This window comes from Erpetoichthys calabaricus, chromosome 1, assembly GCF_900747795.2.
Source record: "Erpetoichthys calabaricus chromosome 1, fErpCal1.3, whole genome shotgun sequence".
NCBI lineage: Eukaryota > Metazoa > Chordata > Cladistia > Polypteriformes > Polypteridae > Erpetoichthys > Erpetoichthys calabaricus.
The window spans coordinates 39,154,668-39,443,025 of record NC_041394.2 but is presented as its reverse complement, the minus strand read 5'-3'; the positions used below and the strand labels follow the sequence as shown (position 1 = coordinate 39,443,025).

At 39.2% G+C, this 288,358-nt stretch overlaps 1 protein-coding gene across 1 annotated transcript; it reads left to right on the top strand.

Annotated features, from left to right (window-relative positions):
- The first annotated feature begins 79,183 nt into the window (after positions 1-79,183).
- gpat2 (glycerol-3-phosphate acyltransferase 2, mitochondrial) lies at positions 79,184-287,569 on the top strand. The gene is made up of 21 exons (XM_028798187.2): positions 79,184-79,254; positions 103,960-104,070; positions 134,613-134,686; positions 154,636-154,746; positions 170,215-170,331; positions 170,426-170,525; positions 176,077-176,213; positions 207,807-207,903; positions 208,470-208,682; positions 210,366-210,473; positions 211,084-211,148; positions 211,287-211,405; positions 213,014-213,084; positions 217,888-218,152; positions 219,077-219,225; positions 257,052-257,129; positions 257,633-257,758; positions 263,812-263,923; positions 285,927-285,995; positions 287,202-287,257; positions 287,340-287,569. Exons 1-21 carry the CDS (start codon positions 79,252-79,254, stop codon positions 287,457-287,459), a joined length of 2,301 nt encoding a protein of 766 aa, XP_028654020.1. The 5' UTR covers positions 79,184-79,251; the 3' UTR covers positions 287,460-287,569.
- Positions 287,570-288,358: the final 789 nt, after the last annotated feature.

The following is a 288,358-nucleotide window of genomic DNA, read 5'->3' as shown; positions in this document are numbered from 1 at the left end:
GTAATTGCTTAGCACGTTTTCCTTAATTTTTCACTTAAGCTGGCACTTGAGGTAGATTGAAGACTTAAGAATGATTTAAGCTATGAAGAGGTAGGGGAAGTGACGCCGAATGGCGCCCATACGCATGCAGCACACAACTGCCCTGCTGGCCGCTGCTGAGAGTTGTATTCTACAATAAAATAAAATAAAAATAAAAAGAGGAATAACCTTGGAGGTCAATCATCACCCCGAAAGCGGATAGTAGACGTCACATAGTATATGTGTACCAAATTTCAGGCCAATAGATCAACTCTTTAGCTCAGGGGTATCCTGGAGGTTCACAATGGGTGCTGGTTTTCATTCCAAACAGTTTCATACTTAGATGTGAGGCCTAGCAGATGATGAAATTTGGTATTTAATTCTGGAGCTTATTAGTGCTTTCATTCTTCCAGGACAAATCTTTATCATATTGTAGATTTTTGGTTTTCTGAGAACATTATCCATATGTTTTGTGGTCCAGAACAGATTACTATCCCCTTTTCCTTCCCTTCTCTCTAATTTATTTTAAAACATTTCATTAGCACAGATCCTTCACAACACATCTACACAAGTTTAAATGGAGCACATTAGCTGGAGAGCTGGTGGTTCCTTTGTCATTTGCACCTCATTGTTAACTGATGGCTGGTTGAGAAAACATAATTAAAACCTTATTTCAGCTATCTGAAACTAAAATAGCCAAATAAGTGTTCCAAATTGTAAAATGTGTAAACCTGCAGCCACTGATGACCTCTTGGACAAGAGTTGAGTATCCTTTATTTAGCTCACAGTACACCCAAAAATGTTTTTTTTTTTTTTTAATCTGTTACTTACTCTGTGTTGTATGTAGTGATGGCAACACAGATGATGACAAATTTTAATTTCATGTTTTCTTGGACAATAGATATCCATCCATCCATTATCTAACCCGCTATACCCTAACTAAAGGGTCATGGGGGTCTGCTGGAGCCAATCCCAGCGCGCAAGGCAGGAAACAAACCCCAGGCAGGGCACACACACACCAAGCACACACTAGGGACAATTTAGGATTGCCAATGCACCTAACCTGCATGTCTTTGGACTGCAGCACCTGGAGGAAACCCACGCAGACATGGGGAGAACATGCAAACTCCATACAGGGAGGACCCGGGAAGTGAACCTGGGTCTCCTAACTGTGAGGCAGCAGCGCTACCACTGCGCCACCATGCCGCCCGACAATAGATATTTTTATGTTAAATTGCATTTACGATACAACAGGCTTCAATACAGAACAACAGCAAGCAACATTAAAACATCATTGAAAAACGCTCAGGTTACTCATGCTGCATAACCCACACATTGGTTTTATAGTTTTATGCTCACAACATCCAAAACATATGCATGTTAAAATATTGTTAAATAAATATGTCTGGAGCAGTGCACAAATATGAAACAGGATCAGATAGGATCAAGCCTTTGAATCGAAGATCCGTCACTCCCACTTCTTCTCTGGTCAAGAGCCCTGTCTTTAATCCAAGCTTTCAATCCTGTTTGAATATGCTTCATGTTCATACAGTACTCTGATTTTCTTCTGGTTTTATTTCCCAGTGCTTGCTGTTACCCCCTATTCAGAGATCCCCTTGCAGACCAGTCAAAGCATGTACTATCTACAGTATCTGTTTTTTGTGAGAAAAAGCACTTAACTTGGGAAGGCCTTTTTACTATTGAGACAAACCTGGGGCTGGTGACCATCTTTCTGAATTTTGCATATCCCTATTACTGTGTGAGTTTTTATCCAGGTATTCCCTTTTTCCTTCAGAAAGATGTGTGCATTAGTGTGACAAGTTACAATCTAAATAACAAGCAGGTGGTGTGATTAGGTTCATTTTATAATTTTTATTCATTTTTCTAAAATATTATTTTACTTTTTTATTTTTGAAATGCTGACCCAAATTCTCATGTTTCTTTTCTGTTTTACTTTTTTTTCAACATCATTTTCTATACGCCATTTTGTGATATTTCTATGGTCAATGGGTTAGAGGTTGCAGGACATGACCTTAGCAGTCTGATGATATAAAGGTGATTTTTCACTTCCTCTTTATCATGTTTGATGGACAATCCCTGTGAAATCAAGCATACTGTTTTTCCACTATAGTTTCCCTAGCATTTTAGTCTTTGACAATTATTATTTTGACTACAATTTAGGATTTTATTTTGGTTTAATTAAAGGTCGGCTTGATTTCCTGATTTCAGAACTTAGCATGTTTCCTTACTTGTGATTCTTCTTTCTTCTTTACACACAGAAAGTAAAAATATGAGGTTTGAACATACAATGGGAGGACTAAAAATTGAAATTACTCCTTATGAGTAGGCTTTAGGAATCATCGTGGACTTGAAACTATCAACTTCCAGACAGTGCTCAGAAACCATTAGGAAGGCAAACAGAACATTATGTTATATAGCGCCCTGTCCAAGGAGGTTATGCTCAAGCGTTATAACACACTGGTGAGGCCTCATCTGGAATACTGTGCATAGTTTTGGTCTCCAGGCTACAAAAAGGACAAAGCAGTGCTAGATACCAGGGTTAGAGGGAATGAATTACGAGGAAAAAGTAAAATAGCTGAACCTTTTCAGTTTAAGCAGTTTAAGAAGATTAAGAGGAGACATGATTGAAGTGTTTAAAATTATGAATGGAATTACTCCATGGGATCCAGACTTTTGTTTTAAAACGACACAGTCGGAAACTTGTTAAAAGTAAATTTCACACAAACTTTAGAAGGTTTTTCTTTACACAGAGAATCACAGGCACATGGAATAAGCTACCAAGTAGTGTGGTAGACTGTAGGACTTTTAGGGACTTTCAAAACTCGACTTGATGTTATTTTAGAAGAATTAAGTGGATAGGACTGGTGAGGTTTGTTGGGCTGAATGTCCTGTTCTCATCTAGATTGTTCTATTGATGTAATGTCCTGGGGCCTCATGTATAAACGGTGCGTACGCACAGAAATGCTGCGTACGAACGTTTCCACGCTCAAATCGCGATGTATAAAACCTAAACTTGGCGTAAAGCCACGCACTTTTCCACGGTAACTCATGCCCTGGCGTATGCAATTTCTCCGCTCGGTTTTGCAGACTGGCGGCACCCAGCGTCAAAACAATGCTACTGTTCCTGTGTGGTCACCCTTTCTTTATTAGACCCACATTCCTGACACGGCTTTATAAATGCACTGAAATTAATTGCATATTGTTTATTAGTGTAATGCATCTGGTTGTAATTAACCTGTAGCAATATAATGGTCTCAGGGAAACGCTCACTTCATCTTTTTCTTCTTTCAGCTGCTCCCGTTAAGGGTTGCCACAGAGGATCATCTTTTTCCATATTACTCTCACTGCACCACTCGGAGTATTGATATCACTGTATCTGAGTGGGGAATCACAGCAGCAGCTGATCGGTATACAGTTTCAAGCACACACTACCTCAACCACGGCAAAACGCGTCAAAGCCATTCCTGTATGGACCTCGCGTTTCAGAAACAGTTTCATCCCAAGAACTATAAACGCACTCAATCAGTCCATCAAGTGCTCCTTGTAGAAATGTTTGTACTTATAAGTACAATTACTGGTACCCCACTGTAAACTTGCACTGCAGTTATAATATTGCACAACCTGCGCCACTTTATAAAGCGCGTATGATGACGATATAATTTTTAAGATGAAATGCAGCAAAATATGTTGCTTATAGTATACAGATAAAACTTTAACTTTATTTAAATAATCTGTATTGTTAATAATTAAACATGTGAGGACATGGTGCCGCAGCGCTAGCGAGCCGCTGGTGCTCTGTTCACGGATAGCTCCTGCCTTGCGCTGTATTATTGCTGGTGCTGATGCGACACTGGAAGGATAGATGGATAGAATAATTAAACATGTACTACGAAGATATTTCAATGTTCCTTAAAAGTTTTGAAGAATCGGCGTTCTAAGCTTACAGATGGCTTAACGTCTATTACAGAGCTGATTGTGTGGCGATTGGGTATTTGGAGAAAGAAAAGTAAGGACAGGAATTGGAGGTTAGTACGTTTGAAAGAGACAGTACTTCTGTAATAAATTATTTCATTGAAGGTCGCACATGGCGCAGCAAGCCTCTTGCATGAGATATGAATAATCACAGCGCCACCGTGTTCCCATGTTTAATAACATGCTTTCATTCCTATCATCATGAAAAAGATATCACGTATACATCTCAGTATTTTAATTATTCAGAGAGCTGTAATATCACGAATGTAATGGATTCTGTGTCCTGTCAGAGAAAGAGAAACAACGGAAGCACGTAGTGATTCACACACATAGAGCACATAGAAGATCAAACACAGAACAAAGCATTTAACGTGCTACTTGAGAAACTAGTAAAATAAACGATTTTAAGATTTACATTATAGGCCTAATACATTAACTCAATACTTTTTATGCATACTCACATAAATTAGCAGTTTACTTGCATATTTGCACACTATTTTAAACTGGCAAAGAAGATTTTTACCTAAAAAATGTAACTTACATAAATGACTCTAGTTACTCCTATTAGCCCAGAAGAAATCCTAATTTCTTTTGTCCAGAAGGTCCCACAGCACAATCAGAGTCTCTTGGTCTGAATGTGACTTACTGCTCCTACATTTGCTCTGTGAGTTGGTTGCACTGTAAAGTCCCTTGGCATTTAAAGATCTGCCATATGACATAGGGTTGAATTTTGTACATGGTGCCCCAACAAGGTTTATGAAGAGTAGTAATTCTATGGTGGAAACATTTGCAATTAAGTTCATTTGCAAAAAAAAACATGTTTACACTCCACTTTTGCTATTTTGATCATGATCATGGCGTCCAACAATTTATTCAATTCTTTCTTGACATTTTTCCCATTACTATCAATAAACTATTTGAATGCCCTGACTGCCAACTGTACCCTCGGTGGAAGATCAGCCCAGCTACAGACAGAACCGCAGACTCAGAAGTCCCAAAAACACACACGTTTATTTTGTTCATTCTTCAGCACAATACATACAGTGCACAAAACCCAATAAACTCAGTCTTTTTCTTTCCTTTACTCTTTCTTTTCTTCTGCCGCCTCCACTCCTCTCCTGCAAGCTCTCTCCTTTGTCTCCCAATCTCCGGCTCCCTGAATGGCACTTAATGAACAATTTGGTGGCATCTCCCAGCTGTTTAGCCCCTTTCCCTGGCCCCCCTCTGCCTCAGAGGCACTTGTATGCCCACTATCCATCGCTGGCGACCACACACCCAGGCAGATGGACTCTAGAAGCATGGAGATTGCATCCAAAAATGTACTAAGTGCTGTGTTTGCAACATATTGATCATAGAGCTGCTTTTATGCCAGCTTCTCCAGGTAGTCCTGTCCTCTTCAGACAGGTCACGACCACCTGTCTGAGGACCTGCTTGTCCTCTCTCACATTCAAACCTAAGTGCACTACACTATTATTTCCATAGCACACCTGTTGCTGCACACTGGTCTAGTTGGAGGTATAATTAAATAGTTGAAGTACTACTCCTTCTTGCTCAGTTCTCTATCTTATTTTCTATTGCTTTACATAACTGTACCATCTAATCATTCTTGACTGTATTATAATTTGCTTTGTAAGTCACCTTGGATAACAACAACAACATTTATTTATATAGCACATTTTCATACAAAAAATGTAGCTCAAAGTGCTTTACATAATGAAGAAAAGAAAAATAAAAGACAAAGTAAGAATTAAAATAAGACAACATTAATTAACATAGAATAAGAGTAAGGTCTGATGGCCAGGGAGGACAGAAAAAACAAAAAAAAAACTCCAGACGGCTGAAGAAAAAAATAAAATCTGCAGGGGTTCCAGACCACGAGACTGCCCAGTCCCCTCTGTGCATTCTACCTCACATAAATGAAACAGTCCTCTTTGTATTTAGGGTTCTCACGGAAGGACTTGATGATGATGGTCATGCAGACTTCTGGCTTTTAATCCATCAATGTTGGAACATCATGATGCTTTGAGTAGATGGTGGTGGTGCAGGCAGCCACCACAAAGAAAAAGGAAAAAGAAACAGAAGAGAGAGTAGGAGTTAGTACGTATTTTAGACCCACCATGAATAGTTATTATAATGAATTGAATATACAGAGTATCAAGATTAAATTAAAGTGAAGTTATGAGAAGGCCATGTTAAAATAATGTGTTTTCAGCAGTTTTTTAAAGTGCTCCACTGTATTAGCCTGGTGAATTCCTATTGGCAGGCTATTCCAGATTTTAGGTGCATAACAGCAGAAGGCCGCCTCACCACTTCTTTTAAGTTTTCCTCTTGGAATTCTAAGGTACACTCATTTGAGGATCTGAGGTTACGATTTGGAATATAGGGTGTCAGATATTCCGATATATAAAATGGAGTGAGATTATTTAAGGTTTTATAAACCATAAGCAGAATTTTAAAGTCAATTCTGAATGACACAGATAACCAGTGTAGTGACATCAAAACTGGAGAAATGTGCTCGGATTTTCTTTTCCTCAGCTGCATTCTGCACTAGTTGCAAACGATTTATGTCTTTTTTGGGTAGTCCTGAGAGGAGTGCGTTACAGTAATCTAGTCGGCTGAAAACAAAAGTGTGAACTAATTTCTCAGCATCTTTCAATGATATAAGAGGTCTAACTTTTGCTATGTTTCTTAAGTGAAAAAATGCTGTCCTAGTGGTCTGATGAATATGCAATTTAAAATTCAGGTTAAAGTCAAAAGTTACCCCTCAGTTTTTTACCTCCGTCTTGACTTTTAATCCTAATGCATCGAGTTTATTTCTGATAACCTCATTATATCCATTATTGCCAATCACTAAAATTTCGTTTTATTTAGCTTGAGAAAATTACTATTCATCCATTCAGAAATACAAGTAAGACATTGTGTTAATGAATCAAGAGAATCGGGGTCATCAGGTGCTATTGATAAATACAGCTGTGTGTCATCAGCATAGCTGTGGTAGCTCACGTTGTGCCCTGAGCTAATCTGACCTAACGGAAGCATATAGATTGAGAAGAGCAGCGGACCCAGGATAGAGCCTTGTGGAATACCATATAGGATATCATGTGTCTTTGAGTTGTAATTACCACAACTAACAAAGAATTTTTTCCCTGCCAGGTAGGATTCAAACTAATTTAAGACACTGCCAGAGAGGCCCACCCATTGACTAAGGCGATATCTAAGAATATTGTGATCAATGGTGTCAAATGCAGCACTCAGATCTAAGAGGATGAGAACAGATAAATGGCCTCTGTCTGCATTTACCCGCAAGTCATTTACTACTTTAACGAGTGCAGTTTCTGTGCTGTGATTTGTTCTAAAACCTAACTGAAATTTATCAAGAATAGCATGTTTATTGAGGTGGTCATTTAGCTGCATAATGACTGCCTTCTCTAGAATTTTACTTAAGAAGGGTAGGTTAGAGATGGGTCTAAAATTTTCAAAAGCAGAGGGGTCAAGATTATTTTTCTTAAGTAGGGGTTTAACTACAGCAGTCTTAAGACAGTCTGGGTAGACCCCTGAATCTAATGACGAATTTACTATGTCAAGAATATTATCAATTAGCACGCCCAGAGGTTTCAGTTGAGAAATTATTCTATGTAAATCAGGTAAATCTATCCTGGTGAAAGAATTTAATTTGTTTATAACGGAATACAGGGGCTTAGGAGGATCTGCAGTGTTGGGGAGATGTACTATGTTATTTCTAATATCATTAATTTTTTTGATTGAAAAATACAGCAATAGCCTCACAGGTTTTACTAGAAGTATTTTGGAGGCATTCCTTTGCATTACGTGGGTTTAGCAGACGATCAATCGTAGAAAATAAGACTCTGGGATTACTAGCATTGTTATTTATAATCTTAGAGAAATAGCAGCGCCTCTCAAGACGGACTGTGTTATTGTTTTCTGTCATTTTAACCTTCAATATTTCATAGTGGATAGTTAGTTTAGTTTTCCTCCATTTACGCTCAGCTCTCCGGCACGTTCTCTTTAAATCAGACACTCTTTGGGTCTTCCATGGTATAATAATGCTAGAAGATTTTTTAACTGTCTTTTCAGGTGCAACTAAGTCAACAGCAGCTCTCACTTTAGTATTAAATCTTTCCATCTTACTATTTACATTATCCTCGCTATTATAGTTGGCACTATCAACGGACTGATTGCTTAGAATGTTTGTAAGTTTTAAAGCTGCAGATGAGTCAAAGAAGCGTTTTTTAACAATATGCTTCTCATGAATGTTTTCTATCATTATTTCTATATTAAATAGTAGAAGAAAATGGTCTGATAGACCCATATCAATGACCTGCTTTATATCAACTTTTAGTCCTTTGGTAATTACTAAGTCTAACGTATGGCCTGCTTTATGTGTAGGCTGATTAACGAGCTGTCTCAAATCAAAAGAGTCCAGGAGGTTCATGAATTCTTTTACTTTTTGGTCACACTGATTATCTATATGAAAATTAAAGTCGCCGACTATTAAGAGTGTGTCATAGTTCATAATTAAAATTGACATTAAGTCTGGGAATTCCTCAAAGAAAGACGCGTTAAATTTAAGAGGTCTATACACGGATCATACAAGAATGTGAGAATCTCCATGAATAACAACGGCGAGATACTCAAAGGACTTGAATTTACCAAAACTGACATCTTTACACTTTAACTGGCTTGAGTAAATGTTTGCCAAGCCACTGCCTCTTTTTCCTTGGCGATCCGCACGAGTAAAACTGTAATCCGGAGGTGCAGATTCGATTAGAACAGCCACACCATCTGAGCTAAGCCACGTTTCACTTAGTGCAATAAAATCAATTTTTCTATCACTAATAAGATCGTTGATAAAAAACGTCTTGTTAGAGCTTTAACTAACGTTTAATAGTGCCATATTTAATGTTTCGGAGGGGCAGAGCTGAATTCTATGTGCGTTATTGGTATTTGAAACAGAAACTAAGTTATTTTTGTTAGCGCCGCTCTGTGTGTATTTTTTATTTAATCTATAATCTGTTTTTATAGTTTTAATACATTGTTCATCTAAAGTAGTAATTGTAATCAAATTATTGGTGTTTATGCCACACTGCCTAGATTTTCTGCGTGCATTGAGATTGATTATTAGAGTATTAATGTTGTGCACTTTTACGGAAGACTTTGTTAAGCAATTATCATGTCCTAGCAAAGCAATAGCATTACGGAAGGGGTTAAGAGTAGAAATAGATAGTCAAGATAGATGATTTACCTTAGCGATGTTTTCGGAGAGGACCCGGGGCGCCGAATCTATTCGGATGCAGGCCATCCCGCTTGAAGAAACGCTGCCTTTCCCAGAAGAGGTCCCAGTTGTCAATGAACCCAATGTTTTGATTCTCGCCGAAGCCTTTCAGCCAGTTGTTTAATCCCAGCAGACGACTGAAGTATTCATTTAATCGTCTGATAAGAGATAGTGGACCCGAAACGAAGATCCTTGCCAATGGGGTCCTCTCTTTCGTGTCTTTAATTAGTGCTGCGAAGTCAGCCTTGAGAATCTCCGACTGTCGGTGCCTTACGTCGTTTACGCCAGCGTGAAATACAATGGATCCCACTGCCCTGTTCTTGTGCTTCTCGAAGATTGTCGGCGCACGTCTCATCACATCTCGGACACGAGCACCGGGAAAACAAGAAACAAAAGATTTCCGATTAGGGCATGCGATATTGAGGTTTCTTACAATCGAATCACCTACCACGATTACATCATCTGGGGCTGAAGGCAAACTGGGGACGCGGAGAGGGTCGAACCGGTTCTGGGTCAAGATGCTCGCCTGTGCCGATGGAGGTGTTCTAGCCTTGAACCGCCACCTGCATAGATGAAACATGGTAAGGTCTTCATCTGTGTCGTTGACGCTCCTACGAGGCACAGGGGTGAAGCTTACTTGTCCTTGGAAGTGAGCAGCACAACGCGGGGTTTCAGATGGTGAGGATGGTTTATCCAGCAGCCGAGCCTTCAAATCCCTAAGGTACCTTCGTCTGGACAGGAGTTTCTGAATCTGTTTGTCGAGTGCCTGGAGTTCTTCTACGACGACGACGACAACACGATTCATCTCACTGTCGGCCATTGTCTGCTTCTGCTTCCGCTTCCGCTTCGTGCCCTAGGAAAGAATGAGAGAGATTGGTTAAATTGGAGAGATTGGATAAATAAATGCTAAATCAATACTACTACTATAATAATACAGTACAGTTTTCTGACTTTTCATTTCAATATGTATGGTTTCCAATGATTTTGAAACACTGTTTTCTTTTTTGCACCAGGCAATCAATAAATTAGTTAAGCACAATGTAAACTAAACTCTATAATAAAATGTGTTTTTTAATTCATTATGTAAACTAAAAAATATATATTTTTATGTAGATTTGGAGGACCTCAAGAGCATCTTCAGGTCCTAGAGCGCAGACAGCTCAAAATCAGAGGTATTGGACCTGAGCTCTGACTGATTCCAGCACTGAATTAAGCGCTGTGGGAATGTCTGTCTAGGTTTAGTTGATGCCTTTTGAACAATGCTGTGATAAGTTCTGGCTCCCCTCGATTCTGTACTAAAATAAGTGGGCTTTTAAAATTTAAGATGGATGTTTATTGTTGCTCAGTAAGTAATGGAAAAGTACATTGTCATTTTCAAACCGCCACACATATGCAATTAGATGAGAGTCACTGTTTCCAACACTTACCTTGTCCACTTGAATAGCAGAGTGGTTATTATGAAGTTTTTCAATCATCTCCTCTTACAGGTCTTCTGACAAACCTTTGATACATCAGTGTCAGATACTGATGGAAAGCAAAACTAATTTAAGTTTTACTCTAAGCACAGTGTTAGAGATACAGAAAATTAAAGTGAATTTTTTTGTAAAATTAGTGATTGTGATTACTACATACTTATGTAGGTCTAGATGTGTCACCAACAGTCTGCATTCAGCCTACTTTGTAAAGGCAAGTTTTAATCATTCATTCATTGATTTATCAGTGAACATCCATACATTTTGAGAAACCCTTCATTAAGAGCCTATATAGCAGCACTTGACACAAGGAGTGGGCCAACTTCAGAAGGGACTCCAGTACATCACAGGGCATTAATCCACATGTCTGTGAGATACAGTCATATGAAAAACTTTGGGAACCCCTCTTAATTCTTTGGATTTTTGTTTATCATTGGCTGAGTTTTCAAAGTAGCAACTTCCTTTTAATATATGACATGCCTTATGGAAACAGTAGTATTTCAGCAGTGACATTAAGTTTATTGCACTAACAGAAAATATGCAATATGCTCCATAACAAAATTAGACTGGCGCATAAATCTGGGCACCCCAACAGAAATATTACATCAATACTTAGTTAAGCTGCCTTTTAAAAATATAACAGCCTCTAGATGCCTCCTATAGCCTTTGATGAGTGTCTGGATTCTGGATGGAGGTATTTTTGACCAATCTTCCATGCAAAATCTCTCCAGTTCACTTAAATTTGATGGCTGCCGAGCATAGACAGCCTGCTTCAAATCATCCCATAGATTTTCGATGATATTCAAGTCAGGGGACTGTGACAGCCATTCTAAAACACTGTACTTCTCCCTCTGCATGAATGCCTTTGTAGATTTTGAACTGTGTTTTGGGTCATTTTCTTGTAGGAATATCCAACCCCTGCATAACTTCAACTTTGTGACTGATGCTTGAACATTATCCTGAAGAACTTGTTGAAATTGGGTTGAATTCATCTGACCCTCGAATTTTAACAAACGCCACATTCCCTGAACTAGCCACACAGTCCCACAGCATGATGGAATCTCCACCAAATTTGACAGTAGGTAGCAGATGTTTTTCTTGGAATGCGGTGTTCTTCTTCCGCCATGGAAAGCACTTTTTGTTATGACCAAATAACTCAATTTTTGTCTCATCAGTCCAAAGCACTTTGTTCTAAAATGAATCTGGCTTGTCTAAATGAGTATTTGCATACAACAAGCGACTCTGTGGCGTGAGTACAGAAAGGGCTTCTTTCTCATTACCCTGCAATACAGATGTTCTTTGTGCAAATTACGCTGAATTGTAGAACGATGTACAGATACACCATCTGCAGCAAGATGTTCTTGCAGGTCTTTGGAGGTGATCTGTGGGTTGTCTGTAACCATTCTCACAATCCTGTGCATATGCTGCTCCTGTATTTTTCTTGGCCTGCCAGACCTGCTGGGTTTAAAAGCAACTGTGCCTGTGGCCTTCCATTTCCTGATTACATTCCTTACAGTTGAAACTGACAGTGTAAACCTCTGAGATAGCTTTTTGTAGCCTTCCCCTAAACCATGAGACTGAACAATGCTTTGAGGATCCCATGCTGTCACTCTTCAGAGGAGAGTCAAAGGGAAGCACAACTTCTAATTGGCCACCTTAAATACCTTTTCTCATGATTGGACACACCTGTCCATGAAGTTCAAGGCATAACAAGCTAATCCAACCAATTTGGTGTTGTAAGTAATTAGTATTGAGCAGTGACAGGCATTCACATCAGCAAAATTACAAGTGGACCCAAATTTTTGCAAAGCCAGTTTTTCATATTTGATTTAATTTCATACAACTAAACACTGCTTCACTAAAAATCTTTGTTAGGAAAACACCTCAGTACTCAGATGTTCCTAGGAAATGAAAAAAATCTGTTTCATGAAATCTGTTTCAGCGTTTTCAAAAACTGTTATCTTTTTTGTTGAAAGTAGAGTAAATTATTATGCAGGCTGAGAGGGGTTCCCAAACTTTTTCACATGACTATACATAAGGAAAATAGGAGTTTCCAAAGAAAGACCTATGCAGATACAGGGAGAATAAGCAGGTTTCACACATGCAGTACGCAGGCAGAGTTATAAATTTAGTTTGTTTTATTTGATACTGTAGTGACTCATGAGGATGGGTGCTGAAGCAAACTCAGTTCAGGAGCTGTCACTTCTGTCTGCCCAGCTGCCATGTTGAAATATGTGGGTGTTGCTGCTCTATCACTGTGCCTGTCATCCTTTTCCTATTACTTCTTTTAAAATCGTGAGGTTCCTTTCTTAAATTAAATTTCTCCTTGTGTAGGGAGAGGGATTTCACACAGCAAGTTCTCTACTGATGTCATTTAAGATTACACAGGACAAGGAGACATATCAAGGTCAGAAACAGGTGGGGATTCATTACCCATAAGTCAAATCTAAATGAATTGTCAGGGCTCAAAATGTTTATCAAAAAATCAAAATCCAGAATAGAATCTTGGAAAAATTGTTAACTCCCATTAAACTACTGCTATTATATTTCAGCCAGGGTTCCTCCCCTGGTGGGGTTCAAATTCTTGTTCAATGTCTTTTTTGTTCGCTTGAGTCATTGCTTTATGTGAATGCTGGTTTTGCTTATTCTTTTATGCATTCCTCATGCGTCTGTTATGTTTCGTATGTCTTGTGCGTGGTCTCCCATCGCCACAAGGGTCTGGCCTCAGTCCTATGAAGGCAGGGGCAACCCACAGTTGCTTGCATTTCAGTCAAATGTGCTTGAGAGTGGCAAGTGTCTTCAATTGAGATTCTCTGGGCTTTTTGTGAATTTCTGTATTTTTTGACCTGTGCTTTGTATTTTGACTTTGTTTGCTATATTTGCATTTCAGACTTGATTCCCTTGGATTGCTTTGACTTTGCAGGCATTCCCTGTTATCCCTCTTGGTACTCTTTGGAGCTTCCCTGTGTAACAAAACCATTTTGGAAAATAAATATTTTATTTTTAAAGATTCTATGCTGCAGTACTTCTTTATATTCCTTGCTTTGCAACCCAATAAATACATGTTATCGCCTATATACTAACACCCAATTGTGCTTCACTCACTCAGAATATGGAACCAATGTAGGATGCATTTTAAGATACAGAAGCTTTTATCTGTGGCACCTCTGCACGAGAAAGACCTTTTTCCACCCTCTCAAACGTACACAGTTTTTAATGTCTGGAAAATATTCGGGATTAAATCACTTAGAGAACTGTACATAGACAACGTCTTTGTATCCTACTAACAATTACACTCCAAATTTAACTTTCCAGCAACACATTTCTTTCACTTCCTTCAAATTAGAAACTTTGTTAAACAGAACCTGCCCAATTTTCCTCACCTCCCACCTACCTCTATGCCGGAAAAAATATTGCTCAGTCTTGAGGACTCAGACAGCATTTCTATAACATATTAAACCATTTTAGAGCCCCACCCTTTAAAAGATCCAAGAATACAGTGGGAAAAGGATCTCTCATTCAACATTTCAGAAAAGGAGTGGAAGGTAGCAATGCAGGGAATTTACTCAACCTCCATATGCACAAAGCATACAATTATTTAACTCAAAATTATATATTGAGCACATGTGTCTTGTTTAAAATTGTCCAAAATGTTTCCAGTCTGCGAACGCTGCAATCAAGCTCTGGCCTCACTGGGCCACATGTTTTGGGCCTGCACCAAACTAAGATCATTTTGGACCAAAATCTTTAAATGCCTTTCAGACAGCCTTGGTGTCACAATCCCTTCTAATCCACTAACAGCTGTGTTTGGTGGACTTCCAGATGGGCTCAAAGTGGAGAAGGACAAACAAACAGTAATTGCCTTTACTTCACTATTGCCACATAGACTTATCTTGCTCAACTGGAAGAATCCTACTCCCCTCTTCTAAGTCAGTGGGTAACTGATGTTATATACTATTTGAAACTGGAAAAAATCAAATTCACACTTTGAGGATCTGTACAAAACTTTTTCAAAACCTGGCATGATCTAATCAATAACATTTTAGAATAAACATTTAAATTGAGGAAGCAGGTTCTTGCCTCTCTTTTATTCAATTTATTTTTATTCATTTATTACTTTGTCTATTTACTTATTTTTACTAGCTTAAAGTTTTACTCTGCTGGCCTAGCTCTCTTTCTCAGGGGTGGGGTTGATTTGTTTCTAACCGTTTATTTTTTGTAAAACTTGAGTTATTTGCATGGTATGTTATTTGATTTTAATAAAATCAATAAAATAAAAAAAATTCTATGTTGCCCTTTGTGATACTAGCCAAGGTTCTTGATGAGATCTTCCCCTTTAGTGGACATTCTGTAAACTTACATGCTTTGGGACTCTCAAGCTTCATTACAGTAACACAGATTCATTTTATTCATCTTATATACAAGCAGATCAATAACATCATGCTGACATTTCTAGCTGTCACAACTTAGCAACAGAGTGTCATTGATTACAACAAAAACACAAAATGTTTGAACTCATAATTTAAATCCATCCATCCATCCATCCATTTTCTAACCCGCTGAATCCGAACACAGGGTCACAGGGGTCTGCTGGAGCCAATCCCAGCCAACACAGGGCACAAGGCAGGAAACAATCCCGGGCAGGGTGCCAACCCACCACAGGACACACACAAACACACCAAGCACACACTAGGGCCAATTTAGAATCTCCAATCCACCTAACCTGCATGTCTTTGGACTGTGGGAAGAAACCAGAGCTCCCGGTGGAAATCCACGCAGACACGGGGAGAACATGCAAACTCCACGCAGGGAGGACCAGGGAAGCAAACCCGGGTCTCCTAACTGCGAGGCAGCAGCACTACCACTGCGCCACCGTGCCGCCCCATAATTTAAATTCAAACACAAAATGGCAGCACAGAAACATTACTGAAGATAAAAAAAAAATTACATAAAAGGGGGCTTAGATCTCTTTCCTCAGTGGAACAATTGGTAGATGTCTTTATTCACTAGTACTTTAGACTACATAATCTTCTTAAATCCATCCTTTTTGACCATGGACCTTAATTTACATATGTATACATTTAGGCAAGAGTTTTGTTCTAAAATAGGCATTCAAGTTAAACTTATGTCTATTTATTACCCAGAGTGTCATAGGCTATCTGAAACGGTAAACCAGGATCTTGAAATATATTATGCCTCTTGCGTAACATTTTTTGAAATGCCTTATATAATTTATATTTAAAGATTTTTGGCAGCTGTGTTGAGCTGTGGTTCCACTGAACCTCTCTGTCAGACGTCTTGTGTATGCTGTGTAGTAGCTGGTCTACAGTTTAGGAACTTTTTGATTCTTGTCAGAAAGATTCCAGAGAAGACTACCTCTTCCATTGGCAAGGGTATGGTCCAGAGCAGAGGTAGGCAAAGTCGATCCTGGAGAGCAACAGTGGCTGCAGGTTTTTGTTCCAACTCAGTTTCTTAATGAGAAGCCAATTATTGCTAATGAAGCACATATTGCTCAAGTGACATTTTCTGCTTCATTGTAGTGGTCTCTCTTGTTAAGGTTCTCCACCCTTAATTGCTTATTTCAGTTGTGGTGGACGGCTGGGACACCCCTTTGTCACTGGATCCGGGGGAGCAGCCATGGAAGCCATGCTACATCCCTCAGAACCTTTGTTGGCAGCCCCCCTGGGTTGCGTCAGGGCCACTTTCATGGAACACCGGAGCTAATCCTGGTTGGGCTCCATGGCCACTGCCGGGTGAGCTGCATAGAGCTGCATGGCCTAACTAGCCCGTCTGGGCGGGAGCGCAACCACACCCGGAAGTGCGACCAGAAGTAGGTCAATGAGCACCTGCAGCACTTCCAGGTGGGCTATAAGAGGAGCCTGACTATAAGTGTCAGGATGATGACAACAACAACAAAGCTGCCCTGGGAGGAGTGGAGGAAAAGAAGAGTGTGTTTTGGGTGTTTTTCTTTGGTGGTGTTTTTGGGGACTGTGTTGTGCCAGTGGGGCACGGGGAAGACGTGTCCACGGCTGAAGAAAATAAATTCTTTTGTGTATTTTACCCGTGCCACTGGTGTCAGTCTGTGTCGGGTCGGCGCCAATAAAGTGCCTTTGCCACACAGTCTTAAACAGCTGCATTCACTGTTTTAATGTCTTCTTATTAGCAATAAGATGCAAATGGAAATGGATCATTTATGATTTGAAGCCTAAAACAGATTAATCTGTCACATTTTACTCTTCAGTGTTTTATTAAACCAAATAGTGCATGATGAATCCACACAGGTGTATATGGAAACAAGTTAGATGGAGAACTGCAGGCTTCATTGTCATTTGCATCTTATTGCTAATAAGTCATTAAAACAGTGAATGCAGCTGTTTAAGACTAAAATAAGTAATTAGGGGTGGGGAACCTTAACATGCAAACCCACTAAAATGAAGCAGAAAAATGTCACTTGAGCAATAACTGCTTCATTAGCAACAATTGACTTCTCATTAAGAAACTGGGTTGGAACAAAAACCTGCAGCCACTGTGGCTCTGCAGGATTGACTTTGCCAACTTCTGGTCCAGAGTATTGTACATAAGTACTGGCTGGTGATGTCTGTGCCCCATAACTGTGGACTTCTTCCATATGCATTTTTCTGCAGATGCCTTTGGACCAGGGTTGGGTAGTAGCTGTTCATTTTTATGTGCGTTTTTGGCATTCCTTTTTTATACATGAGGAATTCATTTCTGAACTTAGTTTTCAATTAATGATTTTGTTTTTCTTACCACCTATTTCTTTAATTTAACTTAACAGCATGTTCTCTGTGCATTGTCACACTGATGAAAAAGGTAACACAAGATCCTCAATTAAACACATCACGGAGGGTTCCAATATAAACATGACAGCCTCAGTATCCCTTGGTGGATGTTACAAACCATTTCTACTCAGCGATAGTTTCCTTTTCAAGTAGGCCGTAAAGTTAGACTTTGCTTTTGATTCTGACTTTTGCTCTGCTTTCTGACCTTCAGTTCTTGCCTTGCTCTTTTGCTATTGTTTGCCTCATTAGTATTCCTCTCTAGCTTTGACTCTTGTTCATTTTTGATCACATCTTTTGGCTCCTGAAACATCTCCAGTGCTTTTCAGTACAAATGTACTTTGCAAGCATGCCCATTTCGATCAAACACAGGAAGCTCTGCAGTTTACTTGTGACTTTATGCTGTAGGAATATAAGTAAATAAATATAGGTAAATAACATTCAATCTGGCTTTTATATAAGAAACATATACATGGTTTTCATATAAAGACCATCACAAAATATAATCACAAACAGGACTTTGCACGACACCTTGGCGAGCTCTTTAAGCTGTGCTGTTTTGTTAAAGGACAGGTGTGGGGCAGTCTGACTGGCAGGATGACGTCTGACCTGTTGCTGCATCCAAATGGTGCCATCTTTCGCCTTTATGCTTGGTGCAGCTGCGTTGTTCTTATATGTGAGTGGACATTTCTTGAGGGGACGGCTTCTGTTCTCTTTCTCCGATGTAGATCCCTCGTCCTCATAGCACTTCTTTATTTAAAAACAGCAGTGTCAGATCAGGGCGAGCGTGAATGTGACTGAGAGAATAATACAGAATACAAAAAAAAAAAAACGCTAACCTTTACAAGTACCATAAATTTACACCAGCTCTTACAGACTCAAATCAAATGTATGTTTTTATTCTATAATAGTAAGAATAAGAGCAGCTCACTACTCAAAACAGAGGCATCTGGGATCAAACCACGAACGTCTTGATTACAAGACAGCAGTTCTAACCGCTGTACCACCAAAGCAGTCATATTAAGGGCGTGTCAATGTCACACCCTAACGCGAGTTCTTTTTCTGCAGTTATACTCTTGAATAAAACTGCACTTGTTTTGATATACTTGTACCTTTTGTGAAAATGTTTATTTGATATTTGGACTTCAAGCTTCACACATTATACACTTCATGTCTACATTTTGTCATTTATTACTAAAACATGAAAAAGTTTCAGTTTTAATGATGTGTTTACATAAATTGTTGTAGACATGGAACACCCATGAAATGAATATATTCCAAATAATGATATATTATTGACCCTATACAACTCCTGGCAACTCACACACAGGTAAACAAAGTTTCTGCCCTTTCTGCGTTGGTGAGGGGATGGTGGGCCGGGATTATGAGTTTTTTCTTAGACTTTGGTAATTCTAGTGTTAACAGAAAAAGTATTAAATCAGATTGTATAGAAGTAATTAAGGATGATGACCACTCAAAATAGTGGGATGTACACATTCAAATTGCATCCCAATAAATAAATAAATAATGTGTTCCTTAAAGAGGGCTATAGTTTTTTTTGGGCTAGGCACACACACACACATGAGCAAAGGTTCTCCTAGAACACAAAGAAAATTTTACATACTCCAAAAAATAAATACATTTCCAGATAAGAACTTGAGCATTTCATGGAAACTTGCACAAATTTGATTATAACAACTAAGCTAAGTTTTGCTGTAAAGATTTCTACATTATTTTAAATTACTAAGGCAAGTTTTTTTACTGATTTAGTTTTTTCATGGGAGACTGAGGGGCATGATTCCATTTGCTCTGAATGCAAAGACACAACTGGTAATTTTGTATCCTAATTTTGTCAAATTTTACAAACTTTAATTTGGCTGGCATTAAAAGATGTTCCAAAACAGGTTTTCAAAACAATTGTCTACTCAGTCGTTTCTTACATTAGGTAGATTGTCTCATTTTCCAACAACTTCAGGGCTGTATGCTACCAGAACTGTATATGGTCAGAACCACCACAGCAAAATTTGTCTAATTTGTACCGATTACGTTCCTTTACACAAATACTTAATATTCTAAATTACACAGAAAGAGATATACTCTTTGTTTCAGTGGTAGTCATGACAGTTATGGATGTAGATGTTCTTGTTTTTTCCCTAATTTTAATGTGAGATTAATAATTTCATCTAGTAACTCTGTTCCATCATACCTAATTAGTTAATATTTCAATTTAAATACAGAGGCTCCATATATCTCATTGTTTTTCTTTTTGTTTCTGAACTTATTTACTACCTGTTTATGTATTTATTTAAAGAGCTTCTGTAAAAAGCCAAATTGCCCACTGTGGACAATAAAGGTCTATCATATAGTGCCTTTCATATCTATCTATCTATCTATCTATCTATCTATCTATCTATCTATCTATCTATCTATCTATCTATCTATCTATCTATCTATCTATCTATCTATCTATCTATCTATCTATAAAGTCCTGGATGATTATAAATCCTCATCTAATAGCCTTATTGGTAATAATATCGGTTAAAATCAAAAAGAACCTCACTTATTAAGGAACATTTTGTTTATAATGGCCTTCACAATGCATACGTTCTTTCCTAACAAATAAAGTATAAGGCAACAATGATGTCCTATGTTGCTTATAATGAAAATTATGGAAACTACAGTTCCCTCTATTGGAAACAGTTTATAATATTCCAGTATACACTATTGCAGCTCTTCATTTTTAGCATATTCAGGTAGTGCCCTTCACAAAGAACTCACAAAGTATTTATTGAGTATTTTAATTTCTGCAAGGATTCTGGCCATTGTTTTGTATTTCTAACAGATTACTTAGTGCTCTTTCTTCTCGGGTGGGGAAGGAGATTTGAAAGCAAGGTAATTGAATTTTAGGGTATGTTTTGTACTGATACTTTGCAAAGAAAAAAATGGGTATAAAAAAATCGCAGCATCACTTAAACATAAGAAGCTCGCATTTTCTGCATTTCAGTCAGACACAATGACAATCTGTGAATCACTTTTCAAGCTTATCTGAGTGCAGTTTGATCCCACTTTTCAGGGTTTCTGCTTGCATCTGAAAGTACATATTTCAAATCAAAGTTTTCTGTCAAGAATGTCATTTAGGGTATGAGAATCTTTTAACCTTAGTATATTAGTGTATCATTTCTTAAGGAATACAAGGCAATCCAAATAATATTCTCTCTTAAATTGAAAATTCAATTCTTTTAACAATGTTTTACTTGTATATTTCACCAGATAATCTAGTGAAACACATGTTGGATTATGTAGTATTTACCACTTATGATATCCATTATTCATTTAGTCCTGGGTCAATGGGTTGAATCGGTGTAACATGCAGGCCAATCTCCGACTGGGACACATCTTAGTGGGGACATAACCCCAACACAGAGAACAACCAGGCTCCAAACCTTATGAATTTCTGTGATCATGAAGTGATTCAGGGGAGAACCCAGTGTGAGCCTGTGCAAACAGCACAATGACATCAGTGTCTCCACTCTCATAATAACAGGCACTTGCTGTGGTGGACACTCTTCATTATTAAAAATAATAAAGCCTCCTGGTCTGGAGGCATTCCACCTTGGACATCAGGCTGGTTGTGTGCAGGCAATCCACAAAGTGTAAATTTAAGAGTTCCTATTCCACTGAAGCATGTGGCACACAGAGACAGAATCATGTCATTTTATAATGTGCATGGCCAAAGGCACAATTTCTTTATGAGATGGAACAAACTCAGCACTGAACTCACTTACATGCAGTCATGTTGAGGGATTAAAAAAAGGCAGAAAATGACAAAAAGAGGGAAAATTTTGCAACATTTCAGGAAAAAGACTTCAAATAAGCTCTTAAGTTACTTGCAGCTGACTTGCATTTTCAAAGCATTGCCACTTTCCCCTTGAGAGTCGCATGTGTGAGGTCAGAACAATGACACCATGTCAGTACGGATGTGTTTCAGCACCTTTCTAAGATGAAGAGAATGAAGCACAAGACCAAGTAGGTGCATAAACGGGTCATCATATGAGGGGAGCAGGTGCAATGGCGGGCTCTCAATAAAGTGTTAACACATGTGTTATTTGTTATAATGCCATATTGACACCCCCCAGCTGTTTATGAAAAAAAAATCACCAAAGACAGCTGCTGTTTCAGCTGCTTCGTATTGTAAAAATATGAAGAAGCTAAACTGGCAGCGATGAGGATAGAACTGGACAGAAGTTTATTGAATTTACTGTACAAACAACTTTCTGGCTTCAGCCACCATTTACTGCTTCCAGGTTGTGACAGAACAGGGAAGGAACAAGGAAGCAGTATGCCTGCTCTTTGTACTTAAAGTTGTCACACTTTTTAAAAATAAAGAAGATCCCCTATAAGCAGATTGTAAACACAAAAAGAACAAAGGAGAAGGATTTTAAAAACTTCTCACATTATTACATAGCTCAGACAACCAAATATAAAATATTACAATAATTACAAAACTTCCAAAAACATATAAAATTGGAATTATACATTAAAATTACTGCATATATTGCATAAAAACTTTAAGATATAAATAACAAGACATAATATAATCAACTGCAACCCACAAATTAAAAATTCAGCGTCACAGGGGCTACAGCCTTTATCTGTTTGCATCCAACTCAAAATACAGATACCGAACACTTGCATGAAAGTTACAAACATGTTGTACATTTTGTGAATGCCCCATGGGTTGGACAGGCATCCCAACCAGAAGAGGGGATGGTTCCTTACTCGGACAGGAGGCTCCAAACAGGCAGACAGGCATCCCAGCCAGGGGAGAGAAGGGTTCCAGACCCGGAAGTGAAGGCCGGAGTGTATAGACAGTCAGCCCATCAGAAGAATGTGTCACTGGGGACTCTTTATTCCCCAAGGGCGTTATATGGCAGTGGCCTTGGATATCGGTGCCCAGTATGAAACCAGTACAGCATGCTGGGAAGTGTAGTCTGGGAATATAGCACTGCTGGGGTCTATGGGTGCTGCAAGGGGGTGCTGCAGGAAGATGCGCTCCCTAATAAGTGGGACTTCCTTATGACCCAGAAGTACTTTCATCAGGAAGTAAACCTGGCAGTGGAAGTACTCCTGGGTCCTTAATAAAAGGGACCGCCCTCCCTTACCTAGGCGAATTGGAGCTGAGAGGAGGGAGAGCAACACTCAACCGAAGGAGGGCAGTGTGGTGGTGAGAAGACAAAAAGAAAACCTGTGTTTGTGCTTGTGCTAGTTTTTGGAAGTATTTTGTAATATGACCTATTATGTGAACCCAGGACTGTCCTGGTGTATTTGTGTTATGGTTTGGGGCTAGCTGACATCCCTGTTTTCATTAACAAGTTACAAAGTTCGCAAATATGGAGAAAATTAATAAAATTAACAATCTATGCATAAAAGTTACAAAAACATGCTGTAGTGCAGGGTCTAGTTGAGATGAAGAGTAGAAACATTAAAATGATTTATTGGACATAAGCAGTTATGTCCTGGGAAGCATGACATTTAAGAAAGAAAATGATAAAAGCACAATATCTACATTCAAGAACACAGCTGACAGCACAGAATGCAAAGAGGTTTTGGTTTACCCTTTTAACAGCCACACATTTAAGTATAACAGCTTAATAACAAAAAAACAGTGGGCGGTCAAGCTTTTAGCTACAGGGCCCCGATTCTGTGGAATGGTCTGCCTGCTGCAATAAGTGATGCCCCTTCAGTCTTTTAAATTCAGGCTGCAGACTCACTACTTTAGTCTAGCATACCCTGACTAGAGCTGCTGATTAGCTGTGCATACTGCTTCTCTGTTGTTAGTCATTAGTCCTGAAATCTAAATAATATATTTTAAAACTGTTACTAACCCTTTTCTATTCTGTTTTCATTCTTGGTATCTTCTTAATGCCACTGTTCTACTGCCAAGTTTATTGCCTACTCATGGAATAGTCTCAGATAAAGGAGCACTGGAATCATCCGGTAGAAGGGTCCTTTCATCAGATTGGACAGCCCAGCACTGATACAGCTGTAGAATGGTGAGAAGCAACTAGTTGGCAGAGGTCTCCAGGACTGTAACTGTATCTGGACTGTCTGATTCCTTTTCTATAATTTGGCCATGGTTTTACAATTAGCCGGTGGACAGATATTTTTGTTTTTTACTTATGTAAATGACTTTTTTGTTTGTTTTTGATGTGTTTTAAGAAATCTGTATCCTTATATGTGATAGTTCTATATTTTGTGAGTGGCATCATCTGTTCTTATATTTTGCCTCAAGAGTTCTGTGCCTACACTGAGATGTGTTGTATAAGAACAATGTAGTTTCTACAAAAGTATTGTATTTCTGAGGTGATAATAATATACTGGCTATCTAACTCTATAAAGAGGATTACTTGTGTTCTGCTTTGTGTATTATATTTATCCAATTTTCTGACACCTATTGCATGCCCAACTTACCTAGAAGTGGTGGGGTCTCTCTTGCCTTTCCCATAATTTCTTCCATTATGTTCTCTACAGGGTTTTTTATTTGGAGGTTTTTCATGTCTTCTTAGAGAGTCAAGACTCAGGAGCTGAGAAAACAGAGACTTTTAAAGCCAGTTGAGGCATTCCTTGTGTGATTCTAGGCTAGACAAGAAATAAATTGCTGCTGTAGTAATATTTCATATTATGACTCACTCCTGGAACAATTCAAAATGAAGTCTGTGTTCTGAAATTCATTACAAGCACAGCTTAACAATTCATTAACATCAAGGAGTAAATGCACATGGGCTATGATAACACAAGTCATAGTCACTTTATATGAACATCAGTAATACCAGGGGGTGAAACACTATGTGTGCTTGGTACCCAGGAAGGGCCAAAGGGAAGGGCTCCAGCATTAAAGAAAGGTAAGTTCAACTTGCATAGAAATATATAAATGTTCACTCAGGATACTAGAGAGCAGAGCATCCAGCAGCTTCTAGGTTTGCCTGACCCCTACTAAGAAACAATGAAGCCACGTATGGAACATGAGGGGAACAAGGGAACACACTCTTCATCAGATAGTGTAGGGAGCTGTCAAACTGCTAGGAAACCTGGCTTTTTAATGCCAGTGTAAGGCTCAGGGTACAGGGTACTCAGAGTCGCTTGGTGTCCAAATTGTATCCCTGATTCTAGATGTAATTCTGGGCCACTCAAGGACAATATGGTTGGGTAAGGGATAGCACAGGTCCAAAATGATAAATGTTGGGGTGCCAACCTGACCTCCCCTTTCAATAAAGGAAGGTTTAAACAAAATGAAAATGTGCTCAATGGTACAATACAGAAACACAAACTCATAGGCTACAGGGCCTCTTCCCCGATTTCAAGTAAACTTGGCTGAGCAGTCTGTCTTTGGGTTAGAGCTCTGTCCTTCAGCTAGCCTAGGACCAAAATGAGATGCCAAGTTCTGGGAGCATCTCAGTTTTATAGCTATAGTTATAACTGCTTTGTACCTGTAGGTCTACTCTCAAGTGATTGAGTAACCTACATAACCCAATTGGCTGTAGAGGCAGAAAAAGACTGGTTGAATCATGACTCTGTGGTCCTACACTCCAATCATATGAAATTTTGTATAGCTCAACAATGTTCAAAGAAAAAAAAAATTTGAACATTTACAGGAAGTTTTCAAAAGCAGTAAATCAGTCAAGTCATGTAATACTTAGAAAGTGGGACAACCAAGATTTAAAATTCAGGTCAGTGTAATATAGTGGAAAGACTGCTGATATTATGGAACCTAACAGCCTCCTTAAATTAGATAATAATCTAACTGGCTCTTCAGTGTGCCAGGAAATGCTGAACAGCCCAGTGTGCTTTGCTAAACTAGCAGACCAGCCAGGGTGCAAGTGCTATCCAAATGGAGAACAACAAATGAAGAGGATCAGAGTGGCTGACAAAACTAGTGTGCTCAGCATTAGATAGGAACCTCTTACCATCTAACAGCCCACATGCATGTACACACATTTCAACACAGGACACGCACACAAAACTTGCACAACAATTCACTTGGCTAACAATTAAGGTAAACAAATTTAAGAGGGCCTAATATGCAATCCACTTAACCTGCAATTCTACCTTTATGGATGGGAGCCTGGCTATTGTTCTCCATCTCCACAGCGCTTCAAACTAAATGAGCTATAGTAGAGTACATAAATAAATAAATTAAAAAGCTAGCACTTCCTTTGATGAGTTATGCACTCCTGCACAATAGGGGCAATCTTTTAAAGCTTTCTACAATTTTATTGTATACCACAGAGAACAAAAAAGCCTCTCACACAAGAGAGCCTCTATATTAATTTTTTCTTCACTTTCAAGAACGTGGGATATGAACCTTGAAAATGTATTATCCTTTGACCTTATAAACAGTTTCATTTTAATGTGATAAAAAAATAAAAAATATTGAAACTTTGTTGCCTTTTTATTTTTCTCTATTTTAAGACAATGCCTTATAAAAGTTGAGCTTTGAGCAAACACTACACCCATAGTTTGTCAATCTTTTCCATAATTTCCAAACAAATCAACTGGGGGTTATTTATTTATAGTGTCTGCCTGTCCTATAATAAAAATTAAGTAAAAACAGGAATTCATTTGCTCATTTGGCACACTCTTTCCACTTCCATGTTGTTTTTTTCCCAGATGCTCTGTTTTTTCTTTCTTACATCTCAAATCCATACTAGGTTAAATTTGGTATTTTAATGTCAAAGTTAATACTTCTGTGGTAGACGGCCATGGCCCTTGCAAGACCGGGATGCCTCCATGATGGAAGGACTAGGGCAGAGAACGAGCGCAGGACATTATCTCCCCCTGAAGCAATAGATGGTAGTCTCCCTGGGTTGAAGCTGCACCAAGGTTGCCCGCAGGGCTTCATGGGAATTAGATTTCTGTAACTCAGCCATGTTGGGTGTGACCAGGGGGTGCTACAGGGACTGGGGAGCCCTACTTACTGGTACTCCAGCCTTACCTGAAAGTGCTCCCGGGCTAAGCCAAGGACACTGGAAGTACTTCCAGGAATCACTTAAAAGGAGCTGCCTGCCTTCATTCCAGAAGCCAAAGTCAGGAGGTGGGGGAGAAAGCTTGCTAGAACAGGAGTGGAGGTGTGAGGAGCCAGAGAGAGAATGAGAAACGGAGAAAGAAAAGAAGGCAAACTGTTGTGTGACTTATTATATTGTATTTTGTACTGTGCATTGGTGGTGGGGAGTGAAGCGAAAGCGTTTCACACATCACAATAAAGCTGTGTGTGTTGCTGGCCTTGTGCTGTGTTTTTTTGTTGAGTGTTTGGGGAGACACTCTGCACAAACACAGTATTTATACATTTGTTGTCTGAAATTGTGTTCTAAAGTTAACCACTTTCTATAAATTGAAAAAAAATATCTTGCATGCATTGTCTGTTTACAATAGAGGGTATGGAGCACGGAGCTTAAACACTTATCAAATACATTTATTTTTCAATACAAGACAGTTGGCAGGTATTGAGCTGCGCCTTCAGTGTTTCTGATGTATGCTTCAGACAACAAAAGGAATCTGTAAATAATTATTTTATTGCATATTCCTGGTACTATTTTTCTTGTGATAAGGATATGTTTTCTAGTTGCTTGTATGAGATTTCACATAAATACAGAAACATATCCAAGCAAAATCAAATCACATGGGAGAAAAAGTTTAGTAGGATTTGTTCTTTTGAGAGGAAACAACTTCCAGAGGGTATTGAAAGTTTATTATGCTGGAAGAGAAAGTGATGATATATGGCACACAGCTTGTCTTTCCAAATGGATGAATCTCAAAATATCATTGTTTTTTATTCAAAAATGACTTGCAAAATTTATTTTACAATGGGTGTGCAATTGCAAGATATGGATCAATACTTGACTTGGCTTAAACAATTGACAAATTTGTTACATTTTTAAGCTTTTCCTCTCTGTGCCCCATTGCCACCAATGTAAAGCACCAGTGTAGTCAAGAAATTTTTAATTAATATATAGAAAGTGCTTAAATTTAGATCACAATTTTGTATGGCAAGTGCATATATACAATATTTTTGAAGAAACAGCTTTGACTTAAATAATACCAAGCTTATTATTTAGCTGTCCCAGTACTTGTGATGTACTGGTCCCCCAAGGTTGGTTCCTGCTTCTGGGATAAGCTCTAGCTTTTTGTAACTCCTGAACCGGATTAAGCAGATTTAACAATGAAGCATGTCACATTAGCTCATTTTGCACTCAGACAGGTAAGCCACTCATCTCTCTATTATAATAGAAAAATTTTGGGAGACAAGACTTTTTATCCTGAGATGAGACATGATCTTTTGAAGAGAGACACTTTCATGTCCTGCGAGTTGAGACTTTGTGCCAAGAGATTTAACCACGCCTGGGGCCAGAAATAAAAGACAAAAAGTAGAATGTTGTAAACAATTCAAAAACGTTGGTGCGATACACATGCAGAGCAGGTTAGAGATAATGGAAGTACGAAAATCCAAAAGTCTCAAAAAAATGATAGTAAAGATCGCATTAGCACAAACAAATGGAAATTATTACTCTGTGAAATAACAGAACAGCAAAAAGAGATCGAATATATTGTTCGGATTTAAACTTTAAGTCGGAGAATTGTAGCTCATCTAATTTGTGTTGTCATCAGGGAAAAGTAGTGTTTCTTCCCAATGAAGAGGCATATCCAGGAGAATTAAAAGATTTGTTGTTTGGTGAAAGTGAAATCCACATACACTGTCACGCTTGGGTCACAGAGTTGCACAAATACACAGGAGATTTTAGAGACAGAAACATTATTCAAACACTTCAAACAAACATAAGTCTCTTTCAGGAGTGAATCGAGCTCCGTGTGTAGTCGGAGGGGACAGTTCCATCTCTCGATTAAAAGAAAAGAAAATCTTCCTCTTTATAAGGGCACGCCTCGGAAGCGGGACCCCCCAAAGGAGCAGAGGATGTCTGGGGGAGAAGAGAGACAAGGCAGTGAGACAAAAGGACAGCTGCTGCTGTACAGGCTTTTAAATGTTCTAAGCTCCGCGTGAGATGCAGATCACACAGCAGCAGCAGCAGCAGCAGCAAGCCAGCAGCTGATCAAGCAAAGAGGAGGTAAAAAAAAACTGTATTTGTTTCTCATTGTATTAGTGTTTAAGAGGGGGTTTTGGAGGAGCGACCGCATCTCCTTGGGGTGCGTTCTGCCCCCCTCTTCACAACGTGAGCGACAGAGATGTGAAGTAGCTGGCGCATAGAGCAGGCTGGGGGAGGGGTGTGTGAAGCAAGCAGGGGGCAACGCCCCCTAGTAACAATAAATTAGAAAAGGAGAAAAATGGTCCTGATTAAAAACAAGGGTAGTCACAATCACTCCTAACCCATTAACACCTGTGCTTGGTGTACTCTCAGATGGACTTAGTGGAGAAGGACAAATCGTAATTGCCTTTACCTCACTACTAGCACATAGACTTACCTTGCTCAACTGGTAGAATCCCAACCCATCACTTTAGGTCAGTCAGTGGGTAACTGATGTCCTATACTATCCATCCATCCAGCCTATTCCGCTTATCCGAGGTCGGGTCGCGGGGGCAGCAGCTTGAGCAGAGATGCCCAGACTTCCCTCTCCCCGGCCACTACTTCTAGCTCTTCCGGGAGAATCCCGAGGCATTCCCAGGCCAGCTGGGAGACATTGTCCCTCCAGCGTGTCCTGGGTCTTCCCCGGGGCCTCCTCCCAGTTGGACATGCCCGGAACACCTCACCAGGGAGGCGTCCAGGAGGCATCCTGATCAGATGCCTGAGCCACCTCATCTGACTCCTCTCGATGTGGAGGAGCAGCGGCTGTACTCTGAGCTCCTCCCAGATGACTGAACTTCTCACCCTATCTTTAAGGGTTTAATATTCCTATACTATCTGAAATTGGAAAAAATCTAATTCTCACTCAGTGGATCTGTTCAAAACTTTTTTTAAAAATATGGCAGGATCTAATCAATAATATTATAGAATAATCTTCTATATCTGGGAAAAAGATACTCTTCTTTTCTTGCTGCTTCAAAGATTTGCTTTGTTGGCTGGCTCTCCTCTCTTTCTTTTGGGTGAGAGTTGAATTTTTGTTTTGTTAAGTTTGATTTGATTGTATGGATTGTTATTTGCTTTATATTAAAATTTCTAAACCTAATCTCTACAGTGTTGCCCCAATCTTAAGTGCACATACGTATCTACTGGAATATCCATAATGTGTATCTGCTGTCCATTTCTACAGTGTACATCTTAACAGTTAAGCATGCAGTGCTCTGAAGGCAGACAAGACCTCTGGGAATGATCAGAAAATGCATTTTAAAATATTCTCATATTGACCTGGTTCCTGCTTTGTTCACACTGCTTATGAGAAAGCCTCTTGAGGTTCAAAAATGAATAGATGGATAAAAATGTTAAACTATATTCTCAATCTGTCTAAAATTTCATATCTATACTGAATTTTCATTTGTTCCACATGGCTTTTTATCTTCTGTCCTGTTTATTTGTGAGATTTTATGATTCCTGTTATTCGTAATATTCCCGCAACCACACTGAATACTAAACTAGCATGTAAATAGTGTCCAATCACTGCCGCTAATGGAACAATCTTTTGCGTCCATTTTAACCAACTTGTTCTTTTTCCTTAAACATCTAATAATTAGATAGAGATAGATAGATAGATAGATACTTTATTAATCCCAATGGGAAATTCACAATTAACATTATGAGGCCAAGGCCAATGACTCCAGAATTAAGTAGATAACTTGCTCCTATTTGCATATATGTATGTCCATCACATAAAATCCATTTAAATTAAATACATGTAAAAAGAAATGAGAACAAATGAGAAATATTGTTCTGTTCCACAAAACATTCTGAATTTTTTTGCTGGAAAAGAACATCAATGCTATTAGAATTAACAAACTGTCTGCAGTGAAATCCTCCAGCCACTATAGCCTTCCAGGAAGTGTCTAGCTGACAGGCTACTTAAGAGATCTGTGCCATTAAGTGCAACAGATGACTCGGGCGTACAAGAACAAGAGGAGCTGTTTAAAGAGAGTTCTAGTCGGATGTCTCCATTTCACAGAGTCAGACTCTGACTCTGGAAAAGATTTAAGAGCCTGGCCAAAAATGACTGTCAAAAAGGGTTAAAGTCACCTCATGCACAGAAGTAAATTGACACTGGAGTCTGGAGTTGGCTGGATTAAAGGCACAAATAGTAAGAGGAACACAGGGGTGAGAAAGCGGATGCCATGGTTATTGAATCAGTTGGCAAATGGGAAACAGTTTCACTCCATAGACACAGAATTCAAAAGCCATTTTCCCACTGCAGGAACTTTGTTTTCAGGAACCAATGAGCTCCTGTATGACATAGGCCTTTGGCTGCTTGTGGTCTATGGCAACCTTTATGCATTGGGTTCACACCACAGAAGAGGGACTGTAACCTTTATACAAAATATGTGACATGCAAAGAGTGATGCGGTGCAAAAGTGAGGGAAGGTTATTTGGTTTGATGCAGTGCATAGCGCAGCACACCATGGTGGTGGTTATGAAGAGTGATGAGGTGCAAAGTGCAGCATGATTGGGAGTTCATGGAGGAGATTATAGCTTCAATGCAGTGTATGGCATGACGCACCACAGAGGCAGCTATGAAGAGTAATGCGGTGTAAAGTGCATTGCACCATTTTCACCAATAATCTCCAAAGTCCAAACTACTAACAGATTTATAAGATAGCACTAGTGCTTGTGGTCAGCCAATCACCACATGATAGTTCCTGCTTGAAATGAAGTACATACCCTAGAGTAGGAGCTAAAAAAAGTTCCAGAAACTACAAACGGTATGAGTTTCTGTTGTGGGAATACTGCAAATGTTGTTTAGTCTAAAAATTCCCTGGTTCCTGAAAAAAGGTCTTGTGGTGGGAAAACCCCTAAAGTTGTCTAGTCAGGTCTACAGAAGTAGTAGGGTTTTCTGGCAGCCCTGTTTTCATTTGCAATTGTTATGGGGTACACAATCTGTACATTTTGGTTTATATTTCCCTTATATTTTGTTCAAGAGAAGACAACAGATGAACTACATTCAGGACAAATCAAAGCATGTCTCCTTCCCAGTTATACCTCACTTTTAAAACAGCTGTTCCAACAAAGAAAGGAAGACATGCTGGTGGCTCAGGCTATCAATTACTTCATAACCTGAGAAAGGATGGACATCTAATTATTTTACAGCCTGGGAAAAGAAGACATAGCAACACATCAGGCAACATCAAACAGTTTTATTGTTTTGGAAAATGGACAGTGAATTCATTTATCATATTGACAGCCAGCCAATCAGAATATCTAATAATCACATCTTGCAAAACTCCCCCGGTAGAAGGAGCGATATAGTAAGGAAGGAGGGAGGAAGAAGAAGGGATGAAGATGTCAGAGGAGGACAGAGCAACGTCAACGTGAAGCTGTTTTCATCTGGTCGTCGGAAAAGCATCATGAGCAACAATGAGTGCTAGATCACAAGCCGCCTGCGACATTCATCCTTGTCATCTTTATGTTTCCATAAGCTTTTTCTAAAGATATATATCCAGATATTTCTATCAGTCCTATTTTCTATTATTCTTTGTTTCATTGGTATTATTATTATTCCTGTAATAAATACCATGCTGCTTTTAACTTTCTATGCTTTGTCTTAATGTCTATAGAGTGATTGAAGTAATAAGGTAGATTTCTTTGAGCACCTGGTGCGGCCGGAGGTTTGCCATTACCTCTGTGCTGCGAGGTTTATTTAGGCTGCGGGTGAGAGCTCGACCCAATAGTAGGGAACAGTACATAAAGTAAGGCATTCTTGGCTGATAAATGGCCTATAGTCAATAGTGCTGAGCCCTTGTATGTTTAAATGTATTCTTGGAGACCAAAAGTAATATTTAGGTCTGAGATATCATTAAAACATCGTATGTTGTTTGTGCCAATAATAAGTAAGTCTCTTGATGTGCTGAGAGACTGACAAGCTGTGTTATTCCTCAGGTATTTGTGTGGTTTAAAGTGCCAGAGGTTAACCAGCTGTGTGTTTGTCATTCATGGGGCACTGTTGTGGTTAGGGTCTGTGTGTATGCGTATAGCTATGGATGCGTGTGATAATCTTAAAGTGCAACAGTAGACCAACCTGGTAATGAACTTGACGAGTACACTTACCCTTGAAGAAAACAGGTAAAGGGTAAGTAGACGGAAATACTACGATAATACAGCAATTTATATTCTCACTGTGTTCTTCCCTCCTTTGAGTATTTTTGGAACACATTTTGTTTACTTTTTGACCTACTTGAAGTTATCATTGTACTGGAGGGATGCCACAAGGACCCCTTCATTTCATATTACATTTGATTTGTATAGTGCTCTTTTTGTGTATGTAGTTTGAAATATAAAAGTTAAACTTACAAATAAAATGCATAAAGCACCAACTGTCATTGTCATGTCTGTCTATCTATCCGCCCATTTGAAACATCTTGGCTTCCCAAAAACATTGAACTTTTATGTATACCGTAACCTTACTCAGTATCTATGTTACACTAAAACCAACCTTAAGACTGCAATATCTGCAGATTATACTTATTCAGTATTTCATTGACACTTGTGGATGGGTGGAAGGAACACAGAATGCCTGTATGAAGTGTTGGCTTGCCAGACTGGTCATCCTTTTTAATTTCTGTGGCAAATAATAAACAAAACAGACATTTGAGGTCACAAAATAGAAAGTAATTTGCCTTTTCTGGCTCTTCCAAGAATAGTTCCTATGAGAGGATAGAAATCTGTGCTCTGTCCTTAAAGTCATCCAGGTACAAGTGTAATGCTGACATTCGTGGGTGTCAGGTTTTTATACTACTCTAACTAAAAGAGGTGAGGTTAGTTGCCCTCTAGGCTTCTCACTGCTGAAGAAGAGAAAAAAAGACAAGACTGTCAGCAATAGTGTCCCCTCTCATCACAATGGGGTACTGCATACCTTGGATGAGCCCTGAAGGTCAGGGCTGTCTTAACGTATAGGAACAATGAGTACAGGCCTCGGGCCCCAGGAGCATAGGGGCCAATAATGTTTCTGATACCTATTTATGTGTCTGACCAAATAGGTTACCTACTAGCATTAAAGGGTTTTGAGAAGATTGGCATCATGGTGTGTCAGCCATCTAGGATTTAAATTCTGGACAGAGTTCAGCTCTCAAGTGATTTACATGATGATCTGTTGTTCCAAAAGGCAGAGAGCCCAAAAAATAATAGATTATAAGATGGATCATCAACTTTTTTTCAAATGACCAGCTCAGGACTGCTCAGTCATGAAACAAGGATAAGTTCTGTGTGCCTGAAAACTCCTGAAAAAAATAAATCAAATGACTCACTTGAAAGGCTAAGACCTGGGCCTATATCCATACTCTTACAAAGGATGGAAGTGGATGATGATTTATACCACCCTTAAGTTTATGACCAAGGTAATGATAAAGGTAATGACTTAGTAAAATAATACACTTTATTTTAAATATGTCTGACACAGTTTAATCATACATCTTTGGATTTTATCCTTATATACAGTAACTGAATTCACATGAAGACTTTCTTTGAAAAAGTCTTCATAATTTATTATGGTTTTGGGAGAGGTAGAATATTGTTTTTTTGTCTTGAATTTTCTAGGTATAGGTGGTGTTTGAGAGGTAGAAATATTCTGTATTACTTGAATATAAAATGCTGAAAATATAAAAGTGAACATCTTTAAAATGATTCCCAGTTCCTTATGTTCAATTTGAGTGGGAACAGCTACCCACAGCTCATCAAAGATTATACTTGTGACTAAAGTACTGAATCACTTAGCTTCTTTCTCTAAGTGAACAATAAATTTGCAATACGGTAGCTTGAGTCTTTACTCAGAACATTATAATGGATCTTCTTCAGGGAGTTATTGCTTTGTGTAGAGCGATCATTTTCTCTAAATACGCCAAGATATGAAAAGATAATATCATAATTTGTTTTTGTTTAGTATGAGTTCTCTTCACAGAAAGTATTTCTTGTACTCTATTCATGCAGTGTAAATGACATTATTCTGTAAAATAATTAAACAAAGGCTGGATAAAGCTTAGCTTCATGTGTATAATTTTCAACCCCCAATAGGTAAATATTCTTATTCATTTTATCACATCAAAGCCTAGTATTGTACAATGACTTTTTGCAAAAAAAGAATGAATATTTTAAAATATATAATATTCTTTAAGTCTTTTGGCAAATTGCCTAACTACCTGAAATGTCAATGACATAACAAACTGAATAGAAAAACATACCTTTTTGTTTTAGCACTAAAGGTAACCACACATTCTAACATTGCATAGTCACAAATGGAGTAAAATAAACACAAGAAAATAAGGCCAATAACAGTAAATATTTAAAACACTCATAGAACACTGTGCTATCATACATCTTAATTAATTGCACTTTATGATTTGACATATAATTCCATTCATCTACTGCATGATATCAGATTCATTCATCTATTTTGTGAATGTAAATTTGCTTCTAATACATGGCAATGGCAGCTAGAGACTATGCAGGAATCCAGACTCAGAAAGGATGAGAATCGATCACATGAGACATTCACAGATACTCCCATACTTTCTCTAGTAGGACAAGTTCAGGGTCACCAGTTCACCCAAACTACATGTGTTTGGGATGTCGGAGTACTAAAAAAAATCCATACAAGCACAAAAAGAATGAACAAACTCCACTCCAACAGTGTCCTGGCTGGAAATGAATGCCTAGCCCTTGAAGCTGAAGGATACCAGAAATGCTAAGCATTGTGCTACCCTTGCCTTGTGTGATCCTTCTTGTCCTGAAGATGTGCTCACATGATGATAGGGCATTTCACATTTAAGCATCTAGATTGTGGACTCATCTGCCAGATGACTACCATATGTGGTGGCATGGCTGTACAGTGCTATATCCCAGCTTTAAAGTTCTGGGTTATAATCTTAAGGCCAAATAGACACTGCCACTATGAAGTGTACACATTTGCTCTGTGTCTGTATTCATCTTCTTCTGTGTTTTCTGGTTTTCCTTCTCACATCCATCCTCTAATATCTATTAAGAAGAGTTGATTGATTAACTTTTATAAAGCAAGCAGACTTTAGAACTACTAAACTAGCTAATGATACAGGCGTTTTCCAAAAAGGCTCTTGAAACAGGGAGCAAAACTGAACAAGTAGTATGGAAACAGAAGCAAGAAGCACAACAGGTAAGCTGATTTGGGTTTTTATGAATTAAAATTAAGTAATGTATTTGCATTCATTTTTGTTTATCATTGTGACAGAGAGGGGGGATGTGTTGCATGTTGGTGGACCATTCATGTAAAGATTTCACTGTACTTGGTACACGTGATAACTACTACTACTACTACATGTAAAACATATACAGCTTAGGTTACCTGTCAATGAACTGAAGAAATCTGGAGAGGTAAACTACTTATGGACCATCTCTCTAAAGCATGCCATACATTTAGCATTCTAAGTCATGTTATAATACTGACAAAAAACAGTTTAAAAGTAATTTGTACATAAATAAAATATGTGTTGCAAGGTTGAACAGTCAATAATAATCCTGGACCACAGCTCTAGAGAACCAAATTTCAATTGTCAACCCAATCCTGTCTGTTTACATGTTCTCCCTGTGTTCACATCTGTTTCCTGGATATTCTCTGATGTCCTCAAACTTCCTAAAGTTGTCACTCATACATGTCTGGGGATCTCCCCAAGGGCTCAATTAATCCCAATGTCACCATCGCCAGGGAGGAGGGGGTGCTGCTGCTAATGATATCTTTAGTTTCCTCTTCAGCATGAAGCCGTATCCAGGAAATACTGTACTGCCTGCCCCTGTCCTCACCAAGCATTTGTGGTACCACCCCTGCCGGGAGCAGGCGAATATACTGTAAGTGGGGTGTTTACAGATCATTGTCATTTGGACCCTGGAAAGAGAGAAAGATGGAACTCTTCTCACAGACAGTAATTGAATTGCGCACGAGAAGTGTATTATTTAACTTTAGTTTCTTTACAAGAGTCTTTTTTTTGCTTTGTTCAGAAATAAATGGGGAATTGCCAGCCTGACCCCCCAACAATTCTTACATCTCAGCCATCCTTCAGTTCATAACATAACAAGATAATTGTATAGTTTATATTAGACCAGTGAGGGTGTATGAACTTGAAAGAACTGGCTTCCTACTTATGAGTGGTTCTTTCCTTGTGCACCATGTCCTAGTAACAGCCTCCTGTCTGTGACCCACTCTTAGTCTGAGACCCACTATTAGATAAAGTAGGTCATGTTGATGGACATACCTTTACTTTAATCATCAGTCTAGGACAGGGGTCCTCAATCACAGTCCTGGAGGGCTGCTGTGGCTGCAGGTTTTTCTTCTAACCCGGATGCTTAATTAGAAAGCAATTCTTGCCAATAATTTAATTTCATGGCTTGTTCGTGCTTTAACTCTGCTATGTCAGGTCATTCTCATTTTCGAGATTTTCTTCCCCTTTCTAAGGATATCATCCAAATGATTTGAAGGCTAAAATGGAGGAGTAATTCTCAGTCCTTCACTTTTTCCTCTTCATTTTCCTTCCAAGTATTTAATTAAACCCAATCGATAGATAGATAGATAGATAGATAGATAGATAGATAGATAGATAGATAGATAGATAGATAGATAGATAGATAGATAGATAGATAGATAGATAGATAGATAGATAGATAGATAGATAGATAGATAGATAGATAGATAGATAGATAGATACTTTGATAATCCCAAGAGGAAATTCACAAGTAGTAAAAAGTAGTAAAAAGTGTCCAGGGAATGAGTCCACATAAAAGAAAGCGGCGCCTGAGTCATTATATGCACTATATCTATATATATAAAATTCTTTTCGTGTTTGAAATGGAAATTACGTATGACCACGCGATATGGAAATTACGTATGAAACGGAAATTACATATGACCACGTGATATGGAAATTACGTATGACCATTCGTCCATGTGACTGTCGCGGAAACTGCCACATTGTAACTTTTTTTTAGTTGGCAGTACTTGATAGTAGAAGAGATGAGGAAAGCAGCTTTGCATCTTTCTACTTTTTAACTGCACTGAGCTGTAAACAATGTGAAGATGAGACCGCCTTCAGTGGCCAGAGGTCGTGAGAACAAAGTGGACACTGGCAGGCGTGGAATGTCAGGCTGCTCCGCCAGGTCGAGAGCTTCGCAGTTTCGGGCAGCGTCCTCTCTTCTCGCATTGTTTATGACACTTCAAGTGTCCCGTCGGCTCCTGTGAGAGTGGAAATCTTTGCGAATGAGTGTAATCGGCGCCATCAAAGCAGGACTCTGTTTGTAAATTGCCCTGCACGACTACTTACTGTCCCTTAAGGTGAGTTCGGGTCACTAAAACCCCGCAACATTCAAGGTTGCTTTTGTGATGAATTATTTTAAGAAGTAAATCACAGGCACATAGTGCAAGGTTGTCAGGCAGAAATTTGGACAATCACATATAAAATGTCATTTCTATACCACAGCGGTCGTGTAGTGCCTTTTACAAGGGATCTACTACCGAGAGATAATCCAAATACATTTTAGCTGCTGTTAGTACTACTTGCTGTTGTGTTAAAGCACCTTTAAAAATGTAGTTTACCCGAAACCACCCCAGTGGTGCACAATGTATCTTTACTTCTTAAATGTCAATGTTTTACTGTTTAATAACTTATAGATTACAGTTTATTTTTTTCCCTTACACTCAGTGAGCGAAGCCACTGGGTAATCAGCTAGTATATATATATATATATATATATATATATATATATATATATATATATATATATATATATATATATGCATTATATGCACATCAATGCACTGACTCAATAGTGCATGATAAATACACACGGGTGTAAATGGAAACAAGCTAAATGAAGAAATGCTGCTCTGTTTTGTCATTTGCATGTTATTGCTAATTAGGAACAATTAAAAACTGAGAATACAGCTGTTTAAGACTGAAATACGCAAGCCACTGCAGCCCTCCAGGACTGTGATTGAGGACCCCTGGTCTAGGGTGTGCCAAAGCAATACACCTCAGTTACACAAAATACATACTGTAAGCGTCTTTTGTTGGCTTCATGGCCCACATTTCAGGTAAATTCAAAAGGGACTGGCTAGACAGTTTTATAGTATTTTAAAAAGCTGAGAAACAAAAGGTCAATGAGATCTTTTTCCCTGGACTATTAAAAAAAGCCAGGCTTTCAGCATTTCTTTAAGGACCTAATACATGGTAGTGTGATTGGTAAAGCAGTAACCTGACAGAACCACATTTAGCTAAAGCCCCATTCACATTAGCTTCACACCTCATGTTACAACACTGCCAGTTTTCAACCTCAGTACTTTCCAGGTAGGTGTTTCATGTCTCACATTTTATAAAAGTGAAATGACTATACTTGAAGGCAAAAAGAAAACTGTATACAATATGTAATGATTTTCAAGATATCTGAAAATAAATTGTAAAATTGAAATATCTTGGTTTCAAGGGGTGAATAAGAAAAAAATTCAAAAAGGAAGGCAAATGTCATTTCACAAAGACCAAAAATATGTATAACCAAAACCAAAACATGAACTGAAGTCAGAAGTCCTAAATACTTTGCTAATCTAAACGTAACAAAATCCTAAATAATTCTTAATTTTTTGAGAGGAGCGTTGCCAAAAAGAGCCCTACATTTTATTAGCAAAATTTAGTGATGAATGAAGGCCATCATTTATTGGGGGAATAGGGAATACAAGTAACAAGCCATATGGCTAGGAATAGGGCTGTTGTTGTATAAAATACTGTAGAGCCATTGTAAAAATACAGCCAAAAATGATGCTGTCTTTAGGAGAAAAAAAAACACTAAACAAAATGGCAGTGTAAAGATAGAAAACATTAGCACAAATCAGAATTCACTAATTATAATAAACAAATCAGGACAGTACCTAATGAGCTACTAACATATTATAAATAGATATTTGAGTGTAAAATGGACTGTCGTCAACGTTTGTGCCAACATTTTCACATGGTCTTCATTGCATGTCTTTCCAATAAGTGCTGTATGAATCGCAGAAGACAAAACTGTGTTATGAATTGCTAATGAAATAAAAATGTATACATGTCACTTAATCTTCTTTACTTGTACCCACAGCTGGATTTTAGCTTTTTTAGCTACTAGTAGCAGTAGAAGCTCCAGTGGAGAAGAGTTTAGATTTGCAAACAAAATTCCAAAATGAGAATGCATTTGTTGAATTTTGATCTAGTTTTTGGCTTCCCTTCACAAACTCAGAGTTAGCCCTCCTATTATGAAGCATCCTATTCATCTCATGACCTGCTTAATGTAGTGGATGTTTGGGGGTGAGGTTTGTGCCTGCAGTGCCTGTCACTGTACTTTTGGATAAAAGGAAATGTAACAATTCTGGACATCAAGCTAGTACAAAGTGCACACTCATGCATACCCACCCACACTTACTCACAATTAGTCAGTTTTGGCGTTCTAAAGATCCTTTGCTAATGCCTTGGAAGGTAGTAGGAAATGGAAGTACCCTGGGAAAATTAACTACAAGCAAAAGGAGAACTGACCAGCTGGAGGGACCAGATCCTCCAATGAACCATTTCTGTAGCAGTGCTATTCAGTACACCCCAGAGACAGCTGTATGTGAAGATGCCTGTGTATATGCCTCAGCAATAAGGCTAGATTAAAGCTGCAACTCTAATAAAAGGCACAGTTGCGAGGGTCAGTACAACTGCAGTTATCAAGACATAGAGCACAACAGTAAATTCCTTAGCTGCCACAAGATGTGTTGTAAGCTGGTGTGCTTTCAAGAAGCATATTGGTAGACTGGGAGCAGTTTTGAAGGTCATTGGAAGCTCATTCAGAGCTACACTCACTGGCCACTTTATTAGGTACAAATAACTAGCACTGGGTAAATCTGTCACAATTCCATGAGATTCAAATTGCTAGAAATATTCATTGGGAATTTTAGACCATGTTGACCTCATAGCATTATGATGTTTCTGCAGATTTTTTTATTTTTGGTGTGAACCTGCCTTATCCTAAAGGTGCTCTGTTAAAAATTGGGAACTGTGCAGTCACTGTCATGTTTATGGGCCCTGCCTTATGATGTTGTATATTATCGCAATAAAGATTTATATTTATATTGTGTATTATCACAATAAAGATTTATATTTGAAAAATGCTTGAATATGGTTATAAGGGGAATACACATGGACAGAAACAGGTTCTTAGGCACACCAAAACATTCAAATGATGCAGAACTAAGAGGGAAAATGTATGCCAAGAAAATATTCTTCACACAATTGTACTTCCCGCACCAGCTTACATCTTTAGCAAAAAGCAGGATGGATCTATGGATTCATGCAACATTCTACATCACTAATCTGCTTGGCACCACAAAAACCAAGATTAATCAAACCAGGTGATTTTTTTCCAGTCTTCAATAAATAAGTTTTAATGATCATATGTTAACTGTATATATGAGTGGAACAAGACATCTTCTTTTGTTAAAACAGCTCATCCAATTTAAGACCTGACATGTGGGTCATGAAGGTGTACTAAAAAAAATAAAAATTAGTACTTTTAAAAAATCAATGACTCAACTGAGATGTATTCAGCATATGATGATTAACTCCAACAAATGTGTTTTTAAAATATAGGGAAATAATTGTAAAGGAAATGTGTCAGGTTTCATTTTTCAAATCAATCACCAAATTTCCAGTGTTTCTTCAATTTGCATTAATAGCAGTACTATATGTAAAGAGTGACATGTGATTCACTCTTGCTAAAATTAGAACCTGTTACCTAAGTTTATTATTTAAGAACTGCATAATTTAAATGATAAGAATATTAATTTTAGCTGTGCAAGACAATTCTGATTTCTTATCTATCCTCTTATTTATTGTTAATAAAGCTCCATGGTGGATAATATTTTAATGCATTATTTCAGTGAAGTAGTGCCTTGTAAAGCACTTTCTTACACTCTTTAATATCTGAATAATTCTATACTTTCTTACACTTTTTAATATCTGAATAATTCTATGTGTTCAAATTTAAAAGAGTGTTAAACAGGCAAAGCACTTTTCTCCTAGTATACCTTTTAATTTTTATGTTAATGTTTATATTTTTAATGTTTCTAATGAGTTTGCACACAGTTTTGTGTGAGGAACTTGCAGATTTGGGTATGACTGCCGATCCTAATGTGATGTAGAAGACCTTCTGTGACAAGACCCTGAAGGTTGCTGAGGGTTGTGTTGGTGTTACCGGTGTTCCCAGAAGGAGGTGTTTCATCTCGCAGGGCACCCTGGATATCACTGAGAGGAGTTGCAGTGCACGGCTCCTGTACCGGGAACTGAGATGGACGGCTCCGAGGGCTCTGAGGGCAGATAAAGAGGCATTTGTTAGAGGAATCTGTGAGCAAGTGACACACTATCTGTGGTCTAGCAACCCACATCCTGCTTACAGAGGAATCGAAGAATTACACACATCTGAATCTGTTCCTCTCAGAGTCGCAGTCAGGGCAGCTGATGGAACGGTCCTTACGGGTGACACTGCAGTTGTGACCCACTGGGCTGGCTACTTTGAGCAGTTGTTCAAAGCTGATCCTCTGGCTAGGACATTGGATATCTCTGGGTCCATGGTTCTTGAGGCTGATCCTCCAATTAGCTGTGAACCACCCAATCTCACTGAGATTGCACAGGTGGTGAACCAGCTGGTGGGGGGAGGCTGCAGGGATCTGTGGTATCTGGGGTAAACTTCTCCAGGCTGGTGGTAAGGCTGTCCTCCTGGCATTGCAAGCAATCTTTGCTTCCGTTTGGGAGACTGGCATTATCCCAACTGACTGGAAAACGGGACTTGTCGTCCCTATCCGGAAAGGGAAGAGTGATCGCCTGGATTGCAGCAACTACAGGGGGATAACACTGCTCTCTGTGCCGGGTAAGGTCCTTGCTAGGGTCGTCCTCAATAGGATCTGTGATCTCTTGCTCACCTACCAGTGACAGCAACAGTCTGGTTTTACACCTAAGAAGACTACCATCGACCGCATCCTGGCACTGAGGGTTCTCATGGAGCGCAAACGCAAATATCGGCAGAGTTTCTTTGCAGCCTTTGTCAATTTTCGTAAAGCATTCAAATTAGTTGATCGAGCTGCCCTGTGGGACATCCTGAGGGTTCGCGGGATCCCCTCAAGGTTGCTGGATATCATGGCCGGCCTGTGCACTGGTACTATGAGTGCTGTGCGGAGTGGAGGCAGAATCTCTGCATTTTTCCCATTTGATTCTGGGGTTTGTCAGGGGTGCATTCTTGCTCCTACTCTGTTCAATGCTTGTATGGACTGGGTGTTGGGCAAGGTCGTGGGGTCCAGCTACTGTGGGGCATCTGTTGGTGAAGAAAGATTCACGGGTCTTGACTTTGCTGATGATGCTGTGATCTTCGCAGAGTCAATGGAGAATCTGATCGGGGCGCTCAAGAGACTGAGCGAGGAGTCTGAGTGTCTAGGCTTGCGAGTGTCCTGGATAAAAACCAAGATCCAGGCCTTTAATGACCTCTTGGGCACAGCCATCAGCAGTGTGTCTGTTTGCGGAGAGGTTTGTCAAGAGGTTTACTTACCTTGGCAATGACATTCATGTCTCTGGTGACTCTTCCTATGAAGTCAGTAGACGGATTGGGAGAGCATGGGGGGTCATGAGGTCGCTGGAAAGGGGTGTGTGGTGCTCTATGCAAAAGGACGAAGGTCCAAGTCTTTAGAGTCCTGGTGCTTCCTGTCTTGCTATATGGTTGCGAGACATGGATGCTATCCAGTGACCTGAGACGAAGACTGGACTCCTATGGTACTGTGTCTTTCCGGAAAATCCTTGGGTACCGTTGGTTTGACTTTGTGTCGAATGAGGCACATTACCTGCATTGTGAGGGAGCGTCAGTTACTGAACTATGGCCATATGATGCGGTTCCCCGAGTGGGGACCCAAGTGGCTGGACCAGTTCAAGGGGTCGCCCACGTAACATCTGGCTGTGGCAGATAGAGGGTCATTTCCTGAGGGTGGGACTGGACTGCATGTCTGCCTGGAGGGGTTGCCAACCAGGATCCCAAGTTGTTTCATTGTGTAGTGGGTGCAGCAACTTGACTTGACTTGACTTGTAGGACCTGTCACAGTTTTATCAAAGCCTACTGATTCAAATAGGGATAGAGGACTTTTACCAAAGGTGTCTATTTACATATCCACAATAATATTAAAATCAATAGAATACTTTGCCATAATTAATGGCTAATTCAACTAAAGATTGTAGCAGGGTTACATAGTTTATAGTGTTGTCAAATGTTAGTATTGAGTGCGTCTTGTGTCCATTGTTTATGTGTGTATCAGTGAATGACGTCCCTGAAAAGGGGGACGGATGATGGAAGGAGACCGCAACCCCAAACCTGGAAAACACCTGTTCACTATTAATCAATTACAGCCATCACAGGACTATTTAAGTAATCAGGAGGGAAGAGAAGGGGGGAAGAGAAGGAGAGAAGAAAGGAGACCATTTTTTCAACCACGGATTCAACTTACCTGCTGTTTTGTCACATCGCGCCTTTGCACCAGTTTGTTTTTCATTTTGCTGGACTGTCTTCCATCCCTCATCTACAGAGACCCCGGGGTCGGATCGTCATCCACCACACGCCGAGGAATCGCGGTGAGGTTGCTCCAATTGCCGGGAAAATCAAACGACTCATTTATCTCTAGTTCAGTCATCCGTATTCAGGACAGTTTTTATAACCGGACTCAAATTCACGAACTTTCATTCCATATATCATTTATTGTTGTTGTTCGTTGTTTGTTATATGTTACAGGGGCAAGGGAGGGTTTGTTGTATTTATGTATGGTGGTGTCTCATTGTTGCTGTGGTGGAGGCATATTTATTTTTATATATATTTTTTCTATTTATTTATTTTGCATATTTATTTCATTTAATACAATCAATCAGTTTAATTTTACATATCTGCTTTTGTGTGCTTATATTTACACCGTCGATTGTGGGGGAAAAGTTTAATTTGTTAGAGGTACGGCTTGATAGTTAGATTTAACCTCAGTAAATTATCCAGGCTACAGGTCTTGGAGGTGTAGCTGCCGGCTGGGTAAGGGGTCGGCCGTTACAAGATTGCTAAACACTTCTAAGAATCACAAATAATGCTCAATAGGTCTGTAAATTAATAATTATACTTAATTCAAATCTAATATCCAAAATCAGAAATGTAAAGGATTCGTTAACACCATAGTGTTAATATATAACTTACAGCATGTCCTATTGTAAAGATTTTGCTAAAGATTTTGACAGGCAGATATAAAAAGGAGTCTTGCTTAACGAACAAAAAAAAAAAAAAAACGGCTGTTATAGTATGGCATGACGGTTTAGTATTTAGAAATTTCTCAGAATTAATTTCAGATATCATAAAATGCAGTTAACTTTTTAAGATATGTGAAACTCACTTCCAGATATCTCAAAATATGATCTGTTACATTTTTAGATATCTACAATAGGTACATTTAGAAATATCTCAGATGCAGGATATGTCAAATACACTTTCAAATCTCAACATAACTGCTTGTGTCTTTCAAATATATTTTAAAATATCTTTGAAATCACTTTCTGTCAAATTTGCTGTTTTTCATTGAAACTTAATTTTACAATGACCTGAAATGCATTTCAGATATTTGAAAATGGAAAGGAATAGTCAAGCTGAATTAACGTTTAGCGATATCTCACAATGCATTAAAGTTATCTCAAAATGAATCAAAGATATCTGAAAACAAGTCTATTTTGAGATATCATAAATGCAGTTTAAGATATCTAAAACATGTTTCAAGATATCTTGAAATGATACACTGTTCATTTTGATACATCTCAAATGTGTTTCTAAAATATGAGATATTTTAAGTTTGTAGGCATTTTGAGATGTCTGAAATGCAACTCAAGATATCTTAAAATGACTTCCTGTAAAACTGACTGTCCTTGCAATGGGATTTCCTATTGTCACACACGTGCACATGGGAGGCAGCTAAAGGTCCTAAATGAGAGTAATTCCATACCAGACCAGGGGGTGACAGAGAGCACTAACTCTCTCACTCCTCTGCAGACCAGTTACGGGAAATTTCGCCTGGCCCCAATGATGTCACTTCTGGCTTCGACCTCAATGACGCCACTTCTGGTTTTCCAGCCCCAGAGATGGTGCCACTTCCAGTCCCATGCTCAATGGCATCACTTCTGGTTCTGGCTCCAGAGATGACATCACTTCCAGTTCCGGCCTTAGAGATGATGTCACTTCCTACACGCTGCCTTAAAACCGACAAGTCAGTTCTGTTCTGGACTCTGATCCGTACACTTCTATTGTGATTATTTATTCCATTTAAAGCCACAAAATAATATACAAGTGGCTGCCCCAAACCTTTCTGTGGCTTTTTTGTTGATTTGTGACTCTGTCTATTTGAAGGGAAATAGCAGCTCAGTCAATTGTGTTTTGGTGTCAATCAAGAAATTACAAAACTGGGTTTACTACATTGAATTGGAATGTAGCACTCAAATAATATACTGATTATTTAGTATTTTTAGGATTTCATCATCATCATCATCATGGTTTTCTTTGTGCATTTTAGGTGTACTTGTTATTTAAGGCTGCATTGGAAGCCCCTTTTTGAATTTTGAATTTGCCTATCTTGATGATTCACAATCTTAAGTGCAAGTGTAACTGTATCTAACAGTAGTGTGAATACATCTGGCACCCAAAACGGCATGCATGAGCACATTGGTACATCTGTGCATGAGACATCTAAGTCGCCAACAGCAAAAAACTTCATATCTGTGAGACAACTCGTGCAATTAAAACCGACAAAATGAACACACTAAAAGGCATTGCATTTTGCTCTGGAAGATGGCAAACAGGTAGCTTTTGCTGTTTTCACGTCTTTTGCTGGCAGTGATGCACAAAGAGATGTGTGGATACGAGAAAAGAGCCAGCAATGGGGGGACAGTGACTGTTGTCACAGCTGTAGCTCTCCTCCATTATTGTGTTGCCATGCTGCCAGTGCTTGCTGATGATTATAGCACTCAGCTAATGCATTTAGGCAAAAAATACACTCGAATTCCAATCAGACTGTTCTCATTCATTTTGCATGGCCACAAATCAGATACATTTCCAATCTAGGACCACATTAGAAAGTCAACGTAGCCTTAGTTGTTATCTTCTAATCAGCATGTTGGGTATAACACTGCTGTAGCTGTATCCTTTCTGCATTCACTGTTATTTGCACAGTTGTTTACCCCACATGTTGTTAATTATCATTATTAGGGCACAATTAAGGGAACAAACTAGACAAAGAAAAGTTGAAATAATAAGAAAATGGCAAAAAAAGAGTTGAGCATTTACAGCTGTGACAAATTTACAAATATTTCAAAATTTCTTATAAATGTAAATCTTACACTACTTTGCTTTTCTCAATATAGAATAAGAGAAGGAAAAAATAACCACCTCATTAAACAATGAGAGAGGTAAAGTAATATGCACTAATTATGAAACTGGTTGTAACCAAAATCCTAAAGCCAAAGTGGGCTCCCCTGGACTGTACTTGAGAAACATTACTCTAAAGGAATTAAAAGAGTAGAAACCATGCCAAAAAAATACACCACCAAACAGGGAGACAAATTTAGGTGTATGTTACTCATGTACTCATTCGTTTGTTGAGTGAATTCTTCTGACCACATAGCTTTTTCCACTACTCAGTTGGCTACTGATTGTACTCTTTAAACATTCCCTAGCCTGTACTTTATGTACAACAAACTCATTTATACAGTAGCACACTCTGTGAAGTTCTCTCAAAGGACTGTTCTTGATGAAATGTCCTGCTCACACCCCAGATTGATATTTATACAGTACACAAATTATTCTGGGCGGCACGGTGGCGCAGTGGGTAGCACTGCTGCCTCGCAGTTGGGAGATCTGGGGACCTGGGTTTGATTCCCGGGTCCTCCCTGCGTGGAGTTTGCATGTTCTCCCCGTGTCTGCGTGGGTTTCCTCCGGGCGCTCCGGTTTCCTCCCACAGTCCAAAGACATGCAGATTAGGTGGATTGGCGATTCTAAATTGGCCCTAGTGTGTGCTTGGTGTGTGGGTGTGTTTGTGTGTGTCCTGCGGTGGGTTGGCATCCTGCCCGGGATTGGTTCTTGCCTTGTGCCCTGTGTTGGCTGGGATTGGCTCCAGCAGACCTCCGTGACCCTGTGTTCGGATTCAGCAGGTTGGAAAATGGATGGATGGGTGGACAAATTATTCTAATCTTTTTATCTTGCCTCAATTAATGAATGAATGGCTTTTTTTGGCCACCTGGCATTAGCCAATGGTGTCTTTCCTTCTGACTTGGATGCCAACATTAACTTAACCACAATTTCTTGTGAAAGCAGTAAGTTAAGCAGTCTTCATTACAAAGGCTCCTCCCAAGCCTAAGTATTAAAGTCAACAAATTCTCATCTTCAAGCTATAACATCCAACAAAATCACCTAGTGACCTGATTAGCATTTTTACATCTGGCCTTAAACATGATGGTTTACTTGTTAAAAACATCTAATCAAAGTAAAACCCCATTTAAAACATCACAAAGAAAAGAAGGATAAGCTGGGACAAGTAACCTGGATACTCACCATGTGCTAGGAATTTAATGTCTTGTCAAACTGCTAACACATCAATTTTATTTGTCCCTGCATATCCTTTAAGTTGCAGGACAATAACAGACTGGATTGCAAACTTGTTTTCCTACAAAAATGCTTATTGTTTGTAATTAAACAAAAAATAAGCATTCTGGAAAATTTAACTGCTGAAATAAAAAAATGCCTATAAACACCACAGACTTTAAGAAGTAAAACAGAGAAATCTGTCACTGTAAGATAAAGTGCAGCAATTATAGATAACAGATGAGAGGGAAAAATAAAAAACTAATAAAAGAATACAAACCTCTAGAGTAATCAAAGAAAATTATTTCAGAGTATGCATCACAGAACAAAAAGAAAAAAAAATAAGAGAAACTGTGCAGAAAAATGGATTTGCTTGAAATGACTAAATTGAACTTTATTAATTATTAACATTTTTAATTTCACCATTTTCATACATTTATTATTATTACATTTCATGCCCTCTTTGCTGGTGCACTGTGGTTTTGTTTAATATGAAGATTAAGTCATTAAACATCAAATTTATCAACAGAAAAACTAGACTTACGAATGTGCTCTGTGAATTGAAAGCTTTTAAAAATGCACATATGGGCCTAGATGGCCTTTTTCATAATAAGGACAACTAATTAACAAGTAGAATCCGTAATAATGATGCTTTTCCCACACATGTTGACGAACTTGTTTGTGCATGCTCTGTATAAAGCACTTTACTAATATAATTAGTGAAAAAAAGATGTTAAGCATCTTCTGTATAACTGGATGCTGCTGGGCTACAGAAATGCACATTCATGTACTGTAACCCTTAGCTAGAGACTACTGGATATGAGCAACACAAATCTTTGATATATACTAGATAGTCAAAGTCAAAAGTCAAAGTGAACTTTATTGTCATTTCAACCATATACAGATAGACAAAATTGCGAAGCTCAGGGTCCACAGTGTAACAACATGACGTGCAAATAATAAATTAAAAATAGAATTAAAATTTTAATTTAAAATTAAAACACACACAAGACAAGACATTGTGCAAAGACAAGACAAAGAAGTAGCAGCAATATTGACGTGTAGTTAGCACTATGAACATTGATACAATGTATGGTATTTGCAATCTAGATACATAAATATAGTCAATAGATATTGTGACAAATAGAGGCACTGTCGACCCATTGAACCCACAGACCAGATGTCAGACACCAGATAAAAGTCCAAATAATGGTTTATTATAATAATACAGTGCACAAAGCACCCTCCTCTCCACAATACTTAATAAATCAATAATCACTACAATAAACAATACTCAATCCTCTACTCCCAGACGCTTAGCCACCCTGCCTCCCAACTCAGCTCAGCTCTGGGATTTCCCACAGTCCTTTTATAGTCCTTGACCCAGAAGTGTTTCACCTTCTCTGTCCACGTGACATGGGACACTTCTGGGTCAGATAAAAATCCTTTTTCTTTACACCGGAAGCACGTCATTCCTTGTGTCGCTGTGATTAAGACGCACTTCTGGGTTATGGTGCAAGTAACAATCCCTGGGCCTCCCTGCAGCGACTCCTGGCGGACTCCTCTTCTTGATTGTTGCCACAATCTGCAAGAAACTGTGCACGGGCTGAAGCAACTTTTCCAGCTCGCGCACGTCCAAAAAGTTATTTAATTCAGCCGGAGGTATACTCAGGAGATCACTAGCCTTACCCTCCGGCTGGGAGCCAATGAGCACGCCCGCTCCTGGCACGTGCTCTGACGGGTTCTGCAAGGGAGCCTGGGATTTGGAGATGTCGGAGGTCTGTGGTGTCGCTTTTGGCTGACTGCGATCCGTCTGTCTCAATTTATCGACGGACCGCTCAGTCATTTCCCGGACCTCCTTACCTTTTTGTAGGGAGAGCGGTGCTTCGCTCGCCTCCCCTTTCCCTTTCGGAAAAACCAAGTCCGTCTTTTCCTGGGTGAAGACGCAAACAGCTGGACACGGACCTTCTCCTTCCCACAATCCTTCGGGGTGGGTCACATGTCCGTCGCCGGCACCCGACATGCGGAAGTCTTTCTCGCTCGACTGCTCCACTGATGTGAGTGCACTACTGCCTTCAGAATTCTCTCCTGCCTCCCGCAGAACCTCCGGATGGACCCCTGGGAGGTATGCGCACAGGACAAAATGCGTTATTTTAAATAAGTTTTCAAATTCGCTCCCGGCACATACCTCATTGCCATTGTCCTCTTCCAGATGCTTCTCCCGAAGCACGTAGCCACTCCGTGGCTCATCTTGAGCGCAGGCAATGTTGAGCCCTAGACCTCCGCTGTTGCTACCGCTCTGCTTTGTCTTCTTTTTTCCCATGACGTCCCTTGGTAAAGGTGAGGTTTGGTGATTTTTCTCAGCCTGTCGTGACGCTGCCTTCTTAGGGTATTCTGTCCACAGTAAAAATTTATTAAATTCAGGTCCACTGCCAAACCGATGGCCAGAGAATCCTGCCAGCTACGCCAACTGTGACAAATAGAGGCACTGTCAACCCCTTGAACCCTCAGACCAGACGTCAGACACCAGATAAAAGTCAAAATAATGGTTTATTATAATAATACAGTGCACAAAGCACCCTCCTCTCCACAATACTTAATAAATCAATAATCACTACAATAAACAATACTCAATCCTCCACTCCCAGATGCTTAGCCACCCTGCCTCCCAACTCAGCTCAGCTCTGGGATTTCCCACAGTCCTTTTATAGTCCTTGACCCGGAAGTGTTTCGCCTTCTCTGTCCATGTGACATGGGACACTTCCGGGTCAGATAAAAATCCTTTTTCTTTACTCCGGAAGCATGTCATTCCTTGTGTCACTGTGATTAAGACGCACTTCTGGGTTATGGTGCAAATGACAATCCCTGGGCCTCCCTGCAGCGACTCCAGCAGGGCTGTGCGTTAAAATTCCACTGTCCATAATTCCCTGCTGGCATTCGGGGTAGCTCCATGCTACAAGGAGGGCTCCATCTGGCGGCCTGGGGGTATTGGCCGGGATAAATAGCCGGCCATATCTCACAATATGTAATATAATAAATAAATGATAAATAATAGATATAGATAATACAGAAATTATCATTGTATGATGATATTTGTTTAAGACGAGTAAACAATGACAGGTCAGAATGTTTCACAGCAGAAGGATATCAAGAGTGTCAAAATACTTAAAGGTCAGTATGAGATTTTCAGTTCTTTTTCTACATGCACACTCGTCTTTGCAGGAAAGTGGCTTGCATGTATAAAAGTTCTGTTTTTAGAGGTGGTGGAGGCAGTGTGATAGATCCCAGGGGGCAGCATGGTGTTAAGGAGTGTAACAGCTTGGGGTAAAAACTCTCCTGCAGCCTGGCAGATCTGGCTCTGATGCTGCAGTATCTTCTCTTGGATGGCAGAAATGTGAAAAGTCCATGTGAGGGGTGTAAGGGGTCCTGCACAATGCTGCAAGCCTTGCGGACACTACGTTTGTAAAATATGTCCTGTAGTGAAGGGAGGGGCACCCCAATAATGTTCTCTGCTGTCTTCACTATCCTTTGCAGGTGCTTGCGGTTGGATATGTTGCAGTTGCCATACCAGACATTGATGCAGCTGGTCAGAACACTCTCAATGGTGCCTCTGTAGAACACGGTGAGGATGGAAGGGGGAAGACAAAAGTATAAAATATGACTATTCATTAATGGGTATTTCTGAATAAACAGAAATATAATTTATTTTAAAGTAATGCCACTTTTAAAGCTTTATCCAAAACATCATTTCTGCATGTTTATTAATTGAAATTACAATAAAAATATAAATTAGGCTTGGTTCACAATTATTTGAATATAATAACCTGCATTATGTCTGCACCCCAATAATGTCACTATTCTGTTGCTTCTCCTTTTAAGATGCTTTACTATACAATTTATTATATTGTTTACTCACAGGTTCCAATGTAATTCACCACCATACCAAGTTAAGTCATGTTTGCTGCCATATGAACATAGTACAATGAAATTTGTACTTGCGTATCTCCTGAATACAATACAAAAATTATTGATGATTAATCATCATAAAAATAACTGTGAATAACAATTTCACTTTTTTATATTTTTTGCCAGTAAGTCAAGAGATATATATTTATGCACATAACACCTAATGAAGAGGCTATTTATTGATTCAGAATTTCAGAACATACAGTAAATAGAAAAATACTGGAATAATGGAGCAATTACCCACACAGTAAACAACTGTGGGATGTACTCTGTCATGCACCTTCCCACTTGTGGCTAACTTGCTGCTATGTTCTGTCCTATAAGTGAATCCTCAGAACTAAGTTGTGTCTTTTTGTCTGCTCCACTGAATGCTCTTGTCATCCACCTGGGAACCTTCTCAAGCAAGCCAAGAAAGCCTTCCAGACACCAAACAGAATTTCAAAATATTTGTCTTATGTCAGCACTGAATATTTCAGTAATGCTCCAGCGTCAAGTGAAAACAGCAAATGTAGCAATGCTTCTACAGAATGCTCTGAAAAATTACCAAACATTTGGTCAGCATATTTTGAAGGATCAGCCAAGGTTGTTGATTTGTTTACAATGGACAAGGAATAACTTAATAGGCTAATGGTTCAAATTTCCATTATAGCTGGTAAGACAAGCAGCATTGTACCTCACTGGTACAACAGTTTAGGTGCATGTCTGGAATGCAGCATATTAAAAGACACAATTTTTGCAAAATATTCTGGTGTAGTTGGTTGATGTTTAAACTTTGGGAAGAGTGCTTTAAAATCTGCAACATTCATTCTCCTGTTTGCAGGATGCCTTTCTATTCCTTCCACTCTTACCCTAATGATGTATGCTCCCTAAAAAAGAAGATGGAGCAGAACTTCAAGAACTTTACAACAAAAGCTATCGATCATTTTGGATAAAAATCAGACAGCCTTGGTGTCGCAATCACTCTGAACCCATGAACAGCTGTGTTTGGTGGACTCCCAGATGGGCTTACAAACAAAATGTAAATTGCCTTTACTTCACTACTGGCATGTAGATTAATCTTGCTCAAGTAGATGAATCCCACCGCACCACTTTTAAGTCAATGAGTAACTGATGTCCTACATTATTTGAAATTGGAAAAAATCAAATTCTCACTCAGAGGATCTGTGCAGATATTTTTTAAAATATGGTAGGATGTAATCAATAACATTTTAGAATAAGCTTCTATATCAGGGAAGAGTATACTCTTTCATCCTTGCTGCTTTTAAATATTTGCTTTGGTTGGCTGGCTCTTCTCTCTTTCTTTTGGGTGGGGGTTGAACTTCAGTTTGTTAAGTTTGATTTGATCATATGTATTGTTATTTGCTTTTAATTAAAATAAAAAGCTATAGAGTGGATTGTGACATGTGAATGTAAAATTGTGAATTGTAATGTGTTATAATTTGGAGTTCCAAGTATAGTCAAATGGGGTGTAAATTGTCCAAAAGGCCATATAGCAGTCCAGGACCTCAACTGGCCTACTCAGAAAAAGGTTACTCTAAATCAGCTATTCCCTCAAATGAAACTGGCAGCATGTAAGTAAGTACACTTTATTTACAGAGCGCCATTCACAGACAGAAAGAAAAAATAAAACAGGACAACAACATAACTAAAATAAAACTAAAAGACCAAGCAGAAACTACTCAGTTGTGTTCAAAAGCCTGCTTAAACAAAAATGTTTTAAGTTGCTTACTAAAGGAATCAACTCACTCAGCTGTGAGCAACACTAGTGGAAGACCATTCCAAAACCTTGGTACAATGGACTGAAAAGCACAATCGCCATGTAGCTTAAGCCAGGTATGAGGGATAACAGGCTCCAAAATTGGGAGTTGGCTTCAAAAGTTCAAAAAAAAAAGTATAAACATATACGAGGAATTGTTGAAAAAAAAATCATTACTATATAACATTTACAGCAATTGCATTTTAGTCAGCTGCAAAATACTACCCTTGAGATGCATTACACTTGTCCTAGCACCTCTTCCATTCCTGGAATCATTTCCTGTACTTAGCTTTTGTTGCCATGTCTAGAGCCACCAGTGATTTTTTCCTGGATTTCTTCCATGCCAGCAAATTGTCTTCTATTCAGTCTCAATTTTAATTTCAGGAACAAAAAAAGAAGTCACAGGAAGTGAGATCTAGTGAATTCAGGGATGCAAAGTATCAACCATTTGATCAACCACTTTTCTGACAAAAACTCTTTGGCTGACAGTGTAGTGCCAAATGCAGCTTTACATCTGCCATTGCTCTGGATGTATTTTTTTCCTTTTGCTTTTTTGCAGCTGCCACGGCAGTTCAGTGTAATTTTGCTGATTAAAAGTACATTCATGGGAAACAAACACTGTGTTAGCAAATCTTTCAATGTTGAAAAAAATGTGATCATCATTTCTTTGATGTTTGATATAACCTGATGTGTTTTTTTTTTTTGGCTTGAAAAAAATGCAGAAGTCACTTGCATGATTGTAGAATAAATGTCAGAAATATTCACTTGATTAACTCAGTGCAAGATCACTAAGCTGTCTGATTGACAAGACTGTAGACATACGATACCTTGTGGGACAATCTAGAACTGCATCGTACTCCTGTTCTATTTACTGATTTTGGGAACTGATTCTCGTATCAAAATATCTCCCAAGGGTAAGAGAGGCCATAAACTTTAGCTTGTAGAAACAAATCAATACACAAATCTTTATAAACTGAAATTTTCTCTATATTATATTAAAAAAGTTTTCCATTGTATTTGCATTATTCAGCCTTGTCCACTCCCCTCCACACTGCTCTCCCAATCATTACTCCTACTGCACACATCTTCTCTCTGTACCACTCCATGATTCTCTCACGTCCTTCAACACAGTTGGTTATAATGGCAAGGCAGAAAAGCAAATTATCTACTCAAGAATGTCGAATTTTAAATCGTGATAGAAAAACAGCTGCAAGAGGTGATAATGAATATGGAAAAAATTAAAAATAACAACAGCTACATATAATAAAAATAAAGAACAAAGAGAATTGTCCAATAAATGAAAAAGAGACAAATTTCCTGAACAACATGCGAACATAAATGCAAAAAAATTATAGATTGTAACTAGAGGATTAGTTCATATGTAAGTAATTCATAATATTGTTTTTGATGAGGCGTTAACATAATTTAATTTTTTATTTACTTTTTATTACATTTTACTTTTTTACTTCTACTCTCTTACTTTTTACTACATTTTATTATTCATTGGTATTTAAAATAGACAGTTGTAGTGAAATAAACCATCTATTTAAATACAATCACTTTATCTAATGGAGGGGCACCCCAGTGCCATCTGAGTGGCTCAGCTGCGAGAGAGCAGGCACCCAGCACCCAGCACCCACCCCGAGGGTTGGCCGAGCAAAATGAGCAGGCCCCCTAGTTATTAACAAAAAATAAATAAAAAACATAGAAAAAACATAGAAAAGAATTAATAAGAGCTAAAAAGGCAAAAGGAGATGCCTTAAATGCAAATCTAGGTGAACAAATCCCAATACATAAGTCAAAGCCACATTTTAATTAACAGAGCAAAAAAAGTGCAAAAAAGAGCAAAAACCAGAAAATCCAATACAGCACTTATATGGGACTCCTGTAACTTCAATGCACAACTGCTGGGATCCTCTTCCTTGTCTCTTAAATAGCCAGAGGGAAGTCTCAGAAGTGGTATCATCAAGGTGCCCCCACCTCTTGGTGTAACACAAAGTGAACAGAAGGAACAGACTTACATTTAAAATAACAGAATGCAAATAACAATTAACAAAAATAACATCAAAATGAGACCAGTAATAACTCAAAATGGCAAAAATGACAGTACAACATCAAATAAATACAAGTTAAGGAAAAAAACCCTGGTTGTAACGTAACAAAATGAGAATATAAAATGATTACGTACAGATAAAAAAAGTGATGCAGTGATTATGTTATAAATGAGACAGGATAAATAATTGCTTTTAATATTTACTGGTAGATATCAGTGACTAAGGAGTGCAGTGACCAGTCCACCACTTGACTATGTTAATAGTGTTAGATGTCAATAGCTAGAATAGCTAGCAATAGCTATAATAGCTAGAGCTATTATATTTATTTTGAAAGTAACAAAGTTTAAAGAGTGTTTATCAAACCTTGCAAGCATGAGAAAAATTGATAAACTTGCATCATTTTTAAAAACAAGTGCTTGCAATTTAAATGTAAACTCTGTCAAATAAGCTTGTATTTTGAAGAGAATGAGCAAAATTTCAATCTCAGCCACACAATTCTGATATTTGACTTGCTAATTCATAACAGGTCTAGAAGAAGATAAATAAAATTTTGAACTGTGAGACGGGTGTTACACCTCACATTCTGCCTGCACCGCGTTTCTCTGCTGCTACCAGAAGCACAGTGGATGCTTCAGGGGTCAATAGGGAACCTGTTTGTGTGACGTCCTGTTCTCTTGTCTTTTTATTTATGGAAAGAAAAATAAAATAAACTTCTGTTTCGCTCCAATGTGCCTCTGAGTAGACTTGCCTTGTCAAAACGCAGAGTAGGACGGATTCTAGTCGGTTACAATTTCACACCGCCAGTTTTTCTAGCTAGAGAGAACTTTTTAGTAAGGCAGGAGCAGCAGCAAGAGCGACAGCCTCTCGGGGAGGATGGGGAAGGGAAAGTGGAACCGCATCCTGAGAATTCCTTAGCAGAGCCAGAAGAAAAACAGGAATACCTAGAGGAAAAGGCTCACAAACGTGGGGTGAATGTACAGTCTCTTAATGGAAGTGCATTTGAGAGATGCTTATGCTTTCAATCAAATCCATCTTTAGCACTGCATTTAAACCCTTTAGATGCAGTCCTAATTACATTGACTTTGGCATTTCTGTATCAACTAACCTAGGCCAAATTAATTATTATTTTGATCATTATTGCTGGATGGCTACATGTTGTAGCCTATAAGTTATGTCCTTCTCCTCTCAATGTTTATGACAGGATGGTGCACATGCATATCCCAGTGTATATATTATGATTATACCATTTTGTAAAATTTTGTTAATTTCCACAATCTGTTTAAGATGTCAGTCATAACCGATGTTATACTTTATACATGCAGGACGGAGTTGGAAATGAACCAGCGTGTGGGACTTTAAACATTTGAATTGTTTTTAATGCCCATTTTGTAATTTATTGTTTTAAATCTAGTCTTTGTTAATTGTCTTGTATTTTTTTCCAAAAGAAAAAGATTTATTTTGCCCATTGTTCAGAGAATGCACATTATCATGACACTTGTATAGCAATATGTAATCGTCTCATACCTCGGAAGGAAAAATCTTGGATGCAGGAGTTAAAGGGCGACAAAAGTTTTTTTATATATATTGTAACAGTAGAGGGCGCTATTGCTCCCTTGAACCCTCAGGTACCACACCAAACATCAGGTCCAAGACTTTTTTATTTTATAATAATAAAGTGCACAAAGCACCCTCCACTCCACACTACTCATACACTATACAATAATCAATCACCAGTACTTAATCCTCCACTCCCAGACACTTAGCCACCCTTCCTCTCAGCTCAGCTCACTCGTCTGGATTTCCCACAGTCTTTTATAGTCCATGACCCGGAAGTGCTCCTGAACCCTTGTCCATGTGACTCATTAGCACTTCTGGATCGGATGAAAACTCTCCTTCTTCACCCCGGAAGTACGTTGTTTCCTCTGTCGCGGTAATTAAGACGCACTTCCGGGTTATAGGGCACGTGTAAGTCCTTGAGCCTCCCTGCAGCGTCCTCTGGTGGGCCCCATGGTGTCCAGCAGGGTCAGGAATAAAAACTCCATTGTCCAGGATTCCCTGCTGGTCTTTGGGGCACTTCCATGCTACAGGGAGGGCTCCATCTAGCGGCCTGGGGGTATTGGCCGGGATGAACGACCGGCCATTTCCCACAATATATATTTTAGTTTATTTATGAATTGCAAAAGTACAGTGCATATATAAAACACATAATACAACAAACATATATACAACAATACAGCTAAATATAATTTTCATATTTAAACAATTTTGTAATTAAACAGAGCACACACACACACACACACACACACACACACACAAAAAAAAAAAAGAAATACAAGAGAAAGAAGAAGTAGAAAAAAAGTCAAGGGGTCTTCATATAAATTAAAATCACTAATAATATTTAACAGCTTTTTCCCTGATTTATTTTACATATATTTTAATGATTAACAATACATGTAAATTCTTTGATTAAAACATCCATGAAGGTTTAGTTTGAATATATGTATACTTGTGAATAAAGAATTTCTCTAAAATAAGGAGGACATTCAATAAACACTGAAGTTTCTTATCCCCCATTAGCATCCCAAAGATTTCATCATTTCATTTTTGGATGCAGCCAGTCGAATAAATCATTCCAAAATGTATTACTATAATGGCATGAGAAAAACAGATGTTCCTTAGTTTCAATGTTCACAACACAAAATATACTGTTATTATGATCAAAATTAAATCTATGCCTGAGGAATTCTTCTGATGGATAAATATCATTAAATACTTTATAATGAACCTCTTTAGGTTTTGGAGGCATAGGTAAGTTTAAGAAATTAACATGCAGTTTCTTTCTGACAGATTGACTAAAGATGAAAGAAAGGGAGTTTCTACAAAATTGCAATTGATAGAATTGTTTTGTATAAACATTATGAATGACTTTATTTGGCAAAATTTTATCATAAAATCACAATCATCAGTTAGTAAATGTGGAAGACGAGGGGGTGGATCTAAATTAGGCATTGTGTTTTTAATCATCAGAATAATGGAAGTTGGGATGCTCCTAATAAGCTTATCATATTGTTTATGGTTGCAGGAAAAGTAACATTTTATACAAAATTCATCAAAGCACAAAAGGTTAGCATATTCATCTAACAGATGAGAGACAGACTAAATGTTTCTCTCCTTTCAATCACTAAAAATATAGACTTATTTCTAAAAACAATAAATCTGTAATTCCTGCTATTGTGTGGTATAAAGTTGTACTTGAATAAAAGTTTATAGTACAACAAAATTTGTCTGTGAAAGGAAGACAATCTCACAGGTAAGTTTTCAATGGAGAAGTCACAACGTAATAAAAATTCAATACCACCCAGCTTTTTGAATATTTCTCTTGAAACACAATACCAAAGGCTATCATTATTTATTATAAAATATTTTAGTCATTTGACCTTTAAATTTCCACTGACAGATTGAGGAGATCGTTCCTCCCCCAAACTATGCAACTCTTCAATTCCACCCGGGGGTGTAAACGTTAACATTTAACATTATACAAAGTTATTGTCTGTTTTTCACCTGCATTATTATCATTCTTTAATTTAATATTATTTATTGTATCATTATGCCGCTGCTGGAGAATGTGAATTTCCCATTGGGATTAATAAAGTATCTATCTATCTATCTATCTATCTATCTATCTATCTATCTATCTATCTATCTATCTATCTATCTATCTATCTATCTATCTATCTATCTATCTATCTATCTATCTATCTAATACAATCAAAGTCAATGGATGTGTAGACTTCCATCTTGATAGTCCTTCACCAGGGCTACTTTCTTCAAATAATAAGTCTTTCTTTTCCAAATATAATCAAAATTCAGTCTATTAATTGACTTTGTAGCCCTATTTGAAATGGAAAGAGGATAAGCTGGAAAAATACACCTTGCTATGCTCCATAGTTTGATTACATAAATGTGGTGAAAAAGGGAATGATCCCTAGATAACTATTTATCTAATTTGGATTTACACTCCTTAACTTTACTCCATTTTTTCCAAAGTTTCACTTAATTTGTTATCCTTGGGAATATATAGGTCAGAGCCTTTAGAAAATAAATTTATAAATTGGATAGACTTAGGGACCCGATCTACATTTTTCAAAAATAAAGCCATGTTATCAGCAAACTGGCTTATGATAATATGATCGCCATAGATATTCAGTTGCTCGATATTTAAGTTCTTGATAAGAATAGCCAGCATTTCTGCCGCAATTTAAAAAAGAGCTGGAGAGACTGGGCATTCATGTTTTATTCCTCTCTTAGTATTAAAACAAGGAGACATGCTACCTATTAAAGATATTGAGCTATTAGTGTCATGGTAGAAACATTTAATTATATTCCTAAAATTTCCCCCAAAGCCACAGAGTTCCAATCTTTTAAAGATAAGAGAATACTCAATTGTATCAAAAGCCTTATAAAAATCAAGAAAAAAAACATCATCATTTATATAATCACTGGATTCAAACAAGTCCAGAACTAGGCGTACGTTATTATGGATTGATTTCCCTTCCATAAAACCTGACTGAGTATCACTTATTTGAAAAATTCCCTCTTAAAGACAATTTGAAAAAATATGTGTTAAGATTTTATAGTTATTATTTAAAAATTCTGGGATCCTTACCTGGTTTTGGAATCAAAACAATCAAGCCTTATCTCATAGTTGGTGGAAGTGCTAAGCTCTCTGTTATTTATTTTAGTGTAGCAAATAATGCTTTAATATGTTCCCAAAAATGCTTATAAAAGGTAGCATTGAGGCCATCTGGGCCTGGAGAATGGTCAGGGGTAAAATGTTTCATTGCAATCTCTTGTTTCTCAGCTGAAATTTCAGGATCACATTCAATTTTAAAATTTGCACTAATAATTCATTATAAAATAAGTACATTTTATTAGCTATTTTTTGGATCAGAGCATTCAGCATCATTCATAATCAATGTTTCCACATTATTTTTTCCTAACAAGTTTTTTCTAATCTACAAAAATATGCAGTTACTTTTTTCTATCCATTTTGCTTTTGACCTGATATAAGCTCCCTTTGTTTTTCTTGTATAAATCTTATCAAATTTAGTTTGCAAATTTAGTAATTTCATTTTATTTATTTCAGGAATTGTTCTAAATTGGTTTACATCATACCTGACTGGCAGAACTGAGCATGTCGCCCTTGGCAGCGCAAAGTCCCACACCCACAACGTCGCCTGTGGTGTTCCACAGGGCTCTGTGCTGGGCCCTATCCTTTTTACTATCTACATGCTCCCCCTTGGAACTGTCATTGGCAGACATGGTTTATCGTTCCATTGCTATGCCGATGACACTCAGCTTTACCTCAGGACTACTCCCACCTCCTCTACTGCTCCTCTGCCAACATCTACATTGTCTACCTGCCTGGAGGAGATAGAGGCATGGATGAGGCTCAATTTTCTTCAGTTGAACAGATCCAAAACAGAAGCCATCTTAGTTGGTACATCACATCATCTTTGCTCTTCTACCATCACCAGTATTACTTTCTCTGGCCAAAATATTCCTCTTTCCACATCTGTTACTAATTTGGGTGTTAGAATGGACTCCCAACTTACTTTTGACACCCACATCAAATATCTCTGTAAGTCATCTTTTTACCATCTCAAGAACATCGCCAAACTCCGCCCATTACTCACCCTGGCAGATGCAGAGAAGCTCGTCCATGCCTTTGTCTCTTCCAGGCTGGATTACTGTAATGCACTCCTCATTGGGATTCCTGGCAAGAGTATCCAGAGACTCCAGTATATTCAGAACAGCGCTGCCAGGATCCTGATGAGGGTGCGAAAGTATGATCACATCACCCCAATCCTGAAAACCCTTCACTGGCTTCCTGTTTCATTCAGAATAGAGTACAAGGTCTCCCTTCTTACCCATCAGTGCATTTATGGACATGCCCCTCTTTATCTACAGGAACTCCTTACCCCCCATAACTCCTTACGTTCCCTCCGCTCTGTACTCACTAACACTCTTCAAGTCCCCAGAACTAAGCTCAGCAGCATGGGTGACAGGGCGTTTTCATCGGTGGCGCCGAGGCTGTGGAATGCCCTCCCTGATTACCTGAGAGCCCCACAGTCGACTGAGGCCTTTAAGCGAAACCTAAAAACTCATCTTTTTAGAAAGTCATTTTGTTAAAGTATTTTATAGACTCTTCTGTTCTTTTTTATTTTATTATTCTATTTTTACTCTGTAGCACTTTGGGATTGCTAAAATATAAAGTGCAATATAAATAAAATTTATTATTATTGTTATTATTATTTATTCACCCTAAGTAAGTGAGGTTTTATTGCAACACAGATTAATCTCTCATCTTTCTAGTCAATTTTGCCTCTTCTAAATGATTCGAACGTTTTAATTTCTTTCTGAAGGAGATGAAAAAATTCCTTATTTTAAAATTTAAAAATTCCCACTTAGTAATTTAAGAAGGAAAGTTAGTGTCTTCAAATATTTTTGTAATAATTTCAATAATCCCATGACAATAAAATAGCATTAAATTTCCAGTAACCCTTATTTCAGATAGAAGCATTAGCAGGTCTTAAAGTTAAGCTAATGTAACAGTGGTCAAATAAAGGAGCTGTGAAGTCAGAGTATGGTGAAGTCAGAGATCAATTCTCTAAAACTGTCAAACATTAACCAAAAATCCATTCTAGATCTATTTGAACCACCCAGTTTAAACCAAGTGATTTTTAAAAAATTAGAATACATAGTATGCCGTGGGTCAAATAACTTTTGATTATCACAGAAACTTACCAACTGACAATTGTATTGGTGGCTTGCTGGGTGAATGATCTAACCATTCATCAACATCCTAAAAGACGGCGGTATTCTGCAACGCCCGAAATATATACATTGCGGGTCAGGTCGCCGCCACCGCCAGGCTGCGAATGAAAAGACCACCGGCAGCATTTGCTCAGGAATACGCCGTCTTTCTCATGACCCTGGAACTTGAAGTGTCAGTGTGCCAAATTTACATTATGTGGAAATAAACCCTGATCGCGGCTCTGTGCAAAAAGAAGCCTCATTAACTAACATTGCACTATTTAACTCGAGGTCTCTTAATGGCAAAGCATTGGTGCTGTCAGAACTCATCACTGACACCAAACTTGATATTCTGTGTTTAACGGAGACTTGGCAAAAACCAAACGAATTTGCGTCTCTCACAGAGGCGACTCCAATTGGTTTCACTTTCCACACAGAGCCTCGCAGCTCAAGACAAGGCGGTGGGCTTGCAGTAATTGTCAGAGCTGACTTAAACATTAAACGAATCCCAATTGACTGTCCATTGTCTTTTGAGTGCCTGGCTCTTAAACTAATAACGAAATCAGGTCCTGTCTCACTCATTGTTCTTTATCGTCCCCCAAAATACAATGCATCCTTCTTATCTGATCTGATTGAACTTTTGACCCACCTAAGCTCTTACTCTCAGAGAATTATCCTTCTTGGTGATTTCATCATCCATATTGACATCCCCACATCTAAACTGAGGAATGAATTCTTATCCTTACTGGACTGTTTTGACTTGACACAACATGTTGATTTTTCAACCCACTCTGGCGGTCATATATTGGATCTGATCTGCACTTCTGGACTATCTGTTGCCAACATTTACAGCACTGATTTGGGACTCTCTGACCATAAAGCAGTATTTTTCACTGTTTCACTGCCTTTCCCTCCTCTTACCTGTAAAAGACAAATTTCTTACAGAAACCTTAAAAATATCTGTCCCTTTATCCTTTCTGGATCCATTTCTGATCTTTTACTGTCTTCACCAATTCCACCAACACTAGATAGTCTTGTTGACCACTATAACTCAGCCCTTCATTCAGCATTAGATAAAACAGCTCCTTTAAAACATAATGAGGTTTCCTTTAAACGTTCAGCTCCTTGGTATAACTCAGAATTGTGATCTATGAAAGCAGCTGGCCGACGCCTTGAGAGAATGTCACGTAAGACTGGCCTCACTGTGCATATCCAGGCTTTCTCTGACGACCAAAGAGCTTACAGAGAAGCACTAACTGCTGCCAAGAACACCCATTACGGCAGAATAATAGAAAGTGGCCATGATAACCCAAGGGTTCTGTTCTCTGTAGTTAATAAACTACTCGAACCCGCATCTGGCCCAACTACCTCTTCTACTGAAGTCTGTGAGGAATTCCTCCACTTTTTCCGTAACAAAATTAACGATCTAAATAATTCAACTAACATAAATACATCATCTGTTTATATCTCTCCCTGTTTTCCCACTCCATCCAGCTCCTTCTCTAAGTTCTCACCAGTCACATCTGTGTCTGTTAATAACCTGCTTTGTAAGATGAGGCCGACTACTTGTGTACTGGACCCCATCCCCACCACACTACTTAAATCCTGACTTCATGCCATAATCCTGACTGTTACAACAATAATAAACTCATCCCTTGACACTGGCTCTGTGCCGCTCACTTTTAAAATTGCTTCTGTAACCCCAATGTTAAAAAAGTCTGGTCTTGATGCTGACAATCTTAACAATTTCCGGCCTATTTCCCACATACCTTTCCTGTCAAAAGTTCTTGAGCGTGTTGTAGCTTCCCAACTCACCAATTACCTAACCTCTAATAATTTGATGGAACCCTTTCAGTCTGGTTTCAGGGCGCGGCACAGCTGTGAAACTGCTCTGCTACGGGTAACCAATGATTTGCTTATGTCAGCAGACTCTGGACAAACCAGCATATTAATTCTGTTAGACCTCAGTGCAGCATTTGACACTGTCAGACATGACATCCTACTGTCCAGAATGGAGAACATGCTGGGTATCTCTGGCACTGCCCTCCAATGGTTCAAGTCGTATCTGACTGATAGGCAAGTTTGTTAGTCTTGGCAAGAGCAGATCCAGCTCAGTGCCAGTCACACAAGGAGTCCCTCAAGGCTCTGTCCTCGGTCCTCTGCTTTTCTGTATTTACATGCTTCCCCTTGGCCATATTATCCGTAGCTTTGGACTGGGTTATCATTTTTATGCAGATGATACTCAACTCTACTTCAATGTTAAAAGTGGAACTTCATCAGAGCTTTCTCAGCTCACAACCTGCCTTAGTGAAATTAAAACCTGGATGGAGCAGAACTCTTTAAAATTAAATTGCAATAAAACTGAACTCCTGCAAATTGGGACTAAAATGCAACTTAATAAAATGAGCTCCTTCCCAGTCTATCTTGGCAGTGATCTCATCAGACCTGCCTCTACTGTAAAAAATCTTGGTGTCATTTTTGATTCCTCCCTCTCTTATTCCGCCCACATAAATCACATTAAGAAACTTTCTTACTTTCACCTCCGTAACATATCCCGTGTTCACTCCTTCCTCTCCTTTTCTAACGCTGAGAAACTTGTCCATGCTTTTACCACATCCCACATTGATTATTGTAATTCCCTACTGGCAGGTGCCCCTTCTAATCTTATATCACAGCTCCAGCTTATTCAAAACTCAGCTGCAAGAGTCCTTACTCGAACCAGCAGCAGAGAGCACATAACATCCATCCTGCTCTGTCTCCACTGGCTCCCTGTGTCTTACAGAATCGAATATAAAATCCTACTAATAACTTACAAAGCCTTAAATAACCTCGTGCCAAACTACATCAGTGACCTTTTCCATCACTATGTGCCCGCCCGCCCACTAAGGTCCTCTGATTCTGGCAATCTTGTTGTGCCCCTCACTAATCTACACTCCATGGGTGACAGGGCCTTCAGTTGTATAGTGCCCAGACTCTGGAATGACCTACCAAAATTAATCAGGTCAGCTGACTCCATGAATTCTTTTAAAAAACAACTCAAAACTCATCTGTTCAGGAAGGCTTTTAGCTCTACCTGACTTTATTACCCTTCTCTCAGTTTACTTCTCTGTCAAGATGCTAATGTAACCTGTGTGTGTGTGCTAGACCATCAATTATGTTGTCTGTTTCTTTTTTTCAGAATTCACTGTCTTAATCTTCTTTATTTATTTATCTGGTTTGTACAATGATATATACTGAATACGCTGCCGTTCTTTATTATATTCTGTAAGTGCCTTGAGCATGGGAAAGGCACTATATAAATAAAATGTATTATTATTATTATTATTATTAACACCATATTAAGATGACCTCTTAAAATAATATTATCAGTTAGGAACCTTGCCTTCAGTTCTTCTATAATGTTTCCATTTTAAAAAAGTAAATTCTTATTTTGGTTTACATTATTATATCCATAAATATTTCCCAGAATAACAAAAGAATCATTAATTACTTAAACACAAAAAAGTGTCCATCTAAATTTTTTTTAAAAGCTATTTACTGTTCCAGGGCAATTCTTTAGCATATCTGCAGTACCTGCTGAGTGGTTGGTTCCATGACAAAATAATATCTTATCTCTCCCCTTTCATCAGATTCATTAGACTGAGTTTCTTACAAGAAAACAACATGTGGCTTCTTGCCTTTACAAAAGAGAAACATATCTGTCGAGATTAAAGTGGAAATGTCGAGAATAAAGTCAACATGTTGACTTTATTCTTGACATACAGTATAGTTTTTTTTTTTCTTCACTGTGTCCATATTTTTTTTCACCGTGGGAGCTCCTGAGGGGACATGGTGTAATTTTTTAGTGCGTACAACTTACTATCTTGTTCCCACCACTTACTACCTGGTGCACACCTCATACTATCTCATGCCTACCATTTATATACCTTGTGCGCACCACACACCATAGCATGTGCACCAGGTACTTTAATGTCACACCAGCTATTATTGCATGTGCGCCCTATATATTCAGATGAGCACCAAATACCATTGCGTGTGACTGTACATCATTTTCTGAAAACAGGACATACTGTATCACTAAACAGTTTGATGTTTTACTCATACAGTACACTTCACAAAAATGGATATTGGTGAGTTTATAAAAGCAGGCTATACATTCAAGCCCAGGCTGTTGGATCAGCGAAGCAGCAGCGCTAACCACTCCACTAATGTGTAGTAAAAGGAAGTGGCATTAGTTAGCTAACTACTTGTATCTACTTACAGCTCACAGCCAGGTTCTTATTCGCACAAGTTACAAAAGGAATTTATATTTCACATATTGATTGCATGTGAATTTTACCCACTCCAGTGCCTGTACACTAATTTAATTCTCTGGCAAACTTGATACACTCGCTTATCCACACCATTCAACTGTGGTATTTAACATGCATCTAAAGAATTAAATCAAATCAGGCCACATTAATTCTCACTTTAATTATCCAGACTGGAATATCCTAGTCAAATCCACACTGGGTCAACTTCCTTGGACTTGTACTGTACATACCGTGTTATACAACCTAACATTCTGTTAGAATTCTTAATTGCTTCTGAACACTGTCTGGAACTTGATAGCGTAGAGTTCACTACGACTCCTAAATCCTTCACATAAGGTGTACTCTCGACTTTTAAGACCTCCTATTGTGTATTCAAACCCAACATTTTTCTCACTATGTGTAATACTTTATGTTTACTGACATTAAACTTCATCTGCCACAAATTTACCTAAGCCTGTATGCTGTCAAAGTCCCTCTGTAATGATTGAATGGATTACAGATTATCTGACAATCCACCTATCTTGGTATCATCTGCAAACTTAACCAGCTTGTTACTTATATTCCTATCCAAAATCATTTATATATATATATTAAAAATACCAGGGGCCCTAGCACTGACCCCTGTGGACAACCACTCTTAACATCAACCAATTCTGATAAGGTTCCTCACACCATCACCCTCTGATTTCTGTGTCTGAGCCATTTTGCACCCATCTAAAAACATCACCTTGAACTCTCACTTCTTTTACTTTGATGCCCAACCGCTCATGTGGCATATTATTAAATGCTTTCTGAAAGTCCTGATGAATAATGTCATAAGCTCCACTTTGATCATGCGCTTTTGTTGCTTTCTCATAGAATTCCAGCATGTTAGTAAAACATGACCTCCCTCTTCTGAACCCATTCTGACTGTTCAGAAAAACTCCTGTTCTTGCCAGGTATTACTCTTATCCTTAATAATTCCTTCCATTAATTTTCCTGTGATTCACGTTAAGCTTACTGACCTATAGTTGCTTGGATCTGCCTGGTCACCCTTTCTATATAATGGGATAATATTTGCCTTTTTCCCATCCTTTGGAATTTCCCTAGTGTGCAATGACTTCCTAAAATATGTGTCAAGGGTATATATATGTACTCGGTAACCTCCTTAAGAACTTGAAGGTAAATATCATCTGGTCCTGGAGATTTGTTTGATTTTAACCTATTTAATCTGAATCTAACCTTCTAAAGAGTCCTACTTTTAATTGGCTTTAAAATACTGCTTATGGTTTACAAAGCCTTAAATAATCTCGCTCCATCTTATATATCGGAATGTCTGACACCTTATATTCCAAATCGTAACCTTAGAAGTGGTGAGGCGGCCTTCTGCTGTTATGCACCTAAAATATGGAATAGCTTGCCAATAGGAATTCACCAGGCTAATACGATGGAGCACTTTAAAAAACTGCTAAAAACACATTACTTTAACATGGCTTTCTCATAACTTCAATTTAGTTTAATCCTGATGCTCTGTATATTCAATTAATTATCATTAACTATTCATGGTGGCTCTAAAATCCGTACTAACTCCTACTCTCTCTTCTGTTTCTTTTCCCGGTTTTCTGTGGTGGCGACCTACGCCACCACCACCTAATCAAAGCACCATGATGTTCCTACATTGATGGATTAAAAGCCAGAAGTCTACATGACCATCATCAAGTCCTTCCATGAGAACCCTAAAATACAAAGAGGACTGTTCATTTATTTTAGGTAGAATGCCCAGAGGGGGCTGGGCGGTCTCATGTTCTGGAACCCCTGCAGATTTTATTTTTTTTTCTCCAGCCATCTGGAGTTTTTTTGTTTTTTCTGTCCTCCCTGGCCATCGGACCTTACTCTTATTCAATGTTAATTAGTGTTCTCTTATTTTAATTCTTACTTTGTCTTTTTTTTTCTCTTTTTTTCATCATGTAAAGCACTTTGAGCTACATTAATTGTATGAAAATGTGCTATATAAATAAATGTTGTTGTTGTTGTAGTTAAAGATAACCATTATACTACAATTTCACTTAATTTTGTGATATTAAGTTTGCAGATTTCTTTTATTAATTTAAATCACATGTATATGTTACAGAACTGTCTTGGTAAAAAATATAATTGGACAATTAACATCTCCATAAGGCACATGTTTAGCATTATATTTATAAGTTTATATTTAAAATTCTAGCCAATTATCTGAGGAACAACATTGATAAATGGCAAGAAAGTGTATTTCTTTTATTTAAGCATTGAAGACATGTTAAATATATAACAAATAAAGTAATAAAGCAATGGAGGTGTTGGGCACTATTTAAAACTGCGCCTATAGCAGCAAACATGCTAGACTCGGTCCTGTTTGACCCCACTACGTATCCAACAAGGTGTGCTACCCAATACACCACCAAACTGCACAACAAGCAAAATACACAACGCCGTCTTTAACTTTAGTACTCATGTAAACGAGAAAAAAGGAGACAATTTGCCAGGATAATACAACTGGCCTCAGTACACACTGATAGCCTAATAGGACAAATGTTCAAAATTACGTAAACGCGGAGGCCACGCCCTCGTGGTTAGAGTCGACGCAACGGAATTCGGCGGGAGAGGTGAAGACACGTCACCTTTACCACGCGACAGTTTGTCGGATTAAAATCGGGTAAGGTGAGCGACTGAGAAAAATGCTTTCAAATTTGGTGTAATACATTTTGATTATAAAGTATGGTAACCTTAGATGATGTACATCACATATATAACAGCAGAAAGCATCGATAGAATGCGTGTCGTTCAGAACGTGAATATTAAAAAAGTGTGCGTGTACGAAGAAGTTAGAGGCAAAGATAAACGAGTACTGCAGCGTTGTTAGGGTTGAGTGACGTGCATAGTTGCCCCTGGCGGCTTCTCCGGCCTTTGGTGGTTGTCTTTTGTCTGTTATTGTTTCACCTATATCAACGAGTTGTGGTCATTTAAAAATAGGCCTACTTATTGGAGTTGAGTGAGCCATCTTACGCCGCGACACTCACTTGGAAAATAATTCATGAAAAACGGAGTGCTTTGGTCAAAACGAACAAAGGAGTGACTGGCACGCAAGCCGTGCCGAGCTCAGTGCAGTTTCAATGTAATAGTTGCGTTGTTATTTAAAATATAACTGTTTTTGCAGAGTGTTATACAGTTTTTGAAATCTAACTAACATTAAACTGCGGGGCCAAATGCTGTTTGACTTGATATTCTTCCAGTTCTGGTGTCGAAACGAGGTTATTTGGGTTGCAGGTTGCTTCAGTTAAGGTTGTGCAGTTATGCACGTGTTCATGGTCAGAGTTCTGCTTCACGTGCTGGGGTTTTCGAACTCGGTCATGGGGACCCACTGTGACTGCAGGTTTTTGTTCCAGTCAGATTAATTCCACTTATTCTTCATTCAAAAAAGAACAGCGGCTTGATTTTTACATTTATAAGACATTTAGAAATATTTTTGGTTTTGCTATAGATTTAAATGCTTAACTTTTATTTCATTATATTTTGCCCTTTCTCTGTGCAGTTTGCTCTCTTCATTAATAATGATAATCAAAAACTAGCAGAGCAGTCACCCAGGCAAACAACAAGACTGCAACTGCTTTAGCTTCAGACCTACAAATGAGTAAATACAGTAATGGGTTAATTAAACAATTAGAACACCTTTCATTATACGTCGTTCAGAGTTGTTCTCCGGTTTTCATCCTATATCACAAATACTTGTTAGTTTAATTAGCGATTCTGAAATTACCTTCTCATTCCTTTGTTGTGCGGTTAAAATATTTCCAGAAACTTTAAGGCTTGGCTCCCTCGAACCTACGCTGCTATTAATATGTTGGATACGTTACAGAATAACTGAACATTTTCGAGCCACACAGTGTTTCAAAGCGCTGGAGTCCCAGACGCTGACTGGGAGACGTTTGTAGGATGCACCCGTGTTTTCATGGAGTTTTCTTTGGGTGCTCCTGTTTCTCTCCCATATATTTTTTTTTAAATGTCTGGTTAGCTAATAGCTATAAATATGACTTATGTGAGTTATCTAGTAATGCAAACTAGGGCTTTGAAAGTTAAGATTGAATTGTTTAATTCTAATAAACGTGTCGAGAAAACCATGAATACCTACAAAGGAAAAATATGTAAGGTGAAAACAATAATTTTAAGATGAACACTAGCGGCGTTTTTGTAATGAATTAGTTTAATTCCGTTGTCAGCAATTGGTTTAAATGTGAAAAATCGGATGTCGAACGAATCAATGTAAAATTAAAAGGTTGCTAAATGATAGTAGATCAGATATCTTGCGGAACGGAAGAAATGCGAGCAACTACGAGACAAAGGTAAAGCCTGTCCAAAGCCCGACAGCTTCAGCATGTACTTCTGTTTCAGCATGCAACGCACAGGAAACACTCTTCTGTATACTGTATTCCGTTAAGACAGCGTGATTATGTTAGGAAAATGGTGTTCCTTCGGTGGCGCGAAAGTAAACGCCGGCGCTCTTGTTCATGCTGTTTTTTGGCCAGCCGCGGTGACTACCATTAAATGTACGAGCACACTGTCAGTAACGGGTGGTCAGATGGCTATGAGAGCGCACTTTGAGGAAGGAACTTTTCTTCAGGTGGGTCTCTCCGGAGATTTGTAGTTGTAATACAGGGAAGAAGCTGGCTGAAAGCTGAAATTTTTGTTTGGGAGATTAAAAAAAAAAAAAACGATCGTGGTGACGGAGTGTATTAAAGGTATGGAGAAGAATAACGAGGGTTGCAAAAAAAATCGTTAAGGAAAGTTGCCTACAGGTGTTGTAAAAGGGATGTGGAGGCCATAGGGAGGAGGGAGAACGAGGGCTGCAAATGTGAAAACAAATTGCATGCAAAATTGTACACAGAAGTCTGCAAGAATTTTTTTTCACTTTTATCATTGACAGTAAAAATAGATTTTTGTATTTTCAGTTTGAAAATTGCGGACAACCTATTTTATTTTTTTCCATGTAATATTTGAAAGTGATTTCTGTGTTGATATATTTAAAAAAAAATTGTAAACTGGCCATAAATTAAAAAAAAAAAAAAAAAAAGGTTTTATTTTTTTCCATATTGTTCAGCCCTAATGCACTGGTGCCCCAGTTCAAGGTTGGTTTGTTCATTGCATCTGAGGCTGCCATGATAAGCTACTGTCCTAGGGACCCTAAACACATTAACACTAGCATGTGACTCAAAATGTAGTAATGAAAACTGCATGCAAGGATGAGTAAGAGTGCTTATCAATCTTTTACCTGTTCTGTGGACAAATGTAGATGCTGTGTGGTGAGTCTGCCATGAGATGTAATCATCATGCAATTGCTGGTATTTGATCACTATGATTGGGTATCCGTAGTTCCTCATATTTTACCTTCCTCTAAATGAATGGAATTTCAGGAGTAGTTTGAGTTTGAGTACGTTTTCCTTTCATTAGTAATTTTAGTTAAGTGTGAGCCAGATGAAGCATTCCTTACATCAGCTTAAAACCATGCTTTTTTAAAGCATTTGTTCTACTTAATATTTGTACCAGGTAGTAGAGCATGTGGTACAGTTGGCATCTAAAGTTCAATGTACTTGTGCCAAAAATTAACTCCTACTAAGCTATCATGCCTGCTGTTACACTGCTTGTCCTAAATTGATGCCTAGGGTTTGGGGGGGGGGGGGGGGAGGAGTCACAAAAAGAACATATTTCATGCCTTTTGTGGAAATTACAATTGGACTTATTAGTGTTGTACTTCCTTTGTTTGAAGCTCATTTTCTCCTCCTGAATTTCTCATCACAAAGCCATATTAAAATTGCTCCTTTGGTCTTTATTTTTTTTAATATTAAAAAGCCCGTGAAATGCACGCTATCCATTGCAACCCCATATATAAAAGGGGATCAAGTATTCTTTTAGAGGCGTATGGTACATCATGTTAACGAAGCATTTAGCGAGGGGAGGTAATTTACAGACTTATTCTACTTTGTCATCTGATGTTATGAATAAAAAAAATATATATCCAGCCAAGTTGCCTTTTATTGGTACACTCGAAATTTTTAAATGTGTAGTTTATATCTCCAAGTAGCCGGTTCAGTGTAAAACTTGCTTTTTCTTTTCACATCTCAATAATAGGACATGCCAGGTAAGCATCTTTTTGCTGTTACTAGCTCATAAACCTGTGCAGAGGTCTGTTGTTTTTTTTTTTTTTTTTTTTTTTTTTTGTAGGTTTATCACCAGAATGGCACATGGTACTCCGTATGTGGTCTCAGTTAAGTAGTTCATTATAGGCACTAAACAGAACATCTTTTGATGTTTATTTAAGTAGTATTTATGGTATAATTTAATTAGGTATTTGAAAATTTAATTGCTTCTGTACATTGCCTAGAGGATGTAAATGTTGTGTCAATGTAAATTATTTTTTTTTGCCATACTTGAAAATTATCAAGGCATTTGTGAATTGCTTTTGTGAGTTCTGTGGTATGCATTATGTATCATATTTGGATGTATTACAAATAGAACTGTAAATTTCACATGCTTATTTATTACTAGCTGTCTCCTGCGGCTCCGTCCGCATAGTAGTGAAACAGGACAAACTTTAAAAATCAATAAACAAACCGGTATCGCTAGCTAAGTGGATGCAAGGTATGCTCCAACACGTGGCGAGAGGTAGACTGACTTGAACGGAGGCAGGCGCGTAATTGAGGAGGGCCCAGACTCCCTCCCCTCGGCCTGCAGCCTCTGTCTCGGATTAGCGTGAATAAATTGCTCCTGCAAGAGAACTGTGATACTTTGCGCGATAAGAGAACTTGCAAAATCAACTGGAATGTTCAAACAAATTATAGGAAAACGCCCAATGTAAATCCGTTAAATAGTTCTCGTGTGAAAAGCAGACATACATACAGACAGACACAGATGTTGGATTTTATATATATGTAGACATGTGTACCTTTAGTATAAAAACGTCTTTGCTAATGACATAACCCTTGGTTCTTTTGCTGTCTTGTAATTGTTTTATTTTTTATTATCTAACTTGCAATGAAGTTGTTTAATTTCCTGATAATGCCTATGGTTTGTTGATTTGAACTAAATCAGGTTATTTTGAAAGTTTAAGTCCAGTAACTTTCTTTTGGTTACTACACTTGACATCATTACTAGACTTGTCATCATTAGAATAATTTTGATGAGAACATTCTATTCAGCCTAACTTGCTAATTTTTCCTATTCCTGTAGTTTGTTTTTTAAAGTTATCAAAATACTATCTACCACTTAGAAACATCCATCCATCCATCCATTTTCCAACCCGCTGAATCAGAACACAGGGTCACGGGGGTCTGCTGGAGCCAATCCCAGCCAACACAGGGCACAAGGCAGGAACCAATCCCGGGCTGTGTGCCAACCCACCGCAGGACACACACACAAACACACCCACACACTAGGGCCAAATTAGGATCACCAATCCACCTAACCTGCATGTCTTTGGACTGTGGGAGGAAACCCACGCAGACATGGGGAGAACATGCAAACTCCACGCAGGGAGGACCTGGGTAGCGAACCCAGGTCTCCCAACTGCGAGGCAGCAGTGCTACCCACTGCGCCACCGTGCTGCCCACCACTTAGAAACAGATAAACAGAATAAGTTACTATGTGTAAAGAAAAACTTTCTAATGTTTGTGTGAAATCTGTAATGACAATTTTCCATCTGTTTCCCTGTGGTCTCGATGAATTTATTTTAAAGTATTAGTTGGGATCCACCATATTAATGAATTCCTTTCAGAATTTTATGTAATTTAGAATGACACCTCTTCATTTCTGTTTGTTTAAATGTAAAAGATTCAGCTTCTTCAATCCTTTATGTTTTCACATATACATTTGTTTGCTTAGTAGAAGCTTTTATGCAAAATGACCATCAAAAGAAGTCACAATAATCAAGTAAACATCAGTCTGAGGGACTGTTTGGGAAGTTTTACAGGAGAAGAGTACAAAATTGATAATTCCAACTGAGGAGAGCACAACAAAATACTTCCTAGATTGAAAATCTTAACTGCTAATATCAGTTAAAAATAAATTTATCAAACAAGTCTTAAAACACATTGAGAGAGTCAATTTTGAATGGAGGTGGACAGCTTGTTCCAACACCCAGGATATACACATGAGAGACTGGACTGAGATTTGATACCATGCAGATGTGGTATCATCAGACGCTGTTCAGCAGCAGACCAGAGTGGTCAAGAAGGAGCATAGGTCCTCGGAAGTGTCTCCATATATATGGGCACTGACTCGTTGACTGCTCTGTAGGCAACAATTGAGGATTGGGGCTTAATATGTGCGGTTACAGGAAGCAAGTGTAGTGATCTGAAGAGAGGAGTTAAATGTGCCTGCCTCAGCTACTTGAGCAACATGCCGCAGCATTTTTAATCAACTGCAGTGGCTTGGTAACACATGTCAGTGCTTCTTCCAGCAAAGAATAGCATTAGTCCAGATGTGACGAGACTAAAGCCTGAACCAGGAGGTGTGCTGCATATTCTCTTCAGATACTATCTGAACTTGTGGATATTATACAGAGTAAATCTGTAAGAGCAAGAGATCTTAGCAACATCGTCCCTGAAGGACAGCTTCTCATTAATCACCACCCCAAGGTTATGCACTGACTTGGCAGTTGTTCGTTATTATGAGACAAGATGAACAGATATGGGGTGCTAATTAGACAGATGAGCTGGGAGAACAAGAACACAGTCTTTGCCAGGTTGAGGTAGAGATGGTGTTCCCGGCTTTTGTAAAAACATGATTTTAAACTTTTGTTTTGTCAGTGAACCAATCTGTTAGGTTTGTGACATTTGCTATTGTAAAATTTCTATTTGCATCCTTATCTCGTTAAAAAATACTAAATAGTAATATTTAATGGTTGAGTAAAATTAATTCAAATTATATTTAAAAAAGTGTAGTGCTTTAATTTGTTTTTAATGCAATCTGTTTTACAATTGTCCCAATATTAAAGCTTCTTGTGTGAAATTAAACTTGTGTTACAGTAATCCTTCATTTCAGAACTCTGGTTAAATAGTCTTTGTTTTGCTGTTTTCAAGGTTTTTATGAGTGATAATACTTTATTGCTTATGCCTGTGTATAAATCTAGAATTCTCAACAACCCAGTAATTTTCAACCTGTACTGAATAAATTTGTAACTGTGAGATGGACTTCTTCAACATACTATTGAAATGAATGACGTGCTTTAAGTTACAGGTTATAGTAATGAAATTAGTTTCCTTTCAGAAGCCAAATGAATGACACAAATTCAGTTTCTGAAGATTTGTATTTAGCAATGAAGTATGCTGTTTTTCTTGACCTAATAACTACATGTTTTATTGAATACCCAACTCTGTTAGCACAGTATCTGTATTAATAGGGAGATGTGCCTTGTTCTTCAAAGCACTAACACACTAACTTTTAGTTTGGTATTAACAAATGGCACAACTCATGTCCTCACTGTTGTAGACCATCCAAATAGCTACTTTGAATCTTGCCTTTGTTTATTTGCTGCAACTGTTAGTGCTGTCAGTCCTCCCTCATTCCCCTATATGAATAACTGTGGATGTGTGTAAGGTCCCCACCTCAACCATGAACTGTATGCACCAGTTAGAAAATGGACTGATGCTTGTATCGAGGGACTCATTATAATGGGAGAATGAATACAAAGTTTCATTTATTGGCACTATTTAAAAGTGATTAATCTTGTTATCATTTCATCTCCTTTTACAAATGTGTGACAATATAAGTTAAACAATTGCATCAAATTTGGTAACAGATTTTTGTGAAATAATTCCATAATGGGATCAAAGTAGCAATATTACAAGTCTGTGTGTTTTTGCTTTTTAATTTTTTAAAATTTTTTTAATTAACAAGTTTGATTCGTGTAGTACCTGTTAACATGTGCTGATGCAGTGTTTTAGCATTACCACTGCGAGCCATTTTTATATGCAGCTTGTGTCAACTTTTTATTGTGTATTAAAGTGCTTTCCAGAGTAATTCACCTACTAACATATTAGTACCAAAATGTTGGTTATTGTGATATCCCTAATGTGTAATGAAGCTGCAACATGCAGGAGTTTCAGAGAAAATGTTTTTGAAAGTGATGTACACGATTGGCTGTCTAAAATGTATTCCCGCTTATGTGAGCATGTACTGAGATGTGTAACTTGAAATGAACATTGACCAATGCAATTTTTCTTTGTAATGATTGGTTGTAAAAAAAAAAAAAAAAAGGCTGCCATTGTCATAAAAATCACTGATGGTTGCCACACCTCCTTCTGAAATGCCAAGTTTGACTTTTTCCTTGATACCTTTGACAACCATATTACAGTCATGTGTTGATTTACAGCTGACCGAGTTGAGGAGATTCATACTTACGAGATTCATACTTACAGCAGTGGGCCATACTGTAAGAAACCAGGTGGTAATGTTATAGAAATTCACAAAACCAGCAACAGTAATACATTTTTCATTGTTCTTTCACATGGTCTCAATTGTATTATGACTATTGGAGGACCATTTAAGGTTTGTTTTAATCAGTGCTGCACCATGTGGCTTATTATGCATTTGTCCCACACTGCCTTCTTTACAGCAGTGTTTCTCAAACTTTATGGTGCTGTGACCTAGTTTGACCTTTTTAAATTCATTGACAGCTCACAGCAGCTTTAGCAAACTGTCCCCTTAGTGAAATGAGTGCAATTGGAGGTCTGCCTTGCTAAAAAAAAAAAACAAGCTCACTTAGAAATAGGGAAACTCATCACGCATCACTTCAGATTGCTAAGGTAACCCACTCGTAAACCAATGGCAGCAACCTTCTACTCAACAATTGAGAAACCCTGCTTTGGAGGTCATTTTGTGCTTCTCCATACTGGCAGTTAAAGTATGCCTTCCAGTGAATCACACCAGACCTACAGAGCCTGAACTGCAATGACCTGCCGTCTGAAACCGACATTCAGTCAAATGGGTGGCCCCAATTGGAGCTGAAAATGATCATGTGACTGGGCCAATCCTAAAAGGTAGTTACTTTTTATAGTCCAGTAAGTAGTGATGGTATACTACACTCTGATCGTACAAATTTAAATTGCTGTACACATCACTTTTTGTGTGTGACTAAGGACTGATGGGTCAGGTCAGTTTTCTTTTGGCCGTTTTATTGGAAATGGTGTAGTACTTTATCATAATTTGTATGTGTGCAGGTTTTGCATTGTCCTGGGGGATGTTTTTTCATTTATTTGGCTAAGGTCAGGCATATAACATGAAATTGAACTGTTCAAATAATGGTGCTAATCAGTAATTAAGGAAACTCCAGCCATATTTAGGGAAAATGTGAATAAAACAATGGAGAGCTGTTTCACATTGTAATACATAATTTGTTATTCTTTGTCAAAAACTAAACATGCTAAGCATTGAAATCACAGGACTGTTTTCAGAAGACTTTTTTTAATGAATGCAAGCAGCATTTAGTTTGCTTCAGATCTGTTCTCATAGCTATGTTAGAATAACGTAGTTTTTGAATGTATAATGACAGTTATTTGTAAATTATTTATAATATCATAGTTAAAGGATAAAATATCACTCTTGCCATAAAAATGTCTATGATGATTGTGATGCATGGCCAGGGAGAGAGAAGCACACGGTCAACAAGTTTAATAGGGCAAACAATACTTACAGTATTAAATCAGACCAAATATCTTGAGCCTTGGGGCAATCTTCCTTAAACATTATTATGAAATTGGATATGCTTGCTGGTCACCACTTTAATGAGCCTAAAGTTGCTTTTTTTCTAAAATCTGTATATGGCAGCATTTTATTGCTAGAATATTAAGAATTTTTGATTCTTTTAAAGTGTTCATTTTCTCACACATACTTTTTTTCCCCAATACAGGGTCACAGTGAACTGAAACCTATTCTTGCAGCATTGGATGGAAAGCAGGGACCAATTCAAGACCACAACACAATGGTATTTTAAGAAATACGTATGAATGTTCTTGTTGACCAAGCTAAATTGGAGTTGCCAATAATTATATGTACTTTTGTTAACTTATATTGTTAAAGGTAAAGCCATTCATTTATCCATTTTAAACTTGCTTATTCTGAGAAGAGTTGTGGAGAACCTGAAGCCCATCACAGTAAACATTTGGTGCAACAATCCCAGAGTGCCAGTCCATTTCAGGGTGAAAATGCACTAGGACCAATTTTAGCAGCTCCAATTCACCTAACCTGATGGTCTTTGGAGTGTGGGAGGAAACCTATGCTGACATGGGGAGAAAATGCAAGTTCCATGCTGGGAGTATCCAGGATGGAATACCCAGTCTCCTTGTTGCAAGGCAGAAGTGCTGCCCCTTAAAGGTAGACACACATTTAATTAGGATTTCCTTTTTTAGGCAAAACAAACCATTGATCTAAAGAAATCGCCTGGAAAGTTGATGTCTGTTATGAAATTCATGTGACTGATAGTAAAGATAATTTATTACAACAAATATTTCCTTAGCCCCATGTCTTTCATTAGAAGCAACACGTTATCTCCATTAGTCTTTCCACCACTGAAAAGTATTTAGAAATATTCGCACGTATATTCTGTCAGTACATTGGTTATAGCTTTCACTGTTCTCGGTGGTTTGAAAGCAGTGTCCTTTTATGCTGTTCTTCAGCCTGGGGAAGAGGATAAAACAGTAATAGGTCTACTAAATCTATTTTGGTGAGGGAGGGGGGAGCTGGGGAGGAGAGCATGTAAGCAATGAAATGCGTTTAGTAGCTGGGAAGTCCCTAAAAGATCATGCACAATTGTTTTTTGAATTACTGGTTGAAGAAGGTCTTGATTTTCAATTTATAAAAAATGTAGAAAAATTTGGCATTATAAAAATCACATAGATTTCATTTGTTTTATGATCCTGTTATTAATCTCTGCTTACAAAGTAATAAGATTTTTGAAGGAAATCAAATATACAAACATTAAGAGTCAAAGGTTATCAGGACATTATAAATGTTAATGCAACGAGAATTAGAAAGCTGAACTTACTTGCTAAATAAAAATGCAAACTGAAAATTAAAATGACCTGTAATACAGTTTACACTATAACTGGTATGTGAACATTGAATAATTAACACTAAAGAAAACTATGGAAGCTGCTGTTTGCATTCCTGCTTGTTGCGTTTTTTCAGTGTTGAGCAAAGACCATATGAAATACAGTAGATGGATGAGGACTTAGGGCTTGTTTATACTTCATGGTCAAAATGCACATGCATCATGGCTGCTACGCGTGCGCGAGTTGCAGTACCAGCAAAAAGTTGGGGTGATTGGTGTGATAGAAGTTGGAATGTGATGTCAGAGTCTCTCTTTAGTGTCTACATATGACAGAAAGCTGCTTTGAAGATCCTATGGATTCGATATGTGTGCTTCGATGTTTGATGAATGGTCCGATGTACTGAAGCAAAATGCAGACATACAAATGCATTCATGGTGCTTTTATATTCACGCATTGCATATTCCAAAATGTAATGACATGATACATTTTAAAAGTCTCACATACTTGTGCCGTCTAATCTTTTTAAGCTTTAATCTTGCAATGTCTACTGTAATCTCGGTAGTTTATTTTATCATTGAAGTAGACCATTGTAAACATCATCTTAAAACCAACCCTGTTGTTAATCGCTATGTGCTTCTGGGGCTTCCTCCTGACCTGACTGCAGCAGCAAGCAGCAATAGATCACCACACAGAACACATTAAATTTATAATATTCAAACTCTCTGCACATTTAGAATCCTTAGATTTGTACTTATCACGTTCATGATGAAATGTATTAAAGTATATTTGCATCTTCCTCTTGTATGTCACCCTATGTTCCTCCCTCTTCTTAAAATACGTATTCACCGCAGCCATGCTCATCCTTTTTGCAAAATCCACTATCCTCTGACCTTCTTCATTCCTCTCCTTGACACCATACCTGCCCATCACATCCTCATCTCCTCTGTTCCCTTCACCAACATTTCCATTGAAATTCGCTCCAATCACCACTTTCTGTCCCTTTCTGTCCATCACCTCATCCAACTCACTCCAGAAATTTTCTTTCTCATCCATTGAGCACCCAACTTGTGGGGCATATACACTGAGAACATTCATCATCACACCTTCAGTTTCCAGCTTCATAATCATTACTCTGTCTGACACTTTTTCACCTCCAAAACACTCTTGACATACTTTTCTCTTTAGTATATTTCCTACCCCATTTCTCCTCCCTTCCACACCATGATAGAACAATTTTAATCCACCTCCGATCAACATGGCCTTACTCCCTTTCCATTTAGTCTCTTGTACGCACAATATATCAACCTTTCTTCTCTCCATCATATCGGCTAACTCTCTTCCCTTACCAGTCATACTGCCAACATTCAAAGTTCCTACCCTCAGTTCCACTCTTTCTACCTTCCTCCTGTCCTTCTGCCTCCGGACACGTCTCCCCCTTCTTCTCCTTCTTCGGCCAACAGTAGCCCAATTTCCACTAACAGTACTGGTGGCGGCCGTTGTTAACCTGGGGCTCGACCGATCCGGTACGGAAATTTGTATTGTTGTACGATTTGGCAAAATTTTACACCGGATGCCCTTCATGACGTAACCCTCTCCATTTATCCGGGTTTGGGACTGGCATGAAGAAACACACTGGTTTGTGCATCCCCAGTGGCTGGGTTTTCATTTAAATGAATACTGTTAATAATTACAAATATGGGGGAGGCACGGTGGCAGAGTGGTAGCTCTGCAGTCTCGCAGAGAGTCACGTCACTGGTGTTCCCTGCCTGGATTTTTCATGTTTCTCTGATGGGTTTCCACAGTGTGCTCCGGTTTCCTTTCAAAGATGTGCAGATTTGGGGATTTGGTGATGCTAAAATGACGCTAGCATATGTGAGTGCTTGTATTCACCTTGCAGTGAGCTGATGCCCTGTCCGGGGGTTGTTTCTCCTTTGTGCCCAATGCTTGCTAGAATGGGCGCATCCCTGGATTGATGGATTTAATCATTAAACATCCATCCTTTCCAGAGATTTTGTTGCAAGGTGTCCTTGGAAATTTAATGGGTGTTTTAGGCAATTCACAACACAGCAAAGCCAAACCTGTTGTCACTGTGATATCTCGCACTGCCACCTGGTGGAATCTTCCAGATTTGCGTAAAGTATGGTATAGTAAGTCACTGCAGCTGATGTCTCCTTCCACCTGCTTTGTGCCTGCTCATACAGTATGCAGTGCAACAGCAAACATTTTATGGAACTTCGCTTACCAGGGACCTGTTTTGCCAGGGAGGTGAATGGGATTGTTGTAGATGCCACATATGGCTGGATGGCCTCTTCATATGTAGTAATGTTTTATCTGCAGATGTTGTACTGCTACAATTGTCATTCTGCATAGAACCAAATAGCATACAAACAGATGAGCTAACACTGCCTGTTTTAAACTTCCTTTTATGATTATCATTCAATTTTTTTTCCTCACGCACATCACTGCCAGACATGCTCAGAAAGACCGCTGGAAAGTTTTTATGTAATGTTCAGAAGAAGTTGTGGGAAGTAAAATGTAAGCATTGAACATTTTCTTTTCCATATTGATTTTTATTACACCGAATTAAAAATTCAGAAAATATCCCAGCCCTGCTTTCAACTTTAGTAAATGAATATCCACCCACATTCAGATTTTCTTAGAGATCAATGCTGCCCCAGAGATTTCCACTGGAACAATTTTAACACTAGAATTACCAAAGCCTACGAAAAAACTCGTAAATCTGGCCCACCTTAAATCCTTTTGCATCTCTCCGTCAGCGTCTTTTGTCTTGTAAATGTGCCGATCAAGACAAGCCGCAAGCAACATGCTATGCTTCCCCCACTGCTGCAGAACAGGCACAAAGTTCTCCCAGTTCCAGCCTTGATTATCTGGGAGTGAAGTACTGGAGTTTTAGAATGAAAATAATAGATCGTTATTTGGAACACATGCATTTCATGTGTGTTCAGTTTCTACAATAATCTGTGTAAACACATTGTTGAAACAGAAACGTTTTTCATATTTTAGTAATAAATGACAAAATGTAGACACAAACTATATAATGTGTAAAGCCTGAAGTCCAAAGATCAAATAAACACTTTCACAAAAGGTTCAAGTATGACGCAACAGTTTCCGTGGTGCGGTGGTAAGAGTTGCTGAGTTGTCATCAAGAGTCCCTGGTTCGATCCTGACTGTCTCGTATATTTACCGTTTTGAGTAGTGAGCTGCTCTTATTGTTAATATTATACAATAAAAACATAAATTTGATTTGCATCTAACAGCCACTGTAAATTTATTGTACTTGTAAAAGTTAACTTTTTTTTTTCCCCACTATTATTCTGTTAGTCACGATACATACCACCCCCAAACCCCCCACTGACACTGGGAATAACTGTAGATGTGAGTGGTGTTTTGAGGCACTGGAAATTCTCTGATCTGGATGGATAAAAGCTGACACAGAAATGCTGGTGAATCTGCCTTCTTTGTATCTCATTGTCACTTGATTGTTTTTATTCAATTTTATTAAGTGTTCCTGCTTACGCTGAATTAGTATGTGCCTTATTGTCCATGATGTCAAAGCCACACTGACAAAAACAGAGACCTAGGTATATAATATTTGGAATTATTCATTTTATGATCTGTATAGTTCATTTCGGAAAACATTGTGGCACAGATGCAACATTATTCATATTATTCATATTCATTCTGCATACCATCTTGCGGTTGGTTGTAATCGGTGACCAGGTTTTTTTTTTTTCCCGATCTTGCCCAGTCTCCACATTTTCGAGCATGGTGGTGTTTCTTTTGTATTCCAGGACATGCAGAGGAAAGAAAGTTCCTATGCAAGATGAGCCATGAACACGTCATGTAGTGCTGGGAGGTATACCGGTTCATACCGAAAACCGTTTATTTTTGTTATGATATTCATTTTTCTTATATTGCAGTACCAGTTTAAATAGCCTAAACAATGTTCGGAACGTGGCGCAGTGGGAAAATATTTAAGGGGGGGGATCTTTTTCACTGCTACACTGCTAAACACACATACAACGGAGTACATGTGTTAGTGGAGGTATTGAGCAGTTAAAACAGACAGAGAACATTCTGAAACTGAAGCTGTAGCAGATGATAAAGTTGAACATGATGACACAGAAGAACTTTTGCCGAAAAAAGGAGCTGTGTCTGTTGTCTGGAGATTTTGGTTTTAAAAGGTCGGGTGTGGACCAAACAACTATTTACTGCAAATGCTGTGGAGCTAAAGTTGTCTCCGGAGGCGGCAACACGAGCAATTTGCTGCACCTCCTTAGCCGCAAACATGCTTTGGAGTACCATGAATGTATGGAACTAAGATTGGCACCCTCCAAGTCCTCAGGTAAAACTGAAAAAGCTAGAGGACACTCGAGTCAGTTACAGTTACGAGTCAGTAGACGCATTTGCTAGAGGTACTGCCTATGACAAAAAAAGCAAGTGGTGGATCGAGATAACCAACGCCATTATAATCCATATAGCTAATGTGTCAGTGGACAGAGATTGTTAACATTAACAGAAAGTGTAGTTGGTTTACAAAAAATATTTACTCTCTGTTCCTTTTCTAAGACCTGTTCAGTGCAATACAACTTTTGACAAGCACCTCTGAATATTTTACTAAGTCTAAATGCCTCTTTGGATGGTTACAAATATGTTGTCAAAATTATAGTTTAAGTTGTTTACAAAATTTATTCAGTAAAAACATTCTATATTTTGACTGCAACTGTTATGCAATGTAATTCCTTCTCTTCATTAGTGCCACCCCCTTGAAAACTATCACTTTATGGGGCCATGCAAACCTGTATTAATACTTTTGTACACATTAAAAAATGTTTTGTACAATTTTCATGGCAGTTGAATGTTATTCTTAGCCAGTCTGCTGCAGTAATTGCAGTGGAAAACGTGGTTAACATCCACTCATGCATGGGGAAAAAATACAGTTGAATACCTTGAAACTGGTATAAATTTGAAAAATACCATGATATAGAATTTTGGTCATACCGCCCAGCCCTAACGTCACGTATGAATTAACATACAAAAGTATATATTTCTATGCACCAATATGTAATAGAAGTGACATATGACCAAAACAATGACTTTTTCCAAGAAAGATCAACAACCTTCCATGACTGCTAGATCATATTTTTGTGGGGAAACACTTCAGGCAGAATAAGATACAATATAGTACAACACATAGTATAGACCAACACAAAAACTGCAGTGAACAAGCAAGTATGCTATTCAGCAACAAATAACATAGTTGAATCGATCACCTGACTTTTTTTTCCCACCCTGCTGATTTTTTTTATTGAGTCTATCAGCAGTTTCTTTTTGCAAATAATCACCAATGTCATTTTTTTCCTGTGTCTTTTGTTTTCACAATAATGTAGCAAATTAGGAAGGTTCTGTTTATGGACAGTGTTTTCATAGACCCCATTCTTCAAATGTTCTAGGTACATGATGATGATGATAGTATTTTTTGCACAGCTTTGGAGACATCCTACTTTCATCAAGCTAATTTTTAAAGCAAATCAGAGCTTAGAGTTTAGGTCTTAAATAGCACATTCACTTATTTAGATTATATATTGCTTAATGTAAGTACAGTGTAATAAATATATTTTCACCATCAAATAAACATTTCTAGTAATTGTCAGCAATAGAATACTAAGAGTATGTGATAAGATGTGTATTTTGTGCAATCTCAAAGTGTAGGAGTGGACATAGGTAGATGCTTAGGTTAATTACTTGTTAAAAAAATTACTGTGGTAAAATTCAACTACCAAAAGCAATAATTCTTTAGAACATACAACAGAAAGAAGAAAATTACCCAAACTTTAGAAATTAATCCAAGCCCGCTTTCCTCCAACTAAGAATGAGATCTAACAAAAAAATAGTTTAGATTTTCAGCAATTAACTTTTAGGTTTTGTATTACTCTCCAAAAATGTCCATCCAGACAGATTTGCAAGTGTAGAAACAGTTTTAATAATAATTTTATATAATTCCTTATCTTACATTTACGTGCAACTCAAGGTGCTTTCCACAGATTAATAAAAAAAGTAGATATGCCATAGTTATTTGGATATTATCATTAATATTATGATAATTTCTAATAAATGAAAGTATACTAAGAAAATCAAGCTGAGTCTTGTTGAACAAAATTTAAGCTATAAAATACAAAACAAACCTTCACTCTTATCAGAAACTGGTGCATATTGTTTTCTAGTTAAAAGCCTTATACATAAAGATGGCAAGTGAACATCCAGATGTAATTTATAATATATAATATATATACATACACATACATAGTTAGGTCCATAAATATTTGGACAGAGACATTTTTCTAATTTTGGTTCTGTACATTACCACAGTGAATTTTAAGTGAAACAACTCAGATGCAGTTGAAGTGCAGACTTTCAGCTTTGATTCAGTGGGGTGAACAAAACAATTGCATAAAAATGTGAGGCAACTAAAGCATTTTTTGAACACAATCCCTTCGTTTCAGGGGCTCAAAAGTAATTGGACAAATTAAATAACTGGAAATAAAATGTTCATTTGTAATACTTGGCTGAAAACCCTTTTCTGGCAATGACAGCCTGAAGTCTTGAATTCATGGACATCACCAGATGTTGGGTTTCCTCCTTTTTAATGCTCTGCCAGGCCTTTACTGCAGCGGTTTTCAGTTGGTTTGTTTGTGGGCCTTTCTGTCCGAAGTTTAGTCTTCAACAAGTGAAATGCATGCTCAATATGGTTAAGATCAGGGGCCTCATATATAACGTTGTGTGTAGAACTCACACTATAACATGGCGTAAGCACAAAGCAGGAATGTACGTGTACACAGAAAAATCCAGATGCAGGAATCTGTACGTACGCAAACTTCCATGTTCTTCCGCTACATAAATCCCGATCAGCGTGAAAAGTAACGCACGTGCACGCGCCTTCTGTCCCGCCCCAACTCCTCCCAGAATTACGCCTCTTTGAATATGCAAATCAATATAAATAGCCTTCTGTGGAAAGACAATGGGAAAAGCACGGGGGAAAATATAAGAATTTCAGCGAATACCAAGTGGAGACAAAGGAAAAACGTACTATTTGTTGGTTTAAACAGTGGTATAATCAACAAAATGAAGTTGATCGAGTGACAGAGTGTTGGAGAAACTCGAAAGCTCAAGTTCACAAAGCCGCACAGTGCCCAAAATAAAAAAGTCACATATCAAAGTCGCCGTGAAAAGGCGAGTCGTAGCCCACCGTCTGAGTGTCATATGAAAGCTTATTAGGGTCCAGACAAAAAATATAGGCACACAGTGGGGAAAAAAGCACGAAATGTCAACTTTAATCTTGAAATTTCCACTTTAATCACGTAGTTTATTTTGCCATTAAAGTAGAACATCATAAACTTCATCTTAAAATCGTTTAATTTACTAGTTTCTTAAATCCCATTGTAACTAAAGTAGCACGTTAAATGCTTTGTTCTGTATTTGATCTTCTATGTGCTCTGTGTGTGAATCACTACCTGCTTCTTAAACGGGCTTTCTCTTTCTCCGACAGGACACATAATCCATTACATTCGTGATATTAAAGCTCTCTGAATAATTAAAATACTGAGATGTATACGTTATACCTTTTTCATGATGATAGGAATGAAAGCATGTTATTAAACATGAACACGTTGGTGCATTGCTTGTTCATGTCTCACGCAAGAGGGTTGCTGCGCCATGCGCGACCTTCGATGAAATAATTTATTACAGAAGTACTGTCTCTTTCAAACGTACTAACCTCCAATTCCTGTCCTTACTTTTCTTTCTCCAAATACCCAATTGCCACACAATCAGCTCTGTAATAGACGTGAAGCCATTTGTAAGCTTAGAACGCCGATTCTTCAAAACTTTTAAGGAACATTGAAATATCTTAGTAGTACATGTTTAATTATTCTATCCGTCTATCCTTCCAGTGTCGTTTCAGCACCAGCAAGAATACAACGCAATGCAGGAACAATCCCTAAACTAGCTAGCGCTGCGGCACCGTGTCCTCACGTTTAATTATTAACAATACAGATTATTTAAATGAAGTTAAAGTTTTATCTGTATAATATAATCAACATATTTTGCTGCATTTCATTTTAAAAATATCATCATCATATGTAAATACGCGCTTTATAAAGTGGTGCAGGTTGTGCAATATTATAACTGTAGTGCAAGTTTACAGTGAGATAATTGTACTTATAAGTTCAAACAGTTCTACAAGGATCACTTGATGGACTGATTGAGTGCATTTTATAGTTCTTGGGATGAAATTTTTTTCTAAACCGCGAAGTCCGTACAGGAAAGTCTCTGAAGTGTTTTGCCTTGGCTGAGGCAGTGTCTGCTTCATGCTGTATACCGATAATTCTCTTTCCAATCAGCTGCTGCTGTGATTTCCCACTCAGATACAGTGATATAAATACTCCGAGTGGTGCAGTGAGAGTAATATGGAAAAAGATGATCTGCTGTGGCAACCCTGAATGGGAGCAGCTGAAAGAAGATGATGCAGTGAGAGTAACAACGCTAAAATAGTTATGGTATTTGGAATACTATGGCTATTCCCTGGACCATTATATTGCTGCAGGTTAATTACAATCAGATGCATTACACTAATAAACAATATACAGTTAGTTTCAGTGTATTTATAAAGCCGCGTCAGGAATGTGGATCTAAGAAAGAAAGGGTGACCACAGTCTGCAAAACTGAGCGGAGAAATTGCGTACGCCAGGGTATGAGGTACCGTGGAAATGTGCGTGGCTTTATGCCAAGTTTAGGTTTTATACATCGCGATTTGAGCATGGAAAAGTTCGTACGCAATATTTCTGTGCGTACGCACTGTTTATACATGAGGCCCCAGGTGACTGACTTGGCCATTCAAGAATTTTACACTTCTTTACTTTAATAAACTCCTGGGTTGCTTTGGCTTTGTTTTGGGTCATTGTCCATCTGTATCATGAAACGCCGCCCAGTCAGTTTGACTGCATTTAGCTGGATTTGAGCAGACAGTATGTCTCTGAACACCTCAGAATTCATTCGGCTGCTTCTGTCCTGTGTCACATCATCAATAAACACTAGTGTCCCAGTGCCACTGGCAGCCATGCACGCCCAAGCCATCACACTGCCTCCACCGTGTTTTACAGATGATGTGGTATGCTTTGGATAATGAGCTGTTCCATGCCTTCTCCATACTTTTTTCTTGCCATCATTCTGGTAGAGGCTGATCTTGGTTTCATCTGTCCAAAGAATGTTTTTTCCAGAACTGTGCTGGCTTTTTTAGATGTTCTTTAGCAAAGTCCAATCTAGCCTTTCTATTCTTGAGGCTTATGAGTGGCTTGCACCTTGCAGTGCACCCTCTGTATTTACTTTCATGCAGTCTTCTCTTTATGGTAGACTTGGATATCGATACGCCTACCCCCTGGAGAGTGTTGTTCACTTGGTTGGCTGTTGTGAAGGGGTTTCTCTTCACCATGGAAATGATTCCTCGATCATCCACCACTATTGTCTTCCGTGGACGTCCAGATCTTTTTGCGTTGCTGAGTTCACCAGTGCTTGCTTTCTTTCTTAGGATGTACCAAACTGTAGATTTTGCCACTTGTAATATTGTAGCAATTTCTCTGATGTTTTTTTTCTGTTTTTGCAGCTTAAGGATGGCTTCTTTCACCTGCATGGAGAGCTCCTTTGACCGCATGTTGTCTGTTCACAGCAAAATCTTCCACATGCAAGCACCACACCTCAAATCAACTCCAGGCCTTTTATCTGCTTAATTGATAATGACATAACGACAGACTTGCCCACACCTGCCCATGAAATAGCCTTTGAGTCAATTGTCCAATTACTTTTGAGCCCCTGAAATGAAGGGATTGTGTTAAAAAAATGCTTTAGTTGCCTCACATTTTTATGCAATCGTTTTGTTCACCCCACTGAATTATAGCTGAAAGGCTGCACTTTAACTGCATCTGAGTGGTTTCATTTAAAATTCATTGTGGTAATGTACAGAACCAAAATTAGAAAAAAGTTGTGTGTCCAAATATTTATGGACCTAAGTGGTGTGTGTGTATGTAATATATATGTGTATGTATGTATGTATGTATGTATGTGTGTGTGTATTAGTGCTGGGCGGTATACCGGTTCATACCGAAAACCGTTTTTTATTTTTTTTTTTATTATATGGATTTTTCTTATACTGCAACACCGGTTTAAATTGCCTAAACGACGTTCGGAACGTGGCGCAGCGGGAAACTGTTCAAGTGGGGACCTTTTTCACTGCTACACCGCTAAACACAGATTTGTTGCACTTAGGGCTCTTTTTCACTGCTACACCACCAAATAGTGGGCGGTAGCATAGGTATGCCGCGCGGTGAAAATGGACAGAGAGCCGAATAAAAGCAGTCACGTCTTGTCGCCTGGAGATGCTTTAGTTTTAAAAGGTCAGATGTGTAAATACTGTTTCTATACTACTGGATAATACTGCAAGCCAAGTTGTACTTGTTTTATTTTTCAATACAGTGTAATGTACCTGGTACTGTGTAATATTGTGACGACATGTTGACTTTATTCTCGTACTTTGTCATTAAAGTAGAACATTGTAAACTAAACTTCATCGTAAAATGAATATTTAATTTACTAGATTTTCTCAAACCCCGTCATGTTATATAGCACATTAAATGCTTTGTGTTAAGTGTTCCCCGAGCTTCTTAAACTGACTTCCTCTGCACTAAGAGGAGGCAAAGGCAACGATCGCCGCACAGAATCCATTCACATGATATTCATGCTCTCTGAACATTTAGAATGCCAAGATAAATACTTGATATAAATTCTAAATGTTCAGAGAGCAGGAATATCATACAGTGAATGGATTCTGTATGGTGATCGCTGTCTATTAGTGCGGAGGAAGTCAGTTTAAGGAGTGTAGTGATTAACAACTGGGTCGGGGAACACAACACAAAGCATTTAATGTGCTACATTAACTTATGACAGGGTTTGAGAAAATCTAGTAAATTAAACAATGATTTTAGGATGAAGTTTAGTTTACGACATTCTACTTTAATTATAAAGTAAACTATGAGAATAGAGTGGAAATGTCGACTTTAATCTCGACATAAACGGCGAGAATAAAGTGGAAATGTCGACTTTATTCTCGACGTATAGTTTTTTTTTCTTCTTCCGTGTCCGTATTTTTTTTTTCTTCACAGTGGCCCTAATACGATTCCGTAGGGCTATACCACAAATACAATTATCAATGCAAGTTGCAGTTGTATTATTTATGTATATAGCTTAGCTTGAAGCAAGGTCCATATTAATGCAGTTTGCCTAAATGATAGTTAAGTTGGTAAAGATGTCATCACCAAGATTGCACTTGTTTTATTTTATTTTAATTTGGTGAATACTGTGTAATGCACCTGGGCTTTTGAAGCCTTGAAGTAACAGTGCAACTATCAGTAATAATACAATTATTTATTTTATTGTTATTATTTATTAGTTTAAATATTATGCAGTTTAATGATGGTAAAGTTGTTTAAAAAGTCACTTTAACGTGTCAGTGGACAGAGATTGTTAACATTAACAGAAAGTGTAGTTGGTTTACAAAAAAAATTTATTTATTCCTTTTCTAGGACATGTTCAGTGCAATACAACTTTTGATAAGCATGTCTGGATATTTTCCTAAGTCTAAATACCTCTTTGGATGGTTGAAAATATGTTGTCAAAATTATAATTTAAGTTTTTGCAAAATTTGTTAAATAAAAAGGTTCTATATTTTGACTGCATCTGTCATGCAATGTGATTTCCTTCTCTTCATTAGTGCCACCCCCTTGAAAAGTATCACTTTATGGGGAAATGCAAACCTGTATTAATACTTGTGTGCACATTAAAATGTTTTTTTTGTACAATGTACAATGCTCTTGACAGTGGAATAGGTTATTCTTAGCTAGTAATTGCAGTGGAAAATGTGTTTAACATCCACTGATGCATTTGAAAAAAATACCGTCAAATACCGTGAAACCAGGATAATTTAGAAAAATACCGTGATATAGAATTTTGGTCATACCGCCACCCCTAGTGTGTGTGTGTATATGTATATGTGTGTATATATATATATATATATATATATATATATATATATATATATATATATAGCTTTCAGAGAGGATCAGCCCTATTTGCAAAGTCAGGGATGAATCTTCTGTAATAACCCGCTAGCCCCAGAAAAGCGCATACCTGTTTCTGCGTTTTAGGACGTGGGTAAGCGAGCACCTCTTCTATTTTTCTTAATTGTGGACGAAGTAAACCCCTGCCCATGGAGTAACCTAGATTATGAGTCTCAGACATACCTAGTTTACATTTGTTAGGGTTAGCAGTCAACCCAGCTTGTTTCAGGCTATCAAGGACAGCCTGAAGACGTTCTAAATGCGATTGCCAATCATTGCTAAAAATCACCACATCATCAAGATACGCCCCAGAATATTCAGAATGTGGAGGCAATGTCTGATCCATCATACGCTGGAATGGTAGTCTGAACAGTAGTCTGTCAATGTTTTTCAGGGGTTTTCCCAGGGGCGTCTGTATTCTCTGGAGGTGCGATCAGCTCCGCAGCTTATATATATATATATATATATATATATATATATATATACACAGGTGCTGGTCATAAAATTAGAATATCATGACAAAGTTGATTTATTTCAGTAATTCCATTCAAAAAGTGAAACTTGTATATTTGATATTAGACTGATGTATTTCAAATGTTTATTTCTTTTAATGTTGATGATTATAACTGACAACTAATGAAAGTCCCAAATTCAGTATCTCGGAAAATTAGAATATCAATTAAGACCAATGCAAAAAAAGGATTTTTAGAAATGTTGGCCAGCTGAAAGGTATGAACATGAAAAGTATGAGCATGTACAGCACTCAATATTTAGTTTGGGCTCCTTTGGCCTGGATTACCGCAGCAAAGCGGCGTGGCATGGAATCGATCAGTCTGTGGCACTGCTCAGGTGTTATGAGAGACCATGTTGCTCTGATAGTGGCCTTCAGCTCTTCTGAATTGTTGGGTCTGGCGTATTGCATCTTCCTTGTCACAATACCCCATAGATTTTCTATGGGGTTAAGGTCAGGCGAGTTTTCTGGCCAATCAAGAACAGGGATACCATGGTCCATAAACCAGGTACTGGTAGCTTTGGCACTGTGTGCAGGTGCTAGGTCTTGTTGGAAAATGAAATCTGCATCTCCATAAAGTTCGTCAGCAGCAGGAAGCATGAAGTGCTCTAAAACTTCCTGGTAGACGGCTGCGTTGACCTTGGACCTCAGAAAACACAATGAACCAACACCAGCAGATGACATGGCACCCCAAACCATCACTGACTGTGGAAACTTTACACTGGACCTCACGCAACGTGGATTCTGTGCCTCTCCTCTCTTCCTCCAGACTCTGGGACCTTGATTTCCAAAGGAAATGCAAAATTTACTTTCATCAGAAAGCAGCAGTCCAGTCCTTTTTGTCTTTAGCCCAGGCGAGACACTTCTGACGCTGTCTCTTGTTCAAGAGTGGCTTGACACAAGGAATGCGACAGCTGAAACCCATGTCTTGCATATGTCTGTGCGTGGTGGTTCTTGAAGCACTGACTCCAGCTGCAGTCCACTCTTTGTGAATCTCCCCCACATTTTTGAATGGGTTTTGTTTCACAATCCTCTCCAGGGTGCGGTTATCCCTATTGCTTGTACACTTTTTTCTACCACATCTTGTCCTTCCCTTCGCCTCTCTATTAATGTGCTTGGACACAGAGCACTGTGAACAGCCAGCCTCTTTAGCAATGACCTTTTTTGTCTTGTCCTCCTTGTGCAAGGTGTCAATGGTCGTCTTTTGGACAACTGTCAGGTCAGCAGTCTTCCCCATGATTGTGTAGCCTACAGAACTAGACTGAGAGACCATTTAAAGGCTTTTGCAGGTGTTTTGAGTTAATTAGCTGATTAGAGTGTGGCACCAAGTGTCTTCAATATTGAGTCTTTTCACAATATTCTAATTTTCCGAGATACTGAATTTGGGACTTTCATTATTTGTCAGTTATCATCAACATTAAAAGAAATAAACATTTGAAATGCATCAGTCTGTGTGTAATGAATGAATCTAATATACAAGTTTCACTTTTTGAATGGAATTACTGAAATAAATCAACTTCGTCATGATATTCTAATTTTATGACATTATATATATATATATATATATATATATATATATATATAAAATACACAGTATACATCTGCATTTGACTAAGGCATGTGTACGTGGCAACACATTAAGTAGAGACAGTTTGATGTTAAGTTCAGGTGAAAGATGGGTTGTTTTTTTTTTTTTTTTTGAAAAGTTTCTCCTATTTAGCTTGGTGTTTTTCTGTGGGTAAATTATTCCTGATTTTATGTGCAAAAGAAGAGAAAGCTGCCTCACCAGTTATTTTATGCTTAGATCTTGGAACAAAGAGCACACCAGAATTTGCAGATCTAAGATTGAGATTTGGTACATAAGGAAACAGGAATTTTGAAATGTTTTTCTTTGTTTAGTTTAAGGAAATTCATCCTGTTTCATTCTGTCATACTAGTAAGGCACTGGATCCAAAGGGCTTAAGGCCTCCGGGTAATCAGGCGCAGTGGATAAATAAAGCGGTGTGTCATTAGCATAGCTATGGTAATTTACATTGTAGTTTGAAATAATCTGGCCAAGCAGAAGCATTTACAGTGAAAATAATAATAGCCCCTAAACTGATCCCTGTGGTACACTATATAGAACCCACTGGCTAAGGTGGTTTATAGGAATATCATGATCAATAGTATTGAATCCTGCAGTCAAGTCTAGCAGAACAAGTATAGATATTTATTTGCATCTGCATTAATTCACAAATCATTTACTAATTTAACTAGAACTGTGTTAGTACTTTGATTTAATCTAAATCTGACTGATAATTTTTAAGAATAACATTTTTATTCAAATAATCAGTTAACTGCTGAATAACTCTTTTTCTAGAATTTTACAGTAAAAAGATAAATCGGAGAACAATCTAGGTGTTTTTTCTTTTGAGCAGAGGCTTAATTATAGCAGTTTTGAAAGAATTTGGGAAAATTCCAGAGTCTAATGAACAATTTACTGTTTCAAGAACACTGTTGACCAGAAACTTTTAAAGACGTTTTTAAGAATAGTTTCTAATACACATGTGGGCTGTTTTACCCGTCCACCTCAACATAAAAACCCTTATAATATCATTTTCTGCTGTACTTGTGCATCATTAAAACCAGACTACTTAGAGTCCTTTGTCATCTAGGAAAAAAATGTCATTTATAAATGTACAGGTTACTGTCATGGTTTTGATTTCTTCAGTTTTGTCTAAATTTTGTGAATTATTAAAATGTCTTATCAATTATGATTATTCAAGATCACACTTTATGCTGGCTTTCACAAATATTAGCAGTTTAACAATTGTGGTAAAATACATTTGGTTAAAATACAATTCAGTTAGAGGATCATAATATAAGAAAAAAAAAAAGTGGGAAAAGGATTGACTAGGACAATTGCCAGGACCATGGGCATGTTAAATACATTAATTTGTGGTAGCCAGCCATTAAATTCCAGTCAGAAATGTTCAGAGTTCTTTCTGGTAGTATGTTTCTGATATTGGTGGCTGTGGTTTTAAGGAGCTGTAGTGTCTGTTTTATCTAAACAGAACTTGTTTTCCATATACTTTGGATGCTATGTTCAGTTAAGAATTTGTATATAGTGTGTTAAATACTGTAATATCAGTTATTTATCAGTGATTTGAGGAAATGCTGAATATTATGCTAAAATAGCAGGAAGAAATATATACTTGACCTGCATTTAATGTTCACTGTGCTGCAGAAAAAAGGAGAACCGTCCAATGAAATGTTTCATAAATTTGCATAATTTAATGTACACAGTTAAGTCAGGTAGTTCTCATAATTGATCTTAATGTAGCATTCCATGAAAAGAATGCTCCTGTTGGAACTATTGGGGATAACTTTGTAAAGAAGTACTGTATAGAAAATATCACCTTCACCTGTGCTTTTCTGAAGCAAAGAGTGGTTTAACTCTTTCAAGGCGGGTTTTGACAAAAGTTGACATAAACAGTGTATGGTGTGGGTAGATTTAGGAGGCTCAGTGTTGAGAAAAGTGGCCAAGCCTGTATTGTTTGGTTTTGTCTCCAAGAAGACCGCAAAGTTAAACAGAGTTCCACACACTTCAGGCATTAATTTTCTTTACTGCATGGCTTTATATACCAGCCATTGCTCTAGTCAAAATAAATAACTCTGTAGAAGATGTTTTGGATATTGTTGATGACTCGAATTCTGTCAGTTAAGGAGTTATATCTATCAGTACAAAATGGGAATAGAGTTCTGCTGAAATGCTCCTAACCTGAAGTAAGCAATATTAGTGTACTAGCAAAATACCTGCGCTTCGCAGTGGCGAAATACTGGCTGAATATTTTAATTAAGAAAAAAGTAAACATTTTTAAACTGAGGGAAAATATACAAAAAATTATTTGTTAAGGATCTCTTTGTATACCACGTTGTCAGTTCGTCCCTCCGGTTGTAATATGACCAAGCTGTGCGCTGAGCTTACTCTTGAGCATGCAACATATAGTTGGCCATGTGAAAAGCAATCCTGCCTCAAATCAATGCCAACCTTTTGTAGTGTTTGTCCTTGAGACTTATTAATTGTCATTGCGAAGCAGAGCATTACTGGAAATTGAACGCGTTTGAATTGAAATGGGAGATTAGATGGTATAACGGGGATGCGAGGAATAAAAACTGTGTCACCTGAGGCACTACCAGTAAAAATAGTTGCTTCAATTAGGGTGTTTTGTAGAGATGTGACCTGAAGTCTCGTGCCATGACTGTAAGTTTCTCAGTAACATTATTGGTGCCCCAACCTTCAAAATGAGATTATGCTCTGGAGTGCCTGGAGGATTTAGACTGTTGAGAAGATCTATCGGATAATGTATCGCGTCTTCTACTTCTACAACTGAATCAACAGATTGATATGTTTTTGGTTGTGAAGGTAGTTCTTGAAGTAAAATGTGGTTTATAGTCGTTGTCATGTCATTTTTTGGTGTCAGAATAGCTCTCTTTCTTAACCATGACACGTCATTTTGGTGGAGATTTCGTAGATCAGGGTAAACATTTTGAAGAAGGCTTTGTAAGGTATTCACGATGAGACCGAGATTTGTAGGAATATTTATTTTACGATTTTCTTGTATGAAGGTGCCATCACCTATACTCATCAGAAGAGCAGAGAACTCTTCGGCTTTTTTGTCGCCTTTCAAATGAACTCTCATGTTTATTTTTAAAGTAACAACATTGATTTGTGGCCATAGGTATGAAGATTTCAGAGATGCTTTAACTTCATCATGTTCCTCTGGGCACGACTGGTAGGGTTTGGCGGAAGTCTTCAGCCAGTAACACTGTCAAGCCTCCCATAAGTTTGTTGGTGTTTCGGATGTCTTGGAGGGTCCTGGCTAAAGCCTCAATACCTGCTCTGTGTGCCATAGTGCATTCATCCCAGACAATAAACTGACAATGTCGCAGCACTTCAGCCATGTTGCTCTGCTTTGATATGTTACACATGGGGGATTCAGTATGGTTGAGGTTCAGAGGCAGCTTGAAAGCAGAATGAGCAGTTCTGCCACCCTCTAGAAGAGTTGCAGCAATGCCAGAAGAAGCCACAGCTATGGCAATGTTACGTTTTGCTCGGATTTTTGCAAGGAGAAGGTTTATTAGGAATGTCTTACCAGTTCCTCCTGGAGCATCAAGGAAAAACACTGTGCCAGTGGCTGACGTAACGCTGCTCATGATTTGGTCATAAACTGACTTTTGGTCACTATTTAGCAACCGCTCGTTATTTGTGACTATATTGGCCAATTGCGAGGTGTTGTAAGATGTCTCTTTCAAGTACTCGGGATTTGACATAAGTTGTGCCAGTTCTGTTAAAGGTGAAGGCAAAGCGTAATGATGAAGAGATTGACCTCCAATACCAATTACATAGTTTTCAAGCAACTGTAGACAGTTGTTATAGATCACATGTAACCACTGGTGGACTTCTGTTTGTATATGATCTCTTTCAGTCTGTTTCCTAATATCTTCTGCTATGCTGTCGTTGTTTTTCCCATAGGTTTAAGGGGTTTTCCATTTGGCAGAACACCAACATGACAGCAAACAGTTCACGGATCTTTTGAGGTGAACGAGACAGAGCAGCTTCCTGTAGGGTCTCATCCCATTTGATATCGACATGTAATAAACCGAGTGCCCTGCAGGCTGACTTATAGGTCGGATGTAGAACACCATCAACTGTTCTGAGAGATTTGAAAGATGTGGGACCTGTGATTTTGTTAAGCAGCAGTCGAAGATGGTAGCATTCAGAGTTATTCGGGTGTACAGTATAGACCCGTCCCAGTACATTATCCTTTTTCACTCCCGAATGTCCTGGTACAGGGTTGCCCTGTTTCCTTCGACGAAACATGTTGTTTGCCCACACATAATATGATGGAATTTCATTATAATGAAGTTGTTTTGCAAAATCATCGTGTTTACAAAGGTCAAAGAACGCTAAAAGGGTGGTTTGTGGTGGATTGTGTACTCTATCGGCAACGTTGTCTTCTGTGAAATAAATTCTTTGTCCGTTCTCAAGATGAACGAAAACAGAAAATGCGCCAGGCTGCTTCAGAGCTACTAATGTAACGACCAGCTTCGTATCGAGATACTTCGTCATTTTCATTTTGTATTGTAAATACTGCCTGGTCACTTCCCTTGTTAACATACTTGCAGATGTATTTGATTGATTTTACTCAACTGCAAAATTCGACATTGATGTGAGCATTGAAGAAGCGGGACAGCACAGGACTATAAGGGACCACCCATCTGTTGTCGATTATCTACTCCTTTGATGTTAATTGTATGACCTCCATCAGCAGGTGCGCGCCGGCGGTACTGAGGGTAACCATCTTCTCCGGTCTGAGTTTCTGAGATGAACGGACGCGGGTACTTCTTACCCTGCATGATCAACAGAATATGCACTGAGTTGATATTATGAGGTCCACATGGGCCGTGAATCATGGTGGATTTTACTATTTTGTGTAGGGTAGGGTCAGTCTGTGGATCAGGAATTTCCGCACGGATGACTTGATCGATGAGAGCTGGTTTAATCCTATCTTTTAGCCACAATAGAATGTGTGCATGGGGAATACCTCGCTTTTGCCACTCTATGGTGTACATGTAGCAATTTGTACAGCCGAAAATGTTACTCTTCGTGAGCAAATCTATCATTTTGCGAATATTGAGATGAAATACACGACTGATAAGGTCGTGGCGATCGTGAGGTTTTTGACGTGGAAGGAGAATTTCAGTGATGTCAGGCCATTTAGGATTGCAAGTAAATGTGATGAAAAAGTCAGGGCGGCCATAATGACGTACGTATGTCATTGCGTCTTGTGTACGCTCGTGCGTATAGCGAGGTCCTCCAGTGAAGGAAGATGGTAATATCACAGCTTGACCAAGTTCTATTAAATCAGTGTCGTTTTTGTCAATAGCATCTTTTAAGTGAACGTAATTTTCAGCTCGTAGTTTTTTCTGATTTAGTCTGATATAATTTAGTCTTTCGGATTCAATTTTTGCGTACATATCAACTAAAAAATTATTTAATTAAAGTTCGGAAGAAAGGGATAGTATTATCATGATGTTGTCTGATCATAAGCCGGTATGAATAGAAGTTTGCTGCAGAGACGGTTTTGTTCATGGGTAACTTACTGATAGCATGAACTTGAGGTATAGACACAGAATAGCCGTCTTCACCATAGCAGAACATGAGAGGATATTGAAGTGCATCATAGGATCTGTGGGTTTCCTTAATGCGTTGTAGTTTATTGTCTCTGGTTTTCAAGACAATATCTCTATTGTTGAACGTTTGCCCAACGATGACAACACCAACTTGATGAACTGTGGGTTTATTAAATCTGCCTTTGTGTGCATGTAATGGTTTTTTGTCTGCGTGAATGACAACTTTGAAGTCTTTGTCATCATCTGAAATACTGCCCATTGTGGAGTGGAAGTCCTGGATGTAAGTGTTACAGTCATGGAGCATTTTTTGTAATTGCTTGACCAGGGGTATGTTAAGTCCAGAAAAATTAGCGCAGCGGATTTGTGCTTCCTTCTCATCGTCCCCGACAAAATAAATGTGCAAAAATTTGTGTTCCTCACTCGGCATAGGTAAAAGACTGCCAATCAAGTGATACACTTGTCCCTGAACTTTAAATGAAGGCATAAAATTTCCCTCAACGATTTGTTTAGCACCAAATGACGTCATTTGAAATGCGCTGTTGTACTTTCGAATATTGTTCAACAAATGCTCACTTTGAGGATGTTCGCCATTTAACAGGCCCTCAAGAAGGTCAGGAAGCTTACGTAAAGGAGTGAGAGAGACTTTACCACCGTTACAGCACAAACCAGGAGACTCGCATTTCCACTTCTGAGCTTGACAATAGTCACAGTGAACATCCATGGATCCAATGTGTACTGTTTTGTCAGACTCGTAATGTATGTTTGGGTCGTACGCAAATCCACAATTGGCTTTTTTGAGCCAAACCTGTTGTTTTCGTATGAGCTGCTTTTCATTATTGGGATCGTATCTAGAAACAGAAGCTCTATTAACTTGTGGATTTACCTCCGTGTATTTAGCGACAGCGTCTCTATGAACTTGTGGATTCGCTTGCGAGTATTTAGCGACAGCGTCCCTATTAACTTGTGGATGTGCTTGCGAGTATTTAGCCACAGCGTCCCTATTAACTTGTGGATGTGCTTGCGAGTATTTAGCCACAGCGTCCCTATTAACTTGTGGATGTGCTTGCGAGTATTTAGCCACAGCGTCCCTATTAACTTGTGGATGTGCTTGCGAGTGTTTAGCCACAGCGTCCCTATTAACTTGTGGATGTGCTTGCGAGTGTTTAGCCACAGCGTCCCTATTAAGTTGTGGATGTGCTTGCGAGTGTTTAGCCACAGCGTCCCTATTAACTTGTGGATGTGCTTGCGAGTATTTAGCCACGGCGTCCCTATTAACTTGTGGATGTGCTTGCGAGTATTTAGCCACGGCGTCCCTATTAACTTGTGGATGTGCTTGCGAGTATTTAGCCACAGCGTCCCTATTAACTTGTGGATTTTTCTGCGAGTATTTGGCGGCAGCTGCACGAAGTTGCTTCCGTCTAGCTGCATCAGAAAATCTACCACGACGTCTAATACGCCTCCTTTTTACTGTGTTCTCACAGCTTGGATTGCTGCTGTCAAAATCAGCTCGAGCTGGATTTGTGTTGAACTGACATTCGGTATGTGTCAATCGATATAAGCATACAACTGGCTTCATCAATAACTTCGCATCCATCTTTTGAGAGTTGAAATATTCATAAACATCAAAGTGTCCACTACTCAAATCGTTACCTGTGAATCTAAGATGTTTAAGAGGCATTGACGGTTCTCCAAAGGTGTAAAATATTTGGCCATTTTGGTACACTTGAAAGCGACAACCAAACAACTCAGCGGCAGCCATCAACTCACATGCAGAACCATAGGTGAAGGGCTTGAGCATTTCAGTCTTATAGTGCTCCTGTGTACTATAATTATCTCCTGTACCATCATCAGTCCACACTTTGAACCTGTCCCAGTCATTTAATACATAAGACACAATGTCCCTGCGGATATCAAAAGTGAGCCTTATGTGTCCGTGCAATATGTTACACAGAGAATGGAAAAGGCAGGCACCATCTCGGGGCATGGACACCACTCAGTAAGTGATAGTTCTTTGATTGATGGTGATCACCTCCATAGACATGTTAATAGGGGTACAGTTGGAAGAATAAAGGGAATGGGTACTTGATCAGTAAACAAAGTATAAAATACCTACACAATAATTATAACAATCGTAATAAACGAAACGGTAGAGAACCACGAAACAAGGAGAAAGGACGGCCTTATATGGCGTATTTGGCGGCACCTGCACGAAGTTCCTTAAAACAACAGCAGAGAAGCCGCGGATTAAATAAATGAAATGGGTACCTGAACAGTAAACTAAGTGTAAAATACCTACACAATAACTATAATAATCTTAACAAATGAACAATAAAACAGCGGAGAACCCGTGGATTAAATAAAACCTACACAATAACTATAACAATCGTAATAAATGAACAATAAAACAGCGGAGAACCCGTGGATTAAATAAAACCTACACAATAACTATAACAATCGTAATAAATGAACATTAAAACAGCGGCGAACCCGTGGATTAAATAAAAAGGCTGCTTCCTTGGCGAAGCAAGGAAAAAGGACGGCCTTATATGTCGTTGGTTTAGTAAAACAGTGTTTAAGATGTGAAAAGGCTGCTTCCTTGGCGAAGCAAGAAAAGGAATGAAGACACCGCAGCGAAGAATGGCCTTATATGGGCAGGCAGTCAATTACGTGAGAGGCGTGCTGATTTCCGCAGCAGCCGCACTTATGAATATGCTAAGCACAGTCCTTCACCCGCGAATATTTACCTTACATGGGCAGGCACTCAATCACGTGGGAGGCGTGATGATACAAGACGCAAGACGCAACCGCCTCACACGGCGACCGAGCTGCCCGCTATGGCCGTATACGGAAGTAGGTTTCAGTTATGACCGTTACGCGTAGAATTTCGAAATGAAACCTGCCTAACTTTTGTAAGTAAGCTGTAAGGAATGAGCCTGCCAAATTTCAGCCTTCCACCTACACGGGAAGTTGGACAATTAGTGATGAGTGAGTGAGTCAGTGAGGGCTTTGCCTTTTATTAGTATAGATGTTTCATCATTTTTTAGCCATTTATGAGAATAAGAAGCCCAAGCCAGACTGTGTAGTCTGTAATAACAGGCTGAAAAAAAAACATTATTACCAGTTCAACATGTATTGCAAATAGTGTGAATTATCAATTTGTGCCAATTGTTGCTTTACTTGGTATATGCATTTTAAAATTATGTATAGCGTGTTTATACGTTTGGTATTTGTATGTTTAACATAGTTTGAGCAATAAAAAGAATTTTGATATCGCTCACAAAAAATTTAGCCTTCAGCTGTGCTGGAAAAAAATTCCGACTGCAAAGAGTTAACTTGATGCTTAATTCATTGATTAAATTAGTATATTTCTTTTTCTGTTTTTTATTTGCCATTAGAAAAGAAATTACATTTTTACACTTTCACCATGTGTTTTTAGATTTTTGTTGTTAATCACTTGAGCAAAACATCACTTTAATATGAAAACGTTGTTAACCTGAATCCATCTATTTTAATCTTTTTGTTTAATGATTCAACATAGAGAATATAAAGCATACTGTTTCACACTCTTCTAATTAGATATGAGCATGCACCAGCTCGGATTAGTAGGAAAAAGTCCCTTCTGGGGAAAGGGGACATACAAAGTAATGTGTAGTATATTGACTAAAAAAGAGACTGTTTAATTTTTGTGTAAAAGTAGCCCTTTGAATACGAAGTGGGCACAAAGCTGAAATGTGATAATGAAAGACTCTTTTTTCCAATATTGCCAGGAGGCTTGGAGCAGAAAAAACAGATCGAGTTTGAATCCCACAAAAATCTTTGTGGGCAACCTTCATCCAATGGTGGGTCAGTGCTGTTTGCGATGTGTTCCTGAGAGTGTGGTAAGCAAAAATATTAAAATTGTCTCATTATAAATGTTGCTATTAGCAGTACTTGTTTGCTTTAATTTTACAATGTAAATAGAATTTATCATTTGTGTTTCTCATGCCATTGGAAAATATATATATATATATATATACACATACATATATACATACATATATATAAAATATGTGTATATGTATGTATGTGTATATATATATATATATGTGTATATAATATAAAAAAATTTTTCTCATGCAGGACTTTACACTTAATTCATTTTCAATATCTAGAAATATCTGCAGGATTAACTGCTTAAGATTTTTAATTCTTTATGTAACAAGCCTAATCATCTTATGTAACACATCTTTAGTCTCTCAATAATTAGTCAAGAATGGAAAAGAGCACGAAGGATAAAAATAGACAGGTAAAGATTTTGAAAGTACAAATAGTTTTGTTTTGAGAAAACATGTACTTTTTTCTCTGAGGACAAATAGGTAGAAATTCATCAAAGATTTTAAATGTATCCAGAGAAGTAAAACCTTTTAAAATATTTTATTTAACCTCATTATTTTATGCCTGGTAATAATTTAAAAGGAGAAAATAATGTAGCACAGTGACTAACACTGCTGCCACACTGCTGCAGGGACTCCAGCTCACAGTTGGTGTATTTGTTTCGATTGATAGCTATGAGTGAGTGTGCATAACACTGTGCCCTGTAATATAGTTGTACACCTTCCAAGGTTGATTTCTATAAGTTTTGTATATTTTCTGGAGAACAAAGCTTGCTTAAATCCATGCAACTGGTAACGTGTGTGTGCGCATTTGTACCTAATTCGATCACTTAAATATTACACACATTGCAGTATGGGGCATTTACTTTACAGCCAAAGAATTAGAAAAAGCATACTCCCATATTTCTTAGTGATTGAACAATCCTGTTGTAAAATATGCATATTTAATTACACTGTATTATTGCAACAGTTTCTCCTGTTCTATTTTTTTAATCAGTGCTCAACCTCTCCTTGTGTGGAATTGGCTTATTTCATTGTTTTTTGGTTTTTTTTTGTGTTGCTTCCTAGCTGAAAATGCCAAAGACGCACTGTTTTATTTGTTATCAGGTCAAGTCTGGGTTTTGGCTTTCAGGTTTTGTTCTGTTTTGTTAGTGTTGCATTTGTCTTGTATCAGATCACTTTTTCTCTGGACATTATATCCAAATAATTAAGATTAAGCCCTAAGCATGTTGAAATTCTTGTTTTCTTTAGTGGGAACAATGAATTGCTCTATTGGCTGATAAACTAAAAACAGTGCATTGCAGATATGGTGAAGAAATGTATAATTTTCTACATTTTATTTTAGTTCATTAAATTGTAAATGAGTCCTTTTATAATCTTTCATTTAAACAATTTTGAATATTACAAAATACAAATCTTTGCAAAATTTATAAGAACTGACGTATTAAATGTTAGTCATTTTGTATACATACATGTTTGTATATATACAGTATATATGTGTGTGTATTTTTTTTCTTATGAGTGCTTTTTAAGGTTTTCTGATTTATATTTTTGCAATAACGTATTTTGGAGACTGCACAGTGCCAAACCTGCCTTATTGTTCTGTCAAGTAATTTTTTTAATAGAAAATTTCAAAATAAAAAAAATCTGATTAATCATCAAAATAATCGATAGATTAATTAGTTACCAATTTAATCAATAGTGAAAACTAAGCCTTACACTTTAGATACGCTGTGTATCTAAGTAAAACTCGAATGCAAACAAAATTACCTCTGATGTTTGGAAGATTTTTAGGTAAGGAAACAACGCAATCCACTCTGCACAATGTAATGTTTGTGATATTTGGAGGTGCCTTTTAAAATATTAACACTAGAAATTTAAACATCGGAAGACTCTTCACTTCTATAGTAATGGCCGAACGTTTTGGCACTGACCCAAACGTTGTGTTGTGCAAACTTTGCTGCTTCAGTATTTTCAGATATTTTATTTTATTTTTTTTAAACGTTTCTATGGTATACTGAATAACAATTATAAACATTTCATAAGTATTGAGGCTTTTACTGCCAAGTACTTCAGGGGGGTATTTTCCGTACATCACTTAAATCATCCAAGATCAGATGCCTCATCTTGGATGAGTTAATGCCGGTGAAACTCATCCGGGATAAGTCGGTTTTTCAAACGCGGCTGTGTAGTAGATTAGTCTAGCTGGATTGAAAGCCCATATATATTGAGTCTAGAAAACAAACAAAGAATGGCCGCATTTTTCACACAAGCGGAGCAGGACCTTTTACTCGAAGGATAGGAAGAATTTCAAGATTTAATATGCACAAGGGGCAACACTGCAAAAGCAGCCCAAACCAGAAAAGATGGCTGGCAAAAAGTGGCCGACAAATTAAATGCGTAAGTAGTGTGCATTGTACTTAATGAATGCAGCATTTAATTTCCTGTGTCAGATTATTATTTAATGTCATAATTCCAGATCAAACGTGAGCACAAGGAGAACATGGGAATAGGTTAAAGTGAAGTACAAGAATATACTTCAAACTGGTAAATATTGGTATATAACTATTTAAAGAATTGTTATAATTGTAGAATTGTCATAATATAAAAAACATTCATTTTAAAGCTAATAAGAAGGCAGGCAAGCAAAAAACAGGTGGAGGTCCACACGGTCCAGACCTAACCCCTGCAGAAGAGTTGGCTGTCCAGCAAAATTACCCATCGCCCTGTTTCTGGGGGCATTCCAGGGGGAAGCTCCTCCTCAGAACCAGTGGCAGGATGCAGTGGTCACTTCATTTCTGGTAAAGGATGGTCATTGCATATATTTGTCCTCAATGTGTGCATAGGTATGTTCCATATAGCCCTCTTTTTTTGTTGGGTCAGTTGCAGGGAATGTCCTATCCCTAGAACCTGTGTCTGACCAACGAGATATTGATGAAGGTCAAATATTTGATGGACACTGTGGCTGATTATTCAGAACTGCGTACAATCCAGTGCCTCAGTCACATTTGGAAATCCTGGGTAATGAGAATTCTAGGCTGATTGCGAGATTCTTTATGGAACTGTGGGTGTTTTTTGCCTGTGTATAACTACCTGCAATGGCATGAAACGCCTCTTTTATTGTTTGCACACGCAGGTGCCCAGGAAACATTATGAAAACCCGAAGAAAATATTTCAGAGCCAAACAGACTTTATGAATTGCCTGGCAAACTGCACTTTTAGGTAGATTTTCCGCATCGCCTACAGTATTTAAAAAAAGTATCGCTTGCAAGAAACCTCAAAGTAATTCATACTGTCTTTGTGGTTGTGAGAGCCCAACTTTGCCTAGTTTGACCTCGAATATAAGGTGCTAATAAATCTTTGAGGTACAGTATTCCCCCTTGGCTAAAACAGTATCTTTCAAAAAGAATTTCCTCCAGGAGCAATAAAGGACCTTGCCGATCTCGCAAAACCCCATCTATATGAAATTCTCTTCTTATAATTTGCGCACCGATATCAATTGGTCGCTCATTCATGAATGGAGAAGCCATGACTGAATAAATTCCATGCACGAACACTGATTAAGTGTGTGAGCTAATCCTTGTTTACACAGAACAAACTTGCTCCGAGCAGGTTTGAGGATTTGGATGTGCTGCTATGACAACACATCCAGCAAGAGTTTCAAAAAACCGACAGATCTAGGATCATGCCAAATCGTCAACAATTACATCCGGCTAAACGAGTAATCCATGTACGAAAAATACCCTCAGATATATGTAAAGGGTCAATATTTACAGTGTTGACCCTTCATAACTTCTACAATTTGCTCCGGCAGGCTGGTTATGAGCTTCTGGGCCAAATCCTGACTGATGGTGATCCATTCTTGCCTTTTTAGTGCATGGAGTTGATCACAATTTGTGAGCTTCTGCTTGTCCGTCTTCTTTTTGAGAACTGACCACAGGTTCTTACAGTAAAATCTGGGGAGTTTCCTTGTCACAGGTCCAATCTTTCAATGTTATGATCTCTGAGCCACTTTACTACTTTTGCCTTGTGACATGGTGCTCCATCATGCTGGCAAATACACAGACCATCACCAAATTGCACCTGGATTGTTGGGAGAAATTGCTCTTGGAGGATGTTTTAATACCATTCTTTATTTATGGCAGGGTTTTGGGGCAGAATTGTGAGTTGGTCCAACTACCTTGGATGAGACGCTACCCCAGACATGGATTGTTTCAGGATACTTCACTGTTGGCATGACATAGGACTCATGGTAGCGTTCACCTTTTTCTTCTCCGGACAATTTATTTCCCATATGTCCCAAACAGTCAGAAGAAGGATTCATTCGGGGGGGAAAAAAAAAAAAAATTGCACCAGTCTTCTGCTGTCAAATCCTTTTACTTCTGCAGAGTCCAACACGCACAATTAGTGCTACATTGTGACCAAAAAAAAAATCTGTTTGTAGGTTCAATCTAACAGTTTTTGACAGTAGGGGTGGGTGGATAAAGTAGGATAAAATGCCAGAACACTTTCTTTGTTTTAATTTAGTTGCTTTGCATATGCAGATTTGCAGACTCTTTTTTTTTAAGGCCGGTGTTTTTAAGTATCTCCTTTGTTAAACTGCAGTTTTCATGTGCATATTTTAAACAAGTCATAAGTATGCCTTACTTTACAAATTCACCACTAGCATAAAAGAATAATATGAATAAGTACATGAAATGCATGTTTTTGCATTTTTTTTAGTCTTGTTATTGTCACTGTTCTGGGGAGACCTGAAAGAAAAACTTCATTCTTACTCTGCACACAAGACAATTAACTTAAACATAAAGCATGCAAATATACTTATCTGAGCCTGCTACCTCAAGATTAAGCAGTATTTTCTACAACTGAGCAAGCAATATACAGTGGAACCTCGGTTCACGAACGTCTCGGTACACGTACAACTCAGTTTACGACCAAAAAAGTTCGGCAAACTTTTGCCTCGGTTCACGACCACACAGTCGGTATACGAACAAGCCAGTTTTCCTTCCGGTTCGTATGCGCTGATGAAATGTATTTAAGCACGTGTTCAGCCTCTCCCTGTTCATTGCTCTCAGTCAGACGTGCGTGCTTTACCTGTTAACTCTTTGTGCTCTACAGTATTTCATGTGCTTTTGCAGTTAACCATGGCTTCTAAGCAAGTGAAGAGTGGTGAGAAGAAAGTGTTGCAATGTTACTTTTCTCTTTTTTCAAATGTTCATTTTTTCCCCTGTGCTTAAAACTCATTTAAAAAGTGTTTACAGCGATCGGGTTGTAATGCTATTAGCGTGAACTCCTGTAATGTTACTTTCTTGGCTGGCTTTTAAATAAAGTTTGGATTTGTTCAAATATTCCTTTTTTTTTCCCCCCCTGTGCTTAAAACTCATTTAAAAAAAAGTGTTTATACAGCGATCGGATTGTAAGGCTATAGTGCGAACTGCTGCAATATTAGAGAGAGAGAGAGGGGGCTCGCGTGCTGCTGAGAGAGAGAGAGGGGGCTCGCGTGCTGCTGAGAGAGAGAGAGGGGGCTCGCGTGCTGCTGAGAGAGAGAGAGGGGGCTCGCGTGCTGCTGAGAGAGAGAGAGAGAGGGGGCTCGCGTGCTGCTGAGAGAGAGAGAGAGGGGGCTCGCGTGCTGCTGAGAGAGAGAGAGAGGGGGCTCGCGTGCTGCTGAGAGAGAGAGAGAGGGGGCTCGCGTGCTGCTGAGAGAGAGAGAGAGGGGGCTCGCGTGCTGCTGAGAGAGAGAGAGAGGGGGCTCGCGTGCTGCTGAGAGAGAGAGAGAGGGGGCTCGCGTGCTGCTGAGAGAGAGAGAGAGAGGGGGCTCGCGTGCTGCTGAGAGAGAGAGAGAGGGGGCTCGCGTGCTGCTGAGAGAGAGAGAGGGGGCTCGCGTGCTGCTGAGAGAGAGAGAGGGGGCTCGCGTGCTGCTGAGAGAGAGAGAGGGGGCTCGCGTGCTGCTGAGAGAGAGAGAGAGAGAGAGAGGGGGCTCGCGTGCTGCTGAGAGAGAGAGAGAGAGAGAGGGGGCTCGCGTGCTGCTGAGAGAGAGAGAGAGAGAGAGGGGGCTCGCGTGCTGCTGAGAGAGAGAGAGAGAGAGAGGGGGCTCGCGTGCTGCTGAGAGAGAGAGAGGGGGCTCGCGTGCTGCTGAGAGAGAGAGAGGGGGCTCGCGCGCTGCTGAGAGAGAGAGAGGGGGCTCGCGTGCTGCTGAGAGAGAGAGAGGGGGCTCGCGTGCTGCTGAGAGAGAGAGAGGGGGCTCGCGTGCTGCTGAGAGAGAGGGGCTCGCGTGCTGCTGAGAGAGAGAGAGAGGGGGCTCGCGTGCTGCTGAGAGAGAGAGAGAGGGGGCTCGCGTGCTGCTGAGAGAGAGAGAGAGGGGGCGCGCGTGCTGCTGAGAGAGAGAGAGAGGGGGCGCGCGTGCTGCTGAGAGAGAGAGAGAGGGGGCTCGCGTGCTGCTGAGAGAGAGAGAGAGGGGGCTCGCGTGCTGCTGAGAGAGAGAGAGGGGGCTCGCGTGCTGCTGAGAGAGAGAGAGAGGGGGCTCGCGTGCTGCTCAGAGAGAGAGAGAGAGAGAGGGGGCTCGCGTGCTGCTCAGAGAGAGAGAGAGAGGGGGCTCGCGTGCTGCTCAGAGAGAGAGAGAGAGGGGGCTCGCGTGCTGCTCAGAGAGAGGGGGCTCGCGTGCTGCTGAGAGAGAGAGAGAGAGGGCTCGCGTGCTGCTCAGAGAGAGGGGGGCGGGCTCGCGTGCTGCTGAGCAGGGAGCCTGGGTGTTTGTGTCAGTGTTGTTCAATGTTTTTACATTAGTTTACTATTAAACTGTGCATTCTATGGTGTAATTAACTATGTTTGTGCTTAAAAATCTTTAAAAAAATATATTTACATACAGTTCGTACGGTCTGGAACGGATTAATTGTATTTACATACAATCCTATGGGGGAAATTGCTTCGGTTCACGACCAAATTGGTTTACGACCAGAGGTTTGGAACGAATTATGGTCATGAACCGAGGTTCCATTGTAGTTTGATTCACTTTAGTTACTTTAGCACAAAAGCTTCTGTCAGAAGAATGTTCCAGAGTATTTTCAGTGAAGGGCTTTTTAGTGTAGTTTCAAGAATAAAAGACAAGACACAGACTAATGTGATAAAGCTAAAATGTTATTTCTTTAAAGAAAGTTTTTAGTTAAACTAGATATTTATTTCAGTTGACAAAAATTGCAATTTTCTTTATTTCAGTTAGCTAAATATGGAAAACATTTATAATAGTTATTACATTTAATACATGTTAAAGTCAATAAATATTAAAAATAAATAATAAAGTAATAACCTTAATATTAAAATTAATGCATGTTCTTTGAATATCATGACAAAGTTGATTTATTTCAGTAATTCCATTCAAAAAGTGAAACTTGTATATTAGATTCATTCATTACACACAGACTGATGTATTTCAAATGTTTATTTCTTTTAATGTTGATGATGATAACTGACAACTAATGAAAGTCCCAAATTCAGCATCTCGGAAAATTAGAATATTGTGAAAAGGTTCAATATTGAAGACACCTGGTGCCACACTCTAATCAGCTAATTAACTCAAAACACCTGCAAAAGCCTTTAAATGGTCTCTCAGACTAGTTCTGTACGCTACACAATCATGGGGAAGACTGATGACTTTACAGTTGTCCAAAAGACGACCACTGACACCTTGCACAAGGAGGGCAAGACACAAAAGGTCATTGCTAAAGAGGCTGGCTGTTCACAGTGCTCTGTGTCCAAGCTCATTAATAGAGAGGCAAAGGTAAGGACAAGATGTGGTAGAAAAAAGTGTACAAGCAATAGGGATAACCACACCCTGGAGAGGATTGTGAAACAAAACCCATTCAAAAATGTGGGGGAGATTCACGAAGAGTGGACTGCAGCTGGAGTCAGTGCTTCAAGAACCACCACGCACAGACGTATGCAAGACATGGGTTTCAGCTGTCGCATTCCTTGTGTCAAGCCACTCTTGAACAAGAGACAGCGTCAGAAGTGTCTTGCCTGGGCTAAAGAGAAAAAGGACTGGACTGCTGCTTTCTGATGAAAGTAAATTTTGCATTTCCTTTGGAAATCAAGGTCCCAGAGTCTGGAGGAAGAGAGGAGAGGCACAGAATCCACGTTGCATGAGGTCCAGTGTAAAGTTTCCACAGTCAGTGATGGTTTGGGGTGCCATGTCATCTGCTGGTGTTGGTTCATTGTGTTTTCTGAGGTCCAAGGTCAACGCAGCCGTCTACCAGGAAGTTTTAGAGCACTTCATGCTTCCTGCTGCTGACAAACTTTATGGAGATGCAGATTTCATTTTCCAACTGGACCTAGCACCTGCACACAGTGCCAAAGCTACTAGTACCTGGTTTAAGGACCATGGTATCCCTGTTCTTGATTGGCTAGCAAACTCGCCTGACCTTAACCCCATAGAAAATCTATGGGGTATTGTGAAGAGGAAGATGCAATACGCCAGACCCAACAATTCAGAACAGCTGAAGGCCACTATCAGAGCAACATGGTCTCTCATAACACCTGAGCAGTGCCACAGACTGATCGACTCCATGCCACGCCGCTTTGCTGCGGTAATCCAGGCCAAAGGAGCCCAAACTAAATATTGAGTTCTGTACATGCTCATACTTTTCATGTTCATACCTTTCAGCTGGCCAGCATTTCTAAAAATCCTTTTGTTGCATTGGTCTTAATTGATATTCTAATTTTCTGAGATACTGAATTTGGGACTTTCATTAGTTGTCAGTTATAATCATCAACATTAAAAGAAATAAACATTTGAAATACATCAGTCAGTGTGTAATGAATGAATCTAATATACAAGTTTCACTTTTTGAATGGAATTACTGAAATAAATCAACTTTGTCATGATATTCTAATTTTATGACCAGCACCTGTATTAGTGCATAGTCTATGAGAGGTTCTTATAACCCCCACAAGTTGAATTGAATTGCTATATTCTAACTATTTCTAGCCTCTCTGACTATAGAGTAGCCTTAGTTAGTGACCTGCCTTGCCAGGTGTAAGGCATGGAGGGAACACAGTTTAAAATCGTGTCTTACATGCTCAGTAGTATCAAAGTTAACATGCTCTATTGGAACGTTTAGACCGAGCGTACTGAATGCGAAGTAAAGCATCTTTAAGCATAGAAACAACTAAAGTTTGTCAAGAAAAGCTACAGTAAGTTTAGAGAACAGATGTTTTTTTCCAATTTTTTTTTTTTTTTTTGCCTTTTATTCTATGTGTGTAACCTTTTTTTCTTGTGTGAATTGTTTGCTTTGAATTTTCACTAAATGTTTTAAAACAAACTTTTAGACCGAGGGATTTCTTTTGGCACACATTTGACCCGTGCTTGATCTTGCCTTACTCACCAGCAGCCACATGTAGCATTTCTTTCTAATAAAAGTACTATGTATCGGTGAATTCCTAGTATAGCTGCATCTTTTCCAGGTCTCCATTATCAAGAGTTACTGAGTTTGCAAAGTTGGATCAGTCATCAAAACATGTAACAAAGAATATCCATAGGTCCAAAGAAGTTCATTTTAAAACTTTAGTTTTAATTCATAGAACCAGTCACAAAATACAAGAAAAAAGTCATCGTACAAAACAAAAATGGGGGAAAAAGTGGTTTTCTATATGTTACTATCTTTCATATTAAGCCTTGGTTACATTCTATGCTTAAAGTTGAATTACTCTTCTGTAGTATAGTCTTAACAAACTTGCAGCTGCAGATTTCAGGTTATGAGCTACATTATGTTGCTGTTTGAAACTGTTTGCCTTATGTGCCTTGCAAGCTACAAGACAGAATCCATCCATCCATCCATTTTCCAACCCGCTGAATCCGAACACAGGGTCACGGGGGTCTGCTGGAGCCAATCCCAGCCAACACAGGGCACAAGGCAGGGAACCAATCCTGGGCAGGGTGCCAACCCACCGCAGGACACACACAAACACACCCACACACCAAGCACACACTAGGGCCAATTTAGAATCGCCAATCCACCTAACAAGACAGAATAAAAACAGGAAAAGTGTTCACTTATAATTACAAGAAAATAAGATTAAACATTCTGTTTACTTTCTAGCTCAGGATACTAGGTAAATATTTGTATCACTTTATATTACGTGAGTGGCTTTTTTTTGGTCTTGCTGTAATCCTTACCCAGATCGCAATCAAGGAATCAGTAAAGTGATCAGTGGTCTCAACTTACGTTACTGAATTCAATAGCCAAGTCGTATTTTATCTAGAATCATATGGTCTGAATTCATAGAGAATTATAACTTAGAACTAACTGAAAGTAATGTATGCTTTCTGTAAAGCAGGAGTGGTGTTAAGCTAGTACCTCTGTTATTGCTAGCTCACCAAATGATCCCAAAAATGTATGTAAAATTGCTCCAGGGTGTGTGTAAATTTGTGCATTAACTATCATGCATTCAGTAAAAAGTTTGAAAAATAGATAAAATGACAAAGGTATGCTTCTACTAAGCAGTCATTGTTCTGTGCAATTTATAGAGCCATTCATTAAATAAAAACAGCGAAATACTTTACACAAATGAGACTATCATAAAAGCAAGTAATTTAACCATAAATGTACTGTGAAGTTTATATTGCTGCATATTATGTACAATCCCACATAAATCGTCAGTGTAGCACCCAATCAAGATATACAGTAATCCCTTGCTGTATCGTGCTTCGACTTTCGCGGCTTCACTCTATTGCGGATTTTATATGTAAGCATATCTAAATATATAACGCGGATTTTTCGCTGCTTCGCGGGTTTCTGCGGACAATGGGTCTTTTTACTTCTGGTACATGCTTCCTCAGTTGGTTTTCCCAGTTGATTTCATACAAGGGATGCTATTGGGAGATGGCTGAGAAGCTACCCAATCAGAGCACGCAGTTAAGTTCCTGTGTGCTGATTGGCTCAGCGACGGAGCGCCAAATTTGATTCCGCTGCGTTAACCAGGAAGTCTCGTCTCGCTCATTCAGCATCCACGTGTTTCGCTGTGTAAAGAGTTAACTTTTGTGCTCTTTTTTTGTTTATCTTTGTGCATAGTCAAGCCCTTCGTTATGGCTCCAAAACGATCTGCTCCTGCTACTGCTTCAGGGGCCGTGCCCAAGCACAAACGGAAGATGCTAACGATTGCTGAAAAGGTACAAGTTTTGGATATGTTGAAAGCAGGGAACAGCTACACCGCTGTAGGATGCCATTACGGCATCAATGAGTCCACAATTCTTTTTATTTAAAAAGGAGGAAAAGCATATAAGATCTATTACCGCAGTGTCCTTTAACCAGGGCGCAAAACGAGTTGTAAGTGGATGTAATAGTCCATGGTAGTCTGGATGGAATCTGCTTTAGGGATTTGGATTGAGCAATTCCGGGAGAACAACAACGGTGGTGCTACACAATTGCCTGAAGAGGCTCCTTTAGAAGAGCTGTAACACTCTCCTTTGTTGTGCAGTAAAATTAAACTCCTCGTAGAGGTGGGTGGTATGACCATAATTCTATATCACGGTATTTTTCTAAATTCTGCCGGTTTCATGGTATTAGACGGTATTTTTTTCCCCATGCATGAGTGGATGTTAACCACATTTTCCACTGCAATTACTGCAGTAGACTGGCTAAGAATGACCTATTAGACTGTTATGAGAATTGTACAAAAAGACATTTTAATGTGCACACAAGTATTAATCCAGGTTTGCATGGCCCCATAAAGTGATAGTTTTCAAGGGGGTGGCACTAAAGAGAAGGAATCACATTGCATGACACATGCTGTCAAAATATAGAACCTTTAATTGAACAAATTTTGCAAAAGCTTAAACTATGATTTTGACAACATATTTTCAACCATCCAAAGAGGCATTTAGACTTAGTAAAATATCCAGAGGTGTTTGTCAAAAGTTGGATTGCACTGAACACATCTTAGAAAAGGAATAAATAGTAAATATTTTTTTGTAAACCAACTACACTTTCTGTTAATGTTAACAATCTCTGTCCACTGACAGGTTAAAGTAACTTTTTAAACAATTTTATCATCATTAAACTGCATAATATTTAAACTAATAAATAATAACAATAAAATACATAATAGTATTACTGATAGTTGCACCATTACTTCAAGGCTTCAAGCCCAGGTGCATTACACAGTATTCACCAAATTAAAATAAAATAAACAAGTGCAATCTTGGTGATGACATCTTACCAACTGTACCATCATTTAGGCAAACTGCATTAATATGGACCTTGCTTCAAGCTAAGCTATATACATAAATAATAAGAACTGCAACTTGCATTTATAATGCTGTTTGTGGTATAGCCCTATTGAAGCGCATTAGGGCCACTATAAAGAAAAAAAAATATGGACATGGAAGAAAAAAACAAACTATATGTCGAGAATAAATTCGACATGTTGACTATGTCAAGATTAAAGTTGACATTTCCACTTTATTCTCAGTTTATTTTATAATTAAAGTAGAATGTTGAAAACTAAACTTCATCCTAAAATCAATGTTTAATTTACTAGATTTTCTCAAACCCTGTCACAAGTTAATGCAGCACATCAGATACTTTGTGTTAAGTGTTCCCCGACCCAGTCGTTAATCACTACTCTTCTTAAACTGACTTCCTCCGTACTAAGAGCAGGCGCCTGCAGCAATCACCGCACAGAATCCATTCACTTCATGATATTCCTGCTCTCTACCAAAACCACACAATAATTACCAATCACCACACGATAAACGTCTTTGTGAAATTAAAACTAGTTATTAACTTAGCCGACGGAGTGTTCAGAACTTTAAAAATATCTTCGTTATACATGTTTAATTATGCCATCCATTCAGAGTTGCGCCCATCTCTGAACGAGTCGATAGCACATCGCAGAATGAATACAAGCAAAATATACACTAGCAAGTACAAAAACAAGTACAACTTGGCTTGCAGTATTATCCAGTAGTATAGAAACAGTATTTACACATCTGACCTTTTAAAATTAAAGTATCTCCAGGCGACGGATGTGACTCCTTTTTTTCGGCAAAAGTTCTTCTGTTCATCACATGTTCAACTTTACTTTTAGTTCAGTTTCGGAATGCTCTCTGTCCATTTTCACCGCGCGGCATACCTATGCTACCGCCCACTATTTGGTGGTGTAGCAGTGAAAAAGAGCCCTAGTGCAACAAATCTGTGTTTAGCGGTGTAGCAGTGAAAAAGGGCCCCACTTAAACAGTTTCCCGCTGCGCCACGTTCCGAACGTAGTTTAGGCAATTTAAACCGGTGTTGCGGTATAAGAAAAATCCATATCATAAAAAAAATAAAAAACGGTTTTCGGTGTGAACTGGTATACCGCCCAGCACTAACTCATCGTTATCGGACAAGTCGTCGTGTCATTGTTGGTGAGTAACCATAATTAATTTTCTATGTACAGTACTTATTACATATACATAGTTTAGTGTCACTGTACACACATTTTACTGTATACAATTTTTCTTGCATTGTACATATTCATTGCTGGTGGACTGTCTGTCGTAATGGCCGTAACATGTGATATCAGAGATGCTCTATCTTTAAAATATTTGGGTTTTACTGTATATAAACAGTGTGTTTACATACGTACATTATTTCAGCGAATCTTACCTAATATCTAAGAGAATACAAAGGGTTTATGCTGTATAATTGTGCGGGAAATGTTTATAATAGTGTGGGAGAGTTTATAAGGGCTTAAAATATATAAAAATAACCATATGACCATATGGTTTTTACTTCGCGGATTTTCACCTTTCGCGAGGGGTTCTGAAATGCAACCCCCGCGATCGAGGAGGGATTACTGTACATACCTTGATTTGGATGCCTCTGGCTCTTGGGGGGAAAGAAAGTATTGTAATATGTACTGAGACTGGAGAGATTCAGACAGATTACACAAGATGACCAGTTTCAGCCCTCAAACAAATGGTGTATTGCTTTTCTCAACTGATCAGGCAAATCACTGAAATCTAGCTCACCTATATTAACATCCCCTCTGTTAATCCCATGAGGAATGCTGTTAAAACAACAGATATGCACAAGTGTTTCAACTTCCCTTGTCCCCTCTCTTAAGTGCACTTGGGATTATTGTGGCATGTACTCCATTGTGCAAATGCCTACCTTTTGTGATTAATTACTGTATGTTCTTATATTAGAGTATCAGCTAAGCTTGAATCTCCCAAAACAATGCCACCAAAGTCTCCCAATGAAAACTGGCTGGCTTTGCAGAGCCGCAAGCCTACATACAAAATAAGCTTAAACTTGAGTAGTAAGGCAGGTTCCTCCACAAGTGTGTGTTTGACCAGGGTATTAAACAAATGTGTGTGCCGAATATGTGGAGACAGTTCCCTAATCAGGAAAAGATGCAGAATGACACTTTCAACAAGAACTTTGAATGTGGTCTTCCTGCTGGTAGCTACCTGTGGTTTTAGAAGTGATGTAAAATCAATATTGGAATTGTAGCAGTCCTCGTAATTACAAAGGTAGTGAAGAAATTCAAAGCGTCAAAGTGGCTCATTTTGCAAAGGATGATAAACCAATTTACAGCTGGTAGATTTCTTAAGGATGCGGAGAATCTTGTGGCCAAGTTTTTTTTCCCAAAGATCACAAAAACATGCCTGAAATAATGCCTTCAATATGAGAGTTAGTTATACTTAATACCATGGCGATAATAGGTTATACTCTGTCAGCAGATGCAAATTAGTATTTTATGAATGGATATAAGCATTTGCAAATCATTTTTGATTTCAGTGTAATGAATCTGTGCACACAAGTGATTATGGCCAAAAATGTGTTTTTCTTTGGGAAAACGGAATTTCTGGCATTGTTACCTTTGAAAAGGGTATTAATATATACAGGTGCTGGTCATAAAATTAGAATATCATGACAAAGTTGATTTATTTCAGTAATTCCATTCAAAAAGTGAAACTTGTATATTAGATTCATTCATTACACACAGACTGGTGTATTTCAAATGTTTATTTCTTTTAATGTTGATGATTATAACTGACAACTAATGAAAGTCCCAAATTCAGTATCTTCAAAAATTAGAATATCAATTAAGACCAATGCAAAAAAAGGATTTTTAGAAATGTTGGCCAACTGAAAGGTATGAACATGAAAAGTATGAGCATGTACAGCACTCAATATTTAGTTGGGGCTCCTTTGGCCTGGATTACTGCATCAATGCGGCGTGGCATGGAGTCGATCAGTCTGTGGCACTGCTCAGGTGTTATGAGAACCCATGTTGCTCTGATAGTGGCCTTCAGCTCTTCTGAATTGTTGGGTCTGGTGTATTGCATCTTCCTCTTCACAATACCCCATAGATTTTCTATGGGGTTAAGGTCAGGCGAGTTTGCTGGCCAATCAAGAACAGGGATACCATGGTCCTTAAACCAGGTATTGGTAGCTTTGGCACCGTGTGCAGGTGCCAGGTCCTGTTGGAAAATGAAATCTGCATCTCCATAAAGTTCGTCAGCAGCAGGAAGCATGAAGTGCTCTAAAACTTCCTGGTAGACGGCTGTGTTGACCTTGGACCTCAGAAAACACAATGGACCAACACCAGCAGATGACATAGCACCCCAAACCATCACTGAAACTTTGCACTGGACCTCACGCAACGTGGATTCTGTGCCTCTCCTCTCTTCCTCCAGACTCTGGGACCTTGATTTCCAAAGGAAATGCAAAATTTACTTTCATCAGAGAACATAACTTTGGACCACTCAGCAGCAGTCCAGTCCTTTTTGTCTTTAGACCAGGCGAGATGCTTCTGACGCTGTCTCTTGTTCAAGAGTGGCTTGACACAAGGAATGCGACAGCTGAAACCCAGGTCTTGCATACATCTGTGTGTGGTGGTTCTTGAAGCACTGACTCCAGCTGCAGTCCACTCTTCGTGAATCTCCCCCACATTTTTGAATGGGTTTTGTTTCACAATCCTCTCCAGGGTGCGGTTATCCCTATTGCTTGTACACTTTTTTCTACCACATCTTGTCCTTCCCTTCACCTCTCTATTAATGTGCTTGGACACAGAGCTCTGTGAACGCTAGCCTCTTTAGCAATGACCTTTTGTGTCTTGCCCTCCTTGTGCAAGGTGTCAATGGTCGTCTTTTGGACAACTGTCAAGTCAGCAGTCTTCCCCATGATTGTGTAGCCTACAGAACTAGACTGAGACCATTTAAAGGCTTTTGCAGGTGTTTTGAGTTAATTAGCTGATTAGAGTGTGGCACCAGGTGTCTTCAATATTGAACCTTTTCATAATAATCTAATTTTCCGAGATGCTGAATTTGGGACTTTCATTAGTTGTCGGTTATAATCATCAACATTAAAAGAAATAGACTGATGTATTTCAAATGTTTGCGTGTAATGAATGAATCTAATATACAAGTTTCACTTTTTGAATGGAGTTACTGAAATCAACTTTGTCATGATATTCTAATTTTATGACCAGCACCTGTACTGTACAATGCATTAAAATGCTGTTTTTTTGAAAACATTTTGCCATTAGAAATAATGGTGTCAGTAACAACAAATAAATCTCCAGCTATGATAGGAAGGCGTAGTAGCATCATTGAACACTATAAAGCAGTTCCTTAATTTTTTTTTTTTTTTTTTTAAACTATCAGTGTCATCCACTAGCTGGCTATGTGTGACAAAGCCATGAAAGGTCATGATCATGTAATTGACCCTGTCATTAAGATTATAAATTTCATTGTGATAAATGCCAAACAGCATTGAATTTTCCAGTTGTTAGATGAACTGTCATGTGAATATGACTGTTTTACTACAAGCATCCATCTTTTTTTATTAGTAGTTTAGCCCAATGCTTTTATGAAAGCAAGACATCCATGCATGGTTTGAAACAAATAGACCCATGAGAAAGAGAGCTGGCAGAGTAGCACTTTAATAATAGTAAAAATATGTAAATATAGAATAGAAAAAGAGGGGAGAGAATTCACTTCCTCAGTTTAAATGCTTATTCTAAAATGTTATTTATCAGATCCTACCAGGTTTTGAAAAAGTTGTGTACAGATCCTCTAAGTGAGAATTTGATGTTTTCCAATTTAAAAAAGGTGTGTTAGGATTCTTCCAGTTGAGCAAGATAAGTCTACATGCCAATAGTGTAGAAAAGGCAATTACAGTTTTTGTCCTTCTCCACTTTAAGTACACCAAACACAGCTGGGGGTGGATTAGGAGGAATTGTGTTGTCCAGGCTGTCTGAGAGGCATTTAAAATTTTTTTGTCCAAAATATGTTAATTTGGTGCATGCCCAAAACATATGGCCCAGTGATGCTGGAACTTGATTGCAACGTTTGAAGGTTGAATCTTGCCCGTGAAACATTTTGGACAATTTTAAATGAGAGATATGCACTCGATATATAATTCTAAGTTAAAAAAAAAACATAAATCATTACATTTATATAGCGCTTTTCTCAGTACTCAAAGCGCTATCCACACAGGGAGGAACCGGGAAGCGAACCCACAGTCTAAGTTGAATGATAGTTTGCTTTGCGCATATGATGCTCGAGTGAATTTTGCGCATTGCTACCTTCAGTTCCTTTTCTGAGATGTTGAGTTAAAGATCCTGTTCCCACTGTACTCTGGGATCTTTGAAGGGAGGGACTTTAAAGTGTTTTTATATATTACAGAAATGCTGTTTGAGTCCTCAAGACTGATCAAAATTTCTTCCGGTATATAGGTGGGAGGTGAGGGAAATTGGGCAGGGTTTGTTTAGCAATGTTTCTAATTTAAGGATAGTGGAAGAAATGTCTTGCTAGAAAGTTAAATTTGGAGTGTAATTGTTTGTAGGATGCAAAGACATTGTCTATGTACAGATCTCTAAGTGATTTAATCTCGGATGTTTTCCAGACATTAAAAACTGTGGCTGTTTGAGTGGGTAGAAAAAGGTGGTTATTGTGCAGAGGTGCCACAGATAAAAGCTTCTCTATCTTGAAATACAGTAAGACCCCGCTTAACACGGGGGGATATGTTCCAAGAAATCCCAGCGCTAAACAAAACAATGCTAAACGAGGTCATCTTAACAGTAAATAATGGGGATAGGTAAAACAGGACAGAGAATAAAAAAGTATCCTTTATTTTGTAACATGTATAATTAAGTACTTTTTTATTACATTAATTATAGACATTTTTTATAGCGATTTTATTTATAAATCATTCATGAAAGTCAAAAATATTCGAGTAAATTTGTGATTTTGAGTTTTTTTGTGAAGAAGTCAGTGAACGTCGTTTGCTTACTGAATGACAGAGAAAAAGGCAATTGTCGATAGCAAGACATCGCATCAATGACACTTTACCTTTCAACTTCTAGCAAAATTTGAATCGTTTTGTATAAACTGATCCATAATTTTCATAATAGTGGTTAAACTTTTTTCTTAGAAAATCCATTCAAAGTTCCTTTTGTTCCTCATCTTCAGAAACGCTAATTTCGCCAATTTGGCGTTCACCTGCATCTAATCGTCTGTGCACCTGCATTTTAGTTTCCAAAGAAATGCTTTTTCTTGTTACTTTCTTTTTCTTTGCAACCACTCATTTTAAAACTTAAAAGGAATAATTGTAATTTATTACAGTAAAATAATGTTATGTTTATATCCTTACACAATAACATTGATGACCAATCATAAATGAACAGTGACGCAGCAGGCATACATTTTGTACTGCACTGATATCAAACACACTGTGAGACTGCATGTATGTAATCAAGTCATGCGATTGCAGCAAAAAACCACGCTTTTATGCAACTACAAAATGAATCAATGAAAAATTAGAATTTGGAAAAAAAACAAAAAAAAAACAAAAAAAAAACACATAATACCGAAACAGCGTTAAACGGAGCAGAGTCAAGCGGGGGTCTTACTGTACTTCCTACATTGGTTCCATATTCTGAGTGATTGAAGCACTATTGGGTTGTTAGTGTATTGGAGATGACTTGTACTTATTGGGGTACGCAGCAAGGAACATAAAGAAGTACTGCAGGATTTTATTTCTATTGTGGACCAAGCCTGTGTCTGCTCACCTATTAGTGTCAATGTCCAGGTTTTTATAGCTTGTATATTTACCGCCTAGTAATAAAATTGAAAGTTAGGTAAAGCCATGCCACCTTCTTCTTTAGATCTTTGTAGGGTCGCCCATCGGATATGTGGATGTATTGAATTCCAAATAAATTAGGTCATGGTTGAATCTAATTTCTTACAAAATGATTTATTGATGTATATTGGAATGTTTTGAAATAGAAAAAGAAGCTTAGGAAGGATATTAATCTTGACAATGTTAATTCTTCCAGCTATAGTGAGATGAAGGGTAGACCATCTATGCAAGTCTTGCTTAATTTTTTCCATGCAGACAGCAAACTTTTTTTGATAAAGAGCTTTGTTTACTCGTGATGTTTACCCCTAGGTATTTAAACTGATCTGTGATGATAAAAGGGAAGGTGTCCAATCTAATTTTGTGTGCTTGAGAATTCACTGGAAAGAGCACACTTTTGTTCAAATTAATTCTGAGACCACAATTTTTTTTGAAATTCTGTAAATGCTGTTAGATCTTCAGGCACAGTATTTTGTGGATCAGATATATACAATACCAAATCATCTGCATATAGAGAAATTTTCTTTTCAAGTCCTTCTCTGATAATCCCCTTTATCTCATAAGCATTTTGACAATGAGCATCCAGTGGCTTAATGGTGATTGCAAGCAGCAGTAGTGACAAGGGACATTCTTGTCTAGTACCCTGTTCTAGTTTGAAGTAGACTGAATTAATGTTGTTAATACAAACTGAAGCTTCTGGACAGTATTCAGTAGTTTGATCCATGCACAGATGTTCGGGCCAAACCAAAATTTCTCCAATGTGGTAAAAAGGTAGTTCCATTCAACCATTTCAAATGCTTTTTCTTCATCCAGCGGTAATATCATCTCCGGGGTGTTTGACTTTGTGGGTGAATATATCACATTAAACAGGCGTCGAAGATTGGAAGGTAAGTGTCTGCCTTTAATAAATCCAGTTTGGTCTTGTGATATTACAGAAAGAAGCACTTTCTCAATCCTTATAGTGAGATTGGTCTGTATGATGCACATTGTAATAAGTCCTTATTTTGCTTAGGAAAGACGGTAATCGGAGCTTGATGAAAAGTTTGAGGTAGAATTTAATTGTCTCTAGCTTCTGTAAATGAAAGGGAGATAGTTTAATTGAGAATTTGTTTTATAAAATTTGTCAGAGTGGCCATCAGGGTCTGCTGCTTTCCCATTCTGAGGTGAGTTTATAGCATCTAGTAATTCTGATAGTGCCAGAGGTTTATCCTATTCCTCTGCACTGAGAGTATCCAGTTCTGGTATCTGTAATGCATACAGAAATACATTAAGTTGTGTCTTGTTGCTTTTAAGCTCAGTAGAATATAAAGACATGATGTAATGATGTTTTGATTTAAGAATGAATTGGTCTTTTCCTATGAAGTGCTTCATTTGGACACCTGGCACCTGTTCTTGATCTATTCTGGAAATTTCACTGATTAGCTCTGATACCTTCATGGTTTCCAATTTATTTTTGTTGGTAAGATATGATATGATTTGTCGTTTTAAGAAAGCCTTCAAAGTTTCCCCAGAGTATTCCTGCTGAAACCTCAGAGGATGTATTTGTCTCTTTAAAAAAAAAAAAAAAAAAAAAAAAAAAATCGATTTGCTTGGATATAAATTCTGTACAATTCTTGTCTGCTAATAAAAGTGGGTTAAGACGCCATCTGCAAGATAAATATGTGGGGCGCAGTGATTTTAGCTCCATGATCAGAGGAGCGTGATCGGAAATAATGGTAGCGTTGTACTTGCAAGATTTAATCGTAGGCAAGAAATTATTATCTATTAAATAATCAGTTCTTGTGTAGCAGTGATGCACTGGTGAGTAGAATGAATATGCTCTTGAGTTTGGGTTTAAAAATCTCCAGGGGTCTGATAAGTTGTGTTCTGTTATGAACTGTGTAATAGACGTCATCGTCCCTGTGGTAGAAGACCTTTCAAGGTCTGGATTTAAAACACTATTTAAGTCCCCAGCCATTATAATTTTATGTGTGTTCACATTGGGAATGGATGCAAATACGTCTTGGATAAAGTCCCTGTCATCTACTTGGGTGTGTAGATATTTATTAAAATCACTTTACAGTTAAATTACCAATCACATATGTCCATCCCTTCAGAATCAGATACTACAGCTGTTACTACAAATGTTATTGCTCTATGTACAAGAATTCCCGCACCTCTAGTTTTCTTTGTAAAGCTGGAATTGAATACAGTGGACCCTTGACTTAAAAACACAATTCGTTTGCGAGGGCTGGTTGTAACTCAAGTTGGTTGTAAGTCGACTATTTTTCCCATAAGAAATAATGTAAATACCCATAATGTGTTCCGAACCTCCCACAGCAACACTTTCTTAACCTTTCATAATAAAAAAGGGCTGTATAATGTGCATAATTTGCCAAAAATACCAATAATTTTTCTAATGTACTAACCAAAAAGTGCATAGCCTACCAGAAACAACAATTTCATACTGTACTCACCATTTAAGTTGACATCTTTGGCTTGCAGGAAGGAAGGAGGAGGAGAATGAAATGGAAGGTGGTTATTGTTTGGAAGGAGAGCCCCCTTCCATAAGAACATCAGGACTCTGGCTCTCTGATGTCCTTTCTCTCCTTGGGAGAGGCTGTAGCCCAATAGGACCTGCTTGTGGCTCACTAGGTCTCGACATTTTCGGAAATAAAAACTGGACTAAAGTTGTTTGTTCCTGTCTTTTCTTCAACACAGTTCTGTAGTATGACATGACATTGTCATTAAGCAAGTTCATGCATTGATTAGCTTTTTCTCTGTCGGGGTGGGTCTTCTCTACAAATGTTTGTAGCTCTGTCCATTTTTTCAGGATGTCCTTTATTTCAGAAGAGGAAATTTGCTGCACTGATTGTTGATCCTCCCCTCTTTAGAAAGCTCCTCAGCTGCCATTCTCTTTTACTCAGCCAGAGGTTGCTGAAGTTCCTCTGTAGACAATTCCTCTGAGTGTTCCTCCACCAGTTCCTCAACATCACCACTGTCTACCTGCAAGCCTATGGACTTGGCTATAGTGACAATGTCATCAACCACAGGGACAATAGCAGGCTCAGGCTCCTCTACAAAGCCTTCAAAGTCTCTCTCCTCTATAATTTTAGGCCACACTTTATTCCAGGCAGATCTTAGTGTCCTTAGAGAGACATTTGCCCAGGATTTCTCTATTAACCCCACACAGGAAAGGATGTTGTAATGTTTCTTCCAGAATCTCTGTAAGAGTTAAATCTGTATCTGAGACCATCTGGAAGCATCATCTGGAACAGTTCCTTGGTGTATAGCTTCTTAAAGTTAACTATAACCTGCTGGTCCATAGGCTGCAGTAGAGGAGTTGTATTAGGTGGGAGGAAACCTACTGTAAACCATGGGAATTCTTCAGCCAACTCTTCTTTCAAGTCTCTTGGGTGAGCAGGAGCATTGTCCATGATGAGGAGAGCTTTGAGTGGTAAGCTTTTGTTCTCTAGATATTTAACAGTAGGACAGAAAACCTCCCTGATCCACTCAAGAAAAAGTACTCTTGTTACCCGGGCTTTTGCATTAGATCTCCACATAACCTCTAGCCTATTCTTCATGACTGTATGCTTTCTGAACACTCTAGTGGTCTCAGTGATAAACCAAGAGAGGCTTTACCTTGAGGTCACCACTCGCATTGGCACAGAACAATAAGGTTAGCCTATCCTTCATAGGCTTGTGGCCTGGCATTTTCTTCTCTTCCTGGGTAATGTATGTTCTCCTCGACATTTTCTTCCAGAAAAGCCCAGTTTCATCACAGTTGAAAACTTGATGACAGCAAAAGCCATTTCTCTGTGTTATCATTTCAAAGTGGTGAATGTAATTTTCGGCAGCCCTTTTATCAGCACTGGCTGCTTCACCATGCCTAACTACGCTATGAATCCCAGTTCTTGCTTTAAAATTGTGAAACCACCCCTTACTGACATGAAATGTTTCATCACTATCACTTGTTGATGGTTTATCCTTTAACACAGGGGTCCCCAACCACCGGTCCGCGACCCACTACCGGGCCGCAGCCGTCTGACAGCCTGGCCGTGAGAGAACTGCCGGCAAGGGAGACTCACTCAGACTTTTTGGAATGCTTGGCGGGCGGGGCTTTGCAGCGGCACAGAGAGAGGAGAGAGACCGAGGTGAGAGAGTATTACAACAAAGTATTTTTATGGTCCCGACAGTTTCCCCATATGACACGAGACTATAGAAAACTCGTCACTACGAAGTATATTCAGCAGATGCTTTCATTACAACGAAGTGACCTTGAAATGCTTGAATGAATCATCCACAGAGCAGATAGACCTGTGGTCGCTGCTCAGTTGTACACATTTACACAACGATCCCCAAACAGAAATATTGTAAAAAAAAATTTTCTTCGAACTTTCCTCATACTGTTTTTTTTTTTTTTTTTTGATGTTTTTGTTTTCTGTGGTTTTCAGTGATACCTTTTGCTTGTCAACATTTGAAAAACATCCATTGGAATTTAACTCATTGTCACCCTCCTATAGAAACGGCAGACACGAAAAAAAACGATAACAGTGTTAATGTGTGTGATGTGCAATCTGTTGGAATGGCAAATGCAAAGCATATGTCTTTGTTATATGCAAAAAAAGAAGAAAAATCTCGGGTTGCAAACGTATGCGAACTGCTTAATAACTTAAAAATAATAGAAATGTTATGTAAATTGTGTATGAAACTAACCCCCCCCCACCGGTCCGTGAAAAAATTTGCATCTAATAAAGTGGTCCTTGCTGTCAAAAAGGTTGGGGACCACTGCTTTAACAGATCTGCATTTATAGCCCTAGCTTTTTCACAAATTATAGACTCGGATAGATAGGCTATCACCTGCCGTCTGCCTTTCGTTTATCCACACTAATAATAATACTAATAATTTCTACCTTGTCTAACACTGTTGATCGTGACTTACTAATCTGAGTAACACCTTTAGCAACATTTGCTTCCTTATACAAATCTTTTCTCTGTAAAATTGTCGAGATGGTGGATTTCGACATGCTGTACATATTTGCGAGATCGTTCACACGAACGCTTCTTTCATATTTCCGCACAATTACCATGACTCTGACCTAATAATTTTGACTTGAAAAATACAGAACTTCTCTTTTAGTGTAGGTTGACATTTCCCGAGCAGACAAGTGTTTTAAATCAGTATTGTTGCATTGGAGATGAAAGTTATCAACCTGCAACATGACATCAATTTCTGTAATCTTATTGATAATATCTCAACTTTTGCACATCAACCATGAATGTTGCTACACTGTCTAGCACGACATATGTCTGAGAGCCTGCTGTTTCTGACATGAATTTATTAAAGCTGAAGTTCCAAAATCATGTAAAAGATAAGCACCAGGATGGATCCATCAGAGTTGATTTTAGCACACACACCCAGTTACAATGTGTAATGTTATTTAAAATGTTGAAAAAAAAATTGGTAAAGGTACTTGTAGGAATGGTATCTGTTGACATTTCATTTATTAAGTTGCCGTCATACCAAAAAAGTGGCAGTAGTGTACTATAAACCTTTGTGTGTTTTTGTATGCATAATTTTGTAGTAAATTTGCAGTTTATTTTGCATTTACAAAAGTACGGTATGTCATAAAAAGATTCAGCGGTAGGGATAACTTATGTGGGACAGTATTTCATTCTGCTAGGTTTTCTTTGCACACCAGGCCTGTTAGGAAAGAAGATTTAACAGGGATGCAATCATCCAGCTACGCTTTTCCTAGTGTACGTTGCAAACTAAGTGACTGAACTCCAGCTACGATCTACCTGGAATTTGTCTGATGATAAAGGCATAAATCAGAGGTGACCTGACATTTTTCCAGATGCCCCTCTTGAGCCAGAAGGTGCAAAATGGACTCGAGCAAGGACAAAGACCTATAATTCAAGGAATGACAACTAAGTTGGACAGAGGAATGCACCTATTAGAAAACACTGGTTTTGTACCTGGAAGTGCCTTTAATCCAATCAGGTAAAGGTTCAACCTTCCTTGAAAACACTCTGCATTGTTCTGAAAAATTTCTCTTGCTGGGCAATCTCTGATCTCCCATTATTTTTCATTTAAACGATTCAGAATTGATTCTTAAAGTCTCAAGATCAATGTTGTGAATCCCTAACCTGTACAATTACTATATGTAGATTTTTTGCTCATGTTCATTTTTGCTGTCTGATCCAGTAGATGTCGCTAATTTGCCTGTTTAGGCTTTCTACCTTGCCTAAAATGATGTCTCTGTCTCAGCTGAAATTAGTGGCTACAGTTAAATCAGATGTGTGAACTTGCTACCAATTCAAACAGTGTGTTGGTAAGTTGCAACAATAATTCTGAGTTGCACAGCTTTCTTATGGCTTTGCTTTAATCCAGCTGTAACACAGCACATTTTAGAAATCTTTTATCCTAACGTCTCCCATAAATCTTGGTCGACATCCAAATGAGTAGATCCTAAACATTGCATTGTAGACGCCATTTAGTTCCATGCCCAAAAAATAACTATAGCAGTTTTTATATGTAAAAATATGAGACCCTACACCGTTGTTGAGAATGAGGTCTTTTGACAAAAGATATAGGTTTGGGAACTGCAGCATGCCATACCAACAAGAAAGCAAATGAGTGAAATTCTAGTATCTAGGCCTTATGCAGATCTTCGGCAAAGCATCACCATGTCACTACATTAAAAATGACTAGGCACCTGTGGCAGATGTGTTACAGATAATAGCACTGAATGCTGGTCATAGTGGAGTAGCCTTGCTGCTAGGATGGCAGCCTGTTGTTCTAAAAATCTTTTTAGCAATTCCAATGTGCTGTTCCATCGTGGGACCGCATCAGTCCCAAGTTTGTGTGTGGGCAAGTGCAATAAATGTTGCTTCTCTTTAAGCAACTGTACTGCTACGGTGGAAAAAGTTTACAACACGCCTCACATGGCTGGGTTTCAGGACTGCCTGCGATTCCAAAGTTGAGCATGTGTGCAAAGCAGGTGACATGAAAGTAGCTCCATCACCTGTCCTACATGGATCACATTAACAATGCTGTCAGTCACCATGGCTGGTTCTTTGTCTTCTATGTCCCATTCATCCAATGCCGCTGTCAACATGCATCAGGTCTAGATCCTCATTTTAAAATGCTTCCTTTTTTTTCTGAGGAGGAACTGTGAGGACATATTTTCGTAACTGATTAATGTGACTGCTACATGTGAGCAACTGAAAATATACGTAACCTGTAGAATTCTAGAAGGACGCAAGTCTTCCTGCTGTATTTTTAATTTTGACTAATTCAATTAAATGTGCAATTGGGGAATACATTTGGCTAAGAGTTTAGTTGAAGGGAGTCAACATGGAGATTTATAAGACACAAATAGGCTACTGAATAACGTGTATATTATTTAAGAAGAAATATTTGATTATTTTATAGTAATATTATTCACAAGATGATATAGATGTTTTATAAAGTAGACATATTGCATTATATTAAAACAAGGAGCCCCCCGAAATACATGTGTTGATACATGTTGGTTAAGTAATGTAGAATTGTGAATGAGTATAGTGCTGTGAATTTTTTTTTTTTTTTTTGAGTAGTAATCCACATCTTGCAAAAAACTGATAACACACTCATTACTAATTAGGTATTGCTTCTGAAATGTTATGTTATGTTTATGCATATGTTATGAAGTCACAATGTAGACACATTCAAATAAAGTGTTCCTGAAATTTATCGCATTATATTAATGTTCTCTATGCACGGTTGAGGAAATTCTAAAAAGGCAGCACTTCAAATACAGTGGTGTGAAAAACTATTTGCCCCCTTCCTGATTTCTTATTCTTTTGCATGTTTGTCACACAAAATGTTTCTGATCATCAAACACATTTAACCATTAGTCAAATATAACACAAGTAAACACAAAATGCAGTTTTTAAATGATGGTTTTTATTATTTCGGGAGAAAAAAAAATCCAAACCTACATGGCCCTGTGTGAAAAAGTAATTGCCCCCTGAACCTAATAACTGGTTGGGCCACCCTTAGCAGCAATAACTGCAATCAAGCGTTTGCGATAACTTGCAATGAGTCTTTAACAGCGCTCTGGAGGAATTTTGGCCCACTCATCTTTGCAAAATTGTTGTAATTCAGCTTTATTTGAGGGTTTTCTAGCATGAACCGCCTTTTTAAGGTCATGCCATAGCATCTCAATTGGATTCAGGTCAGGACTTTGACTAGGCCACTCCAAAGTCTTCATTTTGTTTTTCTTCAGCCATTCAGAGGTGGATTTGCTGGTGTGTTTTGGGTCATTGTCCTGTTGCAGCACCCAAGATCGCTTCAGCTTGAGTTGACGAACAGATGGCCGGACATTCTCCTTCAGGATTTTTTGGTAGACAGTAGAATTCATGGTTCCATCTATCACAGCAAACCTTCCAGGTCCTGAAGCAGCAAAACAACCCCAGACCATCACACTACCACCACCATATTTTACTGTTGGTATGATGTTCTTTTTCTGAAATGCTGTGTTCCTTTTACGCCAGATGTAACGGGACATTTGCCTTCCAAAAAGTTCAACTTTTGACTCATCAGTCCACAAGGTATTTTCCCAAAAGTCTTGGCAATCATTGAGATGTTTCTTAGCAAAATTGAGACGAGCCCTAATGTTCTTTTTGCTTAACAGTGGTTTGCGTCTTGGAAATCTGCCATGCAGGCCGTTTTTGCCCAGTCTCTTTCTTGTGGTGGAGTCGTGAACACTGACCTTAATTGAGGCAAGTGAGGCCTGCAGTTCTTTAGACGTTGTCCTGGGGTCTTTTGTGACCTCTCGGATGAGTCGTCTCTGCGCTCTTGGGGTAATTTTGGTCGGCCGGCCACTCCTGGGAAGGTTCACCACTGTTCCATGTTTTTGCCATTTGTGGATAATGGCTCTCACTGTGGTTCGCTGGAGTCCCAAAGCTTTAGAAATGGCTTTATAACCTTTACCAGACTGATAGATCTCAATTACTTCTGTTCTCATTTGTTCCTGAATTTCTTTGGATCTTGGCATGATGTCTAGCTTTTGAGGTGCTTTTGGTCTACTTCTCTGTGTCAGGCAGCTCCTATTTAAGTGATTTCTTGATTGAAACAGGTGTGGCAGTAATCAGGCCTGGGGGTGGCTATGGAAATTGAACTCAGGTGTGATACACCACAGTTAGGTTATTTTTTAACAAGGGGGCAATTACTTTTTCACACAGGGCCATGTAGGTTTGGATTTTTTTTCTCCTTAAATAATAAACACCATCATTTAAAAACTGCATTTTGTGTTTACTTGTGTTATATTTGACTAATGGTTAAATGTGTTTGATGATCAGAAACATTTTGTGTGACAAACATGCAAAAGAATAAGAAATCAGGAAGGGGGCAAATAGTTTTTCACACCACTGTATATCGGTGCACGCTAATTCAGTCAAGATAAAATTGATGTTGGATTGAATTGGGACTTCGTTGCTGATACCCAGCCCTAGAGGGCACCCTCTCTTTTGATTCTTTCAGGGAGGTGGAACTCGCCAAAACGATTGAAAACATCTGAATCTGATCTCTGAACTGAAAGCTGAGAGCCTAATTCGACAAACTCTCGTCTTTGCGGACCACAAGATGAGTCCCAGTTTGTCAAGCCAAAGCTGTCTGCCAGTAGTTTGACGAGCCATGACTTCAAGAAGAGAGCTTCAGCATTTAAAATATTGGGCCGGAAAGAGTAATGCCTTTTCCCGATGAAGTGGCAAAAGACAGCAAGAAGGCAAGCTGAGGAAGCAGCAGCACATCAAGGATTATGCAGCAAAGAGAACGAGTGCACTCCAATACATGAAGAGTTTTGCACTTGAACCTAGAGCAGGGGTGGCGAACTCCAGGCCTGGAGTGCCGCACTGGCTACAGGTTTTCATTTTAACCCTTTTCCTAATCAGTGACCAGTTTTCACTGCTAATAAACTTTTTCCCCATCACTTTAATAGCCCTGTTAGAAGAGTTCAGTCCTCTGAATTGATTCCTTTCTTTATTAAATGACTGCCAAGCAGAAATGAGATGTGAAATGAGCTAACAGATGACCAGCTAAACTGGGGCTTCAAACTCCAACCAGTTTCACTCCAATCACTTTCTTAATGAGAAGCCAATTCTTGCTGTTCGTTAAACCCATTATTTAATTCCATGGCTTGTTGCTGCTCTCATTCTGCCACAGCGTACATTTAGAAAACTGTTGTTTTTCTGTTCTTTTTTAGAGCACCGTCAAAATGTTTTGGTGACCTGAGAGATAGACCTTACCAAGACCATCACATCTCTTTATTTTCAGATATTGTGTGATGGGCACAGGGGAGCTGGTCATGTGGTGGCTTGTTTTGTGTCTCATTATTGTTTGGTTGCTAATTAAAGAAAAAGAAACAACTATGGGGCCTGAGTCAAGTTAATTAAAATAAGTAATCAGCAGCAAAAACTGGTCACTAATTAAGAAGATGGTAAGAATGAAAACCTGCAGCCACTGTGGCACTCGAGGCCTAGAGTTCTCCACCCCTGACCTAGAGCAACAACAAAGCAACAAAACATCGAACATCCTGCATAAAGACTTGGTATTGCAAATCTATTTATTTCTGCCAAGATAAAGTAGAACTCCTAAATGCCAGTAAACAGCCAGCCTATATGTTTTATGTTTATCTGTCTAGTCTGTCTGCATCTAGTCTTATGTCTGTATAAAGTTTGGAGACCTGTCACCTACAACATAGAAAGGTAAGGTAAATAAAGTAGGAGCATTGCCGAATTATTGGATTAATACCACATTATTATGGTACCCTCTTGGGTGAATGTTTTACTTATTGTTAATCATCAAAGTTCCTCCCAATAATTATCTAGCATTTCATTATTTGCACCTGATATCTCCATTTTAGGTTTGTGGAAGCTAGAGTCAATTCTTGTGTCTTCAGGCTCAAGGCAGGATCCAGCATTGAAAGGGACACTAGTCTATTGCTGAGCATAATTACTTGCACACAGTTCCATATAAATTCATATCTGAGTAACTTCGTTAAGTGCATATGCATGTTTTTGAAATGTGGGAGGAAAACTAAAGTATCTGGAGTAAATCCCATACAGACACAGTGTGCCAGCTCCTCACAGTGATTGGTTTGGAGATCTGAAACCATTTTCCCAGAGCTGTGAAGCAGTAGTATTTACAGTTCCACTGTACAACTTTGCCAGCCTAATTAGTAGTTAATGCATATTGAGCATTCTCAAATTTCTTTGAGTTGCAGGATCCTTGTATTAAATTTTTTCCATATTTTAAGTAGTCATTCATAATACACTTAAAGTTATGCTTCAGTCTTAGCAGGCAGACCAAAAATACATTTTTATTGGCTTTCTTATTTAAGTTCCTACCTCCCATAGGATTCTGCTATTTTAGTATGTATGACCAAGTTTTATATTCTATTTCAGAATGTCAATTTCCTGAAGAATGGTTCATCTTTTGGATTTCTGAATGTTCTACATATGAATGAAGCAGAAACCAGGTATGATGGAGTGGCTTAATACAATAAATCCTTGAGTGGTACTGGTGCAAATATTCAGAAGTTTTCAGATCTTCCATATACTGATCTATTTGCCTTATTGCAGGAAGGAAGTCTAATGTGGAGTATGTGTGCAAGACACAATTAGGTGAAAGATTTGTTAATCACTGATGACATAAGTTAGCTGTGATAGTGTCATGTAGTATTCTCTAAAATGGTATAATATACTCCATAAAACTGAGGAATTCATTATAATATTTATACCGATCTTTCTCTAACAGTGTTAATTTGTCTAAAATCGTGTAGAGATGATGAAAGGGCACTAATAAAATGAGGTGGCGATTTATGTTCCAAAAGAACTATCAGTGTAGAGAGAAAAAAGGACTACTGGAAGAGTATACATTCACTTCTAAAGGTTTTTGAGAAGAGATAAATGAACCTTTAAAGCAGCTCGTTTACATATCATTGTGTCATCCTGCAACAGCATACTTTACAAGTTTTTTATGTAAATGAATAAAAAATATGAGCAACTAACATTTGTGATTACCAATATAATAGCAAAGACTATCTTTTTAAGCACTTCATAGCAAAGTTATTATAGTTTTGCCTTTTTGTATTAGTTTTTATTAGTTTTTTTCTGATCTTACTTGAAAATTCAGTTTAGTTTTACTTCATCATGTATTTTTAGTTTTTATTTCACAAAGACATTTCTAATTTATTTTTATATCTATTAGATTCAGTTTTAGTAATTATTGTATGGTTAAAGAGCCAGTATGGAGTTTAGTTTTGTGTCACAATCGGACAAAACCGTGCACTTAATGGGTTTAGATATGTGTTTTGTCTTGGTAGAGTAACATATTACTCTGCTTTCCCCTTTTTGTATTATTAATATGTAGCCTTTGTCAGAATGCCTCAAATCTCCCGGACTTACCACTGTTTATAAGGTACTGTACCATGTAACTTCTCCCCACCTTCCCTTCTACATGTATAACCTCAGGCACTTAGGTGTAATAAAATACAAGCAGGAGTTAAATTACAATTTAAATAATGTGTTTTTGATAATATTCATAAATAATAACAATATGCAAAGTACATTTGAATATTGGCATCCATACAACCTGATAAATGGTGATGTATAGTTTCTGGCAGCACACAGACTTTTTAGTTACTTAAAATGTCTCTAGTTAAGGCATCATTTTGTGGTCAGCTTTCTTCAGAACAGGCCGCATGCCTGTCTCGGTATGGCTGCTGAGCTGTGCTCTTCAATGTGTTGTCCTTTTCAGTTCATGGTATTAGATGGTCTTTCATCTGTTTGGTAAGAGAGAGAGAGAGAGCTGGGTAAAGTAAGGAAATTTATAGGTTTTCTGTCCAACCCCTACAGCCAATAGGGCGTCATAGTACTTAAAAGCTTTTGATACAAGCCAGTTCCAAACAGCCATACTTCAGACCAATGGGGGGATAGAACATCTTCACACCTGCCCTCCAAACCATATGTTAAGGTAAAGCTTGGCAGTTAGGCAGCCTGGCTTTCCTGTGGGGTTTGACTGGGAGTCCTGCAGATAAATATTAGTTAAACTTGTTTGAGGCACTTCCCCCAACCCTGTCGTAAAAATACAAAGAGACTCAGTCCTAAAAGGGAGGAAGGGGTTCATAAACCATCAAACCATTGCTGCTGTTATCAATAATATAACACTAATATTACATTGCTTTTCTAAGTTACAAATAAAGACATACAAAATATTTATCAACTTGTGATGTGAAATTTTGCATACAACAATATCATACAACAATGTTAGTAAACTATGTAGTGTAGTAAGCTTACACTATCTGTTTTTATTTTTGTCTGATAACGAACAATCATAAGCAGATACTGAATTTGAACAATTTTATAATTTGTAAAATATTTTCTATGTCATTTGTGCTGAACAAATGTGTGCTGACTGTTGGTACTTTTAATTAGAATAGAATAGAATGCCTTTATTGTCACTATACACATGTACAATGAGATTAAAAGCAGCTCCTTCAGTGCAGACATATATGTAGAACACAACAAATAAACAAATGGTGCAAAAAGTTGCAAAAAAATTCTGCGATGCTATATACATATGGAAAGAATAAATAACTATTGCACTATTGGGTTATTGCACATTATTTAAATAATATAGAAAATATTGCACAGTGATGATCATGTGCAGTGAGTAGTGGATGTTGGACCCTGAGAGTAATGATGTTGTACAGTATACAGATACAGTGGAACCTCGGTTTGCGAGTAACATGGTTTACAAGCGTTTTGCAAGATGAGCAAAAATTTTTAATAAATTCTGACATGATAAACGAGCGAGGTCTTGCAGTACGAGTAGTACGTATACTCATTGTCTGCTGAGCGTCATGTGATCACAACTGAGCTGATGGTTCTTTTCTCTCTCGCTGCGGGATTGTGGGCAATCGTCTCCTATTCTCCGTCTGTGTGCCTCACTCATAGTAAACATCCGTACAAGCATATACTGTTTACTACAGCATTAGCATTGTGACTGTGTGTGCGCGCGCGCTTGTGTTTGTATGTGTGTGTGCTCGCTCGCGTGCGCATGTGTGTACTCGCGTGCGCGCACGTGTGTGCTGTGATGTGCGAGTCCCCGTCTTGCACACTAAAACACAAAGCCGAGTCTCAGTACTTTAGCAACACCAGGCTTATTCAGCTTGAAACAGACACAGCAGTCAGGCAGGGCCCTGCTTATTTATAATGTTCCTTGTTTCACCCATCGACGGCAGGTGCTTATAGCATGTCCGCGATCTTTTCGGATCCGCTTTTTCGGCGAACTGCTACAGCGCTGGGAGACTGTGATTGCTTTGGGACGCTCTTCCGTGTGTCGTCCTGTTGGGTGGAATCCCACAAGAGTTTAGAAACTCACTCACACAAGCCATGATTCTTTTCAAAGGTAAAGTGCAGGTTAATTTGTTTTATGTATTTTTACTTTATAGTTTGTATTAATCATTTTTATATGAATAGTTTTGGGTTGTGGAACAAATCATCTGAGATTCCATTATTTCTTATGGGGAAATTCACTTTGATATACGAGTGCTTTGGACTACGAGCACGTTTCCGGAACGAATTATGCTTGCAAACCGAGGTTCCACTGTATTTCAGTTATTATCAATACCATTTAGATATTGGATATTGCACAGTTGATGGATAGAAGGAAGTCCAGGTTAGACTGTGTAGTCAGTGCATGTGTGAGTTCAGAATGGTTATGGCTTTTGGGGAAAAAACTGTTTTTAAGTCTGTTTGTCCTTGTTGTGATACACCTGTAGTGCCTCCCTGAGGGCAACAGGTCAAACAGATCAGAGCCAGGGTGGGAGCTGTCCTTGATGGTGTTTTTTGCTCTGCTGAGGCAGCGGGAGGTGTAAATGTCCATCAGGGAGGGGAGAGGGCAGCCGATGATCATCTGTGCTGCCTTTACTACTCTCTGAAGCCTCGTCCTGTCTGCCATGGTGCAGCTGCCGTACCATACTGATGCTGATACAGTATGTCGGCAGGCTCTCGAAGGTCAGTAGCAGGTTGGAGTCCAGGTTGTGCTTTCTAAGAACCTCAGAAAGTGTAACCGCTGCTGAGCCTTCTTGATGACTGCTGTGATGTTGTCTGTCCAGGAGATGTCAGCAGAGATAAGGACGCCGAGAAACCGTAAGGTATGGACCCTCTCCACACACTTGCCATTGATGTAAAGGGGGGCTAAGTCGGTGCTGTGCCTCCTGAAGTTGACAATGATCTCCTTGGTTTTCCTGGTGTTCAGAGCCAGATTGTTCTTTGAACACCAGGCTGCCAACTTCAGGACCTCCTCTCTATAGGCTGCCTCGTCTCCCTTTGAGATGAGTCCGACCACTGTGGTGTCGTCAGCAAACTTGACGATGAGGTGGTTGTTGTGGGTCAGACTGCAGTCGTGGGTGTAGAGAGAGTACAGGAGGGGGCTCAGCACACAGCCTCGTGGGGTATTGGTGTTCATTGTGCGAATGGAGGAGTGGTAGGGGCCGAGTCTCACAGTCTGGAGCCGGTTGGTAAGAAAGTCTTTTATCCAGACACATGTGAGAGGGGGGAGGCCAAGAGTGACCAGTTTGGTGATGAGAATATCAGGAATGATTGTATTGAAAGCTGAGCTGTAATCCACAAAGTGCATCCGGACATAGCTCTACTCCTGCTCCAGATGGCTCAGCACAGAGTGGAGAGCTACGGCAATGGCGTCTTCTGTGGATCTGTTTGCGTGATATACAAATTGGTAGAGATCGAAGTCTTGGGGGAGATAGTCCTTGATGTGCTGGAGAACCAGTCTCTTGAAGCACTTCATGATTACTGGAGTGAGTGCCACAGGGCATTAATCATTTAGGATGGTGACGGGAGACTTCTTCGGCACTGGAATGATTGTGGCTGATTTTAGGCAGGACGGAATGACTGCCTGGGCTAGGGAGAGGTTGAAGATTTTGGTGAAGATAAAGGTGAGCTGGTGGGCACACGTTCTGAGCACCCTACCAGGCACTCCATCTGGGCCGGCATCCTTCTTGGGGGTCACTGCCAGGAGCACCCGTCTGACATTGTGCACCTTTACAGTGAATGGGGTGGGAGCAGGGCTGGAGCAGTGAGTGCTGCTGTTGTAATAATAATAATAATACAGTGATCCCTCGCTATATCGCGCTTCGCCTTTCGCGGCTTCACTCCATCGCGGATTTTATATGTAAGCATATTTAAATATATATCGCGGATTTTTCGCTGCTTCGCGGGTTTCTGCGGACAATGGGTCTTTTAATTTCTGGCACATGCTTCCTCAGTTGGTTTGCCCAGTTGATTTCATACAAGGGACGCTATTGGCAGATGGCTGAGAAGCTACCCAGCTTACTTTCTCTCTCTCTCTCTCTCTCTCTCTTGTGCTGACGTAGGGGGGTGTGAGCAGGGGGGCTGTGTGCAGCTGCTTCCTGAAGGACATGCTGCACAGTGCTTCGCATACTTAAAAGCTCAAAGGGCACGTATTGATTTTTGACTTTGTTTTTCTGTGGCTCTCTCTCTGTCTCTTCCTGCTCCTGACAGAGGGGGTGTGAGCTGCCGCCTTCGACAGCTTTGTACCGGCGGTGCTTTGCATACTTAAAAGCCCTATTGATTTTTTTTTTTGACTGCTTGCTTTGCACTCCTTTGAAAAGGAAGATATGTTTGCATTCTTTTAATTGTGAGACAGAACTGTCATCTCTGTCTTGTCATGGAGCACAGTTTAAACTTTTGAAAAAGAGACAAATGTTTGTTTGCAGTGTTTGAATAACGTTCCTGTCTCTCTACAACCTCCTGTGTTTCTGCGCAAATCTGTGACCCAAGCATGACATTCTAAAAATAACCATATAAACATATGGTTTCTACTTCGCGGATTTTCTTATTTCGCGGGTGGCTCTGGAACGCAACCCCCGCGATGGAGGAGGGATTACTGTACATTTTATTTATATAGCACCTTTCCCATGCTCAAGGCACTTACAGAATATAATAAAGAACGGCAGCGTATACAGTATATAGCATTGTACAAACCAGATAAATAAAGAAGATTACGACAGTGAATTCTGAAAAAAAAACAAAAAAAACACACAACATAATTGATGGTCTAGCACACACACACAGGTTACATTAGCATCTTGACAGAGAAGTAAACTGAGAGAAGGGTAATAAAGTCAAATAGAGCTAAAAGCCTTCCTGAACAGATGAGTTTTGAGTTGTTTTTTAAAAGAATTCACGGAGTCAGTTGACCTGATTAATTTTGGTAGGTCATTCCAGAGTCTGGGCACTATACAGCTGAAGGCCCTGTCACCCATGGAGTGTAGATTAGTGAGGGGCACAACAAGATTGCCAGAATCAGAGGACCCTAGTGGGCGGGCAGGCACATAGTGATGGAGAAGGTCACTGATGTAGTTTGGCACGAGGTTATTTAAGGCTTTGTAAGTTATTAGTAGGATTTTATATTCGATTCTGTAAGACACAGGGAGCCAGTGGAGACGGAGCAGGATGGGTGTGATGTGCTCGCTGCTGCTGGTTCGAGTAAGGACTCTTGCAGCTGAGTTTTGAATAAGCTGGAGCTGTAATATAAGATTAGAAGGGGCACCTGCCAGTAGGGAATTACAATAATCGATGCGGGATGTGATAAAAGCATGGACAAGTTTCTCAGCGTTAGAAAAGGAGAGGAAGGAGCGAACACGGGATATGTTATGGAGGTGACAGTAAGAAAGTTTCTTAATGTGATTTATGTGGGAGGAATCAAAAATGACACCAAGATTTTTTTACAGTAGAGGCAGGTCTGATGAGATCACTGCCAAGATAGACTGGGAAGGAGCTCATTTTATTAAGTTGCATTTTAGTCCCAATTTGCAGGAGTTCAGTTTTATTGCAATTTAATTTTAAAGAGTTCTGCTCCATCCAGGTTTTAATCTCACTAAGGCAGGTTGTGAGCTGAGAAAGCTCTGATGAAGTTCCACTTTTAACATTGAAATAGAGTTGAGTATCATCTGCATAAAAATGATAACCCAGTCCATAGCAACAGATAATATGGCCAAGGGGGGAAGCATGTAAATACAGAAAAGCAGAGGACAGAGCCTTGAGGGACTCCTTGTGTGACTGGCGCTGAGCTGGATCTGCTCTTGCCAAGACTAACAAACTCTTGCTTATCAGTCAGATAGGACTTACAATACAATACAATACAATACAGTTTATTTTTGTATAGCCCAAAATCACACAGGAAGTGCCGCAATGGGCTTTAACAGGCCCTGCCTCTTGACAGCCCCCCAGCCTTGACTCTCTAAGAAGACAAGGAAAAACTCCCAAAAAAACCTAGTAGGGAAAAATGGAAGAAACCTTGGGAAAGGCAGTTCAGAGAGACACCCCTTTCCAGGTAGATTGGGCGTGCAGTGGGTGTCAAAAGAAGGGGGTCAATACAATACAGTACAGTACACAGAACAATTTCTCAATATAGTAAGAAATAAAAAAAAATATATATATAAATTTTAGAAGTACAGAGCAGAATTTAACAGTAGATGATATATCCCATAATAAGATTTGTATTTGTATAGAGTCCTGGAGACCTCATCCTTCAAGCTGCCTCCCCCATTTGGCCATTCCACAGCTGAAACAGTGCTGGGCCAGCCAATCCGATGAAAGGACCCCTCTCTCCCACGATTCCTGCGATCCTCCATCAGAGATGACTTTTCCTTAGGCAGGCAAAACAACTTGGCGGGTGGGCCGTGGCACCAAGTGCCACATTTGAGTACTTGAACCACTAGAGGGCAGTGCCAGAGATACCCAGCATGTTCTCCATTCTGGACAGTAGGATGTCATGTCTGACAATGTCAAATGCTGCACTGAGGTCTAACAGAATTAATATGCTGGTTTGTCCAGAGTCTGCTGCCATAAGCAAATCATTGGTTACCCGTAGCAGAGCAGTTTCACAGCTGTGCCGCGCCCTGAAACCAGACTGAAAGGGTTCCATCAAATTATTAGAGGTTAGGTAATTGGTGAGTTGGGAAGCTACAACACGCTCAAGAACTTTTGACAGGAAAGGTAAGTGGGAAATAGGCCGGAAATTGTTAAGATTGTCAGCATCAAGACCAGACTTTTTTAACATTGGGGTTACAGAAGCAATTTTAAAAGTGAGCGGCACAGAGCCAGTGTCAAGGGATGAGTTTATTATTGTTGTAACAGTCGGGATTATGGCATGAAGGCAGGATTCAAGTAGTGTGGTGGGGATGGGGTCCAGTACGCAAGTAGTCGGCCTCATCTTACAAAGCAGGTTATTAACAGACGCAGATGTGACTGGTGAGAACTTAGAGAAGGAGCTGGATGGAGTGGGAAAACAGGAAAAGATTTAAACAGATGATGTATTTATGTTAGTTGAATTATTTAGATCATTAATTTTGTTACGGAAAAAGTGGAGGAATTCCTCACAGACTTCAGTAGAAGAGGTAGTTGGGCCAGATGCGGGTTCGAGTAGTTTATTAACTACAGAGAACAGAACCCTTGGGTTATCGTGGCCACTTTCTATTATTCTGCCGTAATGGGTGTTCTTGGCGGAAGTTAGTGCTTCTCTGTAAGCTCTTTGGTGGTCAGAGAAAGCCTGGATGTGCACGGTGATGATTCATAGCGAGCAAAGAAGCAGTTTAGCTCCTCTGCAAGCGGTGCACTCAGATCTCCTGTTGTTGCATCACAGCCTCTGTAGTTTGTGATGTTTTGTATTCCCTGACACACCTCCTGTGTATTGTGGCTGGACAGGTGGGACTCTATGCTCCTCTTATGGTCTGTCTTGGCTTTTTTAGTTCCACTTTTCAGAGCGGCTCGGACAACCCTGTACAGAGCTCTGTCACCTGACCTGAAGGCAGCGCCGCGGGCTCTGACGAGTGTACGGACCTAGCTGGTCATTCAGGGTTTCTGGTTTGGGAAAACCCAAATGTTTTTGTGCACAGTCACATTTCCGATGCAGAACCTGATATAGTCCAGTACCGTTCCTGTGAATGTTTCCAGCTCTTGGTGTTCAAATATGTCCCCAGTCTGTCTGTTTGAAGCAGCCCTGTAGTTTGGAGAATGCATTTTCAGGCCAGGTTGTAACAGTCTTTATGGTGGGCCTGGCACTGCGTCTAAGGGGGGTGTAGGCTGGGGAGAGCAGGAGAGAAAGATGGTCGGACTGGCCGAGTTCGGGGAGTACAGTCTTCAAATTGGCCTTGTTAAAGTCTCCTGCAATTATGTGAGCACTGTCAGGGTGGGCTCGCTGTTGTTCGTTAATGGTGTTCAGCAGGAGAGAGAGCGCCATGTTTACATTGATGTCTGGTGGAATGTACACAGCCATGACAATCACTACTGTTAGCTCTCTTGGTAGAAAAAAAGGCCGGCATCTTACAGAAATGCACTCGAGGTCAGGGGAACAGTGTTTGTCTATAATTGTCCCGTTGTTGCACCAGTTCTCATGCACGTAAATACAGAGCCCCCCTCCTCTGCTCTTACCAGATTCCTTTGTCCTGTCCCAGCGGAGCAGAGTGCGACCTGCTAGCTGCATGCTAGCATCGGGTATCCCCGGGTGAAGCCAGGTTTCAGTGATAATCAAAACACAGTAGTCACAAACATAGCGATTTCCAGCGAGTTGTAATTCCAAGTCATCCGTTTTATGCACCAGGGATCTGGCCTTGGTAAGATACAGGCTCAGTAGAGGTGGCTTGTGTGGTTGTTTTTTTAGCCTTAGCATAACACTGGATCTGCGGCCCTGCTTCTGCTTCCTTTCCCTCCTCCGTCTGCACCGTCTCCTAGACCCGACAACAATCCACGGAGAGCCTTCTGGTCTTGCTATGTTGTCTGGGATGTTGTGTGTGTGCGCGTGATGAAAAACACTTGAAACAGATGTCTGGATCTGGACACCGATGTCTATAAGGTTCTGACGGGTGTAGCGGATGTACAAAAACAACAAAGAAGAGCACAGAATGGGACAGTTTGTAATGAAATTTAGGTGAATTTTAAAGTTTGAGTTTTATTTTTTATTCCCAAGTGTTTACAGCACACAACATATCCTGCTCTTAGAAAATGTGCTTGTAATGAATGCCTTCAATATTGCATTCAAAAATCTTCCATACTGGGCTTTATTTTCTACCAGCCATATTGATCTCTGATTCCATCTCAGGCACATAAAATTTTTAGGCAGAATTTTGCCAATTGCAGGTCTGATAAGACATCAAAAATCAGAAAATAGATTCTGCTATGTTCTGACAGGTGTGATCATGAAAGTCATAGGGGCTTAGGAAGAACAGGGCTCTTAGGCTTGAATTAGTGTGCAGACCCCACCTAGCTGTATTGAGGGAAACAAAGAAAAACAAGCATTTAGTGTCAAGGTTAGGGGCAGTGAGACTTGAATAGCCCACGCATAAGAACAGTAAACCCATAATGAGCATAGCAAGAGTAGGTAATAGGTGTATGGACAGCCACAAAACAACAAGAGACAGCATCTGAAATAAAGAACAGTATATACTGTACATTATCTACACCTGTTTGTCCAGAGCAGGATCGCAGGAAACCTTGAGCCTACCCCGGCAGGTTTGGATGCAAGGCAGGAAAAATCCCTGCTATGCAATATGTATGATATGACTGATGTTAAGAACAAAATGAATATGCTATTTCACCATCTGTTTTGAGAGAGAGGAAAAAATTAAAAGAGGGGGAGAAATATTTTAAAACATAATTCTGCTTCTGGATTATTTTCACAATATCAGGTATTTTGAGCTGTGAATATAAACTAACAAAAGATAATGAATAAAGAAAAAAAATGCAAAAACACATTAGTATGTTTAGTTTTTCACCAGTTGGCAGACTCTCTTTGCCTACCTACCTGTAGTTCAGTAGAGTAGACATTGCCAAATCAGGAATTTTACAAGGTTTGTATCGCTTTGTTGTTTAACTACTTTTTTTAAAGCAAAAGTGATTGGGCAGTAACAATATGCTGATCTTATATGATAACCTAGTCAGTCTCTCAAAGTGCCATTTTATTTTCAAAAAAGGTTTCTCAAGTACAAAGTGGCAGGTGAATTATTCTCAACAAAAAGCAGGCACCTGAGAAATAAACTGAAACATTAATCACTTGTGATTTTTCTGTCCATACATACGGTGAACATTAGAACACTCTAGACGAGAACAGGCCATTCAGCCCAACAAAGCTCGCCAGTACTATCCACTTATTTCTTCCAAGAAAACATCAAGTCGAGTTTTGAAAGACCCTAACGTCTTACTGTCTACCACACTACTTGGTAGCTTATTCTAAGTTTCTATCGTTCTTTGTGTAAAGAAAAACTTCCTAATGTTTGTGCGAAATTTACCCTTAACAAGTTTCCAACTGTGTCCCCGTGTTCTTGATGAACTCATTTTAAAATAACAGTCTCGATCCACTGCACTAATTCCCTTCGTAATTTTAAACTCTTCAATCATGTCACCTCTTAATCTTCTTTTGCTTAAACTGTAAAGGCTCAGCTCTTTTAATCTTTCCTCATAATTCAACCCCTGTAGCCCTGGAATCAGCCTAGTCGCTCTTCTCTGGACCTTTTCTAGTGCTGCTATGTCCTTTTTGTAGCCTGGAGACCAAAATTGCACACAGTACTCAAGATGAGGCCTCACCAGTGCATTATAAAGGTTGAGCATAACCTCCTTGGACTTGTACTCCACACATCGTACTATATATCCTAACATTCTGTTAGCCTTCTTAATGGCTTCTGAACACTGTCGGGAAGTCGATAGCTTAGAGTCCACTATGACTCCTAAATCCTTCTCATAAGGTGTACTCTCGATTTTCCGACCGCCCATTGTGTATTCAAACCTAACATTTTTACTTCCAATGTGTAATACTTTACATTTACTGACATTAAATTTCATCTGCCCAAGCCTGTATGCTATCCAAGTCTGTAATGATATAACAGATTCCAAATTATCTGCTAATCCACCTATCTTGGTATCCTCTGCAAACTTAACCAGCTTGTTACTTTTATTCCTATCTAAATCATTTATATATATTAAAAATAACAGCGGCCCTAGCACTGACCCCTGTGGAACACCACTCTTAACATCGGCCAGTTCTGATGAGGTTCCTCGCACCATCACGCTCTGCTTCCTTTGTCTGAGCCAATTCTGCACCCATCTACAAACATCACCCTGAACTCCCACCTCTTTTAATTTGATGCCCAACCTCTCATGTGGCACCTTATCAAATGCTTTCTGAAAGTCCAGATAATAATATCATAAGCTCCACTTTGATCGTATCCTTTTGTTGCCTCCTCATAGAATTCCAGCATGTTAGTAAAACACAACCTCCCTCTTCTGAACCCATGCTGACTGTTCAGAATAACTCCTGTCCTTGCCAGGAGTTGCTCAATCTTATCCTTAATAATTCCTTCCATTAATTTTCCTGTGATGCATGTTAAGCTTACTGGCCTATAGTTGCTTGGATCTGCCCTGTCACCCTTTTTATATAATGGGATGATATTTGCCATTTTCGAGTCCTTCGGAATCTCTCCAGTGCGCAGTGACTTCCTAAAAATATGCGTCAAGGGCTTATATATGTACTCACTAGCCTCCTTAAGAAAACGAGGATAAATATTATCTGGTCCTGGTGATTTGTTTGATTTCAGCTTATTTAATCTGAGCAGTACTTCTCCCTCTACAATTTCCAAATCCCTCAGTACCTCCTTAGTAGTCGCCTTTACCTGTGGGAGCTTATCCACTTGCTCACTTGTAAACACCTCAGATAAATGTAAGTTTAAGGCATCCGCTATTTCACTGTCTGTATCTTTTAATTCCCCATTACTATTCCTGATGCCCGTGACCTCCTCCTTGACTGTTCTTTTACTACTAAAATACTGAAAGAATCTCTTAGGGTCTTCTTTCACCTTATCTGCTATATTCCTCTCCAACTGTCTTTTAGCCTCCCTGATATCCTTCTTAATGGTTGCCCTCATGTTCTCATACGCTCTACAATTCAATTTGCAGTCATTAGTCTTATATGCCTTATAAAGCAGTTTTTTCCTTTACAACTTCTTTTTTAAATCTTTATTAATCCACCGTGGAGTTTTTTTTAGTTTCCTATTAATTCCAAATTTAGGCATGTATCTGTCCTGCATTACATGTAAAACATTTTTAAACCTGTTCCACTGCTCCTCGACTGTCTCCACACTTAAAAGCTTATCCCAGTGTATCCTACTTAGACTTTGTCGCATCTGCTCAAAATTAGCCCTACCAAAGTTCAACTTAACAATTTTAGTCTTTGCATCTGCAATCTTACAAAATACTGAGAATTGTATTACATTATGGTCACTTGACCCTAGTGGTTCAATCACCTCTACACCCTCAATTCTATCCTGACTAGGGGGCTCCGCCCCCTGCTTGCTTCGCTCGCCAACCCCTGGCGTTGGGACATGAGAAAGAGTCAGATGTATGAATTAGATATAGAATAGTGTGCAGCTTTGGATGATGCCCATAGAAATAACAAATAGAGTGTTTGTCATATATTAATGTTTTATTGGAATATTTCTTTGTATACAACATTAGTAGTAAAGATGGTGTCTTGTCCTTGAATGAGTCTTCCTTGGCATGGATTATTTATAATTTTAACTTTAACGTCAGATGAACGGCGAACACGTGAGAAGGCAACATAAAGTTGTCCATGTCCAAAAACGGGTTCAGAGAGGTAGATGCCAACCTTGTCCATGGTTTGTCCTTGTGATTTGTTGATGGTCATGGCAAATGCAGGTTTAATGGGGAACTGTCGGCGTTTCAATGTAAAAGGTAATTCTAGCTCAGAACTTGTAAGGTCAATTCTAGGAATGAGAACAGTATTGTTAGCATGTGATCCTGTAAGAACTGTTGCTTGAATAACATTGCGTGTCATGGTGTTGACGACTAACCGTGTGCCATTGCATAAACCCTGTTTTGTGTTAAGGTTTCTTAATAGCATGATTATTGTTCCGTTTTTAAGGGTAAGGTTGTGTTGTGGTAATCCGGCAGGGTTAATAGTGTTCAAATATTCTAAGGGGAAATTTATATGTTCATTGTCGTCATCAGAGTCAACTTTGTCTGAGCTTAGAAAGATCTGTCTCTCTCCAGGAAGTAATAAAATGACTTGGTTATTAATGTGATTAACATTAATATTTTTTGGACATAATATAGTGCGTTGTGTTAAAAGGAGTATTTGGTCTAATGTGATTGCTGTTCCAAATATCTCTTTTACTAAGTCGTCTGAGATAAAGGATTGTGGAATGGAAATAATATCTGGGTGAAGTCCATCTGTATTTGTGAGTGTACCATTTCCCAGTTGTATTAGCCAACTGTTATATTCTGGATCTGGACATCGCATGTTTTGTACCAACTGTATTGTTTTAAAGCAATGCCAATTGTCTGCGTATTTTAAGGTGGACTGAACAATAGCTGAGCGCATGGCATGTGGAACAATAGCTAAGCATTGTCTAAAATCTCCTCCTAATAAAAGAACTTTTCCTCCAAAGGGAATATTATTATTCATCAACGTTTGTAGAAGTTTATCAATGGTTTTGAGTAAGTGACTGGATGCCATTGTACATTCATCAATAATTATCAGTTTTGCAAGACGGATGTCTCGGGCATTGCTACTGTGAATGTTCATAGTGGATACTGATGTCTCTGTGATTGGGACCGGTATTTTGAATATTGAGTGACATGTACGACCATTTATTAACAGATTTGCTGCCACTCCGGTTGTAGCAGATGCGATAATCATCTGTTGTCTTGCAGCAAAGAAATGTATAAGTGTTTCATAAAGGTATGTTTTTCCGCTTCCTCCAGGGCCGTCAAGAAAGACGCATTTGGGTATAGGGCTGTTGTCCTCCGTGGCATGAATAATTTGTTGAAAAGCATCAGATTGTAATTCATTTAAAGAGGAAAGCATAGTTTGTGCAATTCGTTCTTCTTGTTGTAGATCAATAGGTGTGTAATTTATATCCGGTAAGGAATCTGGAACATTTGGTAAATGGAAGTTTTCCAATGTATACCCAAGGAGCATAAGAGCCAATCCTTCCTGTCCAGTTGGAAATAATATGGGGTATGTTAAAGTATCAAGAAGCGGAAAGCAAATGTCTATGCGTTTGAATGTAGGTGTGTTGTTTTTATCAGGACGTAAATGTAGAACAATATCTCTGTGAAATGGAGGCTCACCATCTTTACTTTGAAAGACAATTGCCACTTCATTAACGACGGGCAGATTGTATCGTCTTGGATCTTGTTCTTTGTCCTTTATCAAGACCAAAGCAATTGTAGTTGCTGCTATACCTTCTGCATTTGCTTTTGTATTTGCCTCCTTTTCAACTTCATGTAGCATTTTTATAGACTTAGCTAATGGGTGATTGTTTATGACATGAGTGACGTTTCTCATTATAAGCTCTGTGCATTGTTTGTTTTCAGGAAGGTTCATGCATTGATAGATCGCCTCATCCGGATCTAGGATGTAGATTTGTGCATATTTGCGTTGTTGATTTGTTTCAGGGTGCACTGTTCCAATGCGATGCAATATTTGTCCACATATGCGAAAGCAGTATGGGCCATTGCCTTTTGGTGGCCTGATATTTACTCCGGTAGATGCAAAAGCAAATGAACTATTGTAGGATCTAATACAGTTCATAAAGTTTTTACTTTCAGGCACATCGTTAGTTAGAAGCTTCTTTAGATATTCAGGATATGAATGTAAAGGAGGCAGTCTAATCTGACCTTTTTGACAACAACGTGTAAATTCATTACTTGTATTGCCAGTTGTTTCTTCTGTGAAGTTAAGTGAATGACAATGATTGCAAATGACATTCATTAATCCCAATGAATTTTCCTCAATAGTGGATTCCTTATTGAAGGCGTTTTCAGCCAATTGTCGTAAGCGTTTAACAGGTGTGTGGTGTTGATGACCGCGACGGGCATGTTTTGCTTTTTGCGGTTGCTTGCCTTTTTGTTGCATGTCCATTATTTGTGACGCGCTATTTTTTTCTTTTTTTTTATTCGCCTCAGCTTTGCGCAAAGTCCGTTTCAGTCTACGCCGTGCATTGTTTGTATCGAGCCTTGTCCGTTTTTGTATGTCGGTCATTTGAGCTTTGCGCTTTTCGCGTCTTGCTTTTTTTTTTTCTGTCAGTTCATTTGCGCGTTGTTCACGTCTCCGTTCCTTGTAGGGTCTGTGGGGTGGTTTTGTGTTCTTTTTTTTGGTCTTCCATGGGCTTGTTGAATCCCCCTCTTGGTGTGTGTCCCGTCCCGTCCCGTGCCTGTAGGGTGGGGGGGGGGGGTATGGTCGTGCCTTGCTATTGTGCGCTCGTCTGTTCTTTTTTTTTGGTGTGTTTAGTTTCGTGTGCAATGTGTTTCATGCTTTCCCCTCGTTTGAGTACTCTTTTATGTGCCTTTTCCTTATTTTGGTGCTTGTTGAGCCTCATTTTTGTGACTCCTTTCTGTATGTGCTCACTCCTGTTTTCTGTGCTCTCGTCGGACTCTTTTTGCACCTGCGTCTCTCGCGGCCCCTCATCCGCCTCTCTCCCCCTCTTTGTGTGTGTCCCGTCCCTTGCTTGTAGGGTCTGTGGGGTGGTTTTGTGTTCTTTTTTTTGGTCGTCCATGGGCTTGTTGAATCCCCCTCTTGGTGTGTGTCCCGTCCCGTCCCGTCCCGTGCCTGTAGGGTGGCGGGGGGTATGGTCGTGCCTTGCTATTGTGCGCTCGTCTGTTCTTTTTTTTTTGGTGTGTTTAGTTTCGTGTGCAATGTGTTTCGTGCTTTCCCCTCGTTTGAGTACTCTTTAATGTTTTTTTTCCTTATTTTGGTGCTTGTTGAGCCTCATTTTTGTGACTCCTTTCTGTATGTGCTCACTCCTGTTTTCTGTGCTCCTGTCGGACTCTTTTTGCGCCTGCGTCTCTCGCGGACCCTCATCCGCCTCTCTCGCCCTCTTTTGTCCGCCTTTCTCGGGTCCTCAGCCGACTCTCGCGGACTGTTTGTTGCGCCGGCGCAGTACGTCTTTTTGCAGCTACGGCCCATGGCCGGATGTGCCTGCGTCCATCATCCGGTTTAGCATTCTCGGTTAGTAATATGGATTATTACAAAATACTAAATCCAGACAGGCTTCACCCCGTGTTGGTGCTTTAACATGCTGTGTTAAAAAACAGTCATTGATTACTTCTAAAAACTCCTGCTCTTATAGTCCGCCATCTGTAAGGTTATCCCAGTTAATATTTGGATAATTAAAGTCCCCCATGACAATAATATCTCCCTGTAAACTTGCCTTTTTGATATTACTAAAAAGGTGTGTGTTGAAATTACTGTTCGAATTGGGTGGTCTATAACACACTCCTAAAATAAGACCTCTTTCCCTAAGATTTTCCAGGCGAAGCCACATGTCCTCACTACGATGGGGCTCATCATACAGCTGAAGAAGACTTACATTTAAATCCTGCTTGGCAAAAACAGTACCCCCACCTCCTTTTCTGTTCTGTCTATCCTTCCTAAAAAATGCGTATCCCTCTATGTTACACTCATCCCCATCTTTGTTATTTAGCCAGGTTTCCGTTATTGCTATAATATCATAATTATGCTCTGCTACATATAACTCCAACTCACTTACCTTATTTTTGATACTTCTAGCATTAAGGCAAGCTATTTTTAATGTATTACTCCTACATTTAAATGTTTGCTTAGAATTTACATTACTATGCATTCTTGTTTCTACACCATTGTTTGTTCTTCCATGTATAGCTCTAAACCTGGCCTGTCCTAAACTCCCTGCCCCCCCATTCCCTAGTTTAAACAATCCTCGACTAGCCTCCCCAATACATTGGTGCCCCTCCAGTTCAGATGTAACCCGTCACGGTGGAACAGGTCCCATCTGTTCCAAAAGGATTCCCAATGCCCCATAAACCTATACCCTTCTACCCTGCACCAAGATTTGAGCCACGCATTAAGCCTTCTAATCTCCTCAGTCTTACCTGGACTGGCGCATGGCACAGGCAGAACTTTGGAGAAGACTACCTTGTCAGTTCTGCTCCTCAGCTTAGCACCTGACTCTTTGAATTTGGATCGCAGAACTGACAGACTACCCTTGTGTATGTCATTTGTTCCAACATGGACAATGACAACTGGATCCATCCCTGCTCTGGCCAAGAGCCTATCCACCCTTCCAGGGAGGTCCCCCACCTATGCTCCCGGAAGGCAACACACCATGCAAGACTCTCTCTCTCTCTGGAGCACACCTGTGCTTCAATCCCCCTAATGATTGAGTCCCCAGCTATCACTACCTCTCTCTTTTTGGGAACTGGTTTTGAGGTGGCCCGTTGGGGCTCCTCATCCCTGCCTACCACCTCAGAATTATCAGAGACACCGTCCAGCTCCGCATGGGCATGATAACGGTTTGACACTTCTAATTCTGGTGTTGATGTCCCCGGACAGTGTGCACCCTTTGCCTTATGCCTTGTGACCATGACCCGCCTGTTTCTACCTGTCTGGTCTGGAATCTCCTCCCGCGCCACCTTGGGGGTGCACACTATCTCTCTAAAGGACACCTGGGGCAAGTCCGCCAATTCTCTATTACAACGCAGGTCAGCCAACTCCTCCTCCAGTTCAGCGACCCTGAACTCGAGGTGCTGGATCAGCTGACATCTCTTGCAGATGTAGCCCTCATAGACAACTGGCTCTTCTAAACCATCATCTAAAAAGTCCAACATCCAACAGGACTTGCATTGCACGGGCCTCATTATTAAAATTTGATTTGGGATTAGTAAACTGCCTTAACTTTTAATTTATTAAAAAAAAATTTCTCCTTCTTTCGGCTGCTCCTTAACTTAAATGGTATAACTCCGATCTGCTACAGATATTTTACACCTTTTCCCCTTAAGCTCCTGTACTGTTCTCCCTCTCAGCTGCCTGCTATTTGTCTTTCAATGAGGTTAACTTTACTTTTCTCTGTCTCTTCTCCTACCTTTGAGCTCCTCTTTCTTATAAGCTCTCCACTCGCACTGTTTATATTCCCCTGTATTAATGAACCCTACGCTGTCGACCACTTACTGTTCTACCTCTGGACCGCTAAGGACTGTTTAATCTAAAATAAACAAAATAAATAAAACGTTACTACCTTGTTTGCTCCTACAGCGCTTGTGCCTGCTCGGCGCCTTAACGCTGGCCGCTTACCTGCACACTGCTGAGCCTTTTACTGCTTTGAAGTCAGCCGCGGCCTTTTTTTTCTTTTCCTTTAAACTAAGGAATCGCTGTTACGACAACGCGGTTATTTGCTTAGAAATGCTGATATCAGTTACTGCTGCTTTCTACCCTACCTCCTCGATGCTAATTCCAATACAGATAACAAGAACAAAAACAAAAACAGGTACAAGTAACTTTTCCAAGCGCACCACCAAACACCCAGCTACTTTTGCTCTTGTGCGGGCGAAAAAAAAAGCAAAAAAAAAAAAAAAACCCTTCTAAAGGGAAAAAAAGCTTTAAAAATTCCCACACGGTTCCTTAGTGGCAACCAAAACCCAAGTTTTAAGAGCAAAATGTAAAGGTTTTGTTGACCAGCACATTCTGATTTCAGGCGTTTGAATTACATCTTGATATACAAGAAGTGCAATGAAAGACGGCATGTGAATCGCTTTCTGTTTCACATGCGTTATGCGCCTGTATTCAGCTTGCTGTGTGACCGCAAATGCTGTGTGACCACCCGCCATTCACTGGATGTAATATTTGCAAGTGGCTCATGGTGGATTACTTTCTGTTTAAGAGTTAAAAGTTACAAAGGTTAGACTAATGGCAAGAATATTTATTCAATAACGAATACTTAAAATATTTTTAGTAAATTATTTTATTTCGGGTAGTCTTTCCAGCTGTTTAGTTTTTCATTTCGGATTTGTTAATTTTATTTCAGTTTACGAAAAAATTTTTTTTTAATTTTTAGTTTTTATTAACTATAATAACCTTGCTTTTAGTGAATTATTTTGTAAACCCCCCCCCGCCCCCCCCGACATTTACAAATCAGATATACATGGATATAAACACAGTGAAACTATTTCTTTTAGTTAATGAGGTTCATTACATAAAACCACAAATAATGTCCTTTAAATTTCCAGGTTCTGTTAACACATGTATTACATAAGATAAGAAATTACTTTAAATTTAAAAGTTATAGAAGAGGTTTGAATGTTAGGATAGAATGGTACAGATATCCAAATTATAAATAAAGTTCATTCATGTTTTTTTTTTTAATGCAACTATTCAGTGATATCCCACTTGGGCATCTACAAGTAATTTAGTTTTATTGGAACAATATGATGTTCCCTGCTGCACAAGTGTTGGGCTTACTGAATAGTATGATGTTCATTATTGTCTGGCAATTAAAGGCATCTGATTGATCCTCCTTTCTGTAGTATGATCGATATAATTTGTTTTTATTTTTAGGTACAAAGGCTGGCTAGCAAGGAGAGTGTGTTTTTTACTTTTTATATGGGAGCGCAATTTGCAAGTCCATTCTGCTGTTGAAAGAGATGCCCGAGTGCTTCAAAGTAGTAGGTCAGAGTTCTGTATTTGTTGACTTATAAATAAGAACACAATTTTATGTTCATTTCTCAGTGTGATTCATGGTGTTGATGTTTTAATTAATTGGTATTTACTGAACTTATATTTTCATTTCAAAGACTAAATAATCTTTTTTTTTTTTTTTTTTTTAAATAAATTCATTTCCTTCAAGAAACAAAGTTTTGCATGCAGTCATACCGATTGAATGGAAGTGTAATGACAAAGTCTGTGGCACCCTTTAACTATTTTTGCTAATTTTTGTACTTAACAGAAGTGTCTAGTTTTAAACATGTTTTCAGGAAACTTGAGAAGTCAATCCACTTGCAGCTACTTGCATTCTGCCTCCATCCCAGACCTATAAGTAAATATAGATTCCCCATCACGATGTTGCTTAACAGGAATAAATATTGTGATATACAGTCTCATTTATAAATACATTAACTGAAAAAAACTACAGACTATCTTTAACTAATGCCTATTAAATCAAATTAACAAAATTGTCATAATTGGATTCTGATTATATCATTCTCATTTCACATGCATATTTTTAAAATGCGTACAGATCTGTTATTCATCTTTAACAAAAAAGCATAAAGTCACATCATAAATTTGCTCTTGTTCCAGATTTTTTTTTTTTTTTTTTGCATTTTTCTCTCGCATTCCTTATTTTGTGCTTCAAGGTATTGAAGCCTATGACATCTTGTATCTGTTATATTTAAGTTATGCGTTGAATAGATGCTGCACACTGGAGTAATTAAATGCATCTTATCTTGGACTTTGAGATGAAACCAGGATTCCCAGTGAAACATCATTAAAAAACAAGAACCTGCAAATGGGTACCCTATAAGAAAAGCAGTCTAGAATTTGACATTTGTTTACTAAAAAATCTACAAATCCAAAAACATGATACAACTTAACATCTGTACTGTATACACTGTACGTTTTTAATGAGAAAAGTTAGCTTTATATTTGTATTTCAAGTAATTACTGTTACAAAGAAAATTATTGTAATCGAGATTTTATAACTTCACTGCTTAAATTCTTTAGTTTTTCCTTAAAACTTGAAGTTAATAGCACTTCTCCCCCTTTTTAAAAGTATAAAATATTTAGAAATACAAGTGTCCCCTCAACAACCAATATGTATCCCTTGGAACAATCTATGACTGATGACCTGCACAGTACAGTTTATTTGAATTATTTATTTCTTGATATTAGTGGGCTACAGAAGTTCTTGACTATTTGTGTTTTCTTTTTATGGCTTTGAATTTTTTTTTTTTAAATTAGTGTGCATTATCATTTTCAACTTTTAAGTTCAAATGTGTGAATTTATCATCAATTAATTTCATTTGCACGTTTCTCGTCGTTGGTTGGTCTTTTGCCAGTGATCTAATCAGTGCCGGGGGGGGGGGGGGGGGGATCCTGTATCCTTCTGTGACGGGCATTTTCGATGGCAACAGTAAGTGCTCAGAGTATGGCGAGATAAAGGATACTATCAGCAAACTGTAATTAAATACTTAAACAGATCTGAATATGCAGCAAAGATACATACGTGAGAAAAGAGTGTAGTGAGAGAGCCAGAGAGACTACGTTAGAAAAGAATGAAAGACACAAATGCTCCTTTAGATGTTTTATAAGGGGACATGTTTGCGGAAAAATATTGCAAGTGATTAAATGTGTTTAAAAATGCTGTATGTGTTTGAAAAATGTCATTATGCTCAGAAAACAATGTGTGAACAGGATTTCTTTGCATCTGCTGAAAATTAAATTGTGCAGACATATCTAGAATTAATTTGGGTTAAAATATGAGTTTTGAATATGTGTAATTTGGTGTAATGAAAATGTCTTCTTTAGCATCTAAAAATATTTATAAAAGTACAATGCATCTTTCCTTCAAACCCTGATCAAGTTTTAAGAAAAATGTTCTTTTGCATGACTGCATAAGACAAAGGACACACTTTCTTTCAAGATTAAAAATGCTACAGGTTGTGGGGTGTGTGTCAGTCAGAATGGGTGCTTTTTAAAAGTATAGATGTTTTTGTTTTTCTTTTGCATTTTATATGTAAAGTATGTATAAGGACACTTTTTATGGACTAATTTTTAGATAAAATATTTAAGGAATAAGATTGTTACAGTGTAGAGAGAGATACATATATAAGTTGTTGGATAATTTAACAAGAGGTTTAACATATTTTAAATTAGTAAAGGTGGTATGGTGGTGCAGTGAATAGTGCTGCTGCCTTGAAATAAGAAAATTAAAGTTTTGGCTTGCATGTTCTCCCTATATCTATGTAGATTCTTCAGGTGCTGTATTGACTTTAGTGTGTGTGCTTAATTTGTGATGTGCTGGCATCCTGTCCAGGTATTGTTCCATACTGAAATATGCTCTACCAATAAGGTGAGAGTATAAATAATGCATGAAAAAACATTTAACCATCAAAAGGGTAGACACTGCTTTTCCTAAACAACCAGCAAACACTCAGTGAAAAAGATCTCAACAGAAAAGTATGCATGAACTAGTCTGAACAGGGAGCTGTGGGTAAAGAAATTAATGTTGTTTAGCATACATAAATATGCAAATAGTGTGGTGATGACTTGAGAGACAGTGGGCAGCACGGAGAGACGGCAACTGGGGTAGTGAGGGCCAGCATCTCAAACTGCAGCTTCTGTAAGGGAGCACCCACATAAAACTACAGTAGCCCTTCTGAAAGATACCCCTTTAGTGCCTAAGAGCGGGGGGAGAAGGAGCACCCCAGATGACTGAGTTTTCTGGTGTTGAATATGGGCAATGGACAATAGACAAAGAGAGCAACCTGTTTTTGCTTCAAAATTTGCAAGAACTTGAGAGGTCTGCGGATACAGCTGACCAAGATAAGCTGCATAAGGAAAGGAGTAAACCCACCACTACACCTGATGTGATGGAGGAGAAGCAGGGCCCAGAGGCACCCCATAGTGTTCAGAACCTCCAAGCTACACATGTTGCACCTAGCAGTAGTGCTGGGCGGTATACCAGTTCATACCGAAAACCATTTTTTATTTTTGTTATGATATGGATTTTTCTTATACTGCAACACCGGTTTAAATTGCCTAAACAACGTTCAGAACATGGCTCAGCGGGAAACTGTTCAAGTGGGGACCTTTTTCACTGCTACACCGCTAATCACAGAGGTGTTGTGCGGGGGCTCTTTTTCACTGTTACATCGCTAAATAAGTAGTGGTAGTGTAGGTATTGCGCTGTGAAAATGGACAGAGAACGTTTCCGAAACTGAAGCTGTAGCTGACGATAAAGTTGAACATGATGACACAGAAGAATGTTTGCCGAAACAAAGGAGTCACGTCCGTTGCGAGATACTTTGGTTTTAAAAGGTCGGATGTGGACCATTGTGTTCAAATGTGTAAATACTGTTTCTATACTACTGGATAATACTGCAAGCCAAGTTGTAGTTTTTATTTGTTTTCAATACAGTGTAATGTACCTGGGTACTGTGTAATAGTGTGACGACATGTTGACTTTATTCTTGTAATTTGTCATTAAAGTAGAATGTCGGAAACTAAACTTCATCGTAAAATGAATATTTAATTTACTAGATTTTCTCAAACCCCGTCATAAGTTATATAGCACATTAAATACTTTGTGTTAAGTGTTCCCCGAGCCATGTTAAATCGGTACGTGCTTCTTAAACTGACCTCCTCTTGTACTGAGGAGGCGCTGCAGCGATCGCCGCACAGAATACATTCACTTCATGATATTCTTGCTCTCAGAACATTTAGAATGCTAAGATAAATACTTGATATCATTTTCATGATGAAATGCATTAAAGCATGTATTAATCATGTGGGGGCACGGTGGCGTGAAGGTTGCAATGCTGCCTCGCAACAAGGGTGTCTCGGGTGTACCCTGCCTTAAATTTGCATGTTTTTCTGGTGGGTTTACTCAGCGTGCCTCAGTTTCCTTTCAGAGTCATGTAGGATGTGGGGTTTTGTTATGCTATATTGACCCTGCTAGTGTATGTTTTGCTCGTATTCACCCTGCCTCGCACACAATGCTTGCTGGGATGGGCGCAACCCTGAATGGATGGCATAATTAAACATGTACAACGAAGATATTTTTAAAGTTCTGAACACTCCGTGGACTAAGTTTATAACTAGTTTTAATTTCACAAAGACGTTTATCGTGTGGTGATTGGTTATGTGGAGAAAGAAAAAGGAAGGATAGGAACTGGGGTTTTCGTACGTCAGACAGACAGCACGCGTGTAATAAAGAGAGCCCGCTCAGAAAAACATCCATTTAATTCTGTGTTCGTGTCTCCAACCACCAGATCACAAACCCAACATTTACACAATATTTAAGTTAAACCTTTGCGATACCCATTCATACATCCAGTTTTTTGGAGCCTCGTCACACCTGCCATAAAGTTCTCTACACTGAACATACAGTGAACTTACTGCGAGGGAGCAGCACTACCGCCTCACTACCGTGCATGTTTAATACCTGCTTTAATGCATTTCATCATGAAAATATCAAGTATTTATCTTAGCATTCTAAATTTTCAGAGAGCAGGAATATCATGAAGTGAATGGATTCTGTGCGGTGATTGCTGCCGGCGCCTCCTCTTAGTGCGGAGGAAGTCAGTTTAAGAAGTGTAGTGATTAACAACTGGGTCGGGGAACACTTAACACAAAGCATTTAATGTACTACATTAACTTATGACGGGGTTTGAGAAAATCTAGTAAATTAAACATTGATTTTAGGATGAAGTTTAGTTTGACATTCTACTTTATTCTCATAGTTTTATAATTAAAGTGGAAATGTCGACTATAATCTCGACATAAGCGTCAAAATTAAAGTGGAAATGTCGAGAATAAAGTCAACATGATGACTTTATTCTCGTCATATAGTTTGTTTTTTTCTTCCCTGTGTCCGTATTTTTTTTTCTTCACCAAGGCCCTAATACGATTTCGTAGGGCTATACCACAAATAACATTATAAATGCAAGTTGCAGTTTTATTATTGATGTATATAGCTTAGCTTGAAGCAAGGTCCATATTAACTCTTTTAGGGCGGATGTCGACTTTTGTCGACAGGAGGGATTGAAGGCAAATGTCAACAAAAGTCGACATCCAGGGATAGAGGGTGACAATCAGCTGTTAATGGCAACAAAACTCACTGTCACATCACAGGCATTCCCTCTGTGCTTGGAGGAATGCTAGACTCGTTGACTTGGCAACTAATCCTTGAGTGTGCGTGAGTTGCGAAATGAAAACAATGGCAAGATGGCATCGATATGTCACAAGGGAGCGAAGCGAGTGCAGAAAAGAAAACACTCGGCAGACGATGTTTTGCGCATTATCACTAAGTCGGACTCTGATTTTTCAGAATCGGATTTTATTGACCATGATCAGGAGATCGAGCAAGAGAGTGAGAAGCCTTACATCAGCTGATCAGACACCAGCCGATGCCGCGCCAGCTGATTGGCTGCCAGCTGAGCGCATTCGCGCAGCCGATGCACATACAGCAAGGTTCGCGTGGGAGGAATACTCAGACATTGATCCGTGGGAGCCGAACTGGCTACCGGACTTAACAAGACGGCATGGCTTGCTGTTGGACATGACAGATCACCAGCTGCTGGACTACTTCAGGCTGCTCTCTCCTGATGTTGCTTTTCAGCTACTGTCAGACGAGACAAACTGGTAAGCAGAGAAATTTTTTGAATCGCGGGCTGCACTTGCATCGCATTTTCGTTTTTCAAAGTGGAAACCCACAACAAAAGACGAGATGAAGGGCATTATGGCATTACAAATAGTGATGGGACAGAACTGGTGATATAACTTCAGGGAGCATTGGTCCAAACGTGCTTTGTACCCCAGTAGCTTTGGACAGGTTATGCAGCGTGATGATAGGTACGTGATGCTGCAGAGTTTTGTTCAGTTCTGTAATAAACAGAAGCAAATCCCAAGTGGTGAGCCAGGCTATAATGCCATGCATAAAGTTCAGCCACTGTTTGACAGTGTGGAACCAACATAGAAACAATTTTATCAGCCTAGCCGTGATTTGTCTGTGCATGAATCTATGATAAAATAAAAGGGACGCCTTTTTTTCTGCAAATGTATGCCAGACAAGCCCAGAAAGTATGGCATAAAGGATTTTGTACTGGCAGAATCAAACACTGGTTTCTGCCTGAAAGTTATTACATATACAGGAAAGAATTTCTTTCAAAGAGAGAACTGTCCCTTGACAAGTCAGGTTGTGCTGGAGCTGCGTCAGGGCTATGAACATTTGGGTCATGTTGTGTACATTTGGACAATTTTTATACATGCCCAGAATTGTTCATGGAGCTACAGAGCAGAAGAATTGGAGCTTGTGGCACTGTGGTGGTGAACAGGAGACACATGGCTTCACAGTTGACACCAGACAGGCTGAAGATGAAAAGAGGTGACAATACGGTTTTCATGCGGGCAGAAAACTTGGTGGCAGTGGCATGGCACGATGGCAAACGGGTGACTTGTCTCTCTACAGTACACACTAACAATATATGTGAAAAAGTGCAGAAACAGACAATTGAAAAGTATGCACCAAAGCAACACATATTGTAAGCAGTGCAATGTGGCAATGACTGAAAATGGCTGCTTTGAGCGAGATCAGACTTTGCAGGACTTTGCTGTGCAAAATGTATGTGATATGTATGTGAAATCATATAGTATGCAGGCTCATACAACATGCAAGACAGAAACATTTGTCAAAAGTAAATATTTTTTGTTGATTTGATATGTTAAACAATTGCTTTGTGTTCTTTTTAAAAAAATGTTAGTTTTTGGAAAAATATTCAGCCCTGGGAGAAAAGAAACAAAAAAAACCAATTAGCCCTAAAAGAGTTAATGCAGTATGCCTAAATGATGGTTCAGTTGGTAAAGATGTCATCACCAAGTTGCACTTGTTTTGTTTTATTTTAATTTGGTGAATACTGTGTAATGCACCTGGGCTTGAAGTGTTGAAGTAATAGTGCAACTATCAGTAATAATACTCTTATTTATTTTGTTATTATTTATTAGTTTAAATATTGTGCAGTTTAATGATGGTAAAGTTGTTTAAAAGTTCACTTTAACGTGTCAGTGGACAGAGATGGTTAACATTAACAAAGTGTAGTTGGTTTACAAAAAATATTTACTATTCCTTTTCTAAGACATGTTCAGTGCAATACAACTTTTGACAAGCACCTCTGGATATTTTACTAAGTCGAAATGCCTCTTTGGATGGTTGAAAATATGTTTTCAAAATTATAGTTTGTTTTTGCAAAATTTGTTCAATAAAAAGGTTCTATATTTTGACTGCATCTGTCATGCAATGTGATTCCTTCTCTTCGTTAGTGCCACCCACTTGAAAACTATCACTTTATGGGGCCATACAAACTTGTATTAATACTTGTGTGCACATTAAAATGTTTTTTTGTACAATGTACAATTCTCATAACATTGGAATAGGTTATTCTTAGCCAGTCTACTGCAGTAATTGCAGTGGAAAATGTGGTTAGCATCCACTCCTGCAAGGGAAAAAAATAGTTGAATACCGTGAAACCGGGATAATTTAGAAAAATACCATGATGTAGAATTTTGGTCATACCACCCACCCCTACCTAGCAGATTAGCAGACATCTCCGGGTCTTGTGGCCTGTAGCAGGCAAGGAGACAGAGTGGCACCAGTTTGATGAAGAGGTTGAAACTGCCCTCGTAGTTTCATCAAGGGCGGGGAGTGGATCAGGAACTCTAGTGGTGTTGTGCACCCTGATTATCAGTATCGGCACAGACAGATTTGGCTAGAGCAAATCAGCACAAGATTAAGATCACCCAGCTCAGGAAAGAACTGAAGTCTTTAAAACATCAAAACAGGATCTAAAGAGAGGAGGACAAACTGGCACTCGCAGAACTTTACAACATCCTAAGACAGAAGCTAATCTCTCTCAGACATGCTGAGTGGCACAGGAGTGGCTCACAAGCGTATTGCCTTTTTAGAGAAATTCCTTTGGATTCACTAAGGGGATGCTTGGGCAGAAACCAAGCAGAACCCTTGCATGCCTGGATGATGTCATCTATTAGAGCCATGTACGATGATAGCAGGAGGGAGGAAGAGTTGGCTCACTGTAAAGAGCTACCACCACCTGAAGATTTTGCTAATGCTTATGGATGCATTCCACATAAATTGGTGGCATCAGTGCTGGCAAGATATCATGTCCCAGATAAGCATAAAGACCTCATACTGGACTGTTATAATAGTTTCAGAGTGAGATTCACCTCTTCTACAACAACATCTGCATGATATTGTTTAGAGAAAGGCATCATCACTGGCTGCACTATATCAGCATCCTTGTTTGCCCTGGCAATCAACATGTTTGTCAAGGCAGCAGAAGTGAAGCTGAATGTAGGGGCCCCATTTTCATATCGTAAATGTAGGAAGGACGGTCCTTGGGTGTATGGAAACTGTTAACATTTGAATTTGATGATTGCATATAGCACACTACTGACCTCTCTGTACTATTCTTTCCTCTGCGTGTGCTGGAGTGCAAAAGAAACACCTATGTCTCTGTTTTTTGTCAGTGCAACTTTGACATCATGGACCATAAGGTGTATACTAATTCAGCGTAAGCAGGAACACTCACTAAAAAATTCAAGTGACGGTGATATACGAAGAAGGCAGATTCACCAGCGTTTGTGTCAGCTTTTATCCCTCCAGAATCAGAGAATTTCCAGTTCTACTGTCTCAAAACACCACTCACATTCACAGTTATTCCCAGTTTCAGATAAAAAGTAACTGCGTCAGATCTGGGGCAGGGGGTGGGTGTTGTATTGTGATCGTGACTGAGAGATTAATACAGTAATCCCTCGCTATATCACGCTTCGCCTTTCGCGGCTTCACTCCATCACGGATTTTATATGTAAGCATATTTAAATATATATCGCGGATTTTTCACTGCTTCGCGGGTTTCTGCGGACAATGGGTCTTTTAATTTCTGGTACATGCTTCCTCAGTTGGTTTGCCCAGTTGATTTCATACAAGGGACGCTATTGGCAGATGGCTGAGAAGCTACCCATCTTACTTTTCTCTTTCTCTTGCGCTGACTTTCTCTGATCCTGACGTAGGGGGTGTGAGCAGGGGGGCTGTTCGCACACCTAGATGATACGGACGCTCGTCTAAAAATGCTGAGATTATCTTCACGTTGCTATCTTTTGTGCAGCTGCTTCCTGAAACGACATGCTGCACGGTGCTTCGCATACTTAAAAGCTCGAAGGGCACGTATTGATTTTTGCTTGCTTGTTTTTCTCTGTCTCTCTCTCTCTTTCTGTGCTCTTGACGGAGGGGGTGTGAGCTGCCGCCTTCAACAGCTTTGTGCTGCGGTGCTTCGCATACTTAAAACCCAAACAGCCCTATTGATTTTCCTCTGCCTTTATGACAGTCTCTGCTCCTGACTCCTTTGAAGAGGAAGATATGTTTGCATTCTTTTAATTGTGAGACAGAACTGTCATCTCTGTCTTGTCATGGAGCACAGTTTAAACTTTTGAAAAAGAGACAAATGTTTGTTTGCAGTGTTTGAATAACGTTCCTGTCTCTCTACAACCTCCTGTGTTTCTGCGCAAATCTGTGACCCAAGCATGACAATATAAAAGTAACCATATAAACATATGGTTTCTACTTTGCGGATTTTCTTATTTCGCGGGTGGCTCTGGAACGCAACCCCCGCGATGGAGGAGGAATTACTGTATTCCGTGTCTACAGCGGCACAAAGCTGTTGAAGGCGGCAGCTCACACCCCCTCCGTCAGGGGGAGGGGGAGAAAGAGAGAGACAGAGACAGAGAAAAACAAACATGCAAAAATCAATACGTGCCCTTCGAGCTTTTAAGTATGCGAAGCACCGTGCAGCATGTCGCTTCACTAAGCAGCTGCACAGAAGGTAGCAACGTGAAGATAATCTTTCAGCATTTTTAGACGAGCGTCCGTACTGTCTAGGTGTGCGAACAGCCCCCCTGCTCACACCCCCTACGTCAGGATCAGAGAAAGCGCAAGAGAGAGAAAGAGAAAAGTAAGTTGGGTAGCTTCTCAGTCATCTGCCAATAGCGTCCCTTGTATGAAATCAACTGGGCAAACCAACTGAGGAAGCATGTACCAGAAATTAAAAGACCCATTGTCCTCAGAAATCCGCGAACCAGCAAAAAATCCGCGATATATATTTAAATATGCTTACATATAAAATCCGCGATAGAGTGAAGCCGCGATAGGCGAAGCGCGATACAGCGAGGGATCACTGTACACCTGAAATTATTTACTCTATACAATTCTAGGTAGGTCACTCCCAGATAATCAAGGCTTGAACTGGGAGAACTTCTTGCCCCTTTCGCAGTGGTGGTGGGGGGGGATGGTGTAACAGGCTGCTTGCGCTTATCGACACATTTACAAGACAAAAGATACTGACGGAGAGATGGGAAGGGATTTAAGGTGGGCCGGGTTTACGAGTTTTTTTTGTAGGCTCTGGTAATTCTAGTGACAAATGGCCGGGCTGATTTAGCTGTCTCTTCTGCCACTATAAAACTAGCTTTCATGGCATCTTCACTTTGTGATTTTGCTGGTGTCACAGCCAGGCCTCTCTTAAACTTTTCTGTCTTATCTAGTTTCTGCTGCATCTTCAGGTTTTTGTACTTGGCCTGATGTTTTGTCTTATAGTGCCGTGTTGTTATTTTCCTTAATCATAGCCACATTAGCTCCACAAACAAGGCACACAGGTTTATCTCCGATGTCTACAAACAGGTACTCTGCCTCCCATCTGCTCTGAAAGTCCCTGTTTTCTAAGTCCACTTTTCGTTTAGCCATTTTTGGGGGGGGGGGGGGGGGGGGGTGGCGGCTAGTTTAAATGCGATTGTAAAAGTGCTAATCGATGCATTTATCCGCTGACCACTGATAAGTGGAGCAGTGGGAGGAGGGGTGGTTCACAGGTCTTAACCTGCACACCAACTGTTGCAGTGCATTGTGGGATTTGTAGTATGAGATGTGAAAGTGATATTTACCGGCGGGCCATTAATAATAGACAAATAAAATTATCTAGCGGGTTGTATATAATTGCATCGTGGGCCGGATGTTGCTCGCGGGCCTTGAGTTTGACACGTCTGTTATAAGGCATTTGATGCATGTGATATATTGATTTCTTTTCCCATCCACTCCATGTGTTTAAGAATTGAGTATATTTTAAATATGAAATAGAACAGTATGTTAATGTTTGCATGATGGAAGTTTGTTTTATTTCATATGATATGATGTTCTAATGGAGCATTCCCGACACTTTGTTAAATTTCTAAAGCCTAAGGTCGAAATGTATGTGTTAATGTAATTAGCAGTAAAATAATATCTTAAAGAAGCATAACTGAGATATGTATAAAGAAACTGTTTTACCTTTCAGGTAAAATTTTAAGATATAGTGTACATATAATAGACATTTCAAGAAAATTACAGCTGTTCTAAATAACATTTGAAATAATTTAAGGGACTTGTAGGAAAAGATAAAATATATTTTGCATGAATTACCACTCGATTTCTTCCACACCAAACGCATCCAACCATATCTTTATGGACCTTGCTTTCTGTTTCCACAAAGTTGGAAGCATAGCATTGTCCAAAATGTGTTGGTATGCTGAAGCATTAAGATTGCCCTTCACCTGATGTAAGGGGCCTAGCCCAAACTCTGAAAAACAGCCCTACATCATTATCCCTTCCCCACCAAACTTCACAGTTGGCGCAATGCAGTCAAGCAGGCAACGTTTGGGTGGCATCCACCAAACCCAGACTCACCCCTCCTCACCCATCTGACTGCCAAACATAGAACTGTGATTCATCACTCAATAGAAAATGTTTCCACTGCTCCCCAATCCAGTGGCAGTGTGCTTTACACCAGTCCATCTCATGCTTGGCATTTTACTTGGTGATATGAGGCTTACATGTAAGCTGTTCGGCCATGGAAACCCATTCCATGAAGCTCCAGCCGCAAATTTAGTACCAGTGGAATTTTGGAGCTCTTCAGCTATGGAGTCAGTAGAACATTAACTTTTACACAACATGCACCTTAGACTCAGCTCTGTGACTTTATGTGGTCTTCGGCTTTGTGGCTGAGATACTATTGTTCCTAAATGCTTCCACTGTAGAATGTATTGTATAGTATAAGGTTTAGCATTAAGGGAAATTTAACTGAGAAGAATGATAGTAAACTTATGACATGGTATCTAATAGTGTTTTGGGAATAGAGGCACTCAGGACAAAATTTACTAAATTCAATAGCAAAATTCAAACTTGCACCAGTACTGACCAAATAATTAATTTTCTGGCCTTTTGGGCCTAAGTAATGTAGAAAAAAGCCAAACAAAGTTATAATTGGGGAACAGCAGAGATAGTGTCTTATGCAAAGAGTGAATGAGTGTGAGGTTTGTGAACTGGAAAGTCCAGATACAAACCCAAGACCCTAGCTGGTGGCACAAGATATTTAATATTACTAAAGAAGCTTGAGTACAACCTTTACAATTCAATTGTATCCCTGAAAAGGCGCAGTGGGTAGCATTAATGAAAGTAGTGACAATGTCTTTTAAAGGGATGATTGACACCTACTGTCTTCATGATAATGGTCTGTCTTTAGTAGAAAACAAAGGTGGGAACCTAGTATAGGCCATAGGTGGATATAAATCAGGGAAACTTTGTGGATGTGAACATGATCATGGTTGTCTATATGAGAACTGTATTTCCGGTCATCATTGTACATATGTCATTGGCAACCTTAAAAAAAAAAAAAAGACTCTACCTTTTGAATTAAATACTTGCACTGTCTGTGTCATTACCAGTGGTACTATTAAGGGAAAACAAAAATCACACATCGGACTTCAATGAACAAATATTCAAGTGGAAAATCTTTACTGAATAATACAAAATGATGCAACAATGGTCAATGGAATACAAAATCACCAACCCATTGAGGGCTAGATTCAGCATCACGCTGGAAAATGAAAGTCAAAAACTGAAATCACAGGCTGATCCATCACGGCAACTCATAATGTGACTCAGGTTTGAACCCCCATGAGCCTGTATGCATTCCTGGCAACGTCTGGGCATGCACTTGATGATATGGCGGATGGTGTCCTTTGGGGGCGGGGGAGGATCTCTTCCCAGACCTGTATCAGGGCATCAGTGAGCTCCTGGACAGTCTGTGGTGCCTCTTGGCAGCGTCAGATGCACCAATTCATAACATCCCAGAGCTTCTTAAATGGATTAAGGTCTGGGGAACGTGCTGGCCAGTCAATTGCATCAATGCCTTTATCCTCCAGGAAGTACTTGCACACTATGGCCGCACAAGGCCATGCATTGTTTTGCACCAGGAAGAGCCCTGGGCCCACTGTGCCAGCGTAAGGTCTGACAGTAGCTCTGAGAATCTGATATTGGTACCTAACAGCAGTCAGGGTACTGTGGTCTAGCACGTGGAGGTCTGTCGATCCTCCAAAGATATGCATCCCCAGACCATCACTGACCCAGTCATGCTGATTTTGCAGGATGCCCAAAGTTCGCCACTGCACCTCCATGGCACGGTATGTCTGTCACATGTGCTCAGTGTGAACCTGCTCTCATCTGTGAAGAGAATGGGGTGCCAATGGTAGAGCTGCCAATTGTAGTATTCTCTGACAAATGCCAGTTGAGCTGCAGTGATGTGCTGTGGGCACAGATCCCACTAGAGAATGTCAGGCCCTCATGCCACCCTCATGGAGTCTGTTTCTGACTGCTTGGTCAGAAACATGCACACCAGTAGCCACCTGGATGTCATTTTGTAGGGCTCTGGCAATGCACCTCCTGTTCCTCTTCACACAAATGAGCAGATGCCGGCCCTGTTACTGGGTTAATGCCTTTCTATGGTCCTGTCCAGCTATTCTTGTGTAATGGCCGTCTCGTGGTATCTGACTGCAGTTACCACCTAGTGCTACCAGTAGTGACAAGCACACTACCCGCTGAACCCGAAAACAATGTCACGGGGATCTGCTGGAGCCAATCCCAGTCAACACAGGGCACAAGGCAGGAACCAATCCCGGGCAGGGCGCCAACCCACCCACCGCAGGACACACACACCAAGCACACACTAGGGCCAATTTAGAATCGCCAGTCCACCTAACCTGCATGTCTTTGGACTGTGGTAAGAAACCGTGGCACCCGGAGGAAACCCACGAAGACACGGGGAGAACATGCAAACTCCACGCATGGAGGACCTGGGAAGCGAACCTGGGTCTCCTTACTGTGAGGCAGCAGCGCTACCACTGTGCGACACTGCTGCTCGACAAGCAAGCTACTGAAATGCAAAACTAGAGATCAGTCAGGATGGATAAGGAGAGAACAATTGTCCATGACCACCACCACCTGCAAAACCATTCACTTTTGGGGGGTTCTCTTGTTGCCTCTCCAGTGCACCTGTTGTCACTTTTATTTGGGCCGAAGCAGGTGAAGTTAATTCAGTCACTTGTGCTTCCTAAATAGAATGATTTGATATCCCTGAACCTTAATTGACGTGGTATTAGACTGTGATGATTAAGCATTCCCTTAATGTTTTTGATCAGTGTATTATTTTTTTTTCTTTTTTTTTTTTTTGCATAGAACCCAAGTAGTTGAGGAAAGCAACACTTTATAAATGTTTTTATAAAGCACTAAATTAAAGATTTACTGAGAACTGTTCAGTAATTTAATTCTGTTTCTTCATACTTGCAGAGTTTTAGGTTCGATTTAAGGCCCAGCTACTGTTAGTGCAAGTTTCTCATGTTTTAATTTTGTTGTTTTTGGACTTACTTCAGTACTCCATCTCCACCAACTTCTTCAAGATGTGCAGATAACCCTAATTTACCTTTCAGGAATGTATATGGATTTTATCTGTGACACTGTGGTTAGGAAGAAATAAAAAATATTAATTAAAAAAAAGAGGTTAAAATTGAAACATTTATAAAAGACTTATTTCTTATTTTAATTTTATTTTAATTTGTACTGCTAATTTCCAAATGGCATTGCCACTGATGTAATGGAAAATAAATGAATATTTGTGACTTGATGGAATGTTTTTAATTCATACACACTGGAAAAAGTGAATATTTCTGGTTTGGAAATTATAAGGATTTTGAGCAGTTTGGTAGTAGCACGAAATTACATATTGTTACAGCATTCTTTTAAATTAAAATTAAAAATCAGAAGCTATAATTTTCAATTAAATGTTTAATTCAGATGTCTTTTATTGGAGAGTATTGTTTCTGTTATTGTATTTTGTTGTGCACTTGGTTGCTAAATCACATATACTGTATATTAAATATGTGAGGCCAAACTTCATATTCGTTGTTTATATAGGAAAATGATTTACTTGCAAAAAGATGTATATTGAATATATTCAAATTTATCAATATACAATATTTGTTTTCTTTTAGAGTCAAGAATATACTTTGTCACCAGAAATATGAGACTGGCAACTTATGTGAGATGGAGGATGATTGCCTGAGGATCTTATTAAAGATTAAGACTTCAATTTCGACTTGTTTTGCTAAGTCCGTACTGATAATACTATACTAGCATCACTAGAGATTTGTTTTTAATTTGGTTTGTTTTAAAACAATTTTATATTTTGTTTTTATTTGTCAGATTTGGATTTTGGCTCTTTCAGAAGGTCATTGGAAGAGTGTTTATCAGTGTGCTTGTCAGCTTACACCAAGTGCAGATACTTAAAGAATTTAACAAGAAGGTAATTTATTTTAAGTTTGATAATTCCTATTTATGTCTGTCTTAAAATATATGGTCATTGTTTGGTTTAAATGAAATGCAGTCTGAATATTACAGAAAAATTTCAAAAATTTAATTACGGCTTAAATAAAGGCCATGCTAAAGCTTCTAAAGATATCTTGGATAATGGAAAGAGAAATGCACAGTCCTACTGTAACAGAAACAGTGCCCTACCCAAGCATCTTTGCAAGCCTTGCAAACAACCAGGAGCAAATTCCAGAAGATAGCCAGATGATATTGCATAATTTTAGACAAAAGTCATTTACATGTTATCCAGGCCACACCTGACACAGGCAACATCCACAGGATCTTCAAATGTATCATGATGCCCACACCAGATGAATTAAGCAAGACCTTCGACAACCTACCTTCAGGGAAGGCACCTGGCCTTCATAGGATCCCACCTGAGGTCATGAGATGCACCAACAGTCCTCTTCTGAACCACCTCCACTATCTTCTCTTCCAGTGTTAGGAAGAGGCAACACTACTTGAGGACATGCAAGACTTCAATATTGTCACATTTTATACTCTAGATACTCACAGAAAGAGTACATACAGAGTCAAAATGTGGCTTCTGGTCTGAGCATTCCACAGTTGACATGATCTTTTCCCTGCAGCAACTGCAGGAGAAGAGTAGAGAACACAGGGGTCCTTCTGTATCTCATCTTTATCGTTCTGACCAAGTCCTTTGACCTTGCTTGTGAAGATGAACTATTCAAAATACTCCTAAGATTCCCTGTAACAAGTAAGCTCCTCAGTCTGATCCAGTCCGTCCACACATATGAAGAGTGTTGTCCGTTCATCAATCAGAAGGTTGCCGGTTTGAATCCCCTAAATGGCAAAAGGGACTCTGCATTGTTGGGCCCTTGAGCAAGGCCCTTAACCTGCAATTGCTGAGCGCTTTGAGTAGTGAGAAAAGCGCTATATAAATGCAAAGAATTATTATTATCAATACCTTTAACATCTGCAGATGTGTGGAACAAAGCTTTATTCTTGTCCCCACCCTTTTTGGAATCTGTTTTGCTTTGATGCTGAATAGTTAAGCAAAATGACACCTTTTACTGGCTAACTAAAAAGATTACAATATGCAAGCTTTCGAGGCAGGCAGCTCAGGCCCCTTCTTCAAGCAAGGCTATGCTTGCTGGGACTGGCGCGACCCTGGATGGATAGAATAATTAAACATGTACTACGAAGATTTTTCAGTGTTCCTTTAAAGTTTTGATGAATCAGCGTTCTCAGCTTACAGATGGCTTTACATCTATTACAGAGCTGATTTTGTGGCGATTGGGTATTTGGAGAAAGAGAAGGAAGGACAGGAATTGGGGGTTAGTAAGTTTGAAAGAGACAGTACTGCTGCAATAAATAATTTCATCTAAGGTTGCACAGCAAGCATCTTGTGTGAGGCAGTCTCTGGACAGGGCGCCAGCTCGTCACTATCACTGCGCCACCGTGTTCCCATGTTTAATAACGTGCTCTAATTCCTATCATCATGAAAATTATATCAAGTATACATATTGGCATTTAAATTATTCAGAGATCTGTAATATCACGAATGTAATGGATTCTGTGTCCTGTAGGAGGAAGAGAGAGCCCGTTTAACAAGCACGTACTGATTCACACACACAGAGCACATAGAAAAACATATACAAAACAAAGCACTTACGGTGCTGCTTTAGTTACGATGGGACTTCAGAAACTAGTAAATTAAACGATTTTAAGATGAAGTTTATGATCTACTTTATTGACAAAATAAACTACGTGATTAAAGTGGAATTTAGGGTGCACATATGCCGAGATCAACAGATGCCTGTATAATTTATGTTGTTCATCATTTATCATTTAAGCATTTTATCATTCGTTATCATTTTACCGTTTTAGGTTTGTAATATATTGTTTAAATATGACGAGAAATTTTTTTCTGACTGCACACCAGCAATATAAAAAAAGTGATGCTGTGGTGTTGGCTACATTCTTGTTGTTGTAATGCTAAAGTACATATTCTTTAAAATGTTTATGCATTAATGGCTCCATATAAACATAATTTCAAATTTTTTAACAAGAAATTGCTAACTGCAGAAGGCTCAGTAACACAGTCTGTTGTGTTGCACTCTCAGAGTTCACGGCTTACTTAGGTTTTTGGCTTTAAGACATTGTGTATAATTATCATGTGTTTGCTCTTTCTGTGTTCATATGGATTTCCTCCCAGTGTCGGAGCACAAGCATCTCTAAATTGTTCAGCTGGAAGTCAATTTGAACAAGAGGTTTTCTACAGTTGCCTGTGTAGGAGCATGGGGTCTGTTAAGGTTTGATGCTCACTGTGTTGTATGATCCAGAGGGGGATAATGCAGGTACACCAACATGAACTGTGACAGGACCAATCCTCCTTCCATTGTGGCATACTATTCTTCATGGGAAGAATTTAATCAAGAAGACAAAAATAAATTGTCATTAACAGTTTAGCCGTAGATTCACTGAGAGCAGTTTCCTATTGTTGTGCCATCTTTAAAGTTTGCTTCAGGTGGAAACCAAAGAAAATGGCTCCAGCCTCCTACCTCACGGTTATTTGTATTTATTAGAAGAGTTGACTGCCCTAACATGGTTGTAAGAGCCATTTTCCTTGTTCTATAAGATTCATGAATATTTCTTAGACGACAATGCATAAATAATGGGAAGTTCCTATAATCCCCGTAAATAGATTCGCAGTGGTATATTCTTACCATTTCTAACAGCTTGGAGTAAACATTATTATTCAGTCAGATAGTGATAGCCTTGCCTTGTATAAGGTGTAGAGGCATACGGTTTTTAACCGTGATCGCACGTCACCGTGCCTGGGCACTTGCACTGTGCCAACCGGCTTACGAGCCTTTTGATTTTGAAGCAAAAATGTATTTGACAGCACTTAATTTATGTGTTGTGCCTTACGTAAAGCGTACAGAAGAAGAAGCTAAGAACCTTTAAGTAGAGAAGAAGAAATGACCGCACGTAACAGTGCTCGATGGCCTATGGGCTCTTTGAATGTGAGAAATAACAAGTAAAGAAAACTTAAGTACCGCACCGTACGCCAAGGCGTACAGAAGAAGAAATTAAGAACCTTTAAGTATAGAAATAACTAAAGTCTTTCAAGAAAAGCTAAGTTTAAAGAAGATGCTTTTTTCCTTTTTTTTTGCCTTTTATTCTACGTGTGTAACTATTTTTTCTTTTATTCTTGTGAGGACTATTTGCTTTTACCTTTCACTAAATACCTTTAAAACGAACTCTTGGACTCTGAGAATTCTTTTGACACGCGTCTTACCCATGCCTGATGACACCTTGTATATTTCAGCAGCTACAATGGTGGTTTGTGAAGTAAAGCAACAGACCCAGTTCTGAATCATCTAATAATCATGCAAATTGTATTATATTCTGAAAATCCTAAAGTTCAAATGGCATTTAGAAAGTAAAAGAATAAACGAGGCTAGTGTGTTGTGATAGACTTGACTGTGATACAGTATGTGTCATAAAGAAATTACCCTTAATATTAATGCCCATACACCAGTACACTAACAGCGTTAGCAGTTGTTGATTATTAATATAATAGAATTATTCTGTTTATGCTTGAAATTCTATACATTTTTCTGTATTAGAAAGGGTGGAGCAGGCTCTTTTTCTTAAGGTATTAACTTCCTTTTAATGTGGGCAGGTAGATTCTTCACATCTTCTACAACTCTGTAATGGCCAGTGTAACGTTCTGTGCTGTGGTGTGCTGGGCTGGTAGTATCACTTCAAGAGAGGCACACCAAATCAACAAGCTAATTGAAAAGGCTGGTTCAATTATAGGGAACACTCTGGACCTCCCAGATGTAGTATCAAATGAAAGAAAGAAAAAAAATCCATTCCATTATGAGCAATGCTAAATATCCTCACTCAGACACTGAGTACTTTCAGCCAACGAATTATTTAGCAGAAGTGTGTCAAGAAACACTACTGGACTCATTTATACCAACAGCATTATACCTGTAGTAATGCTTCATTGTGACTGTGAATGCCAAGTCAGACGTTTTCATTTTTAGTCATTCTGGTGTGTGTGTTCAGACCATAGTGTGTGTGTACATTTATTATGTATTTAAAGAGCTTCAGTAGAAAGCCAAATTTCCTCCATAGTATTTCACAGATATTCAAAAAATACAATATAAGCAAAGACATGTGAATATGTAACACTGGACAGAAATTAGTACCACACCTTTAACCTTCATATAAAAGAACATAAACAGCAAAATTCTGCCTTAGCACAACTAAACAGGAGTAAAATGCAAAGTGCTTGTGAATAAAAAATAGAATACCACAGTTTACATTAGAGTGCCTTCATTAGGAATTGGACAGAGGGGTTAAACTGAGAGAAAAGGAAAAAAGTATCGGTGTCAGTCGAGCACCTTCCTGATCAGAGATGTTATAATTTGCCCTTTGAAATGCGCTTCATGTTGTAAGCAAAGACCATTATCTTTATGGTTTAGATTATTGTTTGTGTGACACACTTACATTTTATTAGCTCAAAGTTCTCTTCCCGTTAAAACATATAGTAAAATAAAAATACAATAGTGTATTTATTATGCATATCAGTGATTGCATTTTGGCTGTATTTGTAACATGGAACAGTGATTTATTACAATTATTTTTTTATTTATTTATTTTTTGCATTATAAAACTGCAGCAATTTTGTGTCCTTAATTTTGTATGAGCTGGTGAAGGCACATATTTGATTGTGAATAATGTGAACCTTAAACAAAAATAAAAATTCCTGACAGATATAGTACAAATTTGAACCACACTGAGCATAGAGTTGGCAAAATTGCATTATTACCTGCATAATTTCCACCTGGCAACAGAACTTCTGTTATGAATGCATTTTATATTGGCATTTTTTCCCTGGCTGTCACAATGTCCTTTGTTTGTTCTGTGTCTTGATTGTATTGAAGGAATTAAGTGTGTAATAGGACATAGTTAATATATTACTTATCTAAATACCCAGTAATAGAATTGAAAGTATATTGCATGTGGGTTTTTTTTTTTTTTTTGGAGTATGCTTATTTGCTTGAAAAACGTATTATAAACTCATTAAATGTAGCTGCTGACAAGTGAATAACCTCTTCTTTGTTGACAGATTTTCTTTTTAGTATTTTATTCGGGTGTAGAATGCAACTGGCAGAAGTATATTTTGGAAATGATTAATCATATGCAGATTGGAAGTGTTTGTAAAGAGTGACGTGTTTTAATGTGTATTTTACATTTGACCTCTTCACTTTCAGCTAATTAAGTTTTCTTTATAGAAATTTATGCAATGCTCTTTATAACAGCAGCTTGTCAGTATTTGTAGAAAAAAATAAAATAAAAACAGTGCTAAAGACATTTCTGTTGTCTTAGATGTTAATTTGTTAATACTGCTCTAGTATTTTGCATATTATTGCTTTTTTTAAACTGATTTTCTGCTTTTTAATGGAGTTACAATTGTAATCATATTTAATTCTTGCTTTTCACAGCATAAAGTTCCTATCATCTTTGTGTCGGCGCACAAATCAGCTATTGATTACATACTAGTGCCATTGGTCCTTTTTTGTGTTAATCTGCAGGTCCCCTACACTATCTGTGGGGCTGACTTAAAGTCTGTCTGGTTCAGGTAATTGTTTTATTTACTTTGTCATTAACCACTTTTTATACTTTGTACTGAAAAATGTTATACATAAGTCAAAATAATGTTTCACCTTGTCAGTTAGTTCACTGTTGGTCAGCTGTATGTTCTCTCTCTCTCTCTCTCTCTCTCTCTCTAGATATTTATCAGAACAAGAATTTTTTTCTTAAGGTGTGGTTTCTTTTAGCATAAACTAAAAATGAAATGCATACTTCCCCCTTATTTACTGGATTTTTATAAGGTAGCACAGTTCCATTAACAGAGCAACATTTATAAATTCATGAACTGTAGGATTATAAAACCTAATAAAAACTACTGCGTGTAAAATGGAAGTGTCAGAGTGATAATTTGCGTTCAAAACATTAATGTGGACAAAAAGCAAAGGACCATTATCCACATTACATTCACTCATTGAATATTTAAAAAAGGCACCAAATGTTGCATTAATGTCACTCTGCCATCATTGACATGAAACCTGTGATACAAACAGTAGCAATTCGCTATTGGTGTAGTGCTATTGGATTATGCTAAATATCTGTATAGAAAAGTTACTGATTATTTGGTGATTAGTCACAGTAACATTTATTGCCTTGAGGTTTTCATTTTTCACTACTTAAACAATAATTACAGTCATCTAATAATTGGTAAAATGTCCTTACCATATTATATAAAAACATAGTGTGAATATCCTGAACATGTGCATATGTTTTGCATAGTTTTTAAAATATGTTTCAATTACCAGTAATTTATCACATTAATTTTTAATACATATAACGCCAGGCCAGGTGCTGCAGTACTGATTTATAGATCATTACACATACAGCAGGTGTCATCAAATAGATTTGACTTGAGGCTATTTTCTCACAGAGTAAACACTCTTTGCGCCAGACCCCAATGTAACAAAGAAACCACTTTCCCCAACATACTCAAACTTAAACAAACACTCCTCTGATCACTTCTGGGCACTCATCTAGTCACCCAGTCATTTGCAGCATGCAAAGTCAGTTAAAACATGTTAAATTTATATCTACACAGGATTATAAATCAATCACTAATGGTGTACTAAATTCAGTCTGGTGGTGGTATCACTCCAAATGAGCAAACTCAATCATTGTAATTCATATTATATACTCAAATAAATCCACTGAATAGCCACAAGGTACCATTCAAAGTTCAGGTTTGTTATCAAAATGAGAAAAAATGTCTGTAAAAATTGTCTTAAGGTAAAAAGTCAGAGTATTGTCATTTCAATGGATAATGGCTTTATAATGCCATTATTTGGGAATTTTCTGTCAATGTCTGATCTGTAATATCAAAGTCACTGTCATAAAATAGTACATTGTGAGGTGAATCTTCAGAAGCATGACTTTTTCAGTTAATCTTTTCATTCAGTCTGTGGCCTGGAAAGGAAAGTTGATGTCTTAAAAATAAGGGATGATCACAGCAGAAAATTCTCCGCTGTTCACTAACTCAACAAGAATGAGCAACAAGTGCTTCACTAAAACCGGTGTATTAAAAGTGTGCATTTATAGCTATTTTGCCAAGGCTTTCTAGTGATGATATTGAATCTGTGAAATGGGTACATCTGTCAGATGCAACTACTGTACATTGTGTTCATGTTTTGGCAGAGAAAGTCAGGTGATTCAGTCAGGCTGGTCCTATATTCGCAGAATTTGAGAAATCAGCAGACAACACACATACCACAACTATGTTGACCTTCATTTGTGTCTAGGGTGGAATTTCTCCCCAGAATAGCTAAAAGTGGTTTAATTTCAGCAAATCTTTTATTAAGGTTGATATGATCATCATTAAATTAGATTACATAAATTTTATTAATCCCATGGTGAAATTCAGAATGGATTACTTTTTTTTTCCATCCATCCATCATCCAACCCGCTGTATCCTAACACAGGGTCATGGGGGGTCTGCTGGAGCCAAACCGAGCCAACAAAGGGCACAAGGCAGGAACAAACCCTGGGCAGGGCACAAGCCCACCACAGGGCGCACACACAAGCACACACTAGGGACAATTTAGGATCGCCAATTCACCTAACCTGCATGTCTTTGGACTGTGGGCAGAAACCAGAGCACCTGGAGGAAACCCACGCAGACACTGGGAGAACATGCAAACTCCATTTTACTATAATAATATGCAATCCATACTGTAATCTATTAAAACTGGCACAAAAAAGAATTTTGAAAAAGTCAAAGTAAATTAAGAGTTTTTTTACAAAATGGTGTTAGCATTGGATATCTCTGGTAAAGCATTCCATATGTTTGATGTATAACAGCAAAATGCCACGTTACCACTTGTTGCATACTGTACTGAGCTTTTGGAATAATGAAGCATTTTTGAGAGATCTAAGATAATGGCTGGGATGTTAAGGGGACAGACAATCCAAGATATGTTTAGAGGTTTATATTATTAAAGGCACTTTAAAATGAGTTCTAAAGGACACTAGTAAAATTTTCTTTTACTGGTTAAGATTCATACTTTTCAACTAACTGAATTTATCTTTCCTAGGTAATCCTGTAAGGAGTTCAATAAAGTAATCTAGATAGCTGAAAGCAAAAGCATTATTTAATTTTGTAAGCATCTTGAGATGTCCTAAGAGGTCTAACTAAGGTGCAATATTTCTTAAATTGAAAAGTGCTGTCTTACTAGTTTGGTTTATATGCAGTTTGAAGTTTAGATATGCATCCATATCATTTATTTATTTATATATATATATATATATATATATATATATATATATATATATATATATATACACACACACACACAGGTGCTGGTCATAAAATTAGAATATCATGACAAAGTTGATTTATTTCTGTAATTCCATTCAAAAAGTGAAATTTGTATATTTGATATTAGACTGATGTATTTCAAATGTTTATTTCTTTTAATGTTGATGATTATAACTGACAACTAATGAAAGTCCCAAATTCAGTATCTCGGAAAATTAGAATATTGTAAAAAGGTTCAATATTGAAGACACCTGGTGCCACACTCTAATCAGCTAATTAACTCAAAACACCTGCAAAAGCCTTTAAATGGTCTCTGTCTAGTTCTGTAGGCTACACAATCATGGGGAAGACTGCTGACTTGACAGTTGTCCAAAAGATGACCATTGACACCTTGCACAAGGAGGGCAAGACACAAAAGGTCATTGCTAAAGAGGCTGGCTGTTCACAGAGCTCTGTGTCCAAGCACATTAATAGAGAGGCGAAGGGAAGGACAAGATGTGGTAGAAAAAGGTGTACAAGCAATAGGGATAACCGCACCCTGGAGAGGATTGTGAAACAAAACCCATTCACAAAGAGTGGACTGCAGCTGGAGTCAGTGCTTCAAGAACCACCACGCACAGACGTATGCAAGACATGGGTTTCAGCTGTCGCATTCCTTGTGTCAAGCCACTCTTGAACAAGAGACAGCGTCAGAAGCGTCTCGCCTGCTGAGTGGTCCAAAGTTATGTTCTCTTATGAAAGTAAATTTTGCATTTCCTTTGGAAATCAAGGTCCCAGAGTCTGGAGGAAGAGAGGAGAGGCATAGAATCCATGTTGCGTGAGGTCCAGTGTAAAGTTTCCACAGTCAGTGATGGTTTGGGTGCCATATCATCTGCTGGTGTTGGTCCATTGTGTTTTCTGAGGTCCAAGGTCAACGCAGCCTTCTACCAGGAAGTTTTAGAGCACGTCATGCTTCCTGCTGCTGACGAACTTTATGGAGATGCAGATTTCATTTTCCAACAGGACGTGGCACCTGTACACAGTGCCAAAACTACCAGTACCTGGTTTAAGGACCATGGTATCCCTGTTCTTGATTGGCCAGCAAACTCGCCTGACCTTAACCCCATAGAAAATCTATGGGGTATTGTGAAGAGGAAGATGAAATACGCCAGACCCAACAATTCAGAAGAGCTGAAGGCCACTATCAGAGCAACATGGGCTCTCATAACACCTGAGCAGTGCCACAGACTGATCGACTCCATGCCACGCTGCATTGCTGCAGTAATCCAGGCCAAAGGAGCCCCAACTAAATATTGAGTGCTGTACATGCTCATACTTTTCATGTTCATACCTTTCAGTTGGCCAACAATTCTAAAAATCCTTTTTTTGCATTGGTCTTAATTGATATTCAAATTTTCCGAGATACTGAATTTGGGACTTTCAATAGTTGTCAGTTATAATCATCAACATTAAAAGAAATAAACATTTGAAATACATCAGTCTGTGTGTAATGAATGAATCTAATATACAAGATTCACTTTTTGAATGGAATTACTGAAATAAATCAACTTTGTCATGATATTCTAATTTTATGACCAGCATCTGTATATCTCTATTTTAATCCCTATACACTGCTGCTGGGGGGCTTGTTTTGTTTTGAATGTGCTCTGTCTCTAGGTATGTCAGAGGGCTGGGACTTTGTGAAGTGTGGTGTAGCCTCATGTAGGGCTGGGGGGCAGTGAAAGAGAGCAAGCTGGTTCTAATCTATCCTTTTAATCCTTACAATTGTAAGTGCCAACGTAACAATAGGCTTCATGGCAATAACTCCAGGAAAAATTGGAAATTAAGGTCAAAGCTATCTTGTTGTCATTTTGTAGTCTTAATTTGCATTATTACATAAAAGTTCAGAAACAATGCCTTCATGACCAATCAGTTAACTTTGTGAGCTGGAAAGTTAGTCTCAATGAAGAATTAAAGAGAAAGTATTCTCTCACCTAACAGGTCTAAACACTAAAATAGTATTTTAAAAAGAGAACCACCTATTAAACAAGGATCAGTTTCTGTTGCACAGAAATTGGACTGGTCAAATATTCCACTCCAGCTATACAAAGAAAACTAAAGGTGTGGGAATTCTTATACATAGAACAATTTCATTTGTAGTATCAGATGTAGTATCTAACCCAGCCACTGGGGATGCACAAACCAGTGTGTTTCTTCGTTCTGGTCCCAAGCCCAGATAAATGGGGAGGGTTATGTCAGGAAGGGCATCCGGTGTAAAATTTTGCCAAATCAATATGCGGACAACAATACAAACTTCCATACCAGCTCAGTCGAGCCCCGGGTTAACAACGACCGCCACCAGTACTGTTAGCCAACAGGGTGCTGGCGGAAATTTGGCTACTGTTGGCTGAAGGAGGACATGTGTCCGGAGGCAGGAGGAGAGGAGGAAAGTAAAGAGTGAAACTGATGTTAGGAACTTTGAATGCTGGCAGTATGACTGGTAAGGGGAGACAGCAGATTTGATGGAGAGAAGGAAGATTGATATATTGTGCGTGCAAGAGACTAAATGGAAGGGGAGTAAGGCCTAGTCGATTGGAGGTGGATTCAAATTGTTCTATCATGGTGTGTATGGGAGGAGAAATGAGGTAGGAGTCATTCTGAAGGAACAGTATGTCAAGAGTGTTTTGGAGGTGAAGAGTGTGTCAGGCAGAGTAATGATTATGAAGCTGGAAATTGGAGGTGTGACGATGAATGTTGTTAGTGTATATGCACCGCAAGTTGGGTGTGCAATGGGTGAGAAAGATTTTTGGAGTCAGTTGGATGAAGTGATGAACAGTGTACTCAAGGGACAGAAAGTGGTGATTGGAGCGGATTTCAGTGGGCATGTTGGTGAAGGGAATAGAGGAGGTGATGGGTAGGTATGGTGTCAAGGAGAGGAATGAAGAAGGTCAGAGGATAGTGGATTTTGCCAAAAGGATGGACATGGCTGTGATGAATACGTATTTTAAGAAGAGGAAGGAACATAGGGTTACGTACAAGAGTGGAGGAAGATGCACACAGGTAGATTACATCCTATGCAGAAGAGTGGATCTGAAGGAGACTGAAGACTGCAAAGTGGTGGCAGGGGAAAATGTAGTTAAGCAGCATATGATGGTGATCTGTAGGATGACGTTGGAGATCAAGAAGAGGAAGAAAGTGAGGGCAGAGCCAAGGATCAAATGGTGGAAGTTGAAAAAGGAAGACTAAAAAGCCCTAAGCAATTCTCCTTTGGCTAAGCTCTCCTTCTCAGGGGTTGGGTTTGATTTGTCTTCAATTTTCACTGCTACACCGCTAAACACAGATTTGTTGCACTAGGGCTCTTTTTCACTGCTACACCACCAAATAGTGGGCGGTAGCATAGGTATGCCGCGCGGTGAAAATGGACAGAGAGCTGAAAAAAGGCAGTCACGTCCGTCGCCTGGAGATGCTTTAGTTTTAAAAGGTCAAATGTTTTTAATACTGTTTCTATACTACTGGATAATACTGCAAGCCAAGTTGTACTTGTTTTATTTGTTTTTAATACAGTGTAATGTACCTGGGTACTGTGTAATAGTGTGACGACATTTTGACTTCATTCTCGACATTTCCACTTTAATCTTGACGCTTATGACGAGAATAAAGCCGACATGTTGACTTTAGTTTACGATGTTCTATTTTAATGACAAATTACGAGAATAAACTTCATCATACAATGAATATTTAATTTACTAGATTTTCTCAAACCCCGTCATAAGTTATATAGCACATTAAATGCTTTGTGTTAAGTGATTCGTTCAGAGATGGTCGCAACTCTGAATGGATGGCATAATTAAACATGTTTAACAAAGATATTTTTAAAGTTCTGAACACTCCGTGGGCTAAGTTTATAACTAGTTTTAATTTCACAAAGACGTTTATCGTTTGGTTATGTGGTGAAAGAAAAAGGAAGGATGGGAACTGGGGTTTTGGTAGCCCACGTCAGATAGAGACAGCATGCATGCAATAAAGATAGCCCGCTCAGAAGAACATGCATTGAATTCTGTGTTCGTGTCTCCGACCAGCAGATCACAAACCCAACATTTACACAATATTTAAGTTAAACCTGTGCGATAGCTATTCATACATTCAGTTTTTTGGAGCCTCGTCACACCTGCCATAAAGTTCTCTACACTGAACATACACCTGGGGACCCCTTACTGCGAGGGAGCAGCACTACCGTGCATGTGTAATACCTGCTTTAACACTAGAATTACCAGAGCCTACGAAAAAACTCGTATATCCGGCCCACCTTAAATCGCTTCTTAAAACCTTTCTCACCTCTCCGCCAGCGTCTTTTGTCATCTAAATGTACTGAAAAAGACAAGCTGCCAGCAGCCGGCTATTCCATCCCCCCAACGACTTAGAACGTAAACAGGCTTTTCCCAGCTCTTGCCTTGATTGATTATCTGAGAGTGAAGTGGAGTTTTAGAGTAGAAATAATAGATTGTTATTTGAAACACACGCATTTCATGTGTTGCATTTTTACAGTAATCTGTGTAACCACATTGTTAAAACAGAAACGTGTTATATATTCTAGTAGCAATTGACAAAATGTAGGCATAAACTATATAATGTATGAAGCCTGAAGTCCAAATATCAAAGAAACACTTTCACAAAAGGTACAAAAAAAAGCCACCGCCAAAAAAACCCGCCTTAGTGTGAGACATTGATATGAATTAACTACCACTGCTTCCGTGGCGTAACAGTATCAGTCGCTGACTGGGAATCAGAAGGTCATGAGTTCGATCCTGCACAACTCCCATTTGAGAAGTGTTCTTATTTTCACTATTTTTGAATAAAAAGATACATTTGATTTCAGTCTGTAACAGCTGGTGTAATTTATGATATTTGTAAAGGTTAGCTTTATTTTTTTTAAATTCACTTTTCATTGTCTCAGTCGCGTTCAGGATCCATCCCTACCACCCCCCACCTGACACTGCGGTTTTTACATAAAGACGCGCTATAGTTCTGCAGTGTATCACGATACATACGACCGCGTGTTTTTTCCCCCAGTATTGCCAGTCCCCACGTGTTGCTGTATGCTGTTTCTTTTGTACTCCAGGACATGCAGAGGAAAGCATAGTAAAGAGCAGTAACTTCAGCGCTATATGCAATCATCAGACACTCCCCATCTGATACTACTGTTTTCACATAAAGATGCGCTAAAGCTCTGCAGTGTACTTGTGACTGCATTGTCGTACCAATGCTTGCGAACTGAAGTGTCTGCATGCACTTTTCGTGGCATTATACGTGTATTTTTTGAGCATGCCCATGTAGCTCAAACACAGGAACATATGTTGATGTAAAAGTATAACAAAACAAGTGCACTTTTATTCAAGACTATAACCGAAGAAAAAAGAAAGCAAGTTACAGTAGGCGGTTGATATGACAGCTTGCGTGGTGGAATGCTAAGAACTGCTGATTTCCGTTCTGTGCTATATAACTTAACATTTGAATCTGATGATTGCATATAGCGCTGTCTTGTTTAGTGTGCGCAAGAACATGCAGGTGGCCAGTTGCTGAGTGCTACAACGCACATTTTAAAAAAAGAAAGCGACAAATATATGTGACGTTTTGAAGAAATCATTTTATGACGCGAATAGTACCAATCAGAAAACATCGTCGAAGTAATGCAATATTATTTGAAAACGAACAGCGTCAGGTTGGGTGTGAAGTTATACTGGCGCTGTTTGAGTCAGATCAGAAGCTGAATAAGCTGAAAAAGCTCCTGTTCTGACTCTAAGTAAAAAAGCATGAATTAATCAACAGAAATAACCGCGATTGACATTTTAAAGTTAACGATTTACAGTGCATACCAATTTATAAATTCAATGTCCGTTTGAGGAAAAAAAAAACACTTTCTTCAAAGCTGGGAATTGAACTCGCATCTCTGTGGCACAGTAAGGCAGTGGTGCTCCAAGTTAGCAAACCGTCCTTATAACTTATTTTTTTCAAGATCCACAACACACAGACAGACAGAGCACTGCGTAATACAGAGACAGACAGGCAGAGATATACAAACAAACAGGGAAGGCACATGTACTGAAAGAAAAAGCACTGAATAAGCTCACCCGTTCTAACATCACCCCTCCCCTGATCTGGCTCTCTAAGTAACACCGCAAGTACAGACGCAAACCAAGTGTAATCAAGAGTACTGGTTCGATCCCCACTCACTCCTATATTTGCCGTTTTCAGTAGTAAGCTGCTCTTTTTGTTAATATTATACAGTACACACATGCATTTGATTTGTGTCTGTACTTGCGCTGTTACTTAGAGAGTCAGATCGGGGGGAGGGGTGATGTTAGAGCGGGTGAGCTTATTCAGTGCTTTTTCTTTCAGTACATGTGCCTTCCCTGTTTGTTTGTATATCTCTGCCTGTCTGTCTCTGTATTACGCAGTGCTCTGTCTGTCTGTGTGTTATGGATCTTGAAAAAAATAAGTTATAAGGACAGTTGTTCATGTTAATTGCAGTCTCAATTATTAAAAAAATATTTTAAAAGGAGCATCCCACATGAAAATATAACTATCTCATTAACTGACAGTGCATACCAATTTACAAATTTTATGTCCGTTTGAGGTTAAAAACAAAAAAAAGAAGTAACACTTCATCCCCAGCGGGGAATTGAACTCATGTTTGTGAGGCAGAGAAAAGCTACTCGGTCTGAGAAGCAAATCTTAGCGCGCTACGCCACGGAAACTGTTATATGGTGTGTGAAGCTTTTGTGGAAGTGTTTATTTGATCTTAGGAACTCGGGCTTTACACATTCTACATTTTATAACATTTATTACTAAAATATGAAAAAGTTTCTGTTTTAGCAATGTGTTTACACAGATTACTGTAGAAACGGAGCACGCATGAAATGCATGTATTCCAAATAGCGATCTATTATTTCTATTCTAAAACTCCAGCAGTTCAGTCAAGCCATGAGCTGGGAAAACTTAGTGAACGTTCTGCGACGGTGGGGGATGGAATAGCCGGCTGCTCGCTGCTCCTCTTAATCTGCACATTTAGAAGACAAAAGAGAGGTGAGAACAGTTTTAAGGTGGGCCGGATCTACGAGTTTTTTCGTAGACTCTGGTAATTCTAGTGTTAATGCATTTCATCATGAAAATGATATCAAGTATTTATCTTAGCATTCTAAATTTTCAGAAAGCAGGAATATCATGAAGTGAATGGATTCTGTATGGTGATCGCTGTCTTCTCTTAGTGCGGAGGAAGTCAGTTTAAGAAGCGTAGTGATTAACCACTGGGTCGGGGAACGTAAAACAAAGCATTTAATGTGCTGCATTAATTTATGACGGGGTAAATTAAGCAATTGATTAAACATTGATTTTAGGAAGAAGTTTAGTTTACGACATTCTACTTTAATTATGAAGTAAACTATGAGAATAAATTGGAAATGTCGACTTTAATCTCAAGATAAACAGCGAGAATAAAGTGGAAATGTCGACTTTGTTCTTGACATATAGTTTTGTTTTTTTCTTCCCAGTATAGCTTAGCTTGAAGCAAGGTCCATATTAATGCAGTTTGCCTAAATGATGGTTCAGCTGGTAAAGATGTCATCACCCAAGTTGCACTTGTTGTATTTTATTTTAATTTGGTGAATACTGTGTAATGCACCTGGGCTTGAAGTCTTGAAGTAATAGTGCAACTATCAGTAATAATACTATTATTTATTTTATTGTTATTATTTATTAATTTAAATATTATGCAGTTTAATGATGATAAAGTTGTTTAAAAAGTCACTTTAACGTGTCAGTGGACAGAGATTGTTAACATTAACAGAAAGTGTAGTTGGTTTACAAAAAATATTTACTATTCCTTTTCTAAGACATATTCGGTGCAATACAATTTTTGACAAGCACTTCTGGATATTTTACTAAGTCTAAATGCTTCTTTGTATGGTTGAAAATATGTTGTCAAAATTAGTTTGTTTTTGCAAAATTTGTTCAATAAAAAGGTTCTATATTTTGACTGCATCTGTCATGCAATGTGATACCTTCTCCATTAGTGCCACCCCCTTGAAAACTATCACTTTATGGGGCAATGCAAAACTGTATTAATACTTGTGTGCACATTAAAATGTTTTTTTTGTACAATGTACAATACTCTTGACAGTGGAATAGGTTATTCTTAGCCAGTAATTGCAGTGGAAAATGTGGTTAACATCCACTCGTGCATGGGGAAAAAAAATACCGTCGAATACCGTGAAACCGGGATAATTTAGAAAAATACCGTGATATAGAATTTTGGTCATACCGCCCACCCCTAGAAGATCTACACGATGGTATTGAGACCAGCTATGTTATATGGGTTGGAGACGGTGGCACTGACCAGAAAGCAGGAGACAGAGCTGGAGGTACCAGAGTTAAAGATGCTAAGATTTGCACTGGGTGTGACGAGAATGGATAGGATTAGAAATGAGTACATTAGAGGGTCAGCTCAAGTTAGACAGTTGGGAGACAAAGTCAGAGAGGCGAGATTGCTTTGGTTTGGACATGTGCAGAGGAGAGATGCAGGGTATATTGGGAGAAGGATGCTAAGGATAGAGCTGCCAGGCAAGAGAAAAAGAGGAAGGCCTAAGAGAAGGTTTGTGGAAGTGGTGAGAGAAGACATGCAGGTGATGGTTGTAACAGAACAAGATGCAGGGGACAAAGATATGGAAGAAGATGATCCGCTGTGGCAACCCCTAACGGGAGCAGCCGAAAGAAGAAGAAGAAGATGTAGTATCTGATTCTGAAGGGTGATATGCGACTGTCAAGGGTAATTTATTTAACTGTAAAAGTGATTTTGATAAATATCTGTGTATCCAGTGTGCATGATAGGGACTTCTTCCAAAATGTATTTGCATCCATACCTAATGTGAACACTCATAAAATTATAATGGCTGATGACTTTAATTGTGTTTTAAATCCAGACCTGGATAGGTCTCTTGCCACAGTGGCGATGACATCTAATATTGCAAAAACGATTGCACAGTTTGTAATTGATCATAACTTATCAGACCCCTGGAGTTCTCTAAACCCCAATTCAAGAGCATATTCCTTCTCACCAGTACATCACTGTTACTCAAGATTTGATTATTTCTTTATAGATAACCATTTCTTGCTCACAATTAAATCTTGCATGTTCAATGCTATTGTGATCTCCGACCACGTCCCTTTGATCATGGAGTCCAAATCATTATGCCCCACATACTCATCTCGCAGGTGGCGTCTCAATACACTTTTTTCTTTTTCTTTCTTTTTTTTTTTTAATTTTATTGATTTTATTGTAATCATTCCATACAAATAGATCAATTTTTACAAAAATAGGTTTGTAAATATATCAACCCCCACCCCTGAGAAAAAGATCATGGCCAACAGAGTAAAACTCAAAGCTAGTAAAAATAAGTAAATTGAAGAGTTTAATAAGCAGATAACAATAAATGGAGAAGAAAAAGAAATGGGAAGAGAATCTGCTTACTTAGTGCTTTAAGAGCTTAATCTAAAATGTTATTGATTAGATCCTGCCAGGTTTTGAAAACGTTCTGTACAGATCCTCTAAGTGAGAATTTGATTTTTTCCAGTTTCAAATAGTATAAAATATCAGTTACAAACTGACTTAAAAGAGGAGAGTTAGGATTCTTCCAGTTGAGCAAGATAAGTCTACATGCCAATAATGTAGTAAAGGCAGTTACAGGTTTTTTTTGTCCTTCTCCACTTTAAGCTCACCTGGAAGTACACCAAACACAGCTGTTAATGGGTTAGGAGGGAGACACGAATTCTTTCTGAAAAGCATTTAATGATTTTGGTCCAGAATGATGTTAATTTGGCGCAGGCCCAAAACATGTGGCCCAGTGAGGCCTGAACTTGATTGCAGTGTTTGCAGGATGGATCTTGCCCTGGAAACATTTTGGACAATTTTAAACAAGAGAGATGCACTCGATATATAATTTTGAGTTGAATAATTCTATGCTTTGTGCATATGGAGCTTGAGTGAATTCTCTGCATTGCTACCTTACACTCCTTTTCTGATATGTTGATTGAGATATCCTTTTCCCACTGTCCTCTTGGATCTTTGTAAGGGAGGGACTGTAAAATGGTTTTATATATTGCAGAAATGCTGTCTGAGTCCTTGAAACTGAGCAATAATTTTTCCAGCAAAGAGGAAAATGGGAGATGAGGAAAATCGGGCAGGTTCTGTTTAGCAAAGTTTCTAATTTGAAGATAGGGAAAGAAATGTGCTACTGGAAAGTTACATTTGGAATGTAATTGTTCGTAGGATGCAAAGACGTCTATGTACACATCTCTAAGTGATTTAATCCCAAATATTTTCCAGATATTAATCTGCATATGTTTGCGAGGGTTGAAAAAGGTGGTTTTCTTGCAGAGGTGCCACAGATAAAAGATTCTCTATCTTAACATCCTTCCTACATTGGTTCCATATTCTGAGTGAGTGAAGCACAATTGGGTTGTTAGTATATTGGCGATCACTTGTATTTTTAGGGGCACAAAGTGGGGAATATAAAGTAGTACTCCAGGATTTTATTTCTGTTGTGGACCAAGCCTGTGTATGTTCATCTATTTGTGTCCATGTCCAGATTTTTATAGCTTGTATGTTTGCTGCCCAGTAATAAAACTGAAAGTTAGGTAGAGCCATGCCACCTTCTGCCTTAGGTCTTTGTAGGGTCGCTCTTTGGATAAGTGGATGTTTTAAATTCCAAATAAATGACGTCATGGTTGAATCTAATTACTTATAAAATGATTTTTTGATGTTTATTGGAATGTTTTGAAATATAAAAAGAAGCTTAGGAAGGATATTCATCTTAACAACGTTAATTTTTCCAGCTAGAGTGAGATGAAGGGTTGACTATCTATGCAAGTCTTGCTAAATATTTTCCATTTAGACGGTGAAATTTTGTTGATAAAGAGCTTTATGTTTACTTGTGATGTTTACCCCTAGGTATTTAAACTGGTCTGCAATGATAAAAGGGAAGGTGTCCAATCTAATATTGTATGCTTGAGAATTCACTGGGAAGAGAATACTTTTATTCAAATTAATTCTGAGACCAGAAATCTTTGAAAATTCTGTAAGTGCTGTTAGGACTGGAGGCACAGTATTTTGTGGGTCTGATATATACAGTACCATATCATCTGCATATAGAGAAATTTTCTGTTCAAGTCCTTCTCTGATAATCCCCTTTATCTGATAAGCATTTCGACAGTGAACTGCCAGTGGCTCAATGATAAGCATTTCGACAGTGAACTGCCAGTGGCTCAATGGCGATTGCAAAAAGTAGTGGTGACAAGGGGCATCCTTGTCTGGTATCACGTTCTAGTTTAAAGTAGTCTGAATTAATGTTGTTAATACAAACTGAAGCTTCTGGATTGGTATGCAGTAGTTTGATCCATGCACAAATGTTGGGGCCAAACCCAAATTTCTCTAATTTAGTGAAGAGGTAGTTCCATTCAATCATATCAAATGCTTTTTCTGCATCCAACGGTAATAATATCTCTTGGGTGTTTGACTTTGCGGGTGAATATATTACATTAAACAGGAGCCGAAGATTAGAAGCTAAGTGTCGGCCTTTAATAAATCCAGTTTGATCTTGTGATATTACCGAAGGCAGCACTTTCTCCATCCTTCTAGCTATGAATTTAGAGAGTATCATAACATCATTATTCAGAAGTGAAATTGGTCTGTATGATGCACATTGTAATAAGTCCTTATTTTGTTTAGGAAAGACAGTGATTAATGCTTGGCAAAAAGATTGAGGTAGAATTTGATTGTCTCTAGTTTCTGTGAATGTTGCTAATAAAAGGGGAGCTAGCTGAGTGGAGAATTTCTTATAAAATTCGACTGGGTATCCATGAAGACCTGCTGCTTTCCCACTCTTAAGTGACTTTATAGCATCTAGTAATTCTGATAGTGCCAAAGGTTTATCCAATTACTTTGCACTAAGAGTATCTATTTGTGGTATCTGTAATGTATCCAGAAATACGTTCGATTTTGTGATGTCGTCTTTAAACTCAGTAGAATACAGGTAGTCCCCAGGTTACGGATATTCGCCCTATGACATACAACCAGGGCCGCAGCTGCGACGCATGCGCCTCCGTAACTGCCGCTCCGTCATCTGCGGCCTGTGGATGCCTCAAGCGGTGGCTGGAGGGGGGCGATTTCGCTGCTCGCGCAGTGTAGTGTCCCTCTGGTGGCTCCCGGCGGCAAGCGGTTTCACTGCCTACCCACCACACATGGCTGCCCCGTTCGTTCTAGGTACGCGGATGGTAATGCTGCAAGTGGTGATCCAGTTGTGGCTGAACGGGGCAGCGGGGTGTAGCATTGCAGTGTGCCTCGGATGGCTACGTGTTGAATGGGGGCGGTGGTGTTGCGTGCGCTGCAGGCAGCATACTGTAGTGTAGGTGACTGTGGGCTGGTGATGAACCGCCCCTCGCTGCTTCCATTCATTCTCAATAGCAAGCCTGCTTGTACTGTTACGCACATAGCAGGAAGTTGTCTCTTGTCAGTACAGGGTGGTCCAGATCTAATTAATGCAGATCCAGATTGTCTGGATGACTTTAATTTATGCAGGGACGATTCCAGTTCAGCGCGAAGATGATTCTTCATGTCATCAGTTTGCACACTTCTCGATGGTCCGGGACTTTTCGGGTGATTTCTATGTAATAAACTGAATAAGTTATAGCGTAATGAAAATTGCATAATTAGATCTGGACCACCCTATACATCAGACGTGTTGACGACTGGTGCCTTCCTGCTGTGATAGCTGTACAGTGATGTGCAGAAGAGCTCATCTTAACCTTTTGTCTTCACTCTTCAACAGTGTCTCTGAAACACAAATCTGTTGCAAGTGTTGGTGATATCCATATTACTAACCGAGAATGCTAAACCGGATGATGGACGCAGGCACATCCGGCCATGGGCCGTAGCTGCAAAAAGACGTACTGCGCCGGCGCAACAAACAGTCCGCGAGAGTCGGCTGAGGACCCGAGAAAGGCGGACAAAAGAGGGCGAGAGAGGCGGATGAGGGTCCGCGAGAGACGCAGGCGCAAAAAGAGTCCGACGAGAGCACAGAAAACAGGAGTGAGCACATACAGAAAGGAGTCACAAAAATGAGGCTCAACAAGCACCAAAATAAGGAAAAAAAACATTACAGAGTACTCAAACGAGGGGAAAGCACGAAACACATTGCACACGAAACTAAACACAACAAAAAAAAAAGAACAGACGAGCGCACAATAGCAAGGCACGACCATACCCCCGCCACCCTACAGGCACGGGACGGGACACACACCAAGAGGGGGATTCAACAAGCCCATGGAAGACCAAAAAAAAGAACACAAAACCACCCTACAGACCCTACAAGCAAGGGACGGGACACACAAAGAGGGGGAGAGAGGCGGATGAGGGGCCGCGAGAGACGCAGGCGCAAAAAGAGTCCGACAAGAGCACAGAAAACAGGAGTGAGCACATACAGAAAGGAGTCACAAAAATGAGGCTCAACAAGCACCAAAATAAGGAAAAGGCACATAAAAGAGTACTCAAACGAGGGGAAAGAGTACTCAAACGAGGGGAAAACACGAAACACATTGCACACGAAACTAAACACACCAAAAAAAAAAGAACAGACGAGCGCACAATAGCAAGGCACGACCATACCCCCCCCCCCCCCCCCCCCCCCCCCCCACCACCCTACAGGCACGGGACGGGACACACACCAAGAGGGGGATTCAACAAGCCCATGGAAGACCAAAAAAAAGAACACAAAACCACCCTACAGACCCTACAAGCAAGGGACGGGACACACACAAAGAGGGGGATTCAAACAAGACACAGGAACACAAAAAGAAACAAAACGCTCGCGCAACAACGATCCCCCCCTCACATCCATAAGAAAAAATGTCTCGACTCCAAAAACGCAAAGCTCAACTAAAGCTTCTAACTAACGATGTACCTAAAAGTAAAAACTTTATGAACTGCATTAGATCCTACAATAGTTCATTTGCTTTTGCATATACCGGAGTAAATATCAGGCCACCAAAAGGCAATGGACCATACTGCTTTCGCATATGTGCACAAATACTGCATCGCATTGGAACAGTGCACCCTGAAACAAATCAACAACGCAAATATGCACAAATCTACATCCTAGATCCACATTACGCAATCTATCAATCAAAGTGTTGCATCGCAACAGGCACGGATTCAAAACGAAACACCTCCCGTCTCAGACATACGTTAATGGCAGCGAAGGCTACAACGGGCTTCTCACACAGCACAGGCAAATCGATTACAGCTCCAAAACAACACGTCCCAAATACTACACATGCAACAACGCGCCTCTCAAACGGCACAAGGAAAACATACACCAGGAAAATTCATTCGGATTAATGAATGTCATTTGCAGTCATTGTCATTCAGTTCACTTCCCTGAAGAAACAACTGGCAATACAAGTTATACATTTACACGTTGTTGTCAAAAGGGTCAAATTAGACTGCCTTCTTTACATTCATATACTGAATATCTACAGAAGCTTATAACTGACGATGTACCTGAAAGTTAAATCTTTATCAACTACATTAGATCCTACAAATCGGTATCCACTATGAACATTAACGGTGGCACTGCACGTGACATCCGTCTTGAAAAAATGTTGTTTATTGATGAATGTTCAATGGCATGAAGTCACTTACTCAACACCATTCACAAACTTCTACAAACGTTTATGAATAATAATATTCGATTTGGAGGAAAGGTACTTTTATGAGGAGGAGATTTTAGACAGTGATTAGCTATTCTTCCAGATGCCATGCACTCAGCTATTGTTCAGTGCACCTTAAAATACGCAGACAATTGGCATTACTTTCAAAAGATACAGTTAGTAAAAAAGATACGATGTCCAGAACCAGATCATAACAATTGCTTATTACAACTGAGAGATGGTACACTCACCAATACAGATGGACTTCAGCCACATATTATTACAATTCCTCAAGCCTTTATCTGCGACGACTTAGTTACAGAGACATTTGGAACAGCAATCTCATTAGACCAAATGCCCCTTTTAACACAACGCACTATATTTTGTCCAAAAAATATTAATGTGGAAAACATAAATACCCAAGTCATTCCATTACTTCCTGGAGAGACACAACTCTTTCTAAGCTCTGACAAACTTGACTCTGATCACAACAATAACCATCTTAAATGACCTTACAAGTTCTGAGCTGGAATTACCTTTTACACTTAAACGGCGTGTACAAAGAAATTTTCAAATAAACCTTTACACTGTGCCACACACTTTATTGTTTGATTTCTATTTGCATCATCTACACCGTCACACTATTCTATATCTCATTCATACATCACGCTCTTTGTCATTCCCAACACCAGGGGTTGGCGAGCGAAGACCACCCCACAGACCCTACAAGCAACGGACGGGACACACACAAAGAGGGGGATTCAAACAAGACACAGGAACACAAAAAGAAAGAAGACGCTCGCGCAACAACAATCCTCACCACCCCCCACAACTGGGAAATGGTACACTCACAAATACAGATGGACTTCACCCAGATATTATTTCCATTCCACAATCCTTTATCTCAGACGACTTAGTAAAAGAGATATTTGGAACAGCAATCACATTAGACCAAATACCCCTGTTAACACAACGCACTATATTATGTCCAAAAAAAACCAAGTCATTTCATTACTTCCTGGAGAGACACAGATCTTTCTAAGCTCAGACAAAGTTGACTCTGATGACGACAATGAACATATAAATTTACCCTTAGAATATTTGAACACTATTAACCCTGCCGGATTACCACAACACGACCTTGCCCTTAAAAACGGAACAATAATCATGCTATTAAGAAACCTTAACACAAAACAGGGTTTATGCAATGGCACACGGTTAGTCGTCAACACCATGACACGCAATGTTATTCAAGCGACAGTTCTTACAGGATCACATGCTAACAATACTGTTCTCATTCCTAGAATTGACCTTACAAGTTCTGAGCTAGAATTACCTTTTACATTGAAACGCCGACAGTTCCCCATTAAACCTGCATTTGCCATGACCATCAACAAATCACAAGGACAAACCATGGACAAGGTTGGCATCTACCTCTCTGAACCCGTTTTTGGACATGGACAACTTTATGTTGCCTTCTCACGTGTTCGCCGTTCATCTGACGTTAAAGTTAAAATTATAAATAATCCATGCCAAGGAAGACTCATTCAAGGACAAGACACCATCTTTACTGCTAATGTTGTATACAAAGAAATATTCCAATAAAACATTAATATATGACAAACACTCTATTTGTTATTTCTATGGGCATCATCCAAAGCTGCACACTATTCTATATCTAATTCATACATCTGACTCTTTCTCATGTCCCAACGCCAGGGGTTGGCGAGCGAAGCGAGCAGGGGGCGGAGCCCCCTAGTAGTAAAGAAGAGAAAAACCATCACCATTGAAAATACATTTGAAATAATAAAAAGGTAAGAAAGATGTGAAACTCCAGTCGGTCAACAATAGCGTTTGTTAAAATAATGTACCTGTTCCGACTTACATACAAATTCAACTTAAGTACAAACCTACAGTCCCTGTCTCGTATGTAACCCGGGGACTGCCTGTATAAGGATTTATAATAATCTCTAAATGTGTGCATTAAATTTTTATGGTCAATGGTTTTTGTGTCCGTTTTGTGTTGGTGATTGCTGGGATTGCATTGTGAACTTCTTGCTTGTGGATTTGTTGAGCTAATAGCTTATTAGCTTTCTCTCCATGCTCATTGTAATGATGTCTTGATTTAAAAATTAGTTGTTCAGTTTTTTTAGTTATTAAGAGGTTGAGCTCTGAATGCAGAGCCTGCATTTTCCTATGAAGAGCCTCACTTGGACATCTGGCATGTTCTTGAACTATTCTAGCAATTTCGCTGGTTAACTCTGATACCTTATTGGTTTCTAATTTATTTCTGTAGGAAAGAGATGAAATAATCTGTCCTCTTAAGAAGGCCTACGGGGTTTCCCAGAGTATTCCTGCAGAGACCTCTGAGGATGTATTTGTCTCTAGAAAAAACTGATTTGTTGTGATAGAAATTCTGTACAGTTCTCGTCTGCTAATAAAAGTGGGCGAAGACGCCATCTGCGAGATGAGCATGTGGGGCATAATGATTTTAGCTCCAAGACCAGAAGGGCATGGTCGGAAATAACAATAGCGTCGTAGTTTAGATTTAATCGTACTCAAAAAATTGCTATCTATAAAGAAATAATCAATTCTTGAGTAGCAATGATGCGCTGGTGAGTAGAAGGAATATGTTCTTGAGTTTGGGTTTAGAAACCTCCAGGGGTCTGATAAGTTGTGGTCAGTTACAAACTGTGTAATTGTCTTTTCAGTGTTAGGTCTCCTGTCGCAGAGGAGATGACATCTGTCTAAGTCTGGATTTAAAACACAATTGAAGCCCCCAGCCATTATAATTTTATGAGTGTTCACATTGGGAATGGATGTAAACACATTTTGCATGAATTCCCTATCATCCACATTTGGTGCATAAACATTTATCAAAATCACTTTACAGTTAAATAAATTGCCCATGACTATCACGTATCTCCCTTCAGGATCAGATACTACATCTGATACCACAAATGAGACTGTTCTATTTATAAGAATTCACACCCCTCTAGTTTTCTTTGTAAAGGTGGAATGGAACATTTTCTGAGTCCAGTCTTTTTGTAGCCGAAACTGTTCCTTGCTTAATAAATGGGTCTCCTGTAAAAATACTATTTTAGTGTTTACACCTGTTAGGTGAGAGAATACTTTCTTTCTCTTTTTAATTCGTGATTCAGTCCTTTAACGTTCCAGCTCACAAAGTTAACTGTCCCATCATGGAGACATTGATTCTGAATTTTTGTTGTCATTTTGTAGTCTTAACTGGAAGTGAGACTGATTTGACCTTAATTTCCAATTTTCCCAGCAGTTGTTGCCATGCAGCCTATTGTTACATTGGTAATTATAAGGATTAAAAGGATAGATTAGATATAGCTTGCTCTCTTCCCCACCATTTTGCCTCCCCACATGAGGCTGGACCCCCACTTCACAAAATCCCAGTCCTCTGATATAGCTAGAGACAGAGCACGTCCAAAAAAAAAAAAAGACGACACCCAGCAGCAGCGTTTAAGGATTAAAAATTGAGATTTATTGCCGATAAAGTCTAAATACTATAAGCATAAAATGTAATCTTCAACAGTCTTGAAATATTAAGATAGTAAACCCAGGGAATTGTGTTAAAAAGTGGCCCTGGAAAAGCATTGTAAACCCTAATGCAATAATAATAAACCAAGGGTATGATGTTAAACAGTCTCCTTTTAGAATAGTTAAAAAAAAAAAAAAAAAAAAAAAAGAAAAAAGTTAGATTTAATTTCTTCCACACATACACATATGCGCGTATAATTGTAATTAAAACATAAACAGAAAGTGGTCGAGAAGAGAAAAGAACGTATAATTATGGTACCAGTATCATTGCAAGTGAATCAGACAGCTGGTAATATCTTCTTGCCATGACAGGATGCGACTCATGATTGTAGTTCAAAAAATTGTCGGGATCAGCTTTCTTAACTCTTTTTCTGCTTCCTCCATAGTGGTGAAGATGTAATGCTTGTCTTGAATATCCACTTTCATTTTGGCAGGATACAAGAGGCTCTATTTGATATTGGCTTTCCGTAACCGCCGTTTATTGTTGTAAAAAGCAGCACTTTTAGCAGCTGTTGAGGGTGAGAAATTGGGGAAAATACAAATGTGGTTATTTTCAAATATAATCTCATGTTTCTGTCTGAGAAGTGACATTACATTAAACTTAGATTGTAATCTCTCGAAGCGCACAACAAGAGTCCTATGTTTAGAGGTATTTGATCCCTGTATGTGATAAGCTGCTGCTATCTCGGTGTCTGATTTAAAATCCTCTCCAATTGTTTTTGAGAATAGTTCAGCTACGAATTTCGCTGGGTTTGGACTTTCACGATTCTCAGGTAGACCTTCGATTCTAATATGATTTTATTATCAGAAGAGAGCTGTACAGTGTTTATATCCAAGCAAATTGGGAAACTGTGAAGGTTTTCTTAACACCAGAATCCCTGAAGCCTATGAAAAAACTCATAATCTCAGCCCACCTTAAATTCCTTTGCACCTCTCCATCAGTGTCTTTTATTTTGTAAATGTGTTGTTCAGCACAAGCAGCCTGCTGTCCTGCCCCACCCACCCCCACCCTACCCCTTGATGGCACTCAAGCCAAGGCTCCCTATCTGTGTGTGAGGTGCCTGGAGATGTATATCGTTATTTGGAAATTAAGCATTTCATGCGTGTTCTGTGTCTACAAAGATCTGGGTAAGTGCAGGATGAACACTAACCTAAAGCAGAAACTTTTTCCATGTTAAACTAATAATGGCATTAAGTGTATAATGTGTGAAGACTTTAGTCTAAATTACAAATAAACACGTGCACTTTTATTCAAAAGTATAACAAAAGCAAAAAAAAAATCATTCAATTTACATGTTGCTAATGAGTTACAAACCCAAGCTCAAATGTCAATCTATGGAGAGCTAATTCGTATTCTTGGATGGTGCAGAGGTAAGGACTGTTGCCTTATAACCAAAATGTTGTTGGTTTTAGTCTCGGCGCTACGTTTTTTGAGTAGCGAGCTGCTATTATTATTATAAAATAAAAACATACATTTGATTTGAGTCTGTAACACTCGACTGTAAATATTGACTTCTTGTAAAAGTTAGCGTAAATGTTGCCATCTCCATTCTTTTCACAAGAGCAGTGATGACCACTGTTTGTACTGTGCTTGATTTTGCTCAGAACTATTTGTTGTACCGGCAATCAGATATGATGTCCTGTGACCGTTATCAGACTGGACAAGGGTAGGACTGTAACAATAGACAGCTTCTTCACAGCGCTTTCGCTGGCTAATAGACTGCTACACTGCAGCACAACTTTGCTTGGCACCATAGGGTAAAATGGGACTTCCACTTACAGCTATAGTCACTTTAGTATGTGAGCAATTCACCACGCTAGTGTTTAGATCTGACAGTGTCATGCTTACAGGGTATGTGCCCAAAAAGAAGTCTGTCAACATTTTCAGTAGCATGCACCATAATGCGGAGTACAGGCAAGATGGAGAAATAAAATAAAATGGCATTTATTAAAGGCAGACAGCTTCTAATCTTCAATACCTGTTTAATGTAATGTATTCACCCACAAAGTCTAACACCCCAAAGATGATGATATCGTTGGATGCAGAAAAAACATTTGATATGGTTGAATGGGACTACCTTTTCACTACATTGGAGAAATTTGGGTTTTGTCCAAACATATGTGCATGGATCAAACTATTGTTTACTAGTCCATAAGCTTCAGTTTGCATTAACATTATTTCAGACTATTTCAAACTAGAATGTGGTACTAGACCAGGGTGCCTCCTGTCACCACTGCTATTTGCAATCGCCATTGAGCCACTGGCAGTTCAATTTCGAAATGCTGATGAGATAAAGGGGATTAACAGAGAAGGACTTGAACAGAAAATATCACGACTGTTACAGACTCAAATCAAATGTATATATTTGTATTATATAATAGTAGTAATAGCAGCAGCTCACTACTCAAAACTGTGAATGCGGGGAGGACCAGGGCTTGAACCCGCAACCCCTTGATTATTAGGCAGCAGTTCTTACCTCTACACTAGCCAAGTGGACATGTTTAGATTGTGTCGATTGATATTTGGGCTTTGGTTTTTACACATTGATGGCAACATGCAAATTGAATAATTTCTCTTTCCTCAGTTATATTCTTGAATTAAAGTGCATTTGTTTTTTTTATACCTTTTGTGAAAGTATTTGATATTTGGACTTCAGTCTTCACATATTATACATTTAACACCAGTAACGGTGCACTGCACGATTACGTGCAGTGAATACACTTGACTTGAGCATTCCTTTGCTCAGAGGTTGATGCGCTTCCTCTTCTTTCATCTGCATCTTTTTGCATTAAAACTGATTAAGTCAGTGTTTGTGTTGCAATTACTTAGTACATTCTCTTTGATTTTTCACTTAAGCTGGCATTTAAGTCTTCAATCTGCCTTAAGAATATTTAAGATATGAAGAGGTAGGGGAAGTGAAGGTGGTAGGGATGAGAACGGCACCCATAAGCATACGCTGCACGGCCGCTCTGCTGACCGCTGCCGAGAGTTGATTCTACAATAAAATAAAAATAATAAAAAGAGGAATAACCTTGGAGGTCAATCATCACCCCGAAAGAGGATAGTAGACGTCATGTAGTATATATGTACCAGACTTCAGGTCAATAGTTCAAACGGTTTGCGAGCTACAAGTGATTTAAAATCCTAGACAGACAAACGAACAGCCACATTAGTGTATTATATATAAAGATTAGCATTTTGTCAATTACTATAATATGAAAAAAGTTTGTTTTAGTTATGTGTTCAACATTTCTTGCCTCACATTTCCTGTCATTTTAAACATGGAACACACCTGAAATGTATACATTCCATATAACGATATATTATTTATCCTCTACAATTCCAGACACCTGACATTCAGATAAACAGACTTGAGCTGGGAGAATTTCCTGTGTGTCAGTGGAAGACGAGTGAGCTGGCTGCCTGCTGTAGGTACTGATTGACACATTTGCAAAACAGACACTGATGAAGAGGTGGGAAGGAATTTAAGGTGGACTGGCATTATGACTTTTTCCGTAGGCTTCAGGGATTCTAGTGTTAACAGGGCTCCAGCTCATCATAGGCTGATAATACACGCGCACACACACACCCATGTATATCAAGGCCAATTTAGCATTTCCATTCCACCAAACCTGCATGTCTTTGGACTGTGGGAGGGCACATAGGGTATTCTTGTGCTGCTGTTGTACATTGACTTTAACATTGCTTTCTAGTTTCCTGTGGTTTTCTCACTGGCCCCTTCCCTAAAGTCCACCCTCTTCCCATTTTCAAAGGCATTACTTGCACTCAGAACTGAGTAGAGTCAACCTGAAGCTTTCCCATTCTCACACCTTCACATATGAATGCATATACAATTGAACAGTCTTAACCTGATCAAGAGATTGTTTGAGCTGTGTTTACATCGCCTACACTTGACGCAATGTGAACATGAGAAAAGAACAAGCATTTTAGGGGCCAAATGTGAAGAGGTTTGATTTAAAACAACACTGGTATTTTCAGAAAGTGAGAGTGGTGGTTCAGTAATTTATCTGTAAAAATGTGCTTATGAGGAGAGCCACTTCAGAAAACACGTAGAAACTGAGCTCTTTTGACAGGTGCAAGTAGTAGACAAGTCTACAACTTTTTTTTTTTTTTTTTTTTTTTAATTTTCACATTTCATTTTTTTCTTTTTAAGTTGATTTTTATTAACAAAACACGAGATATAGAAACATTCCCCGTTTCAAATCCCTTCACTCCTATTACCACTGTGTACATTAATTAAAAAAAGTCAACTTTAATGCAAAAAAGATTTCTTTGTTATTGTACTCCGTTTATACCTCTAGCCTTGGTTACAGTGATTGTGACAATTCAATTGTATTGTACCAAGATAGCCCTCTGAACCTAAATATATAAGCTTAATTTAAGCTGGTGAAGTAAACGGACTGCCCTAATACAATTTCAAGCCTCATAGAAATTGAAGTATAAAAATTATCTTTAAACATTTAATGATTTACAGTGTGATCTGCAAATAAAGCAGTGCCACCATTCAATGAGAATCTATGGACATCATGAAAGTGAGCCAGGAATGAATGTGAAGAGTGTCGATAATCCAGTCATAGAGCTGAGAAAATTCTGTAACTGTGTTGAAAGCGCTGGACATGGTTGTCTGTGAGCACTTCACGCGAGATGTTTGAGTGGTAGATGTTTGATTGCTGAAAAAGAGATGTGTAATGTGAGTAGCAAGTGAGTATGGAGTGAAGCAATTTATAGTAAAACGTAAGCAGCTGCACTGTTGCTGCAAAGTACATACTGAGTAATATATAATCTGTCATTTGTAATGATTTCATGCTTTGGTAATTTGCATGGCCCAGTATGCTTTCATTATTCCGTCTGTTCTGTTATCTTGCATTAATCACTTTTATGTTATACAGAACAGGAGTTCATTCCTGACATTGAGTACAAATAAAAAAGCAACCAACCTTGACCACAATACAGGGCACAATTGGGTCTTAACTGATTAAAGCAAAGAGCGAACAAGAGTTCCTTACTTATATAAAAAATACTTATTTGCTAAGGAAAACAATTGCTGTGCATAACACTGAACAGGGATGTAGACCAATATTCTTTTGAGTACATGTAGTACCAGTACAAGTCGGATTAAAGGAGATGTTTGCAAAGAAAACAGAATATAGTAGTTTAGTTAGAAACTTCTGTGTAAACATATACAAAATTTAGATCATTGTAGATGCTAACTTTAAGTGTTTCACATTATGTGGTTTCTAAAACATTTTTTTCCTGTGATAGCAAGCAAAGTATTTTGAGGAAGTATAAAAACACAAAGATTAGTTAAAAGTTTACTAAAAATAAACTAAGTTTAGTCAGAACTTAACATGGCAAAATGTAGCTGTAACACTCCCTATTAAGTTGATTTAAACATGGACAGTAAATAAAGTAAATGAAGCAACCTTATCAAGAGCAAATGATACATCACTAATGGTACCTTCTGATAATTTTTGCTAGCCAAGCTTGTAATGTGGTAGCCTGCACATGGAATACTGCAAACAGCTTTCACAGCACAACATTTCTCTGGCTTGCACTGTATATTGTTGCGGAATTATGATTTTTTTTGTTTGACAGCACAATGCTTCTGAATTGGAGAAACAGCAGAAAGCATAACCTAACATATACCTTTTCAATTAATATAAAAAAACTTGCTTATTTACTTAACATATACTGTACATTTATCCAAAGTGACTTATTTAGAAATCACACTTGTTATAATTTATTCAGATATTTTTTTCATTTTAGCTACTGTTGGTAGTGTGAACTTTTCTGTGCTTTTCACTATCGATTCTTTGGCCTTTTTATTTTTTTTTATCAATTTATTTTTATGCTCTCAACCTTGTGCACATGGTGTCTTCTACTGTGAGTGCATGTGTAGATTTTCTCCAGGTCCTGTAGGAAAGATTGATTTGTTGCTGACTATATGTTTTGTTTATTACTTCCTTTTTAGCTATTATTTTCTACCTTGTTTTGTTCTGCAAAGCTGTCTTAATCTTGCCACACTTTCTCCATTTTAAATATATACTGACCATTGTCAGCAAGCAGTGTCCTTTGCTGCTGTCATATTTAGTTATGCTGTTGTGTCCACTGTAATATTCTTCTGCGTGGATTTAGAGAACATAGGTATTGGCTGGAAGCTCAAATTATTTCACATGGAATATTTAACCTCCATGTTGTTTCAATCTGGGAGTATCCTGTGAAGTTCCTACTGAATAGTGTAATTAACATAATGAAGCAAATGTTGGGAGAAACAACTGCCTTCATGTATAAGTAGTTCATCTACAACTCTTATTCCTACTGTTCTTTTACTCTCAACACACACTCTAACTGAAACATTTATTCTACTGCATTCTTCAGTTTATTATTATTATTATTATTTTTTTTATTTTTTTTTTACACATTCAAAATAATGTCCTTTTGGCATTTAAGCTTTGCCCATTCCCAGTTACAAAAGAATGTAAATTGTTAAAAAAAAAGAATAAATTATCCATCCATCCATCCATTCTCTTCCGATTATCTGAGGTCGGGTCGCGGGGGCAGCAGCTTTAGCAGAGATGCCCAGACTTCCCTCTCCCCGGCCACTTCTTCTAGCTCTTCCGGGAGAATCCCGAGGCGTTCCCAGGCCAGCCGGGAGACATAGTCCCTCCAGCGTGTCCTGGGTCTTCCCGGGGCCTCCTCCCGGTTGGACGTGCCCGGAACACCTCACCAGGGAGGCGTCCAGGAGGCATCCTGATCAGATGCCCGAGCCACCTCATCTGACTCCTCTCGATGCAGAGGAACAGCGGCTCTACTCTGAGCCCCTCCCGGATGACTGAGTTTCTCACCCTATCTTTAAGGGAGAGCCCAGACACCCTGCGGCGGAAACTCATTTCAGCCGCTTGTATTCGCGATCTCGTTCTTTCTGTCACTACCCATAGCTCATGACCATAGGTGAGGGTAGGAACATAGATCGACCGGTAAATTGAGAGCTTTGCCTTACGGCTCAGCTCCTTTTTCACCACGACAGACCGATGCAGAGCCCGCATCACTGCGGACGCCACACCGATCCGCCTGTCGATCTCAAGCTCCATTCTTCCCTCACTCGTGAACAAGACCCCGAGATACTTGAACTCCTCCACTTGAGGCAGGATCTCGCTATCAACCTTGAGAGGGCACTCCACCCTTCTCCGGCTGAGGACCATGGTCTCGGATTTGGAGGTGCTGATTCCCATCCCAGCTGCTTCACACTCAGCTGCGAACTGATCCAGAGAGAGCTGAAGATCACGGCCTGATGAAGCAAACAGGACAACATCATCTGCAAAAAGCAGTGACCCAATCCTGAGTCCACCAAACCGGACCCCCTCAACACCCTGGCTGCGCCTAGAAATTCTGTACATAAAAGTTATGAACAGAATCGGTGACAAAGGGCAGCCCTGAAGGAGTCCAACTCTCACTGGAAACGGGTTCGACTTACTGCTGGCAATGTGGACCAAGCTCTGACACCGGTTGTACAGGGACCGAACAGCCCTTATCAGGGGGTCCGGTACTCCATACTCCCGGAGCACCCCCCACAGGATTCCCCGAGGAACACGGTCGAACGCCTTTTCCAAGTCCACAAAACACATGTAGACTGGTTGGGCGAACTCCCATGCACCCTCCAGGACTCTGCTAAGGGTGTAGAGCTGGTCCACTGTTCCGCGACCAGGACGAAAACCACACTGTTCCTCCTGAATCCGAGGTTCAACTATCCGACTGATCCTCCTCTCCAGAACCCCCGAATAGACTTTTCCAGGAAGGCTAAGGAGTGTGATCCCTCTGTAGTTGGAACACACCCTCCGGTCCCCCTTCTTAAAGAGGGGGACCACCATCCCGGTCTGCCAGTCCGGAGGCACTGTCCCTGATGTCCATGCGATGTTGTAGGGCTGTCTTGGTTGACACGTCTCTGCAACATCCAGAGCCTTGAGGAACTCCGGGCGTATCTCATCCACCCCCGGGGCCCTGCCACCAAGGAGTTTTTTGACCACCTCAGTGACCTCAGTCCCAGAGATGGGGGAGCCCACCTCCGAGTCCCCAGGCTCTGCTTCCTCATTGGAAGGCATGTTAGTGGGATTGAGGAGGACTTCGAAGTACTCCCCCCACCGACCCACAACGTCCCGAGTCGAGGTCAGCAGCGCACCATCCCCACCATATACAGTGTTGACACTGCACTGCTTCCCCCTCCTGAGATGCCGGACGGTGGACCAGAATCTCTTCGAAGCCGTCCGAAAGTCATTCTCCATGGCCTCCCCAAACTCCTCCCACGCCCAAGTTTTTGCCTCAGCAACCACCGAAGCTGCATTCTGCTTGGCCTGCCGGTACCTATTAGCTGCCTCCAGAGTCCCACAGGACAAAAGGAACCGGTAGGACTCCTCCTTCAGCTTGACAGCATCCCTCACCGCCGGTGTCCACCAACGGGTTCGGGGATTGCCGCCATGACAGGCACCGACCACCTTACGGCCACAGCTCCGGTCAGCCGCCTCAACAATAGAGGCACGGAACATGGCCCATTCGGACTCAATGTCCCCCACCTCCCTCGGGACGTGGTCGAAGTTCTGCCGGAGGTGGGAGTTGAAGCTACTTCTGACAGGGGGCTCTGCCAGACGTTCCCAGCAGACCCTCACAACACGTTTGGGCCTACCAGGCCTGACCGGCATCCTCCCCCACCATCGAAGCCAACTCACCACCAGGTGGTGATCAGTTGACAGCTCCGCCCCTCTCTTCACCCGCGTGTCCAAGACATGTGGCCGCAAGTCCGACGACACGACCACAAAGTCGATCATCGAACTGAGGCCTAGGGTGTCCTGGTGCCAAGTGCACATATGAACACCCCTATGCTTGAACATGGTGTTCGTTATGGACAATCCGTGACGAGCACAGAAGTCCAATAACAACACCACTCGGGTTCAGATCGGGGGGGCCATTCCTCCCAATCACGCCCTTCCAGGTCTCACTGTCATTGCCCAAGTGAGCATTGAAGTCTCCCAGCAGTACGAGGGAGTCCCCAGAAGGTATGCCCTCTAGCACCGCCTCCAGGGACTCCAAAAAGGGTGGGTACTCCAAACTGCTGTTTGGTGCATACGCACAAACAACAGTTAGGATCCGTCCCCCCACCCGAAGGCGGAGGGAGGCTACCCTCTCGTCTACCGGGGTAAACCCCAATGTACAGGCTCCAAGTTGGGGGGCAATAAGTATGCCCACACCTGCTCGGCGCCTCTCACCAGGGGCAACTCCAGAGTGGTAGAGAGTCCAGCCCCTCTCAAGGAGATTGGTTCCAGAGTCCAAGCTGTACGTCGAGGTGAGCCCGACTATATCTAGCCAGAACCTCTCAACCTCACACAGAAGCTCAGGCTCCTTCCCCTTCAGAGAGGTGACATTGTACGTCCCAAGAGCCAGCTTCTGTAGCCGAGGATCGGACTGCCAAGGTCCCCGCCTTCGGCCACCACCCAACTCACACTGCACACGACCTCCTTGGCCCCTCCCATAGGCGACCTCAATTGAGCGCGGCGAATAAAGGCGTTCGTAGATAATTTAGTTCAAATGGCAGAGGAATATGTGAAGAGCAACAAAGGTGCAGATCTTTATTTACGCGTGCTTTTATTCGCTGCGCCCAATTGAGGTTGCCCTTTTGAGGCTTGCCTTTTTGTGCGTGCCCTTATTGAAGGACGCCTTTGCGTGCCCTTATTGAAGAATACCGGTTTGTATTTCCGTAAAACGCCTCTAACTTTCTCTGACAGTAATATCGCGCATCTCACTGTGCCCTGCGCATGCGCACTTCACCAGAAGACACCCACACAAGGACACCTGGACGCACACAGGGATTTTATATATATATATATATATATATATATATATATATATATATATATATATATATATAGATTAAGAAATGACAATTTTCGATTAAAGAAACAAATTATAAAATAAAGAATGATGGAGAAAATTCAGTTAAAGTGATATATAGTATGTTGCATTTTACCAGTCCTTTATCTTTTAACAAATTAGACATTTTAAAGTTCATCTGTTCAGTTTTTTCTTTTTACAAATTTTAATTTTAATTATTTTAAGAGAAATCTAAAATTTAATACACATTTTTAACAATTATTTCTTAGTGGATGTAAAAGTAAATGTAAAATAGTATGCTATAATTAATGACCACATTGGTATATAGCATGTTTATTTTATTGAATTTAAAATATTGTTCAACTATGAGTCTAATAAATAACTTGGATCGTTGTAACTATAGATTATTTCTAATTTATTTTATTTTTTAATAATTAACAATTGCAGAAATTCTTTTATAATAGCAAGAAAAACTATCTTCTTTCCTAGGGCAAAAAACACTTGAAAATAGCACAGTAGTGAGATGGCAATGTATAATGATTCGTCTTTTCAATGTTTAAAAACAAAACATTAGAAAGGAACCTCTTTCCTTTACAGCTGTATTTCCAACTCTGTTTTTGTAATTTCAGATCCTTGTTGCACAAGCTTGGTGTGATTATTGATCCAGGTCTACCATCAGAACCAGACTCTGATATGGACAGTCTTCATAAAGCCATCCTGATTTCTGTTAAGTGTCTTATTTTTAAGCAGATTCTGGGATAATTTTTTTTTCAGGTCCTTCATGTTGTTCACTTGTGACCTTGGGTAATACTTGATTGGATGATGATAAGCATTGAAAAATCTGTTATGATATTGTACACTACATTTTTGCCTCATTGTTTCATCTTATTCATTTAGAAAACTCTGTCCACCCATTATAACACAGTGGCAAAAGGGTGTCCTGTTTTTAATATAAATATCTTTATAACAAAAATGATTTAGAGCCTTCTTAGAAGTTGGGAATAATTTATTAATGTTGTCCTTAAGGAAGCAAAATTGGTCTCTCTTAAACTTCTAGATCCTTTTGAATGTCTGTGTGACCACCCAGTGGGTTATTTGATTTCAATTCACATCTCTCCAGATGGGTTAAGAATGGTATTGACTTTGATATGAACCATTGTATCGCTTATTATGTGATCACTTGTTCTGTGCTTTACATATTTTAACGGATTCTTGAAAAACAAAAGAGGGGAAGAAAAAGTAATTTTAATTTAACTGTGTTTGACTTGCCTTATGCCTCTAATCTTTTTAAGTATGTGTCTGAAATGCTATCTGAGGGGCAACACCTACTTTTATTCTTGGAGAACATCCATGGCTACAGCAGACGTCCTTCACCAGCTAGCATGCTGTGGCTGTGTTCGATTAAGGAGGCTGTGAGATCTGCCGCCATACCTGATGTTGCTTTTGTACCTGTGGGGGTGGCTTATGATTCTACAATTGAAGGGAGGATGGGACATGCTTCACAGGTGAAGTAACCATTTATGCTTCTGTAGAGACAGATAAGTGCTTTACATTATTTACTGTACTAATGTGCAATGTGTTTTTATGCAATGTTCTCTGAAGTGTTTACACTAATGTTACTCGACTTTGACCTTCTCTCATCGTAATAGAAATATTGTTTCTTTTTTAACCTTAAGTAGAAAGCCGTCATTGTTGTTGCACTGTGCTTTCTGCTGGTTAGTTTTCCAAGTTTTCAATGACAGCAGTGTTTAGTGGCATTAAGTACAAGTTCACTCCTGTGATCAATGCTTTATTTATGAGGTCTTAAGACCAAATATTAAATGAAAAATAAGAATAGTTAAGAGGTTACTGATTCCTAAACTAAAAGAAAAACTAGGAGCTACATTTATTTATTTCAGCCACATACAGCTGACATTTCTTTTTCATTTAGAGTATCACACTGAATTTTCTAGACTAGGTAAGACTGTACACCAAATAATAAAAAAAAAAAACATAGTTTCTCTTAAAATGAAAAAGCATGTTGTCAAATAAAGTAAAAGTGTGCTTGCCTAGAACAAATTAACAATCTAAAAAGGTGAGAAAAGTACATGTGTGTTACATGAAAACATTTTTAAGAACATTTAAAAATGTTTGTTCCTCATCTGAAGTTTTTGTTAACATGACTGCACAGATGTTAGCACTGCTGCTATGTAACTTTAAAGTCTTATGTTCAGTATCAGATTTAGGCACAATCTGTGTGTCATTTTCTTTTCTGAGTTTTTTCTCGACATATTAGCATGATTTGCAGCTCAGTTTTATTTCAATGAATGGCTGTGTGTGCACTGTTATTGGTGTTTGATGTTCTTTGCAATGTTGAGTTTGTGCTTGATGTTGTGAGAATTACAGTTGAAGCCACGCTGAATGTACAGTAAACCCTTGGACTGCAGTAATTTAAAGCTAATGTGATGCATGCTTTGCTAGCTAAAGTAACCAAAAGACAGCTCTCGTGATGCACACATCCTCAAATTTATCTGTTCTCTTCATTAAATAAAAAAACTAGTTAAATTTAAAAAATACTCTGTATTTTGTTTTGGTTAGTTTGGAAAGTTTTGGGGTATACATTTTATAAAAACTTGAAATGTTTACACTTTTCTCTAAATACTTGCAATATTTTTATTGCAGCAAAAAATTATTTCTGGAATCTACTTTCTAGAAAATTTAATAAGGAATTAATATAAAGTTAATAACTAGGAGGATCTAAATAATGTACTTGCTTATACAGAGCTGTTGCTGAAAATACTACTATAATAAGCTTCTGTTGTAGACACTTGCATGAATTTGCTTTTACATGTTTTCCTTTTTTCTTTTTTTTTTTTTTTAAGCTAACTCTTGTGCAAGTCCAAGGGACACATTGTACTGTATATTTTTATGATTGTAAAAACAGTCATGTACTCAAGTTACTGAATGTATTGGTCTGTACTGTATCATAAAGTCTAGTTTATTTACAGCACCATAGTGTACATTACAAATGCCTGGATTTAATTTTAGTCTTGTCCAGTTGTGAAACCCCATAAAATTATTCTTAACATTGTTGCCACATTTGATGACCAAATGCTTTTCTGAGTTTTAAATGTCTAGCTTCCTTTATACTGGTTTAGACGAGACCACATCTGACCTAATGCTATTTGTGTTTCTGTTTGTCAACACAGCATCAGATGAATCAGGGGATGTATTGTTTTCTGAAAATTGCATTGTCTTTCATATACAGAGGCTTAGGCTGTTCCCGTATAGATTTTGGACAGCCATTCTTGTTGAAGGTAACACTTGACTACAGTGTTCTATTGAATATTAATATCAGCAGTGTAAATTTGTATAGTTCACCAGTCTTTAGTTGGTGTTTCATTGTTTAAATTCACTTACTCCTAGCAATTTGAATAACCTCATTTTTTTTTTTGTTCTATGATATTACCTTTTCAGTTGGGAGAATTGGATGTATAGTATACTTTTGTCATTGATTTACATAATTGTATTTTTTAAATTGTTGTATTAGTGTACATCTTCAGTGGTTTCTATACAGTGTCTAAAGTGAATTTTTTGCCACTGCATGGCACACTCCTGTATTTGCCCACACTTGCAAACAGCAGAGAAACTAAAATTGTCAAACACATTGCTACAATTGCACTATTGGAGAAAACCCATATTATTATAGGGAACTGTCCTTGTAGAAATGCAGTTTTTTTGAAATATTTTATTATTAGTCTTTATTTTATTATTACACTATTTATTTTGCAGTCACCTTTATCTAAGGCAGCTTATAAAGCCAATTAAACATTTAACTACTGACTGTATTTTAAAAGAATGTAGAAAACATTGATAATTACTGTGGTAATTTCAGACTAATTTTTTCTCATCTTACTTTGATCTTAGAATTTCATTTATAGAAGGAGCCTGTCACCCACTTATTCGTCTCTTCAAAATATCTTTTTAAACAGGTAATATACAGTAAATAAAACTGTCCAAAAGAGTTGCTGAGCTTTATGTGAAAGATAAATTTAATGAACATTTTGTCTAAAACTTGTTTTAAAAAGACTTAAAAATTCTTTAATAATTGAAGTATGTTTTGTGTTTAGTTCAGAACTGCAGTTGGCAGAAAAACCTTTTGACTGGATACTACCTCCTTTGCTCTTTCCAGAATTTGAAGAGCAACAGCGACATCTTATGGTCAACCTCAGCCGACATCTCTTGTGTTGTAAGTCAATATCATAGTTTTAATTTGAAGATTTTATTTATATATAATGTTTTTTGAATAAAACTTTTTGCAATTAATTTAAGTGTTTATAATTTACAATATTTATAGAATCAATGACCCAGAAGTCCAAGAACCATTAGAAGCCTAATTGACATTCTTGAAAAGTTTGCTTTCATTTAGTAAATTTTACCTCCGATTATTAAATAAGCAAATACAATGTTTAGTTTTCTCATAACACAAAGGACAAATATAAGATATAACCAACTTTCACTTGATGGGAAATAATTTATGTTATTGTATGGGAAGTATGATAGGTAACGGAACCTGACCTAGACAATGTTGTTATGATATAACTAGAAAGTGCGAATTAGGTTAAATGGCCTAGCATTTTAATTTTAATTTTGTATTTTGTCTTTTATTTTTCTTCATTATGTAAAGCACTTTGAGCTACTTTTTGTATGAAAATGTGCTATATAAATGTTTTTGTTGTAGCATTTGGCATACTGTGACAGTAATGTACTGTTGGAGAATGAACTTCAATAAGGTAGAATTGAAACCTATTTACACAATCTTCCCCCTTCAATTAGTGCTCACAGTATATCCTCAATGGTATGTTTATTTTGTACAATAAATAAATGCATGCAGATGATGTGCTTTCAGCATCAGAAGTAAATGCCCTCCTGGGTAATCTGCTGCAAATAGAGTGTAGGATCAGAATTTTATATTAACAGCATGGAGCCTTAGGTTTGTCCTGCCTTTTGTGTAAGGTACAAGCTGGTGGTAGTAGTGTGGTATTGGGTAGTGTTTTGATCGAACACATTAGGAGTCGTATAATAATGTCATTTCAGTGACATATGGCCATTGTCTACAGTATATTCTGTTTGAAGATGAGAGCAAGAAATTGTGCCAGAAAACACTAATATATACATCATGTCAAGTTTGTTGCACCAGCTCATTTTTTCTTTAACACCCTTTGCATTCCCCAGATTTTAATGTAAAGGAGCACCTTTGGGAAAAGGTGTAATGAGAGGTTTGCAACATGAATTTGTGACTGTGTGGAGCTATTGAGTAACCATGGGCTAAAATCCCTAAGGAATGTTTCTAGAGCCTTGTTGAATATATGTGCCTTAAAAAAATTAGGTTTTTGTGGGGGCAGAAGTGGGCCCTCCCTGGTGCTAGACAGGTATACCTAATAAAAGGGACCATTTGTGTATTTAAAGCAAACTAATTATTGATGGTGAACTGAAAGTTATTCAACAGTAAGAGCTACATAGAAAAAAATCATGTGCAACCAAGTTTTTTAAAGTAGCTTGGAGTCCATAGGATGAGGCTGAGAACGTTCTTGATATAAAGAGATGATATGCTGTATTGAGTTACGTTAATCCAGTTTATAAGGAAAATAATGCTGTTGATAATCATTTTTCTGAAATTCCTGTTTTTTTTTCCCCCAGAGATTTATAAAATGTGTAAACAGAATAGTGTGTGTATTTTAGTAATAGAGTCAAGTTTCTATTCAAGTCTTGCCTTACAGTCTAATAAATCAGATAATAGTTTCAGTGTTGCTTTATTAATTCAGTTATTATTTTCTGTTTACTTGCCCTTCCACAGCGGCTCGTTCCTACACCTCTATTATGTCTACTTCTATCTTTTCCTGTTTGCTACTGTTCAAACACCCATCAGTAAGTCTGGTTAATAATTTTCTGTTCAAACAGGTGTAAAGTCTGTGCAGTAATAATGAATCATTTACATGAATGAAAAGACATCAAATGTAGCAACAAATGTGTTAAATTACCAATACTAGAGAATATGGCTGTAAAACAATCGGAGAATAATTTTATAGATGAGGCATACAATGTTGATCTTTAGAAAAATAACTGCTGGTTCATGTTATATACGGTATATGTAAGCTTCATAGTTCATATAATGCATGCATTGATAAAGTTTTTAAATGTGTATTTGGTGTAAATGTTCAGCTTTAATAAGAGGTTTGTCACAGAAGTAAATTTTGGAGCTTCAGTCTAGGGCTGTCAGATCAAATATCACTATTACAGTAAAATTCAATTGTGGAGAAAAGTTATGGCCAAAATTATTGTTGTAATATAAAGGAGCAATTGTTTTTCCTTGCACTTATTTCACATTATACTGTATAACTCCAGCCACAGTACACAATATTGCAGTATTTTACAAGTTTGTTTTTGCACATCAACTCCAGGATTAGCATATTTGGATTTTAGACTGGTTAGCTTGCATCACTAGTAATCATAAGAATAAATAGACAACCTTCTTCTTAAACACAACTCTTCAAAACACATTTTGGAAAATATTTTTCTACCCCACTGCTCTGCACTTGGATCTACTATTATAGTGATAACAGATTTTAAAATACATTTATGTTCTCACACTTCACTATAACTAAACCTCTTTGATTGACTGCTGTTTTATGCCAGAACTATTGAGCATCAGTTGCAGCAAACAAAAGCTTGTTTCTTTTTCTCATTAAAGACAATGGCAAAACTTCTGATATTTCTGATTTTTCTTTTATCATAACAAATTTCTTTACTGAGCCTTTTAAATATGGTATTCATTGACCAATTGCTCCCACTTGCAACACTAAATAGGCACCCCATGCTAAAAGTTGGATTCCACACACCATATTTATAGTTGTCTACCAGCTATGGCACGATTTTTTAATTAATTTTTTGACTGCTAGTTTTTAATCAGCTGTGTAACTTACTAAAGCTTATGTTTATTTAGTTTTACTTAATATTTTTCTCTATATTGTTAATTATGTGGTTTCCCAATAAACCCACAAACTCGTTTTACAATCTTTTGTAAGCTAGTTTTAAATAAGGTGTTTTCTAAATAAATAAATGATAATAAGGAGGAAACCCTTAAAGATCACTTACAATGCAACATTTAGGTCATTCAGTTGTTTCCTTTTGTAAAACAAGTAAAGACTCATTTATGTGTTCTGGCCCCAAGGAGCAAACTGAAGCATCGCTGGGGAAATGAAAATATTATACACTGGGTCTGTATCAAAATCCTTCCATGCGAAAAAAAATCAGTCAACTTTATAGATATGTGTGCTGAATCCATTTGTAAAAATTTGAATTTCTTTATCCTAAACTGTCTCACTGAGATATGGGAGAAATGGTTTTGGTTAGTTGTAGATTTTTTTTAAACACAAGTTATTTATGCCGCCGCCTTCTTCTTTTGGCTGCTTCCGTTAGGGGTTGCCACAGCGAATCATCTTCTTCCATATCTTTCTGTCCTGTGCATCTTGTTCTGTTACACCCATCACCTGCATGTCCTCTCTCACCACTTCCATAAACCTTCGCTTAGGCCTTCCTCTTTCCGTCTTCCCTGGCAGCTCTATCCATAGCATCCTCCTCCCAGTATACCCAGCATCTCTCCTCTGCTCATGTCTAAACCAACGCAATCTCACCTCTCTGACTTTGTCTCCCAACCGTCCAACTTGAGCTGACCCTCTAAATGTACCCATTTCTAATCCTGTCCATCCTCGTCACACCCAGTACAAATCTTAGCATATTTAACTCTGCTACCTCCAGCTCTGTCTCTTGCTTTTTGGTCAGTACCACCGTCTCCAACCCATATAACATAACTGGTCTCACTACCATCCTGTAGACCTTCCCTTTAACTCTTGCTGATACCCATCTGTCACAAATCACTCCTGACACTTTTTCACCCATTCCACCATGCCTGCACTCTTTTTCATCTCTCTTTCACAATCCCCATTACTCTGTACTGTTGATCCCAAGTATTTAAACTCATCCACCTTCGTCAACTCTATTCCTTGCATCCTCACCATTCTACTGACCTCCCTCATATTTACACACATGTATTCTGTCTTGTTCCTACTGACCTTCATTCGTCTCCTCTCTAGAGCATATCTCCACCTCTCCAGGGTCTCCTCAACCTGCTCCCTACTCTAACTACAGATTACAATGTCATCAGCAAACATCATAGTCCATGTGGACTCCTGTCTAATCTTGCTGTCAACCTGTCCATCACCATTGCAAATAAGAAAGGGCTCAGAGCTGATCCCTAATGTAATCCCACCTCCACCTTGAATGCATCCGTCACTCCTACTGCAGACCTCACCACAGTCATACTTCCCTCGTACATATCCTGTACAACTTTTACGTACTTCTGCCACTCTCGACTTCCTCATACAATACCACAACTCCTCTCGAGGCACCCTGACATATGCTTTCTTCAGGTCCACAAAGACGCAATGCAACTCCTTCTGGCCTTCTCTAAACTTCTCCATCAACATCCTCAGAGCAAACATTGCATCTGTGGTGCTCTTTCTTGGCATGAAACCATACTGCTGCTCACTAATCATCACCTCACTTCTTGACCGAGCTTCCACTACTCTTTCCCATAACTTCATGCTGTGGCTCATCAATTTTATTCCCCTGTAGTTACTGCAGTCCTGCACATCCCCCTTATTCTAAAATATCGGCATCAGTACACTTCTTCTCCACTCCTCAGGCATCCTCTCACTTTCCAAGATTCCATTAAACAATCTGGTTAAAAACTCCACTGCCATCTCTCCTAAACACCTCCATGCTTCCATAGGTATGTCATCTGGACCAACAGCCTTTCCATTTTTCATCCTCTTCATAGCTGTCCTTACTTCCTCCTTGCTAATCCGTTGTACTTCCTGATTCACTATCTCCACATCATCCAACCTCTTCTCTGTCTCTCGTTCTCTTCATTCATCAGCCTCTCAAAGTACTCTTTCCATCTGCTCAATACACTCTCCTAACACAAGTTACTTATGCCAGTAAACAAAAATGTTTTTTCATGTTCAGAATATTTGAAGTATATTTTGAGCTAATAAATGGTTTTCTGTCTCACTATTAATGTTACATGAGGTGGAAAAGAACACAAATCAATTATTTGCCGCAAATTGTTCCTGAATCAATATTTTTTCTTTTATTTTTATCCTTCAGAGTTGCAGAGAAATTAAAAAGGCATCTTTCTAATATTCGAAATATATTGTCCAGAAGAGAGAAAGCTATTGTTTAAATGTTTTACAGAAATATGCAAGATTGGGTCAATCCATCCATTGCCTTGACCATGTACTGTAATAGGTAAACAAATGTTAATAGAATATGCAACCTTGGAAAAATTGAGTGTGCTAGAATTTTGTTGAGAATACAAAGGCAAAAAACTATTAGGAACTAGTTGATGAGCTCCTCTCTTCCTACATAGCACTTAGGTGAAACATGTCTTTTAAAATCCATTTTTTACTCTTATCTGGATTTTTCCCTGAAAACATGGGAGCAGTGATGAACTCAGGGAGAAGTTCCACCAGGACTTTGCTCAGAAGGAGAGACATTACAGTGGAAAGTACACTTGATTCTATGTTAGCAAACATCTATTGGTTATTCAACTGTGAAACATCTGTATAAGCTTATAAGAGGGGAATAAACTACCAACTTTTGTAAGTACTGTAGTCATTAGGTTGTTATTTTTAGTCTTCATCTCTTAAAAACTGGATGTGATAGAGCATTTGGATTCAGCATTCTCAAATGTATAAAGAACACCTAAAATTGGGAACTTTTTTTTTTAAGCAGTTCAATTTTAGTAACTGCATTTAACATGTTTGCGCAATCAGACTTCTTTTGTCTTCGTTTCATATGTGTTTTCAAATGCAAACAGTACCCTGCATTTGAGCCTGCATTTGAATATATTTGAGTATATACTAATACATTTTAATAAAAATATATTAAATCAAAGATTTTTGCCTATTTTAACAGTCCGCAAAATTTAAATTAAGGAGAAACCAAGGTTGAAATGCACCCTGATGGGTAAAGTTCTGAACAGTAAACCACTAGTCTACTGGTTTAGTCTTTGCGTTTAACATAGCAAGTCACCAGGACTGCCAGTGTTAGAATTATAAAATCAGGGAACTTTTCAATTGTATACTTATTAGTAAGTCCCAATAGATAAAAGCGTAAAATAAAAAAAAAAAAACAAAACACCTTTGCTCTGTGATCATTCATATTGTTGGTTGATTTGTTCTTACATTAAGTTTAGTTGCTTTATCGATTGTTTAATCTATGATTGTAAATTTCACTTGTGGCAATTGTGGAAGCAAAAAATACGCTGAAGATTCTCACTTTAAATGAAGACTAAAGGAATCGAAGGATAGGCAAACAGAGTAATTAGATTTATTGCAATAAACAGTAACACAGACTCATCCCAATTAGGCCAAATCGAGTTGAGCCTCGAATAAGCCAAAAATCAGAGTTTATATAGTCATTTCTTATTTTCCATACAATCAACGTTTGTTACTTACTGAACAGACCGTAGCCTAATGTTATTCAATTATTTTTACCTTTTTTGTAAGTCACTTTGGATAAAAGCATCTGCAAAGCAAATAAATGTAAATTATAATTTCACTATAGTTATATGTAATTTAACTGCTACTCTCCTGTGTACCTGTTAAGGGGGTCGTCTTATCACAGTTGGCCCAAGACTTTGTATGGCTTCTAGAAGAGATCTTATTCAGGAATCGAGATGTAGGATTTGGAGGGTGCTTGTCATCAGTGCTATATAATGCAGCATCGTTGTTAAAAGAACATCTAGTATTCTGTATAATGCCAGGGAACAAAGATGTATATATCCTGCCCAAGAACACTAGCGAAGCAGTACAGGCACTCTACATGCATGCTGAGATCCTTCAGGATGTTTTCAAGTTTGAAGCCTTAGGAGGTAAGTAAGAGTTTCTTGACTTAGCCATTTAATTAGAGTTTACAATCTTGAATGACCAATTTTTTAGTACACTTGAAGGAATTTTAGTTATCCCACTGCTTTTTTCAATTCAGCATAAATGATGCTTCATCTCCCATTTGTCTGCCTATTTTCCTGTATCTGCCCTTTCCCTGTGTAGTATAGTATTGTTCTGTTTTGTAGTTTTCTCCTCCCGTGTACCATTCAAAATGTGTATCCATGTATGGGTTTCTCCTTGTTTATTGAAAAGGTGAGATTTTTAGTGCTTGTAGTTTGCAAAGGTGTGTTTGTGCATATTTGTGTATGTCAATATATTTGTGTATATTTAAAAAAGATTACAATATGCAAGCTTTCGAGGCAACTCAGGCCCCTTCTTCAGGCAAGATGTATATTTATGAAAATGGTTTATTATCATAGATTAATAGTGTTTAGAAAGTGTTTTGTATGTAAAGTTTGGAAAGAATTCTGCCATTTTCATAGTAAGTAGTGATTTTCAGTGTTCACAAAACATTATAAACATTTGAGAAAATCTGTACCTAAAACCAGTTATATATTTTGACTTTTTTTTTTTTTTTTGCTTTTTGCATTACTATTTTTGCAGTACTGAGAATTTCAAACTGCCTGAAGAAAGTGGCCTGAATTGCCTTGAATGTTTGCATATTGTAATCTGTTCAGTTAGCCAATAAAATGTGTCATTTTGCTTGACTTCTCATTGCATACATAATGGCTGACATGGTACAACACCCTACCACTGCAGTACTGAGGGAATATTTTGTAGCAGTATATGATGATCTCAAATTTGATGCAGCTTCATTGTGTGTAGTAGATTATTTCATAGGATATTGTGACTGTTCTTCTGTTTGTCTGTAAGGCTTTTTGAGATAAAATTCTTTGTTCTTTTCTTAGCTTGTGCCGTCCATGCAATGCTGATGGAAGTCGTTCTGTGTTCAAATCCAGGAGAGATGAACTTTGATGTAGTACTGAGCCAGGAAGAGCTGCAAAAAAAAATTATACAGCTGAGTTTGCTGTTGTCAGGCGAGGTACTTCTGTTGCCGGTGGGTATATGAATTCCTACATTTTTGCACTGAATTCCCTTTAATAAGTCATATTATCTTTGCTTTCCTTCAGTATACTGGATTGTCTACTGATTTTGTAGTAATTGTGAAAGTGGTTCCTCTTGATACTGGTGAAACAGAGAATGCCCTTGGTCGTATTTGACTATCCATCCATCCATTTTCCAACCCGCTGAATCCGAACACAGGGTATTTGACTATGGAAAATATTTATTTTTTGAACAAAGATTTACTTCTGAGTTCTGAAGAGGTTTTATGCTGTCCTAATTTTACTGACATACTGTTTGTGTCACAAAGTGAGAGCTTATTGTAACTGGATTCACATTTTGCAAAAGTAGCCATCACTATGTCCAAATGTATTTGCATCAGCTCGAGTCATATTTTCTGACCTCAGCCCAGACACCTGCTGTCTATAATTATCAATGCAAATTCTATAACAAGAACACAAGAACTTTGTTGGAAAGTTGTTAAAGGCAGATTATGCAAAAATATTCATTCTTTACGTAAATAGTCATAGGCACATGGAATAAATTAATTACCTGGTAGTGTGATTAAGAGATGGACCTTAGGGCATCTTAAATCTTAACTTGATGTTATTTTGGAAAATCTAGGTGAATAGGATGGATGAGCTTGTTAAGCTTAATGGCTTAGTCTCATCAGAAATGTTTTAAAATTCTCAATGGGTTCAGATATGTTTCCTCCCATATGCTAACAATATGTCCATTATGGTTGATTGGTGACACTAAATTTATGTGTGTTGAGTGAATGTTTGCACTGTAGACTGCAACCACATTTAGAGTTGCTACGTGTATGTTGTCTGTTACTTTAGTTCTTGTGGTAATCCTCCAACCATGCTTTACCACTTTAAAGGAAAAAAGTCCTGAGAGTAGGGTAAAGTCAACTCTTACTGAGTAAAAGTTAAAACCCTTACCTGTTTAAATTGTTGAAATGTAGAGTGCACTTTCACAAGTATTTTAACTTTGGCTCCGGCAGGTGCACGCAGTGGGATGCCGACAAAAAGTCAGGCGCGCCTCCAGGTCAGGTCTGCTTGGAGGATGCTGCGAGTATCTCGTCATCAAGTTGAGCATCTTTTTTAGCCACCTGTTGTTAGCAAAGAGAAAGTTACGGAGTGTTTAGTTAAGTTTGTGCATGCCTTAGTTTGAGAAGGGGATCCCCAAGAAAAGCAACTTACTTTCATAGAATGTATCGGCTAGTCCGAAGTGAGCGCGTCAGGCTGCGTTCAAACTCACGCTTCTGCTCACTTGCACACATGCATGCGAGTCCGCTGGCCTATTTAATACATGCCTTGCAGTGGCTGAGTAGTAGCACCTGTGCAGAATGCACCTATGTCAGCCGCTATAGGTGAAAGAGAATGACTTATTGCAGGATTGGGTGAAGATTTGTTCTCCGAATATAAGAGGCACTTCCTGCTTCAAGGGGTAGTCTTTTGACTCCGTTGTGTGGAAAATGGGGTGGTATAACTTATTCTTTAGTACACCAAACAGTGTCTTGTGATTTATTTTCTTGTATATAAACAGATATAGATTTCTCCTAGTTGTAGTATTATTTTGGTGGAGGTATTTATATAGATTTTGGATTTGCGGTGCACTTTAGTTTTTCTTGTATATACACTTGCTCTTTTGCTAAAACTCCCAAAAAATAAGTTAATGCTTTATTTTGTTCTTTACTTCACTTGAGCCTGTGCCAGCACCAGTGGTTCCGGAAAGTATTCACCAAGCATCACTTTTCCACATTTTGTTATGTTATAGCCTTATTCCAAAATTGATTAAATTCATTCTTTTCCTCAGAATTCTAGTGCTGTCTTACTAGTTTGGTTTATATGCATTTTGAAGTTTAGATATTCATCTATATCATTTATATATATATATATATATATATATATATATATACACACACACACACATACACACACACACATATACAGTGCCTCCGGAAAGTATTCACAGCGTATCACTTTTTCCACATTTTGTTATGTTTCAGCCTTATTCCAAAATGGATTAAATTCATTTTTTTCCCTCAGAATTCTACACACAACACCCCATAATGACAATGTGAAAAAAGTTTACTTGAGATTTTTGCAAATTTATTAAAAATAAAAAAACTGAGAAATCACATGTACATAAGTATTCACAGCCTTTGCTCAATACTTTGCCGATGCACCTTTGGCAGCAATTACAGCCTCAAGTCTTTTTGAATATGATGCCACAAGCTTGGCACACCTATCCTTGGCCAGTTTCACCCGTTCCTCTTTGCAGCACCTCTCAAGCTCCATCAGGTTGGATGGGAAGTGTCGGTGCACAGCCATTTTAAGATCTCTCCAGAGATGTTCAATCAGATTCAAGTCTGGGCTCTGGCTGGGCCACTCAAGGATATTCACAGAGTTGTCCTGAAGCCACTCCTTTGATATATTGGCTGTGTGCTTAGGGTCATTGTCCTGCTGAAAGATGAACCGCCGCCCCAGTCTGAGGTCAAGAGCGCTCTGGAGCAGGTTTTAATCCAGGATGTGTCTGTACATTGCTGCAGTCATCTTTCCCTTTATCCTGACTAGTCTCCCAGTTCCCGCCACTGAAAAACATCCCCACAGCATGATGCTGCCACCACCATGCTTCACTATTTGGTATTGGCCTGGTGATGAGTGGTGCCTGGTTTCCTCCAAACGTGACGCCTGGCATTCACACCAAAAAGTTCAATCTTTGTCTCATCAGACCAGAGAATTTTCTTTCTCATGGTCTGAGAGACCTTCAGGTGCCTTTTGGCAAACTCCAAGCGGGCTGCCATGTGCCTTTTACTAAGGAGTGGCTTCCGTCTGGCCACTGTACCATACGGGCCTGATTGGTGGATTGCTGCAGAGATGGTTGTCCTTCTGGAAGGTTCTCCTCTCTCCACAGGGGACCTCTGGAGCTCTGACAGAGTGACCATCGGGTTCTTAGTCACCTCCCTGACTAAGGCCCTTCTCACCCGATCGCTCAGTTTAGATGGCCGGCCAGCTCTAGGAAGAGTCCTGGTGGTTTCAAACTTCTTCCACTTATGGATGATGGAGGCCACTGTGCTCATTGGGACCTTCAAAGCAGCAGAAATTTTTCTGTAACTTTCCCCAGATTTGTGCCCCGAGACAATCCTGTCTCAGAGGTCTACAGACAATTCCTTTGACTTCATGCTTGGTTTGTGCTCTGACATGAACTGTCAACAGTGAGACCTTATTATATAGACAGGTGTGTGCCTTTCCAAATCATGTCCAATCAACTGAATTTACCACAGGTGGACTCCAATTAAGCTGCAGACACATCTCAAGGATGATCGGGGAAATGGGATGCACCTGAGTTCAATTTTGAGCTTCATGGCAAAGGCTGTGAATACTTATGTACATGTGCTTTCACAATTTTTTTATTTTTAATAAATTTGCAAAAATCTCAAGTAAACTTTTTTCACATTGTCATTATGGGGTGTTGTGTGTAGAATTATGAGGAAAAAATTGAATTTAATCCATTTTGGAATAAGGCTATAACATAACAAAATGTGGAAAAAGTGATGCGCTGTGAATACTTTCCGGATGCACTGTAGCTATGCAAAATGTAAGTTCCATCCTAGATGCCAGTCCATCAAGAGGCACTATCTGAAACGCACACAAAAGCATTTTTAGAGTTACCTGAAAATACAGTAATCCCTCCTCCATCGCGGGGGTTGCATTCCAGAGCCACCCGCGAAATAAGAAAATCCGCGAAGTAGAAACCATATGTTTATATGGTTATTTTTATATTGTCATGCTAGGGTCACAGATTTGCGCAGAAACACAGGAGGTTGTAGAGAGACAGGAACGTTATTCAAACACTGCAAACAAACATTTGTCTCTTTTTCAAAAGTTTAAACTGTGCTCCATGACAAGACAGAGATGACAGTTCAGTCTCACAATTAAAAGAATGCAAACATATCTTCCTCTTCAAAGGAGCAAACAAATCAATAGTGCTGTTTGGCTTTTAAGTATGCGAAGCACCACGGCACAAAGCTGTTGAAGGCGGCAGCTCACACCCCCTCCGTCAGGAGCAGAGAGAGAGAGAGATAAAAAAATCAATACATGCCCTTCGTGCTGTTAAGTATGCGAAGCACCGTTCAGCATGTCGTTTCAGGAAGCAGCTGCAGCTACACAAAAGATAGCAACGTGAAGATAATCTTTCAGCATTTTTAGACGAGCGTCCGTATCGTCTAGGTGTGCGAACAGCCCCCCTGCTCACACCCCCCTACGTCAGCGCAAGAGAGAGAGAGAGAGAGAAAGTAAGTTGGGTAGCTTCTCAGCCATCTGCCAATAGCATCCCTTGTATGAAATCAACTGGGCAAACCAACTGAGGAAGCATGTACCAGAAATTAAAAGACCCATTGTCCGCAGAAACCCGCGAAGCAGCGAAAAATCTGTGATATATATTTAAATATGCTTACATATAAAATCCGCGATGGAGTGAAGCCGCGAAAGGCGAAGCGCGATATAGCGAGGGATTACTGTAACATTAATTATGTGGACTGGGGTAAGAAACTGGAGTCTGTAGGTGAAACACTGAAATACCTTTGGAATATACAAGGTCCTGCATTTTCTGTTTAAAAAACACAAACATCTCTTCTCCTTTTAAGACATTTGAATTAACCATGCAACATATGTTTGCATATTTATAGAACTTTATTTGCTCCCAGGAGAAAATTTGGGTTTTTAGAGAAGCTTTTTAAAAAATAAATACATTGATAAGTAAAAAAATAAATATACACATTTTTGTATGAACACACACCAAAATGACTATAAAGCAAGAAAGTTAAAAAGAGAAAAGTTCTGTCTTGGCTGTCACAGTCAAAGTGAGGCATTATTCAGATGTATTTCTGTTGGTATAAAGAAGCCCCAGTAGCGTTTCATAACACACTTTTGCTGCATAAATTCGTTGGCTGAAAGTCCTCAGTGTTAATGTCTCAAAGAGGGGATGTGCAATGTTGTTCATAATGGCCTTCATTTTGTTTTACTTCTATCCTTTGCTACTACCTCCGGTAGTCCAGAATGCGTCCTGTAACTGAGTCTGCCCCTTTAGTTAGCTTGTTGATTCCGTGGGCCACTCTTGATCGGTTTCGTCGGAGCAGAGCAGCGAGCGGAAGCACGGAGCAGCGGCGTCTCCCACAGGCACGTAGCCCTTCACAAACACCCAAGCAAGTTCTTCTGAAGTAAAGCCGGCAGCTGACCAGTAGAAATAACCGGCAGTGAGAAATTAAAGTGAATCTCTCAGCGGGTGGTGGAAACTTAAAGCCGACGGTCTCTAAGTGATTCAGCTGAACGTGGAAAGCACTTAAGTTACTTCAAAAAACGGAGAAGATGACATCACCACTAAACGTAAGTTCCATCTGCTCTCTGCCCGTTGGGGGCACGTTTATATGATGTGTGTCCTGCAGCATGTACTGTACAGTTCAGGTTTTCTGGCCGACAGTGTAGACAGCTTCACCTGCCAAAAGTGTTTAGTTAATTTAGAGTTGATCGGGAAAATATGCGAATTGGAGGACCGCGTTAGGAATCTGATAGCGATTAGGCAAACCGAAAATTGGATCGACTCGGTTTGTTTAGACAATTCGGCTACTTCTGATTCGGCTTCAGTCTCTCCAGGTCCCACTGTAGTCAGTGTGCGGCCGAAGTCAGCAGCACCAATTCAGCCACAGGGCGAGTGGGTAACAGTAAGACGGGGGTCTAAGAATCCAAAATTTAGTCCCCCGGCACCCAGGTCACCAATTCGGACCCACCCAGAACAGATTCTCAGCACTCCTCTCAGCGCGCCTGTGGAAACTGAGAATAAGAAAGTGCTCATAATTGGCGATTCCATAGTGTGGAATGTTAGAATTCCAAACTGTTAAACCAGCAGTTCATGTTAAGTGCCTCACAGGGGCCAAGATTTCTGGCATAGAGGCCGCATTGAACCGTGTCACCGACGATGAAGTATCTACCTTATTGCTGCATGTCGGCACTAATGATATTTATTCACCGCAATCTGAGGTATTAAAGAGGAACTTCATCTCTCTTTGCATCAAAGCTAAAAGAAAATGTCGGAATTTAGTTGTATCTGGCCCCTTACCAAGATTATATAGAGGGGATGTGATTTATAGCAGATTGCATTCCCTTCACTGCTGGCTAGAAACCTGGTGTGCAAGTAAAAGCATAGCGTTTGTGAACAATTGGGATGATTTTTGGGAAAGGCCTGGATTTTTCAGAAGAGATGGTCTTCATCCTAACTGGAGGGGATCTTATGTATTATCCCAAAATATGGCAGCAAAACTGCCTGGTTGACTGATTAGAGCACCATCCAGGCCACAGTCATGTGATCTTAAATCACAGGCTGTTGTTTATCCCACCTGTTACTTTCCTGAAGCTGTTACCCATAATCCTTGTCTTGGGGCATCCAGTAAATTTAGTCTTGATACAAACCTTAAATTAATTGATAACCAAAAAATAAGGTGTATAATTAGCCCAAGGGATAAAACCAGACCCTCCACCAAGGGCATCTGTAATAGAAATTTACTACAAATTAAAACAAAAAGTATATCACCAATTCAGAAAGAAGCATACAGTTTTAAATGCTGCTTATTGAACATTCGCTCTCTTGGCACTAAAGCTGTTTTGGTAAATGATATTATATTAAGTACAAAATCTGATCTGTGTCTTCTCACCGAACCCTGGCTTAGTAAATGTGACACTGTACCTCTAGCTGAGGCATCACCAGATGGCTACTCGTTCCTTCATAAGTCTAGAGATTCAGGTCGAGGAGGAGGAGGAGGCCTTGGAATAATTCATTGTAACAAAATGCAAATCACTTCTAAAAAATTTAGGCAACTTTACATCCTTTGAAGCATTCATTTTAAATATTAAAACAGATTCCAACACAATTATAGTGCTAGTCTACAGACCACCCGGCCCATATTCATTGTTCATGTCTGAATTTAGCAACCTTTTATCTGACTTGGCTATAAATTATGAACACGTAGTACTGATGGGAGATTTTAATGTACACATTGATGTGGAAACTGGCACTTTTAGCAAATGTTTTACTTATTTGTTAAATTCAGTAGGATTTTGTCAGAATGTCAAAGGTCCAACTCATAATCATAACTACACATTAGATTTAATTGTAACTTACAAAGTTGAAATTCAAAATGTAATTATTACTCCATTAAATGAAGTTATTTCCGATGACTACTTAAATACATTTGATTTAGTCCTGCCCTTGCCAGTGCACTCACAGATTAAAACAAAGACAGTGTGACATCTAGATTGTAATTCTGCTTCAAAATTTATAGATACTTTGAGTAAGTCGAGTGTAATTGTGGAAAACTATTTACATCAGTTAACATCAAATGTAAACACGGAAAACAATTTAGATCAGCTAACATCACATTATAATGTGACCTTGAGAGATGCTTTGGACACAGTGGCTCCCCTTAAAACAAAAGTGATCAAAGCACATAGAAACTCTCCCTGGTTTAATTAAAACACTCGAGCTCTTATATTAGAGTGTCTAAAACTGGAGCGCAGATGGAGAAAAACAAAGCTACATGTCTTTCAAATTGCATGGACAGAGAGTGTTAATAAATATAAAAAAGCCCTCTTTAAAGCTCGGTCAGAATATTATTCTACATTAATCCATCCATCCATCCATCCATTGTCTCCCGCTTATCTGAGGTCGGGTCGCGGGGGCAGCAGCTTGAGCAGAGATGCCCAGACTTCCCTCTCCCTGGCCACTTCTTCTAGTTCTTCCGGGAGAATCCCAAGGCATTCCCAGGCCAGTCGAGAGACATAGTCCCTCCAACGTGTCCTGGGTCTTCCCCGGGGCCTCCTCCCGGTTAGACGTGCCCGGAACACCTCACCAGGGAGGCGTCCAGGAGGCATCCTGATCAGATGCCCGAGCCACCTCATCTGACTGATCTACTCTGAGCCCCTCCCGGATGACTGAGCTTCTCACCCTATCTTTAAGGGAAAGCCCAGACACCCTGCGGAGGAAACTCATTTCAGCCGCTTGTATTCGCAATCTCGTTCTTTCGGTCACTACCCATAGTTCATGACCATAGGTGAGGGTAGGAACATAGATCGACTGGTAAATTGAGAGCTTCGCCTTGCGGCTTAGCTCCTTTTTCACCACGACAGACCGATGCAGAGCCCGCATTACTGTGGATGCCGCACCGATCCGCCTGTCGATCTCACGCTCCATTCTTCCCTCACTCGTGAACAAGACCCCGAGATACTTGAACTCCTCCACTTGGGGCAGGATTTCGCTACCAACCCTGAGAGGGCACTCCATCCTTTTCTGGCTGAGGACCATGGTCTCGGATTTGGAGGTGCTGATTCTCATCCCAGCCGCTTCACACTCGGCTGCGAATCGATCCAGAGAGAGCTGAAGATCACGGCCTGATGAAGCAAACAGGACAACATCATCTGCAAAAAGCAGTGGCCCAATCCTGAGCCCACCAAACCGGACCCCCTCAACGCCCTGGCTGCGCCTAGAAATTCTGTCCATAAAAGTTATGAACAGAATCAGTGACAAAGGGCAGCCCTGGCGGAGTCCAACTCTCACTGGAAACGGGTTCGACTTACTGCCGGCAATGCGGACCAAGCTCTGGCACCGATCGTACAGGGACCGAACAGCCCTTATCAGGGGGGCCGGTACCCCATACTCTCGGAGTACCCCCCACAGGGTTCCCCGAGGGACACAGTCGAATGCCTTTTCCAAGTCCACAAAACACATGTAGACTGGTTGGGCAAACTCCCATGCACCCTCCAGGACCCTGCTAAGGGTATAGAGCTGGTCCACTGTTCCGCGACCAGGACGAAAACCACACTGTTCCTCCTGAATCTGAGGCTCGACTATCCGATGGACCCTCCTCTCCAGGACCCCTGAATAGACTTTACCAGGGAGGCTGAGGAGTGTGATCCCTCTGTAGTTGGAACACACCCTCCGATCCCCCTTCTTAAAGAGGGGGACTACCACCCCGGTCTGCCAATCCAGAGGCACTGTCCCTGATGGCCATGCGATGTTGCAGAGGCGTGTCAGCCAAGACAGTCCTACAACATCCAGAGCCTTGAGGAACTCCGGGCGTATCTCATCCACCCCCGGGGCCCTGCCACCAAGGAGTTTTTTGACCACCTCGGTGACCTCAGTCCCAGAGATGGGGGAGCCCACCTCTGAGTCCCCAGGCTCTACTTCCTCATTGGAAGGCATGTTAATGGGATTGAGGACCGACCCACAACGTCCCGAGTCGAGGTCAGTAGCGCACCATCCCCACCATATACAGTGTTGACACTGCACTGCTTCCCCTTCCTGAGACGCCGGATGGTGGACCAGAATCTCCTCGAAGCCGTCCGAAAGTCGTTCTCCATGGCCTCCCCAAACTCCTCCCATGCACGAGTTTTTGCCTCAACAACCACCAAAGCCGCATTCCGCTTGGCCTGCCGGTAGCTATCAGCTGCCTCCAGGGTCCCACAGGACAAAAGGGTCCTGTAGGACTCCTTCTTCAGCTTGACAGCATCCTTCACCGCCGGTGTCCACCAACGGGTTCGGGGATTGCCGCCACGACAGGCACCGACCACCTTACGACCACAGCTCCGGTCAGCTGCCTCAACAATAGAGGCACGGAACATGGCCCATTCGGACTCAATGTCCCCCACCTCCCTCGGGATGTGGTCGAAGTTCTGCCGGAGGTGGGAGTTGAAGCTACTTCTGACAGGGGGCTCTGCCAGACGTTCCCAGCAGACCCTCACAACACGTTTGGGCCTACCACGCCTGACCGGCATCCTCCCCCACCATCGGAGCCAACTCACCACCAGGTGGTGATCAGTTGACAGCTCCGCCCCTCTCTTCACCCGAGTGTCCAAGACATGTGGCCGCAAGTCCGACGACACGACCACAAAGTCGGTCATCGAACTGAGGCCTAGGGTGTCCTGGTGCCAAGTGCACATATGGACACCCCTATGCTTGAACATAGTGTTCGTTATGGACAATCCGTGACGAGCACAGAAGTCCAATAACAAAACACCGCTCGGGTTCAGATCGGGGGGGCCATTCCTCCCAATCACGACCTTCCAGGTCTCACTGTCATTGCCCACGTGAGCATTGAAGTCTCCCAGCAGAACGAGGGAGTCCCCAGAAGGTATGCCCTCTAGCACCCCATCCAGGGACTCCAAAAAGGGTGGGTACTCTGAACTGCTGTTCGGTGCATACGCACAAACAACAGTTAGGACCCGTCCCCCCACCTGAAGGCGAAGGGAGGCTACCCTCTCGTCCACCGGGGTAAACCCCAATGTACAGGCTCCAAGTCGGGGGGCAATAAGTATACCCACACCCGCTCGGCGCCTCTCACCAGGGGCAACTCCAGAGTGGTAGAGAGTCCAGCCCCTCTCAAGGAGATTGGTTCCAGAGTCCAAGCTGTGCGTTGAGGTGAGTCCGATTATATCTAGCCGGAACCTCTCAACCTCACGCACAAGCTCAGGCTCCTTCCCCTTCAGAGAGGTGACATTCCACGTCCCAAGAGCCAGCTTCTGTAGCCGAGGATCGGACCGCCAAGGTCCCCGCCTTCGGCCACCACCCAACTCACACTGCACCCGACCTCCTTGGCCCCTCCCATAGGTGGTGAGCCCATGGGAAGGGGGACCCACGTTGCCTCTTCGGGCTGTGCCCGGCCGAGCCCCATGGGTGCAGGCCCGGCCACCAGGCGCTCGCCATCGAGCCCCCACCTCCAGGCCTAGCTCCAGAGTGGGGCCCCGGTGACCCGCGTCCGGGCAAGGGAAAACGCCGTCCAAAATTGTTTTGCATCATAGGAGGTTTTGTTTAACCGCTCTTTGTCTCATCCCTCACCTAGTACCAGTTTGACTTGGGTGACCCTACCAGGGGCATAAAGCCCCGGACAACAGAGCTCCTAGGATCATTGGGACACGCAAACCCCTCCACCACGATAAGGTGGCGGTTAAAGGAGGGGTATTCTACATTAATAGCTAGCAATAATAAAAATCCTCGGGTACTGTTTAGAACAGTGGCTAAATTAACAAATGGAAATTCAGATCAACAGTGCAAAATACCAACAGACATTAGCAGTACAGACTTTATGAACTTCTTCAATGAGAAAATTAAAAATATAAGATACCAGATCTCTGCATCACAGTACAAACCAAATACTAGCTTAGCAGACCCTGTCTCACATTGCATTCAGCACTTTAGTAATTTTAATCCTGTAACTGAGCAGGAAGTCTTAAGTTTAATTTCTAAAATGAAGCCCACTACTTGTTCCCTAGATCCAGTGCCAACAAAACTAGTAAAAAGTGCAATGGATGTTCTTGCAGCGCCTATCTTAAACATTATCAATAGTTCATTATTGGAATTGCACAGTACCTGATACACTAAAAGTGTCAGTCATTAAACCATTACTTAAAAAGTCAGACCTTGACCCACATATACTAAATAATTATAGGCCTATTTCAAATTTACAGTTTCTCTCTAAAATACTAGAAAAAGTAGTCGCCAGTCAGTTTCAGACACACCTTACGCATTACAATTTATTTGAGAAATTCCAGTCTGGTTTTCACACTGGTCATAGTACAGAAACGGCACTAACACGGGTTGTAAACGACATTCTGATATCCTCTGATGAAGGAAACTCCACTATAATTATGTTGTTGGACTTAAGTGCAGCGTTTGACACCATCGACCATTCTATTTTACTGCACAGGCTAGAAAATGATGTTGGGCTTACAGGCACCGTTCTCGCTTGGTTTAGTTCTTACTTATCAAATCGATTCCAATATATACAGAAATGCGCTGACAATACTCCATCAGTATACACACAAGTTCAATATGGTGTCCCGAAGGGCTCAGTACTGGGACCTTTACTGTTTTCACTTTACATGCTTCCACTGGGATCTCTCATTAGGAAACATAATGTTAATTTTCACTCGTATGCAGATGACACCCAGTTATACCTTTCATTTAAATCAAATGAAGTTTCTCCAATGTTGTCTTTAATTAGTTGTGTTAGCGAATTAAAGGAGTGGATGAATGAGAACTACTTTTCTTTAAATACAGATAAAACAGAGATGTTGTTGGAGGGAATGATGCTGATCACAACAATATTTTGTCATCATTTAACTCAGTTGGAATCCCAGTCAATTTTACTGAATCAGCCCGCAATCTAGGAGTTATATTTGACTCTAGCATGTCATTTAAAGCGCATATTACAAAGTTGTCCAAAACATGTTTCTTCCATCTTAGAAATGTTAGGAAATTAAGGCGCTTTTAAAATAAACAGGATTCTGAGAAACTAATTCATGCATTTATCTCTAGTAGGATTGACTACTGCAATGCGGTGTTCACTGGATGTTCAAACTGTTCTTTATACAGCCTCCAGTTAATCCAAAATGCGGCTGCAAGAATTATTACAAGAACAAGAAAATACGAACACATAACTCCAGTTCTTAAATCCTTACACTGGCTCCCGGTTAAGTTTAGGGCAGATGTCAAAATCCTTCTTTTAACATATAAAGCATTAAATGGTCGAGGTCCGGCTTACTTGTCTGAACTTATCATGACTTACAAACCTGAGCGCACATTGAGTTCTCAAGATGCCGGTCTGCTTATGATTCCAAGGATTAATAAAATAACAGTGGGAAGTCGAGCTTTTAGTTACAGGGCCCCTAAACTGTGGAATGGTCTGCCTGCTACTATAAGAGATGCCCCTTCGGTCTCAGCTTTTAAATCCCGGCTGAAGACTCACTACTTCAGTTTAGCATATCCTGACTAGAGCTGCTTTTAAGCTGTACAGACTGCATCTCTGTTGTTAGTCATTAGCACTTATACAATTATAACTGTCATGTTACTTATGTTTAATAACCCTCACTTATTCTGTTTTTCTTCTCGGTACTCAAATGTGGCACTTGGTGCCATGGCCCACCTGCCAAGTTGTTTTGCCTGCCTAAGGAAAAGTCATCCCTGTTGGAGGATCGCAGGAATCGTGGGAAAGAGGGGTCCTTTCATCGGATTGGCTGGCCCAGCACTGTTTCAGCCGTGGAATGGCCAAATGGGGGAGGCAGCTTGAAGGATGAGGTCTCCAGGACTCTACACAAATCCAAATCTTATTATGGGATATATCATCTACTGTTAAATTCTGCTCTGTACTTCTAAAATTTATATTTTTTATTTCTTACTATATTGAGGAATTGTTCTGTTCTGTGTACTGCATTGTATTGTATTGACCCCCTTCTTTTGACACCCACTGCACGCCCAACCTACCTGGAAAGGGGTCTCTCTTTGAACTGCCTTTCCCAAGGTTTCTTCCATTTTTTCCCTACAAGGTTTTTTTGGGAGTTTTTCCTTGTCTTCTTAGAGAGTCAAGGCTGGGGGGCTGTCAAGAGGCAGGGCCTGTTAAAGCCCATTGCGGCACTTCCTGTATGATTTTGGGCTATACAAAAATAAACTGTATTGTATTGTATGTTACGAGCCCAGAACACCACATTGTAGAAAAATCACATTGGCCATCACAGACTTATAGAAGATGTGAGTGAGGCTGCTTCCCTTATTAAAAGAGTTCAGTCTCCTAAGTAAAAAGAGCCTGCACTGCCCTTTCATATATTGTTCATCTCTGTTCTGACACCATTCCAACTTGTCATTAATGTGGACCACCTGTACATCCAGTTCTTAACTAGTGACTAGACATAGAGGCTCTTTTTATGCGACAAAAGTCAATAACCAGTTACATGGTTTTGCTGATGTTAAGATGTAGACAAATCTCTTTGCACCAAGAAGCAGAGTTCTCCATCTGACTCGTATACTCGTATCCCCTTTATCAATACGCCCCGTTGTGCAGAATCAACTGAGAATTTCTACAGGTGATGTGACCTGGTGTTATATTTGTAGTTGGAGGTGTACAGGGTGAAGAGAAAAGGAGACAGGACTGCTCCTTGTAGTGTTCCAGTGTTGCTCACATCCATATTAGAAATAGCAGTTGATGAGAGTCAAGAACTGTGTCTGCCCGACAGATGTTCCATTATTCAAGAACATCACCACTTACCTGAAAAAGCATTCCAAAGTGTTTGAGTATACTGTACTATTTCTGCTCAATATTAATGCTAAAAGGCAGTTTCTTTTGAAGGCTTGTCCCCCTGCCCATTCAGCACAAAGCTACCATCAGAATCCATGTTCTCAAAGGCAAGCATGCTTGTGAAGCTGAAGAAATGATCCTGTCAGAAAAAATACTGACAACTGCAGCTGCTGTAGATTCAACAAATCAACATTGACTAGTCTCCAGAAATACTAAAGGCTGTTATTAGTGAAATGTACAAGTAATGCCATCAGTTTGTGGCCACTGTTTCTAAACTGAGAAAATGTTTTTACTAACACATTATGACTGCAGGTATAAGGCAGTGCTTTTCCATTACCAGCGGGCACCCCCAAGGAGACCCGCAGCCCTCAAACCAAACCATCCAACCATCCATCCATTTTCCAACCCGCTGAATCCGAACACAGGGTCACGGGGGGTCTGTTGGAGCCTATCCCAGCCAACACAGGGCACAAGGCAGGAACCAATCCCGGGCAGGGTGCCAACCCACCGCAGGACACACACAAACACACCCACACACCAAGCACACACTAGGGCCAATTTAGAATCGCCAATCCACCTAACCTGCATGTCTTTGGACTGTGGGAGGAAACCCACGCAGACACGGGGAGAACATGCAGACTCCACGCAGGGAGGACCCGGGAAGCGAACCCAGGTCCCCAGATCTCCCAACTGCGAGGCAGCAGCGCTACCCACTGCGCCACCGTGCCGCCCTCAAACCAAACCTATGGGTTTATTGTAGGTTATTTTTTAGTTTTGCATTTACATAGCTTTAGGACATCTTTCTTGAATTTTAAGCTAAGGGATAACAAAAAGCTGAAATACATGTTACTATTGCATACTTTTGTCTTCAAAAATATTTATGGAAAAAACTGTTTACTCATTTAAATATTAAAAAGAATACAGAAACTTTGCGTATGATCAGAATATACACTAAACGTGGAAAATATTTATTGCCAGTTAAGGCCTAGAAGAAATTGATTATACAGACCTAAAAAGCAAATTAAGCTGTTATAAGTTCATTTAGCGGTTTTTGTGTTTTTCAAAAAAGTTGTGATTTAGTTTCTTGGCACCTAGTACAGGGATTTCCCCTGCCTTGTGTTCACTGATTGTTGGGATGGCTCCAGCTTCCCATAACCCTGCTCAGGGTAAGAAGGTAAGCAGGTATGGTGTGGATGGATGGATTAAGGGATTAACTTTTTTGTGAAGTTTTTCTTAGTTTTCTGCCTTTTCATTTTCATGTAACATGACTATTATTTTCTCCTTGTGCTCAAATGCACAGCTTTTGGTGTGATATTGGTGTTGGTGTTGCGCTGGGACAAAAGGCCTTCTTTCGTGCTGCTTGGGCATTTTGAATTTTTAAAAATTAGAAGTTTACCTGAGACGTGTTATTGAACCCTGCATCATGGTAAGTTTAAAAAGAATAGTTAAAAAAAGAAAAAAGTAAAACTTTGACAGCATATTAAGTATTCTAATTTAAGTTGGTACAGACAGAGGCATTTTAATGTTACTTAGTCTCTTAAATGTTTTGTGCTCTGCGATGAAGTGGTGTGCTCAGTTGTCTTTGTCAGTTGATCATTTGTCCATTTCTCTAGTGTAATTCTCCAGTTTGCTTTGGATGGTATTCTTTTTGTTGTGCCCACTATAACTTTGTAGGGAAATGTGAAACTCTTGACACCATAGTGCAGAAAAAATTACACATATAGATGCGCACGGGAGGGAGAGATCAGAACTGATGAAATGATGTTAAGGGTGATCACAGAGAAGATGAACACTTAGTTTTAAAGGAAGGATTTACTTTCTGCTTATTGTATCAGGTTTATTACCCTGTGATGTGGGTTTAGAATAAGGTCACTGTCCCTCTTGCTTATTGTAAAAGGTGACTAAATTAAGTTGGCATTAGTAAGGCTGTCTAGTTCTGAAAATATCTGCTGAAGTACTTCCTTGATAATGCAATATAAAGATACAGTAAAGTTAGTGGGTAGGATATAGTCCTTGGTATCCTGTGGTAGGGTTGGATGGTATACAGTAATCCCTCCTCCATCGCGGGGGTTGCGTTCCAGAGCCACCCGCGAAATAGGAAAATCCGCGAAGTAGAAACCATATGTTTATATGGTTATTTTTAGAATGTCATGCTTGGGTCACAGATTTGCGCAGAAACACAGGAGGTTGTAGAGAGACAGGAACGTTATTCAAACACTGCAAACAAACATTTGTCTCTTTTTCAAAAGTTTAAACTGTGCTCCATGACAAGACAGAGATGACAGTTCTGTCTCACAATTAAAAGAATGCAAATATATCTTCCTTTTCAAAGGAGTGCAAAGCAAGCAGTCAAAAAAAAAATCAATAGGGCTTTTTGGCTTTTAAGTATGCGAAGCACCGCAGGTACAAAGCTGTTGAAGGCGGCAGCTCACACCCCCTCTGTCAGGAGCAGGAAGAGATAGAGAGAGACAGATAAAAAAAATCAATACGTGCCCTTTGAGCTTTTAAGTATGCGAAGCTCCGTGCAGCATGTCCTTCGGGAAGCAGCTGCACACAGCCCCCCTGCTCACACCCCCCTACGTCAGCGCGAGAGAGAGAGAGGGAGAGAGAAAGTAAGCTGGATAGCTTCTCAGCCATCTGCCAATAGCGTCCCTTGTATGAAATCAACTGGGCAAACCAACTGAGGAAGCATTTACCAGAAATTAAAAGACCTATTGTCCGCAGAAACCCGCGAAGCAGCGAAAAATCCGCGATATATATTTAAATATGCTTACATATAAAATCCGCGATGGAGTGAAGCCGCGAAAGGCGAAGCGCGATATAGCGAGGGATCACTGTAATGGTACTGAAAAAGTCCCAAACATGTTTGTTTTTTCTTCTAAATGGTACTGCATCTGCATTTCGTTAACAAGTTAATGTTAACTGAAAACAATTTAGAAGGCATTTTTACGAAGTAATGTTTACATTTTGAGACTAAGGTAAATTTAAATTGGAGCATTTAAACTTTTTGTTCATCAAAGACAGAGATCACATTTTTGCTTATTAAGTATTTGTGTAACTGATTTATATTCTAAAATAACAGTGACAGTACAATGTAATTGCATAAGATATTTTTAATGGCATTTTACAATATCATGAAGTTAAAAGCAAAGACCGGGTAGGGTAGGCTTGTAATGGTTGATATAGTTTTCCTAAATGACAAATACCAAATCAAATGATGCTAAAAAATGTATCAAATTATGTGTTGCTCTTAGTTGTTTATTGTGCAGGGTCTGTTCTGGATATTTTTATTTCATTTTCCTTAAATATAATTTTTTTAAAGTACCATGTGGTAGACAAAATCTATGTTGAAGCCTGCTTGCACATGCAATCTGCTGATGTGACTTTGACTTCCCACCTGCACAACACTGCTAGAGTTTTGATAACTTGTATTGGAGACCTATTTCTCTGTCAGAAGCTGTTATGAGACGTGCAAAAGAACAAAAACATAAGTTAAAGTGTCACAAAAGTAAATTTGAAAGAGTAAATGAATCAGTTTTGAAAATTTAAAAATTTGTACTGCTTGCTGTATTTGATAGACAAGTGTCTCAAAGAAAATGGAACTTTCCTAACAAATATTCTTGATGAATAGGTGCACCAAATTTCAATTAAATTGGTCAACTGGCATCTAAATTGTTTATGTAGCCATAAATGACCACAACAATACCTAATAAAGAAGTTCTACTTATTCCTGTGTATTTCTTTAGCATTTTGTGCTTTGGAATTCGAACTGGTATGCATATGTGCACATGTGAGTTTTTTTTGAGATTTGCTAGAATTTTCTTAAAATATTACAGGTTTCTCTTGCTATTGTCAAGCTTGCCTAAATTAGAAGAAAAAATATGTTCTGTTTCACTGCTGTATAAAAGATATTGGTTTACCATTCAGCATCCCATCCATAGCAAGCTTCTCTATGATTTGTTCCATGAGTCTATTGTGGAACCAGCTTTGGATGAAATTCACAATGTCCTGAGCCTGACCTCTTATACGGCAATAAGGATCAATCTGTCAGACTCGGAATGTATGCTCCTTGGCGAGGGAGCTCTTAGTGGTGCAAAGGAATTTTGCTGCTTTTGCTGTTGCCAGGTGTGAACGATCAAAATATGTGCAGTGCCTTTCATAAAGTATTCAGACCCCTTCGCTATCTACACAATTTATGTCCAGCCTTATGGCTAAAATCATTTAAATTATTATTTTTTTCCCTCATCAAACACTCATGTAGCTGCGTTTTCCCAAAGTTTCCAAAATTCAGCAGCTCTAACTCAAAAAATGGGATTCAACAAAAGCCTGACACGCAGAAATGATTCCACAGACAAAATATCTTCATTTTTTAAAGTTTAGTTAAGTTTCAAAGTAAAACAGTTCACACAAAAAAGAAAATTAAAATAGCAAAAAAAGGAAAAAAATTATAATAAGAAAAATTTAGTTCTAAGCTTAATCTTGTTACATCTAAAATCATTACTAAACACTTATTTCTGAACCATTTCAAAACGGTCAGAAAACTGTATGCTTATCCCATTTCTAAACTTAAAATGGGTTTATCAAGTCCCTCTTTACTGGGACCTGTTCTAAACAACAACTGAGCTTATTATCACACTGTTTCTCAGTTACAATAAGAAGATTCTATCTCTTACTAACTTATAGGGAGAAAAGACTATACCATTGTCTATGACTATGGAAGAAATTATATTCTGTTCAACTTAAGCAAACATTAATATGAGTTTCACTCAAAACTTTAACTTTCTAAGATTGGCTCTTACATTTCCGGCCCCTAATTGGCTATGCAGGAACGGAGACAATTACTATACTTCAGTATGAGCCAGTTTATTAAACAGTATTTTAACTATTGTTTTCAAATCACTAGCAATAACACTGCAAACAAACATTTTAAAAATTTCATATTTCAAACATTGACTGTTTCTTGAAGCAAGCACAGTTTGTTCACGGGTCTGTCCAGTGCGCTGGTTTTGGTCTGCACACAAACTCTTCTGACTGCACCTTTGGCATCTGGCATTGTCTTGATGACTCGACCCATTACCCAGGAATTGCGAGGTGTTGCTTTAACTACAATTAAAACAATGTCCCCTGGTTCAAAATTTCTTCTTGGTGCAAGCCATTTTTGACGTTCTTGAAGTATTGGCAAATATTCTTTAGTCCATCTTTTCCAAAATAAATCAGCCATGTATTGAATTTGTTTCCAGCGTCTTCTTGGGTATGGTTCATTTTCTGAAACGAATTCGGGTGGTAATTCAGGTTTTGTCTTCAGTAACAACAAGTGATTGGGTGTGAGTGGTTCCAAATCATTTGGGTCATCTGATGTCTTTGTAAGGGGTCTGTTATTGAGTATTGATTCCACTCTATACATCATTGTAGGAAGGTTTTCATCATCGAGTGTTTGTTGGTTTAGTGTTGAATTTAAGATCTTTCTTATGCTCCTTATTTGTCTTTCCCACACTCCACCTTGATGAGAAGCTGCTGGTGGATTGAAAATCCATTTGATTTGTTCTTGCATCATAGCGTCGCTGATTTTTTTGTGTTCCAATTTTTTAATAGCTTCTCGTAGCTCTTTCTGCTTCAACAAAATTTGTGCCATTGTCTGAGCGCATGATTTTAACTTGTCCTCTTCTATCTGTAAATCGGAGTATGGCTTGGATACAAGAATCGGTGTCTAAGCCATGTGCGATATCTATGTGCGCAGCTCTGGTTGTTAAACATGTGAAGATTACTCCATACCTCTTGACTAGGCTTCTTCCTCTTTTGACTAGGAAGGGGCCAAAATAATCGATTCCAACATTTGTAAACAGTGGTTGGTTTGGTGCTAGACGATCTGCCATTTTTTTCTCACCTACTTTCGCATTGTATCTTCTGCATGTTGTGCACTTAGAAATTATTTTTCTGATAGCTGAATTCGCTTGAGGTATCCAGTATTTTTGGCATAGCTGTGCGAGCACATAGTTGCGCCCACAATGTCCAATTCATTTATGAATGTGTTGCAATATGAGAGAAGCAACATGTGAATGCTTGTGAAGAATTGCAGGATGTTTAGCTTCATCAGGCATTGCAGCTTTACAGAGTCTTCCTCCAACTCTCAGTATTCCATCTTGTATGATCGGGTCAAGTTTATAGATTTGACTGTTCTTTTTAACACAAGTGTTTTTCTTTAAAGCCTTTAATTCTTCAGGAAATTCTTGTTGACTGAGGCGGATAAGCTCTGTTTCGGCTTTAACTAAATCGTCTAGATTTGGAAATTGGATTTGTTTTTAAAGTCAGTTTATACTTTTTCATGTGCTTTGCAATGAGTGATTTCTGTTCTTCTGGATTACTTTTAGTCTGACTGACTTCTAGTTGGAATGTTTTTCTTTCATTTCTTAAGTTCAGCATTATGTCTTTAAACTTGAGGAACCAAGCCACTGCTTTCTTCAAGTGATGCCAATCTGAAAAATAGGTAATTAGCTTGTTGATGGGCTCGATTGCTTCCTCTATTTTTGTCATGTTAACTGCACGAGTTTTAATTTCTGGATCATCTTCAAAAAGTGAATAGTTCAGTTGATCTGGTCTTTTTGGCCACTCCTGTTTGGTCTTCAATAAGAAACTTGGACCTTGTGACCATGTGGTGCTTTTGAGAAAGTTTTCTATGCTTAGCCCCTGGATGCTTGATCAGCTGGGTTAAGGGCAGATGTGACATAACTCCACTGTGAAGGCTGTGAATGATCTTTGATCACGGAGATTCTGTTGGCAACAAAGGTCTTGAACTGAGTGCTTTCATTTGAAATGTATTTTAGCACCGTGTTGCTGTCAGGCCAAAATGTAGATTCTTCTAAGGGCATTTGAAGCTCACCTTTAAGCATTTTAACTTCCACAATGGCTGCTGTCAGCTCCAATCTTGGAATCATGACCTGTTTCAATGGTGCAACTCTTGACTTGCCCATCAGGAATGAACAATGCCTTTTGTCCTCTTCGTTGGTTAAGACAAGGTAAGTGACCGTGTCGTATCCATCTTCACTAGCATCTGCAAAATGGTGCATTTGTGATGTCTTTATGGTTCCAAACCCAGTAGTTTTGAAGCATCTGTTCACTTTATAGTCTGTAAGTAACTGCAAATCATCCATCCATTTTTTCCATTTCTGAATGTGTTTGACTTCTACTTCTTCATCCCACCCAAATTTCTCTTTGCACAAGTCTCTTAAAATATGTTTTGCTGGCAGTAGGGCAGGTGCTAAAAAACCAAGTGGATCATAAACAAACTGAGCTAACAACAGACAGAATACCACGCCTTGTAGCGGGCTTGTTTTGTAACTTAATCTGAAATTTGAAACTGTCCGTTTCTGTGCACCACTGGACACCCAGGGCACGCTCTATGGGAATGAGACTGTGGCTCAAATCTAAGTCCTTTTGTTCATGAGCTCTGTCTTCTTCAGGTATAGACAATAAAACGTCTCTGTTGTTACTTACCCACTAATTAACTGAAATCCCCCTTTTAGGCATAGAGCTTGGAGGTCCTTTGCCAGCTTTATAGCTTGTTCTTCTGTTGTCACTGACCTTAAACAGTCATCCACGTAGAAGTTATTGAGAACGGTGTTAACTGCTTCCTCAGGAAATGTATCTCTGGCATCTTCGGCCGTTCCATGCAAAGCATAAGAAGCACAACTAGGTGAAGAAGTAGCACCAAAAAGATGTACTGTCATTTTGAATTCTTCAAGGTCTTTACTTAGATTACCTTCAGGCCACCATAAAAAAATGTAAAAGATCAGTGTCTTTATCTGGTACTTTAACTTGGTAGAACATTGACTTAATGTCTGCCATTAATGCTACTGGCTCTTTTCTGAATCTTGTAAGGATGCCAATGAGTGTGTTAGTTAGGTCGGGGCCTTTTAATAATTGCTCATTAAGTGAGATTCCCTGGTAGGTGGCTGTACAATCAAAGACCACTCGAATTTTATTTTTCTTTGGATGATACACACCGTGATGTGGGATGTACCACACTCTGCCTTCATTGCAATTTAGGCTTTCTTTGGGTACCTTGACAGTGTAACCCTTGTCTATAATGTCTTTCATGAAGGCTTTATAGTCTCCGTGGAAACCTGAATTCTTGGTCAGTTTTCTTTTGAGTCCAATAGCATGCTGTTCAGCAATACAGCGATTGTTTGGCATTTTCAGTGTTTCATCCTTCAAAGGCAAATTTAAACAATAATGGCCACCTACCAGTCTTGCAGATTCTGAGGCTATGCGCATGAACTTGATGTCCTCCTGTGACATCTCCTCCTTTTCTTCACAGCTGCGCTCTGGAAAATCTGTGTTATACTGTTGCAGCAACATATCCTCAATCTCTGTTATTGACACACGATTGATTGAATGTTTGGGCATCTTACCACTTTGTTTTGTGAGGTCATCAATCTCTTTGTATGGTCCACCAACCACCCATCCAAGTGCAGTCTTCATAGCATAGGGTCCACCTCTTTGGCTAGGTATGATTCGTGACTGCTTGAAGATTTCTGGGTAGTTGATTCCTATCAAAAGATCAACTTCAGAGTCAATATGAGATAGACATACCTCTTTAAGATATGCCCACTTATCGATATCTTCTTGTAGTGGAATATTTTCTCTGTCCCCTGGAATGGAGACCTGTGTAAAGACCTTTGGCAAATCAAAATATTTATCATCATTGAGACCACAGACTTGTAAATCTGATAAGACAGAACTTTGAGTTAGCACTTTTGAGTCATCATCATAGTTATTCATAGTTTTGAGAAATACTTGTGTTCTTCTCCCTTGAAGGTTTAATTGTCTCTGGAGCCTTTCAGTGCAAATTGTTACTGTACTGCCTTGGTCTATAAAGGCATATGTTTCTACATACCTTTCGCCTTTCTTAGATTTTACCTTAACAGGAACTACTTGTAGTGCACATTCTTCTCCGGCCCCAGTAAAGTTACAAGTTCCAGTCTCAGTTTCCCTTTCCCTTTCAGTAGATGTCGCCACACTAGTTGTAGATTTAGACGTTGCTCCGGAATCTTTTTTGATATGCAGGATGTCTGGGTGCTGAAAAGAACATGTCTGACATTTCATTCTTTCTTTACAGTTCTTACCAAGGTGCCCCTGTTTGAGACAGTGAAAACATAAACCTTTACATTTTAAAAAGTCAATTCTTTCTTTATGTGGCAGTTCTTTGATTTTACTACATTCAGCAAGAATATGTTGATCACTGCAAAATACACAAGGCTTTTTAAATGCACATGTATCATTAACAGTCTTTTCAACCAAGGTTTCTCTTGCCTCCTTTTCATTGACGTCGGAAATACTTGTGGTAAAAATACTTCCCGATCTCTGTCCGTATTTCTGAGGAGACTTACTTTTGTCAGTCTTTTCCTTTTTCTCCGTGCTACCTTGTGAAATGTCTCCATAAAAGGGATCCATCATCATCCTTACCTGATAATGTAAAAAGGTGATTAGGTGATCAATACCCGCCCTTCTTGCTTCTTTTTCTTTAAATTCAAAGGCCCAGCTTCGCCACTTGTCTCGTAAAGTATATGGGAGCTTAGAGATTATTATACAAATATCTGGATTGTCATTGAATGCGTCGCGACTCCCTGCGCTTGCCATTGCGTCTATACAGCTATCAAGAAAAATTGCATATTCTCTCAAGAGCTACACTATCATTTTGTTTTATTTGAGGCCACTTCAATGCCCTTTCCATGTATGCATCAGCTATGAATACTTCATCACCAAAGTAAGTTTCAAGTTGCTTTCTGTCCTTTTGATAACCTCGAATTGGTGGCAGTCGCACACAGCCTTTAACTAAGTCCTGAGCAGGACCTCTTGTGAATTGGATCAAATAATCTAATTTATCTTTAGGGTTTTGTAACACATCCCCAACAGCGTTATCAAAGGCTCTAATGAAGTCTGCATAAGTCAATAGGTCACCTGAAAATAAAGGGACCTGCCTGTGTGGTACTTCGCCATGCGGCGATGGAGGTGGTTGAGTAGTAGCCATGTTTTGTTGGGTTAACGATTTAGCCATTTCGGTAATTGCTTTCTGACATTCAGCTTGATTCTTCTGATATTCGGCTTGATTTCGCACTAGTACATCGTTTCTAGAGCTTCGAGTGTCGATTTTTGCGCTAGTTGTGGGTTGTTCCTGCCTCTCCACTTTAGCTTTAAGATCATGTAGCATTTGTAGGATACTATCAAATTCAGTGCGTTCAAGTGTGACTGTAGAAGAAGGTGATGATGCAGCAGCGGCGCTTTTCTGGGCTAAAGAGTTACATTTAATATCCAAAGCGCACTTTAACTGCGGAGAAGCCTTTCGCACCTTTGACTTTGAGCGATTCCATTCTTGTAATTGCATCTCTTCGGATTGATTAACTAGCTGTTCGTCGGATTTATGTGTTAAGTCTGTTTGCATCTTTCAGCCATAGGGTTGTAACATTAATAAATTCGCTCCAATTCTTAGAGCTTTCAGCGAATGTCGTTTTCTGTTTCTTAATCGCGCCTTCTTTACTCAGTGTTGATATCAGCCTATGATGTAACTCTTCTATCTCACTGTGCGTCTCGCAAAAATTTTCAAGTCTTTCTGCTACTTCTGAATGATTTTCTGGAGTATTTTTAAGACTTTCTATTTCAGCTATGAGCACAGAAAGTTTATCTTTCCTCTGACTTATGTGACCTTTAAGATCTCCGATTACATTCTCTGGCTTCGAGTCTGTACTCAAGTCACTACTAACTTCACTGGAATTATGCTTAGACATTGCCATGGCAACAGTGCAAATGACTGACAGCTGGTTCTCTTGTCAGCAACAAACGTCACAATCGGAACGTTCAAACAAAGCAGATACTTCCTTATAGCGAGGCTTCAAAAACTCGGGCAAAAGCGATCATCCACAAAGTCTTTTATAATATCACAGTCTCTTAAAATCTTCTCAAGTTCAGTTGCGGCGACCTTGCTCTCATTACGATAACGCTGAGATAGAAGGTAAGAGCACAGTACCTCGGGATGACTCAGTTCTTTTTCTTTCGTTGACGAGTTCAGGAGCAGAAGCGTCCTCTGTCCTCAGATGGTAGATTCCAGTTTCAAGGCCTTAAGATGGCTAGTTTTCTGACGAAAATGTAGCTGCGTTTTCCCAAAGTTTCCAAAATTCAGCAGCTCTAACTCAAAAAATGGGATTCAACAAAAGCCTGACGTGCAGAAATGATTCCACAGACAAATTATCTTTGTTTTCTAAAGTTTAGTTAAGTTTCAAAGTAAAACAGTTCACACAAAAAAGAAAATTAAAATAGCAAAAAAAAGGAAAAAAAATGATAATAATAAGAAATTTAGTTCTAAGCTTAATCTTGTTACATCTAAAATCGTTACTAAACACTTATAATTTCTGAACCATTTTAAAACGGTCAGAAAACTGTATGCTTATCCCTTTTCTAAACTTAAAATGGGTTTATCAAGTCCCTCTTTACTGGGACCTGTTCTATGGACAGGTATCTCAGACTATCTTAAAGAAAGACCTCAGTATGTGTGTCTTGGGAACTGCACGTCTGACATTGTGGTCAGCAACACAGGAGCGCCACAGGGGACTGTACTTTCTCCAGTCCTATTCAGCCTATATACATCGGACTTCCAATACAACTCGGAGTTCTGCCACGTGCAAAAATTTGCTGACGACACTGCTATCGTGGGCTGCATTAGGAGTGGGCAGGAGGAGGAGAATAGGGACCTAATCAATGACTTTGTTAAATGGTGTGACTCAAACCACCTACACCTGAACACCAGAAAAACCAAGGAGCTGGTGGTGGATTTTAGGAGGTCCAGACCCCTAATGGACCCCGTGATCATCAGAAGTGACTGTGTGCAGATGGTGCAGACCTGTAAATAACTGGGGGTGCAGCTGGATGATAAATTAGACTGGACTGCCAATACTGATGCTCTGTGTAAGAAAGGACAGAGCCGGTTATACTTCCTTAGAAGGCTGGCGTCCTTCAACATCTGTAATAAGATGCTGCAGATGTTCTATCAGACGGTTGTGGCGAGCGCCTTCTTCTACGCGGTGGTGTGCTGGGGAGGCAGCATTAAGAAGAAAGACGCCTCACACCTGGACAAACTGGTGAGGAAGGCAGGCTCTATTGTTGGCATGGAGCTGGACAGTTTAACATCTGTGGCAGAGCAATGGGTGCTAAGCAGGCTCCTATCAGTTATGGAGAATCCACTACACCACTAAACAGTGTCATCTCCAGACAGAAGAGCAGCTTCAGCGACAGACTGCTGTCACTGTCCTGTTCCACTGATAGACTGAGAAGATCATTCCTCCTCCAAACTATGCGACTCTTCAATTACACCCGGAGGGGAGGGGGAGGGGGGGGGATGGGGGTAAATGTTAACATTATACAAAGTTATTGTCTGTTTTTACCTGCATTATCAATCTTTAATATTGTTTTTTTGTATCCGTATGCTGCTGCTGGAGAATGTGAATTTCCCCTTGGTATTAATAAAGTATCTCTCTATCTATCTCTCTCTCTATCTCTCTCACACTGTTTCTTAGTTACAATAAGAAGATTCTATCTCTTACTAACTTATAGGGAGAAAAGACTATACCATTGTCTATGACTATGGAAGAAATTATATTCTATTCAACTTAAGCAAACATTAATATGAGTTTAACTGAAAACTTTAACTTTCTAAGATTGACTCTTACAACTCAATACCTCTGAATGAAGAAACAGAAACAGAATATTAGTAAATTTTGCAAATTTATGAAAAATAAACTAAAATATTAAATTTACATAGTTTATTTGGCAGTGATTAGGGTTTGGAGTCTTTTTGGGTATAACATGATTCTGTCATTCTTCTCTGCAGATCCTTTCAAGCTCTGTCAGGTTGGATGGAGACTGTCAGCAGACAGCTATTTTCAGGTCTCTCCAGAACTGTTTGATTGATTTCTAAGCTCAAGAATTCTGGACTGAAGAACATTCCCAGAGTTGTCCCTATGCCATTTTTGTGTTGTCTTCGTTTTGTGTTTAACACTAGAATTACCAGAGTCTACAAAAAAACTCGTAGATTCGGCCCACCTTAAAACCGTTCTCACCTCTCTTTTTTTGTCTTCTAAATGTGCCAATTAAGACGAGCAGTAAGCAGCCGGCAATCCCATCCCCCACCGTCGCAGAACATTCACTAAGTTTTCCCAGCGCATGCCTTGTTTGATTATCCTGAAGTGCTGGAGTTTTAGAGTGGAAATAATAGATCGCTATTTGGAACAGATGCATTTCATGTGTGTTCAGTTTCTACAGTAATCTGTGTAAACACATTTTTAAAACAAACGTTTTTCATATTTTAGTAGTACATGACAAAATGTAGGCATAAACTATATAATTTATGAAGCCTGAAGTCCAAAGAGCAAGTACACTTTCACAAAAGATTCAAGGAATAGACAACAGCATCATTGGCATAATGGTAAGATTTGCTGATTTGTAATCAAGAGTCCCCGGTTCGATCTCCACTCACTCCTATATTTGCTGTTTTCAGTAGTGAGCTGCTCCTTTTGTTAATATTATACAGTACACACATACATTTGGTTTGTGTCTGTAACACACGATGTGCATCTATAGGACTTGTAAAAGTTACCTTTTTTTTTTTTTTTTTTTTTTTTTTAACTTTTATTCTTTCTAAATCACGATCACAATACATACTACCGCCCCCCACACCCCCCAAGGGGGATCTGACGCTGTTATTTTTCATTTGAAACGGAATAACTGGAGATGTGAGTGGTGTTTTGAGACAATGGAACTGGACATTCTCTCATCTGGAGGGATAAAAGCTGACACACAAATGCTGGTGAATCTGCCTTCTTCGTATCTCACCGTCACTTGATTTTTTTTTTTTTTTTTTTTTCATTCAGCTTTATTGAGTGTTCCTGCTCATGCTGAATTAGCTGTGCACCTTATGGTGTATGATGTCAAAAAAAAAAAAAAAAAACACGTAGGTATATATGATATTTGGAATTATTCGTTTTATGACCTGTATAGTACATTTCGGAAAACTTTGTGGCACGGTGTTATACTATGTGTTTTTATTAAGTTTAATGTCACTGTTCTCTGTGCCCACTGTTACGGATTCATTCATACAGGCAGACCAAATATGATACACAGGGCACAGCATCTTCATTTAGAATTGCCGAGCCAAGCACAGGACTAGATAGCCACAGACAACTGGAGAATTGAATAGTCAGCCTAGAGACAGACTAGTGTATATTTCTGTCTTCTGTCAGCACAGAAACCTTTCCTTGTTGGGAGAATGGGAACTGTATATGGGCATTGTGCTATTCCTGTATGTTTGAAGGTGGGGTTTGAGTACTGTCCTGTCCTTGTTTGGATCGGAGCCAAGAGCCTGCACATGGACCAACCTGTATTTAAGAATGGACACCTATGGCCAACACTTTGAAGCTTCCGGGCGGAAGAGTATGTCTTCCGTCTGAGGCCGAGCAGAAGATTGTCTTCTGTCCGGCTAAAATCCTTTCAGAGTGGCAACGAAAAATGACGGACTGCACAGATCAAGAGTCCCACGGCTTGATATGTCTGTCATAAGCTTCCCGTTTATTGACGGTTTTACGCGGCATTACAAAGAGCTAGAATTATCCTAACTTGTCGTGTAAGCTTGTAACCATCATTTTGCATGCTGGGTGGGATAATACTTTTTTTATTTAAATTCAGGTTATTAAAACGCCGCAATTGAAAAGAACACATTTCCAGAGAGCTAATGCCTCTTACGGAAACACACGGATGCAACATTATTCATTTGCATAACATGTTGCGGTTTGTAATCAGTGACTCTGTGTTTTTTTTTTTCCCCCGATCTTGCCAGTCCACACATGTTGCTGTATGCTATTTCTTTTGTATTCCAGGACATGCAGAGGACAGAATAGTACAGAGCAGTAAGTTCAGCGCTATATGCAATCATCAGATTCAAATGTTAACTGTTCACACACACTCAAGGATCGTCTTTCCTACATTTACAACGTGTGTACCTGTTACAATGTACACGCTTCTCTCTATTCTGTGGTTCCTATTACACACCTGAAAGAGAGACAATATATGTGAAAACATCACAGTAATGCAATATTATTTGCAAACGAACAGCGTCAGATCGGGTGTGGATTTATGTTGGCACTATTACTGAAAGAAAAAAAAGATCAACATGTGCGTTGATCCTGCAGCACTGAATAAGCTCATGCGCTCTAACATTCCCCCACCATCAAACCCCCCCCCCCCCCCATCTGACTCCAAGAAATGGCACAAGTACAGATGCAAACCAAGTGTGATCAAGAGTCCCCGGTTCGATCACCACTCACTCCTATATTTGCTGTTTTCAGTAGTAAGCTGCTCTTTTTGTTACTATTATACAGTACACACATACACTTGGTTTGCGTCTGTACTTGGGCTGTTACTTAGAGTCAGATCAAGGTGGGGAATGTTAGAGTGCGTGAGCTTATTCAGTGCAGCAGGTGATCTTTTTTTTTTTTTTTTCTTTCAGTACATGTGCCTTCCCTATTTATTTATATATCTAGTGACTTTTCTGCCTGTCTGTCTCTCTATTATGCAGTGCTCTGTCTGTCTGTGTGTTATGGATCTTAAAAATAAGTTAAAAGGACACTTGTTCATGTTAATTGCAGTCTCAATTGTTAAAAAATATTTTAAAAGGAGCATCCCACATGAAAATATAACGCTCTCATTAACTGACAGTACAACCCAATTTATAAATTTTATGTCCGTTTGAGGTTAAAAAGAAAAAAGAAAAAAAACTTTCTCCTCAACGGTGAATCGAACTCGGGTCTCTGATGGACAGTAAGCCTGCTGCGCTCTGAAACGGCAAATCTTACCGCTACACCATGGAAGCTGTTGTATTGTTCTTGAACCTTTTGTGAAAGTGTTTGTTTAATGTTTGGACTTCATGCTGCTTCACACATTCTATAGTTTATGCCTACATTTTGTAACATTTATTACTAAAATATGAAAAAGTTTGTTTTAACAATGTGTTTACACAGATTACTGTAGAAACAGAACATACATGAAATGCGTGTGTTCCAAATAACGATCTATTATTTCCACTCTAAAACTCCACTCCCAGATAATCAATCAAGGCATGAGCTGGGAGATGCTCGTGCACATTCTAAGTCGGTGGGGGGATGTAGTAGCCGGCTGCTTGCAGCTTGTTTTTATCGGCACATTTAGAGGACAAAGGACGCTGGCGGAGAGGTGTGAATGGTTTTAAGGTGGGCCGGATCAAAAAGTTTTTTCGTAGACTCTGGTAATTCTAGTGTTAAAGTCATTGTACTGTGGGAAGGTGTACATTTGGCCAAGTCTGGATGCTTTGGAGCAGATTTTCCTTAAGGATATCTCTGTACCTTGCTCTGTTCAGCTTTCCCTCAACCCTTACTAGTCTCCCAGTCAAAGCCATGTAAAAACAACCTTTAACTTTAGAATGTTATTGCAAAGATAATGAGTGGGGTATGGTTTCCTCCAGACGTGACACTTAGAATCGATTCCTAATAGTCCAATAACACCATTTATTTCTATAGCACATTTTCATACACAGAATGTAGTTCATAGTGCTTTATGAGATGTCAAAGAAATAGTTACAAGAAAAGAAAAACAAGTTAAATTAGGCAAGACTAATAATGAATAATAAAAAAACAAATCAGTAAAAGCTTACATAATATCAATATGTAATTAGTAGAAAAATAATTATTCTTTACATTTATAAAGAGCTTTTCTCACACTTCAAAGTGCTACCATGCAGGGAGTTCATGTGATGTAAACCAATGATCTCCTTACTGCGAGACAGCAACACTACCACTGTGCCATGTGTGTGGAAAAAAGTAGAGTCCTAATATATAACATTGTTTTCTAAGTCTGTAAAGATGAGTATGATGATAAGGTCCAGTTGCTGGGAGAACAGAAAAAAAGATGCATAAAATTACTAGAATAGATCAAGAACATGCCAGGTGTCCAAGTGAGGCGCTTCATAGGAAGAGGCAGGCTCTGCATTCAGAACTCAACCTCTTAACAACTAAAGAAACTGAACAACTCCTTTTTAAATCAAGTCATCATTATGATGAACACGGAGAGAAAGCTAATAAGATCTTAGCTCAACAAATCCACAAGCAAGAAGTTCGCAGTGCAATCACCAACACAAACGGAGGCAAAATCATTGACCATAAAAATATACTGCACTCATTTAGAGACTACTATAAGTCCTTATATTCTACAGAGTTTAAAGAAGACAGTACACAATCTAATGCATTTCTGGATGCATTACAGATACCACAACTAGATACTCTCAGTGCAGAGGAATTGGACAAACCTTTGGCACTATCAGAATTACTAGATGCTATAAACTCACTTCTAAGTGGAAAGCAGCAGGCCCTGATGGCTACCCTGTCGAATTTTATAAGAAATTCTCAACTCGGCTAGCTCCCCTTCTATTAGCAACATTTACAATGGCTAGAGACAATAAAATTCTACATCAAATTTTTCGCCAAGCGTTAATTACCATCTTTCCTAAACAAAATAAGGACTTATTACAATGTGCATCATACAGACCAATTTCATTTCTGAATAATGATGTTAAAATACTCTCAAGTTCTGGCTAGGAGGATTGAGAAAGTGCTTCCTTTTGTAATATCACAAGACCAAACTGGATTTATTAAAGGCAGACACTTAGCTTCCAATCTTTGACACCTGTTTAATGTGATATATTCACCCACAAAGTCAAACACCCCGGAAATGATAATATCGTTAGATGCAGAAAAAGCATTTGACATGGTTGAATGGAACTACCTTTTCACTACATTGGAGAAATTTGGGGTTGGCCCGATCATTTGTGCATGGATCAAACTACTGTATACCAGTCCAGAAGCTTCAGTCTGTATTAACATTAATTCAGAGTGCTTTAAACTAGAATGTGGTACCAGACAGGGTTGCCCCTTGTCACCACTGCTTTTTGCAATCGCCATTGACCCACTGGCATTTCACTGTCGAATTGCTTATGAGATAAAGGGGATTATCAGAGAAGGACTGGAGAAGAAAATTTCTCTATATGCAGATGGTATGGTATTGTATATATCAGATCCACAAAATACTGTGCTTGCAGTCCTAACAGCATTAATAGATTTCAAAAGAATTCTGGTCTCAGAATAAATCTGAATTAAAGTGTGTTCTTCCCAGTGAATTCGCAAGCATACAATATTAGATTGGACACCTTACATTTTATCATCGCAGATCAATTTAAGTAACTAGGGGTAAACATCACAAACAAACATAAAGCTCTCTATCAACAAAATTTTGCTGTCTGTATGGAAAAAATTAGCGGGACTTAACATTAACAATTAACATTAAAATTAACATTGTTAAAGAGGAATATCTTTCCTAAGCTTCTCTTTTTATTTCAAAAAATTCCAATATACACCAAGAAATCATTTTTTATGAAATTAGTCCCAGCCATAACCTATTGAATTCTAAACATCCACGTATCCAAAGGGCGACCCTACAAAGACCTAAGGCAGAAGGCGGCATGGCTCTACCTAACTTTCAATTTTATACTTCTCTGCATGAGAACCACCTTTTTCCACCCTCTCAAATGTACACAGTTTTCAATGTCTGGAAAACATTAGGGATTAAATCACTTGGAGATCTGTAGTACTAGGGTGTTGTACCGTGTTAGCCATTATGAATGTAGAGAAAAGCCAAGCAAAATGACACCTTTTATTGGCTAACTAGAAAGATTACAATATGCAAGCTTTCGAGGCAACTCAGGCCCCTTCTTCAGGCAAGATGTAATCTTGGAGATCTGTACATAGACAACTTTTTGGCATCCTGCAAACAAGTACACTGCAAATTTAACTTTCCAGCAACACATTTCTTTCACTTCCTTCAAATTAGAAACTTTGCTAAACAGAGCCTGCTCAATTTCCCTCACCTTCCACCTACCTCTATGCCGGGAAAAATATTGATCCGTCTTGAGGATTCAGACAGTGTATCTGTAATATATAAAACCATATTACAGCCCCTCCCTTTCAAAAATCCAAGAGTACAATGGGAAAAGGATCTCTCACTCAACATCTCAGAAAAGGAGTGGAATGTAGCAATGCACAGAATTCACTCAACCTCCATATGCGCAAAGCATAGAATTATTCAACTCAAAATTATATATCGAGCGCATCTCTCTCGTTTAAAATTGTCCAAAATGTTTCCAGGGCAAGATCCAACCTGCAAACGCTGCAGTCAAGTTCCGGCCTCACTGGGCCACATGTTTTGGGCCTGCACCAAACTAAGATCATTTTGGACCAAAATCTTTAAATGCCTTTCAGACAGCCTTGGTGTCACAATCCCTCCTAATCCACTAACAGCTGTGTTTGGTGTACTTCCAGATGGGCTCAAAGTGGAGAAGGACAAACAAACAGTAATTTCCTTTACTACACTACTGGCACGTAGACATATCCTGCTCAACTGGAAGAATCCTAACTCACCTATTCTAAGTCAGTGGGTAACTGATGTTATATACTATTTGAAACTGGAAAAAAATCAAATTTGCACTTGGAGGATCTGTACAAAACTTTTTTAAAACCTGGCAGGATCTAATCAATAACATTTAAATTGAGGAGGCAGGTTCTTTCCCCTCTTTTACTCCATTTATCTTCATTCATTTATTAATTTACCTATGTGCTTATTTTTACTAACTTAGTTTTACTCTGCTAGCCTAGCTAGCTTTCTTTCTCAAAGGGGTGGGGGGTGATGTGTTTTGAACCTGTTTTTGTAAAACCTGATTTATTTGTATAGAATGTTATTTAAAATTAATAAAATAGACACTCTTGTTAAGTGGAAGAAAAAATGAAAGTATTCAATGGCCAAAACATCGCCGTGTCCCCAATAGGTATTCTACTTAACATAAATGTTCTTAAATCATTTCTCATTATTTCCAGACTTTTTTCTAGAGGATTTGACTCAGTGAGTTTCCTGGATAGCTGGGGCACTTGCCTTTATTCAAGCATTAGTTTCCTGCACAGTGCCTCAAAAAGAAAAGGCAGAGAAAAGTAGAAATTAGTAATGATTTTCAACTCCCTGAAGAATATAATTCTTTTCTTGGGTAATCCATTAGGCCTACAAATAAAATATAGCTATGAAAATGCCACATTAAAAAAGTGGGTTTTTAGGTGTTTCTTAAAATGTTCCACAGTTTTCTCATGGTGTAAATTATTCCAGATTTTTTGTGCATAAAAGCAAATGGCTGCCTTCTTTTATGGTTAGCTCTTGGAATAATACGCATACCACTATTAGAAGATATAAGGTTATGACTTGAAATGTAAGGGACAAGCACTACAAAATACAGGAGGGAGCAAAATTATTTAAAGCCTTATATATGATTAGTATTATTTTAAAATCAGTTCTAAAGGACATGAGTAACCAATGTAACAATGCTAAAACTAGTGAAATGTGCTCAGGTTTTCTTTTTTGGTTAAGTTTGTTGCCACTGCATTCTGAACTAATTGCAACTGATTGATGTCTTTCTTAGGTAGTCATGTTAGAAGTTGTGGACATTTTTTCTTTGGTGTCGTTTCTCGTGACTGAAGACAGAGAGATATATTTAAAGTTAGTAAAAATCTTTTATTCAAACACATCAGGCAAAGGTAAAATGACAGAGAAGCGCAGTCCTAGGACACCGCCCTTCATCTGCCCCCCGGCCAGGGTATCCCAAAGTTTTTATAGCGCTTTGTCTTGTGATTTTAATTACACAAGTACTGCAAAACAACAACAACGGTTAGTTCCTTAAAACAATATATAAAAGCTAAGCTTTTTCTTATATCTCTAACTAAGCATTTTCTTACAGTCTCCAATATTAGCCAAAGACAAATGTCACGTACCCCCTGTAACCTTGTGACTTCTTCACCCTGTCTCATTTACTTTGAGGAAGTTGACCTAGAAAACAGTTTGAATCATATAGAAACTGATTTTGTTGAGCCCTTGCACAATATATTTTTGTCAGTTCATAGCCTTCGTAACAGGGGCTTACAAGCATTGCTGAAATGAAAGTTTTTAGTCACCAAATACTCAGAGTACAAGGTGCTCAGGAGAACATCTTTCTTCTACAAAGGGCATTATAGTAATCTAGTTGACTAAATATATAAGCATGATTTAATATCTCTGCCTCTTAGTTTCATTGGAAATCTTTTCTCACAGTCTTGAGTCTTTTACTTGCCTCTTTGCAAACTCCAAGTGGTCTTTCATTTTTTGTCTGGCCACATCCTTACAAAGCCCAGATCAGAGGAGTGTTGCAGAGGTGGTGGTCCTTTTGGAAGCTTCTTCCATCTCCACACAGGTTCCCTGGAGCTCACCCATATTAACCATTGAGTTCTTGGTCACCTCTCTTGTCAGGGCAGTTCTCCCATGATTTATTTACTTTGGCTGGGCAGCCATCTTTAGCAAGAGTCATAGTTGTTCCATGATATTCCAGTAAAAAATTTTGCAAGCCACTGTGCTGTTGGGAAACCTCACTGTTGCAGAAAATGTTTTGTATTGTTTCCTTAGATCTGTACCTTGTTTACAATCATGTCTATAACCTCTGCAGGCAATTCCTTTCATCTCATGGCATGATTTTTCCTCTGTCAAACTTACTTTTGACAAGTGTGTGCCTTTCCTGTTATGTCCAATCAAATGAATTGACCACAGGCAGACTCTAAACAAGGTGTAGAAATATCTCAGTGAAGATCAATAGAAATGAATACCTTAGCCATATTTCAAGTGTCATAGTAAAATGTCTATATACATTTATTTTTTAATAAATATTCCAATATAATTCTGGGTTTTTAAGTGTTGTTTGATGGAGGGAAAATGAATATAGAGGTGCTGGTCATAAAATTAAAATATCATGAGAAAGTTGATTTATTTCAGTAATACCATTCAAAAAGTGAAACTTGTATATTAGATTCATTCATTACACACAGACGGATGTATTTCAAATATTTATTTCTTTTAATGTTGATGATTATAACTGACAACTAATGAAAGTCCCAAATTCAGTATCTTCAAAAATTAGAATATCAATTAAGACCAATGCAAAAAAAGGATTTTTAGAAATGTTGGCCAACTGAAAGGTATGAACATGAAAGTATGAGTATGTACACCACTCAATATTTAGTTGGGGCTCATTTGGCCTGGATTGCTGCAGCAATGCGGCGTGGCATGGAGTTGATCAGTCTGTGGCACTGCTCAGGTGTTATGAGAGACCATGTTGCTCTGATAGTGGCCTTCAGCTCTTCTGAATTGTTGGGTCTGGCGTATTGCATCTTCCTCTTCACAATACCCCATAGATTTTCTATGGGGTTAAGGTCAGGCGAGTTTTCTAGCCAATCAAGAACAGGGATACCATGGTCCTTAAACCAGGTACTGGTAGCTTTGGCACTGTGTGCAGGTGCCAGGTCCTGTTGGAAAATGAAATCTGCATCTCCATAAAGTTCGTCAGCAGCAGGAAACATGAAGTGCTCTAAAACTTTCTGGTAGACAGCTGCGTTGACCTTGGACCTCAGAAAACAGAATGAACCAACACCAGCAGATGACATGGCACCCCAAACCATCACTGACTGTGGAAACTTTACACTGGACCTCACGCAACGTGGATTCTGTGCCTCTCCTCTCTTCCTCCAGACTCTGGGACCTTGATTTCCAAAGGAAATGCAAAATTTACTTTCATCAGAGAACATAACTTTGGACCACTCAGCAGCAGTCCAGTCCTTTTTGTCTTTAGCCCTTAGCCCAGGCGAGACGCTTCTAACGCTGTCTCTTGTTCAAGAGTGGCTTGACACAAGGAATGCGACAGCTGAAACCCATGTCTTGCATATGTCTGTGCGTGGTGGTTCTTGAAGCACTGACTCCAGCTGCAGTCCACTCTTTGTGAATCTCCCCCACATTTTTGAATGGGTTTTGTTTCAATCCTCTCCAGGGTGCGGTTATCCCTATTGCTTGTACACTTTTTTCTACCACATCTTGTCCTTCCCTTCGCCTCTCTATTAATGTGCTTTGACCAGGAGCTCTGTGAACAGCCAGCCTCTTTAGCAATGACCTTTTGTGTCTTGCCCTCCTTGTGCAAGGTGTCAATGGTCGTCTTTTGGACAACTGTCAAGTCATCAGTCTTCCCCCTGATTGTGTAGCCTACAGAACTAAACTGAGAGACCATTTAAAGGCATTTGCAGGTGTTTTGAGTTAATTAGCTGATTAGAGTGTGGCACCAGGTGTCTTCAATATTGAACCTTTTCACAATATTCTAATTTTCCGAGATACTGAATTTGGGACCTTCAGTAGTTGTCAGTTATAATCATCAACATTAAAAGAAATAAACATTTGAAATACATCAGTCTGTGTGTAATGAATGAATCTAATATACAAGTTTCACTTTTTGAATGGAATTACTGAAATAAATCAACTTTGTCATGATATTCTAATTTTATGACCAGCACCTGTAAACCATGTAACATAAGGCTACAACATAACAAAATGAGTAGTGAAGGGGTCTGAATGCGCTGTATATGTAGTTGCATTTTGGGTTTTTAGTTGATTGAATTAACAGGAAGAAGTAGAAACAGTTATAGAGTCTTTTAAAGCTGTTTTTTTAATTAAGCTTTTCATTTTTGCAGCCTTGCCAGTCATTTTTGTGCATTGCAGAGGATGCTGTGGATAGTCTCGTACACTGTGGAGTACTAATAATGGAAGAGGTATTACTAGCCCCACTTTTTATCTACTCCACCCTACATCAAAGTACTTTCACCTTTTAGCATTTTTGAAATTTTAAAGTAAGTTTAAATATATCCGTTTCAAAATGGTCAATTACCCTTAAGTGAAACACTCTTGTTGACATTCAAGTGGGTTTTTATCTGTCTGTGAAAGTCTAACTTACCACATTTTATAAAGCAATACGTATGAAAGGCTTTATCTTTAATTTGAGTTACTACTCTTTGTGCAAAATATTTCGATATCTGACACTTTAAGTTTTGATTGACTTAAGAACCAACAAGTTACACAATGAATTATTATATATTTATATTTATTATATTCAAGTAAGAAGTTAATTGTACTATGTACCCATAATCATAAACTTGAATATAAATATACATAGTTTCTCAATAAATGAAATTGCTCAAAAACCATGTATTTACTGTATTTGATAATATTTTGAAAATTTAACAAGATTTCTACAATTTTTCTGTAAATGATGTAGGTTACTGAGAAGCTGATTGGCGACTTGGGGAAGAAGAAGAATCATGATCTTATGTGGAAATTTTCTGATTGCCTGTCAGGCAGTGATAGTGACTGTGAAACATCTGAAAACCTGAAGAGTTTTAAGGTACAGTACTTGTAAAATAATCTGGAAATACTAAGCAGTGCTATTCTAGTATGGCGAGTGATGTTTATGGTAAATCCAACATCACTAATCTAAAGATTTAAGCTATCAATTTATGAACAACCATTTGATTCTATAAGTTATTGTTCAAAACCAATGTGAATGAACATGCACTTCAATGATAAATCAAAGTTTGGAAAGACTTTCACTTCTTAATCCTTTTATTCTGAGAAATTTGTAGGAAGGTGTTACTCCACCAGAAATAACACCAGTAAAGCTGATTGTATGAAACTGAAATCAGTATTTTTGTGGTACCATTATCAACATTCACTACCACAAGACATTTTACAAACAAAATTACATTATCAAATGCACAAACAAATATGTAAGATAAAAGCAACAAATTAATATGAAAATGCGTGATGACACCAGTAAAAGCTTGGAATTATTCCTCACATGTACTAACAGCAAGTATCAAAAGAAGTTTTACATATCAAACATAGTTGTAACTTACAAGGAAGGATATGTGGCAAAAATGATAGATAAAATCACAGTGCAATGTTAAAGAAAATATTTCAAGGCGAGAAGACCTTATTATTATAGTATGCAGCATGTTTCACAGACCACTGCACTCTGTACACATGAAAATAATTACCTGATCCTATAAACACATTGAATTTAAGAGACTGCTGAAACTTGTGTTGAAGTTTGGGCCTTCAGTCTTGATTTGAATGTTGAGGCAGATTATGCATCATGAATAGACCATGGAAAATAGTTCTAGCAAATACAGTTTGAACTGCAAAGTTGAGTGACCCCTTGCCAAGAGTTTCATAATTGTTTTACAGTAGAAAGTCAGCAGTAACAGTCTCAGCTGTCTTGACAGGTTTGTATGATTATAAGCAGCAGAGATATACAAAAACCTGTATGCCCAAGCAGTCTACAATAAGTCAGTAGCATGCCTGTCAACACTTCCAATTCTAGAACCTTAATTCTGCTAGCCAGATATACTGTTAAGTACTTGTTTTAAAGAGCAAATTAACAATTTTCTAAACAATAGGCATGGTTTACCTTTTAGTTTACTTTGACACAATTCATCTACATTGTCAGTACCCGTAATCAGTTATTTGTCCTGCAATCATGAGCGCCGAAGCAGGTCAGTTTCACTTTACTGCAGGAGCTTTAAGTCTACAAACTGAGATGTTGACATGTTGGCAAGAGAGTAAAAGCAAAGAGCAAAGGTTTTAGAAGTTGTCTTCAATCCATTGTAATAGGCAATGTTTCGCTGTCAAATAAGATGAACAGTCTGCCATTATAGCAGGTCATGGAGAATAGAAGTTCAGTGGCATTTTGTGTTTTACGCAGAGCTGTCTTAAACCCAATATACTTAACATTGTTTTAATATGTAGAAAAAACACAGGAGGGGGTACTGGTCACCTACATGAATGAGAAATAGTGAAAAAGGGAGCATCTTGCAGGTTAAACTACAGGTTGTAATTCAGAAAATTGTGGCTGTTGGAATTTGTCCATGTTATTAACCCAGAGAGATGAATTACATCATTGTTATTAATATTTATGTTCCTCCCTCTGCACATGGGGACTTGGCAATGGAAATGATGTGTTCTGTCACTAACACTTTAATGAGGACTTGCTCCGACTCTGCAGTTATAATAGGTGGTGATTTCGACCATTTGACTTTGGAAGGAATAATGAAAAATTTTCAGTTTGTGTTTTCTCTCGTTGAAGTAAAAAGCTGAACCTGCTCTATGCAAATGTTAAACATACCTTTAAGTGTAAATGTTTGGCTCCTTTGGGAAGATCTGACCACAACCTGATTCAGCTTATTCTCAACTACAAACCTGTTATTAGATGACAATCTATTACCTCCAGTATAAAGGAAGCTGAGCCTGGATGGTGAAATGGCTCTTAATGACTGCTTCCAAGTGTCAGACTGTGAAAAGTCACTTGGGGATGATGTTGAGGGACTCAATCACTGCATCACAGACTATATTGACTTTTGTATTGACACCGTAGTACCCTCAAAGATAGTATGTTGCTTTCCATACAACAAACTCTGGATTACTAAGAAGCTAAAAGGTCTACTGAGTGAGAAAAAGAGAATATTCAAATTGGGTGACAAAGGGACACTGAAGGATGCATGGCATGTGCCAAAGAAAAAGCTGAGTGAAGGAAAGGATGCTTACAAAGCTAAAATAAATTCACTCAGAATAACATGGATGTCTGGAATGGACTGGGCATAATTACTGGACTCAAGCTATCCATGGCGCTCAGATGCAAGATAGGAATAAAATTAATACAATCTGACCCAGTTTTTAATAGATTTTCCCAGTGGTGCCTATGATGTCCTGGATAATGTCTGTTTGGCAAGCAAAAGTTTTTGAGACTTATGGACTATGTTTCTCATACGGATGTAAGCAACACTGGTACACCACAAGGAACAGTCCTGTCTCCTTTTCTCTTCACTCTGCACACCTCAGACTGTAAATAAAAAACCATGTCACGTCATTTGCAGAAACTCCCTGATTATTCTGCACTTGTGGGGGTGTATTGATAAGGGGATGAGATAAAATATAGAAGTCAGATGAAGAACTTTGTTTCTTGGTGCAAAGTAAATTCTCTGGACCTTAACATCAGGAAAAACCAAGGAACTGGTTACAGACTTACAGTGCACCAAAGAGTCTCTTTGCCCAGTCACAATTCAGGGAGTGGACATAGAGGTGATGCACTCTGACAAGTACTTGAGGGTTCACATGAATGACAGATTGGACTTGTCTCAGAACATAGAGGAACTATATAAGAAAGGGCGGAGCAGGTCGTTCTTCCTTAGGAGACTGTGTTCCTTTAATATGGGAAGCAACATCCTTCACATCTTTTACAATTCTGTGATGGTCAGGGCAATATTCTATGTTGTAGGTTCAGGAAAGGCTGACCAAATTAACAAGCTAACTAAAAGGGCAGGCTCAGTTATGGGACACACTCTGGACCTCTTGAAGGTAGTAGCAAAGGAGAGATTTAAAACAAAACTGAGGGCCATTATGAACAATACTGTATATCCTTTCTCTGACACACTAACACTGAGGACTTTTTGCCCATGATTCATTCTGCAGTAGTGTTTCAAACTCGAATGGGGCTACTTTTTGCCAACAGAAATACGCAAGTATACTGTTTCACTGTGACTGTCAAGTCATAAGTTTTCTTTTTTTAAAAATGTTCTTCCTTTTAATCATTCTGATGTGTGTTCAGACCATACTGTCTGTATATGTTTATCTATGTATTTAGACATTTAATTAGCTTCTGCAAAAAGTCAGACTTACCCTGGAGACAAAGTTCCACCCATTCATCTGTCTGTTTGTCTGTCCATCTATCCATCCATTGAATTCTTAAAGTGTCCTTCATTCCAGTGCTTTCTAATTTGAAGATGCACAGCATTTCAACATACCATAAGTAGAGCAAATAACCACTAGTGCTCTATTTTATCTTTTTTTTTTTTTTTTTTTTTTTCTTTTTTTCCAGTGATCACAGTGGTGGTCCGAGTGATCAAATCTAAACCAAAAACTTTGGAGAGCGGGTCCTGTTGGGGGTCTCATTTAAATTTATGAGACCATGATCACATTTAAAAACAGTTTTGGGTCTGGGGAAGGGTTGGTTCATTTGAAAAGTATGGATACGAATACTTCCGGAGCAAACTGTTCCACATCTAACATTGATTGTCATAGACTGTGGAAAGTATCTTCATATAGCATGCATATGTTAAATTGCATCACAAATTAATCTTCTGTTGAATGCACTCTGTCCTAACAGTATCTTAATTGTCCTTAGTTTGTAGTTCTGTATTTTTCTCAGTTTTCATATTTCTGCATTATTTTTAGCAGGTCAGTCATTGTTTCTAAAATGTATACATGACCATTCTGCAGGTGGTGTGTTGATCGTATGACAACTGTACACAAGTTTAAGCTGACCCCTTCAAAAATCAAAATAGTTTTAAATTTTGACAAGGGGGAAAAAACATAAAATTGTGTCATCACACCTCACATCACAATATAACAATGCGATGTAGAATTTTTAACATTAGTAAAATGAAATTAGTCACAGCCCTATTGCCATCTGATTCTGCTGTCTGCAATACTACAGTGTGCATTTTCCACAATATGTTTTTGTAAATCCAGTCACTGAAACAAATACACTATCAGGGCAAGTAGGCTATATGCTGCTTGATTGGATGTGAACATTCAAATTTAGCTGTAGTAAATTGAAGCCTGAAGTGGAACCTTTTTTTCCTAGCCATCTCATCAATTGGTTTGTCATGTGAATATATGAGCAGCCTTGGCTACAGTTTTCACCTTTTTTTCCCCATCTCCATATCTGTACCACCATATGCCGCATTGTGTCAGAAGGTAACAAAATGACCACTACCCACCTTGCATGTCTTTCTTACTACAAGTAACTAAGGTGGTTTCCTGATGTGATATACCAAAGTAAATATAATAAATGAAAATTTCTACTGGTTGACAATTTTCTTCTGTTTTCTTGTTTCTATCAGTGTACCGCACACCACTAAACCCACCAAATAAGTGTTTTACGGCTTAGTAACTCATAGGATTTCTTGCCCCTTTTGTGGAGAGTATGCTTATCTGAAAATACATGAAATTTTGTGCTGATATTAAGATAAGAGTTTAGTTTTAGCCTATATGGGTTTTGTGCTGATTGTAAACACTTGCTTTAGTTGGCTAGGGGTGTTGTGTTTTGTATACCACGTGCTGTTTATGCAGAGCGGAATAACATGTACTGAACTGAAGAAAAAAATGCAGGTTGTAGTTTGCAATGTCAGCACAGCTTGGAAACCTAGATCCATAATGAAGTTTAACATACTGTATAGAAAATATCAAAAAAGATGAAAGTAATGAGTGTCTTGTACAGAGTAAAATGGTTGAAATACGAAGCCAGGAAAAAGGATAACCAGCTACACTATCCCTCTGTTATCTTCTGTGTGGGTATTTATGCAAATATTTATCCCTTGCATTTGATGTAATCATAGTTTAAGTAATACAGTGGAACGTCCATATCTGTGGGCAATACTTTACAAGGCTTACTGCGAATGCCTGAAACCATGGATAGTAATTGAACCCTATGTACAGTATATTATGTTTTTCATTGAAATAGGTACCCATGATAAATTTTAATTGATGAATTATGCAAAATAAGATGTTATTTACATTATAAAATACCTTGTATTTATTACATATTTATACTTGTGCACTGTCTCTCTCATGAACAAGAGAACCTGACATTTTATCTTACCCATCAAGGTGCAAAGAAGAAATGTAAGGTATCTTGTACATGCACAGTTTAAATACATTTTTATATTTATTAAATAAAAAATATCAACCTGTTGTTGGTACTCACTGTCTTCTGTGCTCTTCGTTTTTTTCAGGAGCACAGGAATCACTTCACAGCTTCTCCTATGCTTTGCAGAGCTTCCAGCACCGCTACATGTACTTTGGCACTTTAGGGCTATTGTTAAGTAAAATTAAGGGTTGTTTTATTAACACTCCTATAACGCAGTAATGAATGTAATAGCACAAATGCTAGAAGTTCCAAAGGCATGGCAAAAATAAAATCATACACAGAGGCTTGCCCGCGTGCATTACTACCACACTCTGCAAATGGAATGCGGAAATCATTTATTTCTGGAATTTTTGATTTAATATTTTGGGGCCACAGTAATCACAGATAACTGAAACTGATTCCATGGGTACAAGAGTTGTACTATAACTCCATTAACGTTCTTAAAGTAATTTATCCTGTAAGTCCCCGTGACCCTGTGTTAGGATATAGTGAGTTGAAGAATGACTGACTGACTGAAGTCCTCATTGAATAAAGATATCCATTCATGTATAATCAATAATAGTCAATAAAATTACAAAAAGTATTTGATCTTATTTGCCCCATTTTATTGAATTCTTTCTATTTAAATGTACTGTAAGTGTTATGTGTCATTATTGTCTTGTTATTCAGTTTGTCATTGTCTCTTGTTTCAGCTTAGCCAGAGCTGCCCAGATATGTTTTTCTTCCTGTGCAGAATGCTGAGCCCGTTACTCAGGGCATTGTCTTGGTCTGTTGATACACTACAGTTCCTGGAAATGCTGACACGTAAGTAAAGTCTTCTTAAGGTTCCTAAAGAATGGCTCTCTTGCAAACAAATTTTTAGTTTACCTAATATGTTAATTTAGCAAAGGCCTGTTACTCATGATGAAGACAACATTTTGTATGTGGTATTTTTCTATGAAGTTGTGTAATTAAGTTTAATGTTGTAAATGCTGCATGAATTTTGCGTGAGTGACTATCTGTATTTTAAATCGTCTGATATTGAGGTCTCAGGAGCTGATATAGAACTTTGCTATTATTTTCTACTAAAACAAATATAACCAACAGGTTATAAATAAAACTACATTTTGTGTATTCCTGGGTGGTGAGTAGAGGCCACGTCTTTTGAGACGGTGCCTTTACTTATTGCTTACGTTTTCAGTGCTGTCTACTTCAGGGGTTCTCAAAGTCGGTCCTGGGGGGCCCACCGTGCAGTGTTCTCCCCAGCATTTTTTAGCGCCCGGCTGTCATCTCGCATGACATTGTGAGATGACAGCCGCAGATCTAATGATCTGCAGAGATGGCAAGGGACGGGTGGGCAAATATTTTAGAACTAGTATCACAAGTTGTGAGGTGCTAAAGGTAATAGCGGGGACGAGGGGGAGCGGAGTTCACAAGCAAAGAGTATGGGGAGGTGGGCTTTCGAGAGGGGGGTGTACATGGTAATAGCGAGGGCGGAGCAGTTTAATTACAGTAGCAAGGAGTATGGAGAGGTGGGCAGGTGAGAGGAGGCTGTACATGCTAATAGCGGGAGTGGAGTGGCACTTCAAAAGCAAAGAGTATGTGGAGGTGGGCGGGCGAGAGGAGGACTGATAAAATAAAAAAAAGACTCGTGGAACCAGCCTATCAGATATCAGAAAATATGGCGTCGGGAAGTGGAGTCTCTGTTCTTAGTGTCAGTGCAGTCTGTGTAGTGCTTCTAAGCTTATGTCGAGAATAAAGTTGACATTTCCACTTTATTCTCGCCGTTTATCTCGAGATTAAAGTCAACATGTTGACTTTATTCTCGTAGTTTGTCATTAAAGTAGAACTAAACTTAAAATGAATATTTAATTTACTAGATTTTCTCAAACCCCATCATAAATTATGTAGCGCATGAAATGCTTTGTGTTATCGTGTGGTGATTGGTTATGTGGAGAAAGAAAAAGGAAGGATAGGAATTGAGGGTTTGGTACGTCAGATAGAGACAGCATGCATGCAATAAAGAAAGCCCGCTCAGAAGAACATCCATTGAATTCTGTGTTCGTGTCTCCGACCACCAGATCACGACACGAACCCAACATTTACACAATTTTTAAGTTAAACCTGTGCGATACCCATTCATACATTCAGTTCTTTGGAGCCTTGTCACACCTGCCATAAAGTTCTCAACACTGAACGTACACCTGGGGACCCCTTACTACGAGGAAGCAGCACTACCGCCACACTACCGTGTAAATGTTCAGAGAGCAGGAATATCATGAAGTGAATGTATTCTGTGCGGCGATCCCTTCCGGTGCCTCCTCAGTGCAAGAGGAAGTCCGTTTAAGAAGCATGTAGTGATTAACAACCTGGTCGGGGAACACTTAACACAAAGCATTTAATGCACTACACTACCTTGTGACGGGGTTTCAGAAAATCTAGTAAATTAAACATTGATTTTAAAATGAATTTTAGTTTATGACATTCTACTTTAATGACAAAATAAACTATGAGAATAAAGTGGAAATGTTGACTTTAATCTCGACATAAACAGCAAGAATAAAGTCAACATGTCGACTTTCATAGGTACTTTTAATTTTTTCCGAACGTTTTACCAACATGAGCAAAAAAAGTGTTCAGAAAACAACACTGCTCAGTTATTTCAGAAAAGAGACGCCACAAACTAATGAAGGTGCAGCGTCAACTCCTCATGTGGCAATTTCAGACAAAGACATTGCAGAAACTGGTCCATCAGGGGAAATCTCTTCAGCACACACACTCCCAATTGATAAATCTAAGCACCGCTTATCCGGCATAAACAAACAATGGTTTAATGATTTTGATTGGCTAATGGTCAAAGAAAATGACATTTGGTTCTCATTGTGCATGAAATATTCAAACAAACATCCCCCAAGGAGGGAGTTACCTTGGGTAAACATGCCATGCACAAGAATTTAAAAAGAAAGCTTTCTGGACCATGAAAAAAGTAAAACGCATATTGAGTCTTCTGCTGACCTTTTAGGAAAGCATGTACTAGAGCAAAGTGGAATCGGTCAAATTGAAAGATCTGTACCTGTGTTAAATAACTTAGAGAGATGCCTTTGTGGGAGCTTTAAGATCCATGTATTGGTTGGCAAAAAATGAGTTGCCACATACAACGTTGTTTGAAAAGCTGTTGGAACACTGTAAAGAAATGGGTTGTTCCTTTTCTAGGAAGAAAAGAAGAATACATATTTAACTGAAGACACCTTCTGCATATGCAAGTTGGCTTTGAAGAATATTTCATAATTTTTTTCATTGTTTTCACTTTTCTTCCCGACAGCGACAATACTTGTGCCTCTTGGTTTATTAACGATTGTTATTTAAAATCATTGTTAGGGTTGCAGGATCCTGAATTAGATACTTCTTAAATTTAATAAAAAATATTCTGGCACAAGTGTCAAACCTTAAAAAAGGAAGTCATATTGAGCATTGGAAAATAATTAATAATAATTAACTAATAAAAATAGTGTGCATTTAATTTTCCTCACCACCAAATTTCTCCGTCCCGCCCAGCTACTTTTTCATGCCACCCGGCTGGAAAACATTTCTGGCTAGAACATTGCTGTGTCTTCAGGTTTTTGCTTCAACCAGATTCGTAATCAGTGGCAAATGATAACACTGAACTCAATTAATTAGCTGGTATTTTTTTTCTTTTTTCTTATTCTACATTAAGAAAGCACAGCAGCATGATTTTTTACATTCATGAGATATTTAGAAATATTTGTGCTTTTGCTATAGATTTACTCACTTTTGTTGCTTTCATTATTTTACCCTTTCTTTGTGCAGTTTGCTCCCTTTATTGTATCTTAATAATGACTAGCTGTGTAAGCCCATGCTGTAAAAAGCCTGGGGTCCTAGAAACTATTGAAATCCTCAGAAGAAAAACTGACATATAGAGATGTCAGGTAATTGAAAGGAACTACTCTGGGCATCTCTCTCCTAGGAGGTTTCGTTTTGCCAACATGCTCTCATCACTTGTGCATTAGTGGCAGAGGAGGGAAAGTAAAAGGGATACCGTTTTGCTGATTTTAGCGGCTAAGCGACTTTCTTCTGTGGTTTTGTTTTTCTGACGTGCTGGCCTTGCTTGTGTTATTAAAGGCTAAGTGAGTTTTCTGTTTCCACAGAGGTGGAGCCCTTACCCCAACTCCACCTCTCGCTTCCGAGCTGGACAGACACACACACTTCCACTCGTAGACGTTTATATATAAGACGATTAAAAAGGAGCAGAGCAAACAACACTGAATCACTTTAGTGTCAGACCCACTAATTAGAAAACAATGCATTAATTAAACAATTGGAACACACAGAAAAATAGAATGAACATCAAGATAAAAATATTGTAGAAAAGAAAACAATTCCCATATAACTGCTTAGTAAGTTTTAATATATATATTTTACCAACCTTGGTTTTGTAATTTCTATATTGTTTCCAAAACACAGAATCTGGGCAATAACAGTTCACTTAATTAAAAACAGAAGCTGGTTGGAACAAAACCTACAGGACCGACACTGAGAATCCCTGCTCTATTTGAAGGCTTCAGAAGGTTGTGTTAGTGTGACTTTATTACAAGATGTCAGCATAAAATTTCTGAGATAGAAAATGTAAGTTTCATAAAACACATCTCTTTTGGAGACAATGGGGTATAGAAGATAAGGTAGTGGACTGTATACCTACATGGTTGATGGTTCACTTTCCTCCTCAAACCTATCATGTGACCCAGATGAAATCACCTGAGATGGTGTTTTCAATAGAAACCCACTTCATATAAAACATGATTTATGTGGCAGGTGTACTGTTGCTATCATTAAGTCTACCAATTCCAACATAAATTAAAGGCATGAAATCTTTTTAAAAGTATTGACATAAAAGTAGCAACTCCCCCACTTTAACATGCCTTCTATGTTTATGAAAACAAAATAAAGCAGGAAATAATTTTATTGTACATGTTTAGCATGGATGCAGTTTTCATATAAATAGCTGTACTTGATGGATGTAGTTAATTGGAGAAGTGATAGATAGAATTCTTTATTGTCATTATGCATACACATAACGAAAGTTTTTGTTGGTAGGACTCAGCTTCAAGGCAGAATACTTAATACACTATACACAATAAATAATAAAATAAACATAGTAAGTATAAAAGACAGCAGCAATAAAACATCAAGTCCAGACTTTTCCTGAGGTAGTACACCTGCAGAGACCAGTGATCTGTGTGCGTGGGTCTGCAGGGGAGGAATACGAGTGTGTGCGTTTGTTTACGAGGGAAAGTGTGTGTGCATGTCTACAGGGGGGCAGGTAAGGGATAGATGTATGTGTGTGTATCAGCAGGGACAGATGGACTTCACAGCTCTGGGGGAAAAAGCTGTCTTTCAGTTTGCTTGTACGTGTTTTTATATTTCTTTTTTTTTTTTTTTTTTATATTTTTATTTTATTAATTTTCATTGTAATCATTCCATACAAACAGATCCATTTATAACCCAACAAATTTGAAAACAAATCAAACCCCATCCCTGAGAAGGAGAGCTTAGCTAAAGGAAAATTTCTTTAAGCTTTTTAATAAGGCAACATTAGGCAAAAGAAGGGGAGAAGTAAATATCTATATAAATAAGAGATGGAGAAGGGAGTTAAATACAATAATAGTTAATTCTCTTATTCTAAAATAATATTGATTAAATCCTGCCAAGTTTTGAAAAAGTTTTGTACAGATCCTCTAACTGAAAATTTGATTTTTTCCAATTTCAAATAATATAAAACATCAGTTTCCCACTGACTTATAAGAGGAGAATTAGGATTCTTCCAATTTAACAAAATAAGTCTGCGTGCCAAGAGTGTAGTGAATGCAATCACCGTTTGTTTGTCCTTCTCCAATTCAAGTCCATCTGGAAGGACACCAAACACAGCTGTTAGTGGGTTAGGAGGGATTGTGATACTAAGGCTGTCTGAGAGGCACTTAAAAATCTTTGTCCAAAATGATGTTAGTTTGGTGCAGGCCCAGAACATGTGACCCAGTGAGGCAGGAGCTTGGTTGCAGCGCTCGCAGGTCGGATCCTGGCCTGGAAACATTTTGGACAGTTTTAAGCGAGACAGATGAGCTCGATATATAATTTTTAGTTGAATAATTCTATGCTTTGCGCATATAGAACTCGAGTGAATTCTCTGCTTTGCTACCTTCCACTCCTTTTCTGATATATTGATTAAGAGATCTTCTTCCCAATGTCCTCTTGGATCTTTGAAAGGTAGGGACTCTAATAAGATTTTATATATTGCGGAAATAGTGTTTGTTTCCTCGGAATTGAGCAGTATTTTTTCCAGCATTGTGGAGGGTGCAAGGTGGGGGAAATCGGGCAATTTCTGTTTAACAAAATTTCTAATTTGAAGATAGTAAAAGAAATGTGTAGCTGGGAGGTTAAATTTTGAACGTAATTGTTCAAAAGATGTAAATATGTTGTCTATATAAAGATCTCTGAGCATTTTAATCCCAAAACTTTTCCAGGTATTAAAAACTGGATATACTTGCGAAGGTTGAAAGAGGTGGTTCCCTTGCAAAGGTGCCACTGATAAAAGATTTTCCATCTTAAAATGCTTCCTAATTTGGTTCCATATTCTGAGTGAGTAAAGCACAATTGGGTTATTAGTATATTTGCGATAACTTTCATTTATTGGAGAGCAAAGCAGGGAATATAAAGAAGTACTACAGGATTTTACTTCTATTGCAGACCAAGCCTGTGTATGTGCATTTATTTGTGTCCAGGTTTTTATGGCTTGTATGTTTGCTGCCCAGTAATAAAACTGAAAATTAGGTAAAGCCATGCCACCTTCTGCCTGAGGTCTTTGTAGGGTCGCTCTTCGGATACGTGGGTGTTTTGAGTTCCAAATGAATGAGGTTATTATTGAATCTAACTGTTTAAAAAACGATTTATTGATATATATTGAAATGTTTTGAAATAAAAAGAGAAGTTTAGGAAGGATATTCATCTTAACAATGTTAATTCTTCCGGCTAGAGTGAGATGAAGGGTTGACCATCTATGCAAGTCTTGCTTAATTTTTTCCATACAGACGCCAAAATTTTGTTGATAAAGAGCTTTATGTTTACTTGTGATATTTACCCCTAGGTATTTAAACTGATCTGCTATGGTAAAAGGTAGGGTGTCTAATTTAATATTATATGCTTGTGAGTTCACTGGAAAGAGTATACTTTTATTCAGATTAATTCTAAGACCAGATATCTTTTGAAATTCTGTTAGTGCTGTTAAAACAGCAGGGACAGTGTTTTCTGGGTCCGATATATATAAGACCATATCATCTGCATATAGAGAAATTTTCTGTTCCAGTCCTTCTCTGACAATCCCCTTTATCTGATGAGAATTTCGGCAGTGAACCGCCAGTGGTTCAATAGCGATTGCAAACAACAGTGGCGACAAGGGACATCCTTGTCTGGTACCACGTTCTAGTTTAAAGTAGTCTGAGCAAATTTTATTAATACAAACTGAAGCTTCTGGACTGGTATACAGTAGTTTAATCCAAGCACAAATATTCGGGCCAAACCCAAATTTCTCCAATGCAGTGAAAAGGTAATTCCATTCGATCATGTCAAATGCCTTTTCTGCGTCTAATGATAGTAATATCTCTGGGGTGTTTGATTTTGCTGGTGAATATATAACATTAAACAAGCGTCGGAGATTTGAAGATAGATGTCGGCCTTTAATAAATCCAGTTTGATCTTGTGATATTACCGAGGGCAGCACTTTCTCCATCCTTCTAGCTAGGATTTTTGAGAGTATCTTAACATCATTATTCAGGAGTGAAATTGGTCTATATGATGCACATTGTAACAAGTCCTTATTTTGTTTAGGAAAGGCGGTGATTAATGCTTGTCGAAATGTTTGAGGTAGTATTTGGTGGTCTTTAGCTTCTGTAAATGTTACCAATAAGAGTGGAGCTAGCTGAGTGGAGAATTTCTTATAAAACTCTACGGGGTAACCATCAGGGCCTGATGATTTCCCGCTTTGTAGTGACTTTATAGCGTCTAGTAATTCTGTTAGCGTTAGAGGTTTATCTAGTTCCTCAGCACTTAAAGCATCTATTTGTGGTATTTGTGAATTATCCAGAAATGCATTAGATTGCGTGTTGTCTTCTTTGGGCTCAGTGGAATATAAAGACTTATAGTAATCTCTAAATGTGTGCATTATTTTATTATGGTCGATGATTTCTTCTCCATTCTTGTTGGTGATTACTGGTATTGCATTGTGAACTTCTTGTTTATGAATTTGTTGAGCTAAAAGCTTATTAGCTTTTTCTCCGTGTTCATAGTAATGCTGTCTAGACTTATAAATAAGTTGTTCAGTTTCTTTAGTTGTTAAGATGTTAAGTTCTGTATGCAAGGCCTGCCTTTTCCTGTGAAGAGCTTCACTTGGACGCCTGGCTTGTTCTTCATCTATTCTAGTAATTTCATTTCTTAGCTCTGACACTTTCTTGGTTTCTAATTTATTTCTATGGGAAAGATATGAAATAATCTGGCCTCTTAGGAAGGCCTTTAGAGTTTCCCAGAGTGTTCCTGCAGAAACCTCTGTAGACATGTTTGTCTCTAGGAAGAAGCTGATTTGTTTGGATATAAATTCTGTGCAGTTCTCGTCTGCCAATAAAAGAGGGTTAAGACGCCATCTGCGAGGTGAGTACGAGGGGCTTATTGATTTTAGCTCCAAGACTAGAGGGGCATGGTCAGAGATAACAATTGTGTCATATTTGCATAATTTAATTGTAGGCAGGAAATTATTATCTATAAAAAAATAATCAATTCTTGAGTAGCTATAATGCACTGGTGAGTAGAACGAATATGTTCTTGAGTTTGGGTTAAGAAACCTCCAGGGGTCTGATAAGTTGTGATCCTTTAAAAACTGTGTAATTATCTTTGCAGTATTAGATGTCGTCCCCCCTGTCACAGGAGTCCTATCTAAGAGTGGATTTAAAACACAATTAAAGTCCCCAGCCATTATAATTTTATGAGTGTTCACACTGGGAATGGATGCAAATAGATTTTGCATGAATTCCTTATCATCAACATTGGGTGCATAAACATTTATCAAAATCATTTTACTGTTATATAAGTTGCCCATGACCATCACATATCTCCCTTCAGGGTCCGACACTACCTCTGATGCTACAAAAGGAACTGTTCTATGTATGAGAATTCCCACCCCTCTAGTTTTCTTTATAAAGCTAGAATGGAACATTTGGCCAGTCCAGTCTTTTTGTAATCTGAACTGATCCTTGGTTAGTAAGTGGGTCTCCTGTAAAAATACTATTTTAGCGTTTAAGCCTGTTAGGTGAGAGCATACTTTCTTTCTCTTTAATTCGTGATTCAGGCCTTTAACATTCCAGCTCACAAAGTTAACTGTCCCATCATGGAGACATTGATTCTGAGTTTTTAATGTCATTTTATAGTTTTAATTGGTAATATGGCAGTTTTAATCTTAGTTTCAAGATTCCCCAGGAGTTGTTGCATGTTAGCCTGTTGCTGCATTGATATTTATAATTATAAGGATTATAAGAATAGATTAGATATAACCTGCTCTCCTTCTCTCCCCCCTTTATCCCCCCACCCCCCCCATTTTGCCTCCCCACATGAGGCTAGACCCCACTTCGCGATGTTCCAGTCCTCTGACATACGAAGAGACAGAGCACGTCCAAAACAAAACAAACCCCACCCTGCAGCGGCGTTACAGAATTAAAACAGAGATATCTTTTACAGTTAAATCCTTAATACTATCTGCCGAAAATGTTCTCATTAACAATATTTAATCTTGAAATAATCTTCAGCGCTTTTAAGTTAAGATATTAAGGTTAACAAAAAAAAAAAAAAAAAAAAAAAAAAAAAACAACCCTGGGAGTGATTTTAAAAACTAGTCCAGGATAAACCTGGTAATTCATACTGTAATAGTATAATGGTAATTGTATAAATAGTAGAACAAGCATTAAACCAAGGGTATGAAGTTAAACAGTCTACTTTAAGGTATAGTAAAATAAAAAAAATAAATAAATAAATAAATTAAAAAAAAAATAAAAAAAAATAAAAAAAAAAAAAAAAAAAAGGAAAAGAAATAAAAAAATAAATAAATAAAACGAATCCTACTTTAATCACTTCCACATTTTCACACTCACGTCTATAGCTCTATAACTCTGATTAAAACATAAACATATAACATATAAAGTCCAGATATAAAAAAAATTTAAAAAAAAGAGAATAAGAGATGTATAATTATAATACCAGTCTCTTTAAACATGGATCCAGCGATCAGATCATCGGTCTTTCCCGTGCCTTGATAGAATACGGCTCTTTAATTTTAATTAACTTTCAAAAAAAGTGTCGGAAACAGCTTCTTTAATTCTTTTTCAGCTTCTTCTTTGCTGAAGAAAATATAATGTCCGTCTTGAACTTCCACTTTCAGTTTGGCAGGATACAAGAGGCTGTATTTGATATCGGCTTCCCGTAGCATCCTTTTAATGTCGTTGTAGGATCTGCGTTTTGCAGCTGTTGATGGTGAGAAGTCGGGAAAAATACGAATAAGATTATTTTCGAATATAATCTCTTGCTTGTGTCTGAGAAGTGCCATCACATCAAGCTTACATCTTAGTCGTTCGAAGCGGACAATAAAAGACCTAGATTTAAAGGCGCTTGGTATCTTTGTGCGATAAGCCGTGGCTATCTCATTGTCGAGTTTAAAGTCATCTCCAATTATTTTAGACAGTAATTCTACTGCAAATTTCACTGGGCTTGAGCTTTCTCGTTTCTCAGGTATACCCTCAATTCTTATATTATTTCTTCTGCACCCATCCTCCAGGGCTGCAAGTCTGTCTCCAAGTTTTTTGTATTCCGAGTTCGCAGCTGTGGCTTTTTCATCGGCGTTAGATGCCATTTGTTCCGCTGTTTCCACTCGAGCCGTGAGTCCCTGCTTAACGTCTTCCAGCTGGTCTGAAACGTCATTAATATGATCATCAAGCCTTTTCAGTTTGGAGTTAGTTTCTTCAATGTGTTCCACTAATTTCTCCAACATGCCTTTAAAGTTCACGTCGAAACGTTCAAATAGACGCGTTTCCTTATCTTTGTTATCCTTCTTGAGCTCAGTGGCCACCTTCTTAAGATCATTTGTGTTATCTTTCTTAAGCTCATTCATGGCCGTAACCATGGCAGTGGCCAGTGTAGTGTTCATCTCTTTCTGTGTAGCTATCTGTGTAGCTATCTGTGTAGCGATCATCTCTTTCAGTTCGGACAGTTCGCTTCTGCTTTCGTGCTCCGCAAGTGAAAATGCAGCTCCTGTTACAGGCTCGCGATGAGTAGATGAGAGCACGTCCTGCAGAGCCCTTTCTAGTCTCGAATGATCCTCAGTAATCGGCGATCCCTCGCGACCTGTATCACCTGTATCACTTGCGCCTTCGCTCCCATTTTCACTCTCGACTGGAGACGATACAATGGAGCGGGGCCCCAGGAATTCTGCGCACTCTTCTGCCTGTTCCAGGTCAGTCTCCGTGATGCCATACCTTACACCTGCACTCAGGCCGGAAGTCTGTCCGGACTTCGATGCAGCTTTAAGTTTCTTTTCTGGTTCTTTCTGACTTTTCTTCTTGTTACTCATGCTTGTATATTGTAGTGGAAGTTCCTTGGTCGGGTTAAATACAGGATACCTCTAAATAATATGAAATACGTGGGAAAATAAAGCCGCTGCTAGCGGAGCTCTGCTTCAGACGTCCATCTCCTATAAACGGACCAAACCAACTGTTTTTATATTTCTGTACCGCTTTCCCAAAGGCAGTGGTTGAAACAGTCCATTTCCTGAATGGGTGAGATCCGCAGCTATACATTTGGCCCTCTTCTGCACCCTTCCAGCATATACTGAGTCCAGGTTTAGGATAGGACTTCCCACGATCCCCTGTGCTGTTCTCACCACCCGTTCCAAGTCCTTCCTGTCCTGTCCTGTGCAGCTGCCGTACCACACTGTCATACTGTGACAGAGAATGCTTTCTATAGCTGATCTGTAGAAGTTTGTGAGCAGACGAGAGGAGAATCCAGCACGTCTCATCTTCCTGAGGAAGAAGAGTCTTTGTTGGGCCTCCTTTACCAGGTCAGATGTGTTCAAAGACCAGGTCAGATCCGATGTGATGTAGATACCCAAGAACTTGATATTGTCCACACACATTACAGCCTCCTCATGTATGAATATAGGAGCATGTTCTGTTCTTCTGGATCTCCTATAGTCCACAATGATCTCTTTGGTATTGCTGGTGTTCAAGATGAAGTTGTTGGCTGAGCACCACAGTGCTAGGTGTTGCATCTCCTCTCTGTAGTGAGTCTCATCATTGTCTGATACAAGACCCACCACGGTCGTATCATCCGCAAACTTTACAACCATATTTGTGGCATGGATGGCAGAGCAATCGTGCGTAAATAACATGAAGAGTGCTGGGCAGAGCACACAACCATGTGGCGTGCCTGTGTTCAAAACCAGTGTGGCTGATGTTACGATCTCCAATTCTAACCACCAGAGGCCTGTTGGTGAGAAAGTCCCTGATCCATAGACACAATGATGTGGACAGATCCAGATTATGAAGCTTTTGTACCAGCTTGTTCGGGATTACGGTGTTAAACGCTGAACTAAAATGTACGAATAGCATCCTAACATACTGTGTTAGGGCACTGCAGATGAGTTAGGGCTGTGTGAAGTACTATTGAGACGGCAGCCTCTGTAGATGTGTTCCTCCTGTAGGCGAACTGTGGTTGTCGCATCCAGCTGGGATGGCATCCTTGATGTACTTTAGGAAGATTCTCTCAAAGCACTTCATTATTACTGGGGTCAGAGCCACAGGGTGGTAATCATTAAGGCAGGTGACCGCTGATTTTTTTTTTTAGGTACTGGCACAATAGTGGAATACTTGAGGCAGACTGGGACCATTGCAAGTTGTAGAGAGAGACTGAAAATGTCTAGAAAGACTCCTGCCAATTGATCAGCACATATTTTCAGTGTCTTACCCGATGCCTTATCTGGTCCTGCAGCTCTGTTGGTGGTGTTCCTCCTCAGGGTGGAACTCACTTGGTGTAGTTGCAGGATTAGAGGCTGATGCTGCTTCTCCAGCCAAGGGAGATGTACACTCTCCCTGCTTCTAGATGCATCAAAGCGTGCAAAGAAACTGTTCAAGGTGTCAGGGAGACTAGTGTTATAGCTGACCTGCTGATCATGATCGCTGCGCTTATAATCCGTTATGGTCTTTAAGCCTCTCCACATGTTCCGTGGGTCGTTGTTATCAAAGTACTCCTTGATACGCTGTTTGTATCTGTATTTTGCCAGGTTTATTCCTTTCTTTTTAAGTTCTTTTCAGGCTTTGCTATATGCCAGCCTGTTGTCTGACCTATATGCAGCATCACCGTACTGTCCAACCACGCTTTTTGATTTGGAAATACCCTAAAGGTCTTCGTGGGCAGGACAGCATCAGTACAGACCTGGACATAGACTAGGACAGATGATGTATATCCCTGTAGATCTGAGCCCTCTTTGAATACTCCCCAGTCAGTATGCTCAAAACAGTTCTGTAATGCTGAAGATGCCTCCTCAGTCCATACCTTTACTGTTCTGGTAGTCGGTTTCATCTTGCAGATCATGGGAGTATAGGCTGGGATCAGCTCCACTGCGATAGTAAATAATAAATACAGTGGAAAGAAAATGTGTCTGCAGCTGAGAAGCACAAAATCGCCAAATGGCAATTGCTGTGTCTATCATGGTGATTAAAACAGAATTTAGAAAATCACAAACCAACACCCAATATCAACCACCCTTCAATAATTGTGATATTTGAAAGCTGTGGATGATGTTGGTTAGCTTGGATGTCAATACCCAGTTTAAATATATGTACGTAAAAAAAAAAAAAAAGTTGGTTGTCAAGATGACAGAACAGTAAAAAAAAACATGTGATTCACAGGTAACTCTTGGTGAAAGGACAGCATACTTGACTTAGGGCAGAAATCAGTTTTGATTATAACAAAATGGATATTCCTCCAGGAGTAAAATAGAAAATAAATTGTATATCACAGCATTTTCTCATCACGGCTCGTAGAACAAATAAACTGGTGACAAAACAGATTTAGAAACAATAGTTTGTAAAGTTCAAATATGATTACTATGAAATTAGACATAATATTTTGCAGAAACATTCTGCTTACAGTGGTCAATGCTGGGAAAACTAACTAAAGTTGATGTAGTGGTGCACATCAAGGGCCTTTTGAACCAGAAGAAAAGGGCTTTTAAAGGCGGTGATCAGCATGAGCTCAAGCGCGTGCAGAAGGAACTCCGAGTCCAGCTCAGGGCAACAAATGAGCAGTACAGGAGAAAGCTGGAGCAGAAGTTACAGAACAACAGCATGAAGGAAGTGTGGGATGGGATGAAGATCATCACTGGCTGCAGCTCGAAGCGGGGTGCCACCATTGAGAGAGATGTGGAGAAAGCATACCAGATGAACAACTTTTTTTTTAACAGTTTTGACCACCCTAACACACTCTCACCTCAGAGTACTGCACCCTCCAACCATCCTTCTGCTACCAGCATAGGAGAGAGTTTTCCCCAACCCACAATTACAGCAATGCAGAGAGCTGAGGAGACTTTATGCCAGCAAAGCAGTGGGACCAGATGGAGTATCGCCACGACTGCTGAAGGCCTGTGCGTTGGAGCTGGGGAGTCCTCTACATGGGAGAGTCCCGAGGCTTTGGAAAACATCTCGCATCACCCCCGTCCCAAAGATATCAAGTCCTAGTGAGCTGAACGACTTCCAGCCTGTTGCTCTGATGTCACATGTGATGAAGACCATGGAGCGGCTGCTGCTTCACCACCTAAGGCCACAGATCCACCACGCCCTCGATCCTCTGCAGTTCGCATACCAGGAGAAGGTGGGAGCGGAGGATGCCATCATCTACATGCTACACCGATCCCTCTCCTACTTGGACAGAGGCAGTGGTGCTGTAAGAATTATGTTTCTGGACTTCTCTAGCGCCTTCAACACCATCCAACCTCAGCTCCTTAGGGACAAGCTGACAGAGATGGGAGTAGATTCATACCTGGTGGCATGGATCATGGACTATCTTACAGACAGACCTCAGTATGTGCGTCTCGAGAACTGCAGGTCTGACATTGGGGTCAGCAACACAGGAGCGCCGCAAGGGACTGTACTTTCTCCGGTCCTGTTCAGCCTATATACGTCGTTAAAATTATACAAAGTTATTGTCGCGTCTGTATACCTGCATTGTTATCGGCATTGTTATCACTCTTTAATTTAATATTGTTGTTTATCAGTATGCTGCCCCTCCTTTAACTGCCACCTTATCGTGGTGGAGGGGTTTGCGTGTCCCAATGATCCTAGGAGCTCTGTTGTCCGGGGCTTTATGCCCCTGGTAGGGCCACCCAAGGCAAACTGGTCCTAGGTGAGGGATGAGACAAAGAGCGGTTCAAACCTTCTATGATGAATGAAAACTTTGGACGGCGTTTTCCCTTGCCCGGACGCGGGTCACCGGGGCCCCACTCTGGAGCCAGGCCTGGAGGTTGGGCTCGATGGCGAGCGCCTAGTGGCCGGGCCTGCACTCATGGGGTTCGGCCGGGCACAGCCCGAAGAGGCAACGTGGGTCTCCCTTCCCATGGGCTCACCACCTATGGGAGGGGCCAAGGAGGTCGGGTGCAGTGTGAGTTGGGTGGTGGCCGAAGGCGGGGACCTTGGCGGTCCGATCCTCGGCTACAGAAGCTGGCTCTTGGGACGTGGAATGTCACCTCTCTGAAGGGGAAGGAGCCTGAGCTAGTGCGCGAAGTTGAGAGGTTCTGGCTAGATATAGTCGGACTCACCTCGACGCACAGCTTGGACTCTGGAACTAATCTCCTTGAGAGGGGCTGAACTCTGTACCACTCTGGAGTTGCCCCCGGTGAGAGGCGCCGAGCGGGTGTGGGTATACTTATTGCCCCCCGATTTGGAGCCTGTACATTGGGGTTTACCCCGGTGGACGAGAGGGTAGCCTCCCTTCGCCTTCAGGTGGGGGGGGACGGGTCCTAACTGTTGTTTGTGCATATGCACCGAACAGCAGTTCAGAGTACCCACCCTTTTTGGAGTCCCTGGAGGGGGTGCTAGAGGGCATACCTTCTGGGGACTCCCTCGTTCTGCTGGGAGACTTCAATGCTCACGTGGGCAATGACAGTGAGACCTGGAAGGGTGTGATTGGGAGGAATGGCCCCCCCGATCTGAACCCGAGCGGTGTTTTGTTATTGGACTTCTGTGCTCGTCACGGATTGTCCATAACGAACACTATGTTCAAGCATAGGGGTGTTCATATGTGCACTTGGCACCAGGACACCCTAGGCCTCAGTTCGATGATCAACTTTGTGGTCGTGTCGTCGGGCTTGCGGCCACATGTCTTGGACACTCGGGTGAAGAGAGGGGTGGAGCTGTCAACTGATCACCACCTGGTGGTGAGTTGGCTTCGATGGTGGGGGAGGATGCCGGTCAGGCGTGGTAGGCCCAAACGTGTTGTGAGGGTCTGCTGGGAACGTCTGGCAGAGCCCCCTGTCAGAAGTAGCTTCAACTTCCACCTCCGGCAGAACTTCGACCACATCCCGAGGGAGGTGGGGGACATTGAGTCCGAATGGGCCATGTTCCGTGCCTCTATTGTTGAGGCGGCTGACCGGAGCTGTGGCCGTAAGGTGGTCGGTGCCTGTCGTGGCGGCAATCCCCGAACCCATTGGTGGACACCGGCGGTGAAGGATGCCGTCAAGCTGAAGAAGGAGTCCTACGGGACCCTTTTGTCCTGTGGGACCCTGGAGGCAGCTGATAGCTACCGGCAGGCCAAGCAGAATGCGGCTTTGGTGGTTGCTGAGGCAAAAACTCGGGCATGGGAGGAGTTTGGGGAGGCCATGGAGAACGACTTTCGGACGGCTTCGAGGAGATTCTGGTCCATCATCCGGCGTCTCAGGAAGGGGAAGCAGTGCAGTGTCAACACTGTGTATGGTGGGGATGGTGCGCTGCTGACCTCGACTCGGGACGTTGTGGGTCGGTGGGGGGAATACTTTGAAGACCTCCTCAATCCCATTAACATGCCTTCCAATGAGGAAGCAGAGCCTGGGGACTCAGAGGTGGGCTCCCCCATCTCTGGGACTGAGGTCACCGAGGTGGTCAAAAAACTCCTTGGTGGCAGGGCCCCGGGGGTGGATGAGATACGCCTGGAGTTCCTCAAGGCTCTGGATGATGTAGGACTGTCTTGGTTGACACGCCTCTGCAACATCGCATGGACATCAGGGACAGTGCCTCTGGATTGGCAGACCGGGGTGGTAGTCCCCCTCTTTAAGAAGGGGGATCGGAGGGTGTGTTCCAACTACAGAGGGATCACACTCCTCAGCCTCCCTGGAAAAGTCTATTCAGGGGTCCTGGAGAGGAGGGTCCGTCGGATAGTCGAGCCTCAGATTCAGGAGGAACAGTATGGTTTTCGTCCTGGTCACGGAACAGTGGACCAGCTCTATACCCTTAGCAGGGTCCTGGAGGGTGCATGGGAGTTTGCCCAACCAGTCTACATGTGTTTTGTGGACTTGGAAAAGGCATTCGACCGTGTCCCTCGGGGAATCCTGTGGGGGGTACTCCGAGAGTATGGGGTACCGGCCCCCCTGATAAGGGCTGTTCGGTCCCTGTACGATCGGTGCCAGAGCTTGGTCCGCATTGCCGGCAGTAAGTCGAACCCGTTTCCAGTGAGAGTTGGACTCCGCCAGGGCTGCCCTTTGTCACCGATTCTGTTCATAACTTTTATGGACAGAATTTCTAGACGCAGCCAGGGCGTTGAGGGGGTCCGGTTTGGTGGGCTCAGGATTGGGTCACTGCTTTTTGCAGATGATGTTGTCCTGTTTGCTTCATCAGGCCGTGATCTTCAGCTCTCTCTGGATCGGTTCGCAGCCGAGTGTGAAGTGGCTGGGATGAGAATCAGCACCTCCAAATCCGAGACCATGGTCCTCAGCCGGAAAAGGGTGGAGTGCCCTCTCAGGGTTGGTAGCGAGATCCTGCCCCAAGTGGAGGAGTTCAAGTATCTCGGGGTCTTGTTGACGAGTGAGGGAAGAATGGAGCGTGAGATCGACAGGCGGATCGGTGCGGCATTCGCAGTAATGCGGGCGCTGCATCGGTCTGTCGTTGTGAAAAAGCAGCTGAGCCGCAAGGCGAAGCTCTCAATTTACCAGTCGATCTATGTTCCTGCCCTCACCTATGGTCATGAGCTATGGGTAGTGACCGAAAGAACGAGATCGCGAATACAAGCGGCTGAAATGAGTTTCCTCCGCAGGGTGTCTGGGCTCTCCCTTAAAGATAGGGTGAGAAGCTCAGTCATCCGGGAGGGGCTCAGAGTGGAGCCGCTGCTCCTCCGCATCGAGAGGAGTCAGATGAGGTGGCTCGGGCATCTGATCAGGATGCCTCCTGGACGCCTCCCTGGTGAGATGTTCCGGGCATGTCCAACCGGGAGGAGGCCCCGGGGAAGACCCAAGACACATTGGAGGGACTGTGTCTCTCGACTGGCCTGGGAACGCCTTGGGATTCTCCCGGAAGAGCTAGAAGAAGTGGCCGGGGAGAGGGAAGTCTGGGCATCTCTGCTCAAGCTGCTGCCCCCGCGACCCGACCTCGGATAAGCAGGAGACAATGGATGGATGGATCAGTATGCTGCTGCTGGAGTATGTGAATTTCCCCTTGGGATTAATAAAGTATCTATCTATCCATCCATCTATCTATCTATCATAAAAGTGAATACTTCAAACCCAAATGTAAAAGAAACAAAGTTTAACCAGGTTTAAATAAAAAAAAGTCTTAACTGTTGAAACACAGTGATTGTACACTTATTTTTCTTCAAAGGCAATTAACAGACAAAAACAAAGGAGGCATCTTCCAAGGCATTCTTTTATGATTGTTTTTTACAGTAGTGAAGGCCTACTGTTTTCCTTAGATGCATACTTTGTGGACTAAAGCATTATGTACTAAATTTTACAAAATACTTTGTATCCATGAGGAAGATGCATCTGAACACCACTGCAAGCATGAAATAAATTTAAAATTACCAAACTTGTCCCTGTCAAAGAACAGAAGAGCATACTGGAATGCATATTGCTGTATACGGGTGTACATCTTAAAACTGCACAGATATTAAATAATTGCTTATCCAAAGAGACTTCTAAAGAATGTAGGCATTTTTAGGAAAATTTACTAAAGGAAGCACAGGTTGCTACTTCATTTCTCTCTTTGTTCATATATACATGATTTGCTTAAACTGAGGGATGTGGTAGTTTGTAATGGGTTCTAGCAGCTGACATCTTTTTGTCCACCACATTTGCATAAGTAAGCTTTCACTTATACTACGTAGACTGTATATGAGACTACAAAAATAACAGCTTTACCAGTATTGGTCACTAGGGGGCTCAAACCTATGTTTACTGCTAGAAAAAGTATGACCACTTATTTTTTTAACTGCAGTGTGATTACCAGGCTAGTTATTTGTTATAATGTGGCCTAAAAGATAAGAGGCTTTACAAATTTCATAAAATACCCTGACAAACATATACAGTATATATATTTACAACATAAGCATTTGACTACCAAACAGTAAAGACTATTTGATTACGTAGTGAATAAAAATCATATTCAGTGTGTGAATTCCAATACTGTCTTTTGCCTGCTAAACACATTTAGGTTTGGTGATTGACAACTCTAAATCAATCTAGTGTCAAGGCTGGAATAAGAACCCCACAGGCCCCTGGTTGAATTGGCTCCTTAACCAGAGAGTTGATCATACCCTTTAACAACGCAGTGAGCAGACTCCAGGTTCTTTAATGCAGTGTGTTATTTCTTACTTTTGATTTTGGCACAAGACTGGATTGCTTAATGGCTCCTGGGCATACATACTCACAGTGCACTGATGGTAGATCTGTCTCTGGCTGGTGTTTGTGCAGGAATACTGTGAGATGAACTGACATTCCATCCAGGGTTGGTCCTTGTCTTTTGCCCAGTGGTGCTAATGTAAGCTCAGCCCAATAATTTATGAAGTGGTTTGGGGAAATAATAAAACTACATACTTTAGAACTTGGGTTATCTGTAAATAGATACCATCTTTGCATCCTGTGAACAATTACACTCCAAATTTAACTTCCCATCAACACAATTCTTTCACTACCTCCAAATTAGAAACTATACTAAATGAAATCTGCCCAATTTTCCTCACCTCCCACCTACTTCTTCTCCTGAAGAAATGTTGATTAGTATTGAGGACTTAAGCAGCATTTCTGTAATATACAAAACACATTTTAAAGTCCCTCCCTTTCAAAAATCCCAGAGGGCAGTGGGAAAAGTATCTGTCACACAGCATTTCAGAAAAGGAGTGGAAAGCTACAATGCACAGAATACACTCTAGTTCCATATGCGCTATATAAATGTAATGAATTATTATTATTATATGTACAAAGCATACAGTTATTTAACTTAAAACCATCTATCAAGCACATCTCCCTCATTTAAAATTGTCCAAAATGTTTCCAAGGCAAGATCTAACCTGCGAACGTTGCAAGCAGGTTCCAGCCGTTTTGGGCCTGTACCAAATTAACATAATTTTGGACCAAAATCTTTAGATGTCTTTCAGACAGTCTTGGTGTCACAATCCCTCCTAATCCACTAACAGCTGTGTTTGGGGTACTTCCAGATGGGCTTAAAGTGGAGGACGACAAACCAATTGTAATTGCTTTTACTTCACTACTGGCACGTAGACTTACTTATCTTGCTTAAGTGGAAGAATCCTAACTCACCTCTTTTAAGTCAGTGGGCAGCTGATGGTAGATACTATTTGAAATTGGAAAAAAATCAAATTCTCACTTAGAGGATCTGTACAAAATGTTTTTAAAACTTGGCAGGATGTAATTGATAACAGTTTAGAATAGCATTTAAATTGAGGAAGTGGATTCTCTTCCCTTATTTATTTTAATTATTTTTATTTATTTATTTACTTATTTTTCCTACTATTAAAGTTTTACTCTTGGCCCAGGTCTCTTAATCATGGGTGGGGAGGTTGACTTGATTTGACCTTAGATTTGTAAAATTAGACTTGCTTATGTGGAATATATATTAAATTCAATAATAAAAAATTCAATCAGGTGTAAAAAAAAAAAAAAAAAAGAACTTGGGTTATCATTGTTGCCATCAATTACTTCAACATTCTGAGCCTTTGCTACTCTTGCGGATGTTTCAGTATCTTTTGAGTTATCAATTCATGCAAAATCTTCCCTTAATAAAATGTTTTGAAACTTTTTTCATTGCTTAACCCAAAATTTAATATAGTCCATCTAAGTGGACAAATAAAACCTTTTTAAGTTCTGTAATTTATGGAATGAATAAAGTCACCCAACACAAACTCTAATTGTGTGAAAAAGTAATCAATCCTATAGTTTGTAACACTTTCATCTCCAATAATTGCAACCAAGTGTGTCTTTATAATTCCCTTTCAGTCTTTCTCATTGCCGATGAGAAATTGTAACCTATTTCTCTCTTCAGAGCTTCTTTAGTTCAGAACCATTGGTAGGTTTTCCTGCGGTGGGTTGGCACCCTGCCCGGGATTGGTTCCTGCCTTGTGCCCTGTGTTGGCTGGAATTGGCTCCAGCAGACCCCCGTGACCCTGTGTTCAGATTCAGCGGGTTGGAAAATGGATGGATAGTAGGTTTTCAGGCATAAACTACTTGTTTTGGATCCTGCTACTGCATATGTCTTAGGGTTAAGTCTGTCCAAAAATATAATATTTTTCTCAGCTGTACCTACGTAGACTTTCTTTTGTTTTTTTTGGATCATTGTCTTGCTCCATGACCCAACTACAGTTCAGCTCGTAGGTGGATGACTAGACAAATACTCCTTAAGATTTTCCTATAGAGCAAAATTCATGGTTCCTTTAGTTATAGAAAGTTGTCAAGATCCTGAGACAACAACTATCCCCATATACTATCACCTACATGTTTGGAGTGATGTTTTTACTGTGGAATGTTGTCCTTGTTTTATGCCAGGCACACTGGGATCCATCTCCTTCAAAACCGGTTGTATTACAAACCATCTGTAGACTATTCTTCCAAAAGACTTGGGGAAAATCAAAATCTTCCCTGGCAAAGTATAGATGATCATTTATACTCTTCTTGGTTAGCAGTGTTTCTTGCATTGCTAATCTCACATTTTTATGCCAGTGCTTTGCTTTACACTTTTAAATATTTTCCTTGTTACACACTTAAGCTTTCTTAATGTAGTTTGAAACTAAGTAGTTGTATCAGCAAAGTTTTGAAGAACCACTTAACACCTTTGTTTCTACTGCATTGTTTCTGTTGTGAAATTAGAGGTGTATATTGTATCCATTTTAATGATCTAAATTAGAACTTTTTTTTAAGAAGTACCTGTAGTACTAGGGTTTTGTACCATGTTAGCCATTATGAATGTAGTGAGACGTCAAGCAAAATGACACCTTTTATTAGCTAACTAAAAAGTAATCTTGCCTGAAGAAGGGGCCTGAGTTGCCTCGAAAGCTTGCATATTGTAATCTTTTTGCTTGACTTCACTACATTAAGAAGTACCTGAAATACAAATATAAGAGTAAGTTGTGTTGTAGCATTTTACACTAGAACTTTAGAAAAAAAAATGTGTTTCCATTTTTAGTCATTTGTTTTGCCCCATTGTAATTTGTTGCAGTGACATTTCAGGTTTGCTTTGTTTTGGATTCGTTTTTATAGCAGCTGCAAGCATGGAGAAGCTGCACAGATTTCTAATGAAGAAAGCACAACAAGAAAAATCTCACTATGGTGAGTTCCACAACAAACACAGATGTGTCTTTTGACTATGAGCTTACTTTATTTACACAACTTGAGTCACAAAATTTAAAATTAAATCAGATGGAATTGTACTTGTTTCAGTAGAGAGTAGCTGCAGAGTTCCACTCCGGTGAGGTTTTTGCTTTTCATTTTTTATATATATATATATATATATATATATATATATATATATATATATATAATATATATTTATTTATACATACTGTAAGTGATGTTACGTGACTTGTCCAATTTACAACCAAGGTTTAGATTAGGGTTGTGAGAGGGTTATCTGACTGAAATAATGAAAAATGTTGAGTAGACCAAGTGACATAAATGTTAAATCCAGCTGAATGTCCAGTGGAGCTCTGAAGATCTGCAGCTAGACCCTTCTTATTTGTTTACTTATATCCTATTTGAGTATGCTTAATGTCATTGAATCCTTTCAGAAGCTGAACTGCTTGAATTTATTTTGTCGTTTGGGGCCAGAAAAGTTAGTCATTCATGTGGCATAGAAGTATAGTATTAGGTACAGTGAAGCTCCTAGATGATTTACCCTGTTAGACAGAGGAAGTGGTTTCTTTGAATATGAGACCCTCAGGCTGGTGTTATGAATATAGTAAGTGGTTGCTGTAAGCTAGACGTGATGCTGAGGGGAGGCATTGATGTATGTCCTTTTGTTTAATTTGTCTGTGGCACCCAACAACTAGTTTTAAATTGTGCCATTTAAAGGTAGGACCAGAATTTTACTGTACATCAACTATTTCATGAAGTTTGTTTCACCAGGTATTAAATGCAGTTCTCTAGGAGATGAGCCATGCATGGGAGGAACGAGTACTACTCCATGCCAGGAGTAGATGTGAAACTGACAGTGAACAGCTAATATTTAGCATTTATCTATAAAGTATAAATGGGCTGAATTGGAGGTTTCATACATTTATCTACACATTATGAATTAGCTACATTTGAAGTGTTACAAATATATTGCTGTAGCTTGAAAAGGCTACAGAGTTATATTTTTTTGCATTTGTGTGTTCAGTTTTATGAATTAGTTGCCAGTACATACAGTGACTGACTCTTGTTCATAGGATTTGAATTAATTGTTTGGATGGAAAAGAATATTAGACATTTACCTACTGTCTAATGTTAGCTTTTAAAAAAACAGCTGTTCAGTATTCTGTTTTTATTTGGATATAGAAAGCTGTACACTGAAGATGGCAGCTACTGCAGTCTGGGCATTTAAGGACCTGGGGGTGAGTGCTCCTTTATCAGTTCTCTTCCTCTCAGTCCCAGCGTACTCAGCTGCTATTAATGCTATTACTGTGCCTTTTACAGATTTTGAAAGAAGAGGAGGGAGATGACAAAGTTGTCTACTTAACACTTGGCCGAGAATTTCATCAACCAGAGGAAAAAATGAAGCTGCAGAATTTAATAGACCAGTTTTTGTTTGTTTAAATATTGCAATTGTTCATTGTTAAATGTCTGTGTTATCTTTTGTTGGTTCCAAAATACTAAGCAGTAATTAAAAAAATTATATATGAAAATGGGATGGTAAATTGTGGTAGTCTGGCAAAAACTGATTTAGTGATAGTGGAGTATTTCAGCAAGAACTCCTTCTGGAGTTCCACAGGGCAAGTCTGAAGTGTTGTGTGTCTCTAGTGGTGGTGGCGGCTGCAAGTAACAGATGACTGTGTACAACCAAGAAGAATAAGGCAGTAAAACGGGGATTAATTTATTCAAGTTCCAAGATTCCACCTCTGTTAGTCTTGACCATCATTCTTGCTCAATACCAGAACAATGAACCTGTTTGACATGTGATGAAAGAAAAGGTAGAAATGAAGATTTAAGCTCTTTATATTCAAGACTGAATCATGGCATTTGGTTTCAGGGTGGATTCCATGATACCCCGTCAGCTCTGCATGAAGAGTGAATGAGTGAAGACAAATGGAATTATTTGGAGTATGTTTTGGACTCGTCCCAAAGTTTGTCAGATGTTGCATCCATGTTTTTAAAACTGATTCCTGATTTAATAACTTTAGACAGCTTATAAAATTGTGCTGAATCGTTTTCTCAGATGATGAATCTGCTTTAATTGTTGTCTTAATCTGCTTGCTGGGAAATGCATATTGGTGGAGTAAAATGGAACACTGAGTGAGGGCAATAGAAGCTGATTAGCCTTCCATGTAACGTGATGTATCCACACAGTTGCAGTTAGAAGTTTGAAGTCTACTTGCTCACTGGATAAAACGGGGCTTTCTGACGTCTGGGCACCAAGTAATTAGCCAGACTCTCCAAGTGAGGATGTGAAACAGAGTGGGGCAGAGGCCTGGTTAGCTTCTCGGAGGTAACAGATT

Bases quoted from the DNA above. Each gene is read 5' to 3' on its own strand.
- gpat2 (XM_028798187.2), top strand. The intron at 170,332-170,425 runs GTCCGTACTGAT...TTTATTTGTCAG, and splicing joins ATTTCGACTTGTTTTGCTAA to ATTTGGATTTTGGCTCTTTC. The intron at 210,474-211,083 runs GTAACACTTGAC...CTTTGATCTTAG, and splicing joins GACAGCCATTCTTGTTGAAG to AATTTCATTTATAGAAGGAG.